The 288,358-nt window shown below is 43.2% G+C and overlaps 6 protein-coding genes, 1 long non-coding RNA gene and 3 other non-coding genes across 13 annotated transcripts in view; 6 read left to right on the plus strand and 4 right to left on the minus strand.

Moving 5' to 3' along the window:
• Nucleotides 1–310: 310 nt before the first annotated feature.
• On the plus strand, nucleotides 311–1,541 carry LOC134365087 (leucine-rich repeat-containing protein 37B-like). The gene is made up of 3 exons (XM_063081274.1): nucleotides 311–1,132; nucleotides 1,220–1,411; nucleotides 1,512–1,541. The coding sequence occupies exons 1-3, from the start codon at nucleotides 311–313 to the stop codon at nucleotides 1,539–1,541; spliced, it is 1,044 nt and encodes a 347-aa protein (XP_062937344.1).
• On the plus strand, nucleotides 1,538–55,078 carry LOC134365088 (leucine-rich repeat-containing protein 37A2-like). The gene is made up of 17 exons (XM_063081275.1): nucleotides 1,538–3,352; nucleotides 3,491–3,621; nucleotides 3,739–4,083; nucleotides 7,554–7,625; nucleotides 15,999–16,070; nucleotides 19,065–19,136; nucleotides 19,799–19,879; nucleotides 36,882–36,953; nucleotides 37,553–37,627; nucleotides 42,877–42,995; nucleotides 45,033–45,173; nucleotides 45,882–46,180; nucleotides 46,783–46,887; nucleotides 50,844–50,881; nucleotides 52,209–52,263; nucleotides 52,345–52,460; nucleotides 52,697–55,078. Exons 1-17 carry the CDS (start codon nucleotides 1,538–1,540, stop codon nucleotides 52,791–52,793), a joined length of 3,705 nt encoding a protein of 1,234 aa, XP_062937345.1. The 3' UTR covers nucleotides 52,794–55,078.
• On the minus strand, nucleotides 20,005–87,794 carry LOC134364985 (serine/threonine-protein kinase tousled-like 2). 2 transcript variants are annotated; one of them, XM_063081205.1, is made up of 6 exons: nucleotides 87,299–87,794; nucleotides 85,371–85,456; nucleotides 70,509–70,707; nucleotides 58,906–59,004; nucleotides 55,366–55,451; nucleotides 20,005–20,201 (listed from the first exon to the last, which is right to left on the minus strand). In XM_063081205.1, exons 2-5 carry the CDS (start codon nucleotides 85,449–85,451, stop codon nucleotides 55,441–55,443), a joined length of 390 nt encoding a protein of 129 aa, XP_062937275.1. In that variant the 5' UTR covers nucleotides 85,452–85,456; nucleotides 87,299–87,794; the 3' UTR covers nucleotides 20,005–20,201; nucleotides 55,366–55,440. The 2 variants fall into 2 exon arrangements, with proteins under 2 accessions (XP_062937275.1, XP_062937276.1); XM_063081206.1 differs by lacking the exon at nucleotides 20,005–20,201 and adding an exon at nucleotides 50,080–50,126.
• Nucleotides 56,095–56,226, minus strand: LOC134365311 (small nucleolar RNA SNORA70). The gene has a single exon (XR_010022017.1). It is a non-coding gene; the product is annotated as a small nucleolar RNA SNORA70 (small nucleolar RNA).
• LOC134365089 (basic proline-rich protein-like) lies at nucleotides 86,799–89,301 on the plus strand. The gene is made up of 3 exons (XM_063081276.1): nucleotides 86,799–87,640; nucleotides 88,027–88,129; nucleotides 88,887–89,301. The coding sequence occupies exons 1-2, from the start codon at nucleotides 86,799–86,801 to the stop codon at nucleotides 88,031–88,033; spliced, it is 849 nt and encodes a 282-aa protein (XP_062937346.1). The 3' UTR covers nucleotides 88,034–88,129; nucleotides 88,887–89,301.
• A 3,877-nt stretch (nucleotides 89,302–93,178) lies between these two features.
• On the minus strand, nucleotides 93,179–165,821 carry ERN1 (endoplasmic reticulum to nucleus signaling 1). The gene is made up of 22 exons (XM_063080841.1): nucleotides 165,636–165,821; nucleotides 144,091–144,211; nucleotides 127,449–127,482; nucleotides 125,912–125,984; nucleotides 122,081–122,153; nucleotides 120,182–120,304; nucleotides 118,345–118,446; nucleotides 117,188–117,449; nucleotides 115,789–115,867; nucleotides 114,581–114,746; nucleotides 110,916–111,031; nucleotides 109,531–109,722; nucleotides 107,895–108,147; nucleotides 106,952–107,042; nucleotides 106,541–106,730; nucleotides 105,719–105,818; nucleotides 105,029–105,228; nucleotides 101,503–101,650; nucleotides 100,358–100,485; nucleotides 97,944–98,067; nucleotides 97,438–97,505; nucleotides 93,179–96,364 (listed from the first exon to the last, which is right to left on the minus strand). The coding sequence occupies exons 1-22, from the start codon at nucleotides 165,696–165,698 to the stop codon at nucleotides 96,152–96,154; spliced, it is 2,919 nt and encodes a 972-aa protein (XP_062936911.1). The 5' UTR covers nucleotides 165,699–165,821; the 3' UTR covers nucleotides 93,179–96,151.
• Nucleotides 165,822–183,734: 17,913 nt separating this feature from the next.
• LOC134365240 (uncharacterized) lies at nucleotides 183,735–184,074 on the plus strand. Its single transcript, XR_010021970.1, has 2 exons — nucleotides 183,735–183,774; nucleotides 183,977–184,074. It is a non-coding gene; the product is annotated as an uncharacterized LOC134365240 (long non-coding RNA).
• LOC134365325 (small nucleolar RNA SNORD104) lies at nucleotides 183,829–183,898 on the plus strand. The gene has a single exon (XR_010022029.1). It is a non-coding gene; the product is annotated as a small nucleolar RNA SNORD104 (small nucleolar RNA).
• Nucleotides 184,075–184,102: 28 nt separating the features above from the next.
• On the plus strand, nucleotides 184,103–184,235 carry LOC134365341 (small nucleolar RNA SNORA76). The gene has a single exon (XR_010022046.1). It is a non-coding gene; the product is annotated as a small nucleolar RNA SNORA76 (small nucleolar RNA).
• A 923-nt stretch (nucleotides 184,236–185,158) lies between these two features.
• TEX2 (testis expressed 2) overlaps nucleotides 185,159–288,358 on the minus strand; it is a 109,260-nt gene continuing 6,060 nt past the window's right edge. For 2 of the 3 annotated variants that reach the window (XM_063080785.1, XM_063080786.1), the window contains exons 2-12: nucleotides 248,068–249,711; nucleotides 228,378–228,578; nucleotides 226,877–227,207; nucleotides 222,273–222,520; nucleotides 219,306–219,452; nucleotides 214,371–214,470; nucleotides 199,073–199,205; nucleotides 193,134–193,259; nucleotides 191,036–191,245; nucleotides 188,786–188,906; nucleotides 185,159–187,058 (exon numbers count right to left, since the gene is read on the minus strand). In XM_063080785.1, the coding sequence (XP_062936855.1) occupies nucleotides 186,936–187,058; nucleotides 188,786–188,906; nucleotides 191,036–191,245; nucleotides 193,134–193,259; nucleotides 199,073–199,205; nucleotides 214,371–214,470; nucleotides 219,306–219,452; nucleotides 222,273–222,520; nucleotides 226,877–227,207; nucleotides 228,378–228,578; nucleotides 248,068–249,687 (3,360 nt within the window). In that variant the 5' untranslated portion in view covers nucleotides 249,688–249,711 and the 3' untranslated portion in view covers nucleotides 185,159–186,935. Of the gene's footprint in view, nucleotides 187,059–188,785; nucleotides 188,907–191,035; nucleotides 191,246–193,133; nucleotides 193,260–199,072; nucleotides 199,206–214,370; nucleotides 214,471–219,305; nucleotides 219,453–222,272; nucleotides 222,521–226,876; nucleotides 227,208–228,377; nucleotides 228,579–248,067; nucleotides 249,712–288,358 lie in introns of those variants that run through there. The other variant, XM_063080787.1, reaches the window with a different exon arrangement.

The following is a 288,358-nucleotide window of genomic DNA, read 5'->3' on the forward strand; positions in this document are numbered from 1 at the left end:
GTCACCTCTGCAGGGGGGAGGGAGGCTTGAGCCCCTTGATTACAGGACAAGGCTCTCACCCTTGTGGGCCAGAGCCTAGTAAAGGTTGTCAGTGATAGTGATATCATAAATGAAGGGTGGGCCAGGGGTGTGGCTACAGCTGCTCAGGGCGTGCTCATGGCAGGGGCTGCCATAAGGGTTCTGTTGCCGCCCAGCGAGCAACAGTTACCCGATTGGTCTGGGTCACTGTGCCCCAGAGCTTCTATTTATTTATATGATGTCCCAGTTGCGCTTTTGGGCCCTCTGGCTTCTGACATTTGCACCCTTATGGATGCTAGTTCAGGTGGCTCCCCTTCCGGAGTGGGCCAGGCGCCCTGTCCCACTGACCTCCATCCCCCCAGAGCTGACTGAGACTTGGTCTTTGCGCTCCTCTGAACTGCCACCTGGATCACCCCATGCGTTTAAACGCCCGGCAGCCGCAGGGAGCTTTGGTTACCTGGGATCCTCCGCTGCCTTCCAGATGTTGGTCTGGTTTCGGGAATTGGCCAAGAAGCTGATTCCATCGCTGGGCCCGGATTCAGCTCAAGAACTGCCCCCAGAGCCGGATCGGTTTGCGGTTCTGCATCGGGATCTGCGTGACAAGCTGGCTCGGCCACAAAGGCTCCCAGACATGGTTCCAGTGCAAGACTGGCAACAGAATCAGGCCCTGGTTCTGCCTCTTAGACTGAAAAGTAAGATTCAAACCGTAGACAGTGAGAGTTCAAAAGCAACCAAGTTTGTTGTTTCACCCCGGAAGAGAGATCTCACTCAGCATCCGCGGCTTGCCAAGATTCTTGGAATTCCAGACACATTTGCATCAAAACCTAAGCATCCGAAACAAATCTTGCAGGATGATAATGGATTTTCAAGTACGGATATAGATTATCCTGAATTTCCTCGAGAATCCCAGAGGGACCCAGATGAGCATCTAGAGGCCCCCGAGCCAGTTGAAACTAATCAATTACAGCAAGAGGCTCTATCTCAAAACCTAGAGCTCCCTGAAGAGATCCAATCCTCTCCACCCCAGCAAGACCCAGCTCAGCCTCCACAGCCTCCTGAGCAGGAAGAAGCTTCAACCCAACAGGAGGCCCTAGCTCAGCCTCCAGGCCCTGCTGTGGAGGCCAAACCTTTTCCCAGTGAGCAGGAGCAGGCAGCTCAGACTTCTGAGTCTCCTGAGGAGAGTGAACTTTCTCAAACCCAGCAGGAACAACCAGCTCAGTCTCCAGAGCATCATGAAATGACGGTTTTACCTCTAGGTCACCAACAAAGTCAGCATTTAAGCTTGCCTGGTACCACTACTAAACCTCCAGATCTGCAGATTACCATAACAGCAGAACCTGCTGCAGAGGTGGGAACTTTTCCAACTTACCACGAGTCTACTGCTCAGCCCTCAGTGCCAACTCATGATGTGGAACCTTCTACAACCCAGCAGGAGGCCCCAACTCTGCCTCCAGGGCCTCCCGAAGAGGTTGAACCTTTGCCATCTCAACAAGAGGCTTCAGGTCAATCTCAAGAACCTATGAAGGATGAGGAGCCCTCTCCAGCCCAGCAGGAGGCTGCGGCTGAGCATGAACAGACCACCGAGGAGGCAGAACCTTCTGCGGCCCAGCAGGAGGCTGCGGCTGAGCATGAACAGACCACCGAGGAGGCAGAACCTTCTGCAGTGCAGCAGGAGGCTGCGGCTGAGCATGCACAGACCAACGAGGAGGAAGAACCTTCTGCGGCCCAGCAGGAGGCTGCAGCTGAGCATGCACAGACCACTGAGGAGGCAGAACCTTCTGCGGCCCAGCAGGAGGCTGCGGCTGAGCATGAACAGACCACCGAGGAGGCAGAACCTTCTGCAGTGCAGCAGGAGGCTGCGGCTGAGCATGCACAGACCAACGAGGAGGAAGAACCTTCTGCGGCCCAGCAGGAGGCTGCAGCTGAGCATGCACAGACCACCGAGGAGGCAGAACCTTCTGCGGCCCAGCAGGAGGCTGCGGCTGAGCATGAACAGACCACCGAGGAGGCAGAACCTTCTGCAGTGCAGCAGGAGGCTGCGGCTGAGCATGCACAGACCAACGAGGAGGAAGAACCTTCTGCGGCCCAGCAGGAGGCTGCAGCTGAGCATGCACAGACCACCGAGGAGGCAGAACCTTCTGCAGTGCAGCAGGAGGCTGCGGCTGAGCATGCACAGACCAACGAGGAGGAAGAACCTTCTGCGGCCCAGCAGGAGGCTGCAGCTGAGCATGCACAGACCACCGAGGAGGCAGAACCTTCTGCAGTGCAGCAGGAGGCCCCAGCTCTGCCTCCAGAGCCCCCTGTGGGTGCCAAACCTCCAGCAGTCCAGCAGGAGCACCCAACCCAGCCTCTAGCACCCTCTGTGGAAGACTCAATTCATCTTCCATTGGATGATGAGATGACATTTTCACCTCTAGATCTCCCTTATATATTCAGAAGTCATGATTCAACACTGCCTAGTACAACAGTTACACATGTGGATGTGGAGCTCACCATGACTACTCCAGAGCCTAGTGCAGAGGTTGAACCTTCTCCACTCCAGCAGGAGGGCCCTGCTAAGCCTTCAGTTCCCATTGAGCAGGTTGAATTTTATCCAATCCAATCCCATCCTTATTCCCAAACTCCAGATTCCCTTGAAAACATTGAATTTGATGTAGCCCAGCAAGAGGCCACAGCTCAGAGTCCAGATCCTCTTAAGGAGGTAGGCCTTTCTCCAGTGCAACAGGAGGCCCCTGCTGGGCCACCAGAGCCCTCTAAGGAGGTTGAACCATCCCACCAGGAGACTCCAGGCCTGCAACTAGAACCCCCTAAAGAGGCCGAACCTTCTCCAGTCCCCCAGGAGGCTGCAGCTCCACCTTCAGAGCCACCTAAGGAGGTAGAACCTTCTCCAGCTCAGCAGGTGGCCCCATCTCAACCTGCAGAACTCCCTGAGAAGGTAGAACCATCTCCAGTCTATCACGAGGCCCTTCCTCAGCCTCCAGGTCCCCCAGAGGAGGCAGAACCTTCTCCAGTTCTGCAGGAGGTCCCAGCTCAGGCTGCAGAGCCCTCTGTGGTGGTGGAATCCTCCCCGACACAGCAGTTGGCCCCAGCTCAGCCTCCAGAGCCATCTAAGGAAGTTGTAGGTCAACCTCCAATGAATTATGAGATGACGGTTCCAGCACCAAGTCAGGATCAAGCTCCAAATCCAACGACCAGTATCACAGTTCAACCTTCGGATGTGGAGGTTACCATAACTCCAGAACCCAGTGAGGAGGCTGAACATTCTACAGCCCTAAAGAAGACTACAGCTCCTTCTGCAAAGCCTCCCGAGGTAACATATCCACATCCAGACCAGGTGCAGACTCAGCATCCGAACCCGACTCCAGTCACAGCTCAACCTTTCGATCTGGCACTTACCATAACTCCAGTACCCACTATGGAGGCTGAACATTCTACAGCGCTGAAGAAGACTACAGCTCCACATCCACACCAGGCCCAGACTCAGCATCCAAAGTTGACGCAAGTCACAGTTAAACCTTTGGACCTGGAACTTACCACAACTACAGAACATACCACAGAGCTGAAACCTTCTCCCACCAGGCAGGAGACCACAACTCAGCCTCCAGAAACACCTAAGGAGGTTGCAGCTCAACCTCCAGTGTACCAGGAGGTGACAGTTTCAAAACCAGGACAGGATCAAGCTCAGCAACCAACGTCACGCAATGTTGCAGTTTGGCCTTTAGACCTGGAGCTTACTGTAACTTCAGTATCTACTACAGAGGCTGAGTACTCTACAGCCCTGGAGAAGAGCACAGCTCCACATCCACAGCAGGTGCAGACTCAGCATCCGAACCTGACTCCAGTCACAGCCCAACCTTTGGATGTGGAACTTACTACAACTCAGCATCCATTGGTGTCTTCTGAAAACTACACCCCAGAAAAGAATGCCATGGAGAGCATCAACCTCTGTGAGCTCTGTGTCTGCAGAGACGAGACACTGTCCTGTACTGGTCTCAGCCCAGAGCAGAGGCTCCGCCGAGTGCCTGTGCTAGAGCCCAAGACCTACAACGGCACCTTCACCATCATGTGAGAATCACCTTTCCTCATTTGTTCCCTCCCTCCTGCTTGGCACGGCAGCCTTTTCCTTGAGGTCTTCTAGGCCTTTCTCATCTTCCCAATCCACTTTGACCGACTTTCTGATTTTACCTTTTGCTTGTCAACTTCCCCTTATCCTCACTCTCCTTACAGTTGTGCCCCCTTTCCAGACTTTCACTTGTGATTGCCCTGACTCTTTCTTTAATTCTGTTTTTCTTTATCTCCGCAATAACATTTCTTAACCTCTGCTCTCCTCCCATTTTTGAGCCACACTCTTTACAGCAGGGTGTCTCTCCCCATGTCCTTAGTGATGAGACAACAAAGTGGTTAAGAGTAGAGTCTGGAGCCAGATTGCCTGGCTTTGTCATTTATTAGCTTTGTGAACTTGGGTGAGTTATTTAGTTCTGTGACTCAGTTTCCTCATCTGTAAAATGGGGATTATGATAGTTACTATTTTGTAGAATTGTTGTGAGATTTACATGCGTCGATATATAATATCAGTGCCTAGCATACATATGAGTGGTAGCCATTAATATTATTATTGTTCAGTCCCTTAGTTATGTTGAGAACACATCTTTGTCCCTGGCTTTCTATAGATAACAGCCATTTTGTACCCAATCCAGGGCTAACTACTGTGGGAGCCACAGAAGTATGACATTGTCTCCAGAATGTGAACATGATAGGTGGGAAGAAACGGACTAGGCATAAAAAGGGAGGTGACATATAATTAAGTGCTAAATTAGATGCAGACAGTAGCTGTAATTCACCAGAATTTGTAATCACTGAGGTGAAGGGATCAGGGCAAGTTGCCTGGGTAAGCTAAAACTTTACCTGGGGTCTAAAGAGTGGCTATAATTTGTTATAAAGGGAAAAAATAGAGAGTACAGCCTAGGCAAAGCCATGGCTGCAGGAATGGTCAAATTTAGTAGATAATTGGCTGCAAAGAATTGGGTTAAGAAGCAATGATTATGAAAAAGCTTGAATATCAACTATAGGGCTTTGAAAGTTACACAAAGAGAGATGGAGAGCCATTGAAATTTTTAAGCAAAACAGATAAATGATTAAAACAGGAGGATTAACGTAGAATACATATTTAGAGTGATCTAGAGGGGGAAGCTTAATAGAGGGAGACTAAATAGCTGTAGCAAAATCTAGGAGTGAGGGCCGAGCCCGTGGCGCACTCGGTAGAGTGCTGCGCTGGGAGCGCGGCGACACTCCCGCTGCGGGTTCGGATCCTATATAGGAATGACCGGTGCACTCACTGGCTGAGTGCCGGTCACGAAAAAACGACAAAAAAAAAAAAAAAAAAAAAAATCTAGGAGTGGTGTGGAAAGGGTCTGAATCAGAGTGGTTGTGGTAAGAGCACAAAGAAAATCCTGGGAGCATCTCAAAAAAGAACAGATGGGACTTAGTAACTGACTAAAGAGTTGGGGGATGGTGTACAGGAAAGAGAAGTATCAAATATAACTTCAAAGTTTCTGTCCTGGAAAATGAGGAGAAGGATGGTGGTATGACAGGTGGAAACGTGACAGGTGGGAAGGAGAGCCAGTTTGAGGGAGATGAGTTCAGCTTTAGGCATCTTTTATTATCGGTGAGCATAAAGCAACCAGAAGGCTTCTGGCTGAGTGCAAGTGTCCACTAGGCACATGAGCAGACGGGTATTTCTTTTGACTTGTTTCTGCCCCTCCCCAGGGGAAATCGTGTATATAAACTAAGTACGTTGTTGCTGCCGGACGGGGACAGAGTTAAGGGTGAGGATTCAGTCATCCACAGAGTTGAAAGTGAATATAAGGAATCTAACAGCTTCCCTTAAACATATGTCATTCATGCAGACACTCCCACTTTTTTTAAAGAGCCATGAAAGTATATAGGATAAAATGTGAAAATCTGAACCCCCATACCTCTTATCGCCCCCCCCACCCTGCACCTGACTGATACAGGATGTGCTCAGTTTCCCTGGGCTCGGGTTTCAGGCCGTGCCTCTGGGTTTCCAGCCACTTGCTGAGGTCTCAGACCCCTCCTCTGGGCTCTCCCCTGGAGGAAAGCTACTGTTGCCACTTAGACCTATTTTTAGCACCAACAGGGGGAAAATGAGACCACAGAGGACTGGCTGATGCAATCCAGTGGCTGGTTGTGCTCAGTTGAGAGCACAGAACCTTCTGGTGCATGTAATTGGGAACCACCTCCTTAATTGAATATCCATTAGATAGAGAAACTATAAAAGCCAAATCCCAGCTGAAGGCTTGGTTATTGCTGCTCACTTTCCTGGAGGCGCCTGCACTTGGCTGAGGTGTGTATGTTTTACTTTGTATCTAACTTGGTTTCAGCAAGCAGCTGCTCATCCTCTGGAGGTGGCTGCACTTGGCTGAGGTGTGTGTTTTACTTTGTATCTAACTTGGTTTCAGCAAGCAGCTGCTCATTCTCTGGAGGTGGCTGCACTTGGCTGAGGTGTGTATGTTTTACTTTGTGTCTATCTTGCTTTCAGCAAGCGCTGCTCATTCTCTGGAGCCAGCGTGGACTTTGTACTGAACTTTAAGTATGTTTTTGTAGCTTTTGTGTTAGACTTGATGTTTGTACTGCACTTAACTTTTGTGTTAAACTTGGTGTGGCCCTGCTCAGTCTCTGGGCTGTGCCTCAGTCTCTGGGCTGTGCCGCAGTCTCTCTGTGGAACCTGTATTTCTTATGTTATATTAAACTTGTTCTCACTGTCTACTGTGACTCTGCCCTTGAATTCTTTCCTGTGGCAGAGTCAAGAACCTGGTAAGAGGACTGGGCAGGTTGAGGCTGACTACTGGGCCCCCAGACCCTACCTGTGACATCACTGCCTCCCATAAGATAACCCTGACATTTTGGTGTACGTCCTTCCTTCCGATCTCTTTCCTTCCCGTTTTTTCCCTAATGAGTTGATGCTTTATTTCTTGCTCAGTGATTTGTGCTTTTTCCCTATACAGTATGTCTAAGAGTTCTTTCCATCTCAGCACATTAGACCCTTTAATTTCTAATTGCCCTCACCCTTCCAGTACCTGGAAAGGTTCCTGCAGAGAGCTCTTAGCCAAAGCTTTGGTGTTATTTGGCATGGGGATTCTTTATTCTTCTTGGCTTATGATGATGTATTTTTACCCATTTTTCTATTGAATTATTTACCATTTTCTCATTAATTTGTAGGAGTCAGTTTAGACACATAGTGATTTTTAGAAAAAAGAGTAATTAACTGGCATTATCTTTCCAAAAGATTGGTCAGATAGGAAGTTAAGATTCTGAGGAGATGCCTCATGGTTTGTGCCTGTGACCCCACATTATTTCTTTATTAATTGTGCAAACTGGGAAGCTGATAGCTCTGGAAATTAGAAGCTAGTGTTTTCCGTGTTTGAATATCCCCCACGAGGTTGCCATGACTCTTTTACTTTTTCTGTTCATTCTTTTCCTACCTATTCAAGGATGTGAACTGTGTTTCTTCACAGAAATTTCCAAGGAAACGCTATATCTTCCATTGATAAGCATGCGTGGGAAGCATACCGCTGGACTGAGAAACTGTGAGTATATTCTCTCCAGATAGGAATACAAAATACTACATGCAGTGTAAGTCCTTTCTTGGTCCAGAATTTTGAGGTCAGTACCTCTGAGAAAAGGTATTTCCCCTTCCATATCCCAAATCAACCTCTATTGATTGCAGCCTTATGGTTATTTAAAATTAAATTTGGTGGCCTCTTTAAAATAACAGGCAATTTAAATTTATTTTTTGTTATATAAGTTATACTTGACTATATTCTTATGTGTAAAAATGAAGTAACAGGTATAGTGGAAAGCCTCTTCATGCACTAATCCCTCACCCCTGAGGTAAGCACTACTCTGAGTTTTGTATATGTCCTTCCAGACCTTTCCCCATGCATTTGCATACATATATGTACACATAGCAAAATAGCTTTGTTGTGTAGTTTTATCTTTTTTTTTACATAAATGGTAACATCCTACAACTTAATTCTTTCACTTCATGATATGCCTTAGATATTTTTCCTTCCTAATACTTAACATGGTTACTCCATTCACTTAAACTCCTACGTTATATGCCATACTATGTGCCATTCTTGCCATGTGATAAGCTGGTGACCATGAAGAAGGCCCTCACCAGATGTGGCCCGTAGACCTTGGAATTCCCAGCATCCAAACTAGCTCAGAAGAAGAAGAATCTTGCCAAGCAAGGCAGCGTGTGCAGAAGAGGGCCAAGCTCCAGCCCAACACACCCTGCGTCCCCCGTCCATCTGAGGCTCCACACCCACAGACCATCTGCCACGTTGACTCTGGAGAATCATAGTTCATGAGTGATTCATGTTGAAATCTGACAGAACTAAGTGATCTTCGGCCAGTCTACTCTAAACAGGGTGGCACATATGGAGAAAGTTGATGGAGAGACAGTTTCCTGTCTGGGATCCTAGGGGAGAAGTGCTGCAGTGGCCAGCTCCCAGGTTCTCAGCACGCGTTGAGTGATGCATTCAGATGGCCTTGCTGTTGCCTAACATCAGGCAAGACCCTCTACTTTTCTGAGCCGTGCTCTCATCCTCTGTAACATGGGTATGAAAACACCCACCTCACAGGACTGTTAAAGCGTTAGAAGTAATACTGAAAAGTATGCACACAGTGCCTGGTACATAGTAGGTACCAAACTGTTATAGACTGAATTATTCCCCACCCTCATTTGTATGTTGAAGTCCTAACACCCAGGACCTGAGAATGCAACTTATTTGGAGATAGGGTCATTGTCGATATAATTAGTTAAGATGATGTCATATTAGAATAGGATGGACCCCTAATCTAATCTGATTGGTGTCCTTATAAAAAAGGGGAAATTTGGACACCGAGACACACACAGGGAGAACACCATGTGAAGATGAAGGCAGAGACTGAGTTGATGCTTCTACAAGCCAAGGAAAGGCAAAGATTGCCAGCAAACCCCAGCAGCTAGGAGGGAGACCTGGAACAGATTCTCCCTCACAGTCCACAGAAGGAACCAGCTCTGTGGACACCTTAGTCTGGGACTCATTGCCTTCAGAAGTGTGAGACAATATGTGTCTGTTGTGTAAGTCACATTGTTGTTACTGCAGCCCTAGCAAATGAATACACCAGCAGATGGGAGCCCATCTTCATCTTTGATAATCCCCATGGCTCCTCTCTCTGCGCCTTCCACGTGGCTTCCTCCAAGGGCATCCTGCAGACAACCAGCGCCAGCACTTGGAGGGATGCACAAAGGAAATGTGCTGTGGGTGGAATCACTGGGAGCTGAGACCAGAGAAGTGATGCTTCCCCCTCCTCGTCTAAACATCTCTGTCCCCCGCAGCTCAGCCTTGGCAGTGTCTACCCCACCGCTTCCCCTTTCCATGTCCCTGATGTCATCTTTGGCTCCTCCTCTGCCCACATGCCCATCTGTGCCGTGGGGTCTTAGAGAAGACCATTTCCAGCCCCAGCAAGGCTCCTGGATCCACCAGACAAGGATGCCTCTCCTGGCAGAGGGATCACAGAAAGTTGTGGGACAGCTTCCTGTGCTTGGAGAGTGCGTCTGCAAACTCCTTTCTTTTCTTTTTTTTAAGATGACAGGTAAGGGGATCTTAACCCTTGGCTTGGTGTTATAGGCACCACGCTCAGCCAGTGAGTGAACCGGCCATCCCTATATAGGGTCCGAACCCGTGGCCTTGGTGTTATCAGCACCGCACTCTCCCGAGTGAGCCACGGGCCGGCCCTTGCAAACTCCTTTCTTAGCTATTGGCCCTCAGAAGCGTCGCAACAGGGCACGGAGATAAGTGGAGCAAGCTGGGTTCCTGTGCGACCGGGGAGGGGGTGTGTGGCCAAGCAATGAATAAGTTTAGAGTGGAGAACAGGAAGCAAGATGGTGGTATCTGCTTTATTTAAAATTCTGAGTGCAGCGGTGGCAAAGCAGGGCGCAGCCTCCTGGCGAAGCTTGGGAACGGCTCTGGAGCGCACTGCTTTGATTCCCTTCCTTCCGCTTCTTCTTTGCTCCCTGTCTTCTGTGCATCGCTTTTCTCTGTTCCTTTGGATGTTATGGGGCTAAGCGTATGTTGCACCCGCAGAATCCTCCTATTAATCTGATGCGGTCACTAATGTGTGATTTAGGGGTGTTTGCATGCGCTGCACGTGGGAGGGGCAGCAGGGGGGCGGTGGCAGGAGAGGAGGAAGAGGAGGGGACACCCCTCTGATCCGCTGAAACGCTCCTGAAGAGCAAACCAGTCGCATTACTGAAGGTATCAGCTGGGACCTGCCTACAGTTATGTCAAAGTGTGCTGCTAAGTGCCAACTCTCCCTTTGTGCTGTGACACCGAGAGCTGCCAAAAGACATTTAAAAGCTTGCATGAACTAGAAAAAAACCATACATATATGTACATATGTTCCATAGTGTGGATGTATCACAGTTTAGTGATTCCCTTATTGATAGATGCGTAGATTACGGTCAGTTTTCTTGTTACATGCATTGCTGCACTGAACGTCCTTGTCCGTGCTTCTTTGCGGACATCGGCAAGTATTTCCGTAGAGTAGATACCTGGAATGGAATTGTCGGGGTGATGGCTATGCAGATATGAAATCTTAGTTGCCCTCACAGGAGATTTGCCGACTTACACTCCGGTCAACAGAATATGACGGCACTCACCCCCACCCCTTTCACTGCTGGGTATTCTCCATCTTTTGCTGATACGATTGGTGAATAAAAAGCGGTCACATCTGAATTTGAATTTTTTGATTACTCATAAATTTAAATTTCTAAATGTTTATTGAGCATTTGAATGTGTTTCTTCTCTGAGTTTTCTGTCCTTTGTTCATATTTCTGTTGAATGTTTTATCATTTTCTTATTGATTTGTAGAAGGAATCGGTTAGGACAAATGATTTTGGAAGAAATACTTACATTCAAAGTAAATTGGCATTTTTCACAACAGTTTGTGTGTCATAACATTAGTTCAACTTGTGTAGAAAAGTCATAAATGATTTCTGAATTAAAAATAAAACACTTAACAGTTATAGTAATTTAAGAAAAGGGGGATTAAGGCCACCTTACAATAGACTCCCCCTATAGTCTGAGAAATGCTAGAACCAGGCAGTTGTATTCTTTTAATTTATGAATTTCTTAAATGCTATATATAGTTTATCTTTACCACGATAGTATCTGATTTGTAGATTTTATTTCCCAAACTTGTAAGAAAAATGAAAGTTCCCTGGCACAAGAAATAAATAACACTAATTTCTTGTGGGGGCTGGAGAAAGAGGAAGGCTGAGGTATAGGGGTGGGAGAAAAACCTTTGATTATTTCCTATATACTTTATGAATTTTGAGCCATGTAAATATATATTACATACTTTTAAAAAATATTAAATTTAAAAAGTAATTATTAAAATATGAATTTAGAAGTTTGTACATTATAAGTCAGCTTGAGATTTTTGCCTTGTGAGACAAAGGTTCTTAGCTTGTGATCTACGGATTCCTAAGGCAGAGTTTCTCAAAACTATTTTTTGTTGGCATTTATCTCTTTGGCGATCTGCAGAAGCCTGTATTCTTGGGATAATGTTTTTAAATGCATAAGATAAAACATCTAGGGAAACAAAGAAACTGATATTGAAATACAGTTTTCAAAATATTTTTTAAAAAAGATTAATGACAGAATAATGTCTCAATGCATTAAATAACAAGACATAGTGGTATGACTAATAACTATTATATTTTCAAGGTAGTGATGAGAATTGATGATATTTTGTGATATGTCAACCAATGTGTGACATGAAAATATCTGTGATTTCTGTTGGGGAACAAATTAAGTGAAATGCTGATCTCCTGTGGTTTGTTGCATACATTCATGATGGAAGAAAATGTTCATTTCAGTAGAGGTTTGTGAAAAGAGAGATGTAATTTTATTTCTCATCCAAGTTTGGCCTCCTGAATTCAACTCATTCCTCTCACAGACCTCTGCCCTAAAGGGATGATACACAAATGGAAATTGCCTAAACTTCTTTGCATGTATTCAAGAATGTACAGTTTTTTGAGGGGAAAGGGATCCCTAGCTTTTATGAGATTCTCCAATGATTTTGTCTCATAAAACACTAAGAGCCAAAAAACGTAGGGGAGAAGAAAGAAATTTCTTTTCCTGCAAAGCTGTACTTAGCCTCATGAGTGATAATACATGGATGCTTTGTTTTAAATAAAAGTAGCATATCTGAGAATTGATGTGCCAGAAACTGTTCTAGGTGCCAGGCATACAGGCCCAGGAAGGAACAAACAGACCAAACGTCCAGCTCTCAAAGGGCTATAAATATGTAATATGCAAATAACTTATAAATATAGTAGTTATAATCTCAAGTCCTGGTAAGTGATTTTGAGAGAGAGGAAGCAGGGGAAGGAGAGTAAGTCAATTTCAGGACGGCCTGCTGCTTGCATTGTATGTATAACTAAGGCCAGAAAAGCCCGCTGAGCCCTCTTGATGTCCTAGAAGTTACAGAAGCAGAAGGAAGAATAATTGTCTGTTATAAAGAATCAAGAATGAATATTGTGAAATTTAGAAGATTGCCTTGGTGAGAATTTAAACATGGATGTTTCTTAAATTTTAGTTAAGGTGGCCTTGTTTTGATATTTCTGTGGTTTGAGAAAATTTTAGATCTGAGTTAACTGATTCCCTATAGTATTAATTTTTTTGCTTCATTCAAAATGAATATTTGGAGTTCAGCAGGTTAATGTATCTCATTCCAGTCGCTTATTTGATGTTGCTTTTTTGGAGTAATTTTTTGCTGACTGACTCATTTCTCAGTCTAAGCTTTTCTTCTCGGTTGAATTTATTTTTAAAAAATTTTTTACTATCCTGTCATCCAAACAATTTTTCATCCAAACAGAAAGAAAACCCACAAATTTAAAATACTTTTTAGTCACTCCCAGTCCTAGCATGATATTCAACTCTTCAACCAAACAGTCTGACATGGGCACAAGCCAGTCATAAAAGACATGGACCATAAACAGCTGAAGATCAGCCCCCGTCTTTCTCTGTCCTTACTGAATCCTTGTCACTGTTTATATTTTTTAAAGTTATAATTTGTATATACAAGTTTCATTTTTGTCTTGACTTTTATTAATCATCATTTCCTATGTCTTTTTTGTACACCCTTCGTAGTATATCCATACGGTTTTTGTTAAGTCATATAGGAAGGTAGGGTTTTGTCCAACTTTTTATAGTTATGAAGAGGGTTATTATAAACATTGTTGGGCGTGTTGATTTGTTTTCCTTTTTGGATCATTTCCATGAAAATAAGAAACCATTAGCTAACCGAGGTGAGAAGACAAATCAATCCCAACATCACCTGGTGTCCCCATCACACATTCTGACCATCACTGCTGTTCCTTCTAAAGTGGTGAATTTCAAATTGAGGTCGGGGTCTTTGATGTATTCTCAGGGCCCCAAGAGTGCAACACCCTCTCCCCCAGCACGTTCCCAGTCTTGACTGCAAGACTAAGGGAAGCAAAAGCCATAACAGTTGTTGGGTAGGCCCAGGTGTCAGGCTTGTCTGAGGATCATTCCTATCCTCTCCATTCTGCATTTTGGAGAAATCATTGGCTGTATCTCTCTGTTTTCTCATTTATTCCTCAACTGTTCTTTGTGCTCTTCATATAGTGAGTTTTTTATTAATGATGAATTTTTTTCATTTGTATAATCTTTAGTTGATTCTTTTTCATGGATGCACTATCAGCTTACAGCTGTCTGAGGATATTAATTCTGCTCTTCTAAAGTCCTCTGTGCTTTCTCTGTTAACTCTGATTCATTGGCTTTAAGCTCTTAAGTTGGTTTGGGTTTGTTTTCTGTCCTTAATGGAGTTGGCTTTCTCACATTGTTTGGTCATTCCTGAGTACCACTCATCTTTGTAGTTGGAATTCTGCTGCTTACAGCTCTCGGGGAGAGGTGAAATGAGATGCTGGGGCTTGTGTTCCAGATGGAGTCTCCTGAGAATAAGGAAGGGGAGGGGTGGGATGTGGCTCGTAAGGGAGTGCACCCCTTCCAGGGTCCGGGACCCTGTGCTTTTCTAACACCAGTTGCTCCTGCCTGGAGAAAGACACCCTTTGCTGCCTTGTCTGAGGAGGAAGGATATGGGCTGATGTGCCTCGGGCTATGGGGTTGCAGTACCCTAACCAATAACTCTGTATGTGGCTCCAGGGTGTCTCTGGTAGTGGAGCATTTGTAGAGCTGCTTCCATGTTTGAGCTAAGCTTGTGGATTTTTAAATTATATCTGTTCTATCATTTTTAGGGATTTGGTAGAGGTTGGAAAGGTAGAGACTTGGCATGTTCTCCATCTGCCAACTCAAAATAGCACAACGCCTTAGGAAAATAATTTTGTACCCTTACAGCCTAGAGAAACTCAGGTACATGTGTCAGCAGGATACATGTACAAGAATGTTCAAAGCAGTGTTGTTTGCAATAACTAAAAAAAAGAAAAATCTCAGTATCCATCAACAGTAGAATGAATAAATAAATTGTGGTATAGTCACACAATGGAATACTCTAAAGCAGCATTATTCAGTAGTAACGTAATGCAAGCCACATACATAACCTGAACTTTTCTGGTAGCCATTTAAAAAATAAAAGTAAAAAGAAACAGGTGAAATAAATGTTAATATACTTTTTAACCCATAAAGTCAAAATATTATTTCAATGTGTAATCACTATATACACTACTATTGAGATATTCTATTTTTATACTGTATTCAAAATATACAACAAATTATTTTTTCTACTTGTAATTAGTATAAAATTATTAACTGGGGAGTTTGCACTCTTTTTCTACACTAACTCTTTGAAATTTCAATTTGGTTGCTAAATTTCCATTAGAAATACTTAGTCTGTATTGAGATTTCATAAAATTTGCGGTTGAAAAAGTAGCATCATATACCCAAGTTGTTGCAAACGTATTAAACATTTTCTAATACCTGCATCGGGTATCAGTTTTTAAATTTAAAAATAATTAAAATTAATGAAACTAAATGTTCAGTTCCTCAGTCACACTAGCCACTCTCAAGTACAAAGCACACATAGCTAGTGGCTACCTTATTGGACATGCAGCACAGGCACTGAACTGAGCCAGTCTCAGCTACATGCAGCATCTTGAATTTACAAACAGAATGTTGTGTGAAAGAAGCAAGATAGAAAATAACACACATAATATTATTCCATTTATATACAGTTCAAGGAGAGGCAAAACTAAATTGTGCTGTCTATGGCTGATATATAATAGGTAGAACTACATTTGAAAAGCAAGGAAATTATTCTAAAAGTCAGGATAGTGGTTACCTTTACAGGTCAGAGAGAGGGTTGTGATTGGAAAGGAGCATTCTGGAGGCTTCATGGGCACTAGCAGTGTTTTTTCTTGACATGATGGTGTTAACATGACTATTTTCTTTATCATTATTAAACTGAACAGTTATATGCATTTTATAGCTCTCAAAAAATAATAATGGGGAGGCAGGGAGTCAAATGGCATCACTTGCAACCCCGACATAGTTCCATGTGGGGGTTCCATAATAAGGTTTGGGAAAAGAGAGGAGAAAACGGCAGTTCTGCCAAGCTTGGTACCACCCAGAGTTGGGATCTAACAAGGACTTAGTGATCTAGAGGGCAGGCATTAAATACACAATTTGGTGGGAAGAGTAGGTAGGTGTCGGGGTGGGGAGGGTGGAGACAGATGGACCCAAAAAGGAGAAGGAGAAAAGGTTTGAATAAAAACAGAACAGACATCAACATCCTGAAATTAAGTAAGAATTGGGGTATTTAGTTGGAACCATTGCCCTTGTTTCCTCCACATACAGGAGTTAGTCCTCTGTAGCAAATAGTGTGGTTAGTTTGCATTTTGACTCAGAAATAACTTTTTCATTTTCCAGAATTCTCAGTGAAAATCATTTGACTGAATTACGTAAGGATTCATTTGAAGGCCTGCTCTCCCTCCAGCATCTGTAAGTTAGTTAATCGTATTTATTTATGAGTTTTTAGTTATGTAATCTATAAATGAATAAGGGGTTCAAATTAGATAATCTGAAATTTCTTTCAGCAATAAAGTTCTGCAATTCTGTAAGTCTGTGTAGGGTCTCAGCCCATCTCTAGCATTAACTATCTCCTATGTATTTTCAATTTGTTAAATTATATAGATGAGATATAGATAGAAAAAAACTTCACTTAAAGAACAAAAGTGGTAATAAAATCTGAGCAATTATTGACATGCGTGTGAACGTTGTTTCATAAGTGTTCATATGCCATCTGCTTGTATAGTCTGTGGTCCAAGGGTCAAATTTGATCCACAGTCTGTTCTTGAACAGCCCATAAATTGAGAATGGCTGTTACATTATCAAAAGGCTGAAACAGAAAAAGAAAAGAAACAAAGAATATGTAACAGAGATTGTATGTAGCCCCCAAAGCCTAAAATATTTACAGTCTTCCCTTTTAAAAAGGTCCAAAAAAGTTGGTTTAGTAGAATGAGAGGAATTAAAGTTAACCAAAGATTGTTGCCTAAAGGAGAAGAAAATATAGACCACCTATATTCATTTGAATGCCATTAACCCAGAATTTTATGGTAATTTAATCTAAATTAACATTTAAATATTAATTAACTAAACATGAATTATGCAAGTAATATTAAGAATGGTTAAGGAACCAAGAGAACGACTGATATTAACAATTTCAATGCAGGAATTGTTATACTCATATTAAAAATAGATGTTTCAAAATGATGGTTAAATAGTATAGCTAGAAATGTTTGTATAGTATTTCTGTCTGTTTTGAGATACCATGTTGTTTGCTGTGAAAGCTTGAATTTTATATTTTCTCCATGGATCCAGAGGTGTGTATGTCATTAATTCTTAGTAAGCTAATTAATGATGCTCTTTAGCAAACAGATTCTTCATTCAAATGTAGAAGGCTTAAGGGAAGGTGGGTATAAAGAGCCTCATGTGACACTAAAAATAGTCCTTTGAACTATCAAACCTTCTATGCCTTACGAGGATGACCACTTTCATATTGGTCTTCTTGGGCACCTCTGCCATCTGGCCTCCCAAACTGCACACACACATTCTGGAGAAAAACAAATGAGAAAACTGCTCAGTGGAGTAGGCCCTTCATTACTTCTACTATGACATACTTTGTTAAGCTTGTAATCCCATGTTGGCATGTGTATTCTCATTCATTAGAAAATATGCCAGTCAATAAATAAAAGCTAAAAAAGAATAATATGCCAAGCACTGTGCCCACTGTTGGAGACACAAAGATGAGAAAGACAGGGTCACTACCTTCTAGAAAATCATGATCTCTCAGGGTAAAGAAACGCATAAGCTCAAACCACAATACAACAAGCACTAAGTGGGTGACAGTGCTGCAGAGCAGCAGAAGAGGCCGTGAAGCAGCACAACTACATTTCTTTTTAAAATAGTCATTGTCCTTCCTCTACTCATTCCCCAGCTATTTATTTACTTTATAAATATTTGAGTTTGCTTTATTTCCACGTGTTGGTTTTATCTTTCTATTTTTATTTTTTTTAACCAGCACATGTTGGTTTTAAACATGGTGAGCAATGCAGATGAGCGAGACCTAGTCCATGCTTTCAAGTTTATGCTCTGAAGAAATGGGATGCAAAAATGACTGTATTAAAAAGAAAAAAAATGAATATGGGCAATAAGAGGTATAAATTGTTTCTGGAGCACTGAAGAAGGAGAGAAGACTTCAAGTTGGGTCAGGGAAGATGTTACTTAGAGCAGTGCTGTTTGAACAGGACCTTGAAGGGCCTTTGGGTATCATCAGACAGACATCTTGGAGAGAATATTCTATGCTTGCAAACGGAAAGTGGCAGAAAGGGAAAACACAGGAAAGTATTTGAGGAATGCCATGAGTACCTGTAGGGTACAAGGAGGGAGAATAGAAGATTGGAGCCAGATCTTCAAGAGCTTTGCATGCTAAGCAAGGGAGCCACCATGGGGGCCCCTGTTGTCACAGCAGTGCTCTGAGACAATCTTGAGCATGCATCAGAATCACTTGGCCTGGTTAGAACAGGTTCTGGACTCCATCCTCACAGTTGCTGAGTCTGTTGGTCTAGAGGAGGGCCTAGAATTTGCATCTTCAGTAAGTTCCCAGGTGATGCTGGTCTTTGAGAACCAGTTCTGGACAGTTCATCTGGTGACTGTGCAGGATGGATTAGAAAGGGAGAGACCACAGATGGAGACACAAGTCAGACAACAGTTATACCCATCCAGGTGAAAAGTGAGGGACAAGCTGGAATCAACAGAAGTAGGAGAGTCAGTCGTGGTCAAGAATGGGTGTTTTCAAATAAAAACCAAGTTCCATGTTGATTTTTGTTGTCTCACCATGTACTAAAAAAACTGCTTTCATGGAATATTAAGGCAATATAAAGCCAAAAATAAATTTCTACTAATATGATGGAAAGTGTAATTCTGAACAGAGGATTAACTTCCTTTCAAGTGATATTTTGTTTCTTCTTCTTCTTTCTTCTTTCTTTTGTGGCTGGCCAGTAGACATCTTTTATTTCTTCTAGTTATTGAACTGGCTTAGAAAAACAACTAAAACAGGAAGGTGTATGAATGTGAGAATATTCCTTTTAATATTAGAAATTATACATACAGATAAAAACTTTGAGCTGATAATCTAGAATTTGATGAGACTATAAAAGGTCATCTAGTCAATTCTCCTGGGCTCAGGAAAGATTATCTCCAAAATCTGTCAAAATCTATAATTGTATATTCTATTTATGAGGATCATGATGGTGAGACTATTGGGAGAGATACAGGCAAGGTGAGGGGCTCTTGAAAGTTCAACTACAAGTCCAAAGGTTTAAAGTCTAGACAAAAATTCCATATTCAATATTATCACTCTAAACTCTACTATTTTTTCCTACTAATTATGTACAATAGCCAATCAAGGCAATATTTTCCTTTTCCTTTTTCTAGAGATCTATCTTGTAATAAAATACAGGCCATTGAAAGACGCACATTTGAAGCGCTTCCTTTTTTGAAGTCTCTGTAAGTTACAGATACAACTTTATTATATTTGGAATTTTTATAAAAATTGTAAACCTCTTTGCTGTTCATTTTGAAATATGATTAAAATTTTACTAGTAGTAAGTTACTAAAATTACACAGCAAACCCTTTTCATCTCTAGCAAAGATTAGTGTGAACATTATTACATGATCAGAGTGAACTGTGATAGAGCAACGACTGTCAGCCAGTGTGATTTTGCACCCCGGTGACATTTGGCAATGTCTGGAGACATTTCAGGTTGTCACAGCTGTGGGTGTGCTGCTTGCATATAGTGGGCAGAGACCAGGAATGCTGCTGAACAACCTACAATGTACAGGACAAACCCCCACAACAAAGAACTATCTAGCTCAAAACGTCAAAATGTCAAATAGCACTGAAGTTGTGAAACCCTGTTCTAGAGAAATGAAGATCACTTAACACAAGTATCTACTGAGAATTGCACTGTTTTGTATCTAATACACCACACGTGTAAATATGAGTATAAATCATAAGCCAGTAGCTTCCACAGTGGTATTTCTTTGGTGTATGGAGAAAGTATTAAGATTATGTTTCATTGTGTATAAATTTAGAATTACTTTTGGAACATCTTTTTTCTTCTTGTCATTTGGCTTCTGTCTTTTTTTTTTTTTTTTTTTTTTTGTAGAAATCTTCGTTGCAACTTAATCAGCGAAGTGAGCTTCGGAACATTTCAAGCATGGCACGGCTTTCAGTTTTTAAATGAGTTGTAAGTGAAATAGAAGATACAAATGTAAAAAACTATTTATGTATAAAAATACCATACAGTTCTCTGTTAGCTGGGTATAAGCCATTATGAACGCTGAAAAGTATGTCTTAAGATCCATTCATTTTTTTCAAATAGGGAAACTAAGGTACAAAGAGGCCAAGAAGCTTGTGTAACATATATGACATGCTCTGCCTTCCTTGGTACTGATCTTTGACATGGGCAGTAAAAGGCACCACGCAAGTATGTGGGCCAGTTAGCTTACTTGGGAGAGCACAGCACTAATAACACCAAGGTCATGGCTTCAGATCCCAGTAGGGGCCAGCTGCCAAAAAGAAAGAAAGAAAGAAAGAAATTAGTATTGTTATAGGAGGCCCTATGATGCCGCCCTGATACATGAATGGTTCTTGAAACTATGCTGAATTTAACTTAGATTTCTGCTCACATGCAGAGTTCCTAACTGCTTGTAGTAGTCCATTTTTGTTGCTTATAACAAAATACTTGGAACTGGGTAATTCATAAAGGAAATGACAGTTTCTGAGGCTGGGAAGCCCAAAGTCCATCTGGTGATGGTGACAGTGATTCAGGGATCTCACATTGCAAGATGGTGGAAGCTGAGAGAGCAGAGAGAACAAGAGAAAGACATAAAGCCCTCAGAACCACCCCCTGACCACCGTTTTTAATCCATCCACTACTGTACAATCCTACAATCCAATCACCTCCTCAAGGCTCCACTTTTCAATTACCATAATAGGATTTCTCACACTGATAACAGTCACAGTGGGGCTAAGTTTCTAATACATCAGACTTGGGGGACACGATTCAAGCTTCAGTGAGTTTGGGGGGAACATAATTCAATCCACTACACTTTCTAACCATGTTTAACATGTAGCTGCAGAGAACAAAGCTTAACACAAAATCCTCCAGGGAGCAAAAGGTGTGCAGATGCTTTCTCAGTGCCAGTTTTTTGTAAATGGGGATGTAGAAAGAATTTCAGGAAACCTCTCCCAGAATACTCCTCTCCCCAATCACCCAGAACATTAGTTTTCAAAATTATGTACCTCTAAATTTATGAATTATCTGTGGGCAATGCAAAGCTTTGAGGTGTGGGAAAAGATGGTATTTATGTTAAGCTACAGTGTGAAAAATATCTGTAAAGAAAAGACATTGCTCTAGCCTAATTCCATATACTTTTTTCCTGACTTCTCTGTAACAAAAAGTATTGAAGGTTTTACTCCCTTTCAGCTTAAGATGTCTGTGATTTCTCTGTGACACAGGCAAATCCTAGGGGGCATGTTCAATGGCCTGCAGGGGATTTTTGACTAGAGGTGAAGTTTTTTTGTTTTTTGGTGACTGGCTGTTATGGGGATCTGAACCCTTGACCATGGTGTTATCAACTCTGCACTCTAACCAACTGAGCTAACCGGCCAGTTGAAGATTCTCCTCTAAACCTGACTTTGGAAAGGACAGTCTACCTGTCTTGTGGTTCAGAAACCCAGTTTCACACATCTTGAGTTAGAGGGAGTGTTCAGGATGTGCCTGCAGCTGGATGACCAGTTCCTGCATGTGTCCATCTGTGGTGGCCTCTTCTGTCCCCTCATCAATTTGCTGATGCCTGACTTGGGGAAAGAACAGTGGGCATCTGCTTTGCTTTCACCTGCACATCAGAGAGCTGTCTCGGGGCCTCCACCAAGAGGTTTTGGTAATGTCAATACAAATGTCTTAAACCACCTTTACAAAGCATTCTATATGACTGAAAGTCCCTCATAAGAATCCAAGTTTCGGGCTGGCCCGTGGCTCACTCAGGAGAGTGTGGTGCGGATAACACCAAGGCCACGGGTTCGGATCCCATGTAGGGATGGCCAGTTAGCTCATGGGTGAGCGTGGTGCTGACAACACCAAGTCAAGGGTTAAGATCCCCTTACTGGTCATCTTAGAAAAAAAAAAAAGAATCCAAGTTTCATGGTGGTTATGTAGGCAATACGGGGAAAAAAATCACAAATAATAAAGCTTAATGAATTAATTAAAAAACATTCACTGGGTGTCATGCCCACTGTGTGCTAGGAACTGTACTAAGTGTGGGGGGTCCAAATTGGAATAGGACAGAGACTTTGTCCACAAGACACTTTCATACTGGAAGGAGGAAGATGGATATTGGTGGGAAAACATATGAGGGCCATGCCAGGATCTGTGCCGCAGGGTAACAAGATAGGGAGATGACAACATGGGAATGTGTGGTGGGTTAGGGAGGACTTATAACAGAGGAGGCACCAACTTGTTTATCTTGAGTTTCTATGTTCATCTTAAACAGCAGAAACAGGCATTTGCTTCATGGTGATGAAAAAATAAGAGCTAACTCATGTTGGAAACTAATACTCATATCATGTGATTTGAATAGAGCTGTACCCCTCAAACTGATTCACAGTTACTTTCAAAGATTGGCACAAGGTCACAATACACCAAATATACATTGGGGGCTGGGCTCCTTTGTTTGGGGTCAAGTCTTTCTAATAGACAAAGCTAATTTGCTTGAGGAAACGCTTGCCATAATTAGATATAAGCATCTCTTTCCAAAGGCAGCTTGCCAAGGGAGGATGTCAGTAATTTTATGGCTGATATGACACAGTTCTGGGATGTTTACAAGTTGAAACAGTTATTTTTCCCTGAATTAAAAAAAATTCATAAAAATGTGCCAGCTGAGATGGATTTATCATGAATTGAATGGAGCCTAAGCTTCAGGGCTCCTCACTTGCACAGGCCCTTTCCAAGGTCCTGGGAGGGGCCCTAGCAATTTTTGTATTCATAATTTTGCATGTTTTATTAGAGAGGATTTCCCAAATTAGATAATGTTCAGGCCCCACAAAACCTGGATTCACCTGTAGGTTCCAGGTAATGACAATCCAGTAAATCTCTTGCGTGAAGTCCCTGTGATATTGACAAGCACTGACAGAACAGGTCAGCAGTGTGGTGGGGTCAGTCTATTTTGAATCTGAAATCCACCTCGAAGATGTGCCAAGAGCTTATTAGTAAGGTACCACTCTTTGAATGGCAGTAATAATCAAATCTCTCTCAGATGAAATCAGGAATGAAATATGTTATGGAAAACCAGCAGTGGTTGATAATCTTAAGTGTGAAGTGTACTGTTTTCCCTGACTTTAAATTGCATCTCCGTCATTTACTTACACAAGTCCAGACTGATGGCTTATTTTAGAAAATTCTTTTAGTCGCTTAATTCATTCTAACAATCAAAGCTCCATGATTTTAGAAACTGAAGGACTCTGATGTAGAAAGACTGTACCTTATTCAGATAGAGCACATGCATGCTCTGGCTTGTGTGTGGCACATCAGTATTTTACCAAAGAACATAAGCACTGAGAGAATAAGAGGAAAATCCAAACGATACCCCCATTGAATTATCCCACTGTTGAGAATATCAGTGAGATAGATATGGCCACACTATGAAGGCAAGTTGAGCTGCGGTCACAGAGACACTCTTGCTTCTTACGCCATTCCCACAACCCCAGTCCGCTAGCATTGGTTTCCTTTAGATAGTTGCAGACACACAGAAGTTTGCACACTTCAGGGTGTGCTCATCACTTTTTGGTATGTACCGGAATCCTGGCAGCTTCTTCTCAGAGTCAGAGAGGCATAAACATTAAGATGAAGATAACAATTTGGGTCTGTCCTTTGGAATAATTTAGGGTGGCTGCTTAATTTGTAATGGTTCAAAAGTTTTGAGATCATCACACCCAGTAACTATTTTACATTTTTTCTCCCACTGCATGTTATTCTTCCCACCTGTATAACGAGGTATCTTTTCTTCTCTTGGAAGCTTAGTAATTCTTCCTCTGCCCTGTAACATTTCTTTAATACCTACATTTATGAGGTGCTTATTATGTCCCAGGCAGTATATTGGTACTTATGCAAGTGAGAGAACATGCAAGTCAGTTCTTAGAATAGCGTTTGGCACGTGGTAAATGCTCGGTACATGTTCTCTCCTGTATCTCATTTTCATTTTTCCAGCAGCTCTTGTGATGTAGACATTATTATCCTCATTTTGCAGATGAGGAAGTTAAAACTCAGAAATGTTGGATAACTTGTCCTAGGTTCACACCATTAAGAAGTGACAGAACCACTTACAAGTCACGAAGCTCTTTGTTCCCTTGTAATAGGAGCTGAATGATGACAATTTAGCTTTTTATGCATTTTATCTTGAAGGTGGTTTCTAACTTGAATAGGACCTTTAGAGCAGAGAACTCCTTTTCCACTGAGAATTCCCCACTTCTGGAGCTCCTGGCCAGGCCACCTCTGGATATCCCCAGGGTTTCTGCTTACTGGCAAGTACAGATATGACATCATTACTGCTGAGCACCTGCCCTGTGCCCAGTCCCATGCTAGGTGCTTTACACATGCTCTTCCATTTAATCCTCAAACTGCCCTGTGAGGTAAATGATACTAAGTCACTTACCCAGAAAGTGACAGAGCCAAGATTCAAACCCAGGTCTGCCCGATTCAGAGCCCTGGCTGCTTCTGTGTTCCTCACTGCCAGGGAGGCTTCTGCGAGGTTATTCGTCCTTTCTTCCTCACTGCCAGGAGTCTGTGTCAAGGCTATTCTCAGAACATTGATTAAAATACAGGCTCACCATTTCAGATCCTTTAGACTTTGCCCCTGAGAAAGGGTTTATGTGACGCAGTCAGAGGTCTTGTGTTGAGGAGCTTCCTGTGGGCAGTCACGTTCTCATGGCTCATGGGTGTGTGTCGATGAACAAAGGAGAGGGGTTACTCCATCCCCACAGACTTCACACTTATCAGAATATCACTGCTTATTTCTTCGACTGCCTTCCTCCAAGCAACCAGTTTTCCCTGCCTGCCTTGAGATTCTAGCATACATAGTTTTGGAGTTTGTCCTGTTTTAAATTTATTTTCACTGCCTGCTTTGGACAGTTTTTCTGCTAAAGCTGTTAGGATTTCAGTACATTCAGGATAGTGATGACATGCGTCAGTCCTCGATTGTTCTCTGCCTCCTCAGTTACTAGAAAGGAAATGTAGCCCGTCTGTCTGGACCTGTAGAGAAGAATCTGGAGGGAAAAAACCCAACAGGAGAAATGTCCCCTTATTTTAAGAATCCTGTTCCATTGTTCTACAGCAAAAGGCTTATGCAAAAATATTTGAGTTTTCCTCTTAAACTTTGAGTCTGAGATAGTCTTTGAGGCTAACAAAAAGTTTGTCACATTTCACTCCCATAAAGGTGTGACTAAGGCCATGGACTAGGTGTCAGTGCACCTTAGTTTATCTATAAAATGCAAGAATTGAACCAGCAATGGAAATAATCTCTACTACAGTGCCCTCTGAATCTAAAACGCTCATATCATCTGATTCACAGAAAAAGAGTTGTTGTAGAGTCCCCAGATTTCAGCTTTTCAGTCACTTCATACTCATTCTCTCCACTGCCTAGGCACGACCTCAGTGAAGAAAAGAATGCTCTAAAACAGGAGGAAGAAATAGGATAATACAGACAGGCCCCGTATGTTGATTTCACTAGGGACAAATGCAAGGATCCTATTGCTGACTTAAGAGGAAACACTGAGCTGATAGATGCAAGGCCATGAATGAGCTAAGACAGAGTGAAGGGTTGGAGAACTGAGATAATTTCGGAGGAAGGATAACAAACTTGGCTAAGTTGTTTTCACTACAAATTGCTTTACAGTCACTTTTAATGGCTGGGGAAAGCGGGTAGGAGGAGATGCAGAGGTGGAGGAGCCTACTTGCACAGAGCTCACCAGTGACTTAAGGTGTTAATGTCCCCCTCCACCCCAAAGAGAAAAAAAGCAGAGAACCCTTAAAGCCCTAGTTGGAGGAACCATCCTTAACCAGTCACATGACACATTATTTCTCTTCGTAACATTATCTTATTGAATATTAACTAGTGTTATGAATCAAGTTAATGGTATTTAAAAAAATGGAAGAATATACTAGAAATGGAAGAAAAGGGGAGGTCACAAGGGACCAGCTGCATGGCTCCCAGCCTTACCACTGACTCATTTTGGCCTTGGTGAAGGAAGAGTCTGAATCTTTACTTCTCTTTTTTCCTTCTACCAAGATGTATGTTCTCCTGGCACCTGGTGCTTTATGTATTACAACATGGTTCTTTTTACATTGAGATATCCACATACCATAAAATGCAACACTATAAAGTGTACAATTCAGTGAATTCACAAGGTTGTACAACAATCACCATTATTTAATTCCAGAACATTTTCACCACCCTGAAAAGAAACAGCCATCGCTCCCCATTTCTCTCTCCCAGGCAACTACAAATCTACTTCTGTCACTGTAGATTGGCCTATTCTAGACATTTCATATAAACAAAACATACAGCATGTGGCTGTTTGTGTCTGGCTCTTTTCACATAGCATGTTGTTTTTAAGGTTCGTCTGTGTTGTTGCATGTATCAGTATTTCATTCCTTTCTAAGGTTGAATAATATTCTATTATATGGATATAACTTATCAGTTCATGCATTCACTTATTGGACATTTGGATTGTTTCTACTTTCTGACTATTATAAATAATGCTGCTATGACCATTCATGTACAAGTTTTTCTATAGACATATATTTTTAACTCTTGGGTGCATACGTGGTAGAATTGCTGGGTCATATGGTGACTTATGTTTAGCTTTTTTTTTTTTTTGGTGGTTGGCTGGCACAAAGTCAACTTTTCTAAGGAAATGACAAACTGTTTTCCACAGTGGCTGCACCATTTGACATTCCCACGCACGTTGTATTGAGAGCTCTAATGTCCCCATGTTTTTGTCAACACTTGTTATTCTCTGCCTTTTCTATTACAGCCATCCTAGTGAGTGTAAAGTAGTAATGTCTCATTATGGTTTTGATTTGCATTTCCCTAATGACTTAAGACATGCAGCATCTTTTCAGGTGCATATTGGTCATTTGTATATCTTCTTTGAAGAAATGTATATTCAAACCCTGTCCCCATTTTAAAATTGAGCTGTCTTTTTATTGACTTGTAAGAGTTCTTTATATATTCCAGATATTCTTGGTACTAGAATTTTATCAGATATATTATTTGCAAATATTTTTCCCATTCTGTGAGTTGTTTTTTCCCTCTCTTGATAGTGTCTTTTGAAGCACAAAAGTTTTGCATTTTAATGACATTTGTCTATTTTTCCTTTGGTTTGTTTGTACTTTTGGTGTCATATCTAAGAAACTGCTGCCTAACCCAAGGTCATGAGTATTTACTCCTATATTTTCTTCTTAGGAGTTTTACAGTTTTGTCTCTTAAATTTAATTCTTTAATACATTTTGCATTACTTTCTATAAAAGATGTGAGGTTTAAGGGTCTGTCAAGTAGGAATCTCAGACCCTTCTGCCCCTTCCTGTGCCGGCTGTAAGTCAGGTAGTTGAAAGCAGACCCTGGCAGCTTTATGCAAGGTAGACATACTTCATTCTTCAGATGTGAGCTTCACAGACATGCTTTAACCTAGATATGAGCTCAAGCTCCACTCCACTGACCCTCCCTGCTCTGCCGTTCATTCCATGCCGTGCCCTCCAGCAGCTCAGAGCAGGTACCTTTATACTCTCAGTACACAATAGCAGCCACAAGCCAAGCATCACATAATTACAACAATCATGCTGAGTCAGTAAACGGGCACACATGTGCCGTTACACTACTTTTATAACTTGTTTCCAGTGAATGTGCTGAATCTTGCCCATTTGTAACAGACACAAGGCGAGTTCCTGATTAAACTTTTCTACTTTCCTTACAGGGTCCAACTTTATTATTTTGCATTTGGATGTCCAGATGTTACAGCACCATTTGAAAAGACTATTGTTTCCACATTGAATTGTTTTGGCCTCCTTGTTAAAAACCAATTGACCACAATGTGAGGGTTTATTTCTGGACTGTCAACTTTATTCCACTGATTTATATGTCTGTCCTTATTCTAGTACCACACGGTGATGCTGTCGATTTAAATGGGGTTTTGAAGTTGGGAAGTTTGAATCCTCCCACTTTGTTCTTTTTCAAGATTGTTTTGGCTGTTCTGGGTCCCTTGAATTGCCCCATGAATTTTAGAACTAGTTTATCAATTTCTGAAAAGAAGCCACCTGGAATTTTGATAGGAATTATGCTGAAACCATAGATCAATTTGTAAAATTATGTCATCTTAACAGTATAGTCTTCTGATCCATGAACACAGAATGTCTTTCTGTCTATTTAGATCTTCTTTAATTTCTTTCAACTATCTTTGTAGTTTTCAGTGTACAAGTATCACACCTCTTTGGTTAAATTTATTCCTAAGTGTTTTATTCTTTTCAATGCTATTATCCATGGAATTGCTTTCTTCATGTCATTTTCAGAGTATTCATTGCTAGTGTGTAGAAGTAAAGCTAATTTTTGCATATTGATCTTGTGTCGTGCAACTTTGCTGAACTCATTTATTAGAGCTAATAGCTTTTTTTCTGTGTATGGATTCTTTATAGTTTTTACATGTAATATCATGTCATCTGCAAATAAAGATAGTTTTACTTCTTTTTACTACTTTCCAATATGGATGCTTTTTTGTTTTGTTTGCCAAATTGCCCTGGCTAGAATCTTCAATATGATGTTGAGTAGAAGTGGAAAGAATGGACATTCTTGCCTTGTTCTTAATCCTAGGAGGAAAACTCTCAGTTTTAAACTATTAAGTATGATGTTAGCCATGGATTTTTCATAGAGGTTTGTCAAGCTCAGTTAGGTTGAGGATGTTCACTTCTATTCTGGCTTGATGTTTTCATAATGCAAAGGTGTTCTAATTTTTTAAATGCTTTTCCTGTATCTATTGAAATCATCATGTGTTTTTTCTTTTATTCTATTCATATGCAGTATTACATCAATTGATTTTTATATGTTGAATTAACCTCGCATTCCTGGGATAAATCCCACTTGGTCATGGTGTATAGTCCTTTGATATACTCTGTTGAATTTGGTTTGCAAGTATTTGCTGAGGATTTTTGCATTTATATTCATAAGAGACATTGATCTGTAAATTTCTTTTCTTGTGATGTATTTGATTTTAGTATCACAGTAATACCAGCCTTAGGAAATGTTCTCTCCTTTTCTGTATCTTAGAAGACTTCATGAAGGTTTGGTGTTAATTCTTTAAACATTTGGTAGATTCAGCAATGAAGCTGTCTGGTCCTGAGCTTTTCTTTGTGAGAAGTTTTTGGACCACTAACTCAATCTCTTTACTTGATATAGGTCTATTTTAGATGTTCTATTTCTTCTCAAGTTAGTTTCAGTAGCTTGCTTCTTTCTAGGAATGTGTCCGTTTCATCCAGATTATCTAATTTACTGGCATGCAGTTGTTCATAACTTTCCGTTATAATCCTGTTATGTCTGTAAGGTTGGTAGTAGTGTGCCCTCTTTCATTTTTTATTTTAACAATTTGAGTCTTCTCTCTTTTCTTGATCAGTCTAGCTAAAGGTCTGTCGGTTTTGTTGATCTTTTCAAAGAACCAGCTTTTAGTTATGTTGATTTTCTGTATTGTTTTCTGTTCTGTATTTCATTTATTTATGCTCTAATATTTATTATTTTCTTCCTTCTTCTTTTGGGTTGAGTTTGATGTTTTTCCCCTAGTTACTTCAGGTGCAAGTTTAGGTTACTGACTTGAGATTTTTTAATATTTGCATTTACATCTATAAATGTACCTCTGAGCACTGATCTAGGTGCATCCTGGAAGTGTTGGTATGTTATGCATTGATTTATTTGTTTGTTTGTTTGGTTGGTTGATTTTTTTTTTTTTTAAAGATGACTGGTAAGGGGATCTTAACCCTTGGCTTGGTGGTGGTAGCACCACACTCTCCCAAGTGAGCCATGGGTCAGCCTAGTTTGTTGATTTTTATTTTTTATTTTTTAAAGATGACCGGTAAGGGGATCTTAACTCTTCACCTTCTGTTGTCAGCACCACGCTCTCCCAAGTGAGCATACTGGCCATCTGTATATGGGATTCAAACCCATGGCCTTGGTGTTACCAGTACCACACTGTCCCAAGTGAGCCACGGGCCGGCCCATGGTTGATTTTTTTTTAAAAAGAAAGTTCCCATACCCTCTCTACACACACATACAGTTTCTCCAACTATTGACATGTTATATTAGTGTGGCACATTTGTTACAATTATTATTATTATTAATATTATTATTTTTTAAAAGATGACCAGTTAAGGGATCTTAACCCTTGACTTGGTGTTGTCAGCACCACACTTTCCGAAGTGATCTAACCAGCCATCCCTATATAGGAACCTGAACCCATGGCCTTGGTGTTATCAGCACCACACCCTCGCAAGTGAGCCACGGGCTGGCCCCCATTTGTTACAATTATGAACCAATATTGATATATTATTATTTACTTCATTTTACATTAGGTTTGTGTTGTACAGTTCTTTGGATTTTGCCAAATGCATGATGTCATGTATTCATGATTGCAGTCATACAGAATAGTTTTGCTGCCCAAAAAATCCTCTATGCTCCACCTATTTATCCCTCCCATCCTCCTACCCTCAAACACTGGCAACCAGTGATCTTTTCCCCACTATGCACCTTCATTTTTATTCATGTCAAAGTATTTTCTAATTTCCCTTGTGATTTTTTCTTTGACCCATTGATTATTTAGGACTGTGTTTAATTTCCATGTATTTGTGAATTCCCCAAATTTATTTCTGTTAGTGATTTCTAATTTCCACTGTGGTTAGAAAACATACTTTGTATGATTTGAGTCATTTTGAATTTATTGAGACTTGTCTTAGGGTCTAACATATGGTCTCTCCTGGAGAATGTTCTATGTGCATTTGAGAAGAACATGTCTTTTACTAATTTTTTGTTGCATTTTTTGGGAAGTGTTCTGTAGATATGTTAGGTCTGATTGGCTTATAGTTGTTCGACTCATCTATTTTTTTAAAAAAATTTAATTTAATTTAATTTTTTTTTAATTTTGTCGATATACATTGTGGCTGATTATTGCTCCCCATCAGCAAAGCCTCCCTCCCTTCTCCCTCCCCCCCTCCGCCGCAACAATGTCCTTTCTGTTTGCTTGTCGTATCAACTTCAAGTAATTGTGGTTGTTATACCTTCTTTCACACCCCCCGGTTTTGTGTGTGTGTGTGTGTGTGTGAATTTATATATTAATTTTTAGCTCCCACCAATAAGTGAGAACATGTGGTATTTCTCTTTCTGTGCCTGACTCGTTTCACTTAATATAATTCTCTCGAGGTCCATCCATGTTGTTGCAAATGGCAGTATTTCATTCGTTTTTATAGCTGAGTAGTATTCCATTGTGTAGATGTACCACATTTTCCGTATCCACTCGTCTGATGATGGACATTTGGGCTGGTTCCAACTCTTGGCTATTGTAAGGAGTGCTGCGATGAACATTGGGGAACAGGTATACCTTCGACTTGATGATTTCCATTCCTCTGGGTATATTCCCAACAGTGGGATAGCTGGGTCGTACGGTAGATCTATCTGCAATTGTTTGAGGAACCTCCATACCATTTTCCATAGAGGCTGCACCATTTTGCAGTCCCACCAATAATGTATGAGAGTTCCTTTTTCTCCGCAACCTCGCCAGCATTTATCGTTCAGAGCCTTTTGGATTTTAGCCATCCTAACTGGGGTTAGATGGTATCTCAGTGTGGTTTTGATTTGCATTTCCCGGATGCTGAGTGATGTTGAGCATTTTTTCATATGTCTGTTGGCCATTTGTATACCTTCCTTAGAGAAATGCCTACTTAGCTCTTTTGCCCATTTTTTAATTGGGTTGCTTGTTTTCTTCTTGTAAAGTTGTTTGAGTTCCTTATATATTCTGGATATTAATCCTTTGTCAGATGTATATTTTGCAAATATTTTCTCCCACTCTGTTGGTTGTCTTTTTTTTTTTTTTTTTTTTTAAAAGATGACCGGTAAGGGGATCCTAACCCTTGACTTGGTGTTGTCAGCACCACGCTCAGCCAGTGAGCGAACCGGCCATCCCTATATGGGATCCGAACCCAGGGCCTTGGTGTTATCAGCACCGCACCCTCCCGAGTGAGCCACAGGCCGGCCCTGTTGGTTGTCTTTTAACTCTGTTAATTGTTTCTTTTGCTGTGCAGAAGCTTTTTAGTTTGATATAATCCCATTTGTTTATTTTTCCTTTGGTTGCCCGTGCTTTTGGGGTCGTATTCATGAAGTCTGTGTCCAGTCCTATTTCCTGAAGTGTTTCTCCTATGTTTTCTTTAAGAAGTTTTATTGTTTCAGGGTGTATATTTAAATCCTTAATCCATTTTGAGTTGATTTTAGTATACGGTGAGAGGTATGGATCTAGTTTCATTCTCCTGCATATGGATATCCAGTTATCCCAGCACCATTTGCTGAAGAGGCAGTCCCTTCCCCAGTGAATAGGCTTGGTGCCTTTGTCAAAGATCAGATGGCAGTAAGTGTGTGGGTTGATTTCTGGATTCTCTATTCTATTCCATTGGTCAGTGTGTCTGTTTTTATGCCAGTACCATACTGTTTTGGTTATTATAGCTTTGTAGTATAGCTTAAAGTCAGGTAGTGTTATGCCTCCAGCTTTATTTTTTTTGCTCAGCATTGCTTTGGCTATGCATGGTCTTTTATTGTTCCATATAAATGACTGGATAGTTTTTTCCATTTCTGAAAAAATGTCTTTGGAATTTTGATGGGGATTGCATTGAATTTGTATATCACTTTGGGTAGTATGGACATTTTCACTATGTTGATTCTTCCAATCCAAGAGCATGGGATATCGTTCCATCTTCTTGTATCCTCTCTAATTTCTCTCAGCAGTGGTTTGTAGTTCTCTCATCTATTTTTTTGCTGATCTTCTGTCTAGTTGTTTTATCCATTATTGAAAGTGGAATATTCCAGTCTCCAGCTACTATTGTTGAATTGTCTATTTCTCCAATTGTGTCAGTTTTTGTTTCATGTATTTTGGGGCTCTGTTGTTAGATGCATATATATTTATAATTGCTTTACCTTCTTAATGGATTGAGCCTTTTATCATTACAAATGTCCATCTTTGTCTCTAGTGACAATTTTTGTGTTAAGCCTATCTTGTCTGTTACTAGTTTAGCCATTCCAGCTCTCTTTTGGTTACTGTTTGCATCATATATCTTTTTCCATTTCTCTTTTACTTTAAACTTACTTGTGTCTTCGGATCTAAAGTGAAGTTCTTATAGACAGCATGTAGTTGGATCATGTTTTTAAAATACATTCTGTCATGTTCTGCCTTTTAATTGGAGAGTTTAACCCATTTAATTTAATGTAATTAGTGATAAAGTAGAATTTCTACCTGCTGTTTTGCTACTTGTTTTCACTGTCTTGTGTCTTTTTTCATTTCTCACTACCTCCATTACTGCCTTCTTTTGTGTTAAATAGATATTTCAAATGTACCATTTCAATTGTCTTATTTCTTTTGCTATATATATTTGAGTTATTTTCTTAGCAGTTGCCCTGGACATTACCATTTACATCTTACTGTAATTCTAATTCTTATTAATACCAACTAAGTTTTAATAATAGACATAAAATTTGCTCCTCTATAGCTCCACTCTCACCATCTCCTTTCTACTGTTATTGTCCCACATTACATCTTTATATATTTTGTGTCCATCAACATAGATTTATAACTATTGCTTTATGCAATTGATCTTTTAAATCAGATAGGAGGTAAAAGATGTTAAAAAATACATTATATACTGTCTTTTATACTTACCTACATATTTAGGTGCATTTTATTTCTTCATGTGGATTCAAGTTACTACCTACTGTCCCTCAGTTCAGTCTGAAGGACCCCTTTTAGTATTTCTTACAGGGAAGGTCTTCTAGAAACAAGCTCTTAGTTTTTGGGTATCTAGCATAGTTTTGCCAAATAATAGAATTCTTGGTTGACAGTTTTTTTTTTCTTTCAGTACTTTGAATATGCCATCTCACTGCCTTCTAGCCTCCATTGTTGCTGATGAGAAATCAGCTATTAATCTTCCTGAGGATTCCTTGTGTGTGATAAGTGGCTTTTCTTTTGCTACTTTCAGTATGGTCTGTCTTCGGCTTCTGACAGTTCGATTATGATGTGTCTAGGTGTGGATCTCTTTGAGTTTATCCTACTTGGAGTACCTTCAGATTCTTGAATGTGTAAATTAATGTTTTCTATCAGGTTTGGGAAGTTTGGGCCATTATTTCTTCAAATATTCTTTCTGCTCCTTTGTCTTTCCCTTCTCCTTCTGAGACTCCCATTATGTGTATGTTAGTAAACTTGATGGAATATCACAAATGGGTCTCTGAGACTCCATTTTTATTTATTCTTTTTTCTTTCTTTTTTCTCAGACTCAATAATCTCGATTGACCTTCAAGTTCCTTATTCTTTTTTCTTCCTGCTCATATCTGCTATTGAGACCTGCTAGTGATTGAACAGAGATTTCATTAAATGCCTGGAACCAATAAGTCTCCAAGTTTTTGCCAAGGGGCTATGTGTGCATAGTAGGGCATGCCTTCAGCACTCAGCCAGCAGTTTACAGCTCTGCCTTAACTCTCACTTCCTGCTGTGCAGAACTTCAAGATCAGCCAAGGTTGAGAGTTTAGGGCCTTCTCAGGTCTTTCCTGACCAGCTCACAGTCCTACACGTGTATGGCCTTCCACATTCCAAGAATATATCTCATGATGTTCCAGTTTCCCAAGGATATGTTGGAGTATTTCAAAGTTCCTAAGGACATCTTCTTCCTCAGCTTTTCCTATTAAGCTTTCAATTAGGCCATTTTTCATTATTCATTGCCTCATGCAGCTGTCATTTTAAAACAATTGCCTGTAATTTTTTCCAAAAACATCCTCTGGTGAGAAACTTTTAGCACTGGGTAGCTGTCAGTCAGATCAAATAAGCAAACTTTTCAAGTGAGACCTTCCAGGGAACCACCAGACAGGACAAATAATGTCAATTGATTGGGAATGAGGTTTTGAAGGAGCACCAGCTCCATTCTGTTCCCTCTGGCAGTGGGGATATGGGCTAATTTTCAGGTTACCAATGACCTGGACAATGAGGAATGGTCTAGGGCAAGTTAAAATGATACAAATCTCACTGCTGTTACAGAGATTCAGCGATTTTTCTGGAATATTTATATGCTTCTTGGCTGCTACAAGCCTTGGTTAAATTTCCAGAGTTCTGAAAAAGTTGATTCTGACCATTTATACCATTTTTTGTTGTTGTTGCCTTTATGGAGGGATGAAGTTTCAGATGTCTTTACTACACCATTTTCACCGATGTCACCTACAGCATGGTTTGAAATCTCTAGTCTCAATGACCATGGATTAATTAAATATTTAATCATTGAAAATGATTAGGGGAAAGGAGTAAAAAGAGAAACTGTGATTCTCATAGTGGCTTTCCCAGATAAGTACATGAAGTTTCAAAAGTTTTCCTATATTTAGTCTTCTCAAAATTAAGGTTAAGGGCTGGCCCATGGCTCACTTGGGAGAGTGCGGTGCTGATAACACCAAGGCCACAGGTTCAGATCCTATATAGGGATGTCTGGTTGGCTCACTGGCTGAGTGTGGTGCTGACAACACCAAGCCAAAGGTTGAGATCTCCTTACCGGTCATCTTGAAAAAAAAAAAGGTTAAAGTTACAACTATTTTAACCCCCCTTTTAAAATACAGGTTAAACACAGGCTTTGGAGTCCAAACTGAGTTCAAATTCCAGCTTTGATTCTTATTACCTTGGCCACCTAGGACATGCCATATAACCTCTCTGTGACTGAGTCTCCTCACTTATAAAATGGGGTAATAATAATATCTACCATATAAAGTTATTCTTAGGATTAAATGTGAAATGCTGATCACAAATTTCGGGCAGCTGAATCGATATTAGCTGTAATAATAATTATTTTTATAATGTTCTGCAAAAGTACACTAATGATTCTTGAATAGAGTTAACCTAAAGGCAGATTTTCTTTTATTTTTCCCTGTTTCTTTTCCTTTTTTGTTTTTCTTTTTCTTTTTCTTTCTTTTTTTTTTTTTTGCCGTAAAGTATTGAAAAGAAAATCTATTCCAGCATTTTGGAATACAAATTTGGGACAAAAACCAAATTTATTCATTTTATTCATTTATAAACAAAATGTTATTTAGTCAACAAATATTTATGAAATATCTAGTAAATTTCAGGCACTCTGCCAGGCACAGGGATGACAATGACAGTAAGATGTGTCCCTTGCTGTCAAGCAGCTGACATTCCAGGAGACTGACAAGTATACATGTGGTTACATGCAATGTAACAAAGGCTGTGATGTGATACAAGAGCACAAGGGCTGGTGTGTGTGACGGGAGTATGGTTTTGACCAGTTCCTTCTCTTAGATGTGAACCTTTTTCTTTGGCTCCAAAGCCAAGGAATTGGTCCCATTTTTTTCTCCTGGCTTTTCTCAGCACCACACTCTCCAAATTTTTCTTGTGGTTTTTATGTTTTCTTTTGTTTTGTTTTGCAGCTGGCTGGTAGGTACACCCAAACCCTTGACCTTGATGTTACAAGGTGGTGCTCCAACCAACTGAGCAACCAGCCAGCCTGGTCCAATTTTTTTCTTGACTGGATGGATTAGCCATAGCTTTTTTTTGAAACTTCTAAAGGTGAAAGACAAGCACCTTGAATTATGGAGGACACTATAAATACTGTTTCCTGAAGAGTAAAGTCTTTCTACTGGTGAAGTCACTTCTAGGATTTTTGACCTGAAAAGTTTTTTTGACATACTCTTTCTTTGCTACCCATTTTTCTTTTCTTTTTCTGTTCTCTACTTTATCTTTTAGTTTCCAAAAGAAGAGTACTTTACAGATTCTAAGTGTGATTTATATGTAAAGACAGAAAATGATGATTTTTTTAATGAAAAATTCCATACTACAAAAATGAATATAAACTTTTCATGCAGTTCCATGCATATTGAAAATGCAAATAATTTTAATTTCATTGCATTTTTCAGAATTCTCAATCATAATCCTCTGACTACTGTTGAAGATTCACATCTTTTTAAATTGCCAGCATTAAAATATCTGTAAGTATCACAGTAATGTCATGAGTCACAAGATGACTTCTGCTCTTCTTTTTTCCTTTCATCAAAGATTAAGTATTTTCACTTTTGCTAAAAAGTCATAATTTTAATTTTAACTGGGTTATTGTGGGAAAAAGTTATTGGCAAAGGAAAGGACTAAGAAAGGATGTATAATGGGCAAGAGAGCCAGCAGTGGAAGAGAGCAGAGTTGAAGAAAACATATAGACATGGAACATGAGACGCATGTAGGAATATCATTTATCCTAGAAAGCAAAGAGGAAGAACTATACATTATTTACAAGAAAAAAAAAATTGTAATCAAGAGAGGTGAATGCAATTCAATATGAGAAGTAAGATAATGGTTAAAGAAAAAAAGGTAGAGTTTCTCTATTCAATCCCAAGGCCATTAGTTTAATGATGCAAATAAACTTAAATTTATTCAATAAGAGCTCTCTAGAATTATCTTCTATGGCCAATAAACTCTTAAGATTGTTTATAGAGAAGCCAAATTTGAAGTACTCATATGTCCTTGAAATGTGTTTTTAAGTACAGAACTTTTGTATTGGGGTTCCTATCGTGAATGTTTGGGCTTTCTCCTTCAGAGACATGGGAGCAACACAAGTGTCACTTACAGCAATTGAGAACACCATCCTGATGACTCTTGAATTGGAAAAACTGTAAGTTATTTTTTAGATTTATTTTCACTTAGTTTTGGGGTTGTTTTATTGTTTTCTTAAGTCAGGTTTATTGAGGTATAATTTTCACATAATAAAATTCACTCCTTTTAAGAGTACACTTTGATGAGTTTTGACAAATGTATGTCATGTAACCACCACCACATTCCCAATATGGAACATTTCTCTCCCCTCAAAAAGTCCCCTCATGTCTCTCTGCAGTCAATCCTCTCCTCCCACTACCAGCCTCTGGCAACCACCAGTCTGATTTCTGTCCCTATAGGTTTGCTTTTTCCAGAATGTCTTGTAAATGAAACCATGTAGTTTGTGGCCTTTTGCTTCTTTCACTTCATAATCCTTCTAAGATTATGTTGTCATCCATGCTGTTGTGTCTATCTGTAGTTCATTCCTTTTTACTGTTGGGCAGCATTCCAGTGGCGTGGATATACCAGTTTGTGTATCCATTCATCAGTTTATGCACATTTGGGTTGTTTCCAATTTTTTGGCAATTATGAATAAAGCTGCTAAAAATACTCACATGCAGGTCTCTGTGTGAATGTATATTTTCAGTTCTTTGGGGTAAATGCCTAGGGGTGGGATTGCTGCATCCCATGCTAAGTGCATATTTAACTTCTTAAGAAACTGCTGAACTGTTTCCTACAGTGGCTGTACCATTTTGCATTCCCTCCAGCAGTGTATGAGAGTTGCAGGTGCTCCACATCTTCACCTGATCCTTCTATTCCAGGGTTTTAAAAAAATGTCAGCCCTTCTAATAGCAGGTGTGTAGTCATTGTGGTTTTAATTAGCATTTATTTAACAGCTGATGATATTGTCTATTCATGTGCAAATATCATCTTTACTGAAGTGTCTGTTCACATCTGTTCCCGTATTTTGATTGGTATTTATCTTCTTGAGTGTTAAGAGTGCTTTCTTATATACTCTGGATACAAGTCCTTTTTCTCAGATATGTGTTTAGTAAATACCTTCTCTCACATTGTGGCTTATCTTCTCGTTCTATTTAAAGTATCTTTGAAGAGCCGAAGTTTTTAATGTTTTCATTTCGATGAACTCTAATTTAGCAATTTTTTCTTGGTTTGTGCTTTTTTGTGTCTGACCTAAGAAACCTTTGTTTAAGAACCCATTGTCTAATACAAACTCACAAAGACCTTCTCCTATGTTTTCTTCTAGAAATTGTGTAGTTACATTTAGGTCTGTGATCCATTTTGAGTTAATTTTTATGTATGGTGTGAAGTATGTCATTTTTTGCAGTCTTTTATTTCCGTAGGGCCCTATTGTGACAGTTTGTTACACAACTCATCGCAGCTTACATTTTGCAATCCTCCCTCCAGTATGGCAGGCTAAATAGAAATGTGCTGTTGTGCTAAGGCTAGTTGAGGGGATTACACAAGATCAGTATGGAAAAAGGCCCTTCATTTGCACTCTGCTGCAGTCATTTTTGTCAGGTGACCTCCTTGACTATCTTCACAACGTTGTCAGCAGATCCATCAGTTACTGCTCTAGCCTCATCTCCCTCAACCTCCTGCAGTGTGTGACACAGTCAGTCCCCTCCCATGTTGGCTAGATGACCTTCTCGCTGCATAGTCAAAGTTGTCATCCACTGGCTTTTTCACTTCGTTATCCACAGTAGTGGGGTTCTATCTGCTTTTCTCTTGACAATTAGTGGATAAGAAAAAAGTGCTGTCATTCTCTGTAGCCATTTGCCATCAAGGCCACAAAAGATTAAAGCAACTGCCACAGTGGAGTTCATTATTGAAAGTCCTCGGGAGTTTAGACATTTATATACAAAGTAAGTAAGCCAGCTCATTTGAGTCTTGACTCATGTGTAATGGTCTTTAATGTGTATTGAAAAATAGTTATTCTCGAGTAAGGATAATCTACACCTCAGGTCATTTGCAGTCTCAAAAATTGGTCAGCATGCTTTAAAACCATTATTTAAGTTTGTCATCACTTGCATTATTCCTAGCTCATACTTTTTAATGAATAACAAGACTACAATATTTCCTATGAAGTGTTCTTGCTAAAAATGTTTCCTTGTTATATTCAGGTTGATCATACAAAACCAAATGAGGAGAGTAAAACAATCGGCTTGAAGGCTTAAAAAGTCAATGCCATGAAAGATTTTTAAAAGATGGGGAACAGTTCTAAATTGAAGGAGAGTAAAGAATCATGAACAGTAAATGCAATGCCTGGTGTTTGGATTCTGGCTTTAAAAAAAATCTATGACATAACTGGGACAGTTGGGAAAATTTGAATATGGACTATGTAGGAGACAGAGATATTCATATTTAATTTCACTGGGTGATAATAGTATTGGGGTATGTAGGAGAATGCCTTGGTTGTTATGGGATGCACACTGAAGTGTTTAGCACTGACAAGTCATTATGTCTGCAACTTACTCTCAAATGGTTTGCCCAGAAAATGTATAAACATACCCACACTGAAGACAGGTGTGGTGAAGTGTCACCAATTGTTGAATCCAGGTGAAAGGTATACAAATGTTCATTATACCATTCTTTTAAGTTTTCTGTAGATTTGAAATTTTCCAAAATAAAAAGTTGGGACAGGAAGGGAACAGCAAACACTTTGTGTCAGAGTTGAGGTTGTCCAGAGTAAAATGCTGGATCACTCTTCTCGGTCCATTCTTTCTATATGAAGATCAGAAACTTCCACCAGACCCAAAGGAATAATATTAGTCACATGTAATTACCCTTCTGGGGTTTGAAAAATGTGTCAGGCCAACTTATTGGATGCAGTTTTAATCTAAAACTCTTTACATTGTACTGCCAAGTCAGCCTTCATGGACCCGAGAAACACACTTCTGTTTTGACAGTCATAATGTGGTCCTAATAAAGTCATCATTTTGGAGGACTCAGAGAAGGCACCCAAGGTGGGAGAGCATGATTACTTTTCAGGCAGTCTCTGCAAGTTAATAGCTAATTAACATTTATCGAGCACTCACCATGTGGCAGGCCCTTATCAGGTATCGATACATTTTTTTCCTAAAAACTCAGAGGTAGGTGCTGTTATAACAGAGAGGCTGAGCAACAGAGATTAGGCAGTTTGCCCGAGGTCACATTATTAGCAGAGCTGGGTGGGATTCAAGCCTCGTGTGGTTATGGAATCTGTATTCCTAATCACCATGCTATCCTGCTTAAAGTTAACCTGGAGGACTTACTCCAGTCACAGGCACAGTTTTTGTTTCCCTGAAACTGCACCCAGTAAACTATAATAATAAGCTAATCAATAGTTTGGGTATCTTTTTTGCTAGAATTTTTCTTTTGAAAAAACTTAAACCTACGAGAAAGATGAAAGAGTAAGTACAATGGAGACCCTTGTATCCTCCCTGTGGATTTTATTGTTAACATTCTCTTTCTCTCTCTCTCTCTGGATGGACCACATAGTAGACTGTAGTGTAGCGCTCAATATTCACAGCTGTTAAGGCAAGATCTTTCTGAGTATCTAATGCCCCTTGACTCATGAGGTTTTCCAGCCTGTCGTGGGAATAGGTGCTATTCCTAAGCCTGTGTATAATTCAATTATTCTTCTAATACTTTTGTTGTTGCTGCTTTGTTTTCTTTTTATGGCTGGCCAGTACAGTGATCTGAACCCTTGACCTTGGTGTTATCAGCACCATGCCTCTCTAACACTTTCAAGTGGTTCTTTTCCTGGTCTTAAGTAGTTTCCTCATACACACGCACTGATCAGTACTTTGCTGAACATTCAAGAGATCCCTCTGCATAACTCCAGAGTTCCTTCTCTGTGCACTTCTTTTCTCTCTAGTACTCTACTTTGTGAATTCTGGTCACCTCAGTTTTACTGGATTCTCAGCTCCATTTCCTTAATCAAGGAGTCCGCAAGTCTCTGCCTGTGTCTCCCCCACCCTTGCACCACAGCCTGGAAACTCTCTCAAGGCAGTCACAGGGCTTACTTCGTTTATTTCCCATCTTTTTGAGATCACTGTCTGTTGTTGCCTGATGTCTAATGTCTTGAGAATTGTTGTTTTGTATATTTTGTCTAGTTTTTCAGTTCTTTCAGGTGGGAGGTTAAATTGGTCCCTGTAACTTCATCTTGGTCAGAAATGAGTAATGTTCTTTAAATGTTTTGTTTGATCCAGGATCCAATCAAAGATCAGGTATTGCATGTTATATCTTTGTTTCCTTAGGCATTTCCCTACTTCTTTTTGGTCTTTTATGACAGTGTCACTTTTGAAGGGTCTAAGACAGTTGTCTTATAAGTTGTCCCACAACCTGGATTTGTCTGTTTCCTCCTGATTAATTAAGGTTAAATATTGTTGGTAAGAATACTACATAGGCAATGTATCCTTCCTAACTCACGACTTTAAGTGGCCTATAATGTTGTTTGATCACTTGATTAAGGTGGTATCTTACAGATCTCTCCATTGTAAAGTTATTTTTCCCCCTTGGTAATTAATAAATAATTTGTGGGGTGATACTTTGAGATCAGTTAAGATCCTACTGTCAAACACCTTTTCACCCAACTTTGCATCAATGATAATCCTTGTGTGAATGAAGTGTTATATTGGTGGTTGCAAAATGGCACTTTTCTAATTCTGTCATTCCTTTTACATTTACTAGCTGGCACTATTCTGTTAGAGAAGAGCTCCCCACCCTTTTATCTTTGATTATCATTATGAACTAATGTATCCTTCACACTATGTTGTACCTTATTATCATCGTTATGCTTTTGAATGCTCAAATTGCCCAGATTTGGCCAAGGTGATCTCTGTTATTGTTTCACCACATAATGCAGGTTTAAACTAAGCTTTTTTTTATGTCCAGAGTAATTTCTAATACTTACCACAGCCAACAAGAATTGAGAAAGGGACTCTAGAATAGGGGCTTATTCAGACTCTTCTTAGAAGTCTGCCTTCTCCCTGTGTACTCTCATCCCAAAGTGAGACTTCTGAGATGGGAAGAGATACTTCTGAATTAAACTTTAGATCAGTGTCACCTAATTCTGATCCCTATCACGTTTATTCTCAGTGTTCTGTGTCCATTGTCATACTTATCTTTCTACTGGGCACCTCTTGTCTTCCTTCCTATTTACAATATTCAACAGCAGCAATTGGCCATCTGGTTTCTACTCAGCTGTCCAGGCCACACACCTCATGAACTTCTTTTTGCACAGCCCTGTGACAGCCTTCACCTGCCTCTTCTACCTACTCAGGTAACCCCTTTACCATTAATCTAATTCTCTGTTTCCATTTATAGGATCTTACCTCGCCATTTGGCCTGCTGCCTCTGCCAATTTAAAAATAATATTGAGGTTGTCTGCAAGACAGTCAAGCTGCATTGTGACAGTACATGTCTGACAAGCACCACACATTGTCGTGAGTCTGAATTACCTGATGATACATTTTTTATTCTTATTTGTTTTTTAACTTTTAATTGGTGGTGATAAATTTTTACACTAATGATTATAATTGCTTTATTTTATTCATTAGTTCATAATCCCCAAATTTCTGTACTACTTCCTTGCTGAAAGTCAGGTTTTCAGCTAATATTACATAATTTAATAATGTAACTGTTCCATGTGCAAAAAAGATCCATTTCTCTGCTTCAGAAAGGAATGGAAGTAGAAGGAAATAACATTAATGGCCACACACTGTGTACTGTGCTCTCTGCTCGGTGGTTAGTCACTGAGCAATAACTTACTCATATAGTGCAACACAGTTTTACATGCATCAGGTCTCAAGTGCCCTCTGCCTTATGGGACAGGTGTAGATCTGGTTTTCTTCTCTTTGTTTTTGTAATTTTACAAGAAACCCCAAGTGGTGCTGTTTAATTTGGAACTTAGAGTTTCTGGTTCCATAAGTAGAAATTGCTACCTGGCCCTTCTAATGGAATGTAAGGTTCTTCCCTTCTTAGACGATTGTCCAACTCTGGACTTGCTCTGGATCTCAAGCATTTCTATCCACAGAACACTCAGGTGCTTTTTAAGTATTTTTCTGTTTTCAGCACTAACTATATGACTTCCAAAATGTGACTGCTCTTATGTCCAGATAGCTTGAATACAGGTGATCTGGGGAATGAAATGGAAACATAGTGAATCTACCAGTGATCTGGGGCAAATAATAAATAATAACATATTGCTACATATATAAAGACAGTGTTGGGCCGGCCCGTGGCTCACTCGGGAGAGTGCGGTGCTGAGAACACCAAGGCCCCGGGTTCGGATCATTTTCAAAAAAAAAAATAAATAAAAATAAAGACAGTGTTGCTTGTTTTTCAAAATGCTTTTTTCACCAATTAAATTATTTCCTTCTTCCCTAGAAGTTGGCAGAAAAAGCATCTCCTTTTACAGATGAGGAAAAGCAAGATCAGAGGTGTTAAGTGTTGTACCCTAGTGCCTGGGTCTTCTGTCCCCAATTTACACAAGCCCATGTTCCTCCTATCTCACGATCCTTCCTTCCTCTTCTGACCCTCACCACCACCAAAAATACTTTTAATTCTGGAAAGAAACCCAGCTCCACAATGGTACACTTGACTACATGCAGTCAGAAGCTTTGGGTGGTTCCCCAAGTAAAGCTGGAAATAGTAGAAAGGAAATGCAAGTAAAGTGCTAGGCCTCTGACAAAGTTGCTTTTTTTGTTCTGCATTTTAGGACCTCTAGTAATATTTATCCAGAAACAGCTTTTATTCCACACATTTATTGAACATTCCACATACAAGCTGGCAAATTAGAAATCTAACTTATACCCCAGATCCCTGCCCAAATTTAAAGAAAGAGCCAGAATAGATATATTGTTTTGCCCTGTGTAGAGCCTTCTGTTATAGGGGCTATGCTATATGGGAGCAGGGACCCTGTGAAGGAACTGGGTGGGTAGGTGGAGAAGGATATCCAGATGAGGGCCTGTTAGTAGGAGGAGTGGGGTTTCTGCTTTAGCGTCTCTGCCCTTTTTCCCCTCAGAGGATTGTCTTTCATCATAGTCACCTATGATGGTAGTGAGACCAAAAGCACACTAAAGAGGTGGAGAGAGGAAGACTTGCACTACATCTGAACATGAGGCGGGACAGTATGGGGCACTTGAATGTGAGGAGACATGGAAGGTCTGCAGAGAGGCCAGCTGACTGGAGAATATTTGTCTTCCAGCCTTGGGCATGAGTACTGGGCAATTGGCCATTGGGGACCAATGGAATAATCTAAACGGAATGTTCTGAGTAGGTGGCCACTTTTTCAAATGAACTCTTTTTCTTCTTTTGTTGTTGCTATTTCATAGATTTAAATGTTGGTTTATTTTCCTCCTCTCTAAATGGCAGTCATGTTTGCTGACTCCTAATTTATTTGACTGGGATGTATTACTGTGGCCTGACAAAAAGCTGCTCTGAGTCTTCCTTATCAAAAGTAGTCTCTTCTCTTTTGACAGGTGAGGAGGCATCTATCAGAAATCCTGAAGGAGCTTTCATGAAACTATTAAAAGCTCGGAAGAAGAACACAAGCACTGAGCTGACGATTGAGCCAGAGAAGGCATCCTCAGACAAAACTGGCATGAACTGGGCAAATATGAATGAGCAGCTAGACCTAAATGATAAAAGTGAAATTATACATGCACTAAATTACCTATTATCTTATCTATCAGAGGGAAACCTAGAAGATATACAATCAACATTATTACCATTCATTAAGCTGCTTTTTTCAAATGTACAGGATGAAGATACACCCCTGGATTATTTGGAAAAAAATACAAATAGCCCCTCTCTTATACCTGAATCCAACAATTCACCCTACACAAATAAATTGAGGAAGCTCTATTTTCTTGAAAATTTGTTAGATACAGAAATTGAAGAAAAAATTGATGAGGTTAAGAAAAAAGAAAAAACTGCCATGCTCATGCAGTCTAGTCCTTTAGGACCCAAAGTTAAACACCAAATATTTTTAAAGAAATTAGAAACTACCCAACCACAGGAGAACATCCTGGCAAAACTTGAGAGTATAGGGGAAAGGCTGCAGAGAGCGTACCGAGTCCTCAAGAGGCGAAGAGGCAGAAAGAACAGGCACGTCAAACAAGTGAGGGATCAGAGCATCTTTGAGGGGTCAGAGCATCAAGAGGGATCAGAGCACCACAAGAATTCTGCTGCAGATTCTCCTGTGACTGCATTAAAGTCAGTGCCAAGTACTAAACAATTTAGTGAAACACAATGGGAATACGGCAGCCTGGAGACTGACTTACCCCCCAAGCACAAAGACTTCAGTCACCCATCACTTTCATCCCCACGTGATCAATTTGAACTTCAGCTAAACCAGCACCTACAATCCCTCATGTCCAACAATGACATGAGAAGTCTCATTTCTCATGTTATCCAGACTTTGAAAACGGACTGCTCTGAGCCCCACACACAAATGGCTTGTGCCAAGCTCATCTCCAGAACAGGCCTCCTGATGAAGCTTCTCAGTGAACAGCAGGAAGCAAAGGCATCCGAGGCAGAATGGGATCCGGACCAATGGAAAACTGAGAACTACATCAATGAGAGCCCAGGAGCCCAGGGTGAACAGAAAGACCAGGAGTCACCTGAGGTAAGGACAACTGCTGAAACACGAGACCCCGAGTTTTCCATCATTTAGGATGTGCAGTTAAAGTGCCCAAGCAGGAAGACCAGAGGCTCCTAGTCCATATCTTGTCTTGCTCATGTAACTTTGGCCAAGACAGTGGTCTCCCACTTTGCTCAGAGAATAAAGCAGAACTAACACACAAGATAAATTGTAGAAGAAAATGCTTAATAGTAAGATTATATAACACATTAGATTTAGTATGTTCTTTAAGAACCTGTAAGCTACTCATCTGGAAAAGTGGGTTTTATTTTTTTGTTTGTTTATTTTTTGGGATTTATTGTTTTGTTTTGTTTTGTTTTGTTTTGGCAACTGGTGCCTTCTGGGGTCCAAATCCTTGCTGTTAACAACACCATGCTCTAACCAACTGAGCTAACCAGCAAGCCCAAGAACGGGGTTTTGAATAGTTAGCTTTCCTCCCTTCTTTTTTTGGTTGTTGGCCAGTACAGGGATCTGAACCCTTCACCGTGGTGTCATAAGCACCATGCCCTCCCAAGTGAGCTACCCAGCCACCCCAGCTTTCATCCTATCTCTCTGTTTTATAAAGATGATTTTCGTTCTTTTTTTAGCTCACTAAATATGTTCCAGGATATGGCCATGACAAGAAACTCATCTTGGCAATATCCGTGACTGTCATAGTGACGATTTTGATTATAATCTTCTGTCTCATTGAGGTAAGAACAACAATTGATTCAGGTTTCTAGAATACATCCTGTCTTTACAATAGAATCTGAACCCACAAAGTGAAAATCAAAGCCACTTTCCCACCTACTACTGTATGACATTCCTCTTCAGTTACTGAGACTGAGGTGTGCTTTGTTCTCTTATTGCAAAACATATTCCAGGGATTCTTACAGGAACCCCACTCCCAGGAGATCTCTGTGGAATTAAAACCAAAATAACAAGCCACTAGACTATTTTTTGAAGTTTAAGAAGGCCAGAGTTGATACGATAGTGAAATTTTGCCAACTTAAAAGTATGTCAGCAAGTTTATGTACACACCAACCACCCTCATTCTGCCACTGAGTTCTTTCCCTGTTACTAAAATGACAAGAGATGTATAACCTTAGCCCTCATGGAGCTGTCATCATCCTGGGGAGAAAGGAAGGAGCCAAAAGATAGCAGTGTTGTCCTGGAGGTTCATTAGATTGACACAGCATCCTTCTTCTCCAGTGTGTAAGGCGTTGCCTAAATAGGCTCAGGTAAAGCCCGGCAGCCAAATCCTGCATTAGGCTACTCTAAGGCATGTCGTATTCACAGGAGCCTTCCTGGAGCTTGCCTCTGTTTACCTTTTGTTCAGTTACAAAATAGCTTATTTTCCCAGCAGGCAGGTCCTGGCATATGAAAACAGTGATTTAAGAAGCTGACAGTCTTGACTCTACCAGCCCAACCTCATTTACCTCATTTACCTTTTCTGCCATCATGGCAGCCTCCATTCCAGCCAAAGCAGCCCCCACCACACCCGTCACACCAGGCCCATTCCTACTTGTGTCTGTGCCTTTGCCCATCTAAAATTCCCGTATGTGACTCTGCCTGTGGAAGTTCTGTGAGTCTGTCAAAAGCCACCTCAAGTTCATCTTTCTTCACAAAGCCATCCCTGAATACTCCAGCCCTCCTGGGCCTAGTCCTTCCGTGAGATTTGTCACCATTTCTTGGAGTCCATAGTGAGGCATTCTCCCTCCCCTGAGAACTTAAAAATGTGGTAAACAATCTTTTAAAGACGGCTACCCAAGAGAGAAACACCAAGGTCCACACATAGTGGGGCAGAGCAGAGGTGTAAGGTCCCTGGTCTACAGACGTGAGCAGAGCCGCACTGGACGTATTAACGTATCTAAAGAGAAACATGTCCATGTACAGAGGGCTGGTCCATAGTGACAGCACAGACAAGGCGAGGAAGAGCCCAGCAAGGGCAGTGCCCACCTGACATTGTGCGTGAGTTGAGGTGGCACCTCAGGCGGCAGACGTGGGGTCGGCCTGGCAAGGCTGCACCTGGGGGGTTGGGTGAGTCTGGCCACCTCAGCCCTTTCCATTAAACACTGGAGTCAGCCGGTTCCTTTTCTGATTCGGTTCTCACATTAGCCTTCAGGTTTTGCTTCGGTGTGCCGCGGAGGCGCCTCTCTCCAGAGGAGTGATTCACTGATTGTGTAGACACAGGTGTTCTGTCTGTGAAATAAGATATATTTCTCATTGTCAAGTTGTAATCTAGCATTGTCATTTTCACTCAGTCTTGTGATATCAATAAGGTGAGACTGCTCTGAGTGGAAGGAGGGAGTTCTCTCTTGGTGAGGACAGAGTCTGATTTCTAAGCCTAGGGCCTAGGAGGCAGGGACCAGCTGGGGTCAGTTTGCAGAGGCCTCTGGGACGATAGTCATTGGCCATTAGCCCAGTCAGTACCTTCTGCATCTCCTGGTGGCATGTGGCCTTTTTTGTTCTTGAAATTTCTATCAAGTCCTATAGTGCTTTAATTTCTGTATACAATGTAACCTTATATCTGTGTTTATTTACACGTTGTCATTATTTCCTTTCCTCACTTAGATGGTAAGCTATGTGAGGACAGGGAGCACACAGTGCTTCACCTGTAGTAGACAATAGAGGTGTGCAAAGGAAGAGAGAGATGAGGCATTATGTCAGTTCCACAGTGAGGAATAATGCAACCTAATATTTCTTTGAAGTAGTAAGCAGAGTCCAACAATATACAGACCTGTGTGTTCCTAAGACTTTTGAAATGTCACCTATTAATATTCTAATCAGTGGGAGAAAATGAATAAATGCTAACAGAACACCTAACTATTTAAGGAGCAATAACGGCAGACCCCTATTCTCACCTTCAACATATTTCAGCAAATGTAAAAAAAAGAAAATGTAAAAATATTAGAAGAAAATAGAAGCAGTTTTTATAATCTTGCAGTGGGGAAGAGCTTTAAGCCTGATATCACAGCAGAAACCTTTGCTAGATTTGCCCGCCTTGTCTGCGACACCACCAGCAAACTCAGCAGTTAATATGCCGAGAGCCTGGGACAAAGAATTTTTCATGTATTATATGATTTAATCCTCACAACAGTCCGGTGAGGAGGATATCATCATCCCACTCTACAGAGGAAGGACATCAATTTAAGGCCACCATTGCAAAACCAAAAGCAGAACCCAGATTCCCCTGACTGCAAAGCCTGCGCACCTCACTGCCACTCTGTTTTGCCTCCTTAAAGACAAAAAAGAAACATTGGGAAATATTTGAAACATGGAAGTACAATGAAAACCAATGGAAGGATTAATATATTTAATATAAAGAGTTTTACAATCCAGCAAGAAAAAGACAGTCCAGTGGAGAAAGGGCCAAAGGCTGTGAAGAGTAGGGAATTCATCGTCTATGCTGTCGCACCTGGGGCCCTAGCCTGTGGCTTACAGGGTGCAAATCTTATTAGAGGTCTTTGTCACTTCATTGAACAGTCTCTGATATTTGTTTTTGTACTTTTCTAGCATTATATTATTTATATTTTTCAATCCATCTGGAATTTGTTTAATTTCTTGGTTTCTGGAGTGGTTTTAGGTAGAGAATCTAACTTAATTTTCCCTTCATAAATATTCAATTGCTTTAAGGCAGTTTTTATTGTACGGTCCATTCTTTCTTTAGTGATCTAAAATACCATCTTTACCTGGACTCTTCTCTTCTTTGATCCAGTTGTCTTTTCCTGTGCCAGTACCAGGATCACACTACATAATTCCAGTTGCTTTATAACATATTTTGAGGTATATGTTTGGCGTTTCCCTCTTTTTCTTTCTGACATTTAAAGTCTTCCACACTGGGCTGAGCCCGTGGCGCACTCGGTAGAGTGCTGCGCTGGGAGTGCGGCGACGCTCCCACCGCGGGTTCGGATCCTATATAGGAATGACCGGTGCACTTGCTGGCTGAGTGCTGGTCACGAAAAAATGACAAATAAATAAATAAATAAAAAATAAAAAGTTTATTCCTAGGTATTTTACACTTTTATTGCTATTGTAAATGGGACTGTTCTTCCATTTCCTAATTAATTATTGGGGGTACATAGGAAAGCTATTGAGGTTTGTGTACTGATCGCTTGATTTTGTACCTAGCCACCTTACTGAATTCTATTACTTCCAATAAAGATTTAGTTGTTTCTCTTGGGCTTTTTAGATTTTCCATCATTTCATATGCAAATGATAGTTTTATCTCTTCCTTTCCAATCCTTATACCCCATTTACTTATCTTATTGCATTTATTAGGACCTCAAATCAACAATGATGACTGGTAGCTGTCATAATAGGTGTCATACTCTTGTTCTTGACTTTAAAACCAAGCTGTTGTTTAAATTTCTGGGAGATACTTTTATCAAGTTATAGAGGTTTCCTTTTTTCCTACTTTTAAGAGTTTTTGCTAGAAATTATCAGTTGAATGTTATCTAAAGAGTCAATAAGTGCGAGCTGCATGCAAGACCCTAAGCTAGGTACCGTAGAAGAATGAAAGAACTATTTAACAGGATAGAGTTTCTGTTCCCCAAAAAGTTATCTCACCAGGTAGATAAGACTTCAGATAAATAAAAAGAATGAATAAAGATTTGGAGATAGTGATCACTGTGATGGATAATCATGATCCTGTTTTTTTCCAAAACAGATTTATTCTCATAGAAAAGTACCAGAAGGATCCCCAAGGTAAGTATTAATCTGGCAATTTTTAAAGTAGAATTTTAGAACTAGAGAACTTAACATTTACCTATTTCAATTCCCTCATTTTGCAGTGACAGAATTGCCAGAGGCAGGAAGAGTACTTCCTTAACCCAGGGCTCTGTGTGACCCCAGCAACAGTAGTTCCCCAGGCAGAGCTGAGTTAGCAGTGACTAGTAAAGATGCACCTGCTGTCCTGCCAAAAAGGGTGGAGGGGAGAGGCTTTGGTGGTGCCTGTTTCCTCTGCTGGGGAGTGGGCACCAGGCCAGGACAGAGGCCTTCTTGGAGGCTCTGGAGAGGGGGTAGGGAAGGCCACATGATACCATGGTAATTCAAGGCTCACAGAAGGTAGAATACATGAGTCCTTCCTCTAAAGTGGCAGGAAAACTTACCTTCTTACCCTACTGGATTTGGGGCCCCACTCTCTATTCCTTTTATCCAAACCTCACAGTGCTTAACTAGGAGAGACCTCAGGCAGTTTTGTCTCTTCCTTTTATTATAAGGAAATGGAGAAGGAGAAAGGGAAAATGTCTTGCCCCATGATCACACTGTAGTGATTATCAGAAGAGGCTGATTCTTTTCCTAGCTGGGGATTTCTCCATTGATTTTACTGTGCTTGGGCTGCGAGCTACATTTTATGTCACGAATCAGTACACACATATATAGACACAGGTAGTTTCTGAAATGACGCACTCTGATTTTTCCTATTCTGTTTGTACTCAGAAAGAATATCTTGTGTTTTAGTGCTAGTCATGTCCCTTAAACTGGTTCCACCACCCACTCACTCATCAGTGACAGCCTGCAGTATTAAAATCAATGGGGTAGATAACCTGGCTAGTTGAACCCAGGCATTTGCTTGATGTGATTCAACTTCTAGGATAAAGCAGCTAGGAAGACAGAGGCACCTCATCCCCCACCCCCCAGCAGATGACGCTTGTGAGACAGTCTGAAAGGGACTGATGTAAAATGCTTCTGGAGACAGCAGATGCTTCTGCCCAGTGTGGCTGTGCGCTTTGTTCACTGCACGAGGGCGCTTGGTCAAGGGAGTATATGGGGCTGACAGTCCTGCCTGTACTCCATGCCGCATACACAGTTCTCCCCAGAGACACTGTAAGGACCTTTTGGACAGACACAGAGAGCTTCTGGAAGCCCAGCATGCATGAAACTTTTTTGAAGTTCCCTGGTCTGTGGTGATTTACTCGTTGTGATTATGGACTGAGGTGCACATTTAGTCCTAATAAGACCAGAGATGTACATTGTGAGAGACATGGAAAATTGCATGACTAATTGTCTTGTGCATGTGTTTTCTCCCAAGGGGCTGTTTCAGATTTCTGCGGCATAGGAAATTCTCAGAGAAAAATCACTCTCAGGTAAATTTGAGAAGGATTCACTCCTGTGCCCAGAGATAGCAGGGGAAATGCAGAATTAATATTTCCCCTTTTATTTTCTAGAAGGGCCTTTTCCATTTAAGGAAGCCTCTTTGGATTAGGGATATGTACAAACGGCTGAGTGTGACCCACCAGAAAAACATGGCCAAAAAGCTGCATGAAAAGAAGTCTTCTGACGAGTATGTAATATACAAGAATAGAGGGCAAATGATTGGGAACAACTTAAAATTTGTATCTACAATGAGGAGATAATGAAAGTTTTATTTTTATTTTATTTTTTTGATGGCTGGTCAGTAAGGGAATCTGAACCCAGGACCTTGGTGATGTGAGGCTGCGCTCTGAGCAGCTGAGTTAACTGGCCAGCCTGTTGCTGTTTTCAAGAGTAAAAGCCTTGATATTGTTCTTCTTATCCTAGGGCGCTCCTTGAATCAGCCCGAACAGAGGACTCCGTGTACATAGATATGCCTGACGAGGGAGAGGAAAGCGAGGTGCCCGAGGGGAACACAGAGTGACCCTGTCCTGCCTCAGGCCACCTGCAAATCTTATTTTCTCACCTTTCAGCACTGCGTATAAAATACTTTTAAAATTGAAACATATAAAATTCGTAAGCAATTCTAGCTATATGGTAAGAAACTAAAATGTAAATAGTTAAATATTTATATATAATTAACCAGGGCCATGGGCAAGCAAAGCGGGACTGAAGGTGGGATCTCTCACGGGAGCCAGTGGTCCCACAGAGGCAATGCAGGCAAAGGATAAACAGGGCTTCTCTCCTTCGTTTCCCAATATAATGAGTTTCTTGGAAACTTAAAAATATGTCATCCTCAAGGGGTGTAGATTTTTAAATCAAATACCAGTTGCTTTGTGCTCTCTCCCCCGGTTTATCAACAACCAGTCACTTACAACAAACTTGACCTCCTGCCCACAGGGGATCAACCGCCTTCTGGCCCCCGTCTTTGGTCTTTGGTCTTTGAGGTTGTCAGAGTATTTGGATCACTGAGCCTACCTGCACTGTGGGGCCATGTCCTTTCTTTTGTCCCAAGCCCTCAGACTGATGCATGAATGTGTGTCCTGCCTTGGTAAGGAGTTCTCCACCCTTACAAACTAGAGGAAAATTCACATAGGTTTCCTGTTTCTCCTTTTAAAAATCCCAACCCTTGTATAGCTAGCAGGGAGGTGCTGGAGGGATGGGATAAAGAAGAGTGTGTGAGAGCAGTGGTTTCCCAAGATTGCCCTCCGTGGGCCTTTATTTCAGAAAACATAAGGGGAGGGTGACATCTCTGGTCACATGCAGTGCCCTCCCCTCTCCTGACCCCCTGTGGGTCATGTGTGTGCTGCCCGGCTCCCTCCAGCTCTGCCAGCACCACACCTACCCACTTCCTGTCTCACCCCATGCAGACCCATGGCTGCATGATTCCAAGTGACAACACAAGTACAATTTGCAGAAGCTGAAAGGCTTCCCCCACTCCATCTTCAAAGAAAAAGCCACTAAATAAATCACATTTAGTAAGTCAGTGAAAGTTAAACATATTAGTAAAAGAAAATCTGAATGAACTAGAATCCACCTATCTAAACACAAATCAGTGTTGGCAGTTCAGTAACATGGATGAGGAATGGTGCCAGCCACAGGGGAATGGCGTGGAGCCCACGAGGAGCAGCGAGACACACTGGGGACAGCCCATCAGCTCCTCATCTGGTTGATCAGCTTGCTGATGCTGGGCAAGACACCTGTTCTCTTGACACCTGCCCAAACTACCCCCCAAAGTGACTTACTGAGGATGAAAAACATAGTATTTAAGTGGTTACTTCAGTGAGCCGGGAAATATTTACTGAGTTTAAAGCACAGGACTAAATAGTAATAATAATTGGAAGCAGAAGCAGCAGCAACAGCAGCAGCAGCAGCTACCATTACTTGCCCTCATTACTGAAAAAACAAACCAGTGCCTGGGAGTATCTCTTTCTGACCAATTTGATGCATTAGCCAAACTGACCAAATCACAGCCTAAGGGCAGAGGGCTGAAGGGCTGAATGGAAATCCTTGTCTTTAGGTAACCTATCTTAAATTTGCAATTTTTAAAAATAAATTCTCATTTATCACCAATAAGGTGATCTGGAAAGGACAGGATCTCCTCATGAGATATGAGCTGCTCAGTTTCCCTGGGGTTGGGTTTCAGGCCACTCCCCTGGGTCTCAAACCACTCCCCTAGGACTCAAGATCTGAGCTACTGTTGCTCATTGCACCTATTTTCAGCACAAACACATGGAGACTGAGACTGCTGGAGGCAGATTTATGTAATTCCAGTGGCTGAGCATGCTCAGTAGAGAGAAGCTTATCTTATGAATGACCTTCCACTGGAGGTCCTAGAGAGCACCTAGCATATTTTAAGTGTATTTGGTGGAATTTGATCAATGAGTATGTTCCGAAGAGACCAACTGAGCATGTGCAAGTCTATGTTACATAACCTGTTACATAATGGGGAACCACTCCCCCTTAGATGAATATTCATTAGATAGTGTGAATATGTATAGATAGTCAAACTATAAAAGTTAAATCCAGGAAGAAGGCAGGGCTGCTGCTCACTCTCTCTGGGGCCAGCCCACACTTCACCTGTGAGGTGTGTATTTCATGCTTTTTCTGTTAAACCTGCCTTTAGCCGGCTGCTGCTGACTGTCTCAAGCAAGCCTGCACTTTGTCTGTGAAGTGTGTATTTGTTACTTTTGTATCAAACTTGCTGCAGCTATGCTCACTCTCTGGAGCCAGCCCACACTTTGCCTGTGAAGTGTGTATTTCTTATTCTTCACATTAAACCTGTTTTCACTTTTCACTTTCTACTCAAACTCTGCTCTTGAATTCTTTTCTGTGGCAGAGTCAAGAACCTGGGGAGGGCAGGGTGGGTTGAGGTCAGCTATCCGACCTCCCCAAACCCTCTCCTCTGGTATCACTCAGAGTCTGCTTCTGCTATAACTTTTTCTCAGCCTGAGGCCTGTCTTTCCAAACAGTGACCATTCATTTCAAACTGAGAAAAATCAATGAAATGGCTGTCCTCTGCAGTCCTTCCCAACCCATGATCCTTGCCCACCTACCAGGATGGCGGCCCACGGGTCCAGTCCATTCTCCACCACTGAGAGCATTTCCACTCTTGTAGCAGCTCCAGTGAATCACATGACACCTGCAGGGACAGAAGGTGGCCAGATGAGCCAGCTTCCACCTCACTCCCCAGCCAGAGTCCCCTCCCAGTGTTGCGGTGAGCAGGACTGAAGCCATGATGGGACCTAAAGCAGCAAGGGCTATGGGCATATTTTAAAAGGACACAGTTTTCTTCTTGGCATGCATTTCTCTGAGTTCCCTCTTTTCTCATGGTTATTTGTTATATATATATATTTTTGAACAGGAAGTAGGATTTATTAGTGGGCATGAGTAAGGAGGAGGTGGCACAGTGGAAGCCCTCAGGAGAGCAAGGCCTGCCTCTTGTCCAGGGGGACACGGTTGGGGATGCAGTTAATCCCACAACTATCTGGGATCAGCCGCTTTTCAATGACCATGTCTTCAGATTCATCCACATGAAACTTGGTAAAGCCCCACTTCTTTGAGAGGTGGACCTTCTGGCAGCCAGAGAACTTGAACTTATTAGCCCTGCATAAGGCCTCAATCACATGCTCCTTGTTCTGGAGCTTGGTGTGGATGGCCGATGACTTGGCCAATGTGAACCTTGGCCACTGTGCCCTGGGGCTTTCTAAAAGCACTCCACATATCTGTTGGGATTCTAGATCGGGGACAGCACTAGGTCAGACACATGAACGTCCATTGGAAAGGGCTGTCTCCAAGGTCCCTTAGGGCAACCTATACAAGCAACAGGCTGTGTACCCTACCAAGGCTACTGTTTGCAGCCATTGCATGCTGGGCCCCCACAAAGAAAGGAGCACAGTTGGTTTAACTGGCTGCAGAAGTTATTTGATATTGTGTACCTTGGTTATGGGGCAAGAGGACATTATTTACATAAATGTAAAGTTGTCTTCCAGCCAGCCTGAAGCTGCAGACGTGCCAGGAGGCATGTACTATCCAGACCCTGAGATAACAGCAAAGATGGGAACAGAAGCCAGAGGGAGTCTTGGTGAGACCTTGCAGCTGGCTCCTTGCTCAGAGCCACCACAGCTCATGTCCCCCACCCTCCCGCTTTTCATTTTCCATGTATCATTCCCTCAGCCCCCTCTTTAAAAACCCCTTGGTAAATCTGAGTCTTTGAGATAATTTTAGTCTACACATTCTCCTTTGAGTTTACTGGAGAGATGGGTTAGCCTCACATCTCTCCTCAGCTCACTGGTATTCCTGAACAAAAGCTGACTTCCAAATTCACCAACATTTGACTTTTGAGGGTCTGCTTTTGAAAAGGAGCAGGCAGCCAGACCTGGGCCTGGTGACAGCTAGATCCAGAGTGGGTAGTGAGGGCAGTTTACTCACCAAAAGCAGCACAGAAAGCCAGGGCCCTGTGGGACTGGGAGGGCATGGGGTGTGAATGAAAGGCTGATTCACTGTTTTTTTTTTTTTTTTGTGACCGGCCGCACCGAGCGCACCGGCCATCCCTATATAGGATCCGAACCCGCGGCGGGAGCGCTGTAGCGCTCCCAGCGCCGCACTCTCCCGAGTGCACCACGGGTCGGCCCGAAAGTCTGATTCAAATACAGAGCTGAGGTTCTGATGGGGACACTGCAGCTGAAGGTGCCAAGAATCTGCAGGGACCAGGAAGCAGGAGCTCACAATTCACATTCAGGGCCTGGGCCCTGCCACGGCCCCTCTGCCACTCCGCCCCTCCACGCAACTCCTGTCCCAGTCCCCCGTCTACCAGCTCAGCAGTGAAAAGTACAACTGGAACAGCTTCAAAAGGGGAGGACCCTCCTGCCACACTTGTCCTTCAGGCTGTGAGGGTCTAGCCTGAGGATCACGGGGACATGTCTACACGGAACCACCGAGGGTTCTAATCGCAATTTGCCATTAACCAATGTTAAATAAAAATTATAGGAGTCTGCTGTTTTGGACTCAGTTCCTGCACTAGGCCCCAACAGACAAGACTGAAGTTCAAAATGGAGGCACCCCTGCTAAATTCCATGTCAGTTAGGTTGTGTTCTACATTCTGAGAAATCAGGTAAAGAGATAACAGGCAGTTTCCTGAACAGGACAGTTTAAATCTGCAATAAGTGTGATACAGAAGCGCATTTTGCTTTAATCCTGACACAAAAGAGACAGCCAGAAGTATCCTGATGTAAACTAGTCAGTCATTTTTCTATTGTTCTTCCCATCCCCACCTTACAGGAAAAGTAACTTTGAAATGACTGAGCTGCTTTCTTGTTGTTTTGCTGTCTTCAGCCCTCTTCTGTCTATAACATCAGCCCACTTTGCTCAGCTCACTGGGACACTTATTTCATTTTAGGGAATGAAGTGCTGCTGCAATAGAGCTCTTTAAATCTGTTGTCATTGTGTCCTTTGACACCAGCTAGGCATGCTAGGACTCAGTACCAGACCTCTTGGATGGAGGGTAAGAATGTGTAAAAGGCCTAGCACAGGGCCTGACACACACCAGGGACAAACGGTATCTGTAACTCCACATTGCCACTGCCTAAATGAGTGTGCAAGAGTAGAAGTCAGTAGTTGTTAAATCCCTCAGGGCAGCTGGCTTCCTCAAGGGGCTGTGTGGAGTGTGAGCCTGAGGGGGCTGCTGGTTGGCCTGGCCCCACCCCAGCAACTTGGGTAGACTTGGGCTGGGCAGCCACATTTACATTTAAACAAATAACCAGCTCCTGCTGGCCATCAGGGGACCAAAAACATACAAACAAAAAATGGTCATGGCTGTCTCTGCTCTCAAATAGTATGGCCTGAAAAAGTTAGCACAACCAAGGAATATCCTCAATGGAGAGAAAAGCCCTCACCAGTGAACATCCACAATCCTAAAATTCACATTTGTCTCCTTCCTTCCAGTTCCTTCCACCCAGCTTTGTTATTTTACCTATTTTCCCTTAGAGACATTTGGACAGTTAAGATTTAGTCCCTCCTTATTTTTGGTCAGCTGGTTGGTGCAGGTTCCCTCCTTTTATGACCTGTGCCAGGCACTTGCAGGAAATACCAAGAAAAATGATTGCTCCAAACAGCTTATAGGTGCTAGGATGGGGGTAAGCACAGAATATTACAGGAACCCAGTAGGGGTCCCAAACCCAGCTGGGGGTTGGGGGGCTGCAGGCTGGGGATGTGTAAGGAAAGCTTCCAGGAGGAGCTGATGGAGGACTCCTGAGTTGCGTCTTAAGGGATAGCGATCTCTCCCCTCAGGGCCATTAGCACAGCTGGAGATCACACGATTTCCCAGGTGTGTGTGACTGCCAGGACAGCCACCTGGTTGTAGGGCAGCTGTTCTTCCTGCCCATTTTCCTCAGGGAGTTTTCCTGGGTCTTGATGACCTAAGCAGGGGTTGTTCAGAATCCTGTGTTGTCAGTGGTCCCCAGTAGCCATCCCGATCAACACATCATCCCATCCCTGGCAGAAGGAAGCACCTGCCAATTCTGATTGTCCCACGGAGGAAGCCCTGGTGGCCCAGTTGTGTGAGCCCCCTACCCCCAGGCGCATGAATCAGAACTCACCATGCTCTGCTTCAGGAGACCCACAGCGTTCGAATGGATTAAAATGTCCAAACCAAACCAACCCTTCCTGGCGGCCCCAGCCCAGCTCCTCTTCCTTGTCTGCAAGCAGAGAGAGCAGTCTTGATTTAGGGGCTGGAAATAGCAACATCAGGGTGAGGATTGTGGCACTTAAGACAGCTGGACTGGTCCCACACCTCATGTGACTCATTTCCTCCGTGTAGACAGTCACTTAGGGTGGCACAGCCAGCTTCCTTGCCTCTGTTTTTCCATGATTAGGCACAGAAAGCAGGGAGGGCTTGAAATAGTGAAAAAAAGGAACTAGAACCCGTTCCCACAGCACACTGACCCCCAACTGCCTCCCTCTTCTCCCAGCCAGTGAAAAACCTCAGATTCAGAAGGGAGGGGACAGGGCCTGGCTACCTGGGGTTCCGGGGGCCTGATCAGAAGCAGGGAGAAAGACAGAGGTGTCCAGCGAGGATGTTGGCATCCTTCTTGCCATACCTCCCTCACCTGCAGCCCTATGAGCAGGGCCAAAATACCCTGTGCGCTGGGACAACTGGATATCCACGTGCACAGGATAGAGTGGCACTCCTTCCTTCCTTACCTTCAACAAAGGTTAACTCAGCATGGATCATAGACCTGAACGTAACAGCTAAAACCACAAAGCTCTTCACAAAGCAGAAAACATAGGAGTAAATCTCTGTGACATTGGCTTAGGCAATGGTTTCTTAAATATAGCACCAGAAGCAGATGGAAGAGAAAAATAGATAAATTTTTATCTATTCATCAAAATTTAAAGCTATTATGCTTCAGGCGGTACTGTCAAGAAAGTGAAAAGACAACCCACAGAATGGGAGAAATTATTTGCAAATCATACATCTGATAAGTATCTAGTTTCCAGAATATATAAGGAACACAAACAACCTGTATTAGTTTGCTAGAGCAGTAGTAACAAAGTACCATAAACTGGGTGGCTTAAAACAACAGACATTTATTCTCTGATAGTTTTGGAGGCTGGCAATCCGAAATCTAGAAGTCAGGAGGGTTGGTTCCTTCTGGAGATTCTAAGGAAGAATCTGTTCACATCTTTGTCTTAGCATCTAGTATTGCCAGCAATGTTGATGTTCCTTGGCTTGTGGACATATTACTCCAGTCCCCGCCTCCATTGTCACAGGGTGTTCTCCACTGTGTCTCTCTATTCACTTGCCATTCTCCTCTCTGTGTGCGTCATTCTCTTCGCATGGGGAAAGCAGTCATACTGGATGAAGGGCCTACCCTACTCCAATATGACCTCACTTTCTTTTTTTTTTTTGGCAGCTGTCTGGTACAGGGATCGAACCCCAGACCTTGGTGTTATCAGCACCACACTCTAGCAACTGAGCTAATTGGCCACCCCCTTAACTACATCTGCAAGGACTGTATTTTCAAATAAGGTCACATTCTGAGGTACTAGGGGTTAGGATTTGAACATGTCTTTTTGGGAGACACAGTTCAACCTATAACACAACTCAACAACAAAAGCACATCCCAATTTTATAATGGGCAAAGAATTTGAATAGATTTTTCTCCAAAGAAGATGTACAGATGACAAATAAGCACGTGAAAAGATGCTCAATACCACAAGATATTAAGGAAATGCAAGTCACATGATTCAGCAGTTCCACTCCTTGGTATACACCCAAGAGAATGAAAACATAAGTCCACACAAAAACTTGTACATAAGTGTTCATGGCAGCATTATTCATAATGGTCAAAAGTGGAAACAACCCAAATGTCCATCAGTTGATGAGCAGATAAACCAAATGTGGGGCATCCATACAATGGAATATTATTTAGCAATAAAAAAGAATGAATACTCATACAGGCTTGCGGCATAATGAACCTTGAAAACATCATGCTAAGGGAAAGAAGCCAGTCACAAAGGCCCCATACATTACTCCACTTAAAGGAAATGGCCAGAATGGGCATATCTGTACAGATAGAAAGTAGATTAGTGGTTGCCTAGAGCTGGGGTGGTAAGGGGGAAATGGGAGTGACTGCTAATGGGGAGGGGCTTCTCTTAGGGATGACAAAAATGTTCTAAACTTAGATTGTGCTGAGGGTTGCACAACTCTATGAATATGCCAAAAGTATTGAATTGTACACTTTAGATGGGTTAATTTTATGATACATGAATTATGTCAATATAAAGATTTATTTCAAAAAAAACCTTAAAAACAAAACAACCTGTCTTCTTTCTGAATAGAAAAGCAAGAGCTGGTTCTCAGAAGATGATTTCTACCGGCCTCCCCAGGAGCAACCCCCAGAAATGGCTTCAGATCACTCAATAGCATCTTCCAGAGGGACTCCAGAGTCAAAGCCAGGTCTCCACAGGAATTTTTCTCAAGGACCAAGAGAAAGCTTCTCCCTGGGGGCATCAGACAGAGCACGTGTGCCTTCCCCAGGAAGCAGGAAAACGAAGGCAGCCCCGGGAAAGCATTTCATGAAAAGTACTGTATCTTCTTATAAAATCTCTATAGAATAATGCTCAAAGCTGCCTACAGAGAACAAAAATACTGTTTCAAATATTGAAATGGAAAATATTTCCCTGAAACTACTCTACGAAAGACATGATTATAGAGAACACTTGATTCTATCTGTGGCTCAGAGCAATTTCTGCCCCTTGAAGCCCCAGGTGTTTCAACTGGTTCTTCCAAAGGCATTTATCTCAGATGGTTTATTTAGCAGCTCTGGTGGGGTTTATCAGTTCTGCCATTTGTTTAGTGTACTCCGCCTGCTGTTTACAGTCAGGCAGCTTGATCTTTATACCCTGTGAAATTCCAGAAAGTGCTAAACAACCTTAACCTAATTTTTCTGTAATCCTCATCATGAGTTCCCTCTTCAAAACCAACACAAAAAGTGTGCCCTAGAGTCGGTCTGTTTCTCACCTCATTTTCTTTCTTTCTTCCCTCCCTTCTTTCTTTCCTTCCTTGATGCTCTAACCAGCTGAGCTAACCACCCAGCCTTCTCCTCATTTTCTGTTTGTGGGGACACAGCAGGGAATTCTGCCAGACTCGTGGGGCCCTGGCTTGGGCGATGTGGGTGGAGCCCTGGTCTCATGCTGGCTCCTTTTAGGTTTGGCTTCCAGCCCATGTGATGGTTGTGGTCTCTGACCAGGCCAGAGACAGTGTACTTCATGCCTAGGCCATCAAGTTCCCTGAAGGGTAGGAAACCCCTGTACAATAGTTTGAAATCTCCAGGGCAAGTCCAGGCTGGAAGAGAGAGAATTGTGTGTCCTTTGGACCCCCTGGTTGGTGGCAGACCCAGGGAGCAGGGAGCACTGGGAGTCTGTGGTACATACGCACTCACTCGCTCATTCATACAGAAAATAGTTATTGAGCATCTGTGATGTGCTGGGCACTGTTCTAGGTGCTGGGGACACAGCAGAAAGCAAAACAGTGTCCTGGTCTTCATGGGATTAAGAAAATTAACAAGTAATTGTAGTGTAAGGTCATGAGGTAATAAGTGCTATAGAGAACAATTAACCAGGGAGTACCAAGGTGGAGCGTGGACTATTGCATACAGTTTGGCCAGGGAAGCCCTCACATAAGGTGACATTTGAGGAGATGTGAACGGAGGGAAGGAGAGAGGGAGGCATGAGGTGATCTGTACGTTTCAAGCAGGGAGAACAAATGAAAAGACCGTGTGCTGGGAAAAGGCTGGACACATGCAGGGAATGCACCTGTCACTCAGAACAGTGCCCTTCCCCTCCTGAGGCCCATCACACCTCCTGCTCCTAATTCACTGGGTCAAGGTCAGCCTCCAGGGGCACACCTTGGCTTCCTCCCAAAGGCACAGATTCCTGCTAAGACAGAGAAACACAAGGAAGAAGCTGTTTGCCTGCCAGCCATGCGGTCTTGGTATGTGGATGAGTCCTCATGTGAGAGCAGAGTGGGTGACTCTCCAAGTCAGTTCCAGCCCAACCTCCACCCCCCTAGGGAGGGGAAACCCCAAAGAAGTTGACTTCATTTTGGCTTTTTAGTTGTTTGCCGTGTACCCATCTCTGCCCTCAGTGTTAAGTATTTAGCCAAAGTCATTGAGAAAACTAAGCCTCACAATCACCAAAACTGCAAAGAACCCTTTGACCAGAAACCTCATTCGTTATTTACTAGGACCCTGATACTTCTGTTGCCCTGTCTACTCATTCATTGCTGTAATCCTTGTGCCACTTCCTTTTTCTAACTAGAAAATTACAATACTTTTCTAGGCATATCTGAGATCAGGAAATACTCAGATCTCTCTCAAAGATTGCCAGCCTGGGAAAGACAGGAAAATTCAGAATAGAAAGTGGTTGGCCCACAGGTTTGGGGCCTTATTGTGTGTTGTTATTGCTCTGGTTGACCTGCTTGTGCTGAGGCCTGGCTGGCACTTGGCAGGATGTCAGCCCAGGACTGGGGCTTTTTTGTCTGTCTCCTCCATGCCCCCAGGACAGGAACAGTCCATGGGGAGCACAGAGCCCCTGCCCATCTGCAGCACATTCCTGTGTGTTGTTTCATCTGAGCCTCACCCAGGCCTGAGGCTGAGTGGTCAGAAGGGCTTTGCTAGGGCTGGAGGACAGCAGTTTGCCATTGGGCTGCCCCTAGGCTGGGGGGCTGGTAGCTCAGGGCTCTAGGATATGGGACAAGGAGGTGTTGTCCATTACTGGGGGAGGAAGAGATCTTGGTGGAGCTGAGAGACAGGATGCTAGAGGCCTCCCCAGTCCCCAAATATAGGGGCGGTTCTCCTGAGGGCCCTGACCCTCAAAGGGATGGCTGGGCCACAACAGGCACTCCCATAATAGCTGACAGAAGCTCACATTTACTGAGCACACACTACATGCCAGGCCCTGTGCCACAAGTTTGCATGGATTATCTCTTCTAATCTAAACTCAAAATAATCCCGTGAGGTAGGCGCTTTTATTCCACCACTTCACACATGAGGAAACTGAGTCACAGAGAGGTTGCGTTTCACAAGGTCATACATGTAGGAAGTGGTGGAGGCGGCTTTGATCCAGTTCTGACTCCACAGCCGGCCATGGAGAACGTCAGCTCCTCTCTCCCTCTTGTCATGCGGTGAGATGACAGGGGAGAAGGGCTGTTCAGTGGTTAGTGCAGCAGCCTGGTGTTCAGAGGCAACACCTCAGCTCTGCAGACAGGTGGGATCAGCCACTTTAGCTTCTCTGAGTCTCAGTTTCTTCATTTGTAAGATGGAGATGATGGGTTGTTCTGAAGATGAGGAGAGGATGTAGTCAAGGGCCCAGGCCCAGCGTCTGGCAGAGAGTAGGTGCTCAGTTCCTGACATTATTGGTATTAGGGCCAGGGCCGAGGGTACAACCTTCAACACCTATTGGTGGGAGTGGCTGAAACAGATCCCTCAACCCCACATGGAGATCGCTGGTGAGAGCCGAGGGAGGTTGGGAAATCCTTGTTGACCTGTGCCTGATCTGTGGCTTCCTGTGGCTGGAGCCTGACTCAGACCTGTCACCTGGTTCCCGAATCAGGGCCTGGAGGGGAGCGCCTGGTTCCTTTAGGCAGGAAAATGGGGGCTGGGAGGACAGGAAGGAGTGGGAAGGGTCTCTGAGGCCCAGGGGTGAGGGGTGTTGACCAGAGTGGCCCCTCCCCCATCAGCATGGTCAGGAGGGGCAGCAACTTGTGCTGTCAGAGGGAGCGTGGGTTTGGGAGTCAGATAAAGAGGGTTCCAATCCTGACTATGCCAAGTCACTTCATCTCTCTGAACCTCAGTTTCCTCATCTGTAAGGGGAAGGTCGTACTGCTGCAGGGGCAGGTGAGTGACTAGGCAGTGCAGCGCCTGGCCTGGAGGTGCTCACTGAACGGCCATTCTCTCCCACCCGCAATGCCTGCTGGTGTTCCAGGTTTGCAGGCAGGCCCTAAAGTTCCTGATGCAGATCCGGGCCCAGCCTCTCATCAACCTGCAGCGGGTGAACACGTCTCTGTACGAGCACATGGAGCAGATGCACCTCATTGGGAGGAGCCGGGAGCAGCTGAAGCTTCTGGGGCATCACCTGAGTCTGTGCCGAAGTGGTGCCCTGAAGGAGCTAAGCAAGAAGTGAGCGCCCTCCACGCACGAAAACAGGCACGCACGGGCACACACATGCATGCACGTCACGCACGTGGGGGGTGTCTGTATTTGGACATGGGGTCTCTAAGGATGTAATTAAGGTTAAACGAGTTCATAAATGTGGGGCCCTGATCTAGTAGAATTAGTGTCCTTATAAAACGAGGCACCAGAAAGCTCAATCTCTCTCTGTGCACATGCACCAAGGAAAGGTCATGAGAGGACACAGCAAGAAGGCCACCATGTACAAGCCAGAAAAAGAGCTTTCCCCAAAAACCTATTTGCCAGCACTTTGATCATATAATTCTAGCCTCCAAAACTGTGAGAAATGAATTCCTGTTGTTCAAGCCACCCAGTCTGTGGTATTCTGTTACAGCAGCTTGAGCAGACTAATACAAGGGTATTTTGGAAAGTTCACGGAAAGATTAGTATTATCTTCTAATTCTATTTTTCCATGAACTTTTTGAAGTACAGTTGCTTATTCTACTTATGCCTTGTCTCCCTAACAGAAGGTCTAAGTCTTGTATTTCTCTATATTGTTCTTTGAAAAGCATCACATACGTACAAGATACTTAAAAAATATTGACTGAGTGATTAAGTTGGAAGCTTTTATACATAATACTCTTTCTTCCTAAAACACTTTTCCTTACTCTTTGACCAACTAAATTCTACTCATCCTTCAAGCCTCATCCTCAATACCACATTTTTAGAATGTTTCCCATCCTACCTAATCTGATTTATCAGCTCCACATTATTCTCTCACAGCATCTTTGTTCTTTTCTTTAATTGTATGTATGATTGTTTTTAATTATATTTGTTTAATATAAGCTTCATGAAGATAGGAAACTTGGCTTACCATAATGTCCCCATCATCTAGCACAATGCCGTGCACAAACACTATACATTTTAAAAAATATTATAAATATGAGGGGACTTCAAAAATTTCATGGAGAAATGGAATTAAAAGATAAGAATAAAAACTATAGACTCTATTTCTCAACATAAGCCTCATCAAGTTCAAGACACTTTTGTAAGCACTGATACCAGCCATTTACTCCATCCCTAAAGAACTGAGGGTCCTAGGAATTTAACCATGTGTATGTAGTCTTTTTTACATTAACTGAAGAAAATAGGTTCCCTTTAAATGGTTTTTAAGATTAGAAAACAAAAAGAAGTCAGAGGAGCCAAATCAGGGCTGTAAGGTGGAGGCCTAATTATTTTGCATTGAAACTCTCACAGAATTGCCCTTCTTTGATGAGAGGAATGAGCAGGAGCATTGCCACAGTGGAGGAGGACTCTCTGGGGAAGCTTTCCTGGGCGATTTTCAGCTACAGCTTTGGCTCACTTTCTCCAAACACTCTCATAATAAGCAGGTATTATTGTTCTTTGGTCCTTCAGAAAGTCAGCAAACAAAATGCCTTGAGCATCCCAAAAAACTGTTGCGATGACTTTTACTCTTGACTGCTCTGCTTTCGCTTTGACTGGAGCACTTTCATCTTTTGGCAGCCGCTGCTTTGAAGGTGCTTTGTTTTCAGGATTATACTGGTAAAGCTGTATTTCATCTTGTTACAGTTCTTTGAAGAAATGCTTCAGGATCTTGATCCGACTTATTTAAAATTTCCATTGAAAGCTTTGCTCTTGTCTGCAGCTGATCTGGGTCAAGTTTTGGCACCCCTCAAGCAGAAAGTTTGCTTGACTTTAATTTTTCAGTCAGATTTGTGTAAGTTGAACCAACTGAGATGTCTATAGGGTTGGCTACTGTTTCTGCTGTTAATCATTGATCCTTTTCAATTAAGGGATGAACAAGATTTTTTCCTTGCAAATTGAGGTAGGTGGTCTCCCTCTGTGGGTTTCATCTTTGACATTATCTTGTCCCTTCTTAAAATGAGTTATCAGGCCGGCCCGTGGCTCACTTGGGAGAGTGTGGTGCTGATAGCACCAAGTCAAGGGTTAAGATCCCCTTACTGGTCATCTTAAAAAGAAAAAAAAAAAAAAAAAAGAAAGAAAATTAAACAAAATTTTTTAAATGAGTTTTATCCATTTGTAACCTGATGATTTATTTGGGGCATTGTCCCCATGAACTTTTTCATAAAGGATCGAGGATTTCACCATTCTTCCATCCAAGTTTCACCATAAATTTGATGTTTGTTCTTGTTTCAATTTTAGCAGAATTTATGTTGCTCTGATAAGGGCTCTTTTCAAACTGATGTTTTGTTCTTCTTAGTGCCTCAAACTAGATCCTGTTCAGACTTTTATAATAATATGAGTTTATTTTGGTGCAAAACATTTTGTAATCCATGCACTTTTTAAAAATTCATTGAAACTCAATTGATTATACATATTTGTGGGGTACAGAGTTGACTTGATACTGGTGTATAATATTAACATGGGATAATTAGCTTACTGATCACTACAATATATGATCACTCTTTGTGTCCATTAACCAATTTCTCACTAACACCTCTCCCACCTCCTCCTTCTAGTAACCACAGTTCTGTTCTTTCCTTCTGAAAGTTCGTGTATTCTTGTGATTGTTTTTCTTTCTACTTATTTAATTTTTAGCTCCTACTTATGAGTGAGGACATATATTTCTCTTTCTGTGCCTGGCTTATTTCACTTAACATAATTTCTTCCAGGCTCATCCATGTTGCTGCGAATGGCAGAATTTCATTCTTTTTTATGGATGAGTCGTAGTCCATTGTGTATATTCCATTGTGTGTTTCCTTATCCAGTCATCCTTTGATGAATATTTATGTTGGTTCCATAACTTGGCTATTATAAATACAGCTGTGATAAACACGGGAGTGGAGGTATCCCTTCGACACTATGATTTCCATTCCTTTGGATATATATCCCGTAGTGGGATGTCTGGAACGTACGGTAGTTCTATCTGTAGTCATTTGAGAAACTTCCATGCTGTTTTCCATAATGGAATTTACTAACTTACAGTCCCATCAACAGTAGAGAAGTTTTCCTCTTTCTCCTCATCTTCACCAGCACTTGCTACTCTCTGTCTTTTTGATAAATAGCCAGGCTAACTGGGGTGAGATGATATCTCAGAATGGTTTTGATTTGCATTTCTTTGATGATTAGTGATGATGAACATTTTTTCATGTATCTGTTGGCCATTTGTCTTCCTTTGAGAAATGTCTGTTCAGCTCCTTTGCCCATTTTTTAATTGGATTATTTGTGGTTATTTTACAGTCAAATTGTCTGAGTTCGTCATATATTTCAGATATTAATCCCTTGTCAGAGGTATAGTTTGCAAATATTTTCTCCCATTCTGTAGGTTGTCTTTTCACTCTGTAGATTGTTTCCTTTGCTGTGCAGAAGCTTTTTAGCTTGATATAATCCCATTTGTGCTCCTGGGGTCTTATTCACAGTCTTTGCCCAGTCCTACATCCTCAAGTGTTTCCCATATGCTTTCTTCTAGGAGTTCTATAGTTTCAGGTCTCGTATTTGTCTTTAATCCATTTTGAGTTGATTTAAGTATATGGCGAGAGGTATGGGTCTTGTTTCATTCTTCTACATATGGATATCCAGTTTTCCTAGCACCATTTATTGAAGAGGCTGTCATTTCTCCAATGTCTGTTGCTGGTGCCTTTGTCAAAGATCAGTTGGCTGTAAGTATGTGGGACGATTTCTGTGGTCCATTCTGTTACAATGGTATGTGTGTCAGTTTTTTTACCAGTACCATGCTGTTTTGGTTACTATAGCTTTGTAGTATAATTTGGAGTCAGGTAGTGTAATGCCTCTGGCTCCATTTTTTGCTCAGGATTGTAATTTTTTCATAATATGCATTTTCCATGAACTTTTTGAAGACTCCTCATATGTAAATATTTTTGGAATATCTGATGATAGAATGACTTGACCACTTAATTTTATCTCATTGATCTAGACTTGACACTTTTTTGATTTCCCCTTTCTGGATCCAGAGACCATGCTGGACTTGCACAGAAGTCCTCAAGGAATTTAAAATGAAGGTAGTGTCTGAAGTGTTGAGGCTAATTGGGAAATGCATCTTGGTTGAGATGAGCTGTAAGATGTGCTAAACTGCCTATGGCTAGGAGGGCTAGGTCAGACTCAATGGCACAGGGCATGAAAGAAATTAGTAATGGCAGGGGACTGTTAAGTACATTAGCTTGCCTGAAGTGGAGGCTGTATAAACTTGGCTGAAATGGTGTGTACTGGGGACAGCTTATAAAAGCCTTGGGTTTCAGGTGGATGACGTTACATTTGATAAAATAGACCTAGGGAGCTGCTGGTGGTGACTGAGCTTGGGAATGACCTTATGAGAATGGAATTTGAGAAAGATTATACTAACAGCTGAGGATTATGTGAATTGCAGGAGAAAGACTAGGGGCTGGGAATGCAGTAAAGGGGCAGCTAGAGAATCTAGGCAGCTCTAAATTTCCATTATTCTAGAATCCTAGATGATTGAATCTGAACAGAGATGGAAAATTAAAACAGTTGTAATTTATAGTGAGAAATATTCTTATCCAATTCCTTCTCCTGAAGGCATTCATACTCTAGCCAGAAGGCTGCTTACTAAGTACAGACTTAGAACCAAAAGAGTAAATTGAATGATCTTACTGGCTATTGTCTCTTTTTCCTCAGAAGGGACATGTATGCCTGACTGCTAGATAAAAAAATATCTGTATCATCTGGAGAGGGCATCCACCAAATAAAAGATTCTTTATTTCTCCCTTTTCTAGCTAGGTTCTAGATAGACTTTCATTTTTCTCTAGATAAATTGTTAAACTGAATTAAATACAGATTCAATCTGTGAATTCAGTCTTGATTATATGCCAGTCTTGAGTGTACACCATAGTTGCCTTGAACAGACTTTGTTGTCTGTTTGTTTGTGTTACAGATATATGATTTAGAAGAAAGAGGATGAGCTAGGTTTAAAATATACTGAGTTTGGAGTGCCACTGGTGAGAAACATCCAAAAGTCAATCAAAAATATGAAGCTTGAACAATATGGGAAAGAACTTGGGACTGGAGATATAGATTTTTCAGGCAGAATTAAATGTATTTTTTGTTTATGTAATGCCTTGTAAAATCTTTGTAAGAGTATTTGTCATTCTATTAAAACTCTGTACTTATATGTTTGCATTCTCTACCCCAGAGTGAGCTCCTTGAGGCCAGGGATGGCCTCTTATTCTTAGTAAAAGTACCTGCACACTGTAGGTGCTCACTAAGTGTTAGTTGAACCAATAAATGAGATTAATCTGGATAAAGGAGATAAAGCAGAGGAGGGTCAGTGGAAGAACTTGGGTGTTATAAGTATAGCAGAGAAGGCCCAGAGACAAGAACACTAAATCTAGCCACAGGGAAGTCACTGATGCTGTGCTAGGGAGGGTCAGAATTCAAGAAGTAAAAGAGGAAGTTGGTGGAAAGGGAAGTCAAGAAAAGAGAACCATCGTTACCTTTAAAAGCATATTCCCAAATGCTGAGAAAAAGTGCCTGCTAAGAGTTTGTGTCTCCTTTTCCTCACCGAGAGTTACCTGTGCTGTGAGTGCTGGGGGCCATCTCTTTCATTGATGTCTCCTTTCTTCCTTGCCCCCTTGGGGCCAGGCTTCTCCCTGAGAGACACCGATTAGCTTTACCAACTTCCACTGTTGCCTTAAGAGTAGTGTCCTGGGGCTGGCCGGTTAGCGCAGTAACACCAAGATCGAGGGTTTGGATCCTTGCATTGGCCAGCCGCTAAAAAAAGCAAAAAGAGAAAGAGTAGTACCTTGAGTTCTAGTCTCAGGTCTGCCCTGACTGACTCATGTGTGATCTTGGGCAAGTTGCCCCCTTCTCTCTGGGCCTTAGTCCTTTGCAGCTCTCAGCAAGTCTGGGAGGACACAGTTTGGATGGCTGATGAGGATTCCACTTTGCTGTCTGCAGCTTTGCAACTATATAAATCACATTGCCAAACACCAGCTGTCCTGCCCTCTGTTTTTGATCCTTGGGTGGGCTCTAACCCACCTGTTGCTGGGCCCCTCCCAGTGTCCTCCCCACAGGATTCAGATCACAGACATGTCACTAGGCGGCACTAACTCAATAGTAGCACAGAAATGGGCTTCAGCCATTTAAACTGACTGTTGAGTGATTAGGCCAAACGTAGCATTCTTCACCTATGCTAATGCTGACAAGGAAATGAGGTTTGAGGGGATGATTTAAAGAGCCCTGAGAGCCAGTGCTAACATGGTCTTTGAAATTTGATTGTAGACACCTTTCTCCTCCTTTTCTGCCTTCACCTTTGATGTTCTGGGCCTTAAGGGTCACTGAGACTTCAGGTTATTCATTGTTTTTTTTCTTACTTCCTTGATGGGGAGGAATCTTATATACAGAAGATTAGGTTAATCATTCTCCTGATTTATGACCTTCTTTCACCAGTGGTCCATGCAAGGCTTCTCTCATTTAATCACTTATTTACGCCTTTATTTCATTATCCATCTATCCAAACCACATCCACCATAGACAATCATCGAATATTTCTAATGTGTATTTTTTTGTTTGTATGTGTTGTTGAATAATGGCTATTGCTTCTAGTATGCATGTATTTAAGTTAAAAAAAAAAAGTATTTAACCCAATACACCCAAAATGTCGGGCCGAGCCCGTGGCGCAGTTGGGAGAGTGCGGCGCTGGGAGCACGGCGACGCTCCCGCCGCGGGTTCGAATCCTGAATAGGAACGGCTGGTGCACTCACTGGCTGAGTGCCGGTCACGAAAAAAATATATATATAAAAAATTATTACTAATGAGATGTATGTACTTTCTTTTTGTACTAAGTTTTCAAAATCAGTGTATATTTTACTCTTATAGCATATTTCAATTTGGATGCTGAATATTAACCAGAACTACTTAATCTGTGTTTAGATTTTATACAATTCACATTTGGAAAAGTAGATTCACATACCTAAGATGTCTTAAGCATACTTAAAAGTATTCCAATAAGTGAATCAAGTATCAAAAAATCATTTTCCTTTAGTATTTCACATGCTGATTGACAAAACTGCTTCATTTACCTTAGAAGAATTGACTTGACTTTGTAGCAAAAACATATAAGTTTCTGAACTATATCTGTCCTAGTTAAGCAAATTCACTAACTTTTGTGTCAACTCAGTATTATTAACATGAAATTGAAAGGGGAAGTGTATAAAGTGAAAAACAACTCTAAATTTATTAATATCAACAAAACATTCTTTAAACTTTTCTTGTCACATTGCAGCCAGTTTATGTAAGGCAATTGATGACAATTAAAATCTGTATGAAAATAAAACTTAAAAAAAAAAAAATCTTCTGTATGTTTAGGCTGACCAGTTAGCTCAGCTGTTTAGAATGTAGCCTTGTAACACACACACACACACAAAATCTGCATTTTTTTGTTAGAAAAATGTGTATTAATTTGCATTATAGAAAAGTTTCAGTTTTAGCTAGACAGGTTCAAAAATTTATGCTAAGTTGCAAATGAGTGTTTTCTTTATTGGAGCTTCAATTTTAGCTCATTCATGTGCAATGAGATCATATGCACTTTTTTTAATTTATAGAAATGTTATTGTGGCTGATAGTTTTTATTCATCACTGTGTTACTTCCTTACTCCCATGTGTACACCTTTGCTTCTAATCACTGCACACTTCTTCATGGTACATGCTCATATCTCACCCAGACATTCTCCTGGTGATGGAGGCCCAGACTGCTTCTAATTCCTGTCACCACAAATCATGCTGTAGTGAGCATCTTTATTCATGTCCCTTCCAGACTCATGAGATTTCTTTCAGCTTGATAGCCCTTCTGTTTCTACCCTTCATATCTCTTAGCTTTTCTTTTATATTTTCTGTTCCTTTGCCTTTCTTTTTTTCCTTCTGGGAGATATTCTCTTTTGTCTTTCAATTCCCTAATTTGTTTCCCAGCTGTGTCCTTTCTGCTACTTTTCAAATCTATTGTGCACTCTTAGAGATTACTTTTTCATACCTAACATGGCTGCTTGTTTTTTTAAAACTTTTTTTTCCCTTTAAATGACTACACTTTTCTTTCTTTTTTTTTTTTAAAAGATGACCGGTAAGGGGATCTCAACCCTTGGCTTGGTGTTGTCAGCACCACGCTCAGCCAGTGAGCAAACTGGCCATCCCTATATGGGATCCGAACCCGTGGCCTTGGTGTTATCAGCACCGTACTCTACCGAGTGAGCCACGGGCCGGCCTTAAATGACTACACTTTTCACAGCTGATATTTCTTTATGTTTTCTTGTTCTGGTATCATATTGATAATATTTTCCTTTACCTCTTTTAGCATGTTTATTATGCTATTTTTAAAATCTTGGTCTGCTGTTGTCATATTTCTACTTAAGGTGCAATCTGTAATCAAGTAAGTTGTATCCTGTTGAATTAGTTGTGCTCCTCACCTGTCTTGTTATTTTGTCCTTGGGCGTATAGGTTGCTCTGTCCAACAGTGCATACCAGTGCCCTTTAGCTCAGGGAGTGAGGGAGGTGAATGAGCCCTAAAACTGAGAACCCTAGAACCCTAGGCACTGAAACTCCCATGTCACTCAGGCTCTCAGGTCAGGGCTTCACTCCCACCCTCCGGCCCCCTGCCCAGGGAGAAGCAGCCTTAGGGGAGGTACTTCTTAGATTGTAATTCACCTGCCCTGGGAGTTTGTTTAGAGGGGCTGAGGAGGGGAAACATCTGTCCAAATTAAGTTGTCCCCCCCTTTTTTTATCAGCTCCTCACCAGCACAGTGCATCTTCAGTGCCCTGATGTTACCCATGCCAGCACTTGGACCACAGGCTGGAGTTATGGCAGGTAAGGAGGTAGCCGTGTTTGTTCCAAAATGGTGGTGGAGGAAAAAAGAGAACCCTGAAAGCTTTTTTTTTTCCCTTCACTATTCCACAGCTGTGCTCAGCCACCTCCATCCCCAGATCAAAGCTGCCCCTCTACCACACACACATACCAGTTCAAAACAGGACCCTCCCTGTCGTAGACTGAATTATGTCCCCCCAAACTCACTGAAGCTTGAATTGTGTCCCCCAAGTTTTATGTATTAGAAACTTGGCCCCTACTGTTGCTGTTAAGGGGGTGGGAAATCCTATTATGGTAATTGAAAGGGGAAGTCTTGAAGAGGTGATTAGATTGTAGGACTGTGCAGTAGTGAATGGATTAATAATGGTGGTCAGGGGTGTGGTTCTGGGGACTTTAAAAGGAGAGTGAATGAGGAGATTGGTCTGCTTCACCATTTTTGCAATGTGATACTCTGCTGTCACTGTCACCACACAAAGGCTCTCACCAGATGTGTTCCCTGGACTTTGGACTTCCCAGCCTCAGAAACTGTAAGCAACTAATTATAAATCATCCAGTTCCAGGTATTTTGTTATAAGCAATAGAAATGGACTAATACACTCCCCTTCGCCCAAGGGGTTTCTCACAGTTTTCTTCATTTCTAGGTATTTTTCTCTTTGTAATTCTTCAGTGGTTGATCTTGGGGAAGGAAGCAACAATCACACTAGTTCAGTCAGGACACAAGCTTAAGGATGTTGAACTCTTGCTCAGTGCTAAACGCTGTTCTAAGCATGCCACTTGTATTGACTCATTTAATCCTCAGAACTACCCTGTGAAATTATAATAGCACCCCCATTTTACAGATGAGAAAACTGAGGCAAAAGGAAGTTTGCCCATGGAACTAAATGAGTCAGGAGTCTAACCCAGGCAGTCTGGCTCCTGAGTGGGCCGTCTTAATCTCTGCCTTACAGTAAAGCCCAGACTGCTGAGTGTTCTTTATGTGGACGGATTAATGTAGCATTGGCCAGAGCATTGCCCTGTGATGGCCAGGCTTATGAGACATCAGCCAGAAGAGAGGAGGGAGGGTGACAAGGACAAAGCATTAACAGCCAGGCCTGCTGTCAGCAGCATTTGGTCCCAGGCAGGAGACTCTGACAGATCTCTCTGAGCAGGACACAGGACTTACGTGGTTAGAGGTGAAGGGAGGAGGAGTTGAGTGTTCATGAGCCCAGCCCAGATGAGGGCTGATGTCAGTTCTCCGTGCATTCGTCTCCAGATTTGACGTCTTATATAAACTGGTTGGTGTGAGACGCTGTCCTGCACTTTCAATCCACTGAATTTGAAGTCCTTCCAGTGGGAGCAGTTGGGTGGGCCGGAGCTACTCTGGCTCAGAAACCACTAGGTGCCTCCCAGAGGCAGTGACAGGCTGCCAGTGCGCAGGGCTGTGTCTCTTCACTCTCCTGCATCTCCTCTCTCCTTTTCTCTGATTGGTTGGCACGTACTGGAGGGCAAGTCCCTGTCATAGGCCCCGTGAAGAGTACTCTGGAGGGATAGGATTTGAAGGTGAAAGTCAGTGAGCATGACACACAATGAGGACATAAGAGGGTGAAGGCTGATTCCAGGTACTGGACTCTCACGAATGGGGAGCTTCGTGAACTTTAGTAAAGACAAAGCCAGCGTCAGGTACCTTGATTCTTGGTGCACAGCCCTTTCCCTGAAACCACAGCTCTCTTCTAGTCATTTCTGAAGTGCCAGGCACTTTTCTTGCTGGGGTTGCTGAAAGAAAATCAGTACCTGATTTGAGGAACCTTTCTCCCCTGCTGGGGCGCCTGTGGCAGAAGGCTTCAGGCAGGCGGGTTCCTCCTCTGAGTGTTCACTGACAAGCAGGCTGCCACATGCTTTCTGAGCCACAGATATTTCACACCATGGGTTCCCATCGGCTGCCTTCCCCCCCCCTTTCCTCCACACCTCTTCCTCATTCCTAAACCTACACCACCTTACAATCCTTTTAGCCACTGCCCCTCACTTTGTCCCTTCCTCATGTGTACCCCTCTCCAGGGGTTCCTTCAGGGAAACCTGAGAAGCCTGAACACACTTCCAGCTTCATCTGCCCGGGAAAGCAAAGAGAAGTTAACACAGATGCATCCTGTATGGCAGAGGTTCTTTGCAGTGTCTTACATTATTTCATGCAATTCTCAGGACAACTTGAGAAGGAAATGTTGACTGTTGAGGGTTCTGAGGGTTCTCAGCCCAAGATTAGGAAGCGGTGAAACCCGGCTTCAGACCTCCAAAGTCCATGCTCTTTTAGTGTTTTCAGATACCCCCAGAGCCTCATTCAGCTTTCCCAGCTTTCTACCCTCATATCTCTGATCCCTTGTAGACTTGATAGTTTGCTTCTCCTTAGAATTAAAAAAAGATTAAAAAGGGAAGAAAGAAAAGGAAAGGAAAGAAAAGAACAGCCTCTCAGTTCTTGTCTTTTGAGGATCATACTTTTTTCTAGAACGACTAGAATGACTTGTTTTGTCACCGAAAGGGGACATATGAGAGCATTTCATCCAGTGGTTATTCAAAAATTTTAAGCCATGGAGTCATTTCTTAGAAAATGATGGAGGAAGCCCCAGTCTATAAAAGACACAGGAGCAGTGCTGACTGAGTTGGCGGTGGTGGAGGGAGCTCCCAGGCCCGGCCTCTCGATGTGCCTTGCAGTCTGAAGCATGTCCATGGAGTCTTAGAATGCTGTCGAACATCATTGGAAAGCTCCTGATTCTTTCAGCTGACAGATAAGCAAGCTGAGGCCCAGAGAAGGGAAGCAGCTGGCACAGTCAGTACTGGAGACTGGCTCTTCCAGCTTCTAGCCTGCAGCTTTCCATAGGCTTTCTCAGGAAATCCCAGCCTGTGTATCTCTGTAAAAATCCTGCAGGACACCTAGTTCAGGAAGGGGTGTAGGTGGAGGCAGAGACAGAGGAGGGGCTGGGCTGCCTCTTTTTCTCCTTCCTCATCACCAGCTACCTGAGCTCCCACCCCCTTAGGTAATGAGGTAGATCAGGGAGGGGACTGACAGGGAAGATGGAAGGATGCAAGCAAATGTCCAAGGAGCAGGTGACAAGGCATCAGGTTTGATGGTGTGAAGGAAGAAAGAAGGTGAGGCAGAAGGTGAGGTGAAGAGGTGAGGTAAAGAGAGTGAAGGATCTGCTGCCCCAGCTCAGGGCAGGGACTGGCTCAGGCCTGGGCCCTGGTCTTGTTCCAGTATCCCCTTGGGCAAGTCCTGTCCCCTTTCCTGCCTCGTTTTCCTTTGAAGGCTTCTCTGTGTACCAGCAGTGAGTGCACGAGACTATAGGAGGGGCAGTGTGCTGTAAGAGAGCAATGTCCACCGGGGGTCAGAATCAGCTGGCCCAGCTCTGTCTGTAAATAGATCCATACCTTGAGGCAGCTCAAAAGTCTCCCTGGGTCTTACATTCCTCACCTGCAAAATGGATGGGACCAGATGATCTCTGAGGGTCCTCTTGGCTCTGAAAGTAATGATCTGGGATGTGGAGCCTGTGCTTAGGGAGCCGGGGACTGGGCAGATGTGGGCTGCAGGGCACCTAGAATTGTAGGCTCAGGAGCTAACGGGCCAGGCACTCTGGAGTCTAGCAGTCTTGCTTTGTAGGTGAGGAAACTGGGCCGGCAAAGGCAAAGTGACTTCTCTGCTTCTCTCAGCTTTATTCCTCTTTTTCCTCTGAAGACCACCCCCTCTGTGGGGTCTAAAGATTCAGCTCAAAGCAGTTCTGTGCAGTGAATAAACTTTTTTCTTGTTGTTTTTCTTGTTTTTTTTTGGGGGGGGGGGTTGGCGGCTGGCCAGTACAAGATTAGAACTGTGGACCCTGGTGTTATTGGCACCATGCTCTAACCAATGTTCTTTTTTTTTTAAAATACTTTATTGCCTTTCAAAGTTTTTTTTTTTTTTTTACAAAAACAGTACATGCTCATTATAAAAATTTCCATTAATACAGGAAGTGAAAAAAGTAAAAAACTGCACATTGCTGTCATCCTCCCGCCCTCACCCCCAGGTCCCTAGGGGTGTCTCCTGCAAACAGTTTAGTGTGTATCCATCCCAACCTTTCTGATGAACAAACATGTATGCTTTTGCCCACTTAATGGGATTATAATATAAATTATTCAAACATAAACTTTAGAATCAGACACACCTAGGGTGTAATCCCACCTCATGGCTATTTATTTGAATGACTTTGGCCAACTTATTTAACCTTTTAGTCTCCATATCCCTATGTGTGAAAAGGGAGTAATAATAGTATCTACCTTACAGGATTGTGGTGAAGATTTAATGAGATTTTATGTGAATAGTGCTTAACAGTGCCTGGTATATAGTAAGCACCACACACACACACGCATGTGCACCACACACACACACACAATGTCCAGGAGGCACAGGATGAGTTAGGGATAGAGTAAGAACTAGATTCCAAGTTTTCTGACTTCCAGTCCCCTGACTTCCTGCTTCTTCCCCAGGTCCCCCTGGGCACACGGTACGTGCTCAATACTTGTTGAATGAATGAGTGCGGTTGGGGTAAGGGGTAGATCTAGGGATTTGAGGTCTGTGGAGTTTCTGGGATGCCTGCTCTGGGAAAGGGAGGACTTCACTCTGTGGGTTGGGAGGGTGGGGACAGCGTGGGCTGCTGGACCAGTTGTTGCTTCAGGGCTTCATGCCAGGAGAGTTGAGCCTCAGGACAGAGTTGAGGGCCCAGAGTGGCTCTCAGCTTAAAGGATCTTGGCTTAAAAGGAATGTGCAGTGGGCTGCCTCTGCTCAGGAGGGGCTAAAAAAAGCCTCACCCTCCCCTGGGCTTTGCATGAGGGTTATCAACTGTTCGAGTCAGCTCATCTCTCTGGCTGCTCTGGCATTTTTAAGAGGGTCTGTTTTCCTGGCTCCTCTGGGTTTCCACCAATTGGCAAGAAGGGGCCAGCCTGTCCCAGAGGTGGAGGCCAAGGGGAGTGAGGTGTGGAAGACAGGGAGGGGGCTATTAGCCCCGAAGCAGGTGACAATACACAGTTGTCGGCTGTACCCTGAGATGTTTCTTCCTTTTATAGTCAGCAGCAGTTGCTTTTGCTCTCACCCAGCCCCTCTGTGAGAGCTGGTATGGATGTTCCTGAAACAATTGCAGATAGATCTGCCATATGACCCAGCTATTCCACTGCTGGGAATATACCCAGAGGAATGGAAATCAAGTTGAAGGGATACCTGTTCTCCAATGTTCACTGCAGCACTATTTATAAGAGCCAAGAGCTGGAACCAGCCCGAATGTCCATCATCAGATGAGTGGATACAGAAAATGTGGTACATCTACACAATGGAATACTACTCTGCTATAAAAAAGAATGAAATACTGCCATTCGCAACAATATGGATGGACCTAGAGAGAATTATATTAAGTGAAATGAGTCAGGCACAGACAGAGAAATATCACATGTTCTCACTTATTTGTGGGAGCTAAAAATAAATAAATAAGTACACAAATAAACTGGGGGGGAGGGAAGAAGACATTACAATGACAATTCCTTGAAGTTGATACGACAAGCAAACAGAAAGGAGGTTGTTGGGAGGGAGGGAGGTTTGGTAATGGGCCACAATAATCAACCACATTGTATATCGACAAAATAAAATTAAATTAAAAAAAAGAAGAAGAAAGAAAATTTTGAAAATGGGCAAAGAGATAGATTATCTTCAACACAATGGCATTTATGCTAAAAATTAAAAAATAGTAAAATGAAGAAAAAAAAAAAAAAAAAAGGGAAAATGGAAGCCAGTGGACCACAGGAAACAATGTGCTGAAAGAAAATAATAGCCAGCCTAGAATTTGAAACTTAGCAAAAGTATCATTCAAGAATTAAATCAGGGAGGGTGCCAGTGCAGTGGTGTTTACAACTAATTGATCACAACTGGTTACAAATTTCTTTGTTCCTTCTCCACTCCCACTGCTTCAATTGACTAGCCTTAAAAAAAAAAAAAAAAAAAAAAAAGAAAGCCAAAGTAAACATTTTTAAGCAGATAAAATGAGGAGACCCATAATAGGGGAATTCCAAAGAATGTATTTAAGCAAAAGAAAAAGTATTCCAGATAGATCAGAGATACAAAGAGAATGAAGAACAAAGTGTATATAGGTCAATCTAAATGAATAACGACTGTATAAAAGACTCAATAATACCTGTGGATCCTTAAACATACACACACACATACAAGCACAAACAAATGGTGCATACCTGACATTTTTTGCATTTTCAAAACCCATGAAACTATAATCAATATTTGCTCATCAATTGTATCAAATCTACCACACTCATAATGGAAGATGTTAAAAACACGGGAAACCAGGAGAAAGAGTACATGGGAACTCTCTATACTAAATGCTCAATTTTCTGTAAACTTAAAAGTGCTCTAAAAAATAAAGTCTATTAAATAAATACGAGTATATGTATATATGTGTGTGTATATGTATATACTCACACACACACACAATTAAGTATATAACAGCAACAGCATGTAGTGGGAGAGGACTAAACAGTTAAATCTTCAAGGCCCTTGTACTGACCAAGAGGAGGACAAAGATACTGATTAACGTTAACTTTTTTTAAAAAAAGATGACCGGGTAAGGGGATCTTAACCCTTGGCTTGGTGTTGTCAGCACCACGCTCACCCAGTGAGCTAACCGGCCATCCCTATATAGGGATCCGAACCTGTGGCCTTGGTGTTATCAGCACCACACTCTCCCGAGTGAGCCACGGGCCGGCTTCATAACTGTGAAAACTTCTAATCAATGAAATGTAGTTACATGACAGAGGAAAAAGGTATCAGTTGGTTAAACATCTCTTTAGAAGTCAAATTTGATTATTTAAGGTGAATGCATACCAGACTTACAAATTTATAAAAGAGAAAAAGAGATAATTTTTCTTTGAGAAGATATTTTATGTCTACTATGTGGTACTATTTAAACATATGATGTTACTTTAGGCTCTACATGACATCAGCATACTGCATAATCCTTTTTACTTAATACAACTGAAACCAATGACATTAATCAAAAAAGGTTAGAATGGAGAATCTTAAGGGGGAAAAAAAAGACAACTTAAATATTTTCTTTGGACTTAGAGCATGTAAATGTACATTCTTTTGACAGTCTTTCGATGTAGGCCTTTTGAGTTATAGATCACTGATTGCAGTCTTACACAAACCACACCCATAACACACCATTACAATTTCCAGTTTTGATTTCTTTTAAAAGTGAGAACCTAGGCTGAGCCCGTGGCGCACTCGGGAGAGTGTGGCGCTGGGAGCGCGGCGACGCTCCGGCCGCGGGTTCGGATCCTATATAGGAATGGCCGGTTTGCTCACTGGCTGAGCGTGGTGCTGACAACACCAAGCCAAGGGTTAAGATCCCCTTACCGGTCATCTTTAAAAAAAAAAAGTGAGAACTTAAAAGATACTTGCCCAAGGATCTAAATGAAGAATTCTTTCAAATTAAAAAAATAACTATAAATTTTTACAGATATCTTCTTCTTATTGACTCACCTTATAGTCTTTCTAGGGCAGTTAACTTATTTTTCAAAGAAAAAACAATTCTCTCATTTTACAATCATTTTTCATTAGTTTATGCAATTTGTATTAGGTTATATAATTACAACACGAGTGCAAGTTGTCATAAAGTTGTCAGTCTTTAATTCAACTGGTGGAGCAATGCAGTGGGTATCAGTCAGTATGGATTATAAAGAGAATGGAGAATGTCCATTAATCCAGTGAGTTAAGAACATATTTGTTAAACAATATCCCTGTTATAAAAGATCTAAATTCACTTCTTATTGCTTCTCTTGTACTTGGAATAGCACCTGGCACATACTACAAGTATTTGCCACTATATTAGCATTCATATTCAACTAGGTACAGGTAACAGTGCATGCAAGGGTAGAATTCCACCTACTTTACACAGTCTCCAGAATTGGAGACTATCTGTACTTAAACTGTCAAAAGAACGCATAGTAGGGAATATACACTGCAGCAGTTCCTGATTGAATACATATGAATACAAGATACAGTCGGTTTCACACTACTGGAAGTGGATTATCCAGCGCTTAAAGGAAGAGACCTTAAAAAAGAAGTAGGATATCTCACATATCAGGTCAACAAGAAATTAAGAAGTAGGTTCAAAACCCAACTTAACCATAACACCTCAAAACTGCTAACAGAATGGTTCCAGGTCCTCCTAAAAAGTGGTAGTTAGACTAAGAGGAGAGCCTGCCACAGGCTTTTCCGTGCACGTTAGACTACCCTCCCCTATCACCAACTCACAAATGACAGAAAACATCACCAAGCTTTTAAACAAAAACCACACAGCACATCCCAAAGCCCAAGAGGAATGTCTTCTGGTTTGGCAATTATGACGTCAGTACATATGCCAATAGAAATAGAAACTGAATGCATACTAATACCATGCAAAAGAATAATTTGCAAATTAAAAAACTAAGTTTAAGTAACAAGCAACTTAAATATGATTAATAAATGTGGAGTTGTGGCCATTCAGTTGTGGCCTAAGTTTTGTGATGTATATCTAATTTGCAGGCGTAAAAACCTTAAAGTAACAACAGAAGAGCTATAATAACCAAGAATTTCAAAGACTGTAGCTACTTACAACACCCTTGTCCACTAGGAAAGAATCCACAGTGGCACTGACTTTCTTCCTTCTATGGACATCAAAAAGTACTGAAAATGTTACAAATAGTTAGGAGAAACTCAAAGACAGCCCATGAGGCTCCACCAGTCCCACTAGATGGCACCATCACAGGGAAGTCACTCTGCTCTCCCATTTGGAGCAGCAAGAGCTGAAACCTCTCTTGATCTCTGCAAAACTGAAAGCTGTCATCAGCACAGTGATATCCTCACTGGGAAATTATGACCCATAATGAGAATTCAAAGCTAGGAAGAGGAGTTTTTCCAAAAGCACTCTCTTCCCCTAGTATCACTGCCCCTACACTACCCTCATTTCAAATCAATGGTGTTTTGCAGGTTAAAAAAAAAAAAAAAAGGTCATCCAAAATGGAGATTTTCTTTTCCTCTTCCTAGGAAGAGGAAAACTTTTTTAAACTAAAGAATAATTTACTTTTTTTCCCCAAGTCTCTGTTACATTAAAAGAAATATTCTCCTACTAGTACTTAAATGACACATTTATTGTAATCAATATACTTGCCATCACTGGAAAGATCAAATAAAAAAAAATTAATGGCATAAAAACAATGGATATAGATGAGCTTTTCTCTGTACAGATAACTTCTTTCTCTCTATGTTAAAGGTAGAACTTCCTATAAAACTGGTTGCTGCATTAAAGTTTTCTAACACCCTAGTTACATGATTTTAAATTGGTTCTAGGCAACAAAATGCAGAATGGCACTCATTCCTATCACTTATGCCCTTCTCTATCAAAAGTATACTTGGATATAGCCATTATGAACCTTAAAACAGAATGAAAGAAAAACATCCCAACAACAAAGACCAATGAGTTTAAACTATGTACAATATGAATACAAACTTACTGCCTTAATAGGGGACCATTTAACAGATTTGGATATGAGCTTTATGCTGAATTCCCAAGTTAAAAGACATTATCAAAGGTCAAAATTAAGTAATTAACTGAACCAGAGATTGATTTCATACTCAAATAAACTGCTCCCTTCTATTTGAAGCTACTTCACCTGGATTGGAGAATTTGCATTTGCACGTGTAACTTCAATATATAACAATGTTGACGAGTACAGCCACTCCAAAGTGCCACAGAAGTCAGTTATTTAATTTAAGTGGACAAAGAAATCAAAAACTAATGTGTAACAAATCCTGCATTCCCAACAGCCCCTTGTCATGGCTCTAATACAGCTCTCATCACAGTATCGTCTCTTTTTGTCTCTCTTTTTCTCTCCATACTGCAGGTTTGGAGGCACAAAGCTGAGGTATCATCCCTGACACTTTGCACAATGCCTACCATACAGTAGGTACTTATTATCTGTGTTGAATGAACAAAAACTATCAAGCTATCCCAGCTTACCAAAATTGTGAGACCCATCAAAGAAGCCACTTTTCCCAACTAAATCACACACACACCTTCTCCTTGAAGAAGTTACTGACCAAAGCATGAGGTAACACCTAGGTTGCCATGAGACATAGGATTTCTTGAAATACACAGAAAGAAATGTATCACATTGGTCAAAGATCAAAAATTACTACATTCACACATCCGAAGTCCAAGTAATGTGACAATCATGGATCAGTGAAGCTTTTAAATAAAACATCCTAAATATACTCTACATATTTTATTAAAATCTTAAGTGTTTTACATATTGTACTAAAATCATCGTATAAGAGCAGAGGGGTAGAACAGCAGGTACATAAGGACGCACAGGAAACTAACATTGCTTAACTTCAAAACTGCCCATTAATGGAGGCTTGATTTTATTTTATGTTCCCATTACAAAAATAAAAACAGTGAACAAGAAGGAAAAATAGGAGGCATGAGAAAGCAGTCTGGGAGTGCAATCAGGAGGAATCTGCTGAACTGCAGATTTGGAGAACTGACAGACTTTGCAAAGGCAGATTTTTCAATACTCTACTGTGGAATATACTATAAAGCATATGTACTTCATAGGGCCTGGTTTTCCAAAGCCTTGCAGTTTCAAATATTGACCTTGCAGAGGACTGGAAATTTTCCTCAGGCTATAAAGTCTCTGGTGTAAGATAAAGATTTGTGGCACAGCAAGGTTGCTGGCTCAAGGACAGACAGGTTACTGATTGATATGTGTAGATAGTGGAAAATTGCTGTAAGAAGGAATGTTTGCTAAAATCAAGCTTGTGTTGATAGGACCACTTAATTGTCTACTGGAATGTCATCTGACTTGTTTCACTGAAAGTTACCAGCCTATATTGTTAAACTATAATCCCACCTATGTTCTCTTCCTGTAACTTCCTGGTCTGGAAAATAAATGCAGGAAGAGAACCCCAATTCGGGGTTAATTTCCCAAGGAAGGAATGCCTCTCGCTGGAGCATTCCCAAGGGAAGTTAACTGCTTCGGGGCCTCTCACTGCTCAGAAGAGATGGGCTTTGAGTAATCCTTTGCGTCTCCACCACCCAGGGGAAGTGGGGTGACAAATCTGTGGGGGGCAAAGCAACATAAAGCAACACTCTACCATACAACTACCCAAAAAGTCCAGTGTAATGAAACTATGCAATGCCTTATAATTAACAGTCTCTTTCTGAATGACTGAGAAGTTTTAACAAAATATGGCGTAGAATCTAGATATACATCCTATTAGTACCCTTGCAAAAAGACCCATGGGAAACTTCTCCTATATTGGAAAGGAAAAAAAGAAGCATATAGTCCCATGTAGATCACCTTCAAATGTATTATTAAATGATTCTCAGAATGACTGGCCAGATTTAAAAGTTCACTGCAACCATGAACCAACCAAACCTTCTCCCCTGCAATCTATCAGTACGGTCAACCCAAACTGCTCTTAATCATTTTTTAAATGTGCTTAAATTAGACTATGAATGGTGTTCATTATCATTTTACTCACCTTACTGACACCAACTCCAGTAAACCTGGCCTCTAATAATTCCTGCCGTCGTGGGTCCAGGCTATGCAATTCTTCCATCATTTCTACTGAAAAAGAAAAACTAGGCTGTGAAACCATGAAAACTAAAATGTGAGGAACCAATTTTATTTATAACAAAATTCACAGTAATTATTTCACTGAATGGTCACATGCAGGTAAATCTCAAGTAAATATAGCATAAAAGTGGTAAGTGACAATGTGTTGCATCAAATAGTAAAACATTTAAAGTTACAGAGCGGCTCAGAAGTCCTCTTCTATGAGGACCATTTACTCTTCCCTCGTTCTGATTTTATTTTAACAGCCCCCAAACCTCAGACCCTTCATATAATCTCTGTAAAAGTTGAGCACAGGGAAAAAACAAAACAAGGGCTAGCTTGAAAAAGAAAATTCCTCCTACCAACCTTTGAATCTAGCTAAGTACTTTCAAATACCTCTTTCCCAAACACACAGGAACTAGTTCTTAAACTAAAAATAAGAATCATTAATAACAATTTCAAAAGAATATAGCATGAATCAGAAGCTACAAATAACTTCAAATAACACTATTATATAGCCCCTTTCTCTGAAGACATCACAGCAGCTCATGAAGATAGGAATTATCCTATCTAAATAAATTTAATAAAGAACCCATGGTAAAACCATCAACCTGCATTCACTCAGGAAATTAATATAGCTCCATAACAATCCCTTTACAAAATCTTTTTCTGACCACTCCCTGGAGCAGTAGGTTTCTCTCCACTCTGGACATCTGCTTTTAGCACTCCTTCCAAGCAGGGAGGGGCAGTAGGACACCATTTTTAAACTCCTTCCATGACCATTAATGCACAGGCTACTTTCAGCAAATATGTCCATCCTTTCCAAGAGATCAATTCTTGCATGACCCTTTAAAAACCTCTCTTTAATAGTAACAGTGGAAAAAGAGCATACATTACATAGAACCCTTTCAAACACGGATTAAGTAGTTATTGGAATGATTGGCGTGATTTTTAAGCTCACTGAAAACATGAATCAAACATTCTCCTCTGCAATCTAACAACTTCACAATTTCCAATAACAACCCCTCCAAGTCCTCCAGTTTCATTTCCCTTCCTGGATTGAGAACCTGGGGCAAAGGGGACTGAAAGGGTGACAAATTAAAGTTTCACCCACACAGACAAGTGCAGGTGAGAGAAGAAATTAGGAAATTCTCGGAAGATTATAAAGGCGTCTTTTTAAAAAGAAAAGCAAAGAAAGAGAGATTGGGAGAGTGAGTTTCCCCTCAGTAAGTGGCCTTCCTCGCGTCTCGCCCTGCCCTCATCGAGGTCGGAATGGCAGAGGTTGCAGTCTCTCCCAAACCCCAAGGTCTCCGCAACGTTTCCCAAACCTCCATCCCCAGGCCTGGCCCGGAAAATGACGCCCCGGCGGTTATTCCATTTAATGTCAACTCATGTTAAGGAAATATCCGCTCCGTCTCATTCCAGCCGGGCCTTGGATTGGGATCCTCCCTGTAGCCCACGGCCGGGAAGCAGGACCCATGGGGCCTGGTCCCGGCGCCCATCGCCGGCTCCAAACTTTCCCCAACTCCAGGCCCACCTGTCACGGAGGGAGGGAGGGCCAGCCCTCGGGGACGTCCGGGAGGCTGCGGGGTCTCCAGCTGCCGGCGTGCCCCTCTCTCGGCCGGCCGCCCTCCCCACTCCCAGGCCGGGGCCGCCTGGGCCTCCCCCGTCTTCGGCCGGGCCCCAAGGCGACCCGCAGCCCTCAGGGAGCTCCGCTCGCCTCATCGCCGAGCTGCGGCCCGGCGCCGGCCCCGGGGTGGGCCGGGGTCTCAGCCTCCTCAGGCCGAGAGGGTTCCCGGGACGGTTAATGCCCCAGGCCCGGCGCCCTCCCCCGCCCGGGGCTCAGCCTCTCACCTGCCGCCGCCGCCGCCGCCGCTCCACGCTCCTCCCGGGAGGGGCCCCGACCCGACCCGGCTGCGGGCCGCTCCGCTCTCCCCCTGGGCAGGCCCGGGGCGGAGCCGGGGCCTCTCCTGAGCGCCGCAACCCCCCGCCCGGGCAGCCGCCGCCGGCGCCGGGCTCCACGAGAGGGCGGGCGGGGGAGGGGGGCCACGGAGGCCGCAGATCCCCGGGCTCGCGTACAGAGCCAGGCGCCCGACGCGGGCCCGGGCCCGGGCGGCCGCGGGGGACGCGGGACCGGCCTCCTGGGGCCGGACAAAGGCCAAGAAAGGCGCAGGAGGGCCCAGGCCGGGCCGGGAGGTGGGGGCCCGCTCGGCTGGGGGCCACTCGGGTGCGGCGCGGAGGGCGGGGGGGTCGGAACCGCTGGTGCCCAGGACCCGCCTCCGGCCCCTTAATCCGGATCGGTTCGGTCCGGATTAGTAGTGATCGGTGTAAACACACTAGTGAAACCGCGTGTTTCCTCGCGAGATTTGCACGGCTGGGCGGTAGGGGGGGTCCTGGGGGGGTGGGGGAAGCGCCGACAGTGGGGGAGGAGCGGGAGGGGACGAGAAGGTGGGGGGGGTCCCCGCTGCCCCGGCGCCCCGCCTCCTCTTACACCACCTCCTGTTACGCCTTTTATAATTTTGGACTTTTGAATCATATGCATATGTCACTCATTCAAAAAATTTAAAAATTTTTTCTTGTAGATCCTAACTCCTTAGGAAGATGCATTTCTATCGTACAGCTGTGGAAGAGCCAGGACACAGTCTCTGGCCTCATGTAGCCTACAGTCTAGTGGGGCAGACCAAGGTAAGTAAGCAAGTAACTAAAAAAATTTAAATTTATTAAAAAAGAACACAGCCTGAGAATTGCTGCATTTTAATAGGTGAGTTTATGCTGTTACCTCTGTTATTTAAACTTTTCCTGTACTCTGATTTTATGCTTATTTACCAGGTTTTCCCCTCTTTCACCTAGTTGTTGGGTTGAATTTTGTTGCTCCTTTCCCCAGCCGGGCCCAGCCATTCGAAAGTTCCACCTGTCCCGCGGTCACCCCACAGCTAACCCGCCTACTTAAGCCCATCCTTCCACCACATCTAGAGCTGACCGTCCCCTACATTCCCCCCAGGCAGGTCGAGAACCTTTGCATGCATCTGACTTCCCTACTTTCTTTCCCCCAGCATCTCTCTGCCCATGTATTTGGAAATTTTAGACTCAAATTTGGTAGAGAGAAGGTTTTAAAGAGAAATGGACATGTAATGTTAAATATGTAATTTTAAATACTTTCTATGCTTACCATAGTGCATTTTAGCAGCCACTACATTCTGCTGAATTCCTTTTTTGCTACTATGTATCCACCAGTAATTCTTTGTCATGGTCTATAAGTGGTAAACTTTTTGAGTTCTTTTGTACTTGAATATGTCTTTATTTTGCCCTCACCTTTAAATGATAGTGAAGCTAGATTTAGAATCACAGGTTCAAAATTCTTTCTCCTAGCAGTTTGAAGCTTTTATTGGGCTGTCTTCTTGCTGACATGAAGTTTGATGTCAGTTTTCTCATTCTTTTGTAGATCTGCCTCCTGTTCCCCACCCATCCCAACTGGTTCTAGAATTGTGTCCTCATCCTGGATGTTACAAGTTTCATCACTTAGGATTAAACATTAACCTTCATTTATACTGCCAACGTTTTCAACCTGAGGAAAGTTATTTCTGAGAAATCATATTTTTTCTTTAAATCCTGCCTTCCTTCCACATTTCCTTTGGGACCTCCAATTTAGGCAGATGTTGGAATTATCTGTGTCAGTTTCTGATGGCTGCTACAACAAAGTACCATGACTTTAGTGGTTTAAAATAACACAAATTTGTTATTTTACAGCTCAGAGGACAGAAATCCTAATTCAAGGTGTTGGCAGGGCTATATTCCTCTTGGAGGATCTAGGAAACAATCTATTTCCTTGCCTTTTCCAGTTTCATGGTCTTTTCCTCCACTTTCAAAATGTACCACTGCAACCTCAGCTTCTGTCATCCTGTCTTCTCTGACTCTGCCCTCCTGCCTCCCTCTCCCTAGGACCCTCGTGATTATATTGGGACCATCCAGATAATGTCCCTACCTCAGCGCCCTTCACTTAACCACATCTGCAAAGGCCCTTTCCTTATGTAAGGTCACATATTCATGTGTCGGGATTAGAACATGAACACCTTTGAGGGGGTGTTAGTCTATCACCCCATTTTCTTTCTTCCTTTCCATCCTATCCTGGTATGCAGCATTCTGGGGGGAGACTTGCACTTGAACTTCTGGGTCACTAATTTGTTCTTCAGCTGTGTCTATCCACTCCCTATTGACTTTCAACAATTATATTTCTTATTTCTGAGGAATCTATTGGTTCTTTCTCACAGCTTATGAATGTGACACCGTCACCTCTCTAAGGATGACATAACTTTTCCTCTTAGGGTCCTATTCTGTCTCCGTGGACCACAAGCCATCTGTGAAGGCCGTCTGGCCGTGCTGGCCTTCTCTGGCCTGTGGAGCTGAATTGCACCCCGTGCTGCAGCTGGGATCCCCGGGCAGAGGGATTCTGTTGCTTCCGCTGCCCGTCAGCTCCCTGGATGAGGTGGGGGGGGCTGCCCTGGGGCCCACATCGAGCACGGTGTTCAGTGAGAACAGGAGCAGGTGGACATGCTCCTGGGCAGGGACACTGGTGGCTGCTGTTCCTGTGTGTGGGGTGCTCGGGGGGGGTCTCACCAGCCTCAAAGCTTCTGCCCATAAGTGCACATTCCCAGAACCGCTGTGTGGCTCATGGCAGCAGGGGTGGTGTCCTGGGGAAAGCCTGACTCCAGCAGTCCTCCACCTCACTCCTGCTCAGCAGCCAAGCAGTGGGGCTGGGGCCATCCCCTCCGCCCACACTCGGAGCTGAAGCTTCCCTCTTCAGTCTGTCACATCTGCTCTGAGCATCTCAGGGATTGCTCCCTATTTCGGGGCCACGCAGCTCCTGCCTCACTTTTGAGTGCAGCTACATGTTAACCTCTCGTTTCTTCTCTCATTTCTAGGGTTTGGGTGTGGGAGGGAGGACTGCTGTGTGAGCCCAGCTTGCCATCTTCAAATCCTGAATGTTTGAGGAAAAACTCTATCAAAGGGCACAGTGACTCTTCCGAGGCTACTGTCACTGGTTACAGCGGTGTCTCGCTGGTAGGGCAAGAGTTAGTCCCTTGAGTCCAGCAGCCTTTCCCTCATGCTGGGACGCTCATTTGATTTTCTTAAGCCCAGGTGGGTCCTTGGGCTCACATGGGACTATGGGCCTTGGTTCTCTCACCTCATAGCAGCCACCTCTTAGTGCATGTGTCTGCAACTTGTGCACTTGTGATGCCTCAGCAGAATCCTGGAGACCGGCCACCTGGCCCACCACACCCAGTAGGCTGAACGGCCCTTTCTGACACCTCCCTTTGCCCTCCCTACTTCCCGTGACTTGCACCTGTCAGGCAGCCCTTTTCTGGGAACTTATCACAGAGAGAGGTTGGCCTCAGTCACAGGTGCTTATTTGGAAGGGACTAGAGTCCAACCTCTCGCTCAAGGAAGAATTTTTTCCTAGGCCATTCGGGAGGACCCAGAACTCCCTACCTCGCAAAGCCCCCTTTTGTGCAGCTGGGCAGTCCTCTCTCTTGGAGCCCGGGATCTGCTGTTCTGGACCCTGCTCCCTTATTCTAGCTTAAACCCTCTGGAGCAAGAGAACAAATCCAGTTCCTCATTATGTGACAGATGTCTGAGGATGCAAAAGCTCTCACGTCTCTCTATGCCACATTCCTCCCACATCTTCCAGTGCCTGTGATGCTTTCCAAGCCCCTCCCAGCCCTGCCCTCTGCCCCCAGCCCCATCATTAAAGAATACAACACCGGCATGGAGCATGGGACCTGGAGCACCAGGTCAGAGCACAGGCGCCGACACCCTGCACACAGACGGCAGGCCTCGTCGGTCACCCTCACTCAAAGGGCTCCCTGACTGGCCCTCACCCAAGCACTCTCTCTTTAACATGAAGACAGGACTTCCTGCCATCCTCTGTGTTTTGGCTCAGCATGCCAGTTTCTTGTCATTTTCTAGAATCCTGACTGGGTCATGATCACGGCGGTGATGACTCTTTCCAGCTTCGTGTCACCTGCAAGCAAACTCTGAGAACACATCTGTGGCTTCATCCAAATCCTGCAGCTGGTGGGAAGGGGAAGGAGGATTTGAAGAGGCAAAGGGACGAGAGGAAGGAGAAAGAACATGATCCTCTCCACTCACGGCTCACCTGCCAAACCTCTCAGAGGCCACGTTTACTCGGTCACTGCCCTGCAGTCCCCGCCCCCTCCAGCCCCCACCGGCTTTCACCAGGATTTCCCAGGGGCTGCCTGTTCTCACCAGCCCTGCCCCTCTGCCCACAGCAGGTGGTCCAAAGATAGGCTTGGGAGCTGACTCCAGCCTTGGCAAAGGGTCTGGTCAGTCTCCTGCTGAGGTGAAAGGTATAAAATGACTTCAGCTGTGAGAGAAATGCTCCTCTGAAGGGAGAGAGGACTAAGCTGAGGAGCAGTCAAGGCACAGGATGACCCGGCACAGAGCCTGGCCCAGGGTGGAAAGGCAGACAGCAGAGCTCACTGTTCTGATGAGCTCTGGAAGGTAAAGCGTGGTCTCGCACAAATGACACTGGTGCAGGTAGAGAAAGACGGTGCCCATTGGTCCGTTCACTGATGTAGTACAGATGTCTGCGCATGTACACACATCTGGCCATGTCTATTTAATGAAATGGATCATCGGATTTGGGAAAAAGCATCCTCTTTGCAGCCAACACTGACTAAGCAGGTAAAGCTACAGACCCCGCCTCAGGGCCCCATCTTTTGACAATCACACCCAGCCCTAGAACCATGGCTGGGCTGTGCCAATGTGAGGCCGGGGAAGAAGAGATCCTCCGTGTGCTGGGGTCCTGGCTGAAGACCTGTGCCTCTCCCTGTGCTCAGAGGCAGCTGAGGGTGCTGGTGGCTGCCCACTCCCAGGCCTGGGCCATTTCAAGTCTCGGTCCCAGCCACAGCTCAATAGCCCTGAGGGGAATCCAAGAGCTGCTCTGCTGCCCACGAAGGGCGGCTGTGGGCAGCATCCTGCAGCTCTGGCACTTCAGAGACGGCTGTGTCCCCAGGTCTCAGTGTTGCTCCTGGTCCCCCTGGGGCGTGAGCAGGGGTGAGAGGAGAGGGATGGGATGGTGGGGGGTGGGACGGAAGGAACCAGCCTTGGTGCTATCCCTGCACAGCTCTCTTGGGGCTGCTGGGCCCTCCGGTTCCTCCCTTTGTGAGCAGTTCCTGGTGGTACAAGAGCAGGCGGAAACTCACCTGATCTCTCCAAAGAGGATGGGACAGGGAAAGGAGAAAGCATGTTGGCAGGATCCTACATTCCAAGCCGAGCGCTGCCAAGCTCACTCCTGGGTGTGCACGTGGACGTCTCAGATGCGGGCCACTCCGGCTTTCCCAGCACTTTGCTGGCTTGTCTGCTCTCCTAGGTCTCTTGGCCCAGTGTCCTATTCACCAAACACATACCCCAAACTCTGCTCTAGAGCCTACTTCTCACCACATGCCATGCCTGTCCCAATGAGCCAACTTCCTGGAATTCAGCCCAAATCAATACTTTCAGGAACTTCCTGCCATGTTTCAAAGAAGCTTTGCCCACAAACAGCCACCAAGAAGGATGTTCCAGCCCCCTGGAGCCTGCTGTGGACACGAGGACACTGTCTTCCCTCCAGCTGAGCCGGCTGCTCAGGCCTCGCCGTCCACACCCCTACCACCCAGGAAGACCCTCTTGTCTGAGAGTGGTGTTCAGATCTCTAAGAAGAAACTGACTCCCAAATCTAAAACTACCTTTATTGAGGCTGGCTCAATGTAAGATGCCGTCATCAATCAGCAGAATTACAAAACTGTACAGGAGGTACAAAAATAGGCTGTTTAGCTTAGATAATGACACTCACATCATCAAGCTTTAAAAATACACATAAAAGTTGTACAGTCTGGCAATTTATAAAATATAAAGCTAAAATGAGGACTTTAGGCTCCACAAAAATGATTGTATCACACAATTAACACATACCAATGAAACAGTTAACTGTGCACAGAGAAGACACAATGGCACAGAAATTTTTAAAAATCACCTTAAAATTAACAGATTACCCAGTCCAAATTATTCACCCTTTAATCACAGGACTACTGGAAGGTGTCCATCCCTTGGAAGGATACAGTATAACTTTTCCTTTTCCAGTTTTAAATTTCCATGGGTGTTCTGCAAGACAAATCTGATGTGCTTTAAGCAAGTGCAATTGTAACTGGATACGCTTCAGAGTAAAAATTAAATAAATATAAATAGGTTAAATAAATAGCTCATTGCAAAAAGGATACTACACAAGTTTTGCATCTGAGAACGCTGCGTAGTTGACTGGTAATGCTTTCCGGGTAAGTGGGACTCCCCCGTCACAGCTTTAGGGACACTGAAAAGGAAAACTGTATCCATCAAACACACAAAGAGCACACGGGGGAGGCGAGTGGGTGGGGACTTTGGCCAAACTGTTGGTTAAGGCTGCTCCAGAGGGAGGCTTCATTGCAGATGTGTTGTTTCCTCATGGTTTCCCAGTGAATACAGAAAGGATTTAGGTGCCAATACAAAATCAGAACCAGAGTTACTCATGGGAAGTCACTGTTTCATGAAGAAGACAGAGCACAGGAAACGAGCTGACACTTTGGTTTAAAAGATAATGGTCCAACCCTGGAAGGCAGGATTTGGGCTCACCCGTGTGGGACACCTGAGGGCTTCTTCCAGGAAAAGCCAACACCAGGCCACAGTCAACTGAAACACCAGGACGGTGAAGATGTGGGCAAGGAAAAGAGATGCTGGGAAATACGAAGAGGAGCAAGTTCAGAAACTACAAGAGCAGAGAGTAAAAGCTTAATGGAGACTTAGGCCCTTTCCAGGGCTGCTGCGCTTCCTCACGCAGCTCTCCCAGCACTGAAGGCCACGGCAGTGGATCCAGCCGCCTTCCAAGAGGACACAGGTTGAGGCTCCAGTGAACAGACCGATGAACAATGGAGACGCTCAACAGGCCAGTGAATAGAAGAGGCCAACAGTGCCCACCACGGGGGCCAAGGTTCCAGGGTCTAGATGAGGTACTCGATGAGGTTTAAAGACGTAGGATAATATTAAGGAAAAAAATCACTTTAGCCATTATGAAAGGAAGGAAACTGAATTCTACGAAGGCAGAATCAGAGCTTTTGACGAGTGGCTCTGATACAACAAAACCAGGAAGCATCTTCCAAGAGGCAGAAACAGTGATTTCTCTGTCAGTGGGTAAACGGACACCGTCATTCTTTTATGGAATGGCATTGACCTGTCTGCCCAGGGCTGGAGGCTGTACATGCAGGACATTTCCTTACATGGTACCCTGATTGCATCTTAACCTCCAAGGTTCTCAGGAGGGAAGAGACAGAGGAATTTCTGACTAAAATTAAAGCTAAAAATTATATTAATTTTTAGGAAAAGAAAATAACATGGTATTACATAATTTAGAGAATATTACTTTGACATTGCTGAATACATTTACATAGTGTTGCTGTAATGTTTTACTCTTCAGCATTTGAGAATGTTCTAAACATAAACACTCTTTCTCGAGGAGATGGTGATTTTTGGTACCACACAAGATAGAACGTGTATTATATCTTGCATTTCTTCACGAGTAAGCTTCAAGTTAAGTTTAGCTTGCTTGTGCTAATCTAGCATTCTACAGTATGATCAAAATATAGTTATTAGAACGTGCCAAGAAAAACATAAAAGCTAGCCCACAAAGCACACAGTGTGGTCTTGGCTCCCAACCCTGACGCTGACTCACCACGTGTCTCCTGTCCTGCTGGCCTTAGGGACGAGGAGCCTTACTGCCTACCTGCTAGCTCAGGGCTTTCTCCGGGTGGCCAGGGGGTCCCATTCAGCTGCTCCCCTCTGGTCCTGAAGGCTTGTCCCTGTCTGGGTCTTAGCTGCCCTACTTGGTGGCCAGGAACTCTTCACCTCTTGCCCAAATGCTCCTGAACACCTCCACACATGTGATCCAGGGCACAATCCAGCAAAGGCCACTGTCGAGGCCACTGGTGCGCTGGGCTACGGCTGCCTCCAGAACAGAGCTTTCTCCTCATTTCCAAGAAAGCTGCAGACATGATCTCACCTGCCAGCGTGCCTTGCCAACCAGTCCCTAACATCACACCCCCATGTGCATGGCGCCTGCTGCCTGAGGATGCATGGGCTGGCAGTCACGTGGGATACTCTGGGTGCACCGGTGCTCAGGAGGCAGCTCCCATCCCCAGGATAGCACCCTCTGAACGCCCTCCTCCTCGGCACTGCCCCCAATCCCACTTCTGGCACAGCAGTCTCTTAGTGGATGTCAGCCTAGCTCTTCCCAGGACGAGGGCAAAACTCAGAATTCCCTCCTCTTCCTTCCTGAAAGGCCCATAGACTGACATTAAACAGGAATTTTAAAAAGAAACATGAGCCGAAGTGAGTTTATCCAGCAGCAGGTTGGCAGGGGCTCCTCCTACTGCCTCTGGGACGGGCCCTCCTGTGCAGACATTCCTGACTGTAATGCTTTCAAGGCCAACACCTTCCCAGCTCCCTGGAGGTCATGGGGCCACCTCTCCCAATTCCTGGGGTCAGCATTATCATCTGCTGGCTGCAGAACGGGTGGCTCAAGGCACTTGGTTTGGGAAAGCCTGGGAGGTGTCAAGCTCTGGACTGTGGAGACCAGGCCCTCAGTCACAGCTGGGGCCACCAGAACAGAGAGGCTGCCCTGACTCAGAGGGCATCTGGCGTCACTGCGGGCCAGGGCTCCAGGGGCTCGTGGCAGTAGTAGGGCTGGAAGAGTCTCTCGTGGCCGCACAGCTCCATGGCCCAGTAGGTGTGCAAGAGCAGGTGGGGGAAGCGCGAGGTGAAGTAGCGCACGAAGCCGTCGGGCAGCACGCCCAGCGTCTCCCGCACCTCCACGGGGAGCTCCCGGTAGTGGTGCCTCTGCAACAGAGGTTTGGTGGTTAGAAAGTGCCAGCAACGCTGGCCAAACAGCCTTTAATCGTTCAGGGAAGACAGAATATTAGTGTTAGTTGGTTGCTTGTGAAGAAAAGGAAAAAAGGTTTCTGCATCCAGCGATCCATCCCGACCATCTTGCCTGCTTCCCCTCACTCGGGAAGGGGCCTCAAAGCCAGCAAGGCCCAGCCCAGGGGAGCAGGAGGCGCTTTGCTACCCGAGAGGTTGGTCCTCCCATGGGTTTGGATCCTATATAGGGGTGGCCGGTTGGCTCACTGGCTGAGCGTAGTGCCGAGAGGCTGGTCCAGCAGAGGGTCGACAGGCCTTCCATGGTGGTCAGGGCCTAGAGAAATTCTTGGCAGCCTCCAGTGGAATAAAGTCACCTGAAATTGAAGTGTCTGTCCCAAAGGCCTCGAAGGCGGATTCTGTGTCTGGGAGTGTGCCCTGTTTGAAGGCTGCTCAGTAACAGCACAGGTCACGAGCACCCCAGGCCCCCAGGGAATAAGCTGTGCCCCCTGGACAGCAGGCCCCAGGTGGGAAGGTCCCAGAGGGTCCCCGCTAGAGTGTGTTTACATGGTGGCTGTATCAGGCAGGTAGAGGGCATCACAAAGAGCAGTAAAGAGAGATGATGGAGCAGCACACAGGCTTCAGAGAGGCTGCTCCCCAGAGCTTAACTTTGCACCTCAAATCCCTGAAGAGAGAGTCTGAGAAGGGAAGAGACAGCCTCGAATCTGTCAAGTCCAGCTAAGGCCACCTAGCCTCCAAGAGGTCAGCATCCTGGTAGGGACCAAGGGACCCACGAAGAATGGAAAAGAGCAAGAGGATGTCTGGGCCGGCCCGTGGCTCACTCGGGAGAGTGGGGTGCTGAGAACACCAAGGCTACAGGTTCGGATCCCACGTAGGGATGGCCGATTAGCTCAATGGGGGAGGGTGGTGCTGACAACACAAAGTCAAGGGTTAAGATCCCCTTACCGGTCATCTTTGGGGGAAAAAAAAAAAGAGCAAGAGGATGTCTGTTGCAGCCTCTGGGTCCCCCTCCCCAGTATCCACAAACCCTTTACCTTGTTTCTCATGGCTCGGAGGAGATCTCTGACTGAGCCACCTTTATAGGTTCTGAATTTACGCAGATCTAGAAAAACATTGAGGGATACATGCGATGGTTAAGCAAGGAATAAGTAAGCAAACAAACTTTAAAAGAAAACAATTCCTGGGGTCCTGGGGATTGAGCAATCGGACTGAAATGTGACGTAATGCCATGGTCACAGTCCCAGGAGCAGATCCTCCACATGGAACCCAAGGGTGGTGTCAGTGTGAGTTCCACCCCGTGTCAGCTCCCAGATCAGACATGACCACCCAGAGCGTGACACTATCACTACCCTATCGCTCTAAGGGACAAAAATGAAACACACATCAGTGTAACCAAACACCGGAGGACATATCCAAGAATGTCGCAAACCCAACCAGTGGTATTTGGAGGCTGAACAGCCCAGAACTGCCATTTCCACGTTTACTTCTTAGAAACGGCAGCTTCTTCTGAAAGGTCCCCTCACGGCTGCAGTGTGGTCACCTGTCTGGAGGGGGACTGTGATGTTCTCCCGCCAGTCCATCTTCACCACGGCTCTCCCGCCTCTCTCCAACTGCTTCACGATTGGGCCATCCAGGGACTCCTTTTCTATTCGGTCACTCACATCCTGTGACAAACGGACAACAAATGATGGTCAGGGTTTGGAGATGCCGAGAGCTTGAGGATCGACACCAAGTAACAGAACCGTCACTGTCCCATGAGTCGTGATGAGACTGATGGCCCTGTCAGGCCCAGGCTGCAGTCTGCCTCAGAGCTGGCCCAAGTGCTCTGCCCCCCACCATCCACGAACTCTTCTCCAGGGAGCAGCCGTGTTTGTTGGTCACGGGGGATAGGCCCGCAGAGACCCTCTGCACGACAGGGGGAGGTGTCACAGGTGCACACCCGTGCACATACCATGAAAGCATCACCTGGATCCTACACATGCATACATGCCCCGCGTCTGCACAGAGCTATATGTGCAATCTATGTTTGCCAATGAAGCAAAGAAAAAAAAGGCTCGATTTTGCTCGCCTCCTGTGCTTTGTCTACCCATTGAAACAGGACATGCTCAGACCTGTAAACTGGCAGAGGGTTGTCATTCTGCACCAGAACAGTAGAAAAGTCAGGTGGAGCCAAGGTTTCTTTTTGAGGAGGAAACTTAGTGGCAAGAGTATTGGCTCTGGAGGTGCCACCAGGATTCAAACCCTGCTCTGCGTTTGCTTGTGGCAATACGGAGGGTCAGGATGCACCCAGGTACTGGCTTCTCTGAGCCCCATCACAAGGCAGGGCAAGAGCTGAGGAAATGGAGGGATGAGCCCCACACACATTCGCCTTAAGTGGTCTTATGAGACCCATTGTCTTTCCTTTCTTTGATGAAGATGAAGTCAGACTAGTGAAACTCTAACTAGCACTTGTTAGAGAAAAGCCTTGGAAAGATGAGACCGTCAGCTTGGGCACACTGGGACACACCATTCTGAGCAGCAAGGCTGTCATGGCTAGTTGACATGGATGGAAGCCAGGTGTGTTCACAAGACGTAAGACTTGGAGATACTAAGCATTTGAATCCTAACCCACGGTGGGATGAAGGTTCCCTTTGTTCACGTTTCATTCCTGTTCTATATTTTGTCATCAGATTGACCTGGCTAGTTTTCAGCAGTCTCTTGAAGACCTGTGGACTTTTGAGGATTTTCACGTTACGTCTTGTGGAACACAGTTCTCAATCCTGATGCTACACACACCCGCTGCTGCCACGAAGACGGCACCAAACCCTCCCCACCTCAAGCCATCTGAATGGCTGGTAAGCACCTGCTAGGGCCAGGCTGCATCCTCCCTAGACGGCAGGGACACAGCAGTGAACATGACCCGTCAAACGCCCCTGGCCTCAAGGAGCTTCACTCTGGGCTTCACTATGGCCAGGGCCCCAGGCAGACTCCAGGACAGCGTGATGGTCACTTCTTAACCACGGTGCTCACCAAGCTCAGCTCTTCCCAGAGCCAGGGAGCAGAGCACTGCCCCGAGCCCGCTCTGCAGAGCCACGTGCTGGGCAGAAGGCATTTGGGTAGACTATGCTCAACTCATGCCACGGAAGATGCTGAGAAACGCACCTCTCCACAAAGCCATGAAACCGTCAAACCACCAAAGGAGTTCATAGTCATTAATCCTGTATCTTAACTTTGCAGAAGCGATTTTAAGCAAAATGACATCTGGGCAAAGATTGAGTAAAAGATGATAGGAAAAACCCAATATAAGGAAATGTATAAATTTATGACACTTGAACAAAAGTATGTAACACCTGAGACTTGCTTCAAAATAATCTGGGGTGGGGAGAAGGTGGAGGTTAATATTTGTTAATATTGAGTCCATATTTGTTGAAGCTGGGGGATGGGTAAAGAGGAGCTCATTGTAGTATTTGTTCTACTTTTGTATATGTTTGGAAATTCCATAATATAAAGATTAAAAATTATGTATGGCACATCCATATGATAGAATACTATACTCATTAAAATTTTAGAACTGTAATATAAAAGTACTTAGAATATTATGTATGGTTGAAAAACAACAAGATACAAAACTGTATACATAGTTTGATCCCAATTACTTTTATATATATGAAGAAAATATATTAAAATGTCAACCACGGTTATTTCCTGGTTATAGGATTAAGAGTCATCTGTTTTATTCTTTATCCTTCTCTATATTTTCAAAATTTGGAAAACATAAAATGAGGATTTTTTTTTTTTTTTTTTTTAAAAGATGACCGGTAAGGGGATCTTAACCCTTGACTGGGTGTTGTCAGCACCACGCTCAGCCAGTGAGCAAACCGGCCATCCCTATATAGGATCCGAACCCGTGGCCTTGGTGTTATCAGTACCACACTCAAAATGAGGATTTTTGATAAGGAAAACAGACATCTTTACCTGAAAGAACTGCAGCTGCTTCTCCAGGCTCCAGAAGAACGGGTGCTTTAGCACGTGCTTTGCTGAGGGGCGTTTCTGAGGATCCATGGCAATCATTTTCTCTATTAATTCACGTGCAATGATGTCTTCTATAAAGGAGGAATATAAACTCATTATTACCAACCCCAAACCACAATGAAATAGCAAAAACTTTAAACATCTGCATACCCTTTGACATAGGAGTCTACTTACAATAACTTATTCCAATAAAATAATAAATACGCACAAAACTTCAGCTAATAAGGAGAGTCTTCACTGCATTGTTTATAAAAAAAGCAACTGGAACTATCCAACATCAGAGGCTCAGGTAAACCCCTACTGTGCCTCCATATACTGACTGGGTGCCATTAAAATGATGTCATGGCTGAATACAGATTGACATGGAGAGATATTCAAGATGGAGTTGGAAATCAAGCATGCTGCAAAACAGTATGAACAATTCCACCTGTGTCTAGGAAAATGGTCAGAATAATACATACAAAGGTATTAATAGCAGTCATTCATTCCTGTATTAAATAGAATTATGAGCCTTTATGCTAATCCATTTTTTCTACAATGAATTAGGAAAAATAGCCCATAAGCAAAACAATAATTAAGTTTAAATTTTTTTCAAAAGGCAGCACTGGGATGTCATGAGCCTATTATAACCCAGGAAACCCCAAAGTCAGGAGGAAATACTTGCTGCACCTGTGCCAGGGGGGTAAGGACAGAGCCTGTCTGTCCCCAGTCTAGCCCAGACTGCACCAACTGACCGCTGGTCCTCACATGAAAGTCCAGTTTATGAAGCACAATTTGTCCCCCCAAATGCCAGAGCAGGAAGGGGCCTCAGATTATTTAACCCTCACATCACAAGCTGGAAAACCAAGGTCCCAAATGGAGCCTTGCCCAGGTCACACAGGTAGTTGGTGACCTGGAGGAACCTCGCAGCTTCTCGGCTTCAGAAGGAGGCACTCCAAGGATAACCCTAGCCACCGTCCACCAGCTTTGGCCCGAGTTGGCAGGGTGCTAAAGCCCTAGGGGTGAGCAACTGGGACAGTAGGGCCTCTGGAGTGCAGAGGTGGCACCAGCCAGCCCCCATGGGCCACTCCCGACCCCAGCTGGCTCACCGTGCTTCTCTGGGTGGAAGCAGTCGAGGCTGTAGGCACCCAGGAGGATGTTAGCCTGCCGCTGCAGGGACTTGCCAAAAGGGTGGTTGCCCTCAGAGATCACGTAGTAAAAGACACAGCCCGCGGAGAAGATGTCCACCGTGTAGGTCTGAAAAGAAACGCAGGTGTGACAGGCCCCGGGCCAGAGTTCTCTTCCTCACTAGCAACCGAGGAGGGGAGGGGTGCCGCTGCTACTTTGCCGCTGCTACTTCCGCCACTGGGAACCTGTCTTGGGAGAATCAGCTGACATACGTGAACGGCCCAGGGCAGCGAGGGGCACCCTGCAGTGCCGTGCGGGGGGTGGGGGTGGGGGGGTCACAGTGGAGGATTTGGGCTTGGGAGCCCACTGCCTGGGCTGCCGGCACTGCCACTTGGCAACTGGAAGCCCTTGGCCACTCTGTGCTTTGGCGTCCTTGCATGTAAGATGAGGACAGTGAAGATATGTTCCTCATGGGGTAGTTGTGAAGGTCAGATGCATCCATATGTGAAAACTGTTACCTAAAACAGCACGTGACCCACAGAAAGTACTCTCCTAGATGTCAGACGTTCTTTACCTGCCCGGCACCAAGTCCTTGAAGGCATGGTGTTCTGTGTGTTTGTGTCCCTGCCTACCCCAGGGCCTACAGAGGTGCTTACACACAGTGGACATCAAAACTTTGCTAATAAGTGAATGAAACAGACTTTGGCTCAAAAACAGCCCAGAAAGAAACTATCTGACAAGTTTCCAAAGAGATTACTTTTTACGTTATCTGATAACACCTTTCACTTATCCTGTGAAATCACTCAGTGTCTATGGATGGGCTTCTTTTCAGAGAAAAGTGCCTGTGTGATTTCCAGCTCATGGTATGTGGGGTGTGACACCGGGTGGCTCCTGAGCACAGCTTGGGTCCCCCCACTGCCTGGCTCCACCATTCAGATTCTCCACCAGATGAAGTAAGCGTCTAGTGAGAGAGAAAGCCAGGGCCTTGTCACCTTCCGCGACAGAGAAAACACACCTTTAACAACATTGCACTTTCATTCAGCCTCACAACAGCCCGTGGGGTGAGCAGAGCAAATGTTACCATCCCCAGAGGAGGGCATGGACAGAGAGGTTCAATGACAAGCTGAGGGTCACTGCTGGATAGTGACAAACAAGGACTAGACTCAGGTCTTCTAATTCCCAAACCTAGTACTCTTTATTCTACCTCATCAGAATTGTTCTTAGGTAGGTGACAGATTCGGGAGAGCAGGAACACGGCCACCACAGTTGCAGCTCTTACTTGATGGCCACTTCCCCTTCTCACCATGTCTCCCAGGCCTTCTGCATCCCCGACCTGCCTCAGTCTCCAGTGGAGTCAGCGCTCAGGCGAGGAGGTGCCTTTCCTGCCTGCCTGGGTCCTACTTAACGCTCTTTCCAAAACTTATTCCTGCCACTTGTTCTTGTAACTTAAATATTCCCTAAGCTGACAAATACAAGTGCCACAAAGTTTGAGGTAAACTGGATCTTGGGAAAGACTCGCTAAAACGGAGTGGCTAGAAAAGTTGTCATGGAATTAGGTGTAGGAGATTTAGCTGTAAGGGACTGCAACTTAAAGAGTTAAAAACTTGGATTCTGCTCTCAAGCCTCTTAGGAAGTGTTTGAAATGCCCAAGTCTCAGTCTAGAAGTCACAGAAGTGGCAATGTGAGTGTGCTTAATGCAAGAAAGAAAATAAACAACTCCAATCACTCAAACCTAAATCTGAAGAGAAGACCTACAGCAAAAGATTTCTATTACTTAAAGAATCATATTACTTACTTTAAGTTACAATAAAATGTTTAAGCTGTGTGTGTATTTTCTTTCGATTCTTCAACGTAACTGACTTTTGTGACTAACTGACCAGCTGCTGGTCCCAGGGAACTGGATAAGAGGGAGTCTACCATTTACCTAATCTGTTCAGGATGGCTGATATCATCCAGGTCTGGATCAGAGAAAGTACAAGGTGAGCTTCTGACCACTTGCTGTGCTAGAAAACAAGGTGCTCAAACACACGTGGGCTCTTACAAACGGACATAGAAGCCAGCCTGAAGGGACTCCCATTGGCCAAATGTGGGACAATCTGAGTATCGAAAGGAGTAAGGGCACACAAACACACAAAAGGCTACAATTGATTTTAACACTATTTTTTAAGTCCTTGAGTGATTAAGAAAAAGAAAGAAAGAATGAAAGAAAGAGATAAAGAAAGAGATAAAGGGAGTAAAAACAAACCTCGTCTGTACAGAAAAATGCCAGCTAACAAATGTAGAAGAATTACCACTGAATTGAGTGCTTAAAAGGATGGCCAATAGTTGCTAAACCACTGGACGGATGTTGGTAAACAGGATGTTCACACTTCACCAAAGTATCACCCGCACATCACTTACTAACAATAAAGGGAGAAATGAACCTTCACAGTTCAGAGGTCAGTTGAGACAGGAGATCCAAGTTAACATCCCTAATATGGGTCCAGCAATAACGGTACAACAGTACAATAATAATGGTACAATCCACTATCACATGCCTCCTGATGTAGTGACCTGTGATCTATTCTTGCCCAAAACATTTAACTTGAATCTAATCAAGCCTCTAGACCTAACTTCTAGTTCGTAGGAAATACAAGGTATAGAGATAAACGTCAAATGCCGTCAAAAGGAAACAGTCAAATAAATCCAGAATGGGGCATTCTATCAACAACTGTCCAGATCCTTCAAAATGTCCATATCATGGAATAAAACAGGGGGCAAGACTTTAAATTTAAAAAGATATAAATCAAATCCAACACAAGACTCTTGTTTGGGTACTGGTACACAAAACCCAGCTCTATAAAAGACATTTGGGGAACAACTGGGGAAATTTGAATATGACTGAGTATTAGCTGATGTGATGGAAACAGTACTAGTTGTTCAGGTGGGATAATGGTCTGGTGGGTAGGAAGTAGAACGTACTTGTTCTTAGCACACGTGTGCTGAAGCAGTCAGGGGTGAAGGGCGGGACGCCTGCTGCTTATAGTCAAAAGGTTCAGCAATAGGCCCATAGGGAAAGATAAAACAAATGTGGCTAAAGCATTAACAAATGTTGACTCTAGGGGAGGTACACAGGTATTTACTACAACATTTTTCCAATTTTCTGTAAGTGTAAAAATTCTCAAAATACAAAAAGTTGGGAACAAAAACAAACACATTTTAAAAATACTGAAAACTGGAGGTTTGCTCATTTTATGCAAGTCCTGATTTCCCAGTTTTCCAAAATAAAAAAGGGATCAAAGTGACTGGAAGGGTAGGCGGAAAAAAGTAGGCAACAGCCAACATTCACACCTTTCACTCATCTGAACATGAGACTCTGCAGGAAGTTCCCACAGCAGCTCCATGTGAAAGGAAGTCATTCTGCGGCTACGTATGCCCCAGCCCCCAACCTTGAGTTTGCAGGTTCTTACTCCTGAGGACACAGTAATCTAGTTCCACAGCTTTCAAAGGATCATGCCCATTACTCACAGGGTTCTCCTTGCAGTCTTCACTTAGCATCTCCGGAGCAATCCAGCCTTCTGTGCCAGGCACCCCAGAACGGCGGCTGAAGCTGTGCCTGCCCACTGCCAGCTTCTTGCAGAGGCCAAAGTCAGAGATCATGGCCTTGATCCTGCCATGGGCATTGGGCATGGAGAGGAGAATGTTGTGGGGCTTCAGGTCTCTGTGAACTGATAGAGAACTGCACATGAGTCCATGGCCGAGCAAGCCCAGGCCTCCTACAATGGGAGTGCATCCTTGCCAGACTCCCGTTATACCTGCTGTCACCTCTAAAGGTTCTGGTTTTCTAAAATTCCTCCTTGAGAACAGAACTGAGGCTACCAAAGGTGGGAAGGATGGAAGAAGGTTGGGGATTAGTGAGAGATTGAGAAAGGGCCACAAAAATGATTACATTGTAATTGTCCTGATTTGAGCACACAGGTAATTGATATTCCATGCTGTACCCCACACATATGTACAATCATGTTTCAATAAAAAATAAGATTCCTTCTCAAATTCTTCTTATACAACTTGTGAAAAGATCACCTAACCACCCCCTCCACCCCTTGCACACCAGTAATGTAGCAAAGAGCTTAAACAGAGGCAAAGCCAACCTGAGCCAGGTGACCACCCCACCTCCCCATCCCCGGGCCCTTGGCCTGGTGCAGGGCAGCCTCTCACCAATGTTGAGGGAGTGCAGGTGGGCCAGGCCTGAGGTGGTCTGCTGTAGCAAGGTGATGGGCTCCAGGCCGAGGTGGGCAAAGTCCTTCTGCTCCACGTACTGCAAGAGACATGATAGCAAGGTCATGGCACACAGCCCTTAGGACTTGGCCCCTCAGCTCATTTTCTTTGATCCTATTTTAACAAAGAAATGGTAAGTTTTACTGACAACAGCCTATCCAAATCTATATTTTCCAATAGAACTCCTAAAGTCACAGACTGACTTAAATAAAAGAAAAGTCCAATTTACTAATTTACAATGAGAAAGGCAAGGCAAGAAACTCAAGTTCACTGCCTCATTTAGGTAAGCCTACAAGGGAATCCAAATGATCCTGAAATAGTTTCATAGTGAGCCTGGAAACTGAGCAAAAGGAGTTTGCTGGATGACCTTAAAGCCTGGAGTCATCACCCAGCATCCCCCGAGCCCACACAAGCCACAACCAGAGATGGAAAGAACTGACCAGGTTTCCTGAGGCAAAGAGGGACAGACATGCCAGCAGCTGCCAAAGACTGCCTGGCAATGCTGACGGGAGCACACCGTTATACTTGGGGTGTTTTGTGTTTGTCGTTAAATGAGCATATACAGGTGTCCAAATGCATCACACTGTACCTTTAAAATGAGTACATCTCATTATAACTTCAATAAAGGCAACAAAATGAAAAAAAAAAAACCCAGAAAAGTGGCAGTCCCTAAGACCACACCCAAGTTGGCGGGGGAAGGCCACTGCTGTGGCCATGGCACTGCTGTCAGTAACCCCGGACACCCCAAGCCAGCTGGCCCACCTCTTGCAAGGTGGCTGCGCACAGTTCGATGGCAATGTACTGGAACTGCCGGTCCCTCTCCGTGCAGAAGTAACGGATCACGTTTGGGTGCTCGTCTGACTCTCGCAGCAGCTGGACCTCACGGTCTGCGAAGCTAAAACACTCAGGGAGGATCCTCTTCACGGCCACATCGCGGTTGTCAAACATGCCCCTGAGGGACAAGGAGCGGGAGTGTTTGCTAAGTGCAAGTTGGTGACGCAGTGGCCACCTCATGAGCCTCACAGTGCAGAGGGCCCTGGCTGGCCGCCAGGAAGCCCCGGGGTCATCACTCCTCTCCGTGCCTGAGCTTCCAGGAGCTTGGCACTCGGCCTGCAACCCGACGGGCACTCATGCCCCAGGAGGCGAGGGCACGGGCCTGGCTGGTCCACTCACCGGTACACAATGGTGCCCTCAGCTCCGTGACCCAGGACGTCTTTGGGACAAAATGAAATTTTCCCAACTATCACCATGCAGGTTTCCTCATCTGGGACAAAAGACAAAAATGAAAAGGCCATTTTAAACAGATATCACCTGTAGAGGCTTGGGGCTAAAATGGCTACCAGCTTCCTGAGCTCAGATTAAGAGATGGGATTTAAGAGGCTCTACATGCCCAGAATCCCGGCCGGCAAGAGCTGGCTGGGCCCACTCCCCATTTATGCCCAAGGCCGCCTCTTCCCCCTGCCCTCTGTTTCTGCCTTTACGTTATTGAAGGAATGCATGTCTCAAAACCTTCCTGAAGACAGGGATTCCCTATAGCATTTTATCTATTTATATATATTTACTTACATATAATTAGAACTATTTCATGGTCAATAAAAAAAGGATCCACCTCAAAGATGTGCACCTGAAACATTCAGGCAGAGGCGGCAGACATGTAAAATGAGGAGACAGCTAGGGACCTGGACTCTGAGATCCCTGCACTGGCTCTGTCAATGCCCTCAGAATATCACCCTGATGACCAGCTGAGCCGACTCCCAGAGAGGAAAGCGGACCGACAGCTGCACTTGCACAAATGGCTACTGGCTGGCCTTGGGGATTCTCTGAAGCCCCCGGGCAGTTTGCCTCTGGCCAGCAGCAATTCCCAGTCCTTATGGAGAAAGATGCAGGAGGGCAGGGTGGCCCCTGGAAGGCCTTCTGAAGGGGAGGTGCCATGGGATGGGGCAGAAGCCCACCCCACAGAGACCCACAGAGTGAGAGTTAGGGGAGAACACGGTGAGCACTCGGGACAGGTACTTTGTAATCTCACGGAGACTCCAGGAAGGACATGGTGCTTTATAGCTCTCAGGTGGTGTTTGAGTAAAAGATAAAATAGCAGCAAAGTGGTGACTGGCTTTACCCTCGTCATCCTGCTCCAGGGACGGGCTTGTGCCAGCCTTAGAGGCAGAGTGGAGTGAGTGGTTGGAGGCTCGGGGGGACATGCTGGGGCTGCTGGTGCCTGAGCTCTCCGAGTACGGTCCAGATGTGTCCAAGAGCTCGGTGTCTGGAGTCGCATCTCCAGCTGGATGGAAGGGCAGCTGCTGCTGTTGCAGGAGCTGGATTTTCTCCAGTTCCTTCTGGAACTGCTGGTGCTGCTGCTGCTGATGCATGCTCTGGGAAGAGAAAGCTATGTCCAGGCAAGTGTAGCCGTTCCAGCAGGGAAACAAGCAGCTGGGAAGGGAGAGGCCCCAATGGCAGAGGAAGCAGGTATACTTTATGTGACCTCCTCAGGGCAGAAAGAGAACAGTGAGAAGGCTTGTGCAGGCAGAACCGATTCAGTGACTGGCCAGATAGACCCTTCCCAATACAGCTCACTCCCCAATTCTGGAAGGGCCTGGCAGGGGCTGAATGGCCACCAGGGGGCCCCAGAGGAGCGACTGTGCCCTAGGCAGAGGGAGTTCCTTTCAACTCTAAAATTCTGTGACTTTATGAAAGTCTGGGAGATGTTGCAAAGTGAAAACACACAGGAAGAATGGCTACTGTGGTGGAGAGTATTGTGGGTACGGGGCGAGCCCCAGGCTTTCTGTCCACTACAGCTCCCAGCTAGATAGAGCCTAGTGTGCAGTGGGCCAGGGGCAGAGGGGCAGAGGTGGCAGCTGTGGCAGAGAGGGTGGAGCTGGCCAAGGTCCTGCCCTCCCATTTCATCACACCACCTTCCCTGCACCTACACTCCTCTTGGATATTTGGAAAGGTTCATCCTGTCATCATCTGAAGTGGCAGCAATCTGTGATTGTGACTACCCATGCATGGGAGGTTGACTCAAGGGACTGGTGTGTAGCCAACAACCCACCGGGGAGTTTTCTACTTTCTCTTCCTCTTAACCTTGGGTTGAAGTCCTGGAAATGCCATCTACTAGCTGATTACTCTTAGCTTCTCAGGGTCTAGTTTCTTCTTTTGTGCGTAGGGGATAAGTAATAATGACCTCATAGGACTGTGCGAGGTAAAAATAAAACAATCAGGAGAACACATTTCACCAATGGAAAGTGCCATGAAGGTGCTTCACAGGACATGAGCTTCCTGAGCACGCGGGGCCTAAGGTGATAACATTCCAAAGCTTTGAGCAACTTGTCGAGGGAATATTCCCCTAGAATAGTTGATTCCACCCACAACGTACTCGACTGTGCAGTGTTAGCTCACTTATTTCCATCTAGGAAGCCACACAGGGCTGATCTAACAGACAGTTTTTAAGAGAGGAAAGACTTCCATCTATTAATCCCATTCTTCCAAAAGAAAATACAGTTAACTATTCAAAACAATCTGAAAGCAAGGTTTAGAAATCAGCTTTTACAGCCTGTTACTTGAAAAACACTAAGGTGTAGGTACAAAATTATCCTCTTCTGAGAAGCTACTGTCTCTTTCATTGCCATGTTTTTGAAGAAAAGCAAATATTGACTTTTCAATGTGAAGAGAAACATGTTAGCTGTTTTTGTCTGGAGGTGACAGGCAGAGAAGGTCAGAAACATGCAGGAGGGCCGAGGGCAGGGGCCGAGCGTTACCAAGGGGTAGGTGATGATGAAGGCCACCCAGCCGATGAGCAGGAAGGTGCTCAGAATGATGGTGGCCACGTCCTTGAGCATGGAGTCCACGGGGGCCTCGGGCTTGGCAGGTGCATGAGCAAACTTCTCCCCCACCCCCTGGGACACGGTGGTAGGCGCGTTTTCCGAAGTCTGGTCAACCAGGTTGATAACCTTGTGTGGGAGAAGAGTCACTACGTCACTGCAAAATTTCTAGCCTGGTTAGACGAGGTGAACAGCCAAGACACTGTGCCCTGGAATCTGAAAGTTCCATCCTTTTCCTTTGTTTCTGGATAAAGTCTAAATCTCTCAAGTGCTTTTGTTGTCTGTGGTCCCTGCATCCCATCTTCTGACCTTACCCCTGTCCCAGGCACTTTCTCCATCTCACTGACCTCCATGGCAGGGCCTCAGGAGTTTCCAAGCACAAATGACTCATGAAGGCTTCAGACAACCCTCTCCCCCCTTGCCGGCCATGCTCAGACCCTCCTGCAGGGCTGACCCCCAGCCCTCTCCACCTGCTCTGTGCCCAGAAGGCTGACTCGTACAGGCTGGAGTGATGGGCTCCCCGGCCCTCTGGTTTCTGATTGGGTGAGGGCAGCAGGGAGCAGTAGCAGATGAGACAGAGGGAGGAAACGGTGGCGTTCCGTGGGGCCTCCGCATCCCTTCACGCAAGTCTCGGCTCCTGGGCTGGGCCCCTTTTCACACCCTCCGCTCTGGCTTCAGGCCAACATGTGCTACTAGAACCCCTGGTACTGTCCACATCTGTGTGAACAGTCCTGCTGCTGAACTCCCCACAAATCACCTAATTAGGCGGCCATCTGTGCCCAGCAGAAACCACGAGCAGGCACACCCTGCGCCCCAGGGCGGTGGCAGGGCAGCCTGTGTCAGCTCCCGCCAGGGCAGGCCGCCCTGCTACCTCAGCCTCTGTGCTCCAGGCGCCCCGGGCCCCCGCCAGACCAAGAGGCCAAACCAGGCCACTTTCAACTCCCATCCTGCTCATCAGCTCGACTCCTCCATCAGGCTTGCTTGAGGTTTGGTAACATGGTTCCTCCCCCCCGCCACCCCGTGAGCTCTTGTTCCGCTGCTCCCTTCTGGTGGCTGCGGATCCAGGATCCAGTCAGGCCGCCTCCGCACGGCCGGCATTGCTCCACTTCCAGGCCTTCACCTGCGCTGCCCTCTTCCCCCGTGCCCTCCAGCTCTCCAAGCAGGCCACGTCCTGCCCGTCTGTCCAGGCCTGGCTCGGTCCTGCTGCCTTTCCTGGTGCGCTCCTCTTCCCTCCTCGACAGACTGCGAGCGCTAAAGGCAAAGTCTACCTTGTCCCCAACAGCGCGTGAGCAGCCACCAGTCGACTTCATCCCCACACTCACCTCCTCAAAGCTCTTCTCCGAATCAGCAGGAATCACATTTTCCCGATGTTTCGGCAGATTGTTGGGAAATCTCTCCAGCATCTTGGTAGACGCAGACAGTGGGGTTTCGTGGTGTCCTATGACAGGAAACAAGACCTTTAATGAGAACAGTTTCCTAAGCAGTGGTAGCACTCGACACTGAACGCAGGCAAGAGCCACTACCCACTGAGGTCCACGAAGCAAGCCCTCACATCTACCAGGTTACAGAGACTGAGAGGTCGTTACATCCAAACAGGAACCTTTCATTGAAACAGAAATTTTATTACTTGTTGGCAGAAGATAGTAATGAGGAACAGTGTCCGTGTCACGAGAGGGATTGGGATGTGTGGGATGCATTTAGGGGCAAGACCTGTGTGGTCGCCTGTGTCCCATCACAGGTGAAGCATGATGAAGCTTCATAAGAAGTTGAAGGAATTCTACTTTCAATGCTTTCCCCTATAATGTTACTGCACTAAGGCTACTGAATTCCCATCTCAGTATTTAAATTGCTGGCGTGGAGTTTTATTCTTTCTCTTGGAAGTAGTGACTTATTCGTAAGAGGGCAATAGGAGTTATTTGTAGATGGATGGGGGGTGGAGGGGAATCACCGCTCTCTCGACTGTGCATTCACTGTTCTCTACACAATGATCTCATGACTACCCAGTATTCATTACACATTTATTGAGCACCTGTTGTGTGCAAATTACCATAAGAGACACAAAGTTGACTGAAATAAGGAACCGGGATTTGACACGGTTTGATAATCCATTTAGCTCTAAAATTAAATGATGTCACAAACTGCCCAGAAGAGCAGGGCCACTTTCGCATGACAGGCCATCAGACCTTCCTTCTCTCACTGTGATCAGATCTCACCTGGATCCAGGTCTTTCTCACCTGTGATCACCCTATGATCTTCCACTATTCCCCAAATTTAGCAAAGATTTTATGACATGCATACCAAGATGAAAACAAACAAGGTTCAAGCTATGTATGTTTCTTGATCTGGAAAAACCCTCTTTAATTCCCCATCTAGGGTCAGTTCTCTATCTACAACCCAGCATTGTTCTTTAAGGGAAACCCACTTTTGTTCTGAACCACCACTAGTTTTCCTTGTCTGCCAAGGTGCTCTGAGACATGCTTTCTTTGGAGCAGGATTCCCCATGTGTGATCTGCCCATTGCAGACCCCTGAATCAGATTTGCTGATGGGGGCCAGAAATCTGAATTGTGGGTATCTGCGGGTAACTGAGGATCATTTACAAGAGACCTATGGTCTAAGAGAGATGGATTGTCCTTCCACATGCCACCTAGTGCTGCAGTATCCTGCCTGCCTCCCTACCCCCAACACTCACTCTAGTGCTGAGTCCTACCCATCTGGTAGGACACCTGTCATGAGACTGCTATAGAAATCATCAGCCTGAATCTCCACTCTTCCTCCTGTTGTCCTTCTTATAAATAGCTGGGCTTTCAATAATATCATGCTCCACACTTTGAACCAATCATTCTACAAATTTAATCATGAGATCCCTAAGCATTTTTGTACAAATAGTAACTGGTCTTAGTGATTTTTCATCTATCATCATCAATTAGGTCCAGACTGCAAAGCAAAAAGTACATGGTTAGGCCCTGCCCAGGGACTACGTACACCTCTTTGACCAAGCTCCAGGTGATGCTGAGAGCAGCCCAGGTCCAGACCCTGTACTGGGGCAACCCATAGACCACACCTCTCAAGCTAATCAGACCCATTTTATTTTCAAGATTAATGTTAGCATGGGATATCTTTAACGTCTTCTACGAAAACCAAATCAAAGACATATTTGGACATAAAAAGCATATCCTTTTACCTGTGGCTCTAGTCTACAGGAAGATCGTCAAATAGTCTCAATGCCTTATTTAAAAATGACTACCTTTGGAGTTCCTCAAACAGGACTTCAGAATTGTGGGAGTCTTACTTAATTACTTCTTTTTTTTTTTGTGACCGGTAAGGGGATCGCAACCCTCCCGCGCTCAGCCAGTGAGCACACCGGCCATCCCCACATAGGATCCGAACCCGGGGCGGGAGCACTGCTGCGCTCCCAGCACCGAACTCTCCCGAGTGAGCCACGGGGTCAGCCCTTGATTACTTCTTTATACTTGTTGGGTTTCCCAGTTTTCTTATTTGAACAACCTTTCCATTTAAAAGGATCTCATTTTATAACTCCTGGGATTCACTTCTTAACTAAGTGGTTTATATAACCCTTAACTGGCACATAACACTGAGGAGTCTTGTAATTTTTTTTTTTTTTTTTTAAAGATGACCGATAAGGGGATCTTAACCCTTGACTTGGTGTTGTCACCACCACGTTCAGCCAGTGAGCAAACTGGCCATCCCTATATAGGGTCTGAACCTGTGGGCTTGGTGTTATCAGCACCGCACTCTTCCCAGTGAGCCACAGGCTGGCCCTAGTCTTATAATTTTAATGGTTTCTGCTCACCATGGGCCCATTTATGCATGCTTCCCAAATTACTTCTATTAAAAAAAAAAACAAAAAACCCTTTTTGTCATCTCCTTTGCCCATAATTTGGTAAAAATAATCAAAATAAAAATGGCTATGAGAAATCAACCTACAAAGGGAACGATTAGGGCTCGAGTACACCCAGTTTCCTCTCGGCAACACCTGGTTACATGCATCCCCATCCAGACCCCACTGCCTGGCAGATGCTGCTGCTTCCTGGGCCCCACCCTCTATTCCAGAGCCCCAGCCCTGACATCCTCCTGTCCTACAGCAGTCAGCGTAAGCAGCTGGGGAGAAGGAGGAGGAGAAGAACCTCACCAGCCCCTGGGTGCTTGGGCATCCCTCCTGTCCTCCCACCCCGTCCCCACTGGGGCTCATCCTACCTCGCAGGGGTGGGAGGCAGCAGAATGGGGGTGGGGGGGCAGATAGGATTCAAGATAACTCAGTCCTGCTCCAATCACTCAGGACACTTGCCAGAGACACAGCTCCTCTCACCTCCACCTTCGTCTGTCTGTCATACTCACTACCTTCAGACACCTCTTATCTCTTTGGCTGACAGGGTCTCCAATTCAACCCCCAGCTATTAGTGGTGGGAAGAGAAAAGAAAAAAAGGACCTCCCCCACATGCCTGGGAGAACACTGCCCTAGACCCAAGTCCAGCTCCCGACTCTTCATACTCTCAATCCCTCCTGGCCTTCAACCCTCTCCCCCCCAAACCCTCACCCTCACCCCCATGTCCATATGAATTCCAAGTAAACTCTTCCATAGAAATAGTCTATGTTTTAACTACAAAATGGAAATAACAAGGGTATCTACCTCACACAGGGTCACTGTGAGGAATAAGAAAATTTATTCTAAAGTGCTTAGTGCCAATTCCTAGCACATAATAGACCTTCAATGTGTCAGATAATGACACAAAATTTACCTCATTCAGTACCTGAGTTTTGGAACATTAAACCATTTTTGGGAAATGAGTCGGTAACACCACTACCCTGTTTATTTTCCTTAGGGGTAGAAATGTTCCAAGGTCTAAAGGACCAACTTGGAAATGAACTGAGCACAGGCCATTCAGAGGTGACTGGCAGGGCTGGCTCCTGCCCACCAGGAGGCAGCATGCTGTCACCCATGGCTGCTGCTAGAGAGGCTGACTCTACCTATCAGAAGCCAGTAGTTCCTCAAGTCGTTGAGGTTGTTCTTCCCCTTGAGTCCAGGGTCGAACTTGAGGTCCGTGCTGGGGGTGATCACACACTCTCCTTTGTCCCCAATGGTGACACCATCAGTCTGGGGGCCTTCCAGCAAAGGAAGCGTGCTGCCGCGGGGCTGTGGAGACAGGGCTGCAGTGAGGCCAGGAGCCCTCGTGGGACAGTGGGTTCAGCAGGTCCTGCAACACACCTTCCCAGCGACAGGCCCAAGCTGCGAGGGAACGGCTGTGCCTCAGGTGAGCGGTTTCTAGTGAGGGGCTGGTGCAGGACAGTCAGAGCAAGACACAAAGACCCCGATGGGGCACGAGAAGCTCCTTCATCAGGACATGACACTGCTGCACTGACATCTTTCATAGGACAGCTTGCAGATTCTTCTGACTGGGTGCCAGGGAACAGGAAGGGTGTGTGTACGGAACTCCAATGAGCAGGTCTCAGTGAAGGCGCATGAGTGGCTATCTACTAGTCATAACGGGGCAACGAGTGGCATTGGCCAAGGTGCCAGCCCAGGTACTGCTGGGGCCACAGCAGAGGCAGCCACTGCCCTGCTTGCAGCAGCAGCCTGCCAGCTCCCCGGGAGGACAAGGGACAGCCACAGCCCAAACGCTGTAAGGATCAAGGTGAGCGACCAGGATCATGACGCCTCAGACACTGAGAGTTCAAGGCAGGCTGGTGAGACCGAGGCGGCCCGAGCAGTCACGAAAGGATGGAAAGGAATGAGGGGGAAGAGGAAGAAGGAGGGGCATTTGAGTGTGCAGAGCAGCCTGAAGAAAGCTCGGCAGAGAGATGAACAGTGAACTTTTACAAATCAGGGAGAAGGTACGCTTGACTGGACTGTAATTTCCATGGAGAAACTAACAGTGTGGTGGAAGGGCGTCGTGGGACTGGAGTGAGGACGGCCCCGAACTCCAGGCTTGAGAGTTTAGATTTGAGTGTGAAGGCAGAGGGGAGTACCAGAGCTTTCTAGGCTTCAAGAAATTCTTCATCAAGTATCTCTCTTTCAAAGTAGAAAATGGAATGTGCAGAGACTGCTTTTGAGGATTTAAGATCAGTGTTGTGCATTCTTAACCAACAGACATTCATGTATAATTCAGTCATTCTTTGCTAAAATGGAACAGGAGCAGTTAGGAGGCTGCATCTATGAGCCCCCAGAGTGGACTTACCACGACAGCGACACCTTCATGCACCATGGAGGGGGAGGCGTAGAGGCTGGTAGAGTATTTCCCAACATACAGGGTGGGCCTAGGAGAAAAACAGATACATGCATTCCAAAGTCATGTAATTTCTGGATCCCACAGAAGGGGACTTTTTGGAGAGAAGAATCATAGACCCAAATAATACCACCCACAGGAATAGCCCCATTAACCCCCAGGCACGGGGGAAATCAGCAGGGGTGTGAAGGCAGGAGAGCTACCCTGGACTTCAGGCCCCAGCTGTCACTCATCGCCTAGAGAAATAGGACAAACCACCCAACAGCAAGCCCCGGTTTCCTCATCTGCAAAATGGCAGGGCCAGAACAGACCATGCCCATGACAGCCTGCAGAAAGGACCGTGCCCATGACAGCCTGCAGAAAGGACCATGCCCATGACAGCCTGCAGAAAGGACCACGTCCAGTGACCATCCAGGAGACCAAGTGTTTAGCAGCCACCAAAGCTGCTCAGAAGACCCTCACCCTGACACTTTCACACCGAATCACCACTGTTCTTCCTTGTGCTTTTAAAGGATTCCACAATTCTACAGAAGCCCTGGAAGACAGCCAGCTACTCTACTCCGGGTGCCTAGAGCAAAAGGGATGTGTAAGAAATTCCAGACTGAGGCTTCTGGTCCCCCAGCTGTGTGGTCTGTCTCTGTCTGGGGCATTGAGGAGGCGATTATGGCTTTGACGGTGGTGTCAGCGTGAAAACGGCAAGAGCTGCACCTCCAGACCCTTCTGGTTACTCTGAATGGCCCACGTGGGATAGTTCAGCTACCAAAAGATCTCAACCTCTCTCAACCAATAGCTTACATTTGAACGGTGTTTTACAATTTAGACAACACTTTCATGCACATCATCCTATTTGATCTTCCCCACTCCTCTGTAAACTGGGAAACTGAGGTTCGGCAAGGTTAAGTGACTTAGTGACAGGCTATGAACAGGTGGGGACGGAGAACACTCTGTCAGTGCTGAGTCTTGGACACTCACACTGTAACACGTTTTTCTGATTTTTAAGATAAATGTAATAAAAATTTAGAAAATATGGAAAGTTAAAAAAATTAATCTCTTGTATTCCTACTGCCTGAGATATATCCGAAGCTGTATTATAATTATACTGACAGCTTCTTTCCTATCCTTACTCGTGACTTTTATTTAATATTCAAGAACTCTGAAGTGTCAAGGGTTGCCCCCCAGTTCTTATATTCTGAGGTTTCCAAATGACCCAATCTTGGCTCTTGACACTCCTCATGGCTTCAGAGATGTCCGCCCTAACCCCTGGTCTCCAGGGTTGGGTATGGGACGCTGCAGCAGTGCCACAACGCCAGGGCCACAGCTGCCCTCTCCTGGTCTGAGTTCCCCAACTCACATCAGCTTGCTCTTGGCCTCCGTCTCCTTGGGGAACGGGTACTTCCACTTGGTGATGCGTCCCACCTCCCCAGACATGAAGGTCAGATAGCGCAGGGTCTCCACAGCAACGTTGATATGCATCACCTTCCTCAGACCCTCCCGCTGCCAGACATAAAAGGCCACCACAGGGGAGGCATAGTTTTGGATCCACAGGACGTCCCCAGATTCACTGTCCACAGTCACCACCAGCCCATCACCATTGGACACAAAGTGGGACATCTCTGTACAAATCAAACAAACAAAACTTGTCAAATCTCACCCTGTCTTGCAACCACATCCTCTACTCTCTGGGCAAGCTGCAGTCTCTCAGCTCGAGGAAACAAGACTTCTGGAGCATTCTCAGATTCCCTCTGAGCAATTTCACTTGTTTCCAATGAACTCACTCAGGCTCTACAATATCAAGACACTGAGAGATGCCTGGCTTATAAACGTTAAGTAGGATCACTCTCCCAGGGCAATTTACTTGATGATGTTCTTTAGCATTGTGTTCAGTAAGTGAGAATAAATATTGAGGAGGAAGGAGCCAATGGAAATGCCTATCAACATGGCATTTTATAGCAAAACATATCAATCAAGCTGCAAGTTAGACCTGAACCACTGACACTGCCCACATCCAACCCACAATGGAGTACTCAGAGACAAACAAAAATATTCTAGGTCCTAGACCAGAAAAGTCAGAGTCAGACTTTCAGATACCAATGTTATGATGGCAAAATTGGCTTTTAGTTTTGATTTGAATTGGGGGAATGTTAACTATAGAAATGACTATGGGATGAACCACATTTATAGAGTGGCCTTTTCAATGGGGTTGTTAGTGTCATGATGATTCTTAATTCTGCTTTCCATGGGCTTGGAGTAAATTCCTTCTGTGACACACAGGGACTTAACAAGGTGTGCCCTCCCCTGTCTCTGGCTAAACTCACTGCCGTTTTACTTCAGTTCCTCTCCAGACTTCTCACCTATGCCCTTGCCACTTTGACCTGAGTAAATACCTGAGTATTTACTATGAACTCATGGAAAGTCCAGAATCTGATGACAAAAGGTGTCTTAAAAAAAAATCCAACTTTCTGGATTGATTCCACATAGGTACTGAGAAGCCCAGCTAGGAGCACTTACTGTAGTCCATGTCGTCCTCGGGCAGTGAGGCTGCATAGTCAAAGTAGGTGGCGTTCCACCGGAGCTCTCGGGTTTTGGTGTCATACATAGTGATGGTGTATTCTGGAGAACACAGACCAGTCCATTACCAAGGAGGGGCTGTGATGCCTACTGAATTGTTGACCTTATCTAATTACAACAAACAAATCCTCCCTAAATTACATGTCCAAAAGTCCAGGCTATCCAAGTGGAGAGAGAAAAACCACATGTAAGGGAACTGGAATCTCAGACACATGAGTGAACCTGGCCAACAGCATGCGGAGCAGAGACAAGCCATCCCCACTGTGCCCTCGAACTCACAACTCACAGGATGGAGAGCGATATAACAGTTGTTTTTAGCCACTAAGTTTTAGGGCGGTTTATTATACAGCAATAGACAGCTGATACTAGAAATTGGTATCTAGAAGTGGAATGGTGCCATCACAAAAACCTAAAACATGTGGCACTGACTTTGGGACCGGCTGGTGGAGGCTGGAAGGATGACAAGACTGTTAGTGGAGACTTGAAACAGCAACGAGGAACTGCTACTGAAAGCTGAAAAGGGGCAACCCAGCTTATGAACTTCTGTAGTGGCGACACAATCAGTAAGACTACTGCTTGGAGTGACTGGAAGACAGGAAAAATACCTAATGGACTCGAGGATCTGGCTAAGTTTTCCAGGCAGGAGGCAGAAAATGTCAAATGGTTTCTCTTAGCTTCGTATGATATGCTGCAAGACAAGTGAGCTAAAGAAGAAGCCATTCAGTTTTCAAGCAAAATACAGATGAAATATAAATGGTCCAGGACTGACTCTGCAGCTGGAAAATTCTCAATGTAAAAAATGGTCTCAGGGTGAAGAACAAATCAAGGGTGAGGTTGTAAGACACCTCTCTGAGACTTCAGAAAGATTTAAGGTGATGCATCATAGACCCTCTGCTAGATAAGACGGGTTCTAAGAATCATGAGAGAGTTGTCCCATAGCACTCTCACATTCCAAAGCAGAGTGATTTGTGGGTATGGCTTTTATTTAATGAAGTAGACTGTAATCTGCCACATGGGAAACCCACAAAGTTTTTAAAGGAGTGATATCAACATGAACTAAAAGGATCAGAGACAGTCATGATGAGAAAAATGGCTTCTAGATCCCCAACTTTCAATGGACATGGAACAGACTGAGAAAGCTACAAAACTAGCCATTTCTTATGGGAAAGAAAGGACTTCTCAGAGGGCAGAACCAAGAGCCACTGGGAACAGTATATTAAGGATCCAATACCAGAGGGCAAAACTGGGCTCTAATGAAGGAATATTCTCTGCCCCCAGAGTAGGGGAAGCTGAAAACCTGGACAGGGTGGGAGCTGTGAGGCTAGGGAAGAGGCTTCACAGGGAAGGGAACTTTTGAGCAGAGCTGTGAAAAAAGAGAGGACATTTGCCAGATAGGCAAAAACAGGCATACCTGTGGACAGAGACACACTGCTATGAGTCTTTAAAAATAGCACTGCTATTCTGGGAACTGCAGGTAGTTCATCTGGATTGGAAAACATTAAATGAGGGGGATGTAGGGAGGGGTGAGGTGAGAGAGGTGGCAGCTGCTTCACAAAGGCTTTGTGAGCCGTGGTGCAGTTTGGACTATGTCCCTTGGGCAACGGGGGGGGCCATTGAAGGGTCTTATAAAGGGGAATGATGGATTAGACCTGTGTTTGGAAAGCAGCTCTGGCCACCTCCTAGAGAATGAAGCCAGGAGGCAGAAACTAGTCGGGGAGATTCTTCAGATCCTTTCTGGAAACAGGCAGGTTGTAGACAACAAAGGTTCATTTCTTACCTGTTCGCCCAAGATACAGAAGAGAGGTTGATGGGCAGAGACTGTCTGCAAAGGCTGATGACAAAGTCTGCTGCTTCTCCCCGGTCAGGAGGTCGATAACATACCAAATGTCCTGCTTTTTACCTGAACGGTCACAAGAATACACTGTCAGTTACACCAATCCTATATGGAAAAAAACATCGCTGCCAAGCTAACAGCCCAAGATGTTCTCTGTGCTGAGAGACAGGCCTGAAATTCTTAGGATGTTGAAGACATTTCTATGATGCTCTGAAGGTGACAGTGTAGATGGTAATGTGAAGATAATAAAACTTCTTGGGCCACTGGGTCATATGATAATAACCTAATCATGTTATTAAAATTTCTCCAAACCTTATAACCTAAGTATAGTAAAAAGTTCTCCAAACTTTCAAGTTAGATTTTATTGCTTTGATCAGTGGCCAAACCCCTTGCCTCAGTCAGCTGATTAAAAGATATGAACAGGTGGACATAATAGGCAAACCACACTATTAGGAAAACTCTAAGTGCATGTGTCTATGGCATACACAGCAGAGCATCCTGGTGATGGTGAGCCACTGTGGGTCCCACGCATGATCTGAAGGTCAGCATACCCACTGTCATACGTGTATTTCTGTTTTGTAAGGTGTGGCCTCTGATCGTTTGCATGTTCTGAACTTATTAGAAAAGTTCCCTATTTCCAGGGACTCTTTGAAACAGAATATTGAGATACAGGGGAAGGTCACGGGACATTAGGATTTGCTAAGCTACACTTAGTCCTAACAGACGTAGTATACAAGCTTATTCCACAAGTGTGCAGCTTGTCCATGGATGATAATTCTGTTCTCAATGATTAAATATTACTATGAAAAAGATCTGACGATAGAGTGAAAACGTCACCACATGGCTGTAACCATGATCCCTTTCACCTGGCGTGACATACATCTGGTTACTTCAAGGCCCATTACAGTCTGCACAACCCAGCCACTTCTTTAATGGATGTATTGGGCAACTACCATGCTCTTACACATGCTTAATGAACTCACTTAAGGGGGCACCACATGAAGATGATGGAAACAATACCCTAAGCAGACCAGAAGTGAGGAACCACCAGCAAAAGCTGATGGATGGATGGGCCCGGAGGAGAAAGAGCCTGTGCTGATTACTTCTTCTGAATCCCTAGGCTGGGGGTTCCTCATTCTGAAGGTGTGGAAGGATGCAAATTCCCACAAAAAACTTAAGATCTGGCCGCAGGTGACACCCAGCAATACACATAAAGCTCCCAAGGCATGAATAGGCAAGAAGCATTTCCAGTTCCTCAAAAAGAAAGCTGCTGCATAAACGCAAGCTTTTATTAGTGCTATGATTTCAAGATAAATACAGCTTTACTTGGTGTTACAAATGCATTTTTATTGGCATTTTGGCAGCAACAGTAAAAGAAAAGCAGGTGATCTGATGCTTTGAAAGCTGTGACCCCATAGATATGAAGGCAGCTTATCTAGGCAAGCTGCTAAGTGCTGTTTCTATAGGATATTCTGATAGCAGGAAATACTAAGCAAGCCCTGTAATTCACAGGTAGAGCCTGGCTTCCTCTTTTTGGCTCAGACTAACATATTTACTTCAAATTTCATACAGTTAGTGCTGGGTGTGTTGCAATCTTGAAATAGCAGGAGTAGGTCAACACAACAGCTAAAAGCTTGATAAATGAGTAACCATATTAATGGGGGGAACCCTTTCTTAATTGGTCAGCTGACCCTGGCACGAAGAGCACCCGCAGCACAGCCTTGGCAGGAAAGGTCTTTCCCGGAAGGGTTAGCAAGAAGGTAGCGCCACCCCTCTCTCTCGACTGCCAGATTCTGAGACTCACTGTCGAAAAGTTACAAGTTTAGGTGTTGAAACTCCTACCCATGTACAGAATTCCATCTGAACTCCGGCAAGGGGATGCCTGTACCAACTCTGGGATAGTAAAGGGAAGTTTCTAAAAAAAGAAAAAGAAAAAGTAAGTCAATCAAGTCTTATGCAATTATTACAATTTTACTGGGCAGTCTGCTTCTGTTACCCAATTCTGCTAAAAAGAGAGAAGCACTTAGCAGATGGGAATTTTCCTAATTCCAAGGAGAAGAGGCTCGCATGTCCACTTCCTGCAAGCCCTGGGCTCCCAGGTCCTTGAGCTCTGTAAACACTAACTCCTTTACTTGAGGCCACGATGCGGAGACCGCCCCCCGCCCCGCCACTGACCCAAGGTCTCCTGTCCACAGCACTTCCTGAGGGCGACACAAACCTTTTCTGGAAAGATTTACACAAATGTGGAGAGTTACACATTCTTTGAAATTCTAAGGATGGGAGAAAATTTTCTCCTGTCTTGGAAAAGTGACCCAGAGATGGCTAACAAGTAGAATGACAGTGCTTTTTAGAGTAGGCTGGAGCCATGAGACTAATGGTGAAGAAAGGCCACCTGGGCACCAAGCTTGAGCTTCGAGGGAAAGGAGGCATCATCATTACATGCGCAATAAAAGGGTTTGAGGTGGAAAAAGAAGTTTCGATGTTTTCTTCAGTAAATAATCCTCTACTGAAAAACAGAAGAAAATCTGAGACTTCTGGTTATAAAAGGGAAGTTATGGTAGGTGCCAGGAAAAGATACTCCTAAGAATCCAAATGTTTCAACTGCATTTCATCATAAAACTGATTCTTCTGAGTTTACAGCTGACATCTGATGAGTTCTTCTGGTTGATGTTCGTTTCAGTAGACTTTATTTTTGGAACATTCTGTGTTCTCGAAACTGTTCTATAGATACCTTCTTTATAAGAAACTCCACTTTGTCACCTTTTTCTCTAAAAAAGAAAGGATTTCTCTTTAGCTTTAATAAACATAACTTTAAATACTAATCAGTAACTTTGATTTTCCCATCATTGTAACACTTAAGCCTTAGAAAGGGAAAAATGATACAGAGAGGCTGTAATGACTGGGGTTTTGCCAGATGTTTCTGAGAATCAGAGGGTCAGTGCAAGTCTTCCAGTCTGCAGTCCTGTAGTCTCTGCTGAGCACTGCTACAGGTGTCCCGATTCAAGGCCCAAGCTAGGAACCACATCGTTTCTGGAGCTGCTAAACCGCAGCACAGGAAGGAGCACAAGATACTGGTTAAGAGCATCCTTTGGAAATCAGACCTCTTTAAGTCCCAACTCCAACACTGAGAGCTTCGGTGTGCACTTCTCCAGGCTCAGTCTCCACACCTCTGAAATGAGGATTACACCTGTGGAGCTGCTGAGAGGTTCAGAAGAGATGACTTCTACAAATCACTCAACAGTTTATGGCAAATGAAGTGTTTAAGAATGGAGTCTGCACTGATGTGGAGAGAGTCACTGAAGGTGAAGTCCACCTGGCTCTATACAGGGTTGCCCTTCTCCCATCTGTTTCAGTCACAGGTCTTCATAACATAATTTTAAAATACCCAAATAAGAGCTCACAATCCACTTTGGGTCCACACTGGTGGTTCTCATCCTTGACTGCACATTAGAATCACTTGGAGGCTTTTAAAACTGTATAGTGAACGGTAATATACGAACCAAAAAGCACTCGTCATCACACAGCTCAGTTAATGTTTGCAATGTGAATGCACCCGGGTCACCAGCAACCAGGCGAAGGAACATTTCCAGCACTCTGAAGGCCCCTCTTGGCCCCCTTTCTAGCCTTAACTCTCCAAGGTAACTATTATCCTAACCTCAAAACAGCATAGACTAGTTTTTCCTGTTTTTGAGTTTTACATAAATGAATCATTCGGTGTGTAGCCTTTTTTGTTTCATGTTTTGCTCAACATTACATTCATGAGTTTCATCCACGTTGTGTAGAGTCACAGACTGTTAGTTCTCATTGCTGTGGAGTATTCTACTTTGTGACTATTCCATCATTTATTTATCCATTCTACTGCTGATGCTATTTGGTTAGTTTCTACTTTTTGGTTACTGTAAATAGTGCTTCAGTACATTTGGGTATATGTCCTTTGGTGAATACATACATGTATTTATGTTGGGTATAGAACCTGGGAAGGCACTGAGGTCATAAGGACTTTAGCACATACTGCCAAACAGTTTTCCAAACCAGTTGTACCAACCTTCACTTTCACCAGCAGTGGGTGAGAGTTCCAGTTGCTCCACATCCCCAACAACATATTTTCTTTTTCTATTTTTCTCATTTTAGCGATTCAGGTGAGTAGTGGTATGACATACCGGATAGTAGTATGGCACTGTGATTTTATTCTGTGTTTCCCTAACGACTAATAAAGCTGAGTGACCATTTGGATATCCTCTTCTGCCATTTTTCTATTGGATTGTCTTCTGTTAATGATCCATAGGAGGGCCGGCCCGTGGCTCACTCGGGAGAGTGCGGTGCTGATAACACCAAGGCCACGGGTTCGGATCCCATATAGGGATGGCCGGTTCGCTCACTGGCTGAGCGTGGTGCTGACAACACCAAGTCAAGGGTTAAGATCCCCTTACCGGTCATCTTTAAAAAAAAAAAAAAAAAAAAATGATCCATAGGAGTTTTTCATATATTCTAAATATGAATCCCTTGATGCATATGCACTGCAAATATGTATGTGCACTGCAAATACTTTATGGCTGCCTCTCTCAATGAAGAAAAGTTCTTAATTTTAATATGATCAATATATCAACTTTTTCCTAAATTTATGGTTAACTTATTTTTTTTGTATCCTATTTAAGAAATCTTTACCTACTCCAAAGTCATGAAGATGTTCCACTATTTTTCTTCTTAAAGCTTTATTATTCTGTGTTTCACATTCAGATATATAATCTATCTGGAACTGACTTTTGTGGGTATGGTGGGGAGCAGGAGCCAAGATTTTTTTTCCTATATGGATATCGCAATTGATCTATTCCATTTATTGAAAAGACCATCCTTCCCCAATGCACTGCAGTGTCATCTTTGTCATAAATCAGGTGACTGTATATGTGGGCCTGTTTCTAAATTCTCTTATCTGGGAAGCTTTTTTTTTTTTTGTCCTTTTTGTGACCGGTAAGGGGATCACAACCCTTGGCATGGTGTCGCCCGCACCGCGCTCAGCCAGTGAGTGCACCGGCCATCCCTATATAGGATCCGAACCCGTGGCAGGAGCACTGCTGTGCTCCCAAGCACTGCACTCTCCTGAGTGCACCACGGGGCCGGCCCATCTGGGAAGCTTTTTAAAAATCCTGATGACTTAGATCAATTAAATTGGGACCTTCTGGGACTGGGACCTAGACTCAGTATTTTTTAGAGTTCCCCAGGTTATTACTATGTGTAGCTAAGGCTGAAAACCACTAGTCTAGATTCTCAAATGGAGATGAGGATGCACTATCACATGCCTCCCCTAAGGAGGCATCTGATGGGGGTCTGAGGGTGGAGACAGTGTTTCAAACTACACCTCTCCCTCCCCAGATGGGGGTCACTAGTTAGTGCAAACCCTGTTACTAAGCGGAGGTTAGGTCCTTTCAGTGTGTTCGCTGGGCCACAAGAACCTGCTGGTCTAGGTCAAAGATTCCGAAATCTGGCTGCACATTTGAAAGCTCTTTCATTTACGAAGCTCTGAAAAGATATTGGTGCCCAGATCCCACTCTAGACCCCCTGAAGCTGAATCCGCAAATTTGTTTTTAAGCTCCCAGGCGAGCTCAATGTGCAGACACAGTTAAAAACCACTGGTCTAGAACCTCTGCAGTACACAAAGAAGCTAAATACACTCACTGTCAGGCCTTCATTATTCTTGCCTCCAAGCGTATACAGGCTGCCATCGTTGGGATCTGGAAGGAAGGCAGGCCTAGAGATTAAATAATAAGTATCAATGATAAATTACAGCCCGGGACACAGAACAAAATACCAAAGCCATGCGAAGCCATATGGGGGGATCTTGGGGAGTGTGTGTATATGACAATTCCACCCGCTGCTCACTGACGTCAGCCGCAGATGAACACAGTACCTGTATCGTGGTATATACAGTACTTAAGTGGAGAAAAGTCACTTGCAAAGGAAAAACCTTACAAAACTACAGAAGAGTAAATCATCATTTGGTCAAAGCACTCTAGGTGAAGGTAAAATAAGTAAAAAGGACCCAGAAAGTCTACTTTTCAATTTCCACATCAATTGTGTATAGAACTTCTGCAGTTAATATTTAATAGCACAGTACATAAACAGGTAGAACAAATCTTTTAGTTTTCAACAAACATTTATTTTTTAACTGGAGGCAATAAAAGCAGACTCTGAAGGTTTGACATCAGAGAGAACCTGCCAAGAAGACGCTCAAGGTCCGTGCCAGCAGCTTCCCGTGAAGCAGATGCGAGGTGGTCTTTTGTAAAGTTAATCTACGAAAGATGGAACTATAACTGGAGTCACTCAGAGACCCCTTGCTGAGTCTTATTTTTTAATTCTTTTTATTTTAAGTTTTATTTAAAAAGAATGCAAGGGGAAATAGAACCATAAGAAGTTTACTTAATAGTGGCACTTGCATGACTAAACACATTAATATCGAACTTTAAAAAAAATTAATTGCATAATTTCAGAAATCAACAAATCTGTTGAGATTGTTAGCAAATGTACTGTCTTTTCCATTAGACAGAGTATAAAAATACACATTTAAGATAAACTGGGAAGGGCATATTCACATAAAAAAATATTCTTACAAAAAGCTATTATTTTCCTTTCAAAAATTTTTCTTTATCAAATGAATCACTTTACAGGGACTTTAAAGTGTTCTCTGTGCCCATAAATGAATTTTATTAATAAAAGTACAATTTACACAAAAATTTTGCATAGGTTTGTATGAAGTATAAAAATCGTAACAGTCCTCTCTCAAGCGTCTATATTAGCAAAGATCAAGGACAATACAAATAATCTATAGCCTTTGCTGAATCTTTTCTCTATTTAGGATGTACCTTCACTTGAGGCTCTTACAGGTGACATCCAATTTTGACTCTAACACACATGCTCCAGTAGCAGGTCACGTTCACCTTTCCTCTCCACAGTTTGACACAGCGAAGAGGGAAAGATCTAAGTTTTACCTTAAATAAGCCTTTTTAATACCACTGCCTTCCTCCTTGAAGGAACTGAGCACCCCCTCCCTGACACAGGCTTCCACCATAGCACCTGCAAGACTTTAAGTGTCCTACTCATTCTTGTTATACCTTAAACTTATGCATATATGTCCTCCCAGCAACTGGCCTCATAAATACTGATTGAATAAGACAATGAATTAAAGAGAAGTACTGGAACAAATCAAAAAACTTACTCTTCCACATGTGTTGGGACCTGCAGGACTGGATCTGTGCAAAAGAACAACAAAGGCATCATCAGACAGACTGAAACATCAAGGGCTTCCCAAGACCAAGTCACAAGTTGTACTGATAACATAGGTTTACTTACATGAGATAATGTACATGAAGGCACTTTAGAAAACACACACACACAAAGACACAGATGCAAGCTCTTAAGTTTTTTACTGAGATTCAATAGAGAACTGAGATCAGACTAGAACTGCTGTCAAGGAACTTACATATAACTTGGGGGATGGACACAGAAGGAAGAACCAGTCACAACCCACAGTGGACAAGGGGTCACAGCGTCACTGTCTGACACATCGAGGACTTCTAAAACCTAAATCATTACCTTGTCAGATACCTGCAGTAGTACCAGATATTCTCATTAGGAAAAGCAAAACTGTGGCTTAAGAATCAATTTGGACTGGATGGTAAATGGATACACCCTTTTGGAGCAGCAGGTAGCAATCCTAAAAGCCTTCAAGTGTTCATTCCTTTTGATTCCCTTTGATCCATTAATTGCATTTCTAGAAAATCTATTTTAAAAATAATATAAAATAGAAAAAATTTTTTTTGGATAAAGACGCTCATAATAGCATCACAAAAGACCTAACTATTCATTAATATGGTTAAATTATGAAATGTCTACTTGGCAGAATATTAAGGTTTCTAAAAGGACTAATAAAGTTTTAAAACATGTACAAATCTTCATGCTATTATGTTCAGAAAAAAAGACAACATTGTCCACAGCATATTAATGCAACTATGGAGAAAACCTTCAATGCACATAGAAAAAACTAGATGGAAAGACCAAAAGTGCTAATTGTAAGTTATCTTTGTTGGAAATATAAGCAACTCCTCCTACCTTTTCTATATTTCTCAAAATTTCTATGAGAACAGGTATTACTTTTTTAGATGGGAAAAAAGTTTTTTCTCAAATTCAATTTTATATTTGCAGCAGCAAAAAACAGCAGAATTTCTCCCTCCCTAGACTCTCCTGGGAACAAATCGAGAGGATGCTCCTGATTCCTTGGGGCAGATGGAGCAGAGGTGAGAGGATATGAACACGGGCATGGCAGCACTGTGCCCTAAGAGCTCTGAAACCCACAGGCATGAGACCGCACAGTGATGAGGCATTTCCAGCATTCAAACCCCTCCAGGCTATGCAGCCACGATGCACACAACTTCAGAGCCGAGGACAAGGATGGCAAATATACTAATAAGATTTTGTATGCAGAATTCCAGACTCTGTGGGCTCTGCTTATGGTGACAGACAGCCGTCCAATCCTCCTAGTCACTTGGGATTCTCAGATGAAGGAAAGTCCTTCACGCCTTACACGTTGCCTTTGCTGTCAAAGCCCAGCTCCTACACAAAGGCATACATACGCTGTGCACAATGGAGCACACACACCATATGTGGTCTGTGGGCAGGAAACAAACAATTCGCTAAACCAAAAAAACTTTAGGAAACAGGAAGAACTTTCAGTCAGTAAGCATATGTTTATCTTTCCCATTAATCAACTCTCGGTACACTCTCACAAACAGACTGATGCAAGAGACAGGAAATAAAGGTACACGACACTCACCCTACTGAAACGAGCTAGTCAGGGTGCAATTATACCCCAGTTACTTCAAGGCAGCCCTGAAGCCAAGCAAGCCAGGAAAAGCAAGAATGCCATATTCCAAAGAAAACACAGCAGTCAGAAAGGTGTCTTTTTTGTTGTTTAAGCCACTTAAAGGTACCACGGATAAACGCAGATTAAGAGGACACTGCCAAATTCTAGGAAGTCACCAGAAACAAGACACTGAGACCAACATGAGTTAAATTCCTGTCCACAACCTGATCTTTGCTGTACAGTGTTTGCTCGGTCTCATGGACTCATCCTCAGATGCAGTTTCCGGGTTTTCTATTACTTATCCATGGTTACCTGACACTCAGGCATCAGGTTCGAGACGTGCCCTGCACCAGAAAGGGTCCAGTTAAGGCAGGAGACAGGGAAGGATTCCTGGGAAGGGTTCCTAGCTACACTGGTGCTTAAGAACCATGCTTTCTTTTCTTGGCTTAGGAGGAGATAAATTTCAGCAGGAGAACCTTATGATCATCTCAGCAGTCCCTTCAGTAAGATAATCAGCTCCTGCAAAGTCGTAGGCTGTGTAAAAGCACAACTATTAAGACAGCTCTGACAGGGGCAGGCAAACTGCTGCTCGGCCTCTGACACAATGACCTATTCTGTAGATATATATTTTTTTCTTTGTAAAGAATCATTTGAATCCAGGATTTGCTTTAAAATACTACAGAAAATAGTTGTACGGGGGGGCAGATAAAACAAAAGTGGCACACTACTGGTAACTGTTAAAGATGGAAAACGGGAAGTGCTAATGAGAGGGGAGTCATTTCACCATTCTCTGTACATATGCTTGAAATTGTCCATATTAAAATAGGTTAAAGATAAAAGTCTGTGGAAAGCCAGCAAAGTAAACACAAAAAATGCCACCTACAAATCACAATGAAAGATCAACGTGAAAAAGTGGCTTTTTTTCTAATTTAATAGTGAGAACTAACATGAGACAAGCTTCATGCTTTTTTTTTAAAAAAGATGACCAGTAAGGGGATCTTAACCCTTGACTTGGTGTTGTCAGCACCACGCTCTCCCAAGTGAGCCACGGGCCAGCCCTATACAGGGATCTGAACCTGTGGCCTTGGTGCTATATAAGTGAGCCACGGGCCGGCCCTAACATTCTTGCTTTTAAAAAAAGTTTTTAGCCACGTGAAAAGAAACACTGGCCTACCTGTAAAACTGTAAACAATGCTGCTGCAAAATAAGCCACTCTATCTATATGGACCCTGATAAGGATAAAAGACAATCTCTCCAAGCTGTTTTATTTTCAGAAAAAAGGTGGGGAGGGTTACTTCACAAGTGTAAAAATGGGTGTAATTCAAAGTAAAGGTAAGGCTATCAGGTAAAGGTAAATTTTATGTGAACAATATAGCTGAAACCAACGTTTGGTCTCCCAGGATTCATATAGGAAGAAATAAGTCTGCTCCCCTGGGAGCGGCCACTGGGCTTGATTCCATTCCCCCAAGTGTGTCCAGCTCAGCCCAGAGGTGGCACAAGCTTTATACACGTGGAGAAATCAACATCCCGGAGGAGGTTACGTGACACTCAAATCCTCCTTTTTAATCTGGGACAGAAATGGTAGAACTGATGTTCACAACTTTCCTCTGTCCAAGTTCATAAAGGTAAAATTTTAAGCATTTCTATCTCTCAAAGAAGTGAATTTTTGTCCCTATTCCCTCCTCTAACATATGGAGGAACATTTCCAGGTTCTCCCCTCGGCCCCTCTTTGCTGTCTCTGAGAGCACATCCATCTCTAGCTTCAACCCTAACCACAATGGGGGGATGCCAGGTCCCTTCTCTTGAGCCCTTCTGTCTGGACCAATGGACGTTCCCACCATTTCCTACTGGCACTTCAACCTCTGTTTCTCCAAGTCACACCCTCCATCTTTCACCCCAGACTGGCTTCCACTCTTGAATACGCTATTTTGATAACAGCACCACTGTTCCTCTAGAAGCCAGCCAATTCCTCCTTCTACCTTGTCACCCTCTAATGTCTCCCACTGTTTCCTCCACACTGGCCTCCTTGTATTACTCAGATACTGCCAAGCCTACCCCTGCCTCAGGGCCTTTGCATTCCATGTTTCCTCTGCCTCAGTCTTTGATCAAATGTCACCATCTCAGAGAGGTCTTCTGTGACCACTTCCTGCCCCCCAGGAATTCCTACTCCTCTTCCCTGCTTAATTTTTCTCCATGACAACTAGCACCTCTGACGAACTGTGTATTTAGTTACTCATTTGCTTAACATCTGACTCTAGCCACTGTAAGCTCCATGAGGGCTGGAATTTATCTTTTGTTGTCTACTATATTCCCAGCATCTAAGCCAGTGCCTGGCACACAGGAGGCGCTCAACATATTTGTTGGATGGAACAGTTAATAAATGTTAGTTGCCTTCCTTCTCCCATCCCTGCCTGGCTTGGACATCCATTGTTGATCAATTCTAATAATCCAGCAGATTCGCTCTATCAACCCTCAACCCAGGGTCTATCTGCCTAGCAATCCCCTTCCCTCCACCCAGGCCCCTAAGCACTGCAGAAGAAACCACTGCAATCCTTTGTGGAGACGCCTTATGCATGTATGACCTGCTGGGCCCATGTTATTAGGAGATATGTTTATCTACTTCCTGGCTGGCCTCTGTGTGCAGCTGGTATTTCGAACCTTCACTCCAAGCCTCAAGGCCCTTTCCTCTCCACAAATGACTCCACCTCCTGTGTCACAGGGGAAATAAAGGGACTGCAAGAGCTCTCTAAAACTTCCCACCCTTCACCTTCTAAGTTTGCCAACTCCACCCTTCCTTTCTGGTTGCTGTAAAAAAGAATACTTTCACCTTGATACTCGCAGATTTTTTACACTCACATCTGGAGCGCCAAGGCCATACCCTGGATCCAGGGATCCTCAGCTCCTCCCTTCTGGCTGGCTGGCTCCTTCCCCTCTGCCTATAAACACACAAAACCTCTGGGCTCCCCCTCTCTCTCCTGCATACACTCTCCTTTCTCTCCTTCATGCATCCATTTTAAGTGTACAGTTCAATGAATCCTGAACAACACATACACCACCCATGAAACTATCCTCACCATCAACATGTGGAACATTTCTATCACCCCAAAACATTTTCTCATACCCCTGTGAATTCGATGTTCCCAACCCCACTCCAGACAACAGTTGACAGATTCCTTTTGTTCTCAAATTTCACAAATGGAAATCACACAGTAGAGATTCTCTTTTGTGTCTGCCTTCTTTCTCTCTGCACAATGTCTCTGAAATTCATCCACGTTGTGTGAATCTATGTTACATAGTTCAAGCTTTTTTTTGCTGAATAGTATTCCACTGTAAGGATATACCGCAATTTATCTACTTACCTGTTGATGGACATGTGGGTTGTTTCTGACTTGGGGCTATTGTGAGTAAAGCTGCTATAAACGTTTGCGTACGAGCCTTTACTTGGACCTGTTTTCATTTCTGTTGGGAAAACACTTAAGGAGCGGAATGGCTGAGTCTTGTTGTTCACAGCTGACTTGATGAGAAACCACCGAACAATTCAACGTGGTTGTGCTATTTTACATTCCGACCAGCAAAGTATAAGAGCATTTTAAAGGTTGATCTCCAGGTTCTTTCCCCAGGAAGCTGATTGTGTAGGGCGAGCCAGAGATTTGCTTTTCTAACACATGCTAGGGTGATCCTGATGCTGTGCCACACCGGGAAACCCCTGCTCCGAATCCTCCGTTCCATCTTCCTGCCTCTGTGCTTTTCTCAACTCACAGCCCTCTGGCCCCTACAAGTTCCAGTGATCAAATCTAACAAACACTTGCAAATCTTTCTTATGAGGTCTCCATTCAGATCTGACAACGCGCTCTCCTGGAGTCCATGACCAAGTCACACTTGCCATTGCTTACAGATGTCTCAACCCCCTAGAACCTGTTCCTCCTCTTACGTTTCCCAGGTTGGCTGGCTGGCCCCACTTCCACCAAGACACACAACCTGGAAACTCAGAGTTGTCCTGGACACGCCCCTTCTCTTAATTCTAACCTTCTCCCATTCAATCAGATCCTTAGTTTTGTAAGATGTGAACTACTGAACATTTCCTAAAACCTATGTCCTCCTTTTCATCTGTTTTACCACGGCCGAAATTAGGGAGTCACCCCTTCTCACTGGTCTACACCTCAGGCTCCTAACCAGCGCCTTCCCTGTCTTGGATTCTCTGTCCCTCAGCTACACACTCCACCTGCTGCCTAAGAGGACTTGACAAAGGCAAATTTGTTCCTGTCTTCACCCCACATAAAATCCTACAATGCCCCCACCCCTTTGCCCACTGAATACCTTCCATCTCGGTGGCTTAAGTCAGAGGTTCTCACACTTTCTCTGTCACAGCACCCTTAGTGCCTCAGTGATTTCTTCCTAGTGCCTTAGGCCAAAAGAAATACTGTTCCATTTATTAACAACTTAATAAGTATTCAGGATCTAAAAACTTTGAAGCCATGTGGGGAAAAAATACTCAAAAACTGAAAGAAAAAAATTTATTTCATTCTTAACCATTTCACTACTTACTATGGGATGTATGCACTCGTTAGGTGCTGCACAATTTCCAAACTTTACAGTCAGAGTGGACACTGCCACCGTCATCACCCTTCCACAGTGATTTTCACATGGAATTTGAATTTTATCACAGCAACCAAACACTCAGCTTTGTGAAGATAACATCATTGAAAAGAATGCATAACAATATAATGGTGAGACTATAAACTCTCTCACGAATGGCATTTGGCATTTGTCAAGTATCACTGTGTTTCTCTCAAAACCTTTTTAACAAGCTACAGCACCCCAGTGAGTGCACTGTGGCATCCCAGGGCCCCTCAACACATGGTTTGGTAACTTCAGGACTAAATGTTCAAAGCCCTCCAAAACCCGGGTCCAATTCTTCTCCATAACTCTCTTTCAGTGACACCTCTTCCCAAAACCCACCCCATGCTTTCATGTTGGTCTCTGGGCTTTCCTTTACTTGTTCCATTTCTATCTATCTAAATCTGCTTGCCTGCCAGGGTCTGTTTAAATGCCCCTTTCTGCAGGAAATCAGAAACTGTCCACTACACTTCGTACGCCCTTACAACGCAATTATTATGGTTCTCAAGGGACAGGAACTTAATCACATGCGGCTTCTCTGCTTCTCAAATATCTGGAGACCAAACTGAATTTTAAGCACTTTGAGAGGCAGGGGCCACTTATTTTTATTGTAAAATATACACAGAGAAGTGTGGAAAGCTTATGTACAGTTTAATGAATAATCAGAGAGTGAGCTCCTGGGTCACTTCTGCCCAGGTCTTTGTTCCCCTCATAGGAGGCAATACTGTCTGCAGAACGAAAGGAAATCAATAATTTAAGATATTCAACACTGTATGTGGAATACAGTCACTCAAATAAGTTTTTCTAATGAAAAGGACTTTTCCACACAGAAACCTACACGATAAAAGCCACAAACAGCTGCCCAGGCATAGTACTGTTTATTCACTCACATTTAAAAATTATTTGAATTTATGGATAAAACGATACAGCATTTGCTTTGAAATAATGGAAGGGAGAGGAGAAGAGGATTGCCATGTGTTGATTATTACTGAAGCTGGGTGCTGGGCACATGTGGGTTCACGATACTATTCTCTTTGCTTTTGTGTATGTATAAAATTTTTCTAAAACGAAAAGTTAGAAAATAAGAAGACAGAAGCTAAGAAAAGAAACTATTTAAGGAAAACCTTTCCAACAGGTTGAAAAGAAAGGCCTGTTCTTCCTGCTCTCACCTGTAGTGTAATTCTTGAGAGCCTGGAGGGAAATACACAGCAGGGGCACAAAGGACCTGCCACCCACAGGCTTCCATAAACACAGGCTTGTCAAAATGGGTGAGGGTATGGGTAAGACATGGGGTGATAAGTCAGCAACACAGAAAAATGTCTTTGACGAAGTCAACCAAAATTTAAATAATTGTTTCAAATCAGACTTCAGGCCTGATGGCTTCTCTCCGGAGGTAGCTCTGGGCAGACTTTCTTCCACGTAGGAAGAAAAAGATCCCTTTGATTACAGAAGCCACCAAGAACAGGGTGCTCACTTGACTGGAGCTCACGGAACCTTGCAAGATCATTTTCTTCTCTTCCCCAGCTGAGCACTGATGTTTCCGGAACACACTGCTTCTCTGCTGCAATGTGGATGAGCATTGGTTTTACCAGCCTCCTCCACCTCACTCTTCTTTCTGACCCCCACACTCCTGGCATTTATTTGCAACCAGCTTCCTCTCTGACCTGAAGACTTCTCCAGTATAACGAAGATGTCATCGTGCAATTAGAAATTCCCCAAACCCGCTCCTTCCCAGTGCACTTCTAGCAGTGATTCGAAATGCTCTGGGTTGGCCCTTTTAAAAGGTCTTTAAGGACCAAAAGACCACAGATGATGCCCCATCTGCTTTCTGCTCTTTGTAAGTCTCCCCATACACCAAACATTCAAAGGCTTCTTCATTCCCTTCCTTCGTGTCTCTTTCTTTCTCCCCCGCCCTCTTTTTCTCTATCAGGAGGAGGATGACAACCCAACCACTAACAATTGTCTGTTGAGATTCACTACACACATCTCAGACACAACACACACGTCACAAAAGCGTTGGGCCTCTACTATCTGTTCTCTATTAAGTGCTGTGCAGCATAAAGAAGGAACTCACAGTTCAGCTTATAAAGCTAACGTACATGGAACAGTCTGTAATAAACTGCTCAAACACGTGGTGTGTACACAGGACCTCCTAGGCGAGGGCTGGAAAACTCACGGTGAGAGACGTCACAGCGGCAGCTGGCCCAGAACATGGGAAAGCAAGACACCCAAGTGAGGAACCGTCACCCTGGTCTGTGGGACGAGCACAAAGACTTGGGAAGACTGCAATGTTCCTGTCGAGAAGCATGATGAATAAGGCTGGACTGCAGGCCGTGGAACCACGGAGAAGAAGGACTTGGAAACTCTGTGCTGAGGTATGGTGGGCACTAGGGACCAAGTGGAGGCTTCTGAGAAAGATGCGACGTGGGTCCTCTGAAGGCAGGTTAGACATGGGGAAAAAGGCACAAAGTGTGGGAGAAAGGGGAGAAGAAGGAATTGCAAAGGCTTGAGGAAGGGAGGCAAGAGCCCAGCCCAAGTGAGCCAGGTCTAAGCCAGGAAACAGACGGCGGGAGAGTGTCAGCAAAACCGAGTCCTGACCCGGAGAGTGAAGTGGAAGGAAGGGAAGAGTTAAAGATGACATGGAGATTTAATCCTAGCTGACAGATGACAGTGAAACTAGAAAAGCATCATCTGAACGCAATAAACTGCCATGTCTTCAAGAATGTGTGTAAGCTTCTGATACTGGTTTCTTATAAAAAATTATTGGCAGAAACAAAGTCATTTGCCCTCTCCCACCTCAAAACTTAGGTCTGCCAAATATACTTCATGCACTCACGTGACCCAGTTAGGGGACACGTCCCCCAGTGGCAGCTCGCTTCTTCCTCCAGAGGAAAGGCGCTTCATTAATCTAAGCCTTAAACTCCTCTTACCGCTGTCAGGTCCAAACTGTAAGGTAGAAAGTCTCAAACATTCCTCAGAGTTCAGCTTTCATGAGAAGAGCATATTAAAATAGACATCTAATCAAAAGTTCCTCAAATTCTACATCTCATCAGAACCAGGAAAGGAGGTAATAAGTTTTCTTCAGGGGTAACCTCCACAAGTCATAAAACGTCATCTTTGACAAAGGCGATCGTGTGAATTACTGAAATAATCAGAAAAACTGCCCATACTAAAGGCAGCCGAATTCTACTATGCTTTTCTTCATCTTTATCTTGGCAGAAGTAACTCAGGCCAAAAATCACACACTGAATGTTATAGGCCATCATGAGGGAACTGAAGACAATTCAACACTCTGGCCTGTGCCCAAGAGCTTCTCTGGATCATAACTTCTCAGAATTCATTCTCAAGCGATGGGAATACCGGCAAGCCACACAGACACCCAAAGGTGAACCAAAGGACAGGGTGACTAAGTCACAGCCAAAAAAGGCACTTTATTCATGTACTTCAACAATCATAACCACATTCCCACACATACAGGTTGAGTATCCCTAATCTGAAGGTGTGAAATCCAAAATACTCCAAAATCTGATGATCCAAAGAAATGCTCATTGGAGCACTTTACATTAGGGATACCAAATCAGTAAGTATAAATATTCCACTGAACAACAACAAAAATCCAAAATCCAATACACTTCTGGACCCAAGCATTTCGGATTGAACCCATACCAACCAACGCTTGCAAAGAATACCCATTAGAGCTGAAATCTACGCTACTACATGTGGTGGCTGCTGCTAAGAGAACCTCATCTAAAATGAGAGATGTATTACTTTGAAGCAAATCCCAGACACGAGGAAGGGGAGTGAGAGGTGCAGATGAACCAGACTGGACATGAGATGGTACTTGCTGAGGCTGAGTGACAGGTCCATGTGGTTCATTACATAATATCTCTACATTTGGATATGTTTAAATCTTCCGTGTTAAAAAGTAAAATACAAAACAGAAAGAGAACACAAGATACTCAAGAGATATCTTCAAGATGCTCAAAAGCAAAAACAGGCCTCTCTCATTAAGCTTAATTTCAGTCCTCCACAACAATGGAGAGGAAATAAACACCTTCTTGTGCTCAAGCAATGAGGTGGAAAGGTAGGTGGTGCATATCCTAAGCCTTGAAAATTCCTTCAGAAAAAACAGGTTAGAGTATTAAGGAAATGCTGTCCCCTTTCACAATTCCCTCTTCCCATGTTTCTATCACACTCTGCAGACGGATCTGACTTTTCCAGAGTAACATGCACATTGCCACGTGAAGCTCAATATCAGAAACTGGAACCTGCCGAATGACAGACGATGCATCCTGAGGAGGCAAAGTCAAGGCTCGTAAGCTTCTCAGGACTCCCAAAAGATATCCACTCAGGAGGCTCTGGGACCCGAGTCAGTGCTACGTGCCTCCGACATTCAGTGAACATCCAGCTGCCTAGAGAACCCATTGAGAAGGTAGAAATCCAGTAAGAAGGCAGATGGGAACAAAATGCACAGCCCAAGTCAGAGGTGCCTTAAGAGAGGCTGCTACAAAGTGCCTCTGGAACCCAGGTGAGGAAGGGGCTTGAGCCCTGCTTGAGGAGCCAGGGGGGCGACCAGGGAGAGGGTCTTAACAGATGGACAGCAGCCGGTCCAGCACCACAGGCTGCTGGTGGAGAGGAGCACAAGCAAAGGCCCCAGGTCTCTGAGGCCTGGAGAGGGGGGGACAGCGGATTGTGAAGGGCATCGCACACATGCTGAGGAGCTCAGATGTGACCCTGTGGACCAGTGCTCCTCACATTAGCTGTGGACAAATTTTCTACCCATCAAGGATGCTCACTCTTGCTTTTTGCACACCTCTCCTCGTGCACAGGTGACACACTGCACACACCAGCACAGGTGGGCAGGCCGCACTTGGAGCAGCACCGCCACAGACAGCTCCAAGAGGACTTCAGCAGGCAGGGGTGCAGCGCAGTCCAGTCGTTTTCTTGGGGGGTATGTCTGACAGCAGCGTGACAGGCACAAATGGGAGGACCGAGGTAGACAGCAGTGATGGTGGGGAACAGGGACAGCAGATAGGAGGTTATTGCAGTAACCTAGGGAGCAGATGCCAAGGGCCTGGCTAAGACTCTGGCAAGGGGGACAAAGAGAAGGAGGCAGATTCAGGAGGTACTTCCTAAGTCTACATGACAGGAGTTGGTGACCAACTACCTATCAAGAGATGCTCTTCTTCTTGCCCCCTTGATATGGGGGCCGTGACCCTGTTAGCATAGGGAAGAGCTACGGAAAGAGGCACATGTTTAGAAAGGCAAACTCACGTGGGAATGAGATTATCTTCAAATTTCAAATAACTAATTTTCTTCTGACCCTTCCCTCCTAAGAAACCTCTAATATTAACCATTCTCAGGAGTTTGGGCCCATCTGGCTAGAAGAGTAACCACATTGCCTATTTAGCAGATTTTTATGGTTAGTAATGAATGGTTCTAAATTAGAACAAGTCCTTCATGCCTAGTATTATTGAAAATGAGATAGAATAGAATAGAATAGGGTTACTAAAAAATAACCTGCAACGTGATGGAGATTTAAGCATCAAAAACCAGCATTAACTAACCAGTGTTTCATGGTAAATGCAAGAAGCCCTAAACCAGCCCTGGAAATACTAAAGAAAGTCCATTCAACTCCATCAAGCCAAAGCAAGCTTTGTAAAGCTCATCTAAAACAAAGCATGACAGCAAAATTCTCAGTTTTCATTTGGTCTGGAAGTACAGAAATGAAACATACTCAACCCTGTTCATTGGTGAAATTTCAGAGAAAGACAGTGATGTTGCATCACAGCAAAACCAGGGCTTAGAAAGATTGTACCTAAAGTAAAATGTCACATCTCAAATCAGTTCCAGAAAATAAACACAACTCATTTTCTCTACTAGGTGTAATTTGCCACTATGTTGTAAGAAACCATCATTTCTGGGAACAGCAACATATGTTTGGTTGAGGAACAAAAGCACCTGCAAAAACCACTGTGGAAAGAAAAAAAAAAAAACCACTCTCAGTTTGTTGGCTCCTGAAAAAAGTAAACAGTTAGGAAACCACGAAATGGAGTAACAGATACACATTCTGAAGAAGCCCAGTTTGATCAGTTAAAGGTATCTGTTTGCATCAGCAAGTTTCTTCCATTCAACTTTGAATCCCCCCTTCGACGCAGGCCCCAGCCAGCACGCTCCCTTGCCTGGACTGGGGCAGCAGACTCCAGCCTGCTCTCCCAGCTTCCTCCTGGCCCCACCAGTTCAGTCTCAACACAGCACCTTCTGATCCTGTCAAGTGGAGGCCAGGCGTCTTCATGTGCTCAGGCTGCCATAACAAAATACCACAGACTGGGGGGTTTAAACAACAGAAATTTATTTCTCACAGTTTTGGAGGCTGGGAAGTTTGAGATTATGGTGCCAGCAGGGTTGGGTTCTGTGAGGGCCCTCTTCCCAGCTTGCACACAGCTGCCTTCTCACTGTGTCCTCACATGATGGAGACAGTAAGCCAGCAGCTCTGGTCTCTCTTCCTCTTCTCAAAAGGCCACTAACCCCTTCATCTGCGCCACCCCCCCCACCCCCCCGCCGCCCTCTGTTTCATAATTACCTCCCAAAGGCCCACCTCCAAATACCATCACACTTGGGGTCAGGGCTTCAATATATGAATTTCAGGGGTGACACAAACACTCAGTTCATAACACCAGGGCATGTTGCTTCTCTGCTCAGATTCCTCCAATGGCTGAAGAAAAGCCAATATCTTTATACCAGCCACCAGGCCCTACACCGGTGGTCTCCATGTGGATGGTGCTGCTTGCTTGGGAATGCTTAGAAAAATCTGTGAGGGCATTTCCTGGTGGTCACAGAGACTGGGGGATGATACAAGCACTAAGTGTGGGGGGCCAGGGACACTAGGTAGTATTGCACAATGGAAGACTGCCCGGTGTCTGCACGCTGGCTCTAATGTTCTGCCAGATACACACGCCAAATGCCTTAAATAATTACCACAGCCTACAAACTAACTGTTTCAAACATAAGCACAAGGGTACTTTTTCAATAATTTCTTATACTGAATTTTCTTGGAATATAACTAGTGTATAAGTTAGGTAAGACTGCATTTCTTTTGTTTGGAACATTATCAAGAGTTGTTCACCATCTTGGAAGTCCTGGCTGCATTCGTATCCACCTGTATCAATAGGCAGTGCGTTCACTCACAGGTAGAGTGTCTTTATGTGTCTGAGTATTTACATATTAAATTACGTGATTAAAAATTACTTTCCTATTATTTCACTTTTAGATTACCAGCTGGGTAATATATTTCTTTTTGAAACTGTGTGTTTATGTAGGTTCCGTCTACAAATTTCAGTTCAGGACAGTAAGGGGGCATCGTTATAATAAATGTTAGGTAGAAGGAGTCCAGGGTCTCTCCTGCCCTACATGTTGAGTACTCTGTGATGTCTGTGAGCTCTGCTCATCTCCTACTCCACTCCAGCCACACCGACTCCTGCACTCTTCCTCTGCCATGCCAAGGACACTTCCACCTTTGCCCTGCTGTGCCATCTGCCTAAAAGACTCCCTTGCTTCCTTGAAGTCTGGCTCAAATGACGCTTTCTCAGTGAGGCCTTCTCTGTCCAGAGGTGCAGCCCCCAACCCCCACCTGGCACTGCCCATTCCTCCTCCCCACTTCACTTTTCTCCACTGCTCTTGTCACCACTAAGGAATTTATTTCCCCTTTCCCCACTGAAATGAAAGCTCTATGAGGGTAAGGGGTTTTTTTTGTCTTTTTTTTTTTTGTCTTTTTTTTGTGACTGGTACTCAGCCAGTGAGTGCACCGGCCATTCCTATATAGGATCCGAACCCACGGCAGGAGCGTCGCTGCGCTCCCAGGGCCACACTCTCCCGAGTGCGCAACGGGCTCGGCCCTTTTTCTTTTTTCTTTTTTTTTTTTTTTCCCGAGGGTAAGGGTTTTGCCTGTTTTGTTCATTTCCTGTATCCTCAGGGCCTAGAACAGTATTTAGATACTTTTATCATCTATCCACATATTAATACTTTAGAAATACCAATTTTGAAATCTTTAGTTATAACCGCAAAATTAAAATTAAATTGAAAACTCAGGGTATCTATGTGTTACTGTCTTTAATCTTTGTACGGAAATACAAATTGAGGCTACTGGTATTCAGGGCTGAACTGAAACAAGCCAGCTGACTCAGAAAAACAACAGTGAGACTTAGGACATAATGAACGCACTTGAAATCATTGCATCTTAATCGGATTTCTGTAAATGTCTTTTAACTCCTCCTTCCTAATCAGTGGCTGGACCCCACTGCTTCTACTTCTGGCATGCCTCCCAGCCTTCCCCTGCCTGCCCCCATCCCCATCACTTTTCAGGTAGGCCTTCTTTTCTCTAGCTGTCCATGTGACTACTGCTGCTGCTGCCACCGCTGGATTCACCTGCAAGCAGAGCACCTGTTGAGTCACTCACCTGCTCCATCACCTTAATGGCTCCCCACTTCCTGTTCAATCACATACAAATGGCTCCATGCTACAATAAGACTCCACATACCCTTCTGGCCCTCCCTCCCTCTAACTCCAAAGTGTCCCTAAGCTTCTGCTGAAGAGGACCAATCCTTGCACACAGTCCTGCTTCCCCCTTCGCTCTTTTCTAGGCCTCACTCCAACTGAAACTCACTTCATCCCCAGTCTCACCTCCAACACCACAGCTTCCCGAAGGCCCTCCTGCCCTCTAGACAGGCATGGGCTCACAAAGCGTTACCAGCACCTCTCTTCAGTCTTACCGAACTCTGCTGTGAAGTTCTGCATGCTTGTCTTTGCTCCCTATCAGAACATGGGCTCCTTGAGGGCTCTGCCTTTTTCTTCTTTGTGTCCCACACGGTATCTTTCACAGTCTAGGTTGTCTAAGTACACATTAAATTCAATAAAAAAGAGGCAAATTGTCTCAGCTCTAAGTTACAGGAAAGAACAGATTGATTCTTATGTTTGACTAAGTAACAAACAAGACAGATCACAGTTTTGCTGGACACAGCCAAGGCTACTTATAGAAATAAAGACGTGGAGAAGATCAACTTAAAACAATATATGCAGGGAAAAGCAAAGCAGGAGAGTAAAGTGGCTCAGGGCAGAGATGCCCCGCCTGGGACCCTGAAACTGAAGAACAGGTCCTGACATCCAACAGCCAAAACGTTTCTCTCAGTCCTTTGTGACCCGTTGATTTAATCTTGCACAATATATGAAAATCTGAAATTTAAAGAACTCTGTTTTCATTTCAAAAACATTAAAAGCCTTAAACATGAAGGAGAGACAGCACAGATAACATTCCCGGAGCCTATAATGCAATGTCAAAAGCTGGCTCTACAGTCTTCTTGTGGTTACTCACTCCTGAGAGAGCTGGTTCCTTTGGCTGCCATACAAGGCCAAGCAAGTGAGGCAGCATGGCCTGGGGTACCCGGCTGCCATCGTGCATGAATAGTAACCAGGTTTGCTGCTGAATTCACAAGATGACATGCATCCTTCTGACGTACGCCACTATTTTTCCATCTAGAATACTGTTTTGAAACACTTTATTAAGGAAGGAAAAACACTTGCTCTGTTTGTGAAAATAATGAGTCACAGAGTAGTGACGAAAGAGAACATGCTGGTCAGACCAGAACCTAGGGCCAAAAGACAATTATTACCAGACAGAACAAGAGAGATGACTCTGAAAGACCCAAATCCTGGGATCTGCATGGCTTTATCTGGGAAGATTACTTTGGAAATCAAATACAATTTGATTGTGAGCCCAGCTGTAGAGCTTGACGCTGCTAACCACCATAATGAAGATAAGATCATAAGATGGGCATGTGGTAGCTAAATGAGAAACAAGCTCAATTTTTTACACACACACACCAACCCCACCCCCCATACCACAACAAGCCAATAAAGTAGTTAACTTGGACAAATGTCAAATCTTACAGCCCTCAATTATTTCAGCCTCTATAAAAACAAATGAGTAATTTGAGGTGTTGAGAAAATACCAGCTTGTAATTATGATTACAAGATTTTAATCATTAGAACTTAAATTTAATGCAGCACGTCTTCATAAAGACCAGCCAGCCAGAACTATTAATAGAAAGGCCTAGAGCCATTTAAACATGAAGTCTGGACAGAAGCAAAAACCAGAAAAACCCAAAAAACATAAAATGTGCTTCTCCAACTGATGCACTTAGTGGATAATCACAGCAATTCAAACCGTAAACACCCTTTGGGTAGAATTCCTTTTCCTCTCTTTGATCCCATTCTCCTTTCTTATTTTATTAAATAATATATAACTGTTTTCTCTTTCTCTAGAATATGTTTACTTGGAGGCAGCTAAGCAAACGTCCATGACGCTCGAGGATGAAATCTAAATTACCTTCTTTTAATGTCCATTTGATTGAGCCTGTCCTCTTGCTGACAGCATGCAAACTGCCATCCAGGGTTGACACAAACAACAAGGTTTCAGGAAGTGTCACTGTGCTGGTGCTTCCAAAAATCTGCAAAGAGACATAGAAGAATCTTCATGTCATTGTGATTTTTCACCTTGGACATGTGCAATCACAGACCCCACCCCTGAAGTTATGCTAAAATCCTCCATCTTACAGATGAAGAAACTGAGGTTGGAGAGCCTGAATTCCCATTGAGGGCACATGTCTAGACAAGAGTTGAGTTAAGACTAGAATCCAGGTCCCCTTATTCTATATAAGCTGTAATCCTACCTAACACGACAAGGACAGGAATTCTAAAATGATCCATGGGAAGCCTCCACCAAAACAGAGGGGGGACATATGTATGCTCAGCTTACTGACTTCCTTCTCTCAGGTCTATTTTACCCTCCAAAACCTGGTCATCTCATAAGACTCTACGATAAAGAAGTATGCCAACCCCCAACATATACACTCACTCATGAAATTTCAGAAACCAAAGCATAAGGGGAAAATCATTAAAGCAAAATAGCAAAAACAGCTTTCATTATATAAAGAATTTATATAATAAAACACCATGATTCCAATTAAGACATGTTACCAAAGGAAATGAATAAAAAGCATAACCCCAAACTGTTCCTTGCTTATAACTAAAATACACTTTAAATTAAAACGTACCCTTTTAGGGCCGGCCCGTGGCTGATAACACCAAGGCCACGGGTTCGGATCCCTATATAGGGATGGCCGGTTAGCTCACTTGTGAGAGCGTGGTGCTGACAACACCAAGTTAAGGGTTAAGATCCCCTTACTGGTCATCTTTAAAAAAAAAAAAAAAAAAAAAGTACCTTTTTGCTCAATGAATTAAAAAATAAACATCTTAAAGAAAATAGCCAAAGTCTGTGAAATTAATTTTGTCATCCATTTGCTGGTAGCACTGAAAATGATAAGTTAGTACAATCTTCATGGAAAGCATAAAAGTGCTCTACACCCTAAAGAAATAATTCCAGACACGGAAAAAGCTCTGTACACAATGATACTCCTTACATCCCATTTATAAAAACAAACAAACAGAAAGAAAACAAATTTCTAATAATATCTAAATGGCTGAAATAAACTAACAAGGAAATGCAATCATTAAAATAGCACTTGGAAAAATCTACGATATAGAAAAATGCTTCTATATATTATCAAGTGAAAAATATACAAAATTTGGTGTACAACGTGGTTATCATTAAACTGAACAGTATAAGCGCTGTTGGTCTGCCTGTCCTCTGGCTTTGCTAGAAACTGTACTCTGATCCACAGGGTTTCCATGGGAACGTGTGTGTGTGTGTGTGTACACATGTATGGGAAGGTGACAGCTGACTAGGTTTCCCTTTTGAGGAAGGGGCCCATTCAGCAAAGCCACCCTTGCAATGAGATTTTCTCTTCCTTTGTCACTATGCTATCTTCCAAATTAGCTCGTTCCTGTGGGTCTTTAATTAAAAACAGGCCAAAACAGCTTGCTTATACTGCAACAGAATTTTGGCACAAATGCTATTTTTAAAATATAGGAGTATGGCTGACTTTTAGCATTAAACACAAAAGGATTGGAGGGGAGTTACCTGTGCATGGGAGCCTGACCCACAGTGCGTGGTCACTCTGGGTAGCAGCCAGAATGATGCCTAGTAAATCCCTTAAAATGGAAGGCCCCAGTGGCTCTCTCCAGGGCAGCCAGAGGCAGCAGGACAAACACTCTGGTCTCTGCAGTCCTTTTTCCAAGGTGCAGACCCACTGGCAGAGGAGGGCGAAGGAGCTGTCAGAACCTCACTCATCCCATCTCTTGGGTGTATCTGGCCCGGAGGGGGAGAGGTTCAGCCCTTCGCCTTGCTGTTGGTTTTCACTGGAATGGGAGAACCAACAGCAAGGTTTAGTGCCACCTGCTGAGTCTGTTCTCTGAGCCACATCTGGACCTGCTCCCACCTGAACTGAGGAGCATGCATGGCCCAGAGAACCTGGGCCTGAAGAACAGTGGCCCTATAACAAGGCCACTGGGGCCGTAGCTAAAAGAGACAGGGCTGTCTCCCACTGAGGAGGGGGAATAGCCTTGCAGCTCCATGAGGGATGGCTGGGTTATGTTAGGTGGGGCAGTTTGGAGACTGAGCAGATGAAAAGGGCAGAAATATGCATCATCCCTGGGGGCTGAGAAGTGGAAATCCCGGCAGACCCCCCTCCACCTGTCAAACAGTTGCCGTGGGGATAACCATTTTGAACAACAGGTTTTGGGATCTTGAAAACTGATATGCACCCTCTGGGTGGCTAAACTGGAAAGAAATAAAAGTTGAAAGAGTTTTGTGAATATGTTTTCCTCCATATGGAAAAAGCTGGATGAGAGAAAGAAACACAGAAACAGAGAAAGAAGGGTTGGCCGGTTAGCTCCCTCAGTAGATAGTTGTGCCAATCACACCAAGGTCAAGGGTTTGGGTCCCAGTACCAGCCAGCTGCCAAAATAAATAAATAAATAAAGCCTACAGTCCAACTATACTGAACTAAATGCCCCCAAATTCATGTTCAAAGGGGTCAATATTTACTATAACATATCAGTGCTCCTTCACTACTAGTATGGAAACAAAAGCCACCTGCCTTGCCTGAGCATCTTAGAAACCACAAGAAGAGCAACTGTCTACAGTTGGCTGGTGAAGCTAAATGAAACACTAATCACAAAACTACCACAGTCTTCTAGGTTAAAAATCTCAAAAATACAAGGTTTAGAGAGAAGCCGAATTTAGCACCTGAGAGCTCTGACAGTTAATCACAATGTCCACAAACCCGACCTCAACTGGCAGGTTCTTTTCTCTAAGGCTCTTGACTGTTTGAGATCAGAATGCCTGGGGAACTACTCTCAACAGTGTTATTCTCTCATAAGCCAAAAATATTACAAATTTTCTGGCTTTTTCCCCCCAGGCATTTTTTTACAGCATGAAAATGCCTGCCTTCAAATATAGTTGCTGTAACTAACATGAATTAAATATGTTTCTAGATGCCTTTTGTGGTACTCAGCACGGCTGAGAATGTGAACATCAGACCCTTACCCAGCCGTTTCCGTGGTCAGTGCTCACTTTTCTCTACAATGGATGAAGTAGCAATAGACTCTATGCCTATATACGCTGGTTTCCAGAGAGCCTGAAAATGGGAGGAAAAAGTGCCAATTCTGCAGATCTGTTTCAAGTTATTTGGAATCTGACTCATTTTGAAATTAGGAGAATATATACTCCTGGCTTGATGGGGATATCTAGGAAGTAATCAACAGTAACACTGTAGCAGGTGAGAATGGTAGTGCCAGGTAATCTAGTCCAGCCTAAAACTAAACATCCATTAGCTAATTGGTCCCCATGGACATCAGACTCCTCCTTAGGGTGACCCAAGATCATTTTGGAAATGCCCAGCCAGAGGACTATGAAGTCTGACAATTCAAGGCAGATGATGCTGGGGAAATGGCTGCTGGTAAAACCAGCATATTTCACTCAGTGAGATTCAGTGGCAGAAGTGTCCTCACTGCAGCCCTGCTCAGTCAGGGTTTCAGCAAGAGTCTCCCTACCACGAAAACAAATGCAAGGCCAGGGCTGGATCCTGAAGTTGAATGTTCTGACTACAAAGCAACATTTCACAAAGTCCAGAGGCTTCACCACTTCAACAAAGGCACCACTCGCTCCACATTTACCACAAAGACGTGGAAGCAACTACCAACTGCACATGCAGAGGTGATTGAAAGATAAGTCACCAATAATTTAATTATTCTCTAATATTCTGAACTCAGCTCATCATCAATACACTCGCATTAATTAACTCTATATTTCAGGTAAGAATAAAAAAATCTTTTCTGAAATAACTTTGTTTAGAAAAAGTCTTCAGTAAAAAGAATTATGGACACAAGAGGCAGGTAAGTGTTTCAACAGTACAAAAACAAGTGAAAGAGCCTCTAACAAACACCCACCAATTCTAAACCAGTATCTGGGACTGGTCAGGCAAGAAGGCTGCTCACCACTGGCTGGAGAACAACCAGAAAAGGCCCATAGCTTGGTTTCAGTGGCCATGACTGTCACTGAAGGTGCAGCTTTTTTGCACTCGCCCTCTGAACCCTGAAATAGGGCAGCAGGGAGACGCGCTGCAAGCTCCTCTGAGATTCAGAACATACGAAAGCCGAATGCTTCTTCTCATCAGGGGTTTCAGAAATGCTGCATTTTCCAAAGAAATGAAATTCGTAAATTTCAGACATACATTTCAAGAACTGGTTCCCAGGTTAAGTGGCTACCTACTAAGCAGGTGCAGAAATAAGATTAATAAAATAGTGTAGACCTGTCATTTCTAAGTTGGTGGAAAGAAGCAGTACCCTGCACACACGTCTCATGCCCAAGTTTTCCAGAGTTATCTGTACCGGATGAAGATTATAATCTCTGTCCCATTTACAAAACTGGAGCATCTTACCCCCACAAAAGGCACACACATGCGCGCGCGCACACACGTGCACACACGCGCGCACACACACACACACACACACACACACACAGAAGACCCACCACTGTGAACAAGAGAGCCACACACTTCTCAGGTGGCACGTAAATCGGTCAAGTCCAACACAACTGTGCATCTCTAAAAGTTAAATTCATATGGCAACACTGTAGTGCTATTTTAGTAAGGTAAATAAAAACAGTAAAAAGAAGGTCTGGCCCATGGCTCACTTGGGAGAGTGTGGTGCTGACAACACCAAGCCAAGGATTAAGATCCCCTTACTGGTCATCTTTAAAAAAAAAAAAAAAACAATAAAAAGAGTTCAAATACAAATTTTTCTATGAATCTTCTCCTGTTCCCATCTCCACCCCAACAGACCATAGTACTTATAATAATACTAAAATACAGTAATCTGGCTAATAACAAAATGTTTTTCTTGTAGAAATCACACTGATTTCTAGGATCTGTTCAGAGGCTGGTTTGCGTGTGTGTGTGTTTGTTTTATTTTACTAATAGTCCTCTATGTTCATTGGATTAGTGGTATATTACATAATCCTAAATTTAGTTTTATTTATTTAAGGTTAAGAAAACCATTCCTCCAGACTAAAAATACAATACTTGTACAATGCTAGCAAGGGTACTGGCATGTGTTTCCAATAGAATATCATTACACAATATTGTATACCTAGATTCCTGAAACCTACAACCTGCCATCAACAACCAGGTTGTCCCTTTGCAGTGCAGGGGCTCCTTGCTAGGGCTCAAACCCATGGATGGCTGGCCGCAGAGGTAAAGTTAAGGTAAACTAACTTAAGGATTCGTTTTGGTTGGTTAATGAATACACATTGTAGTATTACAGGTAAGACCTGAAACAAGTGTGCAAATGAGGGAAGGGTTATATAAGAAAGATTTCCAAGGTATTTTGTTTTACTACCCAGGTAGGACACATGAAATCTTGAAAACAATTAAAGCTGCATGTTGCCAAATGCAGAATAACAGATTTCAAGTGGTTTCAAATGTACTAAGGAATCAGAGCTTATAATTATTACCCTTAGCAATAATGCTTGGAGGTGGGAAGGGCATTATCTGCAGGGGGATGTGCCTGTGTCAAAGGACCTAAAAGGGGAGGTGAGATAAGACTGTGTGTGCAAATGAGGGGAGTGGTGTCTGATGGATAAGGAGAGGTTAGTGATGAGTACTGGCAAATACACTAGATTATTCTGCTGGCTATAACTGGCTGAAAGCCACAGGATGGATCAGCTGATTTTAAGAGATATTAGTAAGACACTGTCTGGCGTGCCATAACATGATACCAGTCCTACATGGCTTCTCACAAACACACACACACAAGATCAACCTATGCAGTAATGTCAATCCAGCAGGAAGAAGTACATCGAAATAGTATTCTGTAACACAGACTGTTGGCAAGCACTAAATGGTATTCAGAAAAAGGACATCTGCGTCTACAATTCTTCTATCTGCAGCAATATTATCTACTTCAGACTATAAATTCAAACAAAGCCTAGCTATTTGCAATTCTGGTTGTTTTACAAAAGTACCCAGCACAGTATTGTTATCCTAGTGCCATTAGACTGTGCCCATCATCGCCAAAAAACAGTAAAAATTCACCAAAGAAGCATAAGACTGAAATCAGTATCCAGTAGGTACAAAGACCCATTAAAGCTCTCCCACATGAGTAAAAGCCTCACACTGATCAAGAGAGTGTGCTAACCTCTCAGCTCCCCAAAGGACTACTTTTCAAGGTATCTTAAGTAAAGGTATGATTAGACAGACACAAAAAGATTTTTATTCTAATCAAACCCTGTTCCCCAACCCCCATCTCATTTATACATCCAACAGCAAGGTACTTGCTGAAACAGCAAACTTATCTACAAATATGAAAACTTCTATATAGCCATCTGTACACACTGACGTAGAAATCTCACTGTTTTTAGTCTCCTGTCCGTTTCAGTGGAAGAAAGATCAAAGACAAAATTAAAACTTTGGCAATAGTAAAAGACTTTTCTTGTTTAACTGTGTCTATGCTTTAAGGATTTCAGTCTACTTCTAAATCACCACAAATTCTGTTATACTTTGTCTACCTGCATGTAGGTCAGCAGTAATCCATGAGCCATACAGTTCCTTCTAACCAGTCCATCGGCTATGTTTCCCGATATTAAGTCAATAAAGGTAACCATGACATTTGCTTTGGATGGGAGTCAAGTGTCTAGTCGGGATGCAGCAAAGGGCAAGGCCTAACTGAAGGGCACTGTGTGGTTTCCAAACAAAGCGGCTGAGAGTTAAACTAGTATTTGTGGCAATTCTGGTGTGTGGCGTAATTAACCACCACCCAAGACAGTTACAATTCTTCGGTTTAGAATACTCCTCTTCTTTAACAGATCTGACAAAAGATATCTCATAAATCCAATTTATTCCTGAGTGCAAAAGTATCTCAGTGTCACAACAGGTGAATATATTACCCTCCAAACTGGTTCTGGGGCCCCAGGCTAAGTGTCTAAATTCAACCAGGTGCAGTTCTGTTTGTCTTCATTGTCCTTCTGCCATCAAATTACGTTGCCACCGCAGGAGGAAGAAATACATCTGGGCATGAAAGGTGCTGCATGAAACCCTTTACCATGCCATGGCCAAGAAAACAAGCCCTTCTTCTTAGGTTGCTGTCAAATCCCTAAGGTCCCTGAGAATCCTTGGGGAGCTAGGCCAAATCCCACATTTTAAAGATATGAAAACTAAAACCCAAGGTTACACAATCATTTAGTGGTTGAGCTTTCGAATGCAAGTATCACCACTATATTTTCCTCTCTTCTCTAAAGGGAAAGCGTAGCAATTTAGATCTAGCAGCAACTGGAAACCTGTCAGGCTCACTTACTTACTGGAGAAGCGTCCTAACAAACTAAACTAATAAAGGTCCGAGTTGGATTATAAATTCACACGGGTACCACCAGCCTTACAAAAAGCCAAATTTTATCCATTTGAATATGTATATTCATGTGTAGTTAAACCTATCATCAAGAAGTCTTCATGTGGAAACTCCAAGGGAAAAAAAGACTCAATTAGATACCAAGTTTTTCAGTCCTGATAATAGTAACTGATCTGAAACTGTTACGTTGCTCTTCACACTTGGTTAGAGATTTCTTGGGGGGGCAGGGCGCAGGAATGGAAAGGGAAGGAGCAAAGTAGAAATGGATAAATGCTCTAGTTAAAGAAAAATTACCTACAAACAACTGTATTTGACATAACTGTCACCTACACTTGCCAAATGTTGCCAAGTAAAAGTTAGGATAAAAGTCGAACACGATGAAATACTGCTCTAGTTGAGCGACCTGGCCAGACTGACTTCCCTCAGCCAGGACCCCCATTATTAGAGTATGTTTGAGGACTACCCACTCCCTACCTGCCCAGTCTACCACACCACCTTCCTCTCTCCAATTAGCTGGATAGTTATCTAAGTCCATGTCGCTCCACACAACACAGATCAAACAGTAGGGACGGTTTCTTCTTGTGGGATATGTAATCTGAGATGAAAAGGACCAAAGAGATCACCTCACCCAACCCTCTGATTTCATAGGAGAGAAAATCAAGGCCCAGTGAGAAGTGACTTGCCCACGGCACCACAGACAGTTAACCTTAGACACAGGACTGGAACCAAGGTCTCAGCCTTCCCGTCTGGTCCTTTGCCCACTATACCACACTATAATTTCACCCCTTTAAAGCACGGTTCTCTGAGAGCCATAAGGTTAAATTACTTCAGGCCTGGAGCTCCCCTCTGAATCCAGCTAGGGTAGATGAAGATCAGCGCTCTGCTCTAATATGAGGGTTTGATCTTACAAAATGTAATTTGTAAATTCTCTGTGGATATCCAGTATGCCAAACAGCACTGCAAATTATACAGGGTGGGGTCTTTAAAAAATGTTCTGCATGAAAATTCCTGCGATCCTACTGCAGATACAAGTGGGTAGGAATAATACCACAAAAAGTTAAGAGTCACAGCTTCAACCACCATAAAAAAAAAATTCCTATAGTACACATTCATCCTGCCTAGTTTTCCAAAAATTTTTAAAATTTTCATTTTATTATTTTAATTGACATATAAATTGTATATACTTACGGTGTACAATTCGATGTTTTGATGTATGTATACATCGTGGAGTGGCTAAATCAAACTAACATAGCCATTATCTCACATACTTATTTTTTCATTGTGAGAACATTTAAAATCTACTCTTGGCAATTTTCAAGTATACAATACATTGTTATTAACTATAGTCACCATGTCATACAATAGATCTCCTGAACAGCCCAGTTCTAGTGGTTTAAAAAAATGCTCTTTAAAGAAGATGAAGATGAAGATGATGATGATGATGATGATGATGAGGTAATCTCTGCCGATTCCTTTGCTGATGCCAGTCATTCTTTTAAGGTCAGTGCCGAGGAAACGCACATTACTGATTAGCACAGGACAACTCCTTTGAACAGCAAGGACCATTTTAATGACCAAGCATAAACTGATGAGCCTCACACAGAAAGCCACGACTGCTTCACTTAGTAGGACTAAGATGCTCACAAAAAGGGAAGGCTATTCAGATAATGACTTTTTCATATGAAACAAATCTTATGCCATCTGATTCCCATAATTTCAGCACAGGTTTCTATTTCCCAGGCTCATCTGAGAGACAATCTCTGTGCAATTCTCACACATTTGGACAGAGATAGGAAAGCATGAGCAACTGCTTAGAAGACTGTGTTGGCACAACCAAATCTACAGAATTGTGGCTCAAAAACTGAGGACTCGAGAAACAGGAGCAAAGCAAAAGGAACTGGCCAAGATCAAATGACACGGCTTTCTCCAGTGTATCGAGTGCTCGGCAGGAAACAGAGGCAGGAAGGATTACAAACGAGGAGCTATCAAACTTTGGGTTTAAAGAAGAGGCCTTTCTAGAACTTCCTCCTGAATAAGGAAAAATGGCTCTCCAGGGCAGGGATGCGAGAGGGGACATACTTTTTACAGGACATACTCTGTTGTCAACGGGCTCCATTTTTGCAGGAATCTCTCTTCCTAAAGTCACCAACCTGATCAGTCTTCTGTCTAATCTGGAGGCTATCCAATCTTCCTGCCAACTTCTTTGGGTCTGAAAAGTGGACTACTTGGACATGTGGATTATGGGGCAAGGTGGCTAAGAAATCGTCAGCGGCTACCTCATCATCATCACCTTCATCAGAAAGCATTTTTTAAAACCACTAGAACGTGGCTGTTCAGCTCTATTGTACAACACGGTAACTATAGTTAATAATGATGTATTGTATGCTTGAAACTTGCTAAGCTTCCAAATTTGTTTTTTTCTTTTGAAAACTGAGGAACAGCAACATCTTTCTAAATGCTAAGAAAGCAAAAACAATTATCAAGAATTTAAAAAACAAGAGTTATATAAATATTAAGGCAGAACACTTAATAAAAGAAATTGCTGGTAGCCAAAGATATCATCAGAAAGAAAACAAAACTCAAAAACCTGATTATCCACTCTGTCTCAAACCTCAATAACTCCCCATCTCTTACCGTCCTGGGTAGACAGTAATAATATAACAGTTGGTGCTGAAAGAGACAATCTGGAATAATTAAGAAAAGGTTAAAATATGTTTGGCTTGTGGTGTTTAAAAAGAAAGAAAAATATAACTGCTGAAAAGATTTCGCCAAAAGTGACTACATTTTAAGTCCTGGGATTGTATTTCAATCATCTGTAAACTCACTTAGGTAGTACATTTCATTTTCTGATGATGCTGAACAATTCAACAAATATTCGTTAAATTCGGCAGAGTGACTCAATAGATTCTGAAGCCAGACTGCCTGGGGCAGTCACTTACCTCTCTGTGCCTTGGTTTTTTCACCTGTAAAATGGGGATAAAAATAATGGCTACTTAAAAGGGTTGTTGGGAGAGTTAAATGAGTTAATATACATAAAGCACTTAGAAAAGTGCCTAATATACAGTGAGCACCTATATGTGTCAGTTGTTACTGTTATTAATCAAGAACTGTGTGAGACACTAAGATCTAATCACGACAGAAGAGATCTGATCGCTGCCCTCATGGAGCTTATAGTCTAACAGGGGACCACAGCAGTCAAATAATCACACAAACAGAACAACGAACGGTGATAGGTGCTTTAAAAGAGACATACAGGGGCCGAGCCCGTGGCGCACTCGGTAGAGTGCTGCGCTGGGAGCGCGGCAACGCTCCCGCCCCGGGTTCGGATCCTATATAGGAATGACCGGTGCACTCACGAAAAAAAAAAAAAAAAAAAAAAAAAGAGACATACAGGGAACCATGAGAGCACAGCAGAGGATGGTCTGGGGCTGGGGTGCAGGGAGGTGAGTGGATTCACAGTGTCAAAGAAGATTTTCCTGAAAGAGTGACATTTGAGTTAAGATCTATAGGAAGGAGGGAAGGAAAAGAAGACCTTCTTGGGCAGAGGGAACAGCCTGTTCAAAGGCCCCGAGACTGAAGATAATTTACTGTATTGGAGGACCTAGTGGATCAATGTAGCTGGAGACAGAAGGAAGAGGGGGGAATGGTTCAAGGCAGGGCTGGGGAAGCAGGCAGAAGCAAGCATGCACTCAAACAGAGTGGGCCACAAAAATCAGAATCCTTTTTATGTGGCTCATTTGTTACTACGCAGCCTATGGAAAGAGTAGGAAGGTGTGCTGTTTGTACCACTGTGAAGCAAATCTGGGAGGGGAAAAAACCACTCCCCTAAGTGAAGCATTTGATTTTCCAACTCCAGACCATCTGTGTTCACAGCCTAGGTGACTCTCCTCCAGTGTTTTAATTTATGCTAACATTAGACTAATGTTGCCTAGCTGGTTTACAGCTGAATATGAGCATAACACACCAAAACTCCATGGGAAAGTTTAATAAATAAGACTGTTTGTGTCATGAAACATGACTTTTACAACAAACCCAGATGCAGGGTCTCTTGCTCTCTAAGACCCCTCATTCTCGGGCCTTCTCTAGCCACTCATCACACATGGGATCACAAAATCTCCCTCTGAAGGTCCTCTCCTCTCTAAATCTCCCAGGTGCTCCATCTCCGCAGTACTTGAGGTCAGTTCCAAGGCTATTTTCACTACAGTAGGCAGTAACCTTGGGAGTCCTACCCTTGTATGACAAGGTAAGTCACTGAGTCATGGTCTTACATTACCGAGGTAGGCTGGCAAGGACTTGAAGGATGTATCCATCTCTTCCAGGCACTCCCTGCTTCACGCTTCTTCCTGTTGGCTGACTCTTCTATTCCCAATTCCTACTTGCCAGTTCACTTATTTCAACCCCACCGCCAGGCTGGACTCTCTCTCTTTTATCCTACACATTTACGGAAAGAAGGATCCTGTCACATATAAGACACTGGAGCCCCAAGGCCTATAAAAACTCCCGCCTTCAAGGAATTTACCATCTAGCAGAGGAAGAGTGTAATACAGGAAAAGACGGCAAATTCCGTGCCCCCTGAAAGATGGCTTGGCACCATCCCCAGGCCCTGCCCAGAGCAATTCCCTAAGATTCTGAGCCCACACCACCCTGCTCAGGCTATCTTCTCACTTGTTGGCCTAGCCCACATCCATATAACTCCAAAGCCTGTTAATTATCCTCTCGAAACTTCAAATTAAAAACAATACAAAACCAAATCCAAAGTTCCTCGCACATCCTCACGAGCCTGGAACGTGCTTAACAGATGTTCTTTGGGTGAATGAAGCTGAAAGATGAGGCGGGCACACAGATGTCTGGTTTGGGTTCTGGGTGAGTCATTAAATTTCTCCTGGCATCAGTTTCCAAATCTATAAAGTAAGAAGACTAGGTTGGATGACGCCTTTTACCTCTGAAGCACGAAGATCCGTGACTTCCCAGGCCCTCATCTCTCTCCAGGCTTTAATGTAGATTCTTCTAGCCCCAACCAATCAAAACATGCCTAAAACCCACAAAGAATTTGACAGAGTTTAGCAGTCTTGATGCCTTTGAACATAGTCATTCCCAATCCTGGTCTTGCAACATCCCAGTATCTCCACTTATCTCAGAATACTGCAACATTGTAAATTAGTAATAATCTTGTTCACTTTAAGGTTCAGGGTAGGGAAAGGAAATACCACAGAAATCAACTAATGTTATGTGGGACCAGGTAACTGACACCTGGGTGTACACACATACTATAGACTCTAAAACCGACCATCTCTTCAACTGAAAGGGAGATCTTTATTACTCTCCAAACCACAGATCAGATAAGTGATTGAACTTTACCAGGCACTGAAAGCCCCAGAGATTTCTAAGTACTGAATAATCAGATCAAGATGATTTAGGGTTGGTTTTAGAAGCAACTGCAGCCTGGTTGTCAGTCAGTTGAGTACCAAAACTACAGATAAACTTGCTCTTAATCTCTTTGTGTAAGGGAAACCTTTTTCCTCTTTGCAAAACCAGATCACAGCAAGGGGAAAACGGACCCTAACAGAACTATGGGACAAGATCACTGGATTGTTCAGAAGAAGGTAGCGCCTTTGAGGTCAGAGATTCCCCAAATCTGGTTTTACAACTTTCTTACAGTATTTGAGTTTATCTAGAGATGCTACAAATACTTCTACAATGGAAAGACAATTTAATTTCATTTCATGTAAAAAATACACACCCACATGTGTATTTGGGAACAGAGCCATCACAAATTTCTGGCTGTGTTCCCTGAGTCATGGGGGTTTCTGAGGGTTCCCTGACAGAATTTTAAACTTTCTCTTGTCATGTCATCATTAGAAATCAACAGTGGTCACGCTCAATGTCTCATATTTGTTCAGGATTTTCAGACATACACGGGAGCTGCCAATACTGGTTCTCCAGTAGATCAGATGACAAGCTGGAGTACAAACCTATATATTAATCCCAACGCTAAGTGATGCGATGCCACTCGGAGTGCAGGAAGGCTCCAGTCTAGGAGAGGGCCGTGTCAGGGGAGGCCCCTTACTTCAGCTGGACCCTCAGGACAGGTGAGCAATACCTGATGAAACTACACCCATCGTTGTGGCAACTTACCAGGGCCTATCTCCCGTGCTCTGCTCTGTTTTCTTTTTTCACTACAGAATTTTATCACCTTCTCACATTCTATATAATTTATATATGCATCATGCTATTGTTTCTTATCTTACTCCACCAAGTAAATGTAAGTTCCATGATGGCAAGGGTCTTTGTTTTGTTCATTATGTGTCCCAAGCACCTCAAATAGTGCTTGGCATATAATTTGTACTTGAAAAAAACTGGTGAATGAATGAATGGATGAAGAGATGGACTGAAGAGATGGAATTCACTAGGAGAGCTGAGAGGCTCAAAGCAAAGCAGTCGTCCCATCTTCAACCTCCCCAGGTGAGATTGTGAGGCTGTATTGGAAAAGGAGGTGGCTGTGGGACTAGTTACTTTAACCTAAATAGTGTTCCTAACTTTGGAAGACATTTAGAAATAGGCCCAAAGAGATTTTTCTAGTTCTATTCCCTTGTTTTACAATTAAAGAAACAGAAGGGGGGCGGGGGAGACTCATTTGCCCAAATCTCACAGCGAAACAGTACAGAACCCCCATCTCCCAAACCCCACTGGCTGAAATACATTTCCATCATGTGAGTCAAGACATGTATGGAAACAAGAGACTGTGCTTATCAATTACATTTTAAAACAGCTAAAATGATAAACCATGCCTATCTATCTACTCAAGGAGTGCAGGACTGGAGCCGCCACTTGGGATCTCCTTTCAGCATTGAATTCAATTGGGAAACAGCCCTGGTGCTGGAGTCTACACAGCTCTCTTAAGTCAGATGCCGAGCCCCGTTCCGAGGCTGTCCTCAGAGAGCGACTTTCCAAATCTACCAACAGTGTCAACCTGGTTCCAGCAGAGCTTTATATTTGAACCAGCCCAGTCAGTGTGATACTTAGAAGTCGGTTTCCTCTTGTGTCTAAACCAGCTAATAGGATTCTTTAGTCCTCTTAGCTGATTACTGCAGTCACTGAGACAAGTGACTGGCCATCTCCCACATTCTATATAGTCAGGCCTTTCAACTCTGCACCTGCTGCAGAAACCCGGCTGCCCGACCTGGGCTATGAGGCTGATAAATATCCAGCTCTCACATGAAAGGGGGAAGGGAGTGTCACAAACTGTATCATTTGCTTCCAACACACACATTCCCACCCTCATAGGAAAGTTCCTTGTTGTTGACACACTTCATTCTTGTGCTTTCACTGTCTAATTTACTCCTTCCACAAATTCCTCCTACCCACCCCCTTAGCTACTTCACTCTTGCAGTAGAAGTCTCTTTCAAAACCACGAGGATGATTTTACCCATCAGGGAACTGTGAAGGAACCTGGAAAACAGTATTGTTTTGATTTCTTAGGCTCCTTAATACACGGAGAAGGCAAAAATAACAAATAAGCACAAGTGTTGGGTAAGTTTAAATAAACATGTAAGCATCTTATAAGGTATATTTGAATATAAGGCCAGTTGTCAGTTAAAGCTGATAAAAGCAATTTCGACAGTTGGTACTCAAAGAAAAAATATCCACCGGTCTTGAATTCCTTCTCTTTAAAAGTTGAGCAGCATAGTAGAAAAAACGCCATACTAAGTTCTCCGTTTCTAGTTCTGCCACTAACTTGCAGAATCTATCAATCCTAACCTCTCTGTAAAACAGGCCAAAAGCTGTCTCTGGTCTAGTCCAGTGGTCTGTGACATTACTGGGCACATAGGTGCACTTGTTCTGTCCAGGATTAAGATGCAGGAATTACCTGAAAGTCTCAACCGGGCTACACATTAGAGCCACCTGGGGCTTAAACTTTTTTTTTGACCGGTAAGGGGATTGCAACCTGTGGTGCGGTGCGGGGCGCTCCCAGCGCCACACTCTCCCGAGTGAGCCACACGGCTGGCCCCTTAAAACTTTTTTTTTTTTTTTTTGTCGTTTTTTTGTGACCGGCACTCAGCCAGTGAGTGCACCGGTCAGTCCTATATAGGATCCGAACCCGGCGGGAGCATCGTCACCGCGCTCCCAGTGCCGCACTCTACCAAGTGCGCCACGGGCTCCGCCCTAAAACTTTTTAAGAAAGGATGCTGGCCTCCACTCCCAGTGACTCTGATCTCATTCACCTCGGGTGGGGCCTGGGCATGAGGTTTTTAAAAAGCACTCCACGTGACTAATTCAAGTCAGGGCTGGGAAGCACTGCCTCAGGTAACACATCCTCGCTGCGCTTCTGTACAGGTGTTTCTCTCACTCCTAGAGGCCCCTCAGGAGTCATGGCCCATTTGCTTTAAGAGGACAGGGGTCTGATTTACCTTGGTCAAACAACTCCTCTGACTCAACTGGAGACCAATGACAAGGTCAGGCTCTAGGGATTTGACAGCACTGCTTGTTCAGAAAATGTAGGGGAAAATGTGGTTTCCATGACAAATGTTCCTGCAGCCCAGACAAACAATTATTCCCTCATCTGAAATGGAGGAAAATAATCTGCTGGAGAATGGGATGGTTTTGAATGATAATTATAAATTAGTCTACTGACTACAGAAATCATGTTTCATACACAAGAGGACAACTCTGGGTCAAGGTTCATTTTTTTAATAGTGAAACATCATGCTGAGTGAAAAATGAAACTGATGTAGAATAACCAGAAACCACTTATCTCATGGGGTTTGGCAATAGAAAAATTAATCTCATTACTGATACGAGGAGCCCATCAAGAGGACACCATAAATTATGGGTCACGTCCACCCAAGTAAGTATCCTGGAAGCCACTCTAATTCTATAGAAAGAAACACTACTGGTGAGATCCCATTAAAGAGTACAGAACACAGCTGAACGCCCCAAAATCCACAACCAGCTTGCCTGAAGACAAAAACAGCACCCTGGTCTTTTTTTTTTTTTGGTGGCTGGCAGGTCCAGGGATCCAAACCCTTGACCTTGGTGTTACCAGCATCACGTTTCTTTATTTTTTATTTTTTTAAAAAGATGACCGGTAAGGGGATCTTAACCCTTGATTTGGTGTTGTCAGCACCACGCTCACCCAATGAGCTAACCGGCCATCCCTATATGGGATCCGAACCCGTGGCCTTGGTGTTCTCAGCACCGCACTCTCCCGAGTGAGCCACGGGCCGGCCCCCAGCATCACTTTTCTAACCAAGTGAACTAACCGGCCAGCCTTAAAGAGCCTCAAAGAGGAATTCAATCAGTAGTTGCTGAGTGCCCACGACAGTATGGCCAACACACCGTGCTAAGTGCCACAGAGGATGCAAAGATAAGCAAGGCAGGGTCCCCACCCCTAGGACAGACCAGCAAGGGAAGTAAGACACACTCCCACAAGGTACTCTACTGCTCCCCTCCTCCCTGCCTCATTACTCTCTCCTGAGATCTATCTGTGCAAACTTGAGTCCCTCCATTGTGGTACAAGGTCCATGGCCACTGTCTCCCCCTCCTGCCATCACAGACCCTTTCCCTGGTGCCAGAACTACTTAGGAGGTGGGGGCCTCTGCAAAGGCAACACCCAGAGCCGGCCTGATAATTAGTCCCATCTTTTCAGGACTTTTTGATGAAGGCTGTGACTGCACTAGGGAAGAGCAACTTTGGTTAAAGGCTCCTAAGACGTGAACTTTCAGTTTTGCTATTTCAGACATATTACTGGGTGAGATGTTATTGAAAAACATGCACCTGCTTGGATATTATTAGACCTCTAGTAAAGAAATGAGCTTAAACTGTGAGTTAGATTTAGTGGCCTCTTAATTCCTCTTCTCTCAGTGATGGCTGGATTTGGCTCCAGAGCTGAAAACAGTCAATCTGCCTGATGGAGATTCTCAGGTGAAGGCAGCGTCTCTTTCTCAAGGCTGCATCTGTACACTACTGCCACAAAGGTCAGAGGCCAGGACTCCACGGGAGGAGTAAGAGCGCCATCTGAGCCTTCTCACGGAGCTTACAAGAAAGCCCCCTGGCCGCTCCCTTCCTAGATCCCATCCCTCATGGCAACACGGCTTGGCAGCTCCTCAGAGTGTGACCCAGATAGCTGGACTATTTGTTCTAACAAATGCACCAGAAGGTAGGCATTGCAGGCACTGCTCTTCAAAGGGAAGCAGGAAGATTAGGTTCCAGGCTCGGTTCTGCCTCTCACACATGCCCTTGGACAGGTCACCAGCCGTCTCTGGCCTCAGCTTCCTCATACGTCTTCTCGGGAGGACAGAACAGGGCAGTAATTTTTTTCAACTTTGGGAGGAGAGGATAATGCCTGTGAAAGGGTGAGAAATGCCCCAAACAGCAGCCTCCAAGGTTCTAACGCGCTCCCACCGTTACTGGGGGACGTGCGTCATGTTCCCGACGTGTGCCTGGGTGGGAACTAGAAGGCCAAGATCCTATCTAACAGTCCAAAACTGCAGTGTGAGTCATGTAAAAGTTATACGAGTATTAAGCAAAGATTGGAAGAAATTGGAAAATGTTTTAAGGATAAGTGGGTAAAGAATAAATATTCACTTTTTTAAAAGGTTCCTTTTTGTTTTAAAATATTAAATAATTATATAAATACTAAATGAGGTTACTGAAAAGTTAAAAAAAAAAAAGACTGATTTGTACAACATGTAAATTGACCCTGAAGAGATTATTTTGAAAGTGACACTCTTCCAGATGAATAAGTTATTTAACAAATGTGAACAAGTTATTTAACAAATCAGATAAAACATTTTCTCAATAACTTTTAGGCATATAAGGCGTCATTGAGAGACTGCTATGATTATTTACATCTTCAAACTATAAACGAACTCTATAACAATCCATTTCCACCCAACTAAAAATCCACACTGCCAAAAGAAAACACCTTATTTTAAAATGACTATCACAAAACCAATTTAAGGTTAGTTTGGTGCTTTTTAAAATATCCAATGTTGCTTGGGAGCTGTCAGGGGGCTGTTAAAGAGAACATACAATCAGCAAATTTCAGTTCCAGGAATTTATCCCAAGGAAATAATCAGTTAAGATACAATCAAGAGTTTAGCAATAAGAAGGTTCATCACATTGTTTACAGAAATGAAAATCAAAAACAGTCTCAATAACTAAGTGTTTGGTCAAATTATGGCATATCCATTTAGAGAAATACTGTGCAGCCAGTAAGAATAATGTTGCAGAATTAAAATTATTGATACAGATCTATATGTTTCAGTTTGGGGAAGAAAAACATTATCTATCTATAAATGTGCACAGAAAAAACATTATCTATACACGTTACACATTTTCTGCCTCATCCGCAGAAGCTATACTGCGAAAAGCCGAGTGGGCAGGTGAGTTAATGAAACAATACACATGAGCACGGCTACAGTTTAATTCCATGATCAGCAGCCCTGATAACATTAACTTAATGAAACATTCTACTCATGGCCTTGGTATAAATAGCTTGATATTACCTATTAGGATAACTCATGCAGGTGGTAAGTATCAGAATAAAGGTGATAAGCAAGGACATTTCTCTCAGATGTTCAGTGTGTTTCTGTACATACATGGTCCCCAGTTCTCAGTGACTTTTTTCACACACACACTGCCTCTAAAACCAAAATATTGGCTAAATAAAAGAATTATGACATACTATAGCTTTAAAAAAGTATTTTGCCTCACATGCTACCAATTTCATTGATAACTGAGAGAAGTGGCATCTAAACACCATGAAATGAGGACTAGGGACAGTGCTGATGCAACACGAGCCAATGCTAGGTACAAGATACGGGCCTAGGAACAAAGGAGAAACTCACTGACTAAATAAACCCATTCTGGATTAACAAAAGACAGCCTCAAGTGTTTAATAATAACAATATTATTGTATTTGGGATCTGGTAGCCTAGATTCTCACCCACAATGAGTCAATGTCTGGCTCAATCACACACTGAAAGAAAAATCACAGTATTGCCTCCAATGTGCTATTTACTCCATCAATCAAAAAGAAGTATCAAAAAATATTCCTTGTAGACCCACAGCATAACATTCAAAAAATGATGACAGAGTAAAAAGCACTTTTGGGAGATAAACAGAATTTACGTTTATTGTGTATTATGTGCAAGGCACTTCCCTTCATGCGTGTTAGCTGTCCACATTTCATGTATCAGGAAACCAAGTCTCAAAAGAAGTAAAATAATATGCCTGAGGGAACAGTTAGCAAGTGACGAGTAAAACTCAGGTTTGTCTGATTTTACAGCCACTGCATTCTGCATGACATCACTGCTGCCTAGTGTAACTACAAACTTTGCTATGAGCCTCATTTAAAAATTTTAAATAATTCTTACTATGGGGGTAAAAACTTTTACTGGGAGAAAATTCTGGGAGTGAAATTCTGACCTTTCACCTAAAAAGCAGTTACCCTAAAACATAACCTTTTGATAAGGGTCTGGAACATTTTACCATGAACCCTGAGAAATTTGGATTTCTGAATACAATCTGAAAATATTTACATGAACTGAAACTATTGTCCCCACTAAAGCTAAATAGTTATTGGCTCTTTAGCCTAACTTGTTTAATAACTAAACACTAGAATCCAGTAAAAGAATAGCTTATGGATAGATGGGGCAAAGGGAATCATATGCACCCAGGCCCTAATCATATGAATGATCGATTGCCACACCAGACGTTTTGTCATTCTGTTTATACTCTTATTTGTGAACGGCAGCAGTTAACCAATCCAAAGTGAAGGGTCCAAGTTCAAAACATGATCCTACTTGTGAAAGTGAATTTTTTTCTTTCTTAGAAGAAAAATGTAACTTACACAAGTTCTGTCATGAAGAAAGTATGTACAAAATTTCCCTTAAAACAACACCGAACTTGGAAAAGGTGACCTTACTTATTACTTTGGCTGTTTCCAAATTCCTGTTACCCCAAGAGCACAGATAATTATTTCCCTAAAATGCATAACCTCCAAAGAGTTCAGGCTGTGGTTGGCACGCAGGTCCACAAATGTCAATTTTCCACCTGGACACCTGGTACATGATCTACCCTATTAAAGAGTACACAGTACCTTTCAAGAGGTCATTAAACAGAACCAGCACAGATGTGCCGTACCACATACTGGACAATACGTTTTTTTTTTTAAAGCACTAATTTAGATTCTTCCAACCAGAAGGAAAAAACGTCGTCTGTCTACAAAATGTGCTCCTCGGCCACGGTGCCCAAATCCACAGCCTGAGTCAAGGTCATAAACAGTTAAATAAATGTAAACTAGGTCCTACTCATTCTCCTCCAGAAAAAGATGAAAAGGCTTTTCTCAAGGCCCCACAGTACTCTCGGGTGAGGAGAGTCTTTCATTTGAAGTTTTGAAGCGACTTCACCTCCGGCCCATATGGGGTCTGAGAAAACAGTCCAGTTCCCACAGCTTCACCTGCTTACGGAGGTCCTGGTAACTCCCGCCGGCAAGTGCACACCGAGGAGCCTGCAGGGCAGGCAAGAGCACCTTCCCCTGGGTAACAATGCTCGCCCGCTCCCCGTCGCGTTTGCTTCCCCAAGTTCTCACATTAGTAAAAGTTCAAACAAGGATTCGACACGCAAGACATGCCCTTCCCCTGGATTACAGGGCTCTCTCCGTCCTTCTGCGGCCACCGCCAGGCAGAGCCGCAGCTCACCTGCGGGGAGGGTCCGGCAGGTGGGCGGCCTCCCGAAGGCCCGGGCCTTCTGGAGACACTGAGGTGCCGCCCAGGGCCACAAAGTTGCGCCCGAGCCCGTGACAGCCGCGCTGGCCCGGGAGGCCACTGGGGCGGCGGACGCCTCTGCCTCGGCGTGGCCGGCCGCGGCCGCGACTCCGGCCGGGGAGGCGCTCCCGGCCCGGCGCCGCCTCCTACGCCCGGCCGGAGCTCCTCGGGGGCGCACAGCCTCGCCGCCACGCTCCCGGCTCGGACTCCAGGCCAGCGGCCGGCGCGACCCTCCCCGGGCCCCGACCCCGCCCCGGCTCGCCGCCAGCTGTCCCCCGGCCCACGCTCTCCGGTCACTCACCGCGGGGCCGGGCAGCAGCAGCGCGAGCAGCAGCAGCAGCAGCCGCCGCCGCCGGGCCGGCATGGCGGAGACTCGGCCCTGGCTCCCGGCCTGGCCCGCCGGCTCCGGGGAAGGGGGCGTCGCGACGACAGCGCGGCGGCGGCCGAGCCTCAGCAGACGTACAGCTGACTAAGCGGCGGCGGCACCCCCATTCCCAGCCCTATAAGCGCCGGGTCCGCCGCTTCTTCCGGTCGGGGCGGGGCCGGGGCCGGGCTCGAGGGCGGGAGTGGGCGGGGCTTCCGCTGGCGGGGCGGGGCCGGGGCGGGGCCTCTGGCTGGCTCGGGTCCTGCGGACGCGGCGGCTGAGGAGCAGGACTAGGCCTCGGCGTCCGGCGTCCAGGAGCGCAGAAGGGTCTAGGTAAGAAGCTCGTCCGAGGCTGGGCAAGACTGACAACCCGTACGCCCCAGGCGAGGGACCCGGGATACGGGCGGTCCCGGGTGCCCAGAAACCCCTTTTTCGTCTTCCCGCCGTGGTGCAATCATGGGCGAGGTTGACTGAGACGCCCTTTGGCGCGATGGTTTCAGCAGCTGGCAGGGGATTCCAGCAGACACGGAGTCTCTGCCCTGAGCAGGGCAGTCGCAGAGTTCACACCCCCAGCTGTGCCTCATCTAGCCCGAAGGCCCCTTTCTAACGTTTCTCTGCCCTCAGGAATTCCCCTCAAATCACGTCCAGCAGCCATCAGTTCCCTTTGGAATAAACCACTGCCAAGTCATTCACCAAAAATTGTATGATGGAAAACCATTTCAGCTACTTGTGTCGTGTGTTTGTGTGACATTGGTAGATGTGACTTCGTGAAGCTTGAGATGGCATGTGTCACAACTCATTGAGGGAATGGATGGGTTGAGGACTGCACAAGGTTGATGTGAGGATTATGGGTTATTAATTGGAATTAAAGAGCTTGCAGCTGTTTGCTCACGGGGTCCCAAGCTGCCCTCCACTGAGACGGAAGCAGAGAGGCAGGACATGTTGTTTGCAACAAGAGAGTAAGATTCAGTGCACAAGAAAAGGTATCTTACGTATCCTAGGAGGAAAAAGAAAAAGGAGATACCAACTTCTCTAATTTTTCCTGACTTGCTCATATGACAGCCTAAGATTTTTCAGGATTTGGGGGAAATACTAAGCAATGCTAGAGAAAACAGCAAAGAAGAAGTAGGGGACTGACCAGATGTCCAGTCTGTGTGCACCATGGATCAATCCTATCATAGTAAGCACAAATCCTATTAATAGAGTTCCCCATTCCCAACCCCATATGCCTGGATTGCAGTTAAGGGACTAATCTCTACTCATGCTGGAGAATCCAACACACCAGTTTAAGAGTGGGACAAATCTTGGCAACTGTGAAAGCAGTGGATACATTTTGAAAAGTGTTACCTGCATGTCTAAATGCAGAGAGGTTTGGGATTGGCAGAGAGATGTGCCAAAACAGAGGCCCCAGCACTGCTGAGCAGTGTGGACAGGTGTCCAGGGAGGAGTCTTTAATGGTTACCTGTCCACCTTGCCAGCTGACAACAAAGTCTGTAAGATCACATACTTCAGTTATAAGAGAAGCTTGACTGAATGCCTCTGTCACATGCTTTCTCCAGCACTTTTTCTCAAACAGTAAGTCTAGGAGGGGAACTTGCTCTGCTGGAACTCTGGCAGCTCTTTCACAACTCAAAATGTCACTGTGACCCTGTAGGTGCAGTGAATTAAACACAAAGGAGAATGCTGACCTCCATCTGACTCACAGATCAGTTTTAATGATCCCAGAAAGAAAAAAAGTCCAGTCCAAGGAGCCTGGGCCAGGTGGGGACATTTATCTTATACTCAGTTGGACCAAATCCCCAGACATTAATTGCACTGCTACATGTTCTCAGAATTTCTTATACACCAGTTAGGTTGTTCTTAGGCTTACCCAGTCCCCATGCTTCATGCACTTCTCCACTTATTGGCAACTCAGACTGATAAGCACTGGTTTTATTTATGGTGGCGTTGCCCATCATCTTGCTTCACAGTTAAGTGCTGCTTTAGACAGCATTTTGCTTATGATAAAGCAAAAGCTGGCATCACTAATACATACAAACAGAATTGAAAATATTTTGTAAGGTGACTTCGAAGTGGAAATGTCCTTATAAAAGACCTGAAAATGGGCAGTAAATGACCTTTCTGGAAGTCGCATTAAATAACATCCACTAAACAAGATGAAAGTCATGGTCTTAGTGTAAAGGTAGGACCTCTACTCCACCAAGGTAAAAATATGCATATACATAAGATTCAACAAAGACTGCAGCAGGACCCAAATATGTCTGCAGAGGTGGGAGGATGAGAGTTAAAATCTTATTTTCATTTCTCTTTAAACCAGTCGTTCCCAAACTTGGAAAGCTTTTAAAAAAACAGATTTCCAACATCCTTTCGTGCCCTCTCCCCCTACTGATTCAGAACATCCAGGGCTAGAGCCCAGAGACCTGTGTGTTTTACAGTTTCCGCAGGTAACTGAGAGCAGCCAAGATCCAGGGCCTCAACTCACTCAGGACGGCCGGTGTTAATCCCTTTGGCCATTAATCCCTTTTATTTATTTTAGCAGATGTCGCCCTCTAGTGGAAGAAATTATGACCCAGACTTTAAAGAAGTTTGTGCCTCTGTTTAAAACCCCTCAAAATTTCATTTTAAAATGATTGTGAGGTTGATTTTGCTGACAGCTATTTAGTGAGAGTAGCTACCTCTGAAAAAGGAGACTTGAAAAAAAAAGCTGAAACTCCAGTAACGTCTCAAAGGAACGGTGTCTTTGTATCAGAGTGTCAGTTTGTTGGTTTTTTTTAGTGATCTCCCTGCTAGTGCTGCTTCCAAATAGTCTTGAGCTCATAGCATGTGTGGGGTAGTTATGGGTGAGATAAGGTGGTGAATCAAGAGTCTCTGGTAGCAAGCTAAATTTTTATCTCCTTTTTGTCTTAATGTTTAAGGGAAATTTAAATAGCTGCCATCACCATGAGAAGTTTGATTTTTTAGGTAAATAGAACTTTGGCTCTTCCTGTTGTGGGATGACTGGATTTGAAAAGATTGTGACACTCATACTAATAACTTCTCTTTACCACAGAATCCCATCCAGTACACACTTTCTTATATTGCGAAAGTGATATTTCTTAGTATTGAGGTTAGTATTTATTGGCTGTTTGCCATTGTTTGGAAATGTGCAAAGACATGCTTTAGAGGATCCTTGTGTTACCTGCACAACAGTTCTATGAGGTAGGTGTTATTAGCCCCATTTTACAGAAGTCACACTAAAATTTAGAAAGGTTAATAGCCTGGTACAGCTAGTCAGAGGCACAACCTGGCTTGGAACCTACTTAACTTCAGAGCTTATGTAGTTAACCCCAGGCCCTGCAACATGTTCCACCATTAACTAGTTATTGGTCTTGCTCCTGCCCACAGCAGTAGGACAAGGTACTGTCATGTGACCTGGTAGTTAAGACAGAAGCCCAGACTGGCATTTCCCCAGAATACTAATCACAACGAGAAGTCTGTACAAACATGTAATGATAAGGGGCATTGCCTGAAACATCCAGGGAAGTCCCCTGATTGGAACTGTACAAAAGAACGTAAGGAATACAGCAGCCGTCCGGCTGAGAAGTGAGAGTTTTCCCCTGGGTTCTCCCCTGCAGGGTAGCTCAGGCTAATCCTGTCTGGTTATTTGTTCACTTGCCTCTGAGCTGTCGTATTTCACACCCACATGTGCCAAGTCTGTATACCATCATGGCAAAGTGTCACCAGTTTATATTCCCAAAGGGCCAACGTAGAGCCAATATAGAAATTACCATGCTCTCATATTGTCTCCACTTCCTCACTGGCCAGTCCCTCCTAAACCCCAGGGGCCTAGCTTATTTCCACCGAACTCTGGAAACTTCTCTCAAGCAGCTCATAAACATTCTTCCTCTTGTGAAATCCCAGCAACCGTGCTTCATCTTTTTTTTCCTGGGCCTCCCTTCAATTCAGGTATGTTAACAGTTCTTTCTTCGTAAAATTTTCCTCCTTGGATATTACCATCTTCTGCCTTTCCTCCTCTCTCTCTCTTTTTCCTCCTTCCTGACAGAGTGTCTCTCAAAGCTTAATATGTAGACCTTAACTATTCTCTCTTTTCTGCCTAGAAGAACTCAGTCACCATAGTTTGTATACCAAATTTTAAAGCAGAAAGGGACTTTAGCCATAATTTAGTCAGTTTCATTTTGCAAACGATTTCATCTTTGACCTCTGCGTGGATGGTTACCACTCATGAATTCACTTAAGCATTCATTCTTTCAACGAATATTGAGGGCTTCTAAGTACAAAGGATTGGTGCCATAAGGGAATATCAAAGAGTCTGCAGGTCGGTAAAGGTGATAGGACGTGCACAGAAATAACTAAGGTACAAGGCAGGCTGTGAAAAGTGCGAGAAGGTGGGAATAAACTCAGAGAAACAGAACTATGGTGGTCAAGAAACAGACTGGTCTGGTGGGAGGAAGGAGGCAGGACAGATAGAACAGGGAGGGCTTCATGGAAGAAATGGCATCTGGGCCACACCTTTTGTCAGGTTAGACAGGGGAAAGGACATTCTAGGGGGACAAAGAGGACCTGAACAAAGGCCTGGGGAAAGGAAAGAACTTCATGGAAACCCAAAGAGACTCATCAGTGATCTCAGGCTTGGCTTCTCTACAGAGACGTGGTGGAAGACGAAGCTGGGAAGGCAGGCAGGATGGCTTTGCAAAAGTCACTGGGCAGATGTCCTTGCAAAAGCATTTTTTGTGTAAGGTTGCAGTGGTATTTGTGATAGTTCTTGTTGTCAGGCTTGTGTGTGTGAGAACCCTCCCTTCATGACTTTCTCTGGCTCCATTTGTCAGAGTCTGACATAAGTGACTCCATTTTGATACTGACAACTTTTTCAATCCACTCTTGAGACACTCCCTCTTGGAACATAGCCACTGTGATGACAGAAGCCCAAGCCACACACAAACTGCATGGAGGAGAATGGAGTTGCTCTAATTAACAGCTCCTGCTGAACTCCCACCTGCCCGCCAGCACCAGCCACCAGCCATCTGGGTGAGCCATCTTGGATACTCCAGCCCAATTGAGCCCTCAGATGACCTGAGCTCACACCACAGAGAGCAAAAGAACCTCCCTGCTGAGCCCAGCTAACTCACCGAATTGTGAGAGATAATAAAATGGCTGTTGTTTTTAAACCACTGAGTTATAGGGTTGTTTGTTATACAGTAACAGATAACCAAAACAACTCCCCATGGGGCCACCTTTATTTGACCCATGGGTAGGCTTGTTCCCAATCTGACTCCAACTAGAGCCATGAAAAGGGACTTATTTTCTTTCCGGTGGCAAAGCCAGGAGGTGTGAGGCCCAGGACCTACCTCTATCTTGTAAAGAAAGCCAATTCAAAAGAAAGAAGTTGATAAGGAGAGAGAAACACCAGTGCAGAGAAACTGGACAAGTTTGAGTTCTGGGTGGACTGAGAACAACCTGCCCAGCTCTCCTTCCCTAGTCAACTAAACCTTTCCCCGTTTTACCCCAGCTAGCTTGAGTTGTGTTTCCATCACTTAACAACCAAAAGGAATGGTTAAAATGCTGGCTCAGGATTTCTAAGAAGACTAAGTCGACAATATGTATGACTACACCTGGCTCATGCCCAAACTTCAATAAAGGATAGTTTTCTTTTTCCTCTTCTCTTGCCTACCCACACTCATACCTGCAGAAGTCTCTGTGGTTGAAGTGGGGGTTAAAAGAGAGATACGAAATGCATGTGTAAAGCTACACGATTTGTCTGGTTAAGGCCATAGCTACGCTAATTATATGGCTAGGCATTTCATAACTAAAGCCAAAACATTTCGTTATTTTAGTTATACTAAGTTTCCACTTGTATTGTCAGGGCTAGGGCTCAGACCCTTCAAACCCATTGTACAGACTGAGTCATCAGACCCCTCTAATGCCAGGCTGGGTCACCAGACCCCTCACATGCAGGTCCACCCTAGGGAATTGGGAAAGATCCTGGGAGCCGTTGGCAGACAACACGAGCTCAGTCCTCAGCAGCAGCAGCAGCAGCAGCAGCAGTAGCAGCAGCTTACAGCAGCCTCCAGCAGCAGCAGCAGCGGTGGCCTCCTGAAGGGTACCAGGGGCCCTGACAGCAACAGCCTCCAGCAGCAATAGCGGCCTCCCTGTGGCACCCCCACTGGGGGCATCCTGGGGTGGGGGGGCACCAGGGAGCAGAGCCACTCGTCCTTTATACTTAAGTCATAACCCCGGACACCTGGGTGCACCTGCGCAATTATATTAGACAATAACCAAGGAGCACCTGGGCGCACGTGCCTATTTACATCAAATGCTCGGCAAGATTCCGAGCATTTGAGGAGCCCTGACCATTTACCTTCACTTTCCCTACAGCATGAAATATAGGTTTTGGGGTTTTTGTTGTTGTTGTTGTTACCCCCAACTACATTGTGGCCTACTTGAAGACAGGGACTGTTGTATTCATATTCCTGTTTCCAGTGCCTAGAACAGGATCAAACACAGAAGAGGGACTTCTAAAATGTTTGTTGAAGGGACATCTGATGTGATGCTATGTCTTTATCTGAGGCAGGAGGGAAGGGTGGATAAGGACAGTTATGTTGAGGCAGAGAAGAAGGAAGGAGAGGGAAATCATATGGAATGATTTTGGTTCCTTCTTGTCTTGGCCCTTCAAGCTTCCATGCAACACCACCCCTGACCCACACCCCCCAAACCAGCCTATACAGGCAAGTCTGATACTGGTCGGACAGTCGTTACAGAACACGTTCTGTCTTCTTCCATCTTCCATCCTGGCACGTCTGTATGGCTGTCCTGCCCAGGAACCCTGTTCTACACCTGCCTTGGATCCCTCCGAACTCGATGCTTTTCAGTTTTGTTTGTTTTGTCGTTGTTGTTTTAATCTGTTATTTGTCAATGCTCCTGACTCTCCTCCTAGAGCAGACCCTGGCTCTTGTGTGTAATTTTTGGCTTAATCTACTGTTCCAAGTTGGGCTTCCCCGCTGGCTGCCTTTCCTTGTCCTGGTGCCTTGGTTCGTTGGCTGGTCCATGCGGTGAGGAGTTAGTAACCCTCCCTCAAAAGTGAAGCATTTCTGTCAGTGTTGGATGAACTCAGCCTTCTCAGTAACAAGGAACAGTTCTGACTGAAGCAACGGGTAATCTTCAGGAGGCTGCAGGGTAGAGTGTTGAAGGGCATCGCTTTGAAAGCTTGGCCATTTGTTGTGTAAACATAAACACATTACGTAATCTCTCTGAGCCTTGGTTCTGATTGTTATGAAAATTAGAGCTAAAAACCAGAAATAATATTACCTTTCAGGACTGTCCTGAGAATTAGAGCTAAAATATGTAAAACGCCTTACCCAGGGTAGGTATTCTTCAGCTGGTAGCTCATGTTATTCTAGGTGGGGAGATACATCTGGACTGTGAAATGTCACGTTAAAGAGCTTGAACCTGATCAGACTATGTCACTGTTCTGCGTAAAACCCATCAATGCCTTCCTTTGTGCTTAGAAGATCTAAGACCCTTACCGTGACCCACTAGGCCCTTTGTGAACAGCCCCTGCCTCGTTTATCCCTCTCTTGCCTTGTTCCCCACGCTCAAGCCATAGTCACCTTCTTTCATTTCCAGAAAGGGTCACGGTCTTCCCCACTTCAGAGTTTCCCACATCTGAGAACAAGCAAAGTCTTTAACCTTCAACTCCTCTAAACTACTATCCATCAGGAATGTGTGTGCGGGGTGGGAGTGTTGTGTAGAGCGAGGAGCGGAAAGAAAAACATGTTTATGTTACAGCTGCATTGTCAAAGACTTGCTTTGTTCTTGACTTTGAAAATTAGAAACATGTACCTTTATAAATGTGGGATGGATGGATGTGGTGGTTTTCTCAGCATGCATTTCCCTCATTCCCTTTCCTAAGAGCCCCTGATTAACATCTGGACACCCCTGTTATTTGTATGTGACTTACACCATTTCCAGCTCCAGGAAGGATCCAGAATAAGTAAACCAGTCAGCATTTTCTATCCCCTTCCCACAATGATTGGTTTAGGGGTGAGCCCATGAAATTAAAAATAGTCAGTGGGATGGCACATGAGGGAGCAGGGAGCCCAGGGAGCTGTTGGGCCTGCCTTCAGGATGAAGCTGGACAGCCCCGATGGCTGATGGGGCAATAGGCACGTCTTGCCTGAAGCCTGGCTCCTCAGCGTTCTTAGGTTCTGTGAGCTAGACATGAAGGTAGGGGAGTTGGCGCTGAGTTCAACGCGTGGTGGCACTGGATGGGTTCCTCCTCGTTTTCCTCTGGGCAGGTTTGGCACCGTGGACTCATGGTTGCAGCATTTCATCGAGGTGGAGACTCAGAAGCCTTGCTGCCAGCAGCCGGTGCACCGATGACTGAACTACGCTGGGAGAAGGGCGTGGACAAGCACAGGCCTGAGTTGGACAGCTGGGCTGAGGCCTGTTTTGTGAACTGCACTGAGCTTCATTGATGAAGCCGATTCATCTTGAATCAGCTGGAACCGGCCCAGAAACCCAAGCCAGTCTTCTCAGAAAGCCTTTCTGACTGATCTCAGCATCACCTCTTTGAAAGAGGAAGGTAGTTCAAGAAAAGAAGTGCTTCTGGTGGGATGGTTGAAAAACAGCTATGGGGGGACTGGCTCCCACCTTTTGTCACTATTCAGACATCCTGTCATCTGAGAATGAGCAAAGAGCAGTTTTAGGGTTTGTGAGGTTTGAAGGTCTTATGTGTATTCACTTGTATTTTTATTTTTATTTTTTTATAAAAGATGACCGGTAAGGGGATCTTAACCCTTGACTTGGTGTTGTCAGCACCACGCTCTCCCAAGTGAGCCAACCGGCCATCCCTACATGGGATCCGAACCCATGGCCTTGGTGTTATCAGCACCACACTCTCCCGAGTGAGCCACAGGCCGGCCCCTTCACTTATATTTTTAATGCTAATCTTGTGAAAAGAATTCAAGATGAATGGAAAACTCTATTAGATACATTTTACTGTATGTGTGACTATGCTTTTCTCAAAGTCTCATGAATGGCTTCCTATAATTTTGATAATAGACCTGCTTTCTAAACTTTGACAGTGGGGGGCCGGCCCGTGGCTCACTCGGGAGAGTGTGGTGCTGATAACACCAAGGCCATGGGTTTGGATCCCATATAGGGATGGCCGGTTAGCTCACTTGGGAGAGCGTGGTGCTGACAACACCAAGTCAAGGGTTAAGATCCCCTTACCGGTCATCTTTTAGAAAAAAAAAAAAAAAAAAGATCCTCTTACCGGTCATCTTTAAAAAAATAAATAAATAAATAAATAAAATAAGCTTTGATAGTGGGACCACATAGGTATAACCTCTCATTTGTGTGGATTCATTTCAGATTTCTGGGGAGATCTTTGTGTCTGTCAGAAAGGGTGGCAGTGGAGGGAAGAGTAATTTGGTACTTAACTGGGGCCTCCTTTTCTAGTGTTTGACTGTCAGTGCTTGGGGGGGAATCTATGAAGTGTTCATTCTGTACACTTCAGCATTCTAGATTATCTCCTTCCCCACACTATGATTTACGTAAATATCTATAGTAAGGTACGGTCTCAAGGTAGTATAGGTAGCCTGAGTGTCTAGAGGTCTTTAGTTATAAAGGAATCTAGCCAGTGAACATAATTCTCATTACTAGACTGCCACAAATAAAAAGTCAACTTACCCTGTATCATCAGGGTCTAAAAAAATTCAAAGATGTGCCTACATCAGTTATAAATATTTAGGCCAGTCAAAAACAAACAGCAGTTTCAGGTAGAGGTGCATGCCTACTCTTAATCAGTATAGATTCCATTTACTGTATTCTTTTTTTTTTTACATGTACATTGGATAATGTTATTTTTTAATTTTAAATTTTAAAAAATTTTATTGGTTATGCATATTCATGGGTACTATATTCTTTTGATCAGGGAAATAAAAGCCTCTACAAGATAAAAAAAAAAGTTGTGTGTGCTAGTGAGTTACTTTTAAGGCTTAAGCCAATTTGAGTTGGGTTTTCTGTTATTTATAATAAAAAATATTCTGAAATTATATAAATATATATAGTATTTTATACAATATTTAAGAACCCTACAGATAAACCTTGGGGAATTTTAGAAAGTTGATTATAAATCATAGAAGACTAAACGAGATAAAACATAGTCTGCATAGTAAATTACAAGAAACAATGGAAACGTCTCGATTAAAAAGCAAATATTTACCCAAGAGAAAGGAAACATATGTCCACACAAAAACTTGTACACAAATGTTCATAGCAGCATTATTCATAATAGCCAAAAAGTGGAAACAACCCAAATGTTCATCGACAGATGAATGGATAAACAAAATGTGGTATAGCTATTTAATAGAATATCATTGACAATTGAAAAAGAATGAAGTATCGGTTCATGCCACAACAGGGAAGGATTATGCCGAGTGGAGGAAGCCGGTCACAAAGATCACATGTTGTGCCACTCCATTTATATAAAATGTTCAAAACTGTGGACACAGAAAGTAGATTAGTGGTTGTTTAGGGCTTGGGGAGGAAATGGGGAATTGGGAGAGATGATAAAGGAGTGTGGGGTTTCTTTTTTTGGTTAGTGACAATATTCAAGTTTACTGTGGTGATGAATGCAAGACTCGATACACCAAAAGCATTGAATTATGTACTTTAAATGGGTGCATTGTATGGTATGTGAATTATTTTTCAATAAAGCTATTATAAAAATGAAAATGGTCTACACATACCAATTAAAAGGCCAAAAGTGTCAAGCTGAAAAAAATCAAGACTCAATTATCTGACATCTGCAAGAATTAAACATAGGAGAAAAATCTTTGTGACCTGTGTTAGGCAAAGATTTCTTAGATATGACACCAAAAATGCTAACTATAGACAAATCAACCAATTTACAACTATTAAAAAGCAACAACAGCCAAGCTGGGGCCGCTAGAGCTCGGGGGAAGAGGAGAAACCTACAGAGTTCATGAAGGCAGGAGAAACCACAATGAGAGGAAGAAAGAACTGCTTCCCACCATTTTGAGCCCTGGCTGCTTCTAGGCTGGAGCTGCTGAGTGCACAGAGCAAGAGCTGGCAAACACCGCAGCCATGCCCTTCTTATGAAGTTGCTTGGAGGTGGCAGGGGAGAAGAGGGCCTTGGCGACCCCCAGGCCAGCAAAACCACTGACAGGGTTCCCATGCGCCCACATAGGAGCAAGGAGCCACAACAACTGAAAAAAGGGGCCACTCAGAGGCCAGTGAGTCATCGCAAGGGACTGGTGCATGGCCAGTCCTGTGGGAGGTGCTTAGAGTACAGGTGGCGGGGGAGACAGGCCCACCAGAGGAAGATTGGGGCACAGCAAGGACAGATGGTCTGCTCTCCAATCAGCGCAGAATCACTCAGAGGAGACTGGTCAGGAATACAGAACTTTAGCAGGTACAGTTTGCTGAAAAGACTCAGGCCCAGACCAGAGTTTCCACACAACCCAGGTACACCGAAGTACCTATAAAGTCAGCCATTAAAACCTGAGCTGCACAAAAAGCCTTCCCCAGGGAACCAGCAGCAAAGCAGCAATTTAGTTCAACCACAAGGCTCAAGTGCTGGTCCCCACAGGAAGTTCCCCCATTTTAGAAGTAAGCAAAGGACAACACATTAGTTCCGGTGTAGTTTAAGTGGTGGGAACAGCAAGTAATCCAACACAGAACTGAAAGAAAAAACAAAATACCCACAGACCAGAGGAAAAGTTTGATATTAACTAGTAAAGGTTTCACTTCACAAAAGAACAGCTATAACACCTAGAAGGACTGGAAGCCCCTTAGGTCCCCAAGCCAGAAAGGGGGAAGGGCTGGGGGCCTCAGCCAGGCCTCCTAACAACTGCACCCAGCCCAATGATAACCACCGAGCCACTGCAGGAAACACCCTGGGCTCCTGAGCCAGGACAGTGGGGGACTGAGCGCTTCAGCCACACCCCTCTGACCTCTGCATTCAGCCCAGCAATGACCAAGCCACCACTGGAAGCCCCCTGGTCTCCCCTGCAGGAATGAGGGGGGTGCCATAGACCTCAACCATGCCCCCCTCCTTCCCTCTCCCACCCTATTGCCTTCCCCCTTCCCCTCTTCTTCTCCCACCCAACTGCTCTGCAACAATATCTTAGAATGTAAAAACAGATGGAGCCAGGGACTGACCCCTCCTCCTGAAACCCAGCATGCGTGCTGCTGCCACAGGGGCCCACCCGGGGGCCTGAGGTATGCATCTGGGGACTGACCCCTCCTCCTGCAGCCACGCAAGGAGCACACCAAAAACACCACTTCCAGGTGGGTGGCCCACCAGAGCCACCACAATAGCCACGGCTGCCAGAAAAGCAGCTAGATGCTACAACCACCATGCAGATGGCCCACCAGCCACTCAAGTGCATTGACACAAGGAGAGTCACCAGTGGAGGCCAAGGAAAAGAAGAGTATACCTCTCTCCACAAAGCCCATTCCAGAGTGACAGAAGCATCTGCTCTGTGATAATATTGGGGGACCTGAACACACCTCTCAGCATTGGACAGATCATCTAGGCAACAAATCAACAGAGTAACCATGACTCTTTCAGAGGGAGAGAAGAAACCTAGGGTTATCAGAGGTGGGAGGGGTGGGAGGGGGGATGAGGAGGGATTGTATGTGGGGCACAAAGAATAAGAATGATTTGTAATAATATATATGCTAATAATATTGATTTGATCAACATACGTCAACGCTGAACCCCCAAAATATGTATAATCAACTATAATTCAATGAAAAAAAATTTTAAACTACTACCTATAAAAAAAAATAAATTGGATTTCATCAAAATTTAAAATGTCTCCTTTCTGAGAGACACTGTTAAGAAAATAAAAAATCAAATGATAACTGGGAGAAAATAATTACAATACATATATATGAGAAAGGACTTAGATCTAGGTATAAAAACCCCATACAACTCATTAATAAGAAAACATTTTTTTTTTTTTAAAGATGACCGGTAAGGGGATCTTAACCCTTGACTTGGTGTTGTCAGCACCACACTCTCCCAAGTGAGCCACGGGCCAGCCCAGAAAACAATTTTAAAAGTGGACAAAAGATCTGAACAGATATTTTACAAAAGGAAATATATTAATGGTTACACGAAAGCATATGAAAAGATGCTCGACGCCTTTAGTTGTCAGAAAAATGTAAATTAAAATCCTGATGAGATATTACTATACACCCACTAAAATGGCTAAAATTAGAAAGGGAGGCAATACAAGTGTTGACTAGGATTTGAGGCAACTGGAACTCTCATACACTGCTGGTGGGATGTAAAATGGTACAACCATGTTGGGAAAATAGTTTGGCAGTTTTTTTTTTTTCAAAAGTACAAAAGTGAATATTTATTTAGGATGAGGAAAATCACAATTATAATTTTCTTTGTTTGTTTTTTGCAGCTGGCCGGTACAGGTTCCAACCTTTGGGTTATAGGCTGAGCTCTAACCAACTGAGCTAACTGGCCAGCCCCACAATTACAAATTTTTAAAAGCCAACAAATACCACAATCATCACCAAATTCAGAAAAACATTTTTTCTTAAGTGCCAGAAATATCTTTATAATACTTTTTTCTTATACTTTTGGACTATATACTCTTTATTTGCCTCCTTATATTACAATAACTTTTGCCATGTTGTCTACAGAAAGAATAGGAAGATAATTCAGCCTTTCCTCTCATATGATTATTTTTCGTTGTACATGTTTATGGGGTACAGTATGTTGTTTCAGTACATGCACATATTGTGTAATGATCCAATCAGGACAGTTAGCATATCTATCACTTAAACATGTATAATTTCTTTGTGGTTCTAACATTCAAGATCCTCTTTTCTGGCTATTTTGAAATATACAATACAATATTATTAGCTATTGTCACCCTAGAGCACCAGAACTTATTCCTATCTAATTGTAACTTTGTAATTTTGTCCCAGTCTACCAACCTTTCTCCATCCCCTGCCCTGCCTCTGGTAACCTCTATTCTACTCTCTATCCCTTTTTAAAAATTTTCTTTTTCTTAATTGACATATGATAATTATATATATTTATGGAGTACAACATGATATTTGGGTACATTCATACTGTTTGCAGTGATCATTTCAGGGCTCTTAGTATATCGATCACCTCAAACATTTGTCACCTCTTTGTGTTGGGAACATCTGACATCTTCTCGACTAGGCAGTGTTAAAAAGTAAAACTTTAGATGAATTAAATTTAATAGAGTTTAACTGAGCAAAAACGATTTACAAATCAGGCATCTTCTAGAACCAGAATGGGTTCCAATGACTCTGGGGCTGCGGCATGGTTGGCTAAGAATTATAGACAGAAAAAGGAAAGTGACTTACAGAAAACAGAAGTGAGGTACAGAAACAGCTGGATTGGTCACAGCTGGGCGTTTGCCTTAATTGAACATGGCTTTCACAGTTGGCTGCCTGTAATTGGCTGAGACTCGACTACTTGTTATAAGAGTAAGTTATAGTCTGTTTACACGTGAAGTTAGGTGACAAGCGTAAGTGACTGTCTGTTTACACATCAAATTAGGTTACAGTTCACTATGTCTGAAGAAGCTTTTAGGTCAAACTTAATTTATCAGCAGTTTCTTATAAGTTAAAGATATACACTTATCACATTACCCAGTAATTCCACTCCCAAAAGAAATGTAAACAAATGTCTATAAAAAGACTCTACACAAATGTTCATAACAGCTTTACTTATAATAGCTGAAAAATGGAAACTTCCCTAATTCTATAGACATATGAATGGAAAAACAAATCGTGGCATATTTGTACAACAAAATACTACTCAGCAACAAAAAGGAACAAATTACTGATACAATCATGACGATGAATCTCAAAAACATTAAGTTGAGTGAAAGGAGCCAGACAAAAAAAGAATTCATACTGCATGACTGCATTTAGAAGAATATCTATAACAGGGAAAACCATTCGATAATAATAGAAATCAGACCAGTGTCTGCCTGAGGTGGTGGTTGAAGGGTTAGGGAACGACTACAAAAACGTATGTGAGAAGGTTTTTGGACTGATGACAACATTCCACATCTTGACTGTGGGCAAGTGTATATACTTGTAAAACCCCAGAGAAATAGACACTTAAAATGGATGCATTTTATTACAGATATAGTAGATTTTTATTTTTTAAAATTTGTTTTTATTTATTTATTTTGGCCATTGGCTGGTACAGGGATCTTAACCCTTGACATTGGTGTTAAAGTTGATTTTTAAAAGAGCACATACAGAAAAGAAAACATGATTGTGGACTGATTGATCAATAATCATATAAATGTATATTAAATCCTGTTCCATTTAAACTACAATGAGGTACCATTTTATATTCACCATATAGGCAAACATATAAAAAGTCTGACAATACCAAGAATTCATATACAAATATATGAAGCAAAACTCTAAAGAAAAGCAAGAACAAGACAAACACAAAATTCAGGACAGTGGTTTTCTTTCAGCGTGAGGGAGAGAGGTGGAATCAGAAGGGGCAAAAACTGTGTTCCAAAGTTATCAACGATGTCATTTTTCTTAAACTAGGTGGTGGGTGTATGGGTGTTCAATTTATTAACAATCTCTAAACCACACATATACTTTAGATGTACTAATTTATATGCAGAGCTATTTTATAATAAAAAATTCTACCAAAAATTTAAAAGGCAAATATTGTCACATTGGGCTAAACACTATAATCCAGCCACATGCCTCATAAAAAAGGGCAACCTAAAACCAAAATAATATAAAAAGGCTAAAAATAAAGGGATGGGCAAATTTAGATCAGACAAAAGCAAACAACAAAAAAAGACACAAGTAGCAATGACAATGTAAGATAAATTAGAACTCAAAGCAAAAAGCCTAAATACCTTGGAGTGTCATTTTATGTCATAGTTACATGTAATCATGATAGAAATACTGTCAGCCATGAACCTTTATGAGCTAAATAGCATAGCCTCAAAATATACAAAGTAAATAATATTAGAAATAATAAAAATGACTAAAGCATAATTTTTAAATTCTATTTTAAAATTTCATTGTAAAATTTGGGTATACAGTTCCGTGAATTTTGACAAATGCATAAAGTCATGTAATCACAACCACAATCAAAATACAGATCAGTTCCATGACCCTCAAAAATGCCCTCATGCTGCCCCTTTGTAGTCGAATGCTACCCTCACCCCCAAACCCTGGAAACCCCTTGATCTATTCTCTATCCCTATAGTTTTGTCTTTTCCAGGATGTCAAATAAATGGAATCATACAGTCCTTCGAGTCTGGCTTTTTACTCAACAAAATGCCTCAGAGACTCTCCCAAGTGTTGTATGTATCAATAGTTCACTCTGTTTTATTACTCAGTAGCATTTAATTGTACGGATATATCACAATTTGCCATGTGAGTGCCTCCAGTTGGGGGTGGTTATGAATAATGTCGCTATACACATTTATGTACAAGATTTTGTATGAACATAAGTTGTCACTTCTCTTGGGTAAACACCTAGGGACTGCTGGGTCACATATAAGTATGTGTTTAACTTTGTAGAAAACTGTCCACCTTTTCCAAAATGGCTATCCCATTTTAGTTCCCAAACGTAAGGAATGGAGCAAAGCTCCTTTTGCTCCGCATCCTCGCCAGCATTTGGTGTTTGAAACATAATCTTAAGACATCCCTATCAGGCAGTGACAATGTACACACTTCCAATCAAGGACAAACAAAATACAGCTTTGGACAATGTAATTACAACAAAAGTAAGGCTAATTAATAAATATTTCATATCATATGATATGAAAATGTTATATCACATGATAGTGAAAACATTTTCACCTCAAGAATCTGTGGAACATTTACGAAAATGATCATATGACAATGGTCGCAACGAAAACTTGAACACATTTCCCAAGTAGAAACTGCAACACAATGTGGCAAATGTTGAAATAACAAAAAGTTTAAAAAGCAATCAAAGTCAGTCATTATCTAGAGGGTACTTAGACCCTTGTCAAAATAATTATTGCTTTTGAGCAAAGAGGTTTTTTGTTTGTTTTGTTTTGTTTTAATTTAAAGACTACGTAGAAAATAAGGAAAATAAGAGCCCCATTCAACTGCAAACTCATGCTGAAAAGCTAAGGGGAGATTTTGACCCCTTTCCCGGTAAAGCAAGCGCTTAGAGGGCAGGGACATCCTGCTCCGCCGGTGCATCCAGTGAGAGGCGCAGCGCTCGTCTCGCACAGGAGCTCGGTAACCTCTGGGAAGCACTTCCGGCTTTCCCAAGGTTAGGCTTCTCTCCTTTGGGCCTGCGCAGCAGGCTATTCGTAGCTCTAGTCTAGCATTTATTAAAGCATTGCAGTCAAGGAAGTTTTCCACGTCACCCGGTTCTTTAAAAGGAAACACGTGTTTTACCACCTAGACTGTGCCAGGCGATTGACATTAATTCACTCAATCCTTAAAGCTTTTTGGATAGTCCTAATTTTCAGAAATTTAGGCTCAGAAAGGTTAAGTGCCCAAGGTCATAGAGTGAATTCATCGCAAAGTCAGAATCTGGTTGCAGATCGGTCTACTTTCAAACACAACACGTTACTGTTAACCCTGGGCCAGGTTTGTTCACCTTTACATCCTTAGCCCCTAGCCTAGCTCCTGGCACAGAATGTTTACAAGTCATGCATTACTTGTCGTCAGTTGTTTGTAAAGTTTTCTTTTGTATACTGTAGAGAAATGCGCTAATTACAAGCCGATCGAAAGTAATTTAGGAGAACGCGCCACTCTTATGCTCCTTGTTTCTCCTAGACTCCCACCTCAATGGTGGTTAACGTGACCACTCTAGACGCTGGAGGACTCAACGAGACCGACCAATCATTAGTCCACTGCACATCACGTGATAGGAACTTTGACTTGCTATTGCTTAGTAATGGTAAAGCCCGCCCAGCCACTTCCGGTCTAGTCCTTTAAGTAAAAGCCGTAAGCGCTCAGCAGTCTTTCCGCAGCTGCGAAGCTGGGGAGGTGACGTGTGGTCCCGTTCTGTTCTGTATGGCGCGGAGGCCCAGGGCCGGGGAGAAGTGGGGAGGCGGGAGGGCGGCCGTCCATGATGACATTCCAATTAAAGCACGTGTTAGACTGCTGACGCGGGTGATGCGAACTGGAGTCTGAGCCGGCTGTCGCGCTGCTGGGAGGGGGCCGGTCGGCGGGCGCATACCCACTCACCCCACACCCCACTGTCGTTCCTGCAGATCCCGGCCCGGTCGATGACGTCGGATATCTTTGTCCTCGGCGCTTCTTGGACTAACCTCTCCCCACCAACCCCTAAATAAAAACGGTTTGGTCCCTAGTCTTGCTGTCGGTGTGTGGTCGGCGACGCGCTGCCTTTGAGCCCCCGCTGCGCCTGTGCGTGGCGCCGGGGGTCAGGCTGCAGCGCCAGAGCACGTGCTTGCGCATAACTGGGGCCGTCAGCCCTACCGCGGGCGGCCTTTTTAACCGCGAGCGACATGGCGGCACGGGCTAGCACCTGGCTGCCGGGGATGGGCAGTCTTTCAGGGGGTTTGCGATGATGTAGGCCTCAACCTTTACCACCGTGCTAAATTGTCTTAGGGGGTCGGTAGGCATGCCATGGGCTCTGCTGTGTGGCGAGTGCCCGCGTGCACCCGCGCATTCCTCCCGGAGTAGCATGGGGCGCGCTGTGCCTTCACTCAAGTCCTGAGCTCTCCCTTTGTGGTAAGTGAGGTACATGCAGGCTCTTAAATGTGGCGTGGGATGACCTGCAGGTCTGCAGTTTAAGGGTTTCGGTGTACTTGACGGGAATCTGATCTGGAGCAGCGGGAGTTTAGCTCCTAAGGTGTAGTCGCGACCTATTTACAAATAGTACCATGCAGGTAAACTGCCTACTTAGGTGCTGAGACAAGCATGTGACCAAAGCTTTGGGCAAATTAACCTGTTGTCGCAGTTATCCTAAACGGCTCACAACTGCAACTGGTTTTTAAGATGAATTAGATCTTAGGTACAGCTGGGCACGACGTAGACACACACTTTCATAGTTCAGATTCTACAGTTGAGAGATCTTCCACCTGGGCTTCCAAGACATGGGCATCATTTCTGAGTACAAGCGCATATTGCCCTTCAGCACTGCTGCCAAGTGGTGTCTACACTGCTTGGGCATTCAATAGGCGAAGGTCCCAATTTAACAAGATTACTAGGCCATTAAAGCGTGTGAACTCCAGCTCCAGCCCCTCCTAAACTCATAACTAGGTTCTTTAAATGTGGGTTGAAGATAACGGCGCCTACTTCAACAGTCCTTAGGACTGGTCCACAGTTACCGACCTGTAAATGAAAGCTTCGATTGCCAGGTGAGGGCAACGTATTTCCTGTTTATTCTGTTCTGTTATCAAAACAGGATTAGGTAGAAATAACTTAGATGCTTATCTGGTATTTGACATGAGATTTATTTTGTGAAACAATGCAAGCTATTGTAAATCCCCACATTCTAATTGATGAAGTGCAATAGGGTACAATTGGGTGTGATCTCTTTACACAGTAGTGAATCTAGTCCTTTACCTTTAGTTATTGCACAAAAAATATAAAGACCAGTGAACAAGACATGCGGACTCTGACAGGCAAATGGGCCCACACAATGAGAAATTAGAACAGTACACTAACTGGAATGGAGAAATTAAGTCAAGTGTTTTAATGGTGCAATTAAAATAATCAGATAAGGGTTCAAATAACGTTTTTTCAATATATTAATTTCTTTAAAGTTATGTTCAGGCGAGGTGCTGTTTAAAAACCACAATTAGGGACCGGCCCGTGGCTCACTCGGGAGAGTGTGCTGCTGATAACACCAAGGCCACGGGTTCGGATCTCTATAGGGATGGCCGGTTCGCTCACTTGGAAGAGTGTGGTGCTGACAACACCAAGTCAAGTGTTAAGATCCCCTTAGCGGTCATCTTTTAAAAAAAAATAAAAACCACAGTTAGCTTTGTCCACACATTTAAGTTATCCAAAGTTACCCAAGGTAATTTTGACATTGAATGCAGCTTTAAACAATAAAAAATTGTATTAAGTTTACTCCTCAAAGCAAATTATACAATTAGCCCCCAAATTTGTAAATGAAACATTTCTGACACAAATGCAGAAAATTAAGTTGGCAACATTAAATAAAGGTCAAATTAATTTTGAGATATGTAGTGTTCGATGTTGAGCAAACTTTTGATCTTGACTCTTGCAGTAATTAGAGAATAGTTACCCATTTTGGCGACCAGAAAAGGAAACTGCCCACAAAACTATCCCAAACCAATTAGATTAGCAAAGCATTTAAATTCCTATATGAAACTCCCTGGAGCACACAGGAAGCGGCAGATGGAAAGACTGTGGCTCTGGCTTTCTGGCCCCACCCCATCTACAGGAGAGAACAATCCAGTCATTATGTGCAGTGTTGAACTCATTTTCAGATAGGCTCATGTCTAGAGAACATTCAGGATTAGTTAGAAACCAGGTGATTGTATCTCATTGGTAAAAGGTTTGATCTCATGGCTTTACCTAATATTCATAAAAGTCTTACTGTCCCCACCCCAGATAGTGTGTTAACGTGTGTGTGTATATTCTATGGCTACACGCTTCCAAAATGCACAGTTTAATATGAAAAAAAGTATGTTGCTATGCCTCTTTACCACCAATGAAATGGCTCATGAAATTCCACTCCCCACCCTCAATACAAGTTCCTGTGTTGACATTCTCTGGGAGTGTGGAGGGCTGCAATCATGTACAAAATGTAGAAGTGAAAAAAATGTTCCATTGTGCACCAGCTGCTTGAGGAAAAGCTTTGGAGTCGAGGAGGCAAAGGGAAGCCTTCCAGTTTTACAGCTTTGCTCTTAATGTGCTCACCTGCTGCCACAACAACTGGTACACTTAAAAAAGCCACGGTGTGAGTCACCTGTACTTCTGGATCCACCGTAATGATTCTCCCACAGTCTCCTCTGCTGAGTCAAAGCTTTGCGGCAGGCAGTCCACATACCTGTCACTGGATGCGGGGAATGACACCTCACAGTGGAATGGGCACTGGCAGGCAGAGGGTAGAAGCAGTCCTTTAAGAAACAGCTGTGGCACAAATAGAAGCCAGTGCTACAGCACAGATGGCAGCCAAGAACCCCACACCTCAAGCAAGATCTCATGATACCGGGAATGTCTGATCTCCACCCATCATGGCTGATCAGCAGCCTCCACGAGTTGGTCTTTCAGGAGGCAGGAAGTGGAGCGAGGGTCCATGGCTGAGTGCATTATAGGGATATAAACATCGTCCATGTTTGGCATGACAAAAACTTTCTGTAGGAAGACATTGAAGAAAAACCATGTGGAAGAATGCTTTGTCAGTGTAACACACTACTTTGTTCTGACGATAATCTTAGGCTTTAGACACAATTTTAAAAATACATATGAAAACTACCTGCACATTCCAAACTAATTCCTCCACCATACTTCAATTTAGAAAGAAATGAGGAATCACAAATGCATGAATACAAGAACCCAGTAAATCAGCTCTGGGGCAGAAGGCTTTGATTTCATGTAAATAAAAATCACTCCTATATTTGATCAACATATCTCAACGTTGAACCCCCAAAATATGTATAATCAATTATGATTCAACAGAAATTTAAAAAAAAAAATCACTCCTATGAATTGATAAATATTCAACAACATTAATTTAGGAGAATTGGCTTAAGCTGCTTACTATATTTTCAAATTACTATATCCAGAACACATATTCCAAGTGAATTTATCCTTTTAAATCCTAGCAATGAAATGTAAGCTAATTTTTTTCAAACCAGAATCACACAAAGCTATACATGAAAGAAATCCTACTATAGCAAACACTCAAAGGATGATCACTGATTGATAGTAATGCTGCTTTGCCTATCTGTTTATAAAATAACTTTATATGTGAATTTTGGCAATGCATTCAGTCCTCAGTAATGCTCTCTGAAATCAAGGAGTCTGCTGTGGAAGGCTGCAGCAGTTACCCTTCAACTTCCTAACTTGTCTCAAAAATACCAGGCACCAATCTCTGCCCCCTTTTCCCTTCTTTTGCTCCTTGAAGCCCATGACTCCTAAAAGGGATGACCCACCCAAATTCCTAATGTGGGATCTAGGGCTATAAGGAAAAGGAAAAAATTGAAGGCATAAGGTTCTTTCCCCTAACTAGGTTCAAAGTACTTTTCCATTTGGTGATAATATGCTTTTTCAGAAACTGATTATCATTTATATTTAATCTCTAGCTTTTAAATCATATGATTTTTTAAAAGGCAGTAACTCAAAATATACCACTGCAAAAAGAATTTAGGTCATCTTCAAAATGAAATTCATTACAAAGTAAACAGTTTTGTTAATCCATAAAACCTTGAAAGACAACTGTGCCTCAAATATCTGGTTATTTAATCAAAATGACTCATCCCAGGGCTTCAGTTACATTTGCTGTTGCCTTTGGTGGGAGAATGCAGAAAACAGGCTTGGAGAATGAGCTCTGGCTTAGTCAACTCCAAGACTGCACTAGAAGCTATATGTAGGGGAGGGACAGGCCTGATTCAGCTTTGGACTCCCAAGGTAGGTGGTAGCTGGCACATGGAAGGGTTTCCATGAATGTTTGTTGAACTGAACAAACTGGGCAAGGTGAATACCACACATGAGCACGGAGCAACTTTTCTGACCACATGCCGGGTGCTACTAGCCAGCCAATTCCAGGCCTCACATGGGGAAAAATGAAGTTCAGAGAGTTCCAGTGGGCATACTGGTACACGACATCATCATTTTGCTCTGACCCACATCTTTTGGGTTTCCTCTGAAGGCTACTTAGTTATGTTTTATGGGTGTCAGGGCTTTTGAAACTGTACCTAGAATTTTATGCCTGTGTTGATCATATGTGTACTCCCCCGGAATGAAGGTCCATAGCTTTCACTGGATTCTCAAGAGGATCCTGATCCAGATGAAGTTCAGAACCTGTTCTACCCAGAGCATGTATACTTGGTGTGAAATCCTAGATAATACTACTGGTTTACCTGAAACTCTTGCTCCAGTTTCTTCTCTATCCAGTCTGTCACATGAACTAAAGTCACTTCTCTCTCTCCAAGTTTTGGCCGAGCTTTCAGCTCCACATATGGTGGCTTCCGGAAACCGTACCTTTTTAAAGAAGACAAGTAATAGCCATATTTAGAAGCAAAGAAAGGAAGTAGACAAGCACTGACAGCAAATATTCCTCATTTGCATGGGGCTTTATCACTATTTAAAATGTTCTCTTATTCTGAAAATCGCCTCCAAAAATAACTAAATACAGCAGGTAAGAATTGTGAACTCCCTGTGTTCCCTAGCCAGTGTTAGGGCTGTGACAGATTTCGAGAACAGTTCTGCCAAACTTGGAAAGCCTGGAAGCACCAGTGGAGAAGTCCACGAATGGGGCACTGATTTTTGATTTTGGCTTTTCCTAAAATAGCAATGACCTTTTTTCTATTTTTATAAAATACACATACACTCCAAAGACTAAAACGTAAGCGTACAATAGAGAAAGTGAAAGACCATCTCTTTCCAAATGTTGCTCCCAAGAGAGAACCACTGAGAGAAGTGGGGTGGATTTTCCTCACACTCCAATATGCACATGTGGATAGATAACTTTCTATAAGCTGTCTTTCCACCCCACTCTGCAGCAAGCTTTTTATGGCTTCCCAATGGAGCAGACAGGCATGCAGAACTGTTAGTAAAGTATCCACATAAGACACTATGTGCTATCAAACTATCTAAAAACTTTGATCTGCCATGGACCAATGTTTTCAGAAATATAATAAAAATGTTCAATTGCTATAAATGTTTCTAAACACTTTCAATATCTATACTTATCTTTGTGAACCAATAACATATAATTCAGCCCTTGACCATGTGTCAGGGGGTAGCATTATCCTAGAGGCCTTTATTTTTATCTCCTACTGAGCAGTGGCATTTGTAAGTGGTAAATCTAAAAGCTTGGCAGTAAGGGGAATAAATGTATCAACTCTTACTATTTAAAAAACATGTTTTTTAAGATTTGGAAGACTTTACAGTAAGGTATAGAGTGGTTATTTATAAAAGATTATGGGCTTTTTTCATATTTTTTCCCAATCTCTCTTTTTTTTAACAATCAAAATATAACTTAAAAAAATTAAAACCTAAAAAGGTGTTTTAAATTTTACTGGGAAACACCAGCATCATCTTCAAACGGTTAGTCAATTCAAAAATCCTCTTCTGATCATTCCTATAAACCTTTCTGAATACCAAGGATATGTACTAGCATGTTGGTTTCATTACATAATAGAACACAGAGTTATATGTTTATTGAGTATAGTTTATGGTACAACGTCTCTTATGCAACCACTCACGCCCATTTTACAGGACTTGGAATGTCAATTTTTTTTTTTTTTTTTGTCTTTTTCGTGACCGGTACTCAGCCAGTGAGTGCACCAGCCATTCCTATATAGGATCTGAACCTGCAGCAGTAGTGTCGCTGGGCTCCCAGCGCCGCACTCTCCCGAGTGTGCCACGGGCTCGGCCCGGAATGTCAATTTTTAATTGAGATTGATAGATAGTGATGCTGGACCAAAGAATAATTTATTTCAGTGAGTCTCAAAGCTGGCTTAATCACTGCCCTCCCCCACTCCCGCCACCCTAGAGGATAAGTCAGGCATATCTGCATTTTTAGCAAGTCCCCAGGTGATTCTAACATGCAGCTGGGGCTGAATACCAATTCTTGGGATAGACCTCCTACCACAAATACCAAGTGCACATGCTCCTGCCTCCTTCATATCTAGCTATAACCCAGGAACGTCTCCCTAACCACGTAGACTCTGCTGGATTTTCCTCATTTGGAAAGTGGGCTTTGAAAATGGCACCCACCTCAACTGAATGCCATGAGGACTAAGTGGGTGATGCAGTCATAACCCAGGCTGGCAGAGAATGAGGACTCTCTCTACAAATGACAGCTGGTGTTACTGGTGGCTTTCTAGAGGAAGACCAGGAACTGAAACAGCTCATCCCATAAACTTCATGCCTTGACCTTCACTCTTCCTAAAGTGTGAAGATGAATCCTTAAGTGTGAATTAACCATTCACAGAAGAAAGTACAACTGGATTTACAGCTAACATTAAGGTCCCATGAAAAATGTCTGGAAATGCTTCTTCCCAGGAGAAAGTACTTTCTATTATCTCAAGGTTAAGCAGGCTATGATTTTTATGGTCATGCAACAAGGTGGATCACTCGCTGTCCCTGAGGGCCCCTCTACGCACCATATTCGGTCAGTCGGGGGTGGTGGGATGTTGACCGCCAAGGTTCCTTTACATTCTTGTACCTCAACAGTTAGCAGCAGGGGTGTATTGGAGACTTCTTCAATCTTCTTTTTAATGAACTCTGTCTCCGTTGCTTTTTGGAAATATTTTGACTTGGTAATTTTATCAACAAACCTCATAATCTTACTTGTTCGATGACCTCCCACGTAACTTCAAATGAGGAACACAAAGGGATATTAGTATACATTTCGTTCTTTCACAAACAAAAACCTTGTGACTCTTTGTTCCCTTAGAGCAGAGTTTCTCAACTATGGCACTGTTGACATTTTGGAGTGGGTAATTCTGTGTTGTCAGGGGCTGTCCTGTGCCTTGTAGGATGCTTAGCAGCTTTCCTGACTTCTACCTACTAGATGTCAATAGCAGCCCCCCCATCCCAAGTCGTGACCATAAAAAATATCTCCAGACATTGGCAAATATCCACTGGGAGGCTAAACCACCCTCAGCTGAGAACTACTACTTTAGAGAAGGTTTAAACGTCAGACAGAGCCCACATCTTGACAATGGAGAGCTAGACAAAGTCTTCATGCAGAGCAGGATCTCACCCATCCTTCTTTATAGCACTCAAACACTCAGTATAGATCCAGTGTCCTACTAGAGAAATCCTACAATCTCCACACAGCAAGTAACAAATCATGCTTGATGGAGTTTGGATGTGTTGTCCCCTCCAAACCTCATGTGGAAATTTGATCTCCAATGTGGCAGTGTCGGAAACTGATTGAGTCATGGGGGCGGATCCCTCATGAACGGATTAATGCTCTCCCTGGGGGAGGGGGGATTAATGAGTGAGTTCTCACTCGATTAGTTCCTGCAAGAGCTCGTTGCTTAAAAAGACCCTGGCACCTTCTCTCTCTCTCTTGCTTCCTCTCTCGCCATGTGCTTGTACCTGCCGGCTGCCTGCCACTTTTCAGCCATGAGTAGAAGCAGCCTGAGGCCCATACCAGATGCAGCTATCCCAGAATCGTAAGCCAAATAAACCTCTTTCCTTTATAAATTACCCAGCCTCAAGTGTTTCTGTTATAGCAACACAAAACAGACTAAAACAATGCTGCATTGATAGGTACACGGAAACAGTAATTAACTGACTGCCCTTAGGTGGTGTCCTACCAACTGAGTGGCAACTACTTTTCAAAGGGCTTAGAACTTCTTAAAGAAAAATGGTACATCAAGCTGACGTGCTAGCAGGCCAAGAAAATAAACTTTTGTATCAGGTCATATCTACTATAAGACTGCCCTAAGAAGAGAGGCTAATTGCTTTTTTAAATCCTCCACAGTTCCAGAGCATATATGCAGGGAAAAATAATCATTCTTAAGAAGGTCAAGAAGCTAAATTTTAAATAATGCATGTAAACTTCAGCACCAATTCCTCAAATGTCTGAATTTTCATCTACTGCAGGATTTCAAAAGTGAATAGGTTGATATTTTCTTAAAAAGCTTGAGTCACCTGGCTTCTTTATAATCTTAATTTCTTCAACTCACTTTAAATAATTAAGAGATCTTTATGGAGAGTCTGTTTAAGCACTTTGGTCTGAGTAAAAGGCAAAGAGAGCCCCCCAAATAAAGTTCATGATGCAAAAGATCAGCTAAGTCATCCACATTTAAAAAAATTCACCAAATAAATCATCAGAATATTCTGGCTTCGTAGGAACTAGCAACTTAACAAAAGCAAATCTAATCCAGCTGAAGGGGAGCAAGGCTTTCTCTCGGCTGGGCACCAGGGGGAGTGGTGTGTAGCCTGTGCTCCTCTGAAGACCCAAGGCACCGCTTTTCATGAAAAGCATGCCCTTCACCTTCTCAATTATTTACTCAAATGGCAAGAGACAGTCATTTTGGTCGGGACCCTCTTATGTAAGGAAAACTATATGGGTCTTTTCACCGTGGGGCCTGGAATTTAAACAAGCCACTGACACTGGACATTAATGCAAAAACCATTCGCTGAACCTGAAGGAGCAAGGAAGAACCTGGAGGAAGGAAGGGAAAAGGGCTCACTCCCAGCATGCTGCCCTGATGTCTGGAGATCCAGAAGCTTTGATCCACTCACCTTTCAGCCCCTGGGAGGAGCTGCTTGTCTCCTGCACTGGGCTCTGGGGCGTCGTCTTCATCGGAGGAGCCCGCGCTGGAGGACTCCTCATCGCTGTCGGCCAGACAGTATGCCCTCGGCCTGCAACTGAACAGGGGGAGGGTCACTACTGCAGCCTGCGCATCACATAGCTCTGCTTAGAAAGAGAGCACATGCACGCATGCACACACCATGCACACACGCCCCACAGTGGCGGGGTCAAGATGTGAGCGCTCCTATACACTGTCATTTTCTCCAACCCTCCCTAAAAAGAAGAGGCCTGATCCAAGAATCCTTGGGTTGGCATTGTTACTTAGTTTCTTCAGCGCCAAGTCCCCTGACAGGACTGTAGAGGATTTGGGCCCAGAAGAGTGAGCTTTTGAGCATGCTTCAGACAGACAGGTGGTGGAGTGTGATGCGGTCCGCATAAAATGCAGTGATCTCATCAGTAGCACGGCGGCAGTAGCCAAGGAGAGGGTGGATGGAAAGATGGATGGCTGCAAGGGTGAGGTGACAGCTTATGCTGGTGAAGTGACTGCCTCTCACCGATGCTGGGGATGATCAGGCAAGTCCCTTGGCTCTGGCTGAGTTTAACAACTATGTTGCTTTCTGGCTTTGTTACCCCCCAAATTAGTTTTGACTTGACTCCTTTCTAGTGAAATAATGTATGTTACCCAACACTAACCCCATCTCCTGAGGGCCACAGAAAAAGCCAAAAACCACAAGGCACAGGTCTCAGGGGACTCTAGGGAGCAACTAACATGAGAACCCAGTAACTTTCCTGGAAAAGTACAAATGTAAAGACTATTCTTTTTACTAAAATAATAAAAAGCTTCATCAGAGAGCAATACTCCTCATCTTTCCAGGTGGGATACTCAGTTTACAGAGGCATGGGGGTAGCTGGACCACCAGCTGAGGTGAGGGACCAAGGCTCCCCTCCAAGGGGCACAGAGGGCTTCCTGACTGACCTTTGGCCCCACAAAAGGCAGCTCCCTTCCTGGACTGTAGCTCTCTCCCTGGACTAACCAATGGGGGCCAAGGGTGCCCAAGAACAGAGTGCACATGCTGGTGTGGACTTCAAGGCCCAGCAGCAACCCCAGCATCTTGCACTGGGAGGACAGGACGGAAACCTCTGCCCCTGAAAAAGGAGCTTGGCTGTAAGAGGACCTCGAGAGTGTCCTCCCTGGCAGGACATGCAGATCCTCCTCAACCCCGGCTCTGAAACATTAGAGCCGGCGCTCCAGCCAACAGGCTGGACTTGAACATTAAAGGGAAACTCTCTCAGCAGAAACTAAACCTCTTTTCACTGGCTGTGGGACAGCACCCACCCGACTCTTCCTCCTTCCATTAGTGGCCTGGCTAGCCCAGGAAATGCTTATGTGAGTTCACTGGCCAGAGAGCCACTTCAGAGCATTCCATGGTTAGGCAGCCCTCACAGAGATCTTTTATTTAAAATATACATAGCAAAATCTGATTCCCAGAAAAGCCTGAACTGGGTCTTGGGATGAGGAAAGTTAGAGATGTAAACTGCCAAAGATTACAAAACCATCTCAGAATCGCATCCGACTTCTCCATCAGTAAAAAGGCTGTGCTCTCTGTCTCTCAGACCTCATGCTGCTGGGCATGGAAGCTGTCCCTGCAGCACAGGTAGCCTGCTGCTCGTCCACACAGCAAAAAAGGCTGCCTGCAAGGTCTGGGACCCCAGCGAGATCTGCTGAGCCACCAACCCTCATGTCCCCATAGTGTGTTTCCTCTGGCAGCTCCATCCTGGGCAGAAAATGCAAAGGCTGAGTGCTGCGATGAGCTCTCAGGTTCCCAAATTAATTCTCTGCAGGATAAAGAACAGGACAGATTCTATGGGTTGAAGTGAATAATTTAGATAATGCTCTATCAGTTAAAGCAGATCAGATGGTGTGAAATTCTGATTTTGACCAAGTGGTACCTCTATTCTCTGCATTGGAAGCTAAATTATGTGGCACCCAATACTTCTAATTAAATGTGTAGCCAAATGCTTGGCAGATATTCAGTTTTATAACTGAACATGCATTTTATGATCTCAACCTTATGCTGTCAGCATGAACTTCAGAGAAAGACACTACACACCCTTACAGAAGATGTACTAGGATGTAATGAGCCTAATTGTTTTAAACACACCTCAGAATTACAGATGAGTGTGATATCCTTTCAACGAGTCATCTTAAGAGGCTTATTCCAGTTATGCTGCCTCTGCTAAAAGTTCTTTTGGAAATGTGCTTCAAAACAGACACATAAGAAAAAGTGAATTCGTTTATCACTGATACTCTGTCTTGGACCAAATATTTTATTTCTTGGTCTCATAATCACCATCACTTCTGATGACTCCTAGCAATTTCTCAAAGATCCAAACCATCTGCAAAGCAGGATGATTTGCTGTCACTCAAGATAGTTAAGTTAAGAATGTCACAGACTCCGGAGGCAATTCTAAAAAGAAGCTCTAAAAAATACTTTGGATGAAGAATGCATAATTAACTAGCCCTGTGAGGTGTTTGCTTTGAGGGGACCACACTCATAAGAATATATTAATTTTCTTTTATTTAAGAGAAATCAGTCCCATACATCTGCTACAGACACACATGTGCATATACCCATGACCTAGACTGAATCACAGTATAAACTGTGAGCACGCAGCTCTCAGAGCATCAGGGGCCTGGCGGGGTGGAGGGTGGCTTGCGGTGTGCTGTGGACTAGTGACCCAATATGGAGGTCAGAGGGGGCCACCATGTGGGGAACTGCACACCAGGCCCAGGCTGCAGTGACAGAGCAGGAACAGGCCAAGTGCCTTACAGGAAATGCTCCACGCCAATGCCACTATTCATGTCGAGACCACCAACATGCAAAGTGTTCCCTTACTGACTCCCTACTTATGGGTCCTCTTCAGGTCAATTAAGACTGCTCAGTGCACTATCTGAATTCCATTCTGAGCACCTTATAGCCCAAAAGTTATGTTAACTACAGTATGTGACAAGAAGACTATTTGGGAAATAAAAAGACTGAAGAAAAAATGCCCATAAATATATAGTGGATGCATATTTCAAAGGGAAGGTACTTCACTACAATAAAGCAAACCAGATTTTAATTTCTCAGTCTCCCCGTCAGGGTGCTAAGGAGAACAAACTCCCTGCCAGTGAGGAGGACTTCTCACAGGTGGGGCAGCGTCTCCTCAGACTCCCCAAGAGCACAATCATTTGCACACTTGAGCGGGGACTGAAAAAAGCAGGGGACAAAGCAGAGGCCCCGCCAGAGCAGGACACCAGGAAACAGACCCTTGTGCAGAGTGAGGCCCCGGACAGGGCCCATGGTTGAAGGGAGGGTCTGGAGAAGAAGGCTGCTGCTGGCCGACCGTTCAGACATTCTGCGCTTTGGAGGTTTAATGTTAAGGAAGATGTCAGCACCAACGATCACATGCTCAATAGCAGCTACTATCTATACTGACTTCTTTCTCTCCTGTGCCACTTAGTCTCATGGTGATTCCATATGCTCATGACTGAAGAGTTAAAGAAACACATTCTTGAATCACTTCTCGAACTAGGTTCTTAACCATGGATAGGCTTTTGGAGGCTCTCAATGTTCCCAGAGACTATGAACCAAATGGTGCATGCGGAGGCATTTTTCTGGAAGAAGGATCCAGAGCTCTCAGATTCCCAGCAGGGTCCTTTATGCAAAAAAAGGATTATAGGTCCATTTTTGCAGGCCCTTTTCTCCCAAATGAAGTGCTTTTGGATTGCATTCTTTCTTGCTTTTTAAAAATTAAATGACAGCTAATTACACATCAACATATAATTGTTGATGTCAACATGCTCACAGAAAGAAGCCAAACATTTTATACCAGACTCTTTGAGGAAAAAATGGTACTTTAGAAATACGTTAAAAATTAAATATAATACCATCACATTCCTAAGGCAAAGGATTTTTTTTCACCCAGTCTAGAGAAGCATGGCTTGCTTAGAAATACATCCATCCTCTGATCAGCCAGAGTTTATGAACTTGAAATTGTGCCAAGAGAGTCGCACGAGCTGCAATGAACGTGGACCGCCTACGTAGCAAGGACCTCAGGGACCTGGCCTTGTTGCTACACCTGATGCCCAAGTCTCCCCTTCCCAATGGGAGTCCCTGCATCCCTGTGCAGACACAGCACTGCTTCCAGCAAAGGCTCCTTGCACAAATGCTTCCAACTGAAGTTTGCTCTGCCGTGCTCCTATTTAGTCAGACCTCATTTTCAAGACTGCCTCTGCCTAAGGTGTTTCGTTTTAGAGACAGCTGGTTCTGCAACTTTGTTGTCACAAGGCTGGACTGATGGTGCTCAGCAGGGGCTGAGGATAGGGTGGGCAGCAGGACAAGATGGTGAGTCTGAATAGAGGGCTAGGTCAGGACCTCAGCAATTCCAATTAGGGAAGTTTGTAAGATGCTCCCTGCCAGGAAAGCTTCTTAACTACTCCCCACCTCAGTCCTCTCAGGCCCATGGACTGTGCCTTTATGTCTAGGAACATGATGAAAAGACAGGCTTCCTCGTGGCTTCACATGGGACCAAACAAGACTCAGCACTTACAGGGTATGAGATGCTACACGGAGGGTTGATAAATACCACTCACCAGAAAATACAAATCCACAGATTGCAGAATCCAAACACATTTTAACAAATAGCAGAAAAATGAAAGGAAAATGGCATAGATACAGATTAGATTGCATATAGCAGATGAAATTCTCCAATTATTAAAATAGGAACATTTCATTAAGTAACTTGGATAAATCAGAATAAGCTAAGTAAAAGAATATTCTCAAATATATAACCTAACTCTCCCAATCTGCTATTACCACAAGTATGAATAAAAGTGTTGGGTCAGTACCATAACTAAGCAAAAATCTAACAGCTTGCATCTTATATTTAGACCCCAAGAAGGTGGTTCCTTGGGGCATTTCCCTTCATCATACTGCTAATTCCATCCAAAGGGGTTAAGAGGTGAGAAGTAGACCCTAGTGAGAGTTTTTAATTCGGTAAAAACAATAATATAAATTTGAAGTCAGTGCAGTCATTTTTAAGGTATGCGGGAATGTGAAATTTCCAGCTTATCCATTCTAGGCATTTAAGGAAAAAAAAAGCTTAATTATCTCACAATTTTGGAATATTTACTATATCAGACAAACTCTGGGCAGCAGAAGCACTACGTGCAAAGAAAGGAATTTACTAAGCAAATCAGTATTGTATTATTTAGGGAAAATGCTTCTCAGAACGCCTTAGAAGCACTCTCTTGGCTACAAAACAATCATCTAATAATAAATAATTCTGACTTTGCGATTAAAGCAGATAGATCCCCTCGGGGCCTTAGCCTGCTTTACACATCGCTGTTTGTGGCTAAAGCGTGAAGAAAGAACTTTTTTTTTTTAAAGATGACCGGTAAGGGGATCTTAACCCTTGGCTTGGTGTTGTCAGCACCACGCTCAGCCGGTGAGCAAACCGGCCATCCCTATATAGGATCCGAACCCGTGGCCTTGGTGTTATCAGCACCGCACTCTTCTTGAGTGAGCCACAGGCCAGCCCAAGAAAGAACTTTCTTAATGATGATTCTATTCACAGACCATTCTATCGCTCAGACAAGTCTGCCCTGCTTGTCTGAGTCAGTGATGCTTTTTGGGTAATTGATACCATATGCATCACTGCCAGCACTGAGTTTAAAAAGCACTGTCACAGCAGAGTAGGCTGGGTACTCACAGACTGCTGGGGATGAAAGGAAACTGGTCCCTGAAACACTCTGTAGTCCACAAGCACTTACACAGAAGCTCACTCAACATTCAGGGGCTACTATACATCAAACCTGCTTCTCAAAGACTGGAGGGAGAGGTTGGTCCCCAGGGTTGAATTAATGAATTCATATATAGCCCCTTACCCTTCTTTGCCAATTTCTCCAACCTTCAGGGCTTCAACAAGAGGCTCTTTACCTAGTTTGGTCAAATTCATTTTGGTCTCGAGAGTCATCAGAAAGGACCCATTGTAGGACATTTCCAAATCGATCCAGAGTCCTGGAGAAATGGTGAAAAAACACAAGTTCCCCCCCCCCCCAAAAAAACACATGACTATAAATGACAGTATAAAAATGTATATCTTAAAGCATCTAAGTAGGCATCAGATTGAAGGTCTATGTATCGCTTGTACTAGTAACACAGGCAAAAGAGGAGGGTGAGAGTGCTGTACTATCAACGCAGGAGAGAAATGATTGTGAAATGATTCAAACCAGCATTTCATATCCATTAAAATGGTCACAGTGAATTCAGTGCCCATGTAAACACTGGAAAGTTCCCATCCTCTGGTTTCTCTTCACATTTAGTGAAAAAAAACACACACCCCAAAGAAGGAAGTGGCTTGACCCAGGGCAAAGCCTGGATGAAGTCTGCTGTTGCCCAGCTGGGAAGTACAGAGACTTCACTGCAAGTTGGATTGTTCTTTAAAGACACATATAGGAACCACCGTGCTGTGGGGGGCAATGGGAAATGGTTCAGATTTAGATTAATATAAGAACGGTGAGAAAAAACATTTTAGAACCCATTTCTTTCTGGAAATTGCCTAATAATAGAAACAAAAGGATTAACATTCAATTACTAGGATTATCCAAATAAAATCGGGTAACCATTTTGTACCTAAGTTTAAAAACTTATTCCTTAGAGAAGATACTAATGACAATGAAATCATATCTAAGAGACTTTTTAGCTTCATGGAATTTCACTGGGATGGCCACTGGCCAGTAGTCTAAAATGTAAACAGAGATCATCTCATGACCCTCTTCTTGAGGTTCTGTGATTTGGCAGGCAAGATGGCTATGCTGTGATTTTTCAGACTCAGAGCTCCATGAAACCTCATGGACTTTCAATCAAGATGTGATCCTTCAAGTGGGCATTTAAATGTTAATAAACTTTTATAGAGCCTTTTAAGCCAAATGACAACATCTAGAAGGAAGCAGGAAATTAATCTAAACCACTGTTCACACAAAGCAGCATTCTCAAGCAATTACAGTAAATAACCCATTCCTTACATGGCTACCACCTTGGATTTTTAAAAGCCTTGCTTAACTTCAAGAAGAACTAATGGTGTAATTCCTCACAAAAGGCAGAATAATGTCCATTTTGTTTTCAACAAATTCTTTCTATCATAATTGAAGGTAATTATTTTCCATGAGTGACCTGGGTGTTACGGGATATGCAGGGCAATTGTGATTGTCTTTGCAGTGACACTCACGAAACGGCTTTATTCCTTACTCATATTAAGGAGTTACAAATCATTAATGAGCTTGCTCTTCAAAGGTACTATTACTGGAAATAAAGGGCAGATCTACTTTAATAAAGACATGTATGTAGTCATTAATAAATTCCAGTAGAAAAGGGGATTACGGAAAAAGGCTAGATATTAATAGATTTTAAACTCAATATAAAAAGAACATCAATAAAGAAGACATTTATTATTATATAATATCTCTAGCTTCATTTGAGAATTAATAGATTCAAACTACCTGGTTACTATATGTATTCAAACATAATCATTTCTATTGAAAATCCAAGTCAGGTTTCCAATAAATATTAATAGTACATATTGCCTTTGAAAGTCATCATATTAAAGACATTAGAATTTTACTTCTTACAAAACAGAAGGTTTTTTTTTTTTCTTTAAGCCTTCTGAGTTTAGGTCAATGCTTGTTTTTTAAATGAGGTGATGTGGATACAGGCTTAGTAAACTGGTGGTTCATGACCCTGTCACTGTGACATTCCTCCCAGTGATGTGTGGTCCATGCCCCAGTCAGTAGCTGAGGCAGGAAAGGCCAAGGGAAGAGCATGGAGCCCAGGCACAGGGGCTTGAACTTCACTGGAACTTTCTTCACCTCTGTGCATCAGTCTCCTCATGTGCACAAGGCAGACCACCGTGGCTCTTCTGGGGAGGGCTGCATACAGCCCAGTGCTGGGTACATCCTGGCCAGGTGGCTTCCCCCTCTCTGCTGTAGCCAGCCCACTCTTCCTCCTTGCTCTGGTATCACTTGCTAGTGTTGCCAGGGAGGAGACTGCACTGGGCAGCCACAGAGCCTGATATCTCAGGACAAGGCCTGAACACCTGATTGAGGCTCCGTGTGGGGGAGGGGTCTGTTTTTTACACCACTGAATAGGCCCCATGAGACCCCCCCACCCCCACAGGGCCTTGCTCAGCCTTGGCACTCAGTGAAAATATGAAGGAATCAAGAATGGCTAGAGAACTTTTAAAAACAAATATAAACTGCAAACAAACATTCCAACAGATTAATATGATGTGCTTGCATTCAGAAGAGGATAAGGAGATTATTTTAGCATTAGGTGCAAATAAAAACTTGCTTGTGACAATGATTCAGCAGGCAAAAAGTGCCCTGAAAACCTGGGAGCACACACAACTTACACAACTTGGAACCAAGAGCAACTGTTATGCAATGGGTGAGTCAGGAGGCCCCTGCCTTGCAAGACTGAAAGATGAAATTAACAATTACTAGAAAAGTTGTCTTCCTCTTGGGGACAAATGTAGCAACAATGTGAAGATGGGGATGTACACTGTTGCATGAGCAGCATCTCAACTGTAAATGAGCTAAATGCTCCTAATCCAGATGAATGTCACAGGGCTTTTTCTTTGTGCTCTTGACAAACGTTAAGACTTTGTTGTAAAGCATTTCATTTAAAATGCTGTTCTATAACCATCTTCTCTGGGTAGTACTCAAGGACAAAAACTGGACATTGAGAAACAGGACAATTTTTGATGCTTTTAAGCTGGAGTAAGGCAGTCAGTCCCGAGAGGTTCTCTGGAAAGAGGGCTGGAGGCATGAACATGATGGGTCTCTGCCATACAGGGGATCCTCATGTTGAGACGTTTGTCCAGTGATAACCAGTGGCGCCTGATTATCAGTGAGCCCCTATAAAACTGGCACTTCATTCAGCAATACATGAAAACACAACTGATGATGAAAATGACAAGCTTTAGTCAGTCTCTGTGCAAGGACGTGTGAGGAGCCCAGGTGGCTGTTCTTCCCCTCTTCAGCTTCACGGAGGAAGTCTCAGTTACCACCACCACTCAGAGAGATACTGCAGCAACAACTACAGCTCATTCCACCAAAAAGGGTTCACTGAATTCTTAATGCACAATATCAGAGCTGAAGACACTGAGATGAACCCTGCCCTCAGGAAGTACGTGCTTAAAGAAGAATAAAGACAGACTAGGCCACCTGGTGCAGACCAGACCATAATGACACAGACATAACAACATGCCTCGGTGCATGGCCCCAGAAAAAAAGGGGTAGCCACAGCGAGAACAGAGGTCTTCTGCCTTCTCTCTGGTTTTCTAGTAACATACCCCTGGGGTCTCAGCAACAGTTCTACCATGGCCGTATAAATCCGGTAATTTCACACAGCAGTTCAGTGTTTTATTACTAATAAAGGCACCAGTCTCGCTGTAATAGGCTTAACAGGGCAACTGCTGCTCGGGAGGAGCTACAGGCACCTTAGCCTTGCTCAACTGAGCCGGGTCCTCACCTGATTTGCTCCTCCATTTCCCTCAACCTGTAACTGTGAGTGGCTGATGTCACTCTGAAAGTCAACAGTTGGCATCCAAAGAACAAAACTTCTTAAAATGGAACATTTTATAGTATATTATCTGGAACAGATGTTTGAGTTATTGGGCTCTGAGAAGAACGTACAAATGATTTTGTTCCTGGCAAACAGATGATACCATATCGCTCATTCAAACACCACAGAAAATTAGCAATTCCTTGCACTGGATGTGTCTTCTGCTACAGACATCATTTTTAGCTTTATCTACCTGTACCTGTTCTCTGAAATAGAGCTCAGCCTCTTCAAGGGTGACACAGTCGCAAATCAGAGTCCCCTCTCCCCGACTGCACCTAAGTTCCACAAGAGGATATTTTTCTTTTTCCACACACAGTGTTTTTTCTTCCCACAACGTGGTCTGGTTAGAGTGTGTGTACCACTCCCATCAGTGCTGAACTCTAGTCTGGCCCTGCCTCGGCTCTCAGTCCTAGGCAGCCCATGATCACGGCAGCTGCTCTCCCAATGTCAGCTCTTGAAGAGGGTGTGGCGGGAGGAGCAGGTAGGTCATGGGCTGAGTCTGGTTCCAATTTTCTGCAATACTCAGTTGGCAAAGTAATTCAGTTGCAGCACTGGATAAAGGGGCCAAACCAAAGTCTGGAATATGAGCACAGAGTGTGGACGCCCACAGCCACAACTAAGGGCACCTCTGGAGACAGGCAAGGTTCCTATTCCTGTGGGACGTGGTAATCCTTCCACAGAACCTGAGACTTTCAGTCAAAACTTGGGCTATCTTGAAACAGGGCAAAACCAGTATAGCACTGTTCGTGGTGGACACTGATTATTTGCAGACTTAAAGACACACAGCAAATGTTCTAAAGACTAAATAAATTAGTCTACACTTGAGGGGTCACAATCTGCATCCGTGGTTTATTCTGATTCCGTGACACACTTTCTGATTCTGCTGACAGAAAAGGGTCCACACCAAGCCCCTTCAGGAAGTTTTACTAATGACAAATCTTTGCAGCAGGAGCTGCAGCAGCAGCAGCTGACGTTGGTGGCTCACCATGTGCGCTCTCTGAGCACTTTACACATAACATTTAATCTCCACCACAACTGAACAAGACTGGCACTTCTGCTATCAGCACTTGATGAAGGAGGAAATTGAGGTGTGGAGTGGTTAGTAGCTTCCCTGTGGTCTTGCTGCTGGATGGTGCAGGAGCAGGGCCCAGACACAGGTGGCCTGGCTTCAGGGCCAGTGCTCACGGTGAGCCTCTGGCCTGTGCCCAGAAGCCGTGGAGCAGGATGGAACGGTGAGGCTGCTGATGACCTCTGGCAAGTCTCACCAGCTCCGGGCTTTGGCTTGTACAAACACGGCAGGGTCTGGCTAGGCGATCTCTGATTGCCGTTTCAAGTCTAAATCATCAATCCGCCCAATCCTTTAAGGGTTTTGAAAAAGAGCTATACATTGTAAATTTTTATCCATAAGAGAAAAGATTAGGAGAAGGTGTTCCAAAAGCATACCAAACAGGTAACCCTGGCTATCTCTGAATGATAGGATGATGGGTAATGTTTTCCTTTCTACCTTTTCTGAATATTTCAGTTTTCCCTACAATGAGTATTTGTTGAATGAATGAATGAGTGAATGAATGAACAAACATTACCCTAAGAGAGTTAATAAAATGACTGGAAAGAGTTTGGCTGAAAGGGACGGACTGGTGGACCCCAAAGGACAGGCCCTGGAGACAGCAGCCCAGGGTGAGGACGAGGGGTGGGTTGGGGAGGCCAGGCCAAGGAGGAATGGGTAACAGAGACAGGGTTCTGGGCCTTGCTCTGTGGCCTAAAGGGAAGAAGAGAGACTCATATACACCCATAGGCAGAAGAGCTAGTTCCAGGTGCGTGTGGAGAGGAGAGGGTCAGAGCTGAGGCAGGAGGGCCACTTCCCATTTCCGAGGGCCAGATCTCATCCATCTTCCAACCACCTGCCTTTGAAAGGAACAATGGTCACTTCACCTTCTCCACTACACTAGAGAGGGGTTGTGAGGTCTAACCAACATGTGTGACTTCATTGAGAGGAACTATAGACTTTGCTCCTTTTAGCAGCAAGGCCACGAAAACTGAGAATGGCATTTTTCTTGTTTGACCTGGTAGGATCTGCTGGTCTTGAGCTGTAGGTGGGTCAACTGGACACCACAGTCACCCACATTCTGAACTCTCTAATAGCAGCATTAAAGGTGACAATTACAGTAATTAGCTACCATTTATTAAGTGCCTGCCTTGCTCCAGGTGCTGTTTGAGGTGCCCTTCATATATTAACTCATTTAAATATCCTCATGACCAGCCTATGAAATAGGTGCTATTAGAATCCCTACTTGAGAGATGAGGAAGTGAGGCCATGGAGCTGTGAACCTGGCCATCTAGCTCCACAGCTAGGGTTCAGAACCAGTGCTCTGTGTTGCCTCAAGAGCATCCCGAGGATGGAAGAACCCATCTGTGGCCTGAGTATCCCTCCCAAGCAACATGCCTCCAACAAACAAGCACAAGTTAGGAAATGTTTTTAAAAAGAATGTGAAGGGTCCCATGGGAGGTGCCTCTCCTCGGCATTGTATTTCCAACTTCACGCTGGATGCATTTCCCTGGAAGGTGAGCTCTGCTTTGCTGAATCAGTTTTAGCAAGTCACCCCAGATTTTAATTTCCTTAAAAGGAAAGGATACCCCTTGCAGCAATGGCATCCAAAATGCATGTTTCTTTCATGTTCATTTCAGTGTGATCATCATATCTGCATCCTTTGCAGACTTGCAAAAACTTAATTTGAACAAACTTTAAAAACCCCACAGACTTTATGTCTTTATTGGTCCTTTCTTTAGTAACATTTTCTCCTTTGTTACACAAACAGGCAGATCTCTAAAACTTGTTCTGGAGGGAGTTAAGCCTAAAATGGATTAAAAACCAGCCAAGCTTTGATCTAAACAGTCCAATATCTCACTGCAGCTCCTACTCTAAAAGAACAAGAAAGAAGCTCGAGACTTAGGTTTTGGTGAATTTTAGTCAAAGCCTCACCAAAGTTGCTCCATGATGCTGCAGAGTTCAAAGCCACAGGGACAATTCTTAGATGATGGAAAGTTCTGCTGTGGCCCTGCTCCTCTCTGCTTGGAAATTTCTACTAATTCAGCAAAGGATGGTCCTGAGATAGGAGACTGCTAATACATTAGAAAACAGAGCATGTACACATATTATTTACTTTCTTTTTTATTTTTTTTATTTTTTTTTATTTTATTTATTTATTTTTTAAATTTTATTTTGTCGATATACATTGTAGCTGATTATTGCTCCCCATCACCAAAACCTCCCTCCCTTCTCCCACCCCCCTCCCCCCCAACAATGTCCTTTCTGTTTGCTTGTTGTATCAACTTCAAATAATTGTGGTTGTTATATCTTCTCCCCCCCCCCCGGTTTGTGTGTGTGTGTGTGTATGTGTGTGTGTGAATTTATATATTAATTTTTAGCTCCCTCCAATAAGTGAGAACATGTGGTATTTCTCTTTCTGTGCCTGACTTATTTCACTTAATATAATTCTCTCAAGGTCCATCCATGTTGTTGCAAATGGCAGTATTTCATTCGTTTTTATAGCTGAGTAGTATTCCATTGTGTAGATGTACCACATTTTCCGTATCCACTCATCTGATGATGGGCATTTGGGCTGGTTCCAACTCTTGGCTATTGTAAAGAGTGCTGCGATGAACATTGGAGAACAGGTATACCTTCGACTTGATGATTTCCATTCCTCTGGGTATATTCCCAACAGTGGGATGGCTGGGTCGTATGGTAGATCTATTTGCAATTGTTTAAGGAACCTCCATACCATTTTCCATAGAGGCTGCACCATTTTGCAGTCCCACCAACAATGTATGAGAGTTCCTTTTTCTCCGTAGCCTCGCCAGCATTTATCGTTAATAGTCTTTTGGATTTTAGCCATCCTAACTGGGGTTAGATGGTATCTCAATGTGGTTTTGATTTGCATTTCCCGGATGCTGAGTGATGTTGAGCATTTTTTCATATGTCTGTTGGCCATTTGGATATCTTCCTTAGAGAAATGCCTACTTAGCTCTTTTGCCCATTTTTTAATTGGGTTGCTTGTTTTCTTCTTGTAAAGTTGTTTGAGTTCCTTATATATTCTGGATATTAATCCTTTGTCAGATGTATATTTTGCAAATATTTTCTCCCACTCTGTTGGTTGTCTTTTAACTCTTTTAATTGTTTCTTTTGCTGTGCAGAAGCTTTTTAGTTTGATATAATCCCATTTGTTTATTTTTCCTTTGGTTGCCCGTGCTTTTGGGGTCGTATTCATGAAGTCTGTGCCCAGTCCTATTTCCTGAAGTGTTTCTCCTATGTTTTCTTTAAGAAGTTTTATTGTCTCAGGGTGTATATTTAAATCCTTAATCCATTTTGAGTTGATTTTAGTATACGGTGAGAGGTATGGATCTAGTTTCATTCTCCTGCATATGGATATCCAGTTATCCCAGCACCACTTGCTGAAGAGGCAGTCCCTTCCCCAGTGAATAGGCTTGGTGCCTTTGTCAAAGATCAGATGGAAGTAAGTGTGTGGGTTGATTTCTGGATTCTCTATTCTATTCCATTGGTCAGTGTGTCTGTTTTTATGCCAGTACCATACTGTTTTGGTTATTATAGCTTTGTAGTATAGCTTAAAGTCAGGTAGTGTTATGCCTCCAGCTTTATTTTTTTTGCTGAGCATTGCTTTGGCTATTCGTGGTCTTTTATTGTTCCATATAAATGTCTGAATAGTTTTTTCCATTTCTGAGAAAAATGTCTTTGGAATTTTGATGGGGATTGCATTGAATTTGTATATCACTTTGGGTAGTATGGACATTTTCACTATGTTGATTCTTCCAATCCAAGAGCATGGAATATCTTTCCATCTTCTTGTATCCTCTCTAATTTCTCTCAGCAGTGGTTTGTAGTTCTCATTATAGAGATTTTTCACCTCCTTGGTTAACTCAATTCCTAAGTATTTTATTTTTTTGGTGGCTATTGTAAATGGGCAGGCTTTCTTGATTTCTCCTTCTGCATGTTCACTATTGGAGAAAAGAAATGCTACTGATTTTTGTGTGTTGATTTTGTATCCTGCTACTGTGCTGAAATCATTTATCAATTCCAACAGTTTTTTTGTAGAGGTTGTAGGCTGTTCGATATATAGGATCATGTCATCTGCAAACAGGGACAGTTTGACTTCATCTTTTCCAATCTGGATGCCCTTTATTTCCTTCTCTTCTCTGATTGCTCTGGCTAGTACTTCCAACACTATGTTGAATAGGAGTGGTGAGAGTGGGCATCCTTGTCTAGTGCCTGTTCTTAAAGGAAAAGCTTTCAGCTTTTCCCTATTCAGGATGATATTGGCAGTGGGTTTGTCATATATGGCTTTAATTATGTTGAGATACTTTCCCTCTATACCTAACTTATAGAGGGTCTTTGTCATGAATGAGTGCTGAACTTTATCAAATGCTTTTTCAGCATCTATAGAGATGATCATATGGTCCTTGTGTTTGAGTTTATTAATATGGTGTATCACATTTATTGATTTGCGTATGTTGAACCAACCTTGCATCCCTGGGATGAATCCCACTTGATCGTGATGAATAATTTTTCGTATGTGTTGCTGTATTCTGTTTGCTAGTATTTTAGTGAGGATTTTTGCATCTATATTCATCAAGGATATCGGCCTGTAGTTTTCTTTTTTGGTTATATCTTTACCTGGTTTTGGTATCAGGATGATGTTTGCTTCATAGAATGAGTTTGGGAGATTTGCGTCCGTTTCAATCTTTTGGAATAGTTTGTAAAGAATCGGTGTCAATTCCTCTTTGAATGTTTGGTAAAATTCTGCTGTGAATCCATCTGGTCCTGGGCTTTTCTTTGTTGGGAGCCTTCTGATAACAGCTTCAATCTCCTTTATTGTTATTGGTCTGTTCAAATTTTCTACATCTTCACGGTTCAGTTTTGGGAGCTTGTGTGTGTCCAGAAATTTATCCATTTCCTCCAGATTTTCAAATTTGTTGGCGTATAGTTGTTTATAGTAGTCTCGAATGATTCCTTGTATTTCAGATGAATCAGTTGTAATATCGCCTTTTTCATTTCTAATTTTTGTTATTTGAGTCTTCTCTCTTCTTTTTTTTGTTAGCCATGCTAATGGTTTGTCAATTTTATTTATCTTTTCAAAAAACCAACTTTTTGATTCGTTGATCTTTTGAATTGTTTTTTGGTTTTCAATTTCATTCAGTTCTGCTCTGATCTTAATGATTTCTTTCCGTCTGCTAACTTTAGGTTTGGATTGTTCTTGTTTTTCTAGTTCTTTAAGGTGAAGTGTTAGGTTGTTCACTTGCCATCTTTCCATTCTTCTGAGGTGAGCATTTAATGCAATAAATTTTCCCCTCAATACTGCTTTTGCAGTATCCCACAGGTTTTGGTATGATGTATCATTGTTTTCATTAGTTTCAATAAACTTTTTGATTTCCTGCTTGATTTCTTCTTGGACCCATATGTCATTAAATAGAATGCTGTTTAATTTCCATGTGTTTGTATAGTTTCCAGAGTTTTGTTTGTTATTAATTTCTAGTTTTAATCCATTGTGGTCTGAGAAGATACATGGGATAATTCCAATTTTTTTGAATTTATTGAGACTTGATTTGTGACCTAATATGTGATCTATCCTGGAAAATGATCCATGTGCTGATGAGAAGAATGAATATTCTGAGGTTGTTGGATGGAATGTTCTGTAGATATCTGCCAATTCCAATTGGTCTAGAGTCTTGTTTAGATCTTGTATTTCTCTACTGATTCTTTGCCTAGATGATCTGTCTAATATTGACAGTGGAGTGTTCAGGTCCCCTGCTATTATGGTATTAGTGCCTATTTCCTTCTTTAGGTCTAATAGAGTTTGTTTTATAAATCTGGCTGCTCCAACATTGGGTGCGTACATATTTACGATTGTTATGTCTTCTTGATGGATCAGTCCTTTTATCATTAAGTAGTGTCCCTCATTGTCTCTTTTTATGGTTTTTAGTTTAAAGTCTATTTTGTCAGATATAAGAATAGCCACTCCAGCTCGTTTTTCTTTTCTGTTTGCATGGTAAATCTTTTTCCATCCTTTCACTCTTAGTCTGTGTGAATCTTTATGGGTGAGGTGGGTCTCTTGTAGGCAGCATATAGTTGGGTCCTGCTTTTTGATCCAGTCAGCCAGTCTGTGTCTTTTGATTGGGGAATTTAAGCCTTTAACATTAAGAGTTGTTATTGAAAGGTGTTGATTTATTCCTAGCATTTTATTGGTTGTTTGGTTGTCTTAGGTGTCTTTTGTTCCTTGCTTTCTGATTTACTGTTTGGTTTCTTTGTTTGTTGGTTCCTTAGGTTGTAGATAGTGTTTTTGTTAGCTTGTTTTCTCTTCATGAATGCCATTTTTATTGTACTAGCGGGTTTAGATTTTTCTTAGGTTTTTATGGCAGTGGTAGTTATTTTTCAGGAACCAAACCCAGTACTCCCTTGAGGATTTCTTGTAAGGGTGGTCTTGTGGTAGTGAACTCCCGCAGTTTTTGTTTGTCTGAGAAATATACTATTTGCCCTTCATTTCGGAAGGATAGCCTTGCAGGGTAGAGTATTCTTGGCTGGCAATCTTTGTCTTTTAGTATTTTGAAAATATCATCCCATTCCTTTCTAGCTTTTAGGGTTTGTGATGAAAAGTCTGATGTTAACCTGATTGGGGCTCCCTTATAGGTGATTTGACGCTTCTCTCTTGCAGCTTTTAAGATTCTCTCTTTGTCTCTGAGTTTTGCCAATTTGACTATGACATGTCTTGGAGAAGGCCTTTTTGGGTTGAATACGTTTGGAGATCGTTGAGCTTCCTGGATCTGAAGATCTGTGATTTTTCCTATACCTGGGAAGTTTTCTGCCACTATTTTGTTGAATATGTTTTCAATGGAATCTCCATTTTCCTCCCCTTCTGGAATACCCATGACTCGGATATTTGAGCGCTTGAGGTTGTCTGATATCTCTCTCAGATTTTCTTCCATGTCCTTGATTCTTTTTTCTTTCTTTTTGTCTGCTTGTGTTATTTCAAACAGCCCATCTTCAAGTTCAGAGGTTCTCTCTTCAACTTCGACAAGCCTGCTGGTTAAACTCTCCGTTGTGTTTTTTATTTCGCTGAATAACTTCTTCAGCTCAGCAAGTTCTGCTACATTTTTTTTCAGGACATTGATTTCCTTGTATATTTCCTCTTTCAGATCCTGTATACTTTTCCTCATTTCATCATGATGTCTAGCTGAGTTTTCTTGTATCTCATTCAGTTTCCTTAGAATTATCACTCGAAATTCCTTGTCAGTTATTTCAAGGGCTTCTTGTTCTATAGGATCTAGAGTATGAGATTTATTAACTTTTGGTGGTGTACTTTCTTGATTTTTTGTATTTCTGGTGTCTTTTTTTTGGTGTTTATTCATTGTGGCAGGGGGTTTCACAGTCCACCGGTTTGAGACTAATGACTAACTAGGATGTTGCTGTGGTTGCCAATTTGGTATGGCTCCCGCCGTGACTGCTCAGTTGGCCTCTAGTGTCTTGTGTGTGTGGTTGCCTCGGGTCTTGGGCTTCTCCGGGGATCCACCTTTCTGGTCAGCTTGGACTCTGCTGGGCTGGTGGATCACGTACCACAGGGTGTGTGATCTCTGTTGAGCTTTCACTTCCTGTACAGGACTTCTCCCCGTTCCGTGTGCTCTGGCCCAGGCTGTTAGAACGTGCAGTGGCGACCCCACCGGGTGTGTGGTTTCTGTCGAGTCTCCGCCTCCCTGGCCGCACGTCTCCCCCCTCTGTGCACACTGTGCTGGGCTGGGGTGTGTCTTCTGCACCCCTCGTCAATCAGCTGGGCTTTCAAGACCCTGCTCAGCACCGCCTCGCCCAGGAAGTCTACCAGGTTTCTGCTAGGCACAGACGACCGGTCTCTCTGGGTGCCTTTGTAGCACTGTGTAGATCTTTCTCGGGTCTTGTTCACCTTTGTATCCCCCCGGTATAAACCGAGTCTAGTGCCCGCCTGCAGCCTGCTCTCCGGCAGGTTCAAGCGGACCTGGGAACTCTCCTACCACACTATTCCCAACCAGAAATTCGTTAGGCTTTTTTCCAAACTGGTGGTCGCAGAGATGGTATCTGCCTCCCAGTAACAGGAAGTTTACCGGGGCCGGAGTCCAGGGTGTGGTGGAGTGACAGTCGGCCCGCCCGTACTTCCTAGCCCTCCCAACACTGGTCGGGATGCCCCACACCCCCAGCCCCACCAGAGAACCGCGGAGGGAGTGGGGGAGGGAGTGGGAGAGGAGGCCGGCCCGCAGGGTCCGGAAAGCCCCGCGCCAGGCCAAGCAAATGGGCTCAGTGATGGCCGAGCAGGGCGGAGCTGCCCGCACCTGGGAAAATGGAGGCAGCACCGGGGCAGTGAGTGGCCTGGTGGTGCAGGCGGAAGCCGCGTGGGCATCCACCCCCCGAACAGAGCTGTGCCAGGGATCACTCACAGTGCTGTGCCAGGTCGGGCGCTCGCTCTGTCTCTGGTTTGTTGCCTTCCGTGTTCTCGGCGCTGCCGCCTCGGGCTGTTCAGTCGCGGCGCGGCTCGGGCGCTCCCAGGAATCTTCTTTAATGCCGGCCTGAAACCTCGGATCCTGAATAGGGCAGCTGGCCGCCTTCAGCGCGGCCCCGGCCTCCGGGATCCTGGCTGCATCCACAGCAGCCCTGGCGCCGTGTTCCCTGTTTCAAGACTCGCTTTTGCAGCTAAGAATCAGTTCTTTTCCTGCTCCACACTTCAAAGCTGTTGCCTGTAAATGAGGCAGCCTCTCCTGCCAGGGGCAAAGTGGCGTTGAGCCCCCACGACCGGCCAGCAGCAGCAGTCCTCCCTTAAGAGATGGCCAGAGGAAGGTCCACAAGTTTCCCGGCTGCCTGAGGCCCAGTGGCCACCTTTTCCACCTCAGCTACTCCGCGCCAGCCGCCGCAGCCGCCGCCATCTTGCCCCAACCTTATTTACTTTCTTTAAGCCCACCTCTCAGGAGGTTTATGTTAGCTGATCATTTACCAGCTTGTTATAAGTCAATTCCTAAAGAGGCAAAGAGTGAAGGGCAACAGAGAGGCTGCCTGAGTCAGAGGAAGGAGAGCAGCCCCTGTATGCTGATGGGGCGAAGATGTGAGTTATGTAGTTGACACGTGGATAACACATCTTTTAACATTTTCCATGTGGTTAAAAGAACTTTAGCTAAACCATTCACAAAGAATCAAAATCTCTTCTAGTTTACTTTTGGTGAAACAAATGACCAGACCAGCAGCACTGAGATTCATCAAGATACAGACACAATTGGGGGATTACAGGTGATCCCAACATGCAGGTATTAGGTGACCTTCTGCATCTGCAAATAATACTCTGATCTTTCTCTGAAATTGATGTGATGCTAGAAACATGGAAATATGGGCTCGCGGTCACCTCGGATATTGCTAGGGAGATTTGCTAGAGCTGCTAACCACAGTGCTAGAAAAATCTCTTCACACTCACATCAACTGTATATAATAGCAGAAAAATGATTTCACTAAATATGATTCAAGAGCCATCTGATGTAGCCAGACAGGGAGAAAAGTAGCTTCTATAGTCTACAAATTTTACAAAACATTTACTTCAAAACACATATCACTCTCTTCAAAAGCTGTAATTATTTTTCCCCTACCTCATTCCTGAGCCATTTTAGGAATAATGGAAATATGGTTTAAGTCGAGAGAGGCTCACTTGGCCAGGGGTGCTCCAGTAAGAAGGTAGTGAGACTTTTCTCTGTGTGCTAACAGGCTATTCCTGCCTACTTGGCTCACTCCTCTGTTTTACCAAACCCCTGAATACTAAATTCTCCCTGCAAAGTTTTTTTAAAACCATGTGACACAAAAGACACATCTTCACATCATCATCATACTTTTAACTCTCTCTACATTCTAATCAACTCTTTTTTTCCCACCCACAAGAGTAGGCATAAATATTGTATCAGCAGCATGTTTAAAAAATCAAATCTGAGAACTTTCCTCCAGCAGAAAGCCTTACTCTCAAAATATTGCCTTTGAATATATGTCTTCATGTTTCAAACACTCACTGAGTACCTACTGGGAGTGGTAAGAAACATAAAGATGTAAGACACAAAGGTCAAAAAATTTGCAACCTAGTAAGTCAGAGCAAGGTAAGATGTGAATATATCTGAGGAGAGGAGAGGGGCCAGGGCCAGGTCAGACACACCCGTGAAGCCCATGAGAGGTGAGGGGACTGAAATCCAGCCCACTGCTGCACACCTGGAAAGGGCTGTGACCCACACCAGAGCTCAGGCCCCATCAACTGGCACGTGACATCCCAGGGTGCTGGAGCAGGCCCCATAACAATCTGAGAGACTAGAAGGATTAGGAGGAGAGGCCAGATCTTCTCCTCCTCAGTTTAAGGCCATGACTATTAAGAACAAAAGACACTCAACATGAAATAGGATGGTTAAAAAAGTCCCAACTCCCTTCAACTGTATTGAATCTGCAGTGATGAAAACATTTTAACACTTATATAAATGGTCAAGTCCCCTCTAGAGTGAATTAGGAGTTACCTTGGTGATCAACATAAGGCTTGAAGGCCTGAAGGATTTTTGGCACAGCCACCCCCATGTCAAGTTCCGTCAGAGTTAGCTCATTCATAAAGTAGGGGAGCTAGAGAAAAGAAGTAAACAATGAATGAGACACGTTAGTAACCTGCTAAAAATGCTGAGGTAAGTGAAAATTCAACATACTTCCAGAGGGGATGGTGGTTGAGATTTTGGGGACACATCATTTATTTAACCAAAATGTGGTATTGCATATGCCATGTACTAGGCATCATACTCCAAAAAGAGCCATGAACGAGTCTGGCCAGGTCCTTGCTCTCATGGGGTTTAAATTGGAGAGGTCGAAACAGATAAACAGACAAATAATATAATTTCAGAGAGTGATTCGTGCTACAAAGAACTCAAAGCACAGAATGGAACAGAGGGAGTGTGGGGCTGAGTGGGGGGTGGCTATGTTGGGTAAGGCAGCTTCTCGCAGGAGTGGCATTTGACCAAAGGCCTGCTTGTGGAGAAGAAGCCAGCCATGCTGGTTAGTTTATAATACCCGGAATTGGCTGAAGTATGGGGAAATGGACTTCTCTTAGACTACTAGTGGAGAGTAAGAAACCGCTACATTTCTGAGAGGCAAACTTTCCACATGTATTAAAATCCTTGAAAATATCCTATCCTTTTGACTCTGTGCTGGACATTTTCAGTTTGCCCCCACCCTACCCCAACCCCTAACCCATACTCCACCCTTTACCCTACCCTCTACCCCAGAGGCTGGTGTCTCTCACTCTCTGCTCCTGGCTGGGCTTTGCCAATGGTATACACCACCAGGCAGGGCACAAGGAAGTACATGGAGAAGGGTAATGTCAGGAATGTGTCCCTCCCTCTCTTGAAGGACACAGCTCCTGTGGGACAGGCAGCCCTCTCCATACAGCTGCCCTACCTGAGTTCTGCAAACTGCTCCCTGCCTTGCCCCTGCAGGGAGTGATAACTGTTCCCACTGCTGCTAGCCCTGGAGTGCTGCACTCTCCCTTCTGGTGTCTCCACATCTGCCCACACCTTTATAAATCTTCCCTTCATTAAACTCTCCCTCAGGTTACTAATCTGAGTGTGCCACCTGCTTCCTGCTGGGACCCGGATGAATACACACCCCAAATCAATCAGCAGGAATTTATTCTAACGGAAATAACACAAGAGTACTGGTATCATGCTTAGAAATTTCTATTTCATCTCAAGATTGTAGAATTAATTCATTAATATTTCCTCTGCATGGATTTGCATAGGTATATGAGGGTTCTTCAAAGGGTTCATGGAAAAATTGAATTAAAAGATAATATAAATCCTTCCATGAAATTATTGAAGACCTCTTATATGTATTTTAAAAAAAATCTTCACTCCATTCATAATTTTAGTGCAAGATGTAAATTAGGGATCCAACTTTTTTTCCCCAGTGCCTAGTCAGCAACCTCAACTTATTTACTGAGCAAACCAATACTTTCCCTATTAATCTGTTCTGCCACCTTTAAACCCTAGATTCCCAACACACTGGAGTCTACTGAGCACTGTTTTCTACAAGTATCAAGCTGCTTTCATTACTGAACCTTTATAATATACTTTTAATCTGGCAAGTCCCTCTCCATTCTTTTCTCCCAGAATTTTCTTATTCTCATGAGTATTTTTCCAGTAGAACGTTAGAATAATTTTGTAAAATTTAGAATAAAATTAAGAGCCTTTAAAAATATTAAAGATAACTGAATATTTCCCATAAGTCGAGGTAGTATCTAGTCAGGCATGGATATCTAACTTGGCTGGACCTATCTAACTTGGCTGTCTCACTGCAGAGAAACAAACTTAGGATTCAGCAGTCAGAGAACTTCATCTCTGATTTTTTGCAGGGGTGGAGGGGTTACATTAAAGAGTTTATGATGTCTTTGATGAACAAAATGTTGAGTGGAGACAGCACTCAAATGTGCTTTTTTGAACTGACGGTTGATGCTTTGGCAGTGTCCTAAGTGGCACTGGCCTCTCTATCAACCTACAGAACACTACTTGGCCTAGAATGTAACCAAAATCTTGCCTACTTGCCACAGTCCGTTTTGTCTATTATTGTCATTCTAACGCTCAGTGCTCCAGGAGCATGCCAGGTTAGAGGCACTTCTGAGGACTAGCCAGGGAATAGCACCACCTCCAACAGTGTTTCTATGGGAACATGAGTCCGACACTGAGCTGCAGGAGTGAATACAGGGACAGCTGGAACGTAACTGTCCCTCCTCTTCCCTGTCAAACCTTCCAGCATCCCATCAGGCCCTACCCAATAGTCCCTGCAAAGGCAGAGGAGGAAACTGAGACAGGACCTGAGACAAAGGAGGGGCCAGAGAAGGACTGGGGCGGGGTGGGTGGGCTCTACCTATCAGTAAGCAGAATGGGGCGGGGAGATCAGCAGGGCCTGATTTCCTACTTACCCGTCTACCCAACCCCAAGATTCTAGAACATCTCTAACCAGCCCCTTCACCCCCCCTGCACCCCCCAAGCTCAAATCTGGGCTGTGCAGCAGTCTCCTTCCTACCCTGCAGGGGAAGGCAAGAAAAGGTCACTCCTCCTCCTCTTCTTTCCAACCAAAAACTCTTCTTCCCACCCAAAGGGCACCACAGGGAGACAGGAACCCAGTGGCACATTCTTTACCCTCCTGAGTAAACCCAACTGGAGACTGGACATTCAGGTGTATGGGACATTCTCAGGTTGTGGGTAATAAGTTAGAAGCTGCAGCAATAACAGCAGCATTTGCTGATATAGGCACAAGCGGCCCAGAACCACTGAGGGCCCCAGTGTGGTACTGGAGCAGCTGCCAAGGCCAAGAGTGCATCTGCTGTGGAGGCAGAAACTCAGCTTATTCAAACCCATCACTGGGCACCAGATGCACATACAGGGCTGCTTTTTCATAACATTAACTATCATGTGCAAGGGTGACAGTCTGAGACAGCAGGGCAAGGCCAGCAGAGATCTCCATAGGTCAGGCCTTCAAGGGAAACCAGAATGGGAAGATCTATGTCACACAGGGCAGCTCAGGCTCCTCCAGGCACTTCTCTGTTAACCAGTTAACAGAGTGTTATTCCAGTTAATCAGTGCTCACTCACTACTAGGTTTAAGGTTTTGCTCCTCCTAGGGTCCTTTGGATAAGTTGGTGGTAGTAAGAGTTCTCTTGGCAGGGGTGGTGGCAGGTGAAAAATGTGGCAGCAGCTCAGGTTGGGGGTGGAGGGCATGGCTGGCAACGGAGGGCACACAGCCCCCACCTCTGACTGGCACTGCTGGATCTGGGCCACATGTTTCCATTCAAATTTTTAGTACTTCTGACCTCAATAAACAATAGGATGTTTAAGTTTGTGAACTTCAAAAGCCTATGTGACTGGCAAAGGGAGATTTGAAAATAGAAGATTTGCCTCAAATTCCTCCAGGATGAGAGAGCTCACCATTCTCCACTAAGGGGGCAGAGGCTCCATGGACTTCCAGCTCCAGAGAGAAGGTGGCACATGTCCTCTCAAGTCTGCATTGGAATGTTTGTTACAGGGAAGCAGAGTCCTGTCTAGAATGCAAGCACAGCCTGCTTTCTTTTTTCACACTGCCAGGAACTGCAGTCCTCCTGCTAAAGCAAGTGCCCAAGAGTGTCTGGGAAAAGAGCAGGGCCAGCCCTACACATGTGCTTTGACCTAGGAACTCTAACCTTCTAGGTTGGCTGCACTGTCTCCTCTCCCAACACAGAGGGTTGCTGCTTGCTGTTTCCCCATGGAAAGCAGAGGTACATTCAACCCTCAATCTACAAGGACACAAATAGGCAGACACTTGTCGACAGAGCCCTGCCCCAAATTCTGCCTCGAAATCTACTCTTGCAGCTCAGAAGGCAGCCCCTCCTCTTTACGGGGGCTGGGGAAGGGATGACACTGGCCCATGGACAGCAGAGCTTGCCAGACTAAGCCAGAAAAGGCTCGGTTCTTTACCCAAAGGAATGACAGAAATCCAGTGAAAACTCTTCCATGTCCTTCTGATCTAATTTTACCTTAGCTCACAGTTTCTTAATGTGCAGCTCTTTAACTCTCTGAAATTGTGGGCAAATTTTGTATCAATGTGCATATTTCTAGGGAATGGATCCATAGGTATCTGTTTCTGAAAAATATTTATGATCCAAAAAAATTGAGAGGCACTGATTTAAGCTACTGACCATGTAAGTACTCAGTGAAGACCTGGGGACCAAAATGACTCCTCCTTGCTGGGTCTTCATTGGGTCAGAAACACACTTCTAAGAAACCTCAATAAGGTCTCTTGGTCATTTAATGACAGTCTTGAGGAATACTTTTACAATTTAAACTCACTTCCAAGTGGGCCTGGATTAACACCAGGAGTGTTTCTTCAGCAAAGAGACAGCCCAAAATAAAGTACCATCTGGCTAAAAGTAAAGGTCAAATGCAGACACATTTAGAGCGCAATGCTAACTTTTCCAGCTCTGAGAGGGAGAATGGCTTCAGAAAGGGGTCTGAAGTAGCCTTAGTATTTTCCTGACTGTATACTGTGTGGTCTAGACCACTGTGAGGCTGCACTGGCGCTGGACATGCAATTTAAGTGCACTTCTAACTTAAAAGACAAAAGAAACGTACAAGACAAATCAGTTACAACAGCTCACATTTCCCCAAACCAAATTCTGGATTATCACCTAGAGTGAATAACAATGATGGCAACACAAGAAAAAAGTAAACAGAAATGTTCGCTAAGGCCCAGATGCAGTTAGTCACAAGATCAAGATCAGTCTATGATCAAGGTCACATGTGTTGTTTGAGAAGAACTTACTACTTTCATATATTCTATGAGGAAACCAAATTACTTTTCACTTAGGACATAAGGGTAAAAACTTCCAGAAATCAAGAAGTATGGAGAATTAGCAGCCTCTTATGTGGAAAACAATACCTTTATTTTGCTGAGTTTCATTTGGATCTTTTTAGACACTAGATCAGACCAGTATTTCTCTCCTAAGAAGTCCCAAAATATTCTTCCAAGCAAGGCATTCACCCAGGCTTCCTGTTCTTCTTCCTCAGAGGGTAGAGCCTCTGGCAACTGGCAAAAGAAAAGGGACCAAAATTAGCTAGAAAGCAACTGGAGGATAAGACAGGTGCTAATTTATATAAAGTTACTAAAGGTCTCTCCCTATAGAAATGGGAGACCATGCGAGTCATACTTCTTCCAGATAAATTACAAGTCCCACATTACATTGGCAAATAGAAAAAGGGAGAAAGAAAAGCTGCCCTCACAGCTAAAACCTCCTCTTTGTCTATTTTCTTTTTCTAGCAGTCTTCCTGTGAACCAGCTAATATTTCAAACAAATTACTTTGCCCCCCAAGTTAGTTTGGTATCAACATTCCAAATCAACGACTTATCTGATCAAATGTCTGCCTATCTTTTTTCCAGCTAAGGTGTAGACACGTTAATTGTCAAGCTGATTTTCATCCAGGCAGAATCCATGGTTTCCCAATGTCCAGGACTCTTAGCTTCAGCCTGATCCTTGCAAGGTCAAGATACTCTTGGGGTACTTATAAATACTGACACCCAGGCCCTACCCCCAGAGACACTGATTTAAGTGGGCATCAGGAGTTTCAGATGCTCCCTTGGTAATGTAATGAACAGGTAAGGTTAAGAACCATAGGCCCACATTAGAGAGAGCTGCTCTCAAGGCTTCTGTGAAACTTCTACAGCTGTTCTTGCCAATCTCAGCCCAGTGACATACCCTGAGCCCCACTTCCATTTGATGCAATATACCTGAAACATCTTTTGCAACCAACGTGTGAGGTGGGAGAAGAGCAAACCCGTATCTCCAATTTCCTAGGGTAATTATTAGACTGCGGACTCTGGCCTGGGGAGGGTCCGGGATGGGGATAAAGAGGGGAAAGTAGCAGCAACATCCATGTCGGGTGTTGGGCATAGTGGTTAGTGCAGGTAATGGGCTGAGAAATCAGTACTGCAGCAGCTGCCGTTACTGTCGCTGTCCACACACCACGTGCAAGGCACCATGACAGACTTCTCAGGCTGCTTCATCCACGCCTCACAATACCCCAGAAAGACAGGAACTGTACTTCTATTTCAGGGACAAGAGGCCCCTAGATCTTGAGCACAGCCTGACTCAGAGCCTTGTTCTCTCCGTTCTCTACTTGCTCTGTCTGACGTGTGTGTGCGAGTGCGTGCGTGCCCAAAAGGTGTAACTGGCTTCCTCGTATATAAACATTTTCCTATGCTGAGATCGGTAATTAGATTATAACCTTATGGAAACAAGGAGCTTTGGAAAGAAAACATCAAAAGATCTAGAAAATTCAGAAATCTGTAAATTGTTCATTTCTTTCTCTCGCTCTGTGGTTGACATTAATACATCTGTTCTGACCTCACGGCCTGGCTGTAACCATCACACACACGTGGTACAGCCATATACCAGACACTCTTATCTACATGCTTTGCACTTGTGCATTCACTCTGGGGCAGTTGTGACTGTGCCCATATCACAGTTAAGGGCCCACGCAGTGGCAGAGTACACAGGTTGCTTGGTGCTCGTGGACTTGACACGTGAAGGTCGGATTGCTTGGGAGCACCCTCAAGGTCTATGGGCATGTGGCCACATGCAATTGTTCTGAAGCCTGGAGCTCCGAGGGCCTGGCCCAGGTGAACCAGCTGCTGAGCTGTGCATGAGCCCAAAGGGCTACTCGGCCCACACCTGTCCCTGAGTCTTGTCACAGCTTGTGCCATCTCTCACTTTGGAAGCCTGGGGTTATTTTTCAATCACATGTTACCGCATGTGAGGGAAACATCTCATGTTCTAGAAGTCCCTCAAATTTGGGTGTCTGAATGTGGATGAGTCTCATTCTAAAAAAATTAAACCTTGGTTTAAAAAAGAACACATTAAAAAAAAAAGAATACATTAAAAAAAAAAGAAAAAAATGTGTTTGTTATTCCATTTCAGAAGACATGGATCTACTTCACTCTTTTTAATGGCTATAGAGTATGCTGTCTGTGCTTTTCTAGTGCAATGATGTCTTCTGCCACAAACCAAGACATTCCCTACCACCGAGTCCTGGACAGAAGAGCAGAAGTCAGCATCAGAGAGTGCTCAGTCGCACCACAACTTGTCTTTTTAAATCACTTTTCTCTCTGCCTGAACATCTCCCCACTAAACCCCAAGGGTAACTGGCCCAGCTTTTCTGAGGTTACTGTCTTCGAGTCCCATCAGATTATCTACACAGACTTCTGAGTAAACAGTCACCCAAGGATAATGTCCACCAGGCTACTCAGGCGATATTAAGTTGGGCACTGTGTATCTCAGATTTGTAGGCTACGTAAAAGAATAGCTTACTTTTTCTCTTCTCAAGAGGGAGAGTCTATCTTTTATTAGCCTTTCTTTACAACCCTAATTATTCACAGGAAACAGGTTTAGGACAAAATAGCAAGAAACAAAGGGTATTTCATGACATATGTCCAAGCCAATGGCATATCATATGGTGAACAAATTTCTGAAATAACTGACAAGCAGGTTGTTTTTCTTTTCAACACTTCCTGTTTCTAATGCAGGCTTCTCTCCATAGACTCACTGGGAACAAAGAAAAATCCAAGAGCTGCAGAACACTAACAATGCATCAAAGAAGCTTTATGAACAAAATCTGGATTCAACAGGCTGCCAGGAAGATCTCATTTAAATGTAAGAGCTTAAAGAATAACTGCATATGTTTCCTAATATTGCCGTTTGGCTGCAGGAAAAAATGTGAGGACAATATTCATTTCACCACTTCCACTACATGCACACATTCAGAAATAGGAACTTCCAATTTTCCGGGGGAGAAGGCCCATGACTGCTGCTTCCATTTCATTCTAAAGATGGCTTCCAAAAAAAAGCTTTACCTTCTTCCCAGCCGTGGGGCTGCTCTCCGCACTCTGCACGGGACTTCTCTGGGGGCTTCGGTTTTCCTGGGGGACACACCTCCCCATGTACACGCTGTAGTCTAGAAGCATCTTCTGCCGCACACTGCCCACCAGCTCCTTCTGCTTGGGCTGGGACATGATCTCCTCCACGCTCCCTTTGCTGCTGCTGCGGCTATGGGTCAGGTGCCCTGAGGGACTGCTGTGTCTGCTGTGTGCAGGCAAAAGTCCTGGAGCAAAGAAGTGACGGCTATTAGTACAAATGAAGAAAATAAGAGCAAGGCAAACAGACTCAGAAGAACAAATGCCACTGGATTAAATAGATAAGCAGCTAAAATGCTATCAAATGACTGTTTAAAAAATATTTACAAGGTTATTTCCCACCCTGAAAAACACCTTAGCTCTAATGATGGGTAGTTTTTTAGAGCAATTTTTTTCCTCTCCAAGATAATTCGGAGTAATGGGAGCAGTTAAATACATTTTGTAGGTATCTTTCTCTTTTTCCTGGTGATCTTTTAGGGTCAAATATAGGACCGACACACCCCAAATCACTGGGGCAAATGGAAAATGGGCAGAAAACTAATTAATTGTTCATACAGCACACAGTAATTCCAAAGACGCCACTTTTCACTCAACAAATTATTCATCAAGCTCTTTCTCTGGGCCAATTCCACACTAAAAAGAAGAATAAGACATAATCCCTGCCCTTGAACTCAGACACCAAGGCTAATAAGTCATAGCCTTCTGTAAAAATGTCATAACTGCAGCATGACTAACAGACTCTCAGGGCAGAAAGGAAGGGGGTGACTACCTCTGCCCAAGACAGCCAAAGAGGCACATACCTCCAGCACCAACTTTCACAGCAATGACATCTGGGCTGTATCTGGAGGGAACTGTTACCATTTTCCTGGCTCAAGTGGGGGAAGAGCATTCTGGAATATGTAGAGGGAACAGCATATGCAAAAAGCAATGACACGGCACAGTGGGTTTGGAGGCCAGTGAGAGATTTGGTGCAGTTCCATGCAGAGTACATGGAGAGGAGAGACAGAAAATGAGGATGGTGAAATTAGCCAGGAACAGACTGCAAAGTGCGTGGAAAGCAACCCTGGATTTAAAGTTTACCCTGTTGTACTAGAGAGTTTTAAAACAAGCATGGGAATTGCCTGATGCTAACATTTTTATACTTAATCTGAGAGCTAGGTGAAGGGTAGAGTGGTTAAACTCCTATGGATTCATTTTATTTTTGAGAGGCTCCAGCCATCTGATTTGCAACTCCCCACAGCCTCACAAAGGGTCATGCAAGACAAACCTTAATTTAAATTTTAGCTAGATAATTTCCAGCACTATTTGAGTTTTACACTGCATAACTACAAAAATAAAATATTTTTAGAATCCTTTATTATCCTCATTCCATTTTAAGTTTAGCATTATTTTAAAACGTTGGGACACTGACATTTAGAAGCTATACCAAAAACATTTAAAAAAATAGATAAAAATCTAAAGGCGCTACAGTATCCTGGATTGGATCTTGGAAGAGAAAAAGGACATCTGTAAAAAACTCAGTGAAAACCAAATAAAGTCTAGAGTTTAGTTAGCAGTTTAAAAAAGGAAAAAAAAGAAAAAGAAAAGATGAAAATAAATAGGGCGGCAGGACACCAACATTTCAAACCAAATTGATCCTGTTACAACTCAGCCAAGAAGGGCCCCTCCTCCTGGTGATATAGGGGAAGAAAGCAAGCCCCACTCTGTGGCTTGGCTGGGGTGCACAGCCCACAGAACAGCCTTCTCATGCTATTGTCACCCTGCCCTTCAGGGGGAGAAAGAACAGGAGTTGTCACTGCTCTGTGCACCTCACTGTTCTGTGCCTTTCTTGGTACCCGTCAAGACCCTTCTTGTTCAGAGATTGTGCTAGAATTCTGCCAAGTGACCACTAGGCTCTCCTGCCTTCTCCAGACTCTTGCTTCTCCTCGAGCTGTTTCCTGACCTGCAGCTTAGGCACTGCTGCCTGGAGATGCAAAATCACAGCCCCACCCCAAGCCTCCTGAGTCATAGCCTCCCTATGCAAGGAATACCTCCTTGAACATTCAGGTTTGATGCAGGTTGCTAGAAAAACCCATGATTTTGGTGACAGCATCCCTGAGGGAGAGGACAGGCCAGGGAGTCAAGCAGAAGGACTTCTACTTTCTTGGCACTGGCAGATGTACCCGGTCTTGGAGAATAGGCACCAGTCACATCCTCATGCTGATGACAAGCCACCCATGCACAGTCACTGGTTTCAGAGATGGTTTTGAAGAACAGCACAGTCCTCACCAATTTACCTTTGCCCTTGCTACTAGTTTAATTACACTTTTGGTGGCTTAAACTTCCCATAAATATCTCAATTACAGCCTCGAAAGGCAATCCAGACTAATATAGGTATAAAAAGACATTAGTGGTGTGAGAATGCAGCCATGCTTGATTTTGGTACAAGCGAGTGTACTGCCAGTTTTCCCACATCTCTGACTTCTACTATTAGGTTTGTTGTGCGGAGAATGGAAGTCTGGGAACTTTTGGCAGGACTTCCAAACATATAAATTCATTGAAAATAATCAAATGCTTTGGTTGAGTCCATAAATAACATGCTGCTTTCGAGGCTGCTCAAGTGGCTCCTGAGCACCTAAGGTGGTGTTTCCTGGGGATCCTACAGACCCCTGTGAGTTACCTAATCCTGAGCTTCAGTGCCTACACCAGTAGACCATTTCCAATGGAAATATAATGTGAACCACATAATACAATTTTCAATTTTCTAGCAGTCACATTAAAAAGGTAAAAAGAAACAGATGAAATTATTTGAATATATTGCATTTAACCCAATATATCTAAAATATTATCATTTCAACATGTATCCAATATAAAATTAATGAGGTATTTTACATTCTTTTGGACTTTGGAATCCATTGTGCATCTTATACTTAGAGCATAATCTCCATTTGGACTAGCCACATTTCAATTGTTCAAAAGCCACAAGGCTGCTGTACTGGACAGCATAGGCTTAGACCGCCCAGGAGAGCTAAGCAGAGGCTGGCGCTGAGGAGTTCTCACCCACTTGAATTTTCTCTTACCTAGTGTTCAGGGGTGAATGGTCTCCCCCACCAAAATATTTTGAAGTCCTAATCCCCAGCACCTCAAAATGTGACCTTATTTGGAAACAGGGCTGCTACAAATGTAATTCATTAAAATGAGGTGATACTCGAAGTAGGGTGGGCTCTTAATGCAGTATGACTAATGTCCTCATAAGAGACACCAACAGAGTCAATGCCATGTGATGATAGAGACAGAGTTTGGAGTGATGCAGCTGCAACCCAAGGTCGGATGACCACCACCAAAAGCCAGAAAGAAGCAAGGAAGGATTCTATGCAGAGTCTCAGAGGGAACGTGGCCCTGCTGACACCTTGATTTCAGATTTCTAGCCTCCATTACTGTGAGAGAATAAATTTCTGTTGTTTTAAGCCACCCAGTTCATGGTATTTTGTCCCGGCAGCCCTAGGAAATGAATATATCCAGTCATCTCCTTATTCATCTTGATTTTAAGTGCTTTAGGTATTTCTGAGGGACTTCTTGGATCTCTCAGCTCTGGGATGGGGCTGGAAGCTGGTGTCAAAGCTGACAAAATGTCAGGTTAGCAAAGGTGCCAGGGTTAGGGCCCAGACCATCCTCGAGGGGAAGGAACCAAAGCAGTCTGATGTGGTGTTTGAAACTCATGTGACCCACATAACTCCATGATCAACACAAAAGCCTTGTTAGGCAGATCTCCAGAGTGGCTCTGTCCTAGTCTTACTCCATCCAAGAAAGCTTTCCCTAGTAACTCCCACACCGACCTTGTCCTTCTCTGATCTTCCACAATTATTGATTGCACCATGCTCATTTTAACACAGTAATTTGCAAACATCTGACTCATACGGGCCCATTTTGTTTAACAATCCTAGCACCTGAAGGACAGGGGTGCTGTGCTGCTGCTTTTCAGTGGTTCTCTGTCCCTTGCAGCACCATGCCCAGCCAGAGCTGAGCAAAGAGGTGCTGCATAGTTATCAATCAAATGGCCAGCAGGCCTGAAGATTCTGCATTTCTGTGGCAATCTTAGGCTTAGAGGACATGTAGAGGTCCGGAGCTCAAGAGCACCGGCCTGAAGTATGAAGGCACTTCAAAAAGTTCACGGAAAGATTCACATTATCTTTTAATTCTATTTTTCCACAAACTTTTTGAAGTACCCTTGTATTTCTCTGACTCACCTGCCTTCTTGTAACTAGGACTCTCCTGTGGCTGCTTCTCACAGGAGTCACAACATGTAAAAATAAAATATGATCCTAAGGACCAGCAAAGGCTAATAAACACATATGAGCAAGTGGATATACATCATTGGTTAAACAATTTTGTACAAAGGGTTATAGTGATCAGCCCAAAAGGTAAATCAGTCACGAGAACACACCTTAGGTGGCAGATAGTAATCAGTCCAGAGGGAGCTTCCTTCCTTTCTACTTGGAAATTTTTCTCAATTCTCCCTACAGCCCCTTTAAAACTGCGTAAGCATTTAGCACAAATGTCATTACCTGGTTTACTTCCAGAGACATTAGGTGGCTTCTGTATTTCCGACTTCAGTTTAGATGCCAGAATAAATCTCCTAAACCACTCCTCTTTTTCTCGGCCAGTTCTCCCAAAGAGATACAATATCTGATCTCGCTGGCCATATCTTGTTCCCTCTTGGGGGACAGGTGGCTTCTTAGGGTCCTCGCTTCCCTCAGCCGGTAGCTTTTCTTCCACAGTCTCCTTATCAGTCTGAGCCTTAGACATAAAGTCTTCTTGACGACCAAGCTCGATACAAATGGGGTACTTTTTATTCCAGACTCGTTTTCGAGCCAAACTTTTAGGTACAAGGTAAATCTACAGAGAAAGGGAAATGATAATTTACATACTAAATTACAGATTAGCTATACCGTGCGTTAATATTACACATAGCACAGATGCAAAGTTCATAGAATTTTTGAATTAAAATGATGAATCTTAAATAATTTTTACGGGCCGAGCCCGTGGCGCACTCGGGAGAGTGCGTTGCTGGGAGCGCGGTGACGCTCCCGCGGCGGGTTCGGATCCTATATAGGAATGGCCGGTGCACTCACTGGCTGAGAGCCAGTCACGGAAAAAGACAAAAAAAAAAAAAATAATAATAATAATTTTTACATCTACAACATGACTATAGGATTTGGAATAAAATTTTAGATATGACTTGTTATTCTTTAAAATCACTGTAGAAAGTAGAGGGTTAAGAATTTTGTAAGGTTACAAATATCTATACTAATCAGGTAGTGGTAGCACTGTAACTGTTTAGCTGTTTATCATCAACTAAGTTTGGATATCAACTGAGCTTAATGGCCCTGGGCCAAACACAAGCAGGAAAAAGGGGAAAAAAAGAATTTATCAAACCAGATAGAAAGTTCATGTCAAACTTGAGTATCAACCTCAAGTTCATAAATTTACACAAAAACTATTTTAAGTATATCCGTCACTCAGGGGAAACTTAAAGGTCATACAGATGAATTATAATAATAAAAGAGAAGCTATAGCTTTGTGGAAAAACAAATAATTTACATTTCTCACAAAAACCGAAGTACTTTGACACTTTTATCAAAATGTAGTTCTTTTGCATATCTATAACTTTCATATTTATAGAGCCCTCATTAGTTACTGGCACCACCTCACACACAGCTTTTTGTTTGACCACAAGAATTAATTCTTAAAATGATGCCCTTGCTTCTCAGAGTGTGGCCCATGGACAAGCAGCATGACTATCACCTGGGAACCCATAAAAATGCAGGCTCTCAGGCCCCACCCAAAACTGCTGGATCGGAATCTGCATTTTTAAAAGATGTGCAGGTGATTCCTATGTACATTAAAGTTTGAGAGATACTGCCCTAAAGTACTGAGAAAATATTTTGTAATTTAGGGGAGTACTTTATACCAAAACTTAAGGGGGAAAATGCTTCAGTGAAGCAACAAGGATTCCAAATGCTTTTCCCTCATCTAAGCTCTCCTTCCAAAATTACTCAGGCTCACCTTGCTGTCCGTGAGGTCATAGATTTTCTGACTGATGTAGGTAACCTCTGGCTTGGTTTCATTGTAGCTTGCCCTCCTGGATATATTCTTATTGGGCTTTGAAAGTCTTAAGATTCTGCCCTCGAGTCGAACAAAGACTGAATGTGTCAAAGTCGCATGGTAAGTTTCTGGATCATAGCTGTAAATCTCATTCATCCATCCCTGATGAAGAAAAAGTTCAATTAGTAAAAATTAGAATGAACACAAATCTGATTCAGTGTGGACATGATGAACTGTGTGGTATTTGGGACACTGAAACCAAACTTGACTATGACTCAGGTGTCAATTTATTGATAACTAGAGGTTGCTGAGACAGTGCTTAGCTGGAAAGATAATAAGTACTCAGGAATAACTCGGTATGTTTTTGATAGCTAAAAATCTGGATATGGAGGGAGAATGACAATGTCCATTATCCTAAATATAAAAGGTTCTTTCTTTTTTTAAGGCAGACAAGGTCAGGAAACTCAAAAATTTTATTCATGTACTTTGCCTAATCTCCTCTGGGGGTGAGTAATCCCACCCAGTCTGGCTTTCTTTTTCTTTTTTTCCCTTTATTATGGGGAGTTGTCCTGTGTCTTATAAGATATTTAGCAGCATCCCAGGCCTCAATACTCTGGATGCAAGTAGCAGCAGCACCCCCAACCCCTGACTACACACAGTTGTGACATTCAAAAGTGTCTTCAGATACTGACAAATGCCCCTGTAGGGTAAGGATGCCAGATTTAGCAAAACAAAGAAGCAGAAACAAATCTAAAAAATAGGGTATACTTATACAAAAAATATTTGTTTACCTGACATTCAAATTTAACTGGGTGTTCTGCATTTTATGTGACAACCTTAAGAGAGGGGAACATGTTCCCACCCCACTGAGAACCACTACTCTAATGTATTATTATGCCTATAACATTTTCTACATCATTGCCTCTCTCCCAGCCTCATCCTCCCTTCCCTTTCCAGGCAAACTCTTCCACCGTGCCCTCTGGAACTAATGATCCACAACCTACAAAACCCCCTGCCATTCTCAGGCATTTTCTCCAATTTCTTATCTTTATGAAAATCTGGCTCTTAAATTCACCACTTTCCCTTTGCCAGCCCAGATGATGGCTCTTTATACTCTCAGGTTCCACATACCTCAGGGATGAGAAGTGTAAGGAAATTTGGAATAAGCGAAAATATAACTTGGTGTTTCCAGTGGAAAACTATACATTATTTACAGCAGATCCTTCCAACGTATTTGAATCTAGATTTTATTGCCTTTGAAGTATTCTACAACTCTGTAAATTATAGATAACTGATAGCAGTGCAAAATAATTCTTACCTATACACATGCAAATAAACTCTGCCCAGTGAAGTTCAATTGACTTGCCTCCCCTACTGTGGGAAAAAGCCAGTTTTGCCTACATTTTCAAATTCATTTTAATATTCCTGATCTATAAGTGTGGATTCACCTTTGGACGTCTTACTGGTTCTCTCATTAATAATGATTTAACTAAAATCTTTAGCTTTCATTTTTCATTTTACATCTGAATGAAAGTCATGACTTTTCCTTTTTAGAAACTTTTTTTTCCTGTCAAAGAATAAAATTAGAACAAATTTAGTTGAAGATCTCAATTGGCCTTATTGTGATTCTACAATCAGGCAACACATCAGTCCATAAACCAGAATAAGTGTTCCACCACTCTGGCTTTCTTAATTGGCCAAACACACGTTTTTCCCAGATACCTGCAGACATATAACCCTTTTAAGGTCTGTAGGTTCTGTGGTGTCCCCTCTTTCAGTCCTGACTGGTAATTTGTGCTTTTCTCAAACCTTTTTTCTTTTCTAATATAATCTTTAAATGCTATTACTCTCCCTCTAAGCACTGCATTTCCTGTAATTTTTGATATGTTGTATTTTTTTTATTTCATTCAATTGAAAATATTTTCTAATTTTCCTTATGACTTTACCTTTGGACCTATGGGCTGTTTAGAAACGTGTCATTTAATTTCCAGATATGTAGGAACTTTTCAGATCTTTCTTACTGATTTCTAGTTTAATTTCATTATGATCAGAAAACATGCTTTGTATAATTTCAATTCCTTTAAATTTGTTAAGGTTGTTTTATGGACTAGAATATGGTCTATCTTGGTAACTGTTCCATGTACACTGGAAAAAAAAATATGCATTCTGCTGTTGTTGGGTAGGGTTTTCTACAGATGCATATGTCTTTTTAAACAGAAACATTTTCACTAAAGATGTCCTGACACAGAATCCACAGTTTTCTTTTTATCTAATTTGGTTGTAGAAAATACTGTCTTGCATATAACAGGTTTACTAGGGCTGAAGTTCTAAAGGCAACTAGATTAACAAAGAACTTGAAGGGGATATGATTTGTTTTTTTTTTTTTTGGATGCTTCAGAACCATGCTCAAGGCCAGGATGTATTGGCTTTATTGCAATTCTACAACTGGGCAACACATTAGTCCAGAAAATAGAATTAGTGTACTTGAAGTACTTGCAGAGCTACTAAAACCAAGAAGAATCCATAGAGAGAGGAAAGTAAGGGCTGATGCTTGAGAACTTCTTAGGGTCAGGGAATGACTATTAGATTAAAACAGCAACTTGCTATCAGTGTCATTTATGAACCATTTGGAAACACAGTCCCTGTCTCGGACTGCTCTTCTTGAGTCATTTCACTTTGAGTGTATACCTCCTGGCTACTTGAGGACAAACAGTATGTGTGATACCCCTGTGGTCCATCATAATACCTTAGCTGAGACACTCAACATTTATTTAATGACTTTTTGAGTTCTGATAATCATGACTTGATATAAGACAAACATTACTGCAACAGTATTTCCATATAAAATATTTTTCATTAGTTTCCAGCTATGTAAGATTACAAAGACATGTAAAAAAGCCAGTAGAATTAACATGGTACTGGAATTTTGGCAGCTGGCAGTTAAGGGGATCTGAACCTGTGACCTTGGTGTTATAAGGCTGCACTCTAACCAAGCTAACCGGCCAGCTCTGGTAAAGGAATTTTGGACAAAAATTTCAGCATTACAATTATCATCCATTCACCACTAGACTAGAAGGGCTGAAGGAAAAAAAAAAAAAAAAGACAAGCATTATATTATGAAGTTATTCTCAAAAGGACAGTGTCTGAGAAATAGAGTAAGGTGAACTGTGGAGATTTTGGCCATTTGAAACTTCTGAGATAGGACAGGTTAATTAATTTATGAATAAGAGAAACCTAGGAATAAAAGGTTGTTTCTCTCTAGTTGCTTTCATTTTTTTTTTCCTAACTAAGTCAGAAAACACAGAATTGTACAGGGAGGTACTGTGCAATGAAAATATAATATGAGCTGTGAAAATATGTAATTTTAAATTGTCTAAAGAGCCATATTAAAAAAGAAAAAAGCAGGGCAAGACAGTTAGCTCAGTTGGTTAGAGAGTGGTGCTGATAACACCAAGGTCCAGGGTTTAATCACTATATCAGCCAGCTGCAAAAAAAAAAAAAAAAAAAAAAAAAAAAGGAGGTAGCAGGTAAAATTAATTTTAACAGTGCACTTTATTATTTCAACATGTAATAAATAGTAAAAATTACTAAATGATAGTTTACAGTCTTTGTTTCATATAAAGTCTTCAACATCCAATGTGTATTTTTCACTTAGAGCATATCTCGGTTCAAACCAGCTACACTTCAAGTACTCAACAGCCACATGTGCTAGTGACTACTGTATTAAAGACAACACAGACCCAATTCTTGGGTTCTAGCTTTTGGGCCCTAGACACTTAGCACAACCAAAATGGACAAAATCCTCCTCTTCTTGCTGACATTTCCAACACATGTAGTCTTAATGATAAGAGGGATCTAACTCAGCATATGGCAATTTTATGCTCTGTTTTACTAAGTGCTTGAGAAGGTTAGCTCTCTTGCTCAGCCCATTCTTGTCATGTGATCCCCTGAGTTGCTGTAGAGAGTCATCCACCAGGAATAAAGACCAGATGTAAGCATGGTCTGGAGCATGGACTTCCCAGCCTCTGAAACTGTAAGAAATAAATTTTGTTTATTTATAAATTACCCAGTTGCAGGTATTCTGTTAATAAGCAACAGAAACAGACTAATACAGAAAATTGGAACCAAGAAGTGGGGGGTGTTGCTTATAACAAATACCTGCAAATGTGGAAGCAGCTTTGGAACTGAGGAATGAGCACAGGCTGGAAGAATTTGAAGGAGCAGGTTAGAGAAAGCCTAGATCTGGTGAGGGCTTAGAGGACAAGAAGACCCAGGAAAATTTGGCACCTCTTAGAGACTAGTTAAGTGGCAGTGACCAGAACACTGATAAGAGATATGGACAGTAAAGGCTATTCTGAGGAGATCTCAAATGGAAATGAGGAAGAGCATATTGGGAACTGGAGTAAGAGTCATCCTTGTTATAGAGTTGCAAAGAACTTGGCTACATTCTGTTCATGCCCCAGAGTTTTATGAAATGTGGAACTTAAGTGATGAACTAGGGTATTTGGCATAAGAAATTTCTAAGCAGCAAAGCATTCAGGCAGCTGTGTGGCTACTTGTAACAGCCTACACTCAGTCATGGCAGCAAAGGCATGAATGACATAAAGCCAGAATTTATAATTAAAAGGGAAGCAGAGGGTAAAATATTGGAAAACTCTCAGCCTTGCAAAGAGTGAAAAGGTGTCTTTGGTTTGGAAGAGGAAACAAAGGGTCTAGCTCAGCAACCATCTGCTAAGGAGAACAGGACAGAATGGAGGGATAAAGAGAATGGAAAAAAGACCCTGAAGGCATTTCTGAGGTCTTTCAGGTTCCCCTCTCATCACAGGCCCAAAGGCCCAGGAAGACAGACTGGTTTTGGGGAACAGGCCTGAGGCACCCTCCATGGGCTTGCTGCCCAGTGCCACCTCCAGACATTATTCCCCACATCAGCACCCTGTCTATGCAGCTGTGGCTAAATTGGTCCCAGGTGCTGCTGGACCCACTGCTTCAGAAGATACAAGCCAGAAGCTGTGGTGGCAGGCACATGGTATTAAGTCTGCAGGCTCACAGAATGCAAGAGCTGTGGACTCCCAGTTTCAAAGGCTGTATGGAAAAGCCTGGAGGCCCAGGAAGAGATTTGTCACTGAGGTGGAGTCACCACAGAAAGCCTTCACTAGAGCAATGCCTAGCAAAAATGTAGGGCCAGAGTTGCAGCAGAGAACCCCCACCAGGGCCATGCTTAGTAAAGATGTGGGAGGAGGACCACCATGAAGACCCCAGAATTGTAGAGCTACCAGAGTGGAACGCCAGCCTGAGAGAGCTGAAGCATGGGTTGAGCCCAGGAAAGCTATAGAAGCGGGGATGCCTGAGGACTTGAGGCCCAACCCCCATACCAATGTGAAGAGAATGCCAGACAAGGAGTCATGGAAGAGTACTCTCCAGCTTTAAGATTTAATGCCTGCACTGCTGGATTGCAGACTTGCTTAGGACCTTTTATCCCTTTCTTTTGGTCCACTTCTCCCTTTTTGAACAGTAGTATGTACCCTCAGCTTGTCCCACCATTATCTTGGCTGTAGATAACTGGTTTGATTTCACAGAGAGACTTTGGATTTTGGGGCTGAAATAAGTTAAGACTTCAGGGATGGAATGGAATGTACCTACGAAAAGGACATACACTTTGGGGGCCAGAGGTGAAATGCTATGGGCTAAATATGTCCCCCAAAAGTTCATGTGCTGGAAATCTGACCCCCATTGTAACAGTGTTAAGAGGGTAGGAAATCCAATTACGGTTTTGAAAGGTGGGACCTTTAAGAGGTGATTAGATCCTTTAGACTGCGCCCTCGTGAATGGATTGATCCATTTATGGAGTAATGGGCATGGTTCTGATGGCTTTATAAGGAGAGCCAGTGAGAAGGTGAGCTCTCTTGCTCAGCCCGCGCTTGCCATGTGATACCCTAAGTTGCTATAGAGAGTCACTCCACCAGAAAAAAAGCCGTCACCAGACATGTTCCCTAGACCATGGACTTCCCAGCCTCTGAAACTATAAGAAATAAATTTTGTTCCTTATAAATTACCCAGTTTCACATATTCTATTATAAACAACAGAAATAGACTAATACAGTGCTTTACATAATTAAATGAGAGAAGATAATCTAAGTAATCTTCAGATGAAATATTCTATTGTAGAAATTTGAAAACTGTTTACAAAGCTAACCCGCAACATAAAAAACTCAGGAATAAGAATAAAAGTAACAAAAAAATAAATAAAAATACAAAAGAAGGAAAAAAGAATAAAAGTAATCTAGGGAAAAGACTAAAGTTTTTCTAAGCTCTTATAGTTCTATAAGAACATTAAAAGATAATTTATGAACAAACATACGAATTTTTTAGCTTACTCCTTTGATTTTAGATTTAGAAAATAAAACAAGACACACAGGCACGTGTGTTGGGACACAAGCACTGCAACAGCTCATCTGTTCCCAGGACAGATGTACTTTGGGTGACGAGCAATTACTCTGCACCAGTCTAACAAACTGCTGCTCATTTATTGTTTCTAGAAAATTTCCTATATCTGGATAACAAGAGCAACCATTTCCACAGTGTTTCAGGGGTTCATTTTTTAGCCACAGAGCCAAGTGCTCGACCCAGCAGCCTGAGCTACTACTTGAGCTGAAGAGCCAGCCCCAGTAGTGTTCTTGCTGGACTGCAGCCTGTGTCTCCATGCATGGCCACAATTCTGAGATGAGGATGCAGTTATCCTCTTTGCTGACAGCTCTGACAGATACAGGTCACCCTCTACCACTTGCCAAATCCAGGAATACTAGGACAACCTGACTCAGAGGAATGTGAAGGACAGGAGATAGTTTCAGATCCTATCTGCATAATTAAAAAACATAAGACCCTATGTACAGCACTGTAGGAGGCAGAGGTGGGAAGCAAGACACAGGCCTAGGAAGGAAGCTAGATGTCTTCCCTTGGGAAAGCCCAGAGGGGCTCCAAATTCCCCTCATCCAGTTTGGGCCTGGCTGGACCCTCCTTCTCCCTACCCCTATCCTTTCACAATCACCAGCTCTGTGGTTTCTACCTCCCTTTTATCTTCAGATTTCCTCCTTCCTGAACTACCATTTTCCCTTCTTTGAGTTGAAGATCTATCAGAGGCTAAAGTCCACAGCTGCCAAAACCTAAATAAATATAACCCACGAATCAGGATTTGAATTGCGTGTCTACTGTGAACAATCATTTGTTATCTTAAGTGAGACTCGCCCTTGATCACATTTAATTACATGAAAGACTGCTGGTCAAAACACATGCACTGAAACCAACCCAACTACCCCAGCAGAATTGCTAAGAGCCTGACAGGCTTGGGTTCCAATCCTGCCTTTACCACATACCAACTACCAAGTTGGGTGATGCCTACCCCACAGATCTTTGGTTTCCTCCCCTGCAAAGGAGTCCAGCATGCTTTACTGCCCAGCTTCATGCCTCCCAGGCCCCAACTCACACTCTGTGCACATGCCATGGTGATTTTTCTCCATACTGACAAAACTTTACTGAGATACAATTGCACATATTGTAAAATGAATATTAAGCATATGGTTTTAAAAATGCTAATGTTAATATTCATAACAGTAGCTGACATTTAAGCTCTTATTAAGAACTTCTGCTTTACTTTTGCCAGTTCCCTGCAATTTTACAGGTGAGAAACATGGTGAGAGACAGTAAGTGATTTGCCTCCCAAGGTGAAGACAGTGGCAAATCTGGGACTTAAACCTAGTCTCTGAGGTGCAGGCATCTGTCTCAGCTCCTTGGCATGATCCCACCTACAGTCTGGCTAGAGCCTAGTCACAGCTCAGGTCATGGCAAAGATGACACCTCTCCCAGGAAGCCTGCCTGATCACCCAGGCTCAGTTCTCTACTGCTCTTCTCTTATCACTATATCTGTTAACTGCCTGGTTTACTTAACTGAGCTACAAACTCAGAGCAGGGATCATATCTGCCAATCACAGTTGTAACAACTGTTCGTTGATTGAATACAAGAATGAAGCCTAATTCAGAGAGTGGCCATGAAGATAAAATGAAATCTATGGAAAGCACAAGTAAGCAGGACAGGTTGGTGTGCCCCTTGCAGCCTGTAAGTGTAGCGCTTGCTGCGTAAGTAGAGACAAGCAAAGGAACAAGCTGAGCCCCTACTAAGTGCAAGGAGCTGTAGAGGTTACTTAGAAGTAGAAGACCTGGTGGCTGTTTTCAGAGAGAAAAACAAAGTTAAGACTGCACAAAATGGCACAGAACAAGAACAAGAAAATAAGTAACTCCAGAAAGAATATTAAAATAAAATGTTAAAACTTTTCAGGACAGAAATTGAATTAGCTACTTCTTATCTAGAGCAGAGAGCAGTATTGTGACTACACCCAGGTTTCCCGCCTCCTATCTAAGGCTCTTTCCAGAACATTACAGGCTTTGATAGGAAACTTGGAGAGAATCATAGGGATTGCTACTTGACCTGCATCAGCTGGGTATCCAGGCTGCAGACAGGTCTTAGGGAGGCTCAGGCTAAGAGGGTGGCCAGGCATGACTTTCCTCCAGTCCTCCCTGATTCTGCCCCTTAATGTACCCCTACTTGAGATAGGAGGTGCTCAGTTTCCTTGGGGTCAGGTTTCAGGCCATTCCCCTGGGTCTGAAACCACTCCCCTAAGACTCAAGCACCTCCCCTGAGTCCTGAGCTACTACTGCTTGTAGCACCTATTTGTGGTACCAGCTGGTGGAGATTTGAGACCACATGAGGCAGACTTGTGTAATTTCAGTGGCTGAGCATGCTCAGTAAAAAGGAGTTTATCCCTTGAATGACCTCCCACTGGAGGCACTAGAGAGCACCTAGAATATTCTAAGAACATTCAGTGCATGTGGTGGAATTTGACCAACAAGCATACTCTAAAGGAGACCAAGTGAGCATGTACAAACCTGTTACATAAACTGTTACATTACTGGGAACTACCCCCTTAGCTGAATATTCATTAGAAAGCATGAATATGTATAGATAGCCAAACTATAAAAATAGAATCCAGGAAGAAGGGGGGGCTGTTGCTCATTCTCCATGGAACCAGCCCATACTTCACCTGTGAGGTGCGTATACTTTTCTTTTTGTGTTAAATTCGCCTTTAGCAGGCTGCTGTTCAATCTGGAGCCAGCCTGCATTTTGTTTGTAAAGTGTGCATTTCTTACTTTTGTATTAAACTTGCTACAGCCGCCACTCAGTCTCTGGAGCTAGGCTACACTTTCCCTTTGAAGTCTGTTATTTCTCATTCTTTTCATTAAACCTGTTTCACTTTCTACTGTGACTCTGCTCTTGAATTCTTTTCCATGGCAGAGTCAAGAACCTGGTCAAGGACAGGGTGGGTTGAGGTCAGCCATCAGACCTCCCCAGACCTCTCCTCCAGTATCATACTGACCTGAAACCAGGCTGCCCTTGCAGAAAGCAATTTCCGGGTGTAAACCTAATCCCCCTTTCATACCATTAATCAGCAAATTTTTCCCCAGGATTTGACTAACTCCCTGGATTAAGCTGCACATGGAATTTCCAGACTTCAGCGGTCAAATGTCAAATCTTGAAAGCAGCACAACAACTCCAAGGCCTGCATCCTTTTCCCCATATAGTGCCCAAATGTGCACTGCTATACTGTTCTAAAACTCTTAACCCTGAATTTCTTACCATGTAAGGCATTTCTCCAACTTTGTTTTGTTATGAGACATGGGAGTGGGTATAAGGAGATATAGCATATACTCAGCAACTCATTCCATTTCAACAGCTCAACTAAAACTCAGAGATGCTCTCAGCCCACACTAAAGTGACTCAGACCAGTCTTGTTTCTTTCTGAAGCTGGAACTGTTAAAATGGAGACAGTGTACGCCACTGGGGACAATGACCCAGTCAGCTGGGCTGCAGCTGTCTGACCCACAGATGGGTCCTGTGATTGCATTTGTTAAAGGTCAGGGGTTTTTCTTCAATTCTTTGCTGGGTTTAGAAACCACGTATGCCTGAAAGTACAAACCACAATCTATAAAGGGGCCCATTTAATACTTGAAAAGATTAAAAGCTACAATTAACCTTTTGCAAAATAATAAAGTCTAGAAGAACTACCATTGTGCTTTTAGTTACAGTGCCAATCAGAAGTTCAAGGCCAACGCTCTTTTGCTCAGCTTGATGCCAAGCTGACCAGAGAAAAGTGCCAGCCCTGGAGCCTGAGGAAGCAAGGGGAATTTCTCTACCTTTAGCGCAAGAGATGCCTGGACTGACATCAGTAGCACCGCAGCATGTTTTCACCCTGCTGTCATGTGGTTGTGTTGGTATTTGAGTCTGCCTGTCATTCAGATCCCATGTCTCACTCCTTCATCTAATCTGTCTGGGAAGGAGCAAACCCTGTTTATAAGAACAGAGCCAGGATCTGAGGCCACTGCTTCTGAAAATCATCTCTGAAGCACACAAAAGGTGATTACTCTTCTTTTGTCTCCAAAACTAAAACATAAGCAGGATTTCGTCTTTACCAGGCTTAAACCCTTTTTGATGTATTAATGTTTTAGAACCAAATCATCAGTTAAAACACAGCATTACACAGGGGTGGCTCACTCGGGAGAGTGTGGTGCTGATAACACCAAGGCCTTGGGTTCGGATCCCATATAGGGATGGCCGGTTGCTCACTGGGTGAGTATGGTGCTGACATCACCAAGTCAAGGGTTAAGATCCCATTACCAGTCATGTTTTAAAAAATAAAAAATAAAAAAATAAAATAAAAATAAAACACAGCATCACAGATCATGGAGTTTAAGAATATGGCAAGAACAGTCCAATAAACTACAGAACTTCAGACACAAATCTGACTTTACCCATGAAAGATGAGCAGACCTACAGACATACAGAATTCACACTATGAATGATAGTCTCAAGCAGATAGACATTAAAATAAATACTGTTCAAAGACACTATAAAGAACATTTAAAAGAAAAAAAAGTCGATTAGGGGATGGAAGCGCCAGCATCAATACTGTCCACATCCTCTAACTGCCCGCTTCAAGGTCACTACATAGCAGTGTCACTAGAAGCACTTGAGTCAGGGCTAAAGCCACAGACTCTGTCTGGGAAAATGGTCTTTATCCCAGCTTTCCTATCCTTCATGGCAGCATCTTCCTAGCTCAGGTGACCACAGAACATTTTTTAAAGTATAATGCATTGGCAGACAGTAATAGAGTAGGAGATAGAGTACTCAAGTTAGAAAAATAAAATGGGGGCTGGCCTGTGGCTCACTTGGGAGAGCGTGGTGCTGACAACATCAAGTCAAGGGTTAAGATCCCCTTACTGGTTGTATTAGTCCATTTGTGTTGCTTATAACAAAATACATGGAACTGGGTATTTTATAAAGAAAAACGACATTTACTGCTTACAGTTTCTGAGGCTGAGAAGTCCAAAGTCCATCTGGTGGTGGTGACAGTGACCCAGGGGGTCTCACATTGCAAGATGGTAGAAGCAGAGAGAGCAGAGAGAGCGAGAGGGACAGACTCCTCTTCTTTTAAAGCCCTCAAAACCACGCCCCTGACCACCATTTTTAATCCATTCACTACTGCAGGGTCCTGCAATCCAATCACCTCTTCAAAGCTCCACCTTCAATTACCATAATAGGATTTCCCACCCTCTTAGCAGTCACAGTGGCGGATAAGTTTCTAATACATAAAACTTGGGAGACACAGTTAAGCTTCAATGAGTTTTTGGGGGACATAATTCAATCCACGACACCAGCCATCTTTAAAAAAAAAAAAAGAAAGAAAGAAAGAAAAAGAAAACGATTTCAGATGAACCACCAAAGTAACTATACATAAAAAAGTCTGTTTAATGTTAATACATGATAAACAGTAAATCATACTAACAAGTGTTGAAATTTTAAGATAAATAGATCAGTAAGTAAATTAGTAGCCTCTAAACTTTTTAGATCACACATCCTATCAGTTAAACAATTTTGAGTATATACCAACAATATATATTTTTACTTATAAATTATATACATGTTCTAATATAATACAGCTTTTATAAAAAGTAAACAATAGAAATAAAGAGCAAAAGATGAAATAATTAGCCTTTTTGCTAACTTTTAGTTTTTCCATTATGATAACTTTGTACTATCTTTGACTGACAACTTATAGCACAATATATATACTTAGAGTGAGGCTCATTGCTAATGACAATGGATGTAAGTCCATATTTCAAATAGTCTTACTAAAAATTTCCAAGGTTTTGCGCCAGCCCGTGGCTCACTCAGGAGAGTACGGTGCTGATAACACCAAGGCCACGGGTTCGGATCCCATAGGGGGATGGCCAGTTAGCTCACTGGGTGAGCGTGGTGCTGACAACACCAAGTCAAGGGTTAAGATCCCCTTACCGGTCATCTTTTAAAAAATAAATAAAAATAAAAATTTCCAAGGTTTTGACCAAAGGTCAATATATGATCATCTATATGTTAAATATCAGCAAGGCTTATTTACTTTCTCAGCTAGAAAGAGCAAAAACAGATACAGATAGAAACTTTAATATTTTCTTTTTGGTAGTGTCTTCAGCAACCCATTTTGGACACCACTGAAGGAAGCAACAGAATAAAACAGTGGGCTAACAACAGCGGCATGGGTACCAGCACAAAAACATGCTCATGCACTGGGACCATCCTACCTGCAACTTCGTCTTTGGGATACAGCAAACTTAAAGGCTAATTGTACAAGAACAGTCTTCAATGTATTTAGCACTTTCCTTATATATGAAATATAAATTTGGGGATGAAAAGATATCTAGCACTGATTTTTTTCATAGTTAATATCCTACTCTTCCAAAAAACACGATTTGGGAAATCTTAGACCCATGATGCCCATGGTCTCTTTCCTCACTCCACAGATGCCACCTGGAACAAAACCAAAGAGGATGGTCCTGGAACACCTAGCCAGAATTCAGGATTCATTTTCAAGATGTTATAAACTGTACGTACATATATGGGTAGACCAGAATTACAGTTCAGCTATGCCATAAGCTAATAAGTTGAGTGGAAAACTGGCAAAATGTTGATAATTGTTGAAACTGGGTGTTGGGTACATGGGGGGTTCATTACACTACTTTTGTGTATACTTAAAATTTTCTACAATAAAAAGTAAAAAACAAAAGTTTTAAAAAAGTCATTTTGGGATCACCTGAGCTCCTTAACCACATTGGTCCTATGGAATTCAGGAAGCATGTTCCACATAGTTGCTTCTGCAATCAACTTCAAAATATAGGGTACCTGCTTGTGAATGCCGCCTGCACTGAAACTCCTCACCTAATAAGCTTCAGGAAATAGCCATGTTTATAAAAGTCATACATAAAAACTCAGGTAACCTATTATAGAGACAGGATATTTTCAATTAAATATAACGTAGAAAGAAATGCTTTTATATTTCTCATACTTATTGTACTTAGGGTTATAAGAGACCAACAAGATGTAATCCAAGTCTCTTTTGGCTGTATGTAACGAGGCTGTTTTCTCCTAAAGGTTATATCACTCTAATCTCTTAAAATAAAAGATAGAATTTCATAAAATTGAGATTAAATTTACAAGTTGGAATTGCTTTCTCAAACTTGATAAGGTCTTCCCTACAAAATTATTCTTTTATGGATCAAAACCAAATCCTGTATTCAGAGACTCTAATTATTAAAAAACCTATCCCTCTTATTAAATATCTAAATGTGATATAACCTAAAAAAAAAAGATTCTCCAAAATCCATTTCTATTAGTCTCTGCAATGGTATAAATATAATTTTTAGTCAATCTTCTAGGCCATATCTTTTAAAAAGAGACAGATTATAACCTGGAAGCTGACATCCTGCTGCCCATATTCTGTTGGTGGTTTATGACGAAGAATTTGTTCATGAATATAATTCAAAACTGCATGAGTCATACACTCAAACATAAATCTAAGAACCTTATGACAACTTTAGGAAGCTTTTCACTACAAACATATGGGAAAGTTAGTGTGCAAGAATGGCACTAAATTATACTCCCCTGGTCAAGTGACAAGTACATTCCTGGGGAATAAAGGCAATCTCATTTGGTTAAGAACGTTTAGGAAACATCCCAAGTGCAACCTGCTGACTCTAAATGCCTTGTTCTCCCTCATGCCCCAACCCACTCTTTCCCAGGGTCCCCAGCTCAGGGCATCTAGCTAGTCACCTAAAATAAGAACTCTGGAAAGTTACCACTCAGGGGTGTTGCTACAGTAATGCCCTTGAACTCTATGGCACATGCAAGGCTTTCTGCCTTGAGCTAACTTACCTAGCCCCCAACGCTGTAAGTCCTGGTGGCTTCTCCTGACATTTGGTCTTCACCTTTGCTTCTATGCGTTCACATGTCACTCTGTGCTGACCCCTGGGGCAACCTTTCTCCTATTTGCTGCTTCTCATTAGCTATGAACCTCTACACATTAAGAACAAGCTGGCTTTGGAGGAGATCCTAAGAGTTCTGTGGGCTTTGTGACAGATCTTTGGCCACCCACAGAGGACTTCTGTGCTTATATTCCAGATGTTACAGCTGATCAGCTGGATCCAGGGTGGGAAATGGTCGAGCACCATGAGGCCTAAACAGCCACACACACCAGTCACACCAGTCACTGAGAAGAGCTACTATTTGGCTACAAAGTCTTTTTGACTTATCCCATGTACTCACTATTACTGCAGCATTTTTAAATGCAAATGTCTGCAATGTGGATAGAATAAGAAAATTGCCCTGATAGAGTACAGAGAAGTTTTACTTTTCTTCTCCTTTTCCTTATCCTGTGAAGTCAGTTAGAAGAAAAACTATGCTGCTCCTTAAATTGTTTATGGAGCCAATAAAGGAGCCAGACTCTTAATCTGGTGTCAAGGCTACAAGCATTTCCTGGACCCATCAGTGAGAACTTACTTGGCTCAAAGGTTTAAAAACCATGGTCTCCTAAAATAATCCTTGAGCACCCAGCTTCCTGCCTGACTGGCTCATGGGTCACGGATTGAGTCTACTTAAGGCATGAAGTATGCAGGATCTCTACCCAGGGGCTGGGCCTCTGTATTAGAGGTCTTTATCACAAGCAGGTTTATAGCCTCCTGTGTCACTGAGTTTTTTTCAAAGGGTTCCCATACCTGACCTCAAGAACTGTATCATCATAGCCTCTATAAAAACTAAGCAGGATCACATGCACAGAAAATAACTCAAACTAGCTCACTAATCCTCCAAATCAAACTGTTTTCAAAAAATGGCTTTCAACCTACTCTAGAAACAGGTTAACAGACTTGTTTTATAAAGAAACTAAGGCCTACTACCTGCATCCCTTTAAAGCAATAAACCTGGAGGCAAAGTGGCCACGCCCATGTCTTCAACCATTCTTCCACTCCTCATGAATTCAGGAGGACTGCATGGTAGGAGCACAGATAAGAGGACAGCAAACTCAGTGCCAGGCGATTTCTAAGCAATGAACACCAAGTTTCGAATTCTTCAAAGATAGACCATCTTGGGTTGTCCACTCAGTAAGAAAAGAAAAAACCCTCCAAAAGCTGTATTTTTTAGTAATTATTTTCATCTCCTTAAAAGATCAGTGATGAATAATATGGACATGGCCTATGCATTCATGACACTTATGGTGCATTGGGGAAGACAGACAATAAACATGTAACTACAGCTCTAAATAGTATTATAAAGGTGAGTCAGAGAAGGCCAGCTGTGCATCCAAAATTTGGGTACATGTTTCCATAGTGTAGGGCTGTTGCTGGGAAGAAGCTGCCCAGCAAGCACTAGATTTTCCAGGGCCCCTTACATCTTGGAGGACCTGTGTGACTAGCTCACCCAGTAGAATGGGAATGGAAGTGATGTGTTTCACATTTGGGTCTTAGTGTTTTAGTAGGTATGTCTTCACTGCACTTTCTCTTCATGCCAAAGAACTGGATGCAAAGAACTCTAATACCCTAGGGCAGGGGTTGGCAAACTGGGCCACAGACCTGTTTCTGTCAGGTTTTACTGGAACACAGCTACCCCATTCATTTACATATTATCTATGGCTGCTTTCCTATGCAGAGTTGAGTGGTTGCAACAGAGATTGTATGGCCCACAAGCTTAAAATATTTACTATCTAGCCCTTTAAGAAAAAGTTTGCTGAGCCCTGGGTGGAACCACAGTTTGGCAAGAGCTGGGTCCCTGAATCAACATGTGCAGGAGGCCATCCGCCCACCTGGAACACCCATAATGGACTGTTTAGTGGGCAAGAAACAAACTTCTAATTTGTCACAGCAGCTAGTGTTATCCTAACTCACACAGAAAGTAAAGCACTATGTCCAATGAAAAAATATAACAGAAGACAGATGGTCAATATTAGACTCCATTATACTTTCCTTTCATATCATAACATTTGGGTCCTAGATATAATTTAATGTTACTAAACACTTTAAATGGTTCCCAAGAGTATGATCCCTCATTCAGAGAAATTAATTAAGTCCAAAGAACCTTCGCATTTGAAATATTAGCTCACAACATACAATATACCCTTCTAATCTGTAGTGGTGCCCCTTTTCTAAATAGAGAAGATATTTAACTAGGTTTCTTTTTTTAAAAACAGACTTCAGGCTAAAATGTACTTTTCCTCATTAGTAATCAAACTAATCAAAGCAAGTTAAGGCTAAAAATGAAAAAGAATTACCAAAATGATCAGAGTTTTCAAACACCAATCAGAAAGAATACTCATATGGTAACCTAAGACAATTTGCTTGAATAACTGGTATCAGTCTATGAAAGCATTAAAGAACTTGTTCTCTACAAGAAAAATTCAAATACATTTATCCCAGGCACTGAGGCCAGAACACCTTCCTGTAAAAAAAAAAAAAAAAAAAAAAAAGGTAACTTAATCTCTCTGGGGCTCCATTTCCTCATGAGCACATACCCTAACTGAACAGGGTTGGAATGAGAAGAGATAATGTGCCCAGCACTTAGCCCACTGCAAATACTCAACACTACAGTATTGCCTTTATTGTTTCAATGGTCAGATCAAAGCAATCAGACTGTGCCATAATATTAAATTGACATTCGCTGTGTAGTTAGTAAACTCTTGACACGTAGCAGTGATTGGATCAACACTAAAGATTGACTGGATTAAAATTAAAATTTTCCCAAGACAAGTAAGTGCTCAAGCCAGTTTTTTGGGTTTTCTTGGCAGCTGACCCATATAGGGATCTGAACCCATGACCTTGATGTTATAAGGCTACACTCTAACCAACTGAGCTAACCAGCCAGCCCTCAAACCAGTTTAAACTGAATGCCATAGCCAGTCATCGTTAAGCACTGGAATTAATAGAAGTACAATTTTTCTTTACTACAGTTAGCACTAACTTACGTAGAGGGCATGAAATTCAGGTAGTCACAGCAGCACCCTATCAAAGCAGCTTAGCAACCATGCATACTGAGTCATTTCTGCTCCGCTTCACATATTAATGCTAAGCTTAAGGGTGTCACATCCTCAAGACTCAACCCCACCTTCTCTTAAAAAAGAAACAGTCTCATAACACATTGCCATGTGAAAAAGAAAAAAGGTCAGGCTGTAAAATATATGACCCCATTAAATCAAAACAAAAAGACTGGGTGAGTATGCATATGCATGATGTAGACACTCATACATACAGAAATTAAAAAACAAAAATAAAAAAACTAGGATATATACCAAATCATTAACTGTAATTCCTTCCCACTAATGTAATAATAAAGAATAATTTTTTTCTGTGGGTTTCCTGTATATTTAAAACATTAACCATGTATTTCTTTTGATTAAGGAAAAAAGTTAATGAAATTAAAAAATAAACAGTATTTTGGACTGAAAGATTTCTTCTTCTTCTTATTTTTTTTGCAATAAAGAAAGATCATGCTGTCATTTTTAGAGCATTCTTATTTAAATAGAGGGGAGGAAAACCTATTAATTTAACAGAGAAACCAAACAAACTTTGCACTTAAAAAGCTAAGTTAGGGGCCAGCCCGTGGCTCACTCAGGAGAGTGTGGTGCTGATAACACCAAGGCCACGGGTTCGGATCCCATATAGGAATGGCCGGTTCGCTCACTGGGTGAGCATGGTGCTGACAACACCAAGTCAAGGGTTAAGATCCCCTTACTGGTCATCTTCAAAAAAAAAAAAAAAAGTTAACATCAACAACTAACAGTTCAAAACTGCTCCACGGAAACCAAGTTCTCTTTTTTGTACATCTCCTGTAATGCAAGGGCTTCTCCAGGCAGATTTAGGCATGAACTTTCTTCATGGAGGTGTCATGGGAGAAGCAGGAAGATGGTACACCAGGGCTCCAAATCCTACTTCTAGTACTGAAGTGGCAAGAAACTTTGGACAAATGACCGCCTCTCAGAGCCTGAGTCTCCTCATGTATAAAATTGAAGCATCAAACTCCGACTGTGAAGTTGAAGTTGGTGACTGTGAAGTTGAATTAGATAACTTTTATAAAGCAGTGGTCTCTAAACTTTCCCGATTCCACACTCCATCTGTAAAAACATATACAGATGCTTCTCAACCTCCAATAGGGTCACGTCCTGATAAACCCATCAGAAGCTGAAAATATCATTAAGTCGAAAATGCATTTAGTATCCTAATCTTCCGAATATCATAGTTTAGCCTAGCCTACTTTAAACATGCTCAGAACACTTACATTAGCCTACAGTTGAGCAAAATCTTCTAACACAAAGCCTGTATTATAACAAGGTGTTGAATATGTCATGTAATTTATTGAATACTACACTGAAAGTGAGAAACAGAATGACTGTATGGGTCTTCAAAAAATGGTTTCTACTGAATGCATATCGCTTTTGCACCATTGTAAAGTTGAAAATCAAATCTTAAAGTCTTAAATCAAACCATCGTAAGTCAGGGACTGTCTGTATATAAATGTGTGCATGTGCATATGCCTTACAAATTATATAAGCTACAACTGTATTTTTACAATTACTCCTCCTTTTATATTGTGTATATTATGAAACATACACAATAATCAGAATTTTAAATATGTGAAGATAAATATAAATAGAAGTTCTAATATTTTCTTCCTGCACCCCTATGGATTGTCTCAGGTACCTCCAGGAGGCTTAAAGTGTGCCATCTGACATGTACCTAAAGACGACGTCTCTTCCTCCAGCCCAGGCCCCACTGGGCACAGAGGAAAGAGGAGCACCAGCAGGGGCCAACCTGATATTAATTTGCCTTCTCTTCCTCCTTCCTTTCTCTTGCAATTCCAAGAATATTGAACCCTTTTCCAGGGTCTCAAGAATATTTAACCCTAACAGACTCAGCTGTAACAAATCCTCAGCAAGTATCAAATCCCTGGCAAGTCTAGACACAGACTGAAATAGGAACTGGATATAAATGCTACTCTCCAGGGCCATGCAGATCTTTGAAAAACTGCTTCGTGAATCAGCAAAACTTGAGCCACAATGAGGTTTCTCAGCTCAGTCTCTTGGGTGCCTGGAGAATGAAGAGACCCCAAAATCTTAACAACACTGCCTGTGCAAAAGCCTGTAAAGATGAACTAAAAAAATTAGGTTAGATCTAAAATAAGGCTGTATGTGAGAGAGCACATGTACCAGCCAGCTGCTGGAGAGAGGCTTACCTTAAGTATTTCAGGTTCTTTAATATCCAGAGATTTTGTGTTCCAGTGCTGCAGATTTTTAAGTAACTTGTGATATTTATGAGCACTTGGTGGTGTAAAAAACCAAATCATGAAAACTGCAGTCATGAATCCAAGGCCGATTCCCAGAAAGAGTCCACTCACATAGTGGGGGAGGGGGAGGATGAGGTATGCATAGACACACAGTATAAAGAAGCCCAACGTCTTCACTGGTAATTCCTGGTGCTGCACGGCTGAGTCTGCCTCGTAGTCACTGTCTACAGCTGTACCATCATTGGCAAGAACCTCTGGCTTGAGAGGGAGATCTGGGGGCTTATCAACCTTACTCTCCCCCTCCATCTCCAAGTCAAAGTCCTCAGTGTACAGTTCACAAAACTCTTCATCTTCTTTGCTCACCAAGGCAGACAAAGAACATTTCTCAAGAACTAGAGAACTTGTCTTCGGGCCTAAATCTTTCAGATTGCTCACCTGGGAGCTCTTCAGCTCTCCCTCTCTGGTGGGCTCATCGGTGGACTTCGGCTGGTCACTTCTGGGGATGCTGGAATCGCTTCCGTAGCCATCGCCCTCAGAATCACACTCCTCCTCCTTGATGCTGTAGTTGTTATTGCTTTCCAAGTGTCCGTTCAAGCTGGACATATTGGAGAGTTCTGAAGCACTTGAAGATAAGGCTTTGGGCCTATGGCTGCCACTTTCTTCCCCCATAATTTTACTAAGGAGCTGAAAAGGCTCATATATGACTTCTGAAAGGCGTCGTTTAGTGTCTTCAATTTTAGCCTCCATTTCGGGCACTTTAAAAAAGGAGCGAGTATCAGAGGGAGAAGTCAGTGGGGAAGAAGGTGCAGTTTTGGAATCTCCACTTGTGTTTCGTGGCTGTGTGAACTGCTTGAACAGGTGCAAATTCAGTTTGGAGTCAGGTGGCTTATAGGACACAGTATCCGACTCCTGCCTTGAAGTGTCTGTGGACAGAGACTTGACTAATGTCTTCATCAAGTGCCTGTGCCTTGGGGGGTGTAGGGATTCTTTTGGCTCCACCTCGATCGACAGGGATTTCACAAGGCTCATGAAGGGTTTTGCGCTGGAAAGGGCGGAGGATGAGGCACTGGATGAGAGCACAGGAGGAGACTTGGAAGGAGAGGACAAGGGGGAGGAAGAACTGGTTTTCTGCTCAGAGAGGGATGACACACTGGGAGAGCTAGCTAAGGGCCCCGATGAAGACGACCCTGGGGACAAAGTCAATGGCACTGTACTTAATACTTGCGCTGCCAGAGGAGGGGACTCCAGCAGCTTTACAGTGTTCTCGGACACGGGCAGTCCATCTGCCAGTATGGGTGAGGCAGCAGGGCCAGCGGGGTCATGGCCACCATGGGGCTCAAGATACAGGTCTTCCTTGGCCTCGAGCCCAGTTACAATGCTTTGGTCGTCCAGCCCCTCCTCAAAGTACTCCCTGAACTCCTCCTCCTCTTCCTCCTCCTCCTCCCCAGATGCTGAGTAGTGAATGGCAATGGTGTCTCGGGACACGGACCTCTGCACGTGCACTTTGGGGGCTGATGGTTTTGGCATGTCAATGGTTTTCTCAGCATGGCGACCATTCAGACTTGTCATTGCCACTTCACAAGGGCTCAGGCTCTGTGAAAACAGTGAGAAAACCATAAGTCAGAGAGCGGTTTCTCCACAGGAGGTACTCCTTTGCAGATAGGAGCACAGATGAAGCTCAGTTTAAATGGTGATTATGCTTTTACTTGGCAGATGTCCACTATTTTTCACTTCAGTGGGTTTCATGGTTTAATTTTCACTTGATAACTTCCAGTTAGGAATTCCCTTTTATGAGCTAACTGTATACCAGTGTTATAAATGCCATACAATCTGTTCTGCTTCACAACATCTGAATAATCGTCTCCTCCCTTTCAATTGCCTCATTTCTATCAGCAATTCTCTATTTTAAGGCTTAAAATATCTAAACAATAGGTATTACCAGCATTGCTTCAGAAATCCAACAGGACAAAATGCAGCATCCTGGTGATTTTGAGGATTCGGGAACAAATATTACACCAGTGGTCGTCCAGCTGTAAAAAACTAACCCAAAGTGGGTACTGCTTCTATTGTAATTTTCACAGCAATCCTAACAATTATTTGGCTTGTGTCTCCCCAGAACACTCATACTATCTTGCCTTTGCAAATAAGTAGCAAAGTACCCAAGTGTGGAAATCTGTAAACTAACTGCCATCTGTTGGCTTCTTCATCCCTCAAATGGTAGGTACCATAAGGCCTGAGTATTTAGGTGGCCATGAAGACATGGCCATGTTCTGAGGCTTCAGGATAAAGCAAACATATTTTAAACTGAACTCAAGATTCAAATGAAGGAAAATGAAGTATCAATTGATACTTCCGGAGAATTAAGTATCAATGCTGTAACCCACCACCAACCAAGAACTCTACTAAGGACTATGGTAGGAGACATAAACACTATGCTTTCTGCTCTTCTGGAGCTTAGTAGCTAGTGGCTCTTTTCTGGAGTTGGCTAGGGAGAAGACAGACACCGAAAAGCTGGGCAGCAAAACAAGATGCCAAGCCTACTCGGTAACACCTAGTTTATTACATCTCTCTTTATTCACTTACGGCCCATTTACTGGGCACTAGGCATCGTGACAGGCCTTTCAAGATGGCATTTAACACCACAGCCTGGACAGAGACCCTGGCAAAAGCACTAAAAAACAGGGAGGACTTGAGGAGTTGGGAAGAGAGTGAGACCAGTGTGGAAGGTGGGATACTGCTCAGTCTTTGAAACTGATGGGTAGGCTGTGGCAGAATTGGCATGATCGGGAGGAGGGAAGTTGATGAGGGCACGAAGATAAGCATGGGCATGGTGTGTTCAGTGGGGAGTAGTGGGGTATGGCCAGTACGAGAGAGGCATCATGAGGGAGTGGAAAAAGCACCCACTTGGGGTCCAGGAAATGGGCTTCTGGTACTTGCTTCTTTTCCAGCTGACCCTGAAGGATCTTGAGCAAAACACAACCTCTCTGGGTCTTGGTAACTTCATCTGTAAGATGGTGGATCTAGAGCCCTTTTCAAATCTAAAGCCTTACATGTTTATGCTTACAGATGATTGTACATAACCCAACCTAACACACTTATAAGTAACCTACCACAGACGATCAACATTATGTTACTTACTTATTCCGTCAATTTGAACAGCTCCTACATTTAAGTCTTCTGCCAAATTTTCATGTTCAAAAGGCTGGCAACTGATACTACCAACAAGAGAAAACATAAAACCTGGGAGGAAGGTGGGAGTGAGAAACAGTAAACCCTAGAAAGACAAAATACTCCAACCATGACAAAGATTACAGTTCAAGGGCCCAGCCAAAACATGGACACATCTGAAACTACACATTTGCAGTATCACACACCTGAGAGAAATTACTTTCATAAAAGCTTTCAAACCGAGTTTTGCCCATGCTCATTCATGATCTCAGGCTCTCCTACCCGCAGTGGTTCTGGGAAAAGGGATGACCTCTATTGACCAGACAAAGCAATTTAAATCCAGGAACTGGCAACAGCTGGAAAAACACAGCCTCTGGTCCAGGACAATCCTTCCCTGTTATCTTTAAGCCAACAGGTTTGTAGACTTAGTAAGAAGAAAAATACCAGGAGCAACACGTTTCTCATTTAACTGTCACCTAGTTTTATAATGGTAATTTAAAAAGAAAATTATAGAGGTAATTTAAAAAGAAAGTTTGGTACTTGATAATTCTCAGTCAACTGAAAAATAAACTCATTTAAATTGCCTTAATAACAGGATGATATGTAAGGCTCTGCTATTCTGAGGCTGCTTCATGGGTAACAGTGGTTACAAATGAAGGTGACTGTGGGCACAAGTTCAAGTACGAAGCACACAACTTGAGTGAGGCTGAACCGTGTGAGCAGGTCCTTTGGGAATCCTGGCAAGAATGGAGATGGGCAACTATCCATCTGTAGTTGAGGGTGGGAAGGCCTGGGAATCGTAAGGCAAGGTCAGACCTCGCCCAGAGCCAAAGGGTGAAAATAGCAGTGCATCCAGGAGCCTGTGGTCTGAGCAGCCAGACCCCAGGGAACAAAAACCTGGGATACTGAGGTATTTTTTGTAGGTGCCACCAGGCACCTACTTGCCCAATCCTCCTCCACACCGTTGGGCCCCCTGACTTGCCAGTTAAAGGGATCTCTGCTGATCTCTGGCCAGACTGTCTCAATGTCTATGTTGGCCAACAAGCCCAAGCTGGGCTGCACGGAGAGCTGGGTGCCAGGTGCCAAGGGGGGAAGGCAGTCTGGCTCAGTCTCATCACTGTCTTTCTCCAGGGCTCCAGAGCTTCAGATCTTCACAATTAATGCCCCCAAATCCATACTGACCAAAGCCTGGTTCTATTTCCTTAGTTTTTTTTTTTTTTTTTTTTTTTTTTTTTTTTTTTTTTTTTTTTTTTTTTTTTACCAAAACAAGCCACATGAGGCTGTAGCATCACTACTAATCTTGAAATATAAGAAAATCTCCAGGCCTGTTTGCTCATCTGCAAAATGAGGGGATTAGACTAAACAGTGTTTCTAGGATCAAAATCTGTGGACCACTGAGTGTACTAGAACCAGAGTCCACGGTTCAGGTTCCAGACAATGCATCAAGCAGTCACTCCCTCCTGCTCCTGGGGACCACTCTGAGCACCCTCCTCTCTGTCCTCCCAATGGCTGGCTGCCAGGGCCAACAGAGCCAACCCTCCCCACAGTCACAGCCTTGCAGGACAGCCAGGCCAAGAGGAAAGAGTGCCTAACTGACAGAGCCAGGAGGAATACATGGCTTGTCCAAGGGCACAGCACTGACCGACTGTGGCAGGACGTCAGATTGGGCTTCCTGACACTGAGGTATGGACACCATTCCCACCAAGCCAGCTGCCTCCTCACACACGTCACACACATTTTTTGTTCCTGCTTTGTTCTGGCTGTGGTACCTGCCCTCTGTGCTCTACCCGCAAGTTAAGAGTTTGGTTCTCAAGCCATCAGCACACGACCAGTTGCCCTGAGAGATGAAGGGTCTCATTGAGTATCTGACAATCTACCACCATAAAAAACGACAAGCCTCCTGCCCTCTCCTACCGCAACTCAATTACAATCAGGCTTAAAAAAGAGACAACCTCTTCTTGAGCCCTCAGGAACTGAAATCCCAAAAAAGGAAATTTCTTTCTAAACAGGTCTCTTTCTTCCACAGCTGCCAGCAGACCACAAGCCCTCAGGTTTTAACACTGACTCCTAAGTCTCAAGAGGGAAAGGCCTACAGCTCCCTCACTGTGTTCCCCTAGGTATGATTTCCTGCCAGAGATGTATTTAAGCTAAAGTCTGACATGATCACAGTGGAGCTAAAGATTTAGATTTGTCATGTTCAGGCCCAGAAGGATGGGAGCAACAGAGGCGACATGGAAAAACAGGCCAAGAGTCTGGTGTCTGGGCAGACAGGCTCCACTATCAGGCCCAGCACTGCTGAACACAACTAACAATGAATGACATATGTTTTTTAAAATCTTCTGAAAAGCTTGGAAGCTTCAACAACTGAGCAAGGAATAAGCAAGCAAAAATTAAGGAAAATGGGAGCCTGGAGAGATAAGCTCTAGAGAAGCCACCTTGACCTCAAAGCACTGGCCAATCCTGACAAATTGGCACTTTTTTTTGGTTTGTTTTTAGTGGCTGGCCAATACAGGGAGGCACTTTCATTTAATGGCCTCCTGAGCAGAAATCATACCATAATTAAAAATAAAATTTCTTAAATTTCACCCTTCAAAATTTTAGAATGAATGAATTTAATACTTTGCACTATTTATCATGCCAATTAAAACAATTCTATTCAAAACCTCACATTATTCTTTAGTGTTTACACTACAGTGTGATTAAGTTCTAAGATAACAGTCTTAAAGGTATTTATGCTCCCATCCTTTAGGGTGGGGGAAAAGCTATTTCGAGCCCAATGTTCTCTGAACCTTAGCCTTTCTGGAAAGTGGGATATCTCAAATTGTTCTGTTGATGGGTTCTTTCCTAAGGTTGTCCCTGTAATTCTCCATTAATGTTACTCTCCCTGTAAAGAAGTTCATCTTTCTCACTGAGAAAGCCTCTTATGAGGGTTTCTCTCTAGAATTTATGTAGGACTCTATTTTATCCAGTCTACAAATAAAAAAACAAAACAATGGCTTCCATGTAACTTAAACACATTAAAAAAAAAAGCCTCAAACAGAAGGCAACTGCCCTCCTCATTATAAACTCCATGAGCTATCAACATCAATGGACCAGAGTGAGAATACAAACCATCAATGAAATGTATTCTATTTCTAGTCATCCAAAAAAGTTATCATCATTAATTAGGCCATGAAAAACCAATCAACAATATATCAGATTGAACAATGAAAAATGAAGAGCTACTTTAAGGACTCACGAGAAGCTGGCATAACCTCTCTGAATCCGGCTTTTTTTTTTTTTTTTTTTTTGGTGTAATTTTCTAATAATAACAGCCTTTTCTACCTCCCGCTGGATTTGAAACAATTCAATCCTGGGGTCCTACAATCAGAGCCATAAAACGAGAAGATAGTTCCTTCCAGGCAGCTCAAGTATCATCAACACATCTGCTTGGCCCTCCCACATTAGGCCAGACAAATAGTAATGTGGCTATTATTTTATTATCTCTAATGCATATACTAGATTAGAGGAAGTGCTAGAGGAAGCAAGGAAAGAAGGGAGAAGGCAGGGAGGGAAGAAAGCAATTTTGACTGAAAATGGAACCTAGCCTCCAGATATAGAGAGCTCGGTAATATACCATCTTAAAAGGCAAGCCTAGTTTGGAAATGCCTCATTTCCCAGGAGCATCCCTAATCCTTCAAGGCATTATTAAAATTCTTTGTCTTTGTAAAATTCAGCCTGTTAGACATTTGCTGCCTCTGAACAAACGTGCATTTGGACACTATCTGATGTATGAATACCATCTGCTAGCTTGGGCTGTGTCAGTCAGTAGTTTTAATTCAAAAACTTCTCTTGGCAGAGGAAAAAAGGCAAGCTGCATGCCATTGCAGAGGATGTCTTAACACCTCTTATCTGTGCATTTTTAAATAGGAGTAGGTTTAGTATAAAGATGAGAAGAGGAACTCAGACTATGTTTTTCTTCATTGATGACACAGAGGAAATAGTGGAACTGGTCAAACCCAACCATTGTCTGATTTAGACTAGAAATCTCAAGTACATCTTAATTGCTACCCTGTGGTTCATTTAAATTCAATGAAGCAGCTGAGAATTGCCAGCAGCCATTCTAAACTGTTAATATTCCACAAATCAATATTGACATCATAAGTAATGAACTAGCTCTAGCCTTAGTTTAATTTAAAGAAAAGTCAAGACTCTACTTTTAGCACAGATAATCCCCCAAGGCACTTAGAGCTTGACTGTGAGAAACTCAGACTCCTTTTAGTTATTAAGGTCTCCAGACCTACACTCAATGTCCCTTCCAACCCAGCAGGGTCCTGCACCACCACCACCACCACCAACACACAGGGCTTGTGTCACTAATAAACCAGCAGGTCCATCCTCTTCCACCACTGCGTGGACCTTTTACCTGCCGTGCAGAAGGCCCACTCGAGGAAGAGTGTCACATCCCGAAGGAAAATTGGGTTCAAAAGCATCAATACAACTAGAATTTTGCTTTACAGATTGCTAGATTGTTCGAATAATGAAATCAAATTCAACTCACAGTAACTCATTCAAAACCAGGTCACACTTCCAGCACAACCATACAAAGCCTGCGGAGGCTTATAAAAGATAACACTGGTGTCATCCACTGGGGGAAACTTAAGGAGACAACAGACATTGTGAAATGACAGCTATATGAAGGCCAAAAAAAAAAAAAAAAAACCAACCCTAGAGTAAATAATGACAACACAGGACGCGTATCCCCAAATCAGATGGTGCTAATCAGGTAAAGTATGGGAATAACTTTTTTTTTTATTAGCAGAAAAGTCATGTATGTGACTTAGAAGATGATGTGGGGAAAAGAATACTGCAGATATGAAACACAAGCACATGGAAAGGCATGAGATGGGAACAAGCCAGCAGCACAAGAGAGACACTAACCGATTACGTTACCTACAGCAAAGGGGCTGCAATGGGGGGCAAGTAGTTCAGGGGCAGGGAATCAATTGCTCAAAAGCTTTAAATGGGCTAGCTGGTTAGCTCAGTTGGTTACAGCGCGGTGTTGTAACACCAAGGTCAAGGTTTGAATCCCCATACCAGCCAGCTGCAAAAACAAACAAAACCCCCCCCCACAAAAACCTTTAAAGGCTATACATTTGAATTTATATTTAAGTCTCAGGAAAAAGAACCGCTGTAGGATCTTGAGAAGTTTGAAAACCAGGGGTGAACATTTTCCTTCAGGTTAGTGAATACCTGGAAGCTAGGAGACTGTGGTGCTGAAAAACAGAGGGAGGGTGAGAAATAGGTAATGGCTGTGGTCACAAAATAGCAAGCACATTTCCAAAGCTGGCATTCACGGGGTAAAACGTTAACAGGTGCATTTGGGAAAGGGTATATGGTGTTCTCTATTCGGTTTTTATTTTTGCAACCATTTTAAAGTTTGAAATTATGTCCAAATTAAAAAACAAAAAAAAAGCAGTGTTCACCACTGTTTGGCTTTGGGCCTGTCACAGATATTGCTCCCTTCCCATCCCCCAGTGGTCCTACCATTCACAATCATCAAGCAGCAAGAGGAGTGAGCCAAAGTTTTACCATTCCTTCAATTTTTAAACTTTATTTTGAAATAATAATTGAGCCTCAGGAAGTTGCAAAAGTAGTACAGAGAGGTCCCATGTACCTTTCACCAATCATTCCTTTAATTAAAGTCAAACCTTTAAAGTCAAATAAATTCCAGGTGGTTAAGAAATCAGGTTTTAACTGCAAGCCACTAGTTTATCCCTGTAAGAAAAATGTGTTCCAACCAGTATAATAAAACTTCACCTTACAAGAACTTTTTAACAGTCTTTCTTAAGGTCTTTAGTGGTCTAACTTTGGAAGGCAACTCCAATAGACACTTCCCAAGTTTATGAACAGAAAAATCACCCAAAAGTTCAAATGGCCAATAAACAAAAAATGCAACCTGACTAAAAACAAATAATTGGAAAACAAATCAATAAAGCAATTTCTGTCATCAAACTCAATGATTAAAATATGTGTGATGTTGGCAAGGACACACTAAATGGAACATAATTAGTAAGAAGTTTTCTGAAAACAATTTTGCAGTAACTAGTAAGCACCACAACAATTTCATAGCTGTATACACACCAGGCAAAAAAGGGGAGGGGCACGGGCATGTTAATAATAGTTATCTCCATATGATAGGCTTATCAGTAATTTTTATTTGCTACTTTTAAATATTTCCAAATATTTTTGTGCTCTGGGAAAAAATTATATATAAATGCATGTCAATGTTTAAAATACAACCACTATCTTCGAAATATTAAATTGCTTAGCCCACCCCTAACACCTTACACACGGGAAAACTAAGGCATAGTAAGATTCATTTTTATAAGACAGGGTCACACTGTATATATGTATATATGTAAGCAAGCTGTTTTTATATTCAAGATTACAGTGAAGTAATCTAGCATATGTGTATTAATAGATGTGCAACACAACCAGTGCCATCTTAGACAAGCTCAAGTACAAAATGGCACTGTCCACCTCCTCCCCTCCCCTCCTCCACTCTCTTTTACAAGAAGTTTCATGTTTTCAGAGAAAATGAAACTTTCAGCGTATCTGCATGCACAGAACTCTCCATACCCATGACTTAACTCAATCCCCACACCGGAATTACATCACCCGGCGTTTGGCACCAACATACCAATATAAGCTCCCACTGCCCCAGGTTAGCAGCTGTCCCCCATTTTCAGGGCAGCCCCAGGCTTTCCTCCATTTTGAGTACGGCCCGGCAGATTTCTTTCTTCAATAAAGCTTGAACGGTATCTGGCATCTCGGCTCACTTTCTTTCAGGTATCAGCAAAGCCTCTGGCTTCAGTTTTAATAACTAGGTAGCAGTCTGACCCTCAGGCAAATCATTTATACTAACCAAGCCTCAGTTTCTCCATCTGTAAAATGGGAATGGCAACAAACTGTTCAGAAGATTAAATGAAACTATGTAAAGCACGGAGCATGGTTCCTGGTACAGAGCAACCCTCTCTAAATGTTAACCGTTCTTGTGAGCATTTCCTCAAGTCAATAAAGATTCTTTCAGGGACGGCAGTGGCTCACTTGGGAGAGTGGTGCTGATAACACCAAGGCCACGGGTTCAGATCCTATATAGGGATGGCCGGTTAGCTCACTTGGGAGAGTGTGGTGCTGACAACACCAAGTCAAGGGTTAAGATCCCCTTACCGCTCATCTTTAAAAAATAAATAAATAAACAAATAAAGATTCTTTCATAGGTGATTTTTTAATATCTAAACAGGATAAGTATTCCATAATGCAACCATTTCAACCCAGGATACTACAAATTTTTTGCTGTTACAAATAACATAGCAATGTTGCACATGATGGTACACATAACCTTTGACAGCCTCTCTCTGTCCTTAGGAAATATTTCTAGAAGCAAAATTACAGGGTCAAACAGTATGTAAAAATCTTCAATTAAAAATAATCCTAATTTCAAACTCGTGAAAACCTTCAAAAACAGATGCAGAAGTGAACATTTCTCTTCCTCCCCCCAAAATCAACAGTTTAGAATGCATCCTTCCAGACCTTTGATACATTTAAAAGTACACACACACACAAAGTTTTTTTGTTTTTATTCTTAAATGAGATAAACAAAGCATTAAGTGCCCATGTACATAAAGTCCATAACAAAAGCCCTTGGGCAAGAACAATGAATGAATGACCAGTTAGAAGAAGAGAAACAGATGGGGGGAAATACATAGTGATATACACTGCTTTGTTGTTTTTCACTTACTATTTCCTGGATCTCTTCCTATGTCCTATACATATAGACTGATAGGTACACACATATTTTCTACATAGTACAGCTATACCATTGTCTACTTAATCATTCCTTTATTGACAGAAATTTGGTTTTCTCCCACTTTTCACTACTAGAAACAATGCTACCTTGAAAAGCCTTTCATGTAAGTCTTGTGCCCAAGAGCAAGTCTACTTGTAGGATGCATTCCTGGAAGTGGGGTGGCCGGGTCAAAGAGGTACATATTTAAAATTTTGAAACTATCGTGCCAATTTAGCCAACTTACCAACTTACACTCCTATTAACATTTTTTTTTTTTTTTTTTTTTTTAAAAGATGACCGGTAAGGGGATCTTAACCCTTGACTTGGTGTTGTCAGCACCACGCTCAGCCAGTGAGCGAACCGGCCATCCCTATATGGGATCCGAACCCGGGGCCTTGGTGTTATCAGCACCGCACTCTCCCGAGTGAGCCACGGGCCGGCCCCCTATTAACATTTTATAAAATGTCCACCTTGAACCCTCTTCAAGAGTGAACATCATGTTTCACTTCTGCCCATCCAATGGACAGGAAAAGGTATCTCAATGCTTTGCTAGTCACTTCCTATTTCCCCCCATCTGTTTCTCTTCTTCTGTTAACTGGTCATTCATTCATTGTTCCTGCCCAAGGGCTTTTGTTCTGGACTTTATATACATGGACAATTAACCCTTTGTTTATTGTATGTGTTCCAAATACTCTCCCGCATCTCTGACCTGTCTTTTAGTTTTATGTGTATTTTTTTTTAATAGACAAAATTTTATGCTTTGAGGTGTTGAAGTTCTCCATAATTTTCTTATAGCTTCTGGGTTTCAGAGCTTCCTAAGAGAGCCTTCCCCCTTCCATCAACTAAAAGTACTTGTTTTCAAAATCTTTTTAGAAAACACTGACAATACTGTATGTAACACACATATTGCTCTCTGTTTTCTGTACAAGCATCAAAATTTTAATTTGGAAAAACTGATTGATTTGAACAATCATTCCTTTGTATTTTCTAGCTATAATCAATGGTAAAGTACTTGGATTTTTTTCCCTCTAAATCTTATTAGTAAACCTGAAAACGTAGTTTACATATATGAATCCATTAATATCTACTGATCATTCAGCTTCTCCATGTAAGGAAAGTATTTCTGATCAATTCTTCATAAACTAAGAAAACTCTGAGAACTCAGAAAACAAACAAACAAAAAATAGCCTTTCTTTTCCAGTCAGAAACACTACTTTTTTATACAGGCATCAGCAGACTTAACCTCGATATAAGGCAGTAAAATCTGCTAAGTATAATCTTACGTTAGAATTTTATTTATAGGTGAGGAATCTGAGGCCCAAAGAAGATAATTTTTATTTTTATTTTTTTTGGCAGCCAGCACAGAGATCCAAACGCCTGACACCATGGTGTTACAACACCACACTCTAACCAACTAAGCTAACCGGCCAGCCACAGAAGGTAATTTTTTAAAAATCAGGTTTGAGATGTGCGAGTGTGTGAGTGCACATGTAATCCAGAAAACCTAGTTTACATATATGAATCCATTAATATCTATTATCATTCGGCTTCTCCATGTGTGTAGGGGGAAAAGAGTAATGAAACAGAGTAAGGCTAGGCCTGTGAACTAAACCGACCCCATTTTCCTTGCAGTGGACACTTTGTTACTTTTCCACTCCTCAGTCATGAGACCCCCAGGGCAAATGATTACCCCATTGGCCGCCCTGACAAAATATACTGAGATAAGAGAGGAAACAGATATTTACTGAGTTGCAAAACCCCTCCCCAAGGCTTGTTTACCATAATTGTAAAAAGTTACAGATTAACCTTAAGACCCCTTTAGGAATTCCCACACGTGCACAAAGCTTCAAGGTGACTGCTACAGTGACCCTCCTGGGGTGACAATGATGAACACCACTGCCATCTTGGATCTACTGAGCATGCACCTGTGATGCAACCAGGAAGAACCGAATGGATCACCTCCAGTGATGTTGGCCTGCACCCCCTAACCCCTTTCACTATAAAAGACCCTGAACAGCTCCGTTCGGGGGGCTAGCTTTACTGTTGCTACCCCCTTTATGCATAAGTCTATCTCCTCTTTTAATAAAGCATTGTTTGTTTTACTGCCAGGTACATTGTTCATTTCTATGACTTTGGAATCCAAGAGCCTAATTTAGTGACTGGTGAAAATTGGAAAGCTTTGGGCACCAGAGAAGGCTCTAGCTGCAAGAGGCAAGTGGCCACTGGGACTATATTGGTCCCATGTCTCTGCTGCTGTTAAGTCTCTCCTGGAGTCTCCAACCTAAATTCTGACAAGACAATGCTTTATTGTCTTTTACTCTCCTTTCCCCCCCCCCCCCCTTTTCTTCCTCTTTGAAGTGACTGCCAGACAACTACAGCTTAAACTCCTATCAATCTGTGAGAAGCTGCTCCCTCTGGCTGGCAGTGGTTTGCCCTGATGGGGGACTAGCAGAGGTAGGAAGGCCAGTCTTACACAGTGAAGAACCTTACTTGAGCAGGTTCCCCCTGACGGGGGATGCATGAGAGTGGTGGGGATTCATTCCCACACCGCGCAGTGACTGCAAGTCTGGAAGCCGCTAAAATTCTCTTTACCTTTCTCTGATTTTCTGAGCCCTCTTCTGCTGTTTGTTTGGATTGTACCCACTACTATGTAGGTGCACCTTGGAGGGCTCCTGGTTATGCTTTGTTTTCTATTTTCTGAGCCCTCCTGCTGTTCTGTATAGGTGCACCCTGTAGGGCTCCTGGCTATGCTTTGTTTCTCTGATTTAAATCTAGTGGGTACTTTTCTTCTTTGTGCCGACAGCAGTGGGGAGAACTGCTTTTATCAATTACTGTGTCAGCGGAATAAGTTGGCTCCTCTGATTGGGACTAGGACAAACTAGACCCCACTGCTCCTCTTTTCTGCTTGTTTGCTTGGCTAGACATTTAATTGAGTACCAGTAATCTGAATAAACCTTCTAATCCTTGCACCAACTTTTAGACTTTCAGGTCATTTACTTAGTGCGAGAGGGCAAGCCGAGCCTGGTCTGTCGGTAACAGTAAGAGTGAGAGAAAAAGGAATTGATGGAAAGGAGGTGAGAGAAGACATAGTGGACGGTCTCCCAGAGGTGAAATGTGAGCTAGCCCTTGTGGCCTTGACAAGCTGACTGCACAGAGTATAGAGTACATTCTGAGTGGAAGACAGAGCATGAGAAAAATGATGGAGGCAAAAAACCCAAGGCTATGTTTAAGACCTGCGAGGTCAGGAGATACTGTGTTCCTGGCAAAGGCACAGTCCTGACCTGACAGTTGGCCACCCTGTGGTTCTCTCTAAGGTGAACCACTAGCCCATAGGCCCAAGAGGGAATATTCCCCACCCAACTCTCCCACTGTTGTGGGCTGTGCCAAGAAAGGAGTTGACTGAGGATAGCCCAGTGGTGAGGTGAGCCCAAAAGCTCCACTCGGGTGTGAGACTCTGACAATTGTTCAGTTAGTAGCAGAATCAGTCACAAAAATACAGACCGAGTGAGGCCATGAGGCAGCAGAGGGAGGAACTCCAAGGAGGACCAAGACCTTCAAATGGCAGTGATGGAACTCCGTACTTCACCTCCCTGAGGCTGGGCTTTTTCCACTACAAACTGAGAAAATCTCCTTCCATGTCTTCAAGGAATTTTCCAGAAGCCTCTAAATTCTTCTAGTCTATGATTCTATGACTCAATTTCCACGGAACAGAACATACTTAGAGTCCTACTCTTTCATTTTGTACCAGAGAAATTCTTGGCAACTATTAAAATTAAGCAAAGAAACCAGAGTGAACTTCAGCTGACTAATGTGCCGAAGGCAATTAAGTCAAAATATTTTTCAAATAATATTGAAACAGCTCTTCTCACATTAACAAATACTTCTAGACCTTCCAGACTTGTCTTGCTTAGCCCAGCTGTAGAAACATTCCTTATGTGTTCTGGTCATAGGTGGAGAGCGGCCGGGTCTACTAGGAACGAAATGCAGATAATCAGCACTTGGGTGTGCTGAGGCAACAGGACAGGTGTCAATCTGGTCTCCTTGAGCATCCTGTATCCCTCCTCCACCCACTGCCAAACTGTACATAGGTGACTGCCCAGCCTGCCCTGATTCTGGCTGTGATAGGAGAAAACTCCCATCGGGCTCTCTACCCCAACACTTTGTTCACTCTTACTCTGCACAAACACCACTCCCAGCACAACCTCTCAGCCTCACCCTCTCGTGGATTCAAACTACACCATATCTCCACATTCCCACCACCCTCACCTCTCCTACAGTACCCTGCTGAGCCCCACAGGAAGCCCCTTATCCTTAAAGGGACACGACTTAGCTCCCTCTCACAAAAAAACCAACCTCTTCCTATTCTGCCTGGTCCTTTTAAAAAATGGGGAGAAAATAAGAGAAGTCTGACCTAGTTTTTAAGAGCTACTTTCTGACCAAGCCGCCATTGGTCTCCCCCCTTCCCCCCAAATCATCAGTACTGATGTCTATTATAGCCCCACTCCCAGGCCTGGGTCACTCCCACCACTAGCGATCTCCACCCCAGCTGGGAGGGATGGGGGAAGGGGTTGGCTATAGTATGCAGACCTGGACTGTGTGGCTTAACCCCACTCTTGCTGTTTTCAGGAAATTCCTGAATTATCTTGTTGATTTCCTAGTGAGATTCCCACTGGTGTGATTCTGGGCCTTGTCTCTCTCATTCAGGTTTCCAATTCCATCTCCCTGCTTTCTCCCTGCCAGCAGATGGTCTTGATGCTAATTCACAGGGAAGGTAGTGGGAGCTGCCATCTTGTACACCATACCCAACTATATACACCTATCACTATTCCCATCCCTCTGTTAGAAACTCTTCCATCCACTGCTCTCTATTCTCCACCCATACAAAGACCCTACCCAGGTTCAAAAAGGCCTAATTCTAAATCCAATGGACCTATTTGTCTCCTTATTCCTGCCCACTCCAACCCAACTCCATACTAATTCACTCTCATCCATCATGAGACTGCTGCTCTTCTAACTACCCAGGACCCAACCCAAAGGGTCATCTCTAATGTTGTGATATGTGAGATATATATATATATATATATATGTTTTCATCCACAGTTCCTGGCTCCCTAAGGCATGACACTAATCTTCCCCTGCCTTTCTGTCTTGGAGTTGGCCATAACGAAATTCTGATTTACCTGTCTGATTGTAGGTGATAAGACCCCCATTTCAGGAGAGGTCCTGCCCCATACCTGGGAGAAAGGAATGCTGCACAGAAAGGCCAAGAATTATCTGAACAAACAGGACTTGCTGGGCTTCCCCACCCAGTCTGTTAGTGTTAGATCATACCCTTTTGGTCTAATCACATTTCTACACGGTTGTCAATGCTTCAATCATGCCTACATAATGAAACTTGCATAAAAACCCAAGAGCACAGGGTTTGGAGAGCTTCTGGATAGCCAAACACGTGGAGGTTCCCAGAGAGTGGTGCCCCAGCGAGGGCATGGAAGTTCCACACCCTTCCCCACACCTCATGCTACTCAACTCTTCATCTCTATCCTCTGTAATATCCTCATATTAAAACGGTAAGTGTTAAGTAACTATTTCCCTGAGTTCTCAGGACCATTCAGCAAATTAATCGAACCCAAGGGGAGGGTTGTAGGAACCCCAATGTATAGTTAAAATGACCCGGGGCTTGCGATTGACACCTGAAATTGGGGGGTGGGCGGGGAGGAGGTGGAGTCTTGGGGACTGAGCCCTCAACCTGTGGGATCTGATGGTATCTCCAAGTAGAGAGTGTTGGAATTAAACTGGAGGATACCCAGCTGGTGTCCACAGCAGAACCGATCTCTTGCTGGCTTGGTAGGGAGAAATCCCCACACAGCTGGTGTTGGAAGCCTGTTGTGAGAGCTTAGTGGAAGAAACTGAGTGTATTCTCTCTGCTCAGTCCTCTTCATTATCTTCCAAACCTCTTTAGTTCAGATGATGACAGGACCCTAGAATGAGGACCCCTGTCCACACTCCAGAAAAAGACGATTCTAGACAACAAGAAGCCAAAGCCCTAGTGGTAAACCCAGATACTTCTTTTTGCCCATCAGCTCTAACCAGTCTGGAGTCTGAACTCCCAATTTCTTGTCCATCCCAAGAACATGAGTCTGCTTTGATTCATGTATGACATTTTCTCATTCAACAGAAGACCCTACAGGGGAACTGGACCTAACTGCCCCCAGACACACAGAAGCCTGGGTAGCAGTCAGAGAAAACACATCCACCCATAACCACTCCATGTAGCAGAGTGGTCACAAAGCCTCCAAGCACAAGATGTGCCCTGAGAACAGCTGAAGATCTAAACTTGGCCATAAGGGACTACTCCAATGACTTGCAAGCATCACCATAAAAGAAAGTATCAGGGAGAACATGGGAAAATTTTAAATTTGTTCAGAGAATGCAGCAGATAACCTCTAATTAGATGCATAGGAACCTGGTGGTCACTCCCCAGTGGAGATGAATTTCCAAAGTCAGGGCACAAAGCAAGCTATCCATAGCCAAAATTATCCCTGAGAATCTCTTGAGTTTCACACAAAGTACTGTAAAAATGCTTCAGGCAGCCCTGTGTAGTCACTGTTGTACACTTTCAAGTTTGGGAAACTTTGAGGCCGACTAAAGGATGGAACCAAAGGGAAGACTGAATGCGGGCTGGCCATTCACAGCACTCTGCCCCTAGGAAGATTAACACATCCCTAAGATGGATGGGGCATTCTCTGGGACTCTTGTTTGTCTGCAGCATTTAGTCTATCTTGCTTTAGTATTAAGCTTCTGTAACTTTACTATAATAGATGTGTAACATTAATAGATCTGTTTATTCTGAGGATTAAGGTGGAAGGTGGTTAGATTTCTAAAATGAACTGAGAATTGGATGGCCAAGTGGTTCAACACAACTGCACAGAAAACCTGATTAAGAACCCAAACTCTCAGATTAAACAGACCCAGCTTCAGATCCCAGTTCCACCACTTATCAGTGTGTCACCCTGGACAAGTTACTGAAAAAACCTCTTTTCCCTCATGTATAAATGGAAATATTAGTGCCTACCTCATAGGGGCTGCTGGGAGAATTAAGAAATACCACTTACGATACGTAGGCTATTATTATCAGCATCACAGCAGGGATGAGCACATCTTTACCAATGCCAGCTCAGCCTGAACACTTACTGGCATATTATCAGGACCAAACATACAGCTTGTGTCTGGCCTTCTCTAATCACCAGAACTAGATTATCCTGACTGTCTGATTTTAGATTAGTTCAGGCAGCTGTGACCATTAAAAATGACAAACATAAGGATAATGTAGAAATATGAAAAGGTCTATACATTGTCATACAAAATGATAAAGCAGAACTTGGGATGATATGCCCACATCAAACACAACTAGGCAAAAAGAATGCACAATCATCAGGATCCTATAAGGCTATGGAGACTAATTATTAGTAGCTGGTATTTCACTGTGAAAAAGTGATCTTTGCTTTTAGTGCAAAGCTGGTTGAAAGAATCATTTTTTAAATGAGGACAATAGATGAGATCTGTAGCTTCACCAACTTTTTTTCTGTCCCCTCCCCATGTTGGCCACATGTTCTGCAAGATTCTAAAAATGTTTAACCGTAATTGATTAATTCTGTTTGTTATTTTTCCATTTCAATACTGATCCAAATTTTAATCAACAATCCATATTTATAAAGGTTCATAATATTATGAAATCAAATTACTGCCACAGGTGTAATTAAGCAAGAAATAATCAGTTTCTTAAGTTTGATAGTCGAGGGCACTCATATTCAAGGTCAACCTTATTCTGAAAGTAGTGAGCACGTTCAGTTTGGGGAGTGAAACCTGATACCAGCTCTAGTAACAATATCTAACAATATCTAGACCAATCCTGTCTCAGAAATTCCTATTATGTCATACACAGCCAACCAGAACTTGGAATCAGCATGAAACCATACAGAGTTGCAATTCCAAACAAAAGCAAGGAAACTTGATGGTTTGGGTAGCTTTTGTGTCCTTACCCTGGGTAAATGTAGTTTTTTTAAAAGCTTTTTGAAATGCTGGTAATGGCCCCTGGCTTCCTTTGCAGATGCCAGGTTGGAACCATAAGTCCAGGTCAGTTGACCCCACATAGCAGACTGCAGGGGGGCCAACTGATCATCCCTCAGCAGTACCTCCTTAATCATAGTTCTCAAGGAGCAGATGCATTTCAGGACTGAGCAAAGGAAAGGTGTGCCAGAAAACCCCAGGAAACATCCTCAACACACAGATGACCCAACCACCTCTCTTCCATCTCAGGGCTTACTATTGAGGAGTAGAGACTGGAAGACATATGATTTTAAAAAAACTCCCCAGTAATCACAACCCCCCTGCCCCAACACCTGCCCCAGTTCCCACCCTGGAATTGAGACTCACTGGTCTAAAACAACTTGGAATATCAGGAATGCATATTCTTGATTTTAAAAAGAGGCAATGGAATCACCAGGAACTCGGTGGTACAGTACCAGCTACTCCTAGGCACCAATAACTGGTTAATCCTTCTACGTCAGAAGGCACCACTTGAGAGGCAATTGCTTTGCAATAGGCTATTGCTCTGTAATTGCATTAAAAAAAAGGGGTGGGGGAGCATATCTCCACCAAGGTCAATCAATCAACTACTTCAGATATTTTAAAAGGAGGAATCAAGAGGTGGGCAGCTGCTTCCATGGGCACAGGGCACAATCAGACAGTGTCTTGCTCCTGATCTTCACTATACTTGCCTGCACTGTTTGCCCCTTGAATTTGGTCACATCTCCTGGGGCCTGGTCCTAGCCTGCCAACCCAGACCTTGGGTACAAAGTTGACCCCAGCCAGGGCCTCGACGGATGCCCATTCCTGAAGGTGTTTCATTGCTGTCTCAAAGGTCCCAAACAGGGCAGAAGGCAGAAATGAGGGGCAAGGAGAAAGGAAAGTGGAATAAAAAGAGACTTGGATGCATAAAGGAACAAGAGAAAGGCTGTTTCTCGGTAGATTGGGGAAAATAAGCACAATGAACATTTCATAACCAAAAATACAAGTATGCAGCATGGAACCAAACTGTCTAATCTAATTCTGGAGGCACTATAAACCTGATGACTGTATGGGGGTTCCATTTGACATTTCAAAGAAATGAACTCTGTAAAATCGTGATCTTGATGTTTTCTGTTCACAGGTCTAATAATCGCCTAACAGCAGTGTCCTGCCCTTTCCAGTCGATTACTGCTGAGTTTGTTGTTGGTTTTTTTTCTTTCAGCTTATGTGAGTCCTCAGAAAATATTGTCTGACAAAGCAAAACGTCAAAATTGGAGAACTTTCTGGCCACCCATGTGCAATTAGGAACCCAATAACTACCATGCAGATAACTCAACACCCTAAATTGCCCTCCATAGGACAGCTGACAGCTGAGGCTAACTGAAAACAGCACCAACTTAGGGGCAGCCTCACTGGATCTGGATTTTCTGATCTGTCAGAATCAGACTGTTGGGAGATAGAACGAACAGGACAGTCCTTCATAAATGGTACAGTTTAGGCAGTGACTGCATAAGAATGTCATAATTAACCACACTGCTCTCTCCCCATGGATCTTTATGACGGAGTAAAGTACACCAAGATACATCATTACTTGTACTCAAAAGACCCTATCAATTTGGCAGTCGTCCTATTTAAAGAAAGATATAAACAGTTATTTTTTTATTGAGAAAATAGAGGGTTTTTTCTTCCAAAAGTTGTATGACCACTATTTTAATTTCTGTGGTAAAGAACACCATGATCATGTACTGAGCAGTGCAGGACCTAGTCAACTAAAGCAGCAGGAATTATTTCTCAGAGGAAAGGAGGGTGGAAGGCCACAGAGATCCAAGTCAGACACAGTCCTCATTTCTGAAGATGTATCAGAAGGACTCTGAATCAATAACAACAATGAACTTCTACACGGGCCAGCCCTCTAAGTTCTTTCCCAACACTATTTCATTTAAGCCTCACAACTCTGCAAGGTAGGTACCTTCATTATTTCCACATTTTACAGATGAGGAAAAGGACAAAATGGTTTAGGCAACTTACCAAGGTAACAAAGTTACTAACTAGCAGAGCTAGGACTCATGCTCCAAAGCCTATTTCCATGGACAAATCAATCTGGAGCCAAGGGCATCTTTCTACAGGTGCTCCAAGAAAGAGTTCCATCCATTGAACATTTATTCAGCACATCACTGGAAAGATAAAGACCTTCATCTGGGGCAGCCATGGGCAAGATTAAGGCTCGGGACTGTCCCAGCAAGGAGGAGGAGGAGCTGCTGAAACAGCTGGATGACCTAAAGGTGGAGTTTTCCCAGCTAGGGGTCACCAAATTGACAGGCAGCATGGTGTCCAAGCTCTCCAAGATTTGAGCTGTCCGCAAATTCATCACCTGCGTTGTCACTGTCATTAACCAGAATCAGAAAGAAAACCTCAGGACATTCTACAAGGGTGAAAGGTACAAGCCCCTGGATCTGCAGCCCCGGAAAATGCCTGCCACGTGCAGCCAGTTCAACAAGCACAAGGAGAACCTGAAGCCCAACTAGCAGCAGCAAGAAGAAGTGGCACTGCCCCTGTGGCAGTGCACCATCAAAGGCTGAGCATCGCAGCATCAATAAAACACAAAACTGGCAGCAAAAAAAAGAGACCTTTGCCCTATCCACCCAGGGGGAGCATCAATTCTGGGAGACCTTGGGTCTAAAGACAACTCAAGTGGCAGTATTTCACAGAACAGGTTATAAAATACTTTAGTGTATTGTCACAGGCCCTTGAAAACCTGTTTGGGGTAAACAACGCCTATTATGGATACATGGCTCCATATTGTGAACTTTCTTATAGTATAGTGAACCACAGTTTACAGCAAAAAGAAATCCAGCAGGCCTCCATCAGCCCTCAGTACTAGCTGTCCTATCCTGCCCCTCGAATTCATTGCTATGTATAAGTAAATGTTCTATTGCATGTACTGAAAATATAACAACCCCTAAATACTGCACACATCCCTTTTTGTGGGCTATGGAAACATATTTCCATCTTCAGGGAAGTTGGTTACAATAAGCCTGGGATACTGAGAGGCTACATGAGAAGTTCCATGTGTAGCAAAAGTTCATCCATATTACTGATTACCTGGTGACTGTGCTGATGACTCTGTCTTCCCTTTTACTTTGGCCATCTAAGGCAGCTGCAACCATAGATTTTTCCCTATGTAAAATACTCCATGAAATGTTAATCAAAATGGCTCAAGGTACTACTGTACAGGATTTAATTTCAAAAGTAACATCTAGTTAGAGACAAACTCTTATTTTTCCCTCAATCTGTGTATAGACAAGCATCTGGAATCCATTACAAATCAAAGGCTCTCTTAATTTCACAATTTGTTCACTGTTACAGGTCTGTTTGCAAAAACAGTCTAATGTAAGGCAAACTTTTCTAGTTGGACACATAGAATTTAAGCTCTGAGAGTGGAGGCAATGATTTAGCATTCAGTACCTGTCATTTGTATCCTGCCTTACAATTCCCAAGCACTGCAGTACTCGAGCTGCCCTTAGGGAGCTTGAGGAGGAGTCGGGAGAGAGACCTTCAAATAATCAATGCAAGAGCTAGGAAGGAACAGGAAGGGTACCGGGAGATCATAGCCAGGAGGGAGACCTGATCAGTTCCAGTTTTAGTCATGGGAGGGTCCCTTGAGCAAGTGGGAATTGGGCTGACATCTCAGGGATGAGTCCAAGTAGCATGGGCATTGAGGAGAGAACAGCCTCATGGGGGAATCCAAAGAAGCCCCTGGAGGGCAAGTAGTACACAGCATGAGACAGGACGGATGAGGCAGGGGCTGGTTATGCATAACCTTGAAGACCAGGTCGAGGATCTGGTCTTTATCCCAAGAGCAATGAGGAATGACTGAACGGTTATGGTAAGTGGTCTGGAGGCAGGTATGGAGGTGACCAGATGCATATTTTGAAAAGCTCACTGTGGAAAACAGACTGGAAAGAGGCAAGAAGGGGTTCAGAAAGGTCTAAACCCTTAGAATATTTTAGGTGAGACAATAGTAGCCTGGACTAGAGGGTTGGCTATGGAGATTGTTGTGGGGCGAATGCACAGAGGAATCCAAGACCGGTGTCAGTGTTGCGGTTTCATAGCTCTTTATTTTAGTGTTGCAGCTCTTTGCTCAGTGTTACAGCGCCTCTTTTTGCTTGCAATCAAGGAGAGCACTGGGGAGCAAAAACTCCTATACCAGTGTCTTCCAGAACAAAGGAAAAGACCATTTTATATAGCCTAAATTCCCATCCTTTTCCCTCCCAGGTTCCCATTCAGGTCCTCTTATGTAAATGAGGGATGCAGTCCAGCTAATTTGGATTGGCTGATTATGGGACACAGTCCATTGGTCACTTTTGGAGCCTAATTTGCATCTGGCCCTTGGGGGATGTGAGACTGCTGTAATCTCACAGAGGGTGGGTGCAGGAAGCAGGCAGGCTAAGCTGCAGGAGTCAGAGCTTGCCACCAAACAGTCAAGAATAAAATCTCTAAAACAGTTTCTCCAGTGGAAGGGGGCAGGTTTAACAATCAGAAAATGCTCAGGGTTCCCCCCTACAAGATGAGAGAAGGGATTTGAAAGTTATGAGATGAAATGCATGGGACTTGGTGGGTTGGATATGGGAGTAAGAAAGAGAGTGTTCCTAAGGACAAGCCCTAGGCTTTGGGCTTTTAAGACTGGAAGGACAGTGATCCCATTTACCAAGTCTGGGAATAAGAGGAGGATAGTACTTAGGAGGAACACAGTAGGTTCAGTTTGGGACATCTCAGAGTCTGAGACACTAGGTGACTTCAGACTCTAAAATGTCCCAAACTGTCCTAGTGTAGGTATCAGAAAGGTATTTAAAGTTCTGGTTCAGTAAATGATACTATCACATGTCCACCCAGACAAGAGACTAATGGTGCCTTACAAATAACCTAAAACCAGTAGAAAGAGTACTTGTTAAATGATGAAGTATTTTCTTGAAGTCACGAACTTCTAACACTGTGCAAGCAACATATTTAATAAAACTATTTCAGAAACGTCTGCATAAGTTCAACGTTTTGAAATGTATCTTTCAAGAGTAATTTATTACTTGACATAAAAAATTCTTAGGAATGGCCTGTGGCTCACTTGGGAGAGTGTGGTGCTGATAACACCAAGGCCATGGGTTTGGATCCCTACATAGGGATGGCCGTTTGGCTCAATTGGGAGAGTGTGGTGCTGACAACACCAAGTCAAGGATTAAGATCCCCTTACCAGTCATCTTAAAAAAAAAAAAGAATTTCTTTAAATTTTGGCATCCTAATTTAAATTAAGCAGCATACAAGAAACTTCAAAACAGAGAAAGAAGCCTGGCCCTGTGACTCACTAGGGAGAGTGCAGTGCTGATAACACCAAGGCCACGGGTTCGGATCCCATATAGGGATGGCCGGTTCGCTCACTGGCTGAGTGTGGTACTGACAACACCAAGTCAAGGGCTAAGATCCCCTTACCGGTCATCTTATTTAAAAAAAAAAAAAAAAAAAAACAGAGAAAGAAAAATCACTGTTCCCTAAATAAGAAATGGGGTCTTTGTATAACCCAAATAGTTCACCAGTATGCACTAATTCACTCAAAGTTTTGAGTTAAGGGTAAAAAAGGGAACTTTTATGGAAGGTTTATGACCCAGACACTTCAAGACACTCCTCATTTAATCTTCATAGCCGTATGGGGCAGGAAATATGCTTCTATTTCCCAACTTCTCTGAATAACTTGCCTAAGGCATCACAACTAGTACGGGCAGAAATGGAAGCAGCTCTTTTAACAATGCCCAAGACTGAGAAAGGGAAGAAGCTGCCACTTTGTCATGCCAGTCCTCTGCCTTGGAGGTCAAGTGTTGGGACGTTTATCTCAAAAAGACTTTTCTTTTATTACCTGCAATTCAGCAGTTACATTCTCAAGATAACCTTAATTGTTCATGAGCTGTCTTTGTCAATTCAATCTTCTCTGCTTCAGTTTCTTAAGAGTTTTACATAGTTAGACACATAATAATACCCAAAAATCCTTATAAGTTTTAGTTATAATTGCTAATAGAATTTGGATCAAAATGTAAACTCAAATCTGGAAAAAACAAACGTTTGTGTTCCATCAAATGCCTACTACATGTTTCCAACTGAAATCCACTGAAACAATGGTAAATAAGCTATGACTAACTTACAAAATAATTTTTTCAAAAACAACTTATTTTTAAGCCAAACTCACAACTTATTTTCCTCAAGAAATAATGCTATGAGATAACTTCCTTGCCAGCCCACAAAAGGTTAACCAAAATTGTCAACCAAAGATTTTGTGTGTGCTAACAGGAAATATTACACAGTCCTTTACAGATGGCTAGTATGTGTACTACATAGAAATGGGGAAATGTATAAATTCAATCATGATAAATGAGGGGGAAAAACATGAACTAGTAAGTACACTGATTATATAATGTTTAAAGATGTAAATGAAAGCCTGATATGCTAGAGTGATATGAAGTTTAACTTCCCTCTATGGTTTTTTATGTATGTAAGCGTGTGTGCACACGCACATACACACACAAGAGGGTACTTCAAAAAGTTCGTGGAAAAATAGAATTACAAGATAATATGAATCTTTCCATGGACTTTTTGAAGTACCCTTATATATGTATACATATACGTATGTGTGTGTAGAGCTCTTTATCAATAAATGTTTAAAAGTCTACTAACCCTCCAGGTACCTGAGATAACAGGCACTTCTCAACTTGGCACGTCCACGCACAGGCTAGCCCATGACACACTGCCCTGGGCAAGGTGACTGAGGTGACAATGAAGGGGAGGGAGGTGGAGTTACAAAGAGAAGAAAGGAGCAAGGGGCAGGTGGCCTCAGACAGGTGAGAAAGGCACCTAGTAGGGTGGAAAGAGCATACATTTCTAACTCAGACCAGTGCAAACCCCAGCTCTGTCCTTCACCAGCTGTGTGATCTCAGGCAAGTTACATACTCTTTCTGAGCTTCAGTTTCTCATCTGCAAAAATGGGAAAAATAAAATGTACCTCACAGCATTTGTGTGGGGATGAAAGGAGTTCTACAAAAACCTTGGTACAGGCTTCTCCTTGACTGGTTTAGTCTCAGTTTCCTGGTCTGCCAAGGGGCAAGAAAGGCAACACTACAATAGGGTGTTGTGGGGATTAAAGGAAGACGAACGGCAATGGATCTGTCAACTGCAGCCTATACAAATACTGGTTATTAATGTACCCTAGGACTCTGGGGTAATGGGAATAACTGTAGGGCTGATTAACAGGTCACATGTGTGAAAAAATGCTTTGAACAGCGGTAGCACCACTGGCAGAATTATATTGCTTCCTAAAAGATTGCTTTATAATTTTGTGATTCAATGATTAAAAATGACACTCAGAAGAAAAAGCCTCAGGCCAACAGCTGCTGCAATCCCTCACGCAGTGTCCAGGCCGCTGTGTATGGGATTCGGGGCCAAGCTAAAGTCAGCGGGCCTCTGGATGCAGTGACCATCCCAAGGAAAGCATTAGGGATGTCAGACTGTTGAGGGGTCAGTTTCTGTGTTTTAAAGACATTTGGGTGTGCATAACGTCAGGAAGCCAGGTTCAGCAATGGAGCTCAGAAGCCAACCAGGAAGCAGGAAGATACCCACTTCTTCTTTGAACCACAGCCAAGAGGCCAGTGGCAACTTCATCTCTCCTCCTGCTCTTACCGCAGGAAAACTGACAATGAGAAAAAACCAAATATGGCTTATCACTCTCTCAAAAGGACACTGACACTAAAGTCCTGACTCCTCAAAATGTCCTTCAAATAAATCTGTCAAAATCTCTGCAAAGAAGCCTCAATGAATTCCAAGATCCTAAAGATAATCATTACTCCCAAAATTTGTTGTAGTAAACAGTAACAGCAGGTCTCAGCTCAAATGCTACCTCCTCAGAAAGACCTGAGAGCAGTCTCCCCATCCCTTTACTCTATTTTTCAGAACAATACAAACAGTACTACCTGACATTGTGTCATATGCCTACCTACTTGTTACCTGCCGCCCCATAAGAATATGCACTCCATATGGCAGAAACGTAGGTTTATTCACTGCTCTGTCCCAAAGCTGGCATATAGTAGGCAAGTGAAGATTTACTGGTTGAATAAACGAATGAACAAATATTGCACATAATACCTAAGTAACTAGTTTATGTCCTTTTTAGAAAATTCCATATAGTTCGGAAGATAAATATCTTATTTACAGCTGAGTATAGTTTAGAAATTGGGCATCAGGTTTTAGCTCCAGAATGTAACATATTATGACACTGTTGCTATGAGAAAGTGAGATCTAACTTAAAACCCAAACCATCTCTACTCAATAGTATCCTTTTCCCAGGAACACAAGCCTTCCTAACTGAAGACTGTGGATATTGTATGTCTCCTTTCCACAGAACTGCTTTGTATAATGTTGTTTCTGCTAGGAAAATGCATTTCTTTTAGGAAACTGAGGTTCCAATCCAGCTGCTATATCAAAGAAAAGGATCCTTCCTGAAAAGGGGGGAATACTCCTGAGTGGTGGTAACTTCTTAGATCTTTACCACTTAAATAAAGGCTCCTCTGTAGGTCACCATCTACTAGGAGTTGGGAAGTGGAAATCAAAGAGCTATTGACACCAAGAAGTCTCCAGGCTCTGGCCCTGTGGCTCCAGGGCCTGCCTTTGTACCAGAACTACCCTACTCCAAGCCCATGGGAGAGTGCAGCCAAGGACTTGAAAGCAGGACACAAATCCAATATACTCAGTTTTCACAAGTACTTTCTTAAAAACATGTATTCTCAAATGGGAGAATTCCTTCATAACTAACATAAAAACAATTTATCTAACAAATTAATTTCAGGCTCTAAAAACCTACCAGGTCAAAGGCAATATCAGTCTTTTTACTCTTAGGGAAAAAAGCATATGTATAACCAGGGAAATAAATGCAGAGTTGGTACTGCTTTTTCAAATACACATACTAAAACTGCCCTTCGACAACTGGAACAAGACCTTGACAGGAAATACTGGGCCCCAGCTCCTCAGGTGAGTGGGGAGTTGCACCTTCTGGAAGCACTGCTGTCAGACTGTCCAACCCTCTCAGAATGAGGCTTGGTTGGCAGGTTCCAGCCCTGCTAAATCTTACTGTTGAACAACCTACAAGATACATTTCCAAGTGAATGCCTTGACCCTCCAACAAAAACTGGTGTCTATAACAGCAGCAAAATCCCTTTCTAACTTTCTCTTCAAAACCTTGCATCTTATTATTATTTCACTGAAATATAATTGTTTATATGTATTTGTGGGGTACAGAGATGAATATCAATAACTGTGTACAATATGTGATGATCAAATCAGGATAATTAATATATTCATCATTACAAAATGTAATCATTCTCTGTGACCCTTAACCAGTTTCTTAATAACCCCCCCTCCTCCCCCCCATAACCACAGTTCTGCTCTCTCCTTTTGAAAGTTCAATGTATTATTGTGAATGTTGTATCTTTTTCTTCCTTATTTATTTATTAGCTGCCACTTATGAGTGAGGACATGTGATATCTCTCTTTCTGTGCCTGGCTTATTTTACTTAACATAATTTTCTCCAAGCTCCTCCATGTTACTGTGAATAGCAGAATTTCATTCTTTTTTTATGGATGAGTAGTATTCCATTGTGTATATATACCACATTTTCCTTATCCAGTTGCCTGTTGATGGACATTTAGGTTGGCTCCATATCTTAGCTATTGTAAATAGAGCTGCGATAAACATGGGAGTGCAGGTATCATTTCAACATGATGATTTCCATTCCTTTGGGTATATACTCAGCAGTGGGATTGCTTGATCACATGGCTGTTCTCTCTGTAGTTGTTTGAAAAACCTCCGTACTGTTTTCCATAAAGGCTTCACTAATTTACATTCCCACCAACAGTGTATAAGGATTTCCCTTTCTTCACATCCTTGTCAGCATTTGTTATTCTCTTTTTTGATAACAGCCAGTCTAACTGTGGGGAGAGGACATCTCAATGTGGTTTTGATTTGCATTTCCCTGTGCATGTTATTATTTTAAATCAAAGGTTCTTAACACCTAAATGTATGCAAAATTTGGTCTGTGTTTACATGTGTGGTTTTCTGGGGAGAGTTCATACTATTCAGAGTCCCAAAGGGGGTCTTTATCCCAAAAGAAGTTAAAATACCCATCTTTTAAAGGGTATTTAAAAGTGGCAGAACTTTTTCTTTTGGATTATTTTGGGAAACCAAAGTTTCTCTGAGCTGCCTCTGGTGAGCAAGATTTCTATCAAGTTGTGAACTGTTTGGAGTCAAACACTTTTTATTTTTATTTTTATTTTTTTTGTCCTTTTCGTGACCGGCACTCAGCCAGTGAGTGCACCGGTCAGTCCTATATAGGATCCGAACCCGCGGAGGGAGCGTCGCAGCGCTCCCAGCGCCGCACTCTACCAAGTGCACCACGGGCTCGGCCCTGGAGTCAAACACTTTTTCCCAGGAAAAATATCATGAAGCCAGAGTACCAGCTTACACATTCCTTTTGTGGGTGCAGATCTCTCACATTTCTGGAGTGCCCAACAATACCTGCTGGATCTCACAGCTTAGGCAGCCCCTGAAATCACAATAGCAAGTCAGTAAGGTCTTAACTTAGAATTTGATTCTTGAATTTGCTTTGTACTCATGTAGGCTGACATTTTCCATTGCAGGCTTTGACATTTCATAAGAAGTTACTATTTTTTCTCAGAAATACATGATTTTGTCCTGCTTCCCAAGAAAGATCAAAATTAATGTTGAGTCTTCGATGCTTCAATACATCACTCAAAATGCTGGGCACATCTCCACAGAACCTTCCTCCTAGGCAAGTTTTTTTCTTTGGGCATTTCTACATCAAAATGTAACGCTTTAGTCACTGTTTCCACTGTACTCTGGCCCCCTCAACAAACTGTGCGGTACTTTAAACATTTTTCAACATCCTATAAGAATATACATGTACATTCCCCCTCCCATTTTTAAAATTTTTAAATTTTTGACAGACTCTTGCTCTCTATGTGCTTTTTCAAACATGGAAATTTAAATATCAGACAAATTAAATGAACTCTCCATTTCCACCAACCCAGGCTGCTGGACCTATAAGCAATCACATGTCCTCTGTTTCTAGAAGCTGTGGAAGAAAGTGATTGTTACTTTGAAAATCTCACCTTCATACCAAGTCTACCCAGTTGCCAATATTATTTCACACTTATGGCAATTTTGGGTCTTTCTTCAAAAATGTGGCCCAACCGGCCCGTGGCTCACTCGGGAGAGTGTGGTGCTGAGAACACCAAGGCCCCGGGTTCGGATCCCATATACGGATGGCCGGTTCGCTCACTGGCTGAGCGTGGTGCTCACAACACCAAGTCAAGGGTTAAGATCCCCTTACCGGTCATCTTTAAAAAAAAAAAAAAAAAAAAAAAAAAAAAAAAAAAAAATGTGGCCCAAGGTACAATAAATGAGAGGCTGAAAAATGAGTGCTTTCTGCTTGTTCTCCTGGACTACAATCTTCCTCTACCATTTTTTCTAAACCAAAAGATACCATTCTATTTGGAAAATAATCAGTTTTAGAAAAAGATACATTTATACTATTATTTCCAGAATGACTATATGTACAGAGGAGAAATTACAATGTACTGAGAAAATTGGAAAATAATTTCTAACTCTATCTGCTGTAATTTGACAATTCTATCTTAAGAGTATAGAAGAGGTACCATTGTGAAATGTCTCAAACCCATTATTCTAATTGGAAGCTATTTAAATGGAATACTTAGTTCCTTTTCAAGTCACATAAAAGTACATATATAGCAGAGATCCTTTCTATTAAATCAAGGAATAGTATGCCTATAAAGTACATGTCAGCAAAGTAGTAAAGATTTTAGCCTCAAAATGCCTTAACCACTTACCACAGTATATGTGAATACTGATCTAGAGACCTTCAAATGCTGGCATACTGCAAAATGAAGTATTGAACAAAATTTTTTTTAAAAATTGAAGTAAAGAAAAGCAGACATGTTACAATCATCTAGCTGGTTTTCACTGCCAAATTTTTGTACTCCACAGGTTTTATTATTTTCTTTCAAATACACTGAATCTTTCACTTTTCTTTGTTCATGGAATGGAAAATCCTAAACATCTGACTTTGGAATACACTGCACATTTTGGTAGCTTCCCATTAAAATGGATCTGTGTCATAGGAATGTAAACTGACTGGAGGCAAGGACGCCCATAGGCACAATGGGAGCAAAGAAAAGCCAGCTGAAGGCCTAAAGCCTGCAAAAGAAATAGTCTACCTTCAGACAATTGACAGCCAAAGCCATAACTCCCGCTGTATTTAAAATCCACAGTGCTGACTGTTCATTAATTTTGGATGAATTACATGGTAGGTTTTCTGTAATTACCAACAGCTTGCATTACTAGCTCATAAGATGGCTCTATCAATGAAGAGATCGAGTTTCTTAAGCAGAGCCTTCCAGATCACATGCCCACCTTCACATGAATGTGTGAGCTGCCAATGGGCTAAGGAGTTCTCAGAAGCAAAAAAGGAAGGAGACCTTCCGTCACAGCCCTTTAAAAGCCAGATCCCTGACCCCTAGGAGCACTGGGGGAGGAATTTAGAGAACGGAAGAAGCTTAAATAGCCAAAGACAGAAGATGATCATCTTTGACTGTAATTTAAATTCTGCTAACAGGGTTCTGCTTACAATAAGGCATACTTGTCACCAGCATTGTCTTATATATTAGGCTGCCCCTGGAAGAATGAACTTTCTGAAAGCAACAACCTCTGCCTTTACCACCTCTGGCAAAATTGGAAAAAGGAATATAAAACAGAATCATCCTTTCATGAACAGAGCTCAACATCACAGGATATACATAAGGTCTCAAGGAAAGGAAGGAGTCAGTGACTGGAGACGGCAGGTGAGTGTTTCAGACTGGCCAGAGGCTGCAAGAACAGATCACTGGACTTTTGGTCTGCAGGGGCAAACTGAAAACCCAATGCATTCCAGGGAGGGCAGGATCCATCACGAAGAGTCACAGTCATAGTCCTCTGTCTATCTCAGGGCCCTCTTTTTGGCTGCAGACAAGAATTACCAGATCTAACAGAAAAGCCAGTGACAGGGAACTTAATAATACAAAATGAAGAGGAAGGGAGGGAGAATGCAGAGGAGGAGAAAAAGGAATAAAAGAGATAAACCCAAGAAAAATGAAAAGAGAGGCCCTGTGAGAACTTGGAGGGGCATTTAGGGCATTGGTCAAAAGAAACTGACTAAGGAAACCAACGAGAAAATACCCTGGCACAGATTATCTGGCTAGGAGAACAAGTTTATCCAATGCACTTCCTACAAAGGTCTTAAAGATTTGAGGAGGGGAGAGAGGCTAAAAGTGAGGAAAGAGAATCTCAGCGTGCAGGGATAACCCGGTATGACTTGTGAGCAGAAGCCAGGCTGGGAAGGGACTCCCACCCATGAGGAACCTGCAGTCTGCTCACTGGTGTTGCCTGTGCTCTATATTCTTCCCCTACTGTTAATCGGTCCCTCTATTCTAAAAACCCAGCCGCAGCACTTTTCAGATGAGAGGGAGAAATAGGAGAGATTTTCGAGCCTTCCTTAACCTTTCTTGGCTGAGTGCTTTTTGAAAGCCTGATGAACGTCAGATACCCCTCAACACCCACACACATATCCACAAGATTTCATATTCAATTTTCGAGGATACACAAACTTTTCCCCCTCCTGAAGGTTAAAGAGCCCAGATGGAAATAATTCATTACATCTGAGTAAGAGCGGTAGTTTTGATCTATACCTCTTTGGATGATGGGTTCAAGGTCCTGGGAAGACTTGGAAGGACAAAAGAGAGACAGGGGTGAAGTCCTACTCCAGGAAGATGACAATCTTCTAGTGCCTCCTAAAGATTCGCCAGTATTTTTATTCCTGGAACCAAGACCATAATGGGGAAATAGCTGGCTTACTTTCTAGACACACAATAAATAACCAAAAAATGAAAAACAAATTGGAATTTCAAAACATACTCAGGTGCTGACTTAAGTGAAAAAAGAAAAAGAAGGAAGGAAGGAAAGAAGAAAGAAAGGAAGAAAAAACTGGCATACTGATTTATAAGCTATTAATTTGGGTGAAAAGACTCTAATTAACCATTTTATAATTAAGAATTTATCAGTTTAATGCTATTCAAGATGTTAAATAAAATACTTGCTTTAAGATTCTTCAAAGACCTTCCCTAAAAGGAATGGCAAGGTAGGTAGGGACCTCATTTTAAAGATTCACAGGCTGACTCTTACTGTGAGAGTCTGGACCTGCCCAGTGACAGTCCCCAAGCACAGCCACTGCTTCTGAGCAGCGTCAGCTGCTGAAAACTCAAGGGATCGCTGGCTAACCAGCCTATATTAACTCAACGTGAGGACAACCTATTTTATAAGCCATTTATCAAGCCTCAAAGAATTTGGCTTGAAATCATCCCAGTGGTTAGATGAGGGTTCCGAAGCCAGTTTCTGGGCTTCCTGCTTGTCTGGAACAGTCCCTTGCCCCATTAGCAACAGCATCAAACCCTTGAAAGATGTTGACACATACCCTACACTGACAGGCAGGAGTAAGAACAAAAGGGCTGAACCCAGGTACTTGCCCTGACTGTTTACTGTTGTAGGAACAGGAAATCAAAACCTCTCATTCTCACCCCACGTTAAATACCAACTTAAGCACTTGTATAAATAAGCTCCTAAAATACAAAAATGTAGCCAAAAAACACACGTTAGTTTGCTATAAAGCACCCATCTCACTCAACATTAACCAATCAACAATGCGGTCTGCTTGTGCTTACTCAGCAGAGTGTTGGGTTAGAGGCGAGGGCACCCCACTGGAGCAATGTGGAAGGCAGCCCAGGAGGAGCAGGAGAGCAGTTCTGCGAGGGGAAACTGAGGCTAATGGGTCCACTCTGACAGATGCCACAAAATGGCCACAGTAAATCTAGGTTTATCAGGCCACAGTAGAGCTAGGTTTATCAGGCCACAGTAGAGCTAGGTTTATCAGGCCACAGTAGAGCTAGGTTTATCAGGCCACAGTAGAGCTAGGTTTATCAGTAGAGCTAGGTTTTAGAAACAGTTAAACATGCAGTGTCTGAAAGGCTCCTTCAAATGAAGCTGTGGGTCAAAAAAAATATGCATTAAATATGTTTTCAGTTTTATTTTTTGAGATTAACATTAACACTACAGCATTATAAACTCATATAGCTTTTTGGATGGATCTCTTGAGCATCTACCCCAGAAAATTCTAGGCCCTGTGCCTACGACCCCTTTCACAGCTCTGTGATTCCTTTCTTCCTGAAACAGGAGCCCCAGATCTTTGGCCCTAAGGCAGGAATCACAAGGTGTGTGGGGGCCAGCTTCTTGCCGGGCCTCTCCCCCTTGACCCACCATCCACTCACATTTCCAGCTGGTCCTGGGGTCTGCCTTCTCCATCACAGCAGGGGAAGATGCTTGCTTATCTACAGGAGGATGGCACATCTGTGCTCTGGGCACAACCTGCTACGACGAACTAGTATGGAAGCCCAGGAGGGCAGGAGTGTTCTGGTTGATGAATTATGCTAAGTGCCTAGAAAAGTGAGTATACATTATTTAAAAAAAAAAAAAAAAAATTCTGGGCCCTGGACTTGCTACACTTGCTGTCAAAACAACTCTATCACCTAACTCTGAAACTAAAGATGTGTTTTTTTCCTTCCCTAAGATTTTAGTGCCATGAATCAAACCTCATGAAATAAAATTCACTTCAAGCTATTAAGCTTCCTATGAACACCTCTCTCGGTCACAGTCAAGCCTTAAGACAAAAGCTAGGCTGACCAAATGAGTTTGGTCTCTGGCTCAGAACATGATCAATAGTTATTTCTGTTGGGAGATTTACCCTAAAAAAAAAATAATAATAATGTTCCTGCTTTACTATTAACCTAGCTGGTCAGGATCTAATACCACTCATTGTATCCCCATAGACATTAGCCTACACTGGGAAATTAAGACAAAAGCAACTCCTTTCCCATGGGTTTTCTACTCCTCTGACTTATTTTCCACTTCGATCTTGCCTCTGAACTTAGGGCAAGGAGCTTAACTTTCCCTGAGGACAGCTCCTCCAGGCTCCATAAAGCAGGTACTGAGTTTCTGCTCTGGGAAACCAGGGAGGCAGCCACATCAAATTAGTCACTGATGTGAGCTAATATTCAAGCAGTCATCTCCAATAAGTGTCTGGGCATCAAGGACACCAAGATGGCTCAGGTTCCAGTTTAGGTGAGGAACACTTCCACCATTCTAATCAAAGGAAACAATATAAAGTAGGAAATGCTCAGCCTGATGACTTTAGTAGTTAAGAGCAAGTGCTGTGGAGCCAGCCTGCCTGAATGCAAGCTCTGTGCTCACTCTGGGCCACAGTCGCAGGCTCCCTCTGGCTTTACCTCGTCCATGCTGTCAACTGGCTTTTCCCTATTTGTCATCATTACATCCAACACACACTGCCTCTACTCCCTCTACCTGCTCTTAGAGGTAAAATTATCAGCAAGGTAGGGTTAGAATGTACCACATGGTCCACTTTGCAATAGAATTCGCCTTATACAAACATCTTCACGGTCTACTACACTTACCGGAGGGTCTGTTTTAAAATCTGTCTATGGAAAAGAACATTGCTGCCTGGGTCTGGCAGGCGGAGCCCATCATAATTGAAATGCTTCCATCAGCTTTCCATGAAGAGGGCACACAGAGTGAATCCCTCATAGAGTTTTCTCTTGGGGTCAGGTGTACCCACACTGCTTTGCTCTAACTCCAATCCTAACTACCACCAGATCATATTTACCTGGCTGTGCTCTTAAGGTTTCCAGTGCTGCTCACACTCCGACATGAGTTTACAGACACCTGAGCCCCTGCCCCAGTGGTGGTCTCAAACAGCTCCGGTGCTAGTTTCTGCTTGAAAGTTCCTGGGCACCGCTTTGGTGCCTAGATGCCTGCTAAGTCACAAAGTTCTCCTTGTTATCTGGTTCTGCGGTCTTTCTGTATACTTTTCTCTTCTGTCACCTTAATATACAACTTAAAGCCTTCTTAACCAGACTTGTAAATCTCTCAGAAAACACATCACTCTGGTCTTCATGAAATACCTCCTCTCTGGTTCCAGAGGCCCTGGTCTGGGAAACCAGTCCCTTCCTTCCAAGAGAATACTATCTAGGAAACCAGCTAGTGACCAATTTTCTCTTTCAGAGTCATAATCACAAAAGAAATTTAGGGCCGAGCCCGTGGCGCACTGGGAGAGTGCAGCGCTGGGAGCCCAGTGACGCTCCCGCCCTGGGTTCGGATCCTATGCAGGACTGGCCGGTGCACTCACTGGCTGAGTGCCGGTCACGAAGAAAAAAGACAAAAAAAAAAAAAAAAAGAAAAAGAAATTTAACCACCATCTCAGCCTCAAGTCCTTAAGTTTCCTGCTTATAACTTCAAAGCTCCTGGGGAAGATCCAGGTTTCCCCTATTTCCCTACCACATGATAGGTGGATCTGACGAGCAACGGCAGGCTCTCCAACTGATCTGGAGACCGGCCTCAGAAAGAGAGCAAGCCTCCCCATCTGCAGTGGCACGTCTAAACACAGCTGTCCCTTTCTCTCCCACAGGGAACCTCTCAACAGCAGGAAGCCTTTTCCCCATGCAAGGTGCAACCAGAATCCCTGTCTAGAGCTTTCTTTAGTGTCCACCTGTCATTATATTTGAGTAGTACTAAGGGCTACTAACAAACATTTACTGAACACCCTCCACAGACAAGGTACTCTGGTTCGCCAGTGGGAATGAGAGAGGTGGGTCAAGGGAGGAGACAGATACAAATACAAGCAGGGCAGAATCCCTACCCTCTAGGAAGAGAGGGAGACTACTGCATTCTTGGCTATGGGATGCATACAGAAGACTCCAACCTTGAGATCTCAAATTGGAGCCCTGTGTTACTGATGACATATTCAGTGAGAGAGATGCCTCCTGAGGCTGGGTGCAGGATGCCCATACAGATAAGAGGTCCACCCTCAAATCCCATCCTTGTAGTGTGGTAGGCAAATGCCTTTCAAGTCTAGGGCAAGGTCGCAGAACATGTTCCTCAACCCATTTTTGTAAGACAACTCTAAACCCATTGTACAGCTCCAATGATGGATCCTGGTGGACTCTTCTTCCCCACCCACCCTATTTCCCTTCCTGTGTTATGCCACTCTAAAAACAACTCATCCCCTCCAATAAACCCAAGTTTTAAAGAGCATTCCTCAAATTAAGTTTCCTCTTGTTTTGTAATGTGCTTCCACTCATTCAATCACCCAACAAATATTTAGGAAGCATGGGCAATGGGTTAGATACTGTGTTAGGTACTGGGTATACAACAATGAGCAAAATCAACAAGGTCCCTGTCCTCTGAGAGGAAGGGGGAAAGCAGATGTCTACTAAGGAATATGTAATAACAAACTGTGATAAGTGCTACAGATGACAAGAGAGAAGGGGGGAAGGGTGGTGAGCAGAGCTGTTTCCTGCAGAGGGTTCAGTTCCTTAAAGGTCTAGCTCCCTACTAGCTGGGGATGAAAAGGTGGACAGTGTACCTGTAATATAATAAACCAGGAGGAGAGAGACAGAGGCCCAGGCTGAAGAAGGCGGAAGGCTCTAGATCACACAGCACCAAAACATGTTCAGAATGTGGATCTTATTCCAGGAACAACAAGAAGCCCTCATAGGGTTTGGGCAAGGTCATGACGTGATCATGTCGGGAATTTTTTAAAGCCTACTCTGACTGCCGTGTGGAGAAGAGATTAGAAAGGAGTAGAAGTAGATAAGGGCAGATCAGTGAGGGGCTGCTGCAGGGTTCCAAGCAAAAAGATGGTCGTTTGGACAAGAGTGATGGAGGTGGAGTTGATGAGAAGAGACCTATTCAAGAGATGTTTACAAATTAAAAATCAATAGCACTTGGTGAAGGACTAGATAAGGGTGAAGGGAGGGAGCTCCAGCTTGCAATTGCATTGAGGAGAAATGTCCATTACCTCTGGCAGAAAGCACTGGTTGTGCAAACTTTGCAACTCAATGGTACTTCCCTCTGCACCTATTTTTCAGAATTTCAAAATAAATTTAAAGCCCTTCTCCTATTTACTCCTAAATCTATCCCTGAAACTGTCATCCATTTTTAACATGTATTTATCAAGCATCTACTATGCAGTGGGGACAAAGAAGTGATCTGCACCTGTCTCCTCTGGAGCCCCTCAGTGTTGCCCAGAGGCAGCCTCTAAATCCTCTTGGCAGAGGACATAATTCCCAAAGCTAGAAGTCATCCTACCTCCTGAAACCTTCAAACAAGCAACTTAACAGTCTCCTCTCTACCTCTTAGAGACATTCCACAATGCAACAAGCAGCACAAGTACTTTTCACTCAGAGTTCACTCGTCAGTTCCTAAGATCCTGAGCCCCGGGAGACATCACAGCATCAAATCAAACCTCTGCAGGTCTTTGAGCCTTGCTCTTAATGGAAGACCATGAAACCCACCAGGCAGCTCTTCCTTCCACTACTAATCCTTTTCTCTAAAATGTACTGAGTTTGGAGGGCCAGCCTGTGGCTCAGTTGGGGGAGTGTGCTGCTGATAACACCAAGGCCACGGGTTCGGATCCCTATATAGGGATGGCCGGTTAGCTAACTTTGGAGAGTGTGGTGCTGACAACACCAAGTCAAGGGTTAAGATCCCCTTATCAGTCAACTTTTAAAAAATAAATAAATATATAAATAAAATGTACTAAGTTTGGGAACGACATGTGACTTGTGCTCTTTCATCTGCTGCCCAAATTAGTTTGTGCTAGGTTCTATCCTATCATTTGAAATTGGTGGTTTCATAAACCCTGAAGCTGTACTGTCTAATACAGCCACCTCAAGCTATTAAAATTAAATAAAATTAAAGGTTCAGTTTCCCAGTTGTACTAGCCACCTTTCAAATGTTCCATAGTCACATGTGGATAGTGACTACCAGCACATTTCCAACATAACAGAAAAGTCCGTTGGACAGTAGTCCACAGAGTCACTGCTAGAGGGTTCTTTGCATGTTTGATTTGAATTTCCTCCTTAAAAAATAAAAAAACAAAAAGTTTAACAGAGACTTTCAATATATTAACTTGCGTCCTCATTGATTTTACAAGTGAATGCTACAAATTGAACTTAATACATACCACTAAAATACTGCTTTTTAATTAGTTTCATAATTTGGGCTTTGTGTAAAATTCATTTGCTAAGGATATTTGAAAATAACCTGTGACTTCATTGTGGTCAAGAAAGGGGCAATAATTTTATGAACCAATATGAGCACAGACTTCTTTTTTTAAATGTACCCTAGACACTGCCCAATAGAGTTGATATTTAGTAAATACATAGACTAAGTGGTCATCTTGAAAACACTCTAATTTTTTATGCCTACTTTTCATAAGCAATTCTATAGAGGCTTCCAAGAAATGTTCACTTCAGATTCTGAATTTCAACTACCTAACACGGGCCCTAAAACTATGCAGCATGAGAGAATTTTTTTCTGTAGGATCATGTAAAGACACATTTATACTGTGACAGAAAATCCACCAACAATGCTTCAATGTGAAACTGTCTTGGAACAAAATTAGAAATACGTAGATATTTATTGAAACTGAGTGATAGATGCATAGGTTCCTCATATTATCCTTTACTTTAGTGTATTCAAAAATTTTCCATAAGAAAAGATTTTTTTTAAAATGAATGCAATTATATACAAATTTGATCGGGTCTAACAAACATTTTGCAAAATATTATAAACTTTAATATAGCTGGGTTCAGAGTATTGTATTGACCCTTCCAAGTCAGGCTAAAAAACCAAAGCAAGTGACTTGTTTTATGAAGTTCTCCCACTACATGATCCTGAAGTGTGGTTTTTCCTCTGAAAAGAAAACACCACTTCAAATCCCATCAGAGATGAGGCTCAGGCAGGTACTGCACAGCAACTGAGTCATCATGTTTGATCACCTGGAAATAAGGCCATTGACCTCTGCCTCCTCTTATCAGAAAAAAAGGCTAAAAGTCTACCTCCCACATCCAAACACTAAACCAGAGGAACAGCTGCTTCTTGTCCAGCTTG

The sequence above is a fragment of the Cynocephalus volans genome, chromosome 16, assembly GCF_027409185.1.
Source record: "Cynocephalus volans isolate mCynVol1 chromosome 16, mCynVol1.pri, whole genome shotgun sequence".
Lineage (NCBI taxonomy): Eukaryota > Metazoa > Chordata > Mammalia > Dermoptera > Cynocephalidae > Cynocephalus > Cynocephalus volans.

Coding starts and splice junctions, on each gene's coding strand:
- LOC134365087 (XM_063081274.1), top strand. CDS start 311: ATGCTAGTTCAGGTGGCTCCCCTTCCGGAGTGGGCCAGGCGCCCTGTC. Junction 1,133..1,219: donor CTCAGCCTCCAGGCCCTGCT/GTGGAGGCCAAA, acceptor TCTCAAACCCAG/CAGGAACAACCAGCTCAGTC. Junction 1,412..1,511: donor AGTCTACTGCTCAGCCCTCA/GTGCCAACTCAT, acceptor CATCTCAACAAG/AGGCTTCAGGTCAATCTCAA.
- LOC134365088 (XM_063081275.1), top strand. CDS start 1,538: ATGAAGGATGAGGAGCCCTCTCCAGCCCAGCAGGAGGCTGCGGCTGAG. Junction 3,353..3,490: donor CATATCCACATCCAGACCAG/GTGCAGACTCAG, acceptor CATCCACACCAG/GCCCAGACTCAGCATCCAAA. Junction 52,264..52,344: donor CAGAGAAAAATCACTCTCAG/GTAAATTTGAGA, acceptor TTTATTTTCTAG/AAGGGCCTTTTCCATTTAAG.
- LOC134364985 (XM_063081205.1), bottom strand. CDS start 85,451: ATGATGGAAGAATTGCATAGCCTGGACCCACGACGGCAGGAATTATTA. Junction 70,708..85,370: donor CTGGAGTTGGTGTCAGTAAG/GTGAGTAAAATG, acceptor TGCTTTTTTTAG/CGGCTGGCCAATGCAAGGAT. Junction 59,005..70,508: donor CCCCAGCACTCACAGCACAG/GTAACTCTCGGT, acceptor CTCTGCTTGCAG/ACAAGGAAGAGGAGCTGGGC.
- LOC134365089 (XM_063081276.1), top strand. CDS start 86,799: ATGACGCCCCGGCGGTTATTCCATTTAATGTCAACTCATGTTAAGGAA.
- ERN1 (XM_063080841.1), bottom strand. CDS start 165,698: ATGCCGGCCCGGCGGCGGCGGCTGCTGCTGCTGCTGCTCGCGCTGCTG. Junction 144,212..165,635: donor TGCTGCTGCCCGGCCCCGCG/GTGAGTGACCGG, acceptor GTCTCTTTGCAG/ATTTTTGGAAGCACCAGCAC. Junction 106,731..106,951: donor GAGGGCACCATTGTGTACCG/GTGAGTGGACCA, acceptor CTTGTCCCTCAG/GGGCATGTTTGACAACCGCG.